The sequence below is a fragment of the Hyperoodon ampullatus genome (genome assembly GCF_949752795.1).
Source record: "Hyperoodon ampullatus genome assembly, chromosome: 18".
Taxonomy (NCBI): domain Eukaryota; kingdom Metazoa; phylum Chordata; class Mammalia; order Artiodactyla; family Ziphiidae; genus Hyperoodon; species Hyperoodon ampullatus.
The window spans coordinates 56871339-57149917 of NC_136931.1; the positions used below are offsets into that span (position 1 = coordinate 56871339).

The following is a 278579-nucleotide window of genomic DNA, read 5'->3' on the forward strand; positions in this document are numbered from 1 at the left end:
CCATTACAGATGGAATGTGACAGACATAAACAGCCTCCAAGCAGAGATATCAGTAAAAATAATTAGGAATTGATGAGTTTTGAGTATTGGCTTTTAAAAAGTATAAATTACTTAATTGTAAGTTTATGTAATTTAATTTTTAATAATGGCTGTGTTTAGCAGCCGGCTCTCAAAATTCCTGAAAATTTGCCAAGAGGCTCTTATGGGCTGGTATGAACTGGCTGTGGCACACGCAAAAGAGCTGCCACCCAGCCCAAGTTTAATGATTTTTTTTATTCATAGGGACTCTCTACTTTGCTTTTAAATTATGTTTACTGTTTCTTGTCTGTGACCTCCTGCTAGAATGCAAGCTCTGCGATGAGAAGCATTTAGATTTGTCTGACTCGTTCGCAGCCCTACCTCCAGTACCTAGAACCATGCCTGGCGCATAGTAGGTGTGCAATAAGTAGACCAATGCCTTGCACACAGTAGGTGCCTGATAAATAATCATTCTTGAATGAAAGTAAGAATGAGATTCATAACACAATGATTTTGTGTAAATTAGAAGCAACACAATGTGACAATGCATGTGTTCCAAGGATACAGGGTATTCAAGGCCATCTGTGTTGATGCCTTTGAGGAGGGAGGGCAACCAGAGCCAGGGATGACAAATGGAAATAAATAAAACAAGAGCAGAGCTCTGTCAGGACCTGAGTGTGATTAACTCAACTCTCCTCACCTGAGATCTGATCAGGCAAAAGAGCATCTCTTCACTTCCATAGTGTCTTCCAGGAAACAAGGTAGGCCTTTGCCCTCCCTGTCCGGGACCTCAGCAGTCCCTGCTCAGGGTCGCAGCGCAAGGCTGGGGCGCTTCCTTCTACCACACCAAGTACAGTGGATGGTGAGGGGGCAGACCCCCAGGGGACACCATGCACTTTGGAGCTTGGCTCATGGCTGGGCATGATTGGACCTCTGTGTGCATATCTGTTGGGTGAACTAAATGAATGGAGAATGGAATTTAGGATTGTTAAAGTTTTATTAGTCTGGTTTTTACAGACACTAAGAGTTTTGAAAATTGTCTTCTTCGGAATATGGTGCCAGTGCAGCGCCTTTGCCTTCACCCTCCTGCTCTGTGTGTCTCAGGGGCACCTTGAATAATGACGGGGATGTTGTGGGGTGCAGAGAGAACCCCTGAAGGAACTGCTCTGGGAAAGAAGAGCAGGGTCTTGGGGAGCATGTGGGCAGGTGATATTCTGTAACACCGGCTATGGTCTGCTCTGTATGGTCTCCTGGATCCAGGTTTGGTACTTGCACAGGTTGGTATAGACGCCGGGGTAACCAGGCTGGGCACAGTTCTCCATCCCCCAGGACACGAGGCCCTGGAGCTCTCCTCTGCACACCAGGGGTCCCCCGGAGTCACCCTGAGGGGGAGAGACAGAGATGGAGACATCCACAGACAGATGACCAGAGCTGTGGGCATGGAGAACCCGAGAGGCAAAGATGGGATGGGGGTGGGCTGAGACCCCTGGGCAGGGGCTCTGGAGATCTCAGCCCCTGGGCGTTGGGGTCACTGGTTCCCACTCTGTCTCTGTCCCTTGGGCCCCTCTTCATCTTAGCTCTGTCTCTAGAAAACTATGTGTGTGTTTCCACATCCCCTGTCTCTGGAGCCATTGCTCAGGGATGGATTAAGATCTCTAGAGGACCTGAGCCCGGCTTTCCAGGTACCCGTATGTGATGATGGCAATAACAGTGGCGATCAGAGCTCTGTGCTTTTTCCATGGACTATCTCATCTCATTCCACCGACTAAGACCTGCTACCCCCATGGGACAGATGAGAAAACTGAGGTCCAATACCCAAGGGCGAACAGCGTGGAGGCAGCCTGGCTATTACAACCTCTCTCGTTCTCTGTGTGTGTGGAGGGGTGGGGCTCCCCTGATCGTCATGTTCCTGTGGTCCTTTTGTACCTAAGTCCCTGCTCCAAACAATCCCCCTGCCCATGCTTTCCCTGGGCCTCACCTGACAAGAGTCCTTCCCACCTTGGGGGACCCCTGCACAGACCATGCCAGCAGTGACGGCTCCAGAATAGGCCGACTGACACTCCTGATCCGAGGAGATGCTGATGTTCACGCATTGCAGAAAGTTAGGGAACCTGGCTGCAGGGGCACTGAGGGGTTACAATGGAGTCTACCCTCCAACAAGACCCAGGAGTCAGGCCCCAGCCCCTCCTCCCTCAGACCCAGGGGTCCAGGCCCCCAGCCCCTCCCCCCTCAGACCCAGGATTCAGACCCCAGCCCCTCCCCCCTCAGACGCAGGGGTCCAGGCCCCAGCCCCTCCCCTCTCAGACCCCGGGGTCCAGGCCCCTAGCCCTTCCTCCCTCAGACACAGGACTCAGACTCTCTTTCCTGATGCAGGACTCTCACCTGTGGGACTGGATATTGTGCCCCAGCCCGACACAAGGCAGGGAGTCCCTGCGCTGGCACAGGAGCTGGCCATGGTGATGGGCTTCACTGCCCTCCACAGTCGAGCAGGCCGCTCCAGCTGCAGCAGCATCAGGTCGTTTTCGATGGTCCGGGAGTTGTACTGGGGGTGTGGCACCTGGCGGACCACACGCAGCACCTGCTGTGTGCCCTCCCAAATCCTCAGGTTGTGCTTGCCCAGGGCTACTCGAAGGATCCTGGCCCACGACCCCCGAGAGTAGCGCTGCTCAGGATCTGACCTGGAGACCTCTCCCCACCCTCCAGCGATGCTCCCTTCCCTGGTGATGAGTTTTCCTCAAGTCTAACCCTCCCTCTAACTGCAGGCTGAGTGTTTCCTGGCATCCTGTACACTTTCCCCCAGCCTGGGCTTTCTCTCTGGACCCAATCTGACCATTCTCCCCTTCCCCTTGTGGGCTGCACTTTGCCTTCTGACTTGGGTATAAGGTGATGGTTGGTTGAGAACGGTCCTGGCTCTGTCCTAGGGTCTGCACCTGGATCAATACTCTGAGTTCTAAGTGAGACTCTGGGCTGTGGCTCTAGGCTCTAGATCAGAATTGATATTCTGGAGTATCCATTCCAGTTACTCCATTGCTTCAGGGAGGCTCCATTCCAGTTCTAGCCTGGCCTTTGGACTCTAAACATCCTGAACTTTTGACTCTAAGCTAGGAGCTGTGTTCTAGATTGAATCTGGATGATTGGATACTTCTAGATGCCGGTGTGAGCTCCAGTTTCTAGGTTGAGTTCTGGGTTCTTGATTAAGCTCTGGTTTATGACCTGGGTTGTAGACAACGGTTTGAGCTCTGTGCTCCAGCTGGGCTCAGGGCTCTAAACACTGGTCTGCATTCTTGATTCTAGGTTGGGTTCTGTCTTAGATCAAATTACAGGTGATAGTCTGGGTTCTTGGTTCTAGACTCTGGTCTGAGTCCTTGACCTCAGGCCAGGCCCTGAGTTCTAGATGGAGCTCCAGGTTATGGTCAGGATCCCAGGTTCTAGATGTTGGTTTCCATTCTAGACTCTGGGGCCTAGGTTCTACACTGAACTTTAGTTTTTGGCATTAGATCTGGTTTATGGGCACTGGGTGAGCTTTTATCTGGACTTTGACTTCTAGTCTGGGGTCTGAGGTCCAGGTTTCAGTCTAGAATCTGAGAAGGGCTCTGGGTTCGATATGAAGCTTTAGATTATGGTCTTCATCCTCGGATGTAGATGGCGGGTTGAGGTCTGGGTTCTAGGCTGCTCAGAGAGGAGCTGTAGACTAGACTCTGGATTAAATGCTGGATCTAGAACAAGCTTCAGCTTCTGTCTTTATCTTATGCTCTGAGCTGTAAGCAGGTTTCTGGATTTATGGCTGGACTGTGGGTTCTGAACCTGACTCTGGATTCCAGGCAGTGTTCTGAGGGGGGTCCTGAATTTCTGAAGGTAGACTGTGTGCAGAATTCAACCACTACTCTGGAACAGACTCCTAATCTTAGTCTCTATGTAGAGCTTGGCCTCTGGATGGATCTCAGGTTATGTGTTAGATTCTAGATTCTGTGTGGGACTCTAAGCTTGTGTATGGGTTCTAAATGGTTGATCTGCTTTTAGAATCTAAACTGAGTTCAAGATTTATGGCTGGGTTCCATGTTCTGAGCCAGGTCTGTTGTTCTAAGCTCTTATCTAGACCCCAAACCAGGGTCCAGCTACTACACTGGGTTCTACACAGGGCTAGACTCTGGAATTCACTTGGCAGAAGAATAAAGAGGGGGTCACTCACGGACGGGCACAGTGAGCAGCAGTGATGACCCATTGGTCGGACAGCAGGGACCCTCCACAGAGAAAACTACGGCAGGGACCTGCCAGTAGGGCTGCCTGCCATGGTTGGGAGTTCCGGATGCATCTGTAGCCACCAATTATCTTGTTCCCTTGGTTCTGTGCCATGGCTAGGAGAAGGCAAGGGTGAGGTGGAGTGGGGAAAGTAGATGAACAAATGCTCACCATCTACCCCCAACTCTCTAGGACATCTGGAATCCACAAATCCCCCCTTTTTTGCCTAATCCTTAAACCACCCACCTTTATCTACCCCACTCTGTATGAGATATGCCCAACACTGCCCCCATTATTGTCCCAACATAACTAGGGAGTTTTCTGACACCGCCTCATGCCCAGGCACCTCCATAGTATCTATTATTGGATCCCAGGGCCACCTCATCCAGGGTCCTGATACAGCTACTATGCTTGACTCTGCTTTTCCATGAATACTTTCTGTCATCATTTTTCACAATACAGCACAATTCCAGCCAGTAATCCTCCAACACCTTCAGGGAGCTCCCTGTCCCTTCCGCAAACTTCTCCCTCAATGTGACCCCCCAGGATCCACGATCTCTCCCCACACCCACTCTGCGTGCCACACCACCCTCCCTGCCGGGAGCTCACCACCCCACCATCATTCCCACCATCATTTCTGGCAACACGTTGTCTTTCCCGTATTAGTTCTTCCCTAACACAATCAAGAAGTGTCCTGCTGTCCTTTCTAATAAGACCCAGTCAAGACCTGATAGTTCTGCTCAATTCCTCTTTTATTTCTCCCCACCTCCTACCACCCCCTGGACCCTGCAATCTCCTAATATCTCCACAACTTAGAACTTAGGCGCCCCCTCCAGCACACTCCTCAGCCATGGTCCCCAAACAACTCCCTGCCCCTTCTTACCAGGTCATCTGTGAGCACATCGGGTCCCCAGGACCCTTCCCCATCTCTTCTCAGAGTCCAGGCCCCACTGCTGTCTTACCTACAGCCAAGATCTGAAGTGCTGTCAGCAGGAGGAACATTCTGAGGGTCGGGGGCTGGATTCTGGCCGATGCAGAGAGAAAGTGAGGGTTAAGGAGGCTGCGAGAGACCCAGAAGTTATAGGTCAGAGGCAGAGAGAGCGTCTTAGACGGAGACTAAGACCCTTAGGGACATGGATGAGGGACAGAATAGAGGCCAGAGACCAGGAGGGCAGGGTCCGGGGGCTCCTTGGTGGCTGGAGAGAGGATGCTGAGAAGGGTTCAGGTCCTGCCTTGATGTCTCCTGTCTGGAGGAGTGGGGAAGATGTCTTGCTTCCTTGTCACTCATGGAGGCCTTTTATCTCTGGTCTGAGTAGATGGCGCTTCTCCTCCACCCTTCTGACTTTTTTTTTTTTTTTTTAATTGCCTACGACCCATTCCAGGATCCATGTCCCATCTCTTCCCTCTCTCTTCTCACCAGAGAAGTAGTCACAATTGTTAATGAGAACCTGCCTGCCTGGTAGGTGAAGGTGTTGTAATCTGGAAGGAATCCAGGGAGGGGGACCCCAGGGCTGGGTGGACGGGGTGGGGGTGGGAGAGGGTCTGAGAGAGGGAGGGACAGAGGCGGAGAGAGGGGCTGCCATGGGAAGAGAGAGAGTCTAGGAAATGTGAGAGAAGTAGCATAGGAAGGTAGAGAGGGAGAGAAAGAGTAAGAGAAATACAGGCCAGAGAGAGAAGAGTCAGAGGTCGAGAGAATTGAGGGAGGTGGAGAAAGAGCAGGAGATGAATATAGGTGGAGAAGGGAGGCAGATAGAAAAAGACAAAACAGATGGGGGCAGGGCACAGGGACAGACACTCATGGAGAGGTGAGTGTGGAAAAGTGAGAGACAGAAACAGAAAAACAGAGGGAAGAAGGGAAGGCAGAATAGAAACACAGAGAAAGAGAAAAAAGGGGAGAGAGAGAAAAGAGGCAGAGGCACCCCAACTCCAAACGCACCCGTACAGAGTAAGAGCGGTGATGAGGAGAGGAGGCCAAGAGATGACAAGCAAGGAAGTGGTGATACGGGGAACAGTGCGGCGGAGATGCAGGCCCAGGCAGAGGACAATGGGGAGATGGACGGAGAGGGGACACAGAGGACACAGAGCCGCAAAGGAAGAGAGAAGGGGGTGGGGGCGGGAGCCGGCAGGAGACTGGAGATGCTGGAGGCAACTGGTGCCAGGTGGTCCTGTCTCCTAGGCTTTCTCTCTTTGTGGTCCTCACAGTCCTGAAAGGTGGGGGAGCAAGGGCGCCGGCAGGGAGTGAGGGCGGGGGCTCAGGGCAGAACTTGTGCCCCCCAACTCAGGCTCTGCAGAGAGGTCAGGGGAGAGTGGGATACAGGGACCCAGAGAGAGGGGGACAGAGACCCGGAGAGAGGGGGACAGGGACCCAGAGAAGGGGACAGGGATCCAGAGAGAGGAGGGCAGGGACCCAGAGAGAGGGGGACAGGGACCCAGAGAGAGGGGGACAGGGACCCAGAGAGAGGGGGACAGAGACCCAGAGAGAGGGGGACAGGGACCTGGAGAACGGGGACAGAGACCCAGAGAAGGGGGACAGGGACCCAGAGAGAGGAGGGCAGGGACCCAGAGAGAGGGGGACAGGGACCCAGAGAGAGGGGGACAGGGACCCAGAGAGAGGGGGACAGGGACCCAGAGAGAGAGGGACAGAGACCCAGAGAAGGGGGACAGGGACCCAGAGAGAGGAGGGCAGGGACCCAGAGAGAGGGGGACAGGGACCCAGAGAGAGGGGGACAGGGACCCAGAGAGAGGAGGGCAGGGACCCAGAGAGAGGGGGACAGGGACCCAGAGAGAGGGGGACAGGGACCCAGAGAGAGGAGGGCAGGGACCCAGAGAGAGGGGGACAGGGACCCAGAGAGAGGGGGACAGGGACCCAGAGAGAGGGGGACAGAGACCCAGAGAAGGGGGACAGGGACCCAGAGAGAGGAGGGCAGGGACCCAGAGAGAGGGGGACAGAGACCCAGAGAAGGGGGACAGGGACCCAGAGAGAGCAGGAGAGACAGAGTGATGAGGTGGGGAGTGGTTCCAGGCAGACAGAGGAGGGCCTGGGTTTGGGGGACTCATCCTAACTTCGGGCAGGGCTCGCTGGCCTCAGCCCCTCCCCCAGCCTCTTAAATTCCCTAATGACTGCATCTGTCTCTGGGCTTGGGCAGCCCATCCGGACCACCACGCAGCGACTCCGGAGGCCACGTCTCTGCGCTCTCCCTCCCTCACCAACCCCGGCGCTTGCTGCCAAACCACTTTCCTCCGCTTTCCCCCTGGGCTGGCCTCTACCCCTAGGGAGTCCCTCTGTGCCTCTGAATCCACATGCCCACCTAGCCCCCTGTGCGTGTCTGTTTCCCGTGAACTGGCTCTGCTGAGGGGCGTCGCTGCTTTGAACTGAAGGTCTTGGCTCAGGCCCTGGTAAACCAGAAAGGCGAGATGCACAAACAGAAACCCCTCTGAAGGCATGGGGTGGCACAGGCAGCCGCTCTGTGAGCGTTCAGTTCTGCATCTTGATGCCATTGTGGTAACGCGGATCTACACTTGGGATAAAATTACACAGAAACACACATGCACATACGTGCACAGGCAAATATATGCACGTAAACAATGAACACCGCATGAGACCTGTAGTCTGGTCAGTAGAATGGTACCCTCGTCAATTTCCCGACTCTGATTTTGGACTGCAGTTATCTGAGCTGTCAGGACTGGGGGAAGCTGGGGGAAGGGTATTGGGACTCTGTACTCTCTGTGCAACTTCCTGTGAGTCTATCATTTCAAAATAAAGAATTAACAACAAAGCAAATTCCTGGTAAGCGCAAGCCCTGCCCCCCTCCATTTGAGCAGAAGGCTGTGATTTGGGGGACTCATGGGGACCCTCTGCTGAGCTAGAAGGCCTAGGTAACCCTGAGATCTCCCTCTTCCTAGAAAGAGCACTTGGCTTAAGCAGAAGGCCCCGGCAAACCCCAGGGAGTGCAAGAAAAAAGTGCTGGGGATGCAACCACAAATAGGGCTCAGTTAACTGCCTTATCCTCCCCGTCCCAGCCCCCAGTTCCCTCAGGGTCACTGCCAGGCTATTCATTCCCCTCCCGCCAGACTCCACTCTGGGCTGCCTTGCTCCCTACTCCACCCGCCACAGTACTGTTTGCCATGACAGGGGTCCTCAAAAAATATTTGATGATGAATGAATGAAGGAACATATGGCCACAGTCCTTGCCTTCAAGAAACTCACGTCTGGCAGGAAAGGCCTAAGAGGCAACAGGAAACTCAGGCTGGTGTGATGTGTGCTCTAATGGGGGTGTGGTGTGGGGTGGGGTGGCAGTGTTGAAGGGCCTGATGAAGCCCCAGGGGCGGGGACAGTGTTTCCAGAGGGCGGTCTGTCTAAGCTGGGTACCGCGGCTCAATATTATAAAACAACCTAAATGGGAAAAGAATTTGAAAATACGTGTATATGTATAACTGGGTCACTTTGTTGTACACCTTAAACTAACACAACATTTTTTTGTTGTTGTTTGTTTGTTTGTTTTAAACATCTTTATTGGAGTATAATTGCTTTACAATGGTGTGTTAGCTTCTGCTTTATAACAAAGTAAATCAGTTATACATATACGTATATCCCCATATCTCTTCCCTCTTGCATCTCCCTCCCTCCCACCCTCCCTATCCCACCCCTCTAGGTGGTCACAAAGCACCGAGCTGACCTCGCTGTGCTATGCAGCTGCTTCCCACTAGCTATCTGTTTTACATTTGGTCCATGCCACTCTCTCACTTTGTCCCAGCTTACCCTTCCCCCTCCCCGTGTCCTCAAGTCCCTCCTCTAGTAGGTCTGCATCTTTATTCCCATCCTGCCCCTAGGTTCTTCATGACCTCTTTTTTTTTTTTTTTTTTAGATTCCATATATATGTGTTAGCATACGGTATTTGTTTTTCTCTTTCTGACTTACTTCACTCTGTATGACAGACTCTAGGTCCATCCACCTCACTACAAATAACTCGATTTCGCTTCTTTTTATGGCTGAGTAATATTCCATTGTATATATGTGCCACATCTTCTTTATCCATTCTTCTGTCGATGGACACTTAGGTTGCTTCCATATCCTGGCTACTGTAAATAGAGCTGCAATGAACATTGTAATACAACACTTTTAATCAACTATACTCCAATACAAAATTAAAAGTTAAAAAAAATGAATTTCCAGCTTTACATTGTCAAAAAACAAAAACAAAAACAAAACCCACACGTCTACTGAGGTCTTGGTTCAGCCAGATGCTGTGTTATGTTCTTCTTTCTGCTTTTTTTTAAATGTTCAAAACTTTTTAAAAAATAAAATTTTTTATCGTGGTGAAGTATAATACATACATAACATAATAAATACATAAATATAATAAATACATAACATAAAACTTACCATTTAAAACATTTTTTAAAACAAATTTTTATTTATTTATTTTTGGCTGCGTTGGGTCTTCGTTGATGTGCTCGGGCTTTTCTCTAGTTGCTGTGAGCAGGGGCTACTCTTTGTTGCGGTGCGCGGGCTTCTCATTGCAGTGGCTTCTCTTGTTGCAGAGCATGGGCTCTAGGCACGTGGGCTTCAGTAGTTGTGGCCCACGGGCTCTAGAGCGCAGGCTCAGTAGTTGTGGCGCACGGGCTTAGTTGCTCCACGGCATGTGGGATATTCCGGGATCAGGGATCATACCCATGTCCCCTGCATTGGCAGGTGGATTCTTAATCACTGCGCCACCAGGGAAGCCCCTTAAAACATTTTTAAATGGCATGAAGCACATTCACTTGGTTGTGCCACCATCACCATCCGACTCCAAATCCTTTTCATCTTCCCCAACTGCAACTCTGTCCCCGTGAAACACGGGCTTCCCATCCTCCCTCCCCCAGGCCCTGGTAACCTTCATCCTACTTTCTGTCTCTATGAATTTGACTACTCTAGGTATTTCATATAAGTGCCATCATGTAGTAATTGTGTGATTATGTTTTGTGTGTCTGGCTTATTTCCCTGAGCATAATATTCTCAAGGTTCATGTCAGAATTTCCTTCCTTTTTTTAATACTTTGTTTTACTGCGTCATGCGGTATGCAGAACCTTATTTTCCGGACCAGGGATCGAACCTGCACCCTCTACAGTGGAAGCGCAGATTCTTAACCACTGGACCACCAGGGAAGTCCCAAGAATTTCCTTCCTTTTTAAGGCTGGATCATACAACACCGTATGGATACGCCACAATTTGTGTATCCAGGTAACTTCTTTATGTGGGTTAGCTTCTTTCATCCCTCCTTCCCTCCCTCCCTTCCTCTCTCCCTTTCTCCCTATCCTTCCTTCCATTCAACAAATATTTCTTGAGCACCTACTAGGTATCAGGCATGGTTGTAAGTGCTGAGGATATAGCAGTAAACAAAATAGACGGAGATCCCTACCCTCTTGATGCTTCCATTGTGGAAGGAAAGGCAACCAAGCAAAAGAAAGTTAAATAAATACAATGTACATGATTACAAATTATGAGTGCTAAGAAGAATAAGAAAGCAGGGAGGAGGTCAGTGTCCGGGGAAGGCCTGACTGAGGGGATCTTTGAGCAAAGACCTGCAGATTGTCAGGGATACTGGGGGAAGACTGTTCCAGACAGAGAGAGCAGCACGTGCAAAGGCCCTGAGGTGGAAGGAGGTCTGATGTGTCTGGGGACCAGTGAGGAGGCCAGTGTGGCTGGTGCAGCATGAGCCAGGGAAGAAAATAGAAGGAAATGAAGGCGGTGAGGTCATGGAAAGTCCAGGCTTCATGGGCTAGGGACTATCTTGGGCCCATTTTACAGTCTGAGAAACGGAGGCTGGGGGAAGGGGGAAGTGGCTTGTCCAAGGTCATCCAGCTGGTAAGCACAGGAGGAAGCGTACAAACTCCTGGACTCTCTGAATCCTCTCTATGCTCTTCCAAGGTGATCTGAGCCTCAGTTCCATCTGAGCACTAATTTGTGTGTCCAACACTGTTTTAACACATTTTTCGTAAGTTAACTCATCCAACCCTTCCCAGGGTCTGGTGAGAAAGGTACACTTATTATTCTCCACGTGCAGAAGGAGAAGTGGAGACGCCCATCCAAGGTTACACAAAGCTGAGTGGTGGCACCATGATACAGACCCAGGCAGAGAGCTCTTAACAGCCTCAGGGATGCCCGAAAACAAAGGTGTGCATGGTGCAACTGCCCAGCCGAGTGGTGGGTTTAGCCCCAGACCAAAGGAAAGACACCTCTTCCCCTGCTCAGGAAGGAAGAAGGAAAGGGTGGGGGAGTTTGCACGTGGGGTGTGGGTCGTGTGGCCAGAAGTGGAGGGAGGGCTGGGCCAGGGAGACTGGGAGGCCCAGGCCAACTCATCTCAACGGGCACCTGGTTGGGGAGGTGAGGATGGCAAGCAGGTTCCCAGGTGAGGTTGGTGATCAGGAATTTAAAGAGGCGTCCTCTGAGCAGCTGGATGATTTTGTTTTGTTTTCCTCCAGCAAAGGACAGTGGGAGGGGGTGTGGTAAAGGGGCGGAAGGTAGGGGTAAAGGAAGTGCAGAAGGAAGGGCCTTGGTGGAGGGAGGGCTGCACAAAGAGGGTCAGGGTGTCTTTGAGGTGGAAGAACAGGTATGGCAAAGCTCTGGAAGCATGGGAGGCTGTGGTCAGGGAGTGGGATGTGGGATTTTGTGATTTTAGAGGTGGAGCTCTTCTGATGGATATAGGGGCCAGGGTGTACCTGTGGGAATGGGTGATGGGGTAGGTGGTCTCCAGCCACCTGGAGGCTGAGGGACTGTGAAGCCAGGGGGTCCTCTCTCCTGGGGGTTCCTGGGGGCTCCTGACTCCCTGTCAGCAAATGCCTGTCTCTATCTCCATTTATAATACAAATCTGGCAGGTTGTCAAGGACTTTCCATACATTATCACATTTAATCCTCACAAGAGCTTTATGAGGTTAGGGTTAGGGTTAGGGTTAGTACCCCATTAGAGATGAGGAAACCAGGTCTCAGGCAGAAGTCACTTGTGCAAATGGCATTTGCCGGGATTGGAACCTGGGTCCTCTGGCTGTTAAATGCCATGCCATTCTGCCTCCAAATCTGTCTCCATGCCATCGAGGGCGGGGAGTTCTCTGCTGGATCCTGGTCTTCTGGAACAGCCCCGGTGTCTGAGAGTTTGTGCAAAGAATGTTTCTGGTGTGTGCAAATGGACCCTCACCTTGGGAATTTCCTGGCGGTCCAGTGGTTAGGACTCCACCCTTCCACTGCAGGGGGCATGGGTTCGATCCCTGGTCAGGGAACTAAGATCCCGCAGGCTGCGAAAACAAAAAAAAACAAAAAAAAAAAACCCCAAAACAAAACAAACGAAAAACCAACGGACCCTCACCTGTGTCTTCTGTCCCCCAGCAGCTCTTGGTTGGCAATTTCTCTAGTACCTCCTAAGTGTCACATCTTGCTTAATTCCCCCATTGGCCCTGTGAGGTGCACACAATCACACCCATTCTACAGATGCGGAAACGGAGAGAAATGAGGCCAACTGCCCAACAAGCAAGTGGTGGAGCTTGGACTGGAACCCCAGTGCATCTGACTCCATGCTCCTCTGCTGCTGATTTCATGTGTCTCTTTGATTACCCAGACTCTCTCTGGGTAATCTCTTAGATGGCTCTGAGTCAGCACCTGAATCTGCTACATGCCAGGCAGCTCCTGCATACACACCTGGGTGTCCCTGATGCCCCGTCAACAGCCAGCGAACATCTCTGCCCCACCTCCCTCCCTCTCCATCATCAATCTCTTATTTCCCTTTGCTGGTGGTGCCACCATCCTCTCCCCAGTTGCTTCTGTCAAAAGCTGGGAGTGGTCCTTCATCCCTCCCTCACTCCCACTTCCTACTTGGGCAATTCATGTCACCTTAGTGCCAAAATAGACACTGAATCCACCCATTTACTTCCTCTCACTCACCCTTGTCCAAGCTACCCTTATGTCTCACCTGGACAGGTGCAAGAGCATCCAAGCTAGTCTCCCTGCTTCCACATTCAACCCTGTTCCCACCTCCCCCCACTCCTACCCCACACTAAGTTCATTCTCCACTTGGCAGCCAATGTGTTCTTAAAATATAAAAGAGTATCATATTAAACGCTGCTTAAAGCCCATCTATGATTTCCCACTGCAATTGTAATAAAGCCTAAACACCTCCAAGGCACTCTGTGTCTGCCTTTATGTCCGCCTCTCCAGCCTCACCATTCTGTCCTGCACTGTGCCTCAAACACCCAGGACTTCCTTGACTTTCTTGACATGGTAGGTGCCTTCCCACCTCAGGGCCTGTCTTTTTGCTGTTCCCTCTGCCTGGGACACGCGTCCCATCACTCTCCCCTTGATCACCTTCTCTAGAGTAGACGTTCCCTTCTAGTTTCTATCTCAGCCCCTTGTTGGTTTCCTTTCTATGCCTCCTTTCAATCTATAACTGCTTTATGTGTTTGCTTCCTTTTTTATTGTTGTTGTTTTTTCTCTATGGCATTTATCACCATTGGATGTCCCTCGTGTTTTATTTATCTCCTTTTCTGTGTAGTCTGTCTCCCACAACTTGAGTGCCATCTCTGACAGGGCAGGGGGTTTTGCCTGCTTTCTTGGCTTCTGTTCCCTGGCACATAGTAGGTGCTCAGTAAACATGTATGGAATGAAGAAACATTTCTCTCACTCAGACTGAGGCTTCATGAGGGCAGGGACCTTGTCTAAGGTGTTCACTGCTGAATCCCTGGAGCCCACTCTGGTACCTGGCATGTGCAGGGGCTCTATGAAAACAGGCTGAATGAGAGTGAGATTATTGAGAGCCTTCCTCTCCCCAGAATCTCTGCACCCAACACCTCTACATCTTCAGACCTGACAGGAATCTCTAATTACCCAGGCCTGGGAGAGCACACACAGGGGGAAGATGGAGAAGCCCATCTTTCTGAGATTAGGTTCCAAATCCTTGCATGGAAGAAGGCTTCTGACTCCAGGGGATGGTACCTTAAGGCGTGGGGATTCCTGCCTCATCAGTCCTGGTCCTTTCACAGACATTCGGTAAGTATAAAGGACCCCTTGTGTTTAGGTAAGGGCTGCCTTCACCAAGGCCCATGGGCTCCCAGACAGAGAGCCCACTGAGGGCAGGGGCTGGGGCTGACCCAGCTCTGTTTCCCCAGTGCCCCGTGCAGGGCCTGGCTCCTGGGAGGTGCCAGCAAATGTTGGCTTCGTGAATAAAGGGATGTTCCTTATCACTCCTTTGCTCAAAAATCTCGTGACCTCCGCCTCAGCCAAAGCCCTGCTGCATGATGACTAGGCTTGCTTCTTGCCTGGGCAACACCCGTGCCCCACCCTCCTTGTTTACCATGACTTTCTCCCTCAGAAAGACTCTCCCGTGTTCACCACGGCCGTCTGCCTAAGTGGCAAACATCTTTATTTTTGTTCAGCCTGTCTAGGAGAGGTTTCTCTTGTATTTACAGTTTTGGGGGTTTAGGCAGGAGCTCTTAACACTTACAAAGCACACCCTAGAGTTTAGTAGGATTTCCAGACTTCTTAAATAGCCCTCATCTCTGTTCCCACCGTTCCCACCCCCTTATGGTTTTGGCTTCTCCCTGGCCTCCTGGCCTTTAAGTCCCCCTCCTCCATCCCCACCCCACAGTCCTCCTAGACACAGACCCAGAAGGCTCTTTCTGACACCCGGGGCGAGGCCTGTCTGCCCTAAACCCTTCCTGGTGCCCCATCACCCCAGCGGGAAATCTGTCTTGTGCAATGGCATTCTGACCCTCTTGGGGGTGGGGTGGGGGGACGCTGGCCACCCTCACCAGCTCCTACCCAGGCGTCCTGCACCAGAAGCAACCATTCCGCCCGGTTCACAGTGTGTCCTTCCCTGCAGGCCTTTCCACCTGCTGTTCTCTGGGCCGCAGGTGCACTTGTCCTTCTCCACCCTTTTCCCCGTGCTCATTCTTACTCATCTTCTGGGGCCTTGTTTAAACACTACCTCCTTCAGAAAGCGTTCTATGACGCCCCACGCTAAGTTGGTCGCCCCACCTCTGGGCTCCCCTGTGCCCTTACTAACCCCCGCCGTGACACGTATCCCTTTGGGTCTTGATTTGCCAGTGTCGGTCCGTGCCGCCTCCCCCATCAGACAGAGAGCCCACTGAAGGCAGGGACTGGGGCTGACCCAGCTCTGTTTCCCCAGTGCCCCGTGCAGGGCCTGGCTCCTGAGAGGTGCCAGCAAATGTTGGCTTTGTGAATAAAGGGATGATCCCTATCTCTCCTCTGCTACAAAATCTCCGTGGCTTCCGCCTCAAAATCACAGCTGCGTCCGTGCAGTCTGGCCCCTCTTACCTCTCTCCTCCACTTACCCGCTGCACCACTCGCCTGCCTCCCTTGGCGTGTGCACACGCTGTTCCCTGGCCAGCATCGCCCTTCCCACAAATCTGCAGAGCCCATGCCTCACCTTGTGTGGGTCTCTGCTCAAATGTCAACTTCTCCTCGAGGGCTGCCCTATCCACCCTACTTAAATGTGTGGCATGCTTCCCATCCTCCGATTAATCAATGTATCACCATCTGACACACTACCTATTCTACTTATTTTCCTCCTTTTTGGGCCTCTCCCATGAGGGCAGGTTTTTGTTTTGCTCATTGCTGTCACAAATTGAGTGCTCAATAAATATTTGCAGAATGAATGAATGAATGAATGTACACATGGATCTTGAGGTCATGGAAGGTTTCCAGTGTTCACAGGGGACCTTCAGGTTTCTGCCAGACTGTGTCTCTCGCCCTTGGAGGCTGGCTCAGGCCAGGGGGACCGGTGGGGAGGTGGGAGGAGAGTGCAAAGCTCCCCAGCCAGGCAGCAGAAAGAAAGACTTTGCTCTTCAGGCAATGGCCACCCGATGCAAGGTGTGGTCACAGTGATCCCCCTGTGGTTGGAGCTGAGAACAGCATTTTCCTCAGCTCCCACTTGAGGCCCTCTTGTCACGTTTGCCACAGAACTGTGGTTGAATCTGAATAGAGACGGGCTGTAAGTGTAACATACACACCGGATTTTGAAAACTTAGTACCAAAAAAAGGTAAAATATCCTCAAGGTTTTAATTAATTTATTTATTTTTGGCTGTGTTGGGTCTTCGTTGCTGGGCGCGGGCTTTCTCTGGTCTACTCTTCCTTGTGGTGCGCAGGCTTCTCATTTCTGTGGCTTCTCTTGTTGCGGAGCACCGGTTCTAGGCGCGTGGGCTTCAGCAGTTGTAGTTCGGAGGCTCTAGAGCGCAGGCTCAGTAGCTGTGGCACACAGACTTACTTGCTCCGCGGCATGTGGGATCTTTCCAGACCAGGGATAAAACCGTGTCCCCTGCATTGGCAGGCGGATTCTTAACCACTGAGCCACCAGGAAGTCCCATCCTCAAGGTTTTAAAATATTGATTACATGTTAAAATAGTAATATTTTGGATGTAGTGGGTCAAATAAAATACATCAAATTTTCCCCTCCCCCCCTTAAAAATTATGGCTACTCGTAATTTTGAAATTACACATATGGCTCACATTATATTCCTATTGGATAGTGCTACTCTAAACCACAAGAGAAATCTAACCAACCACCCACCTCCTGGTGTGAAGGTGTGAAGGTGTGACGGGAGAAACTCGGTTACAGAAAAGTCCCTTGCCCCAAACCACAGGGTGAATCAGTGGCTGACCTGCAACAAGGGCCCAGGTCCTCTTGCTTCCAGCAGGCGGCATAGCAAAAAGGTTCAAGAGCCCTAGCTGCATCACTGATTTGCTGCTGTGTGACCTTGGGAAAGTCACTTCACCCCTCTGAGTCAAAAATTTACCCTTTGTAAAATTGGGGATCAAAACGCAAGGAAGGAGCGTTCCGCAGTGCCTGGTGCGCTAGAATCATTCCAATTGACCGTGATCATCTTGCGCCCCCTAGAGCCCGTTCTCTCCACCGCAGCTGCAGGGATTTTTAGAAAACGGAGATGGGCTCCTGCCTCTGCGAGATGTTGCAGGACCAGCCCCGGCTACCACCTGATCTCAACTCTTGCTCTTCTCCCTGCCCACTCTGCCCTGACCACACTTCCTTGCTGTTCCCTGGACTTACCAACTTTATTCCCACCTCTGGGCTTTTGCATCGGCAGTTCCCTCTGCCTGGAAAGCTCTCCCCCAAGATGGCTTTATAATTCACTCCTTTGCGTTATTCAGGTCTCGGCTCAAATGCCACCTCCTCAAAGAGGCCCTGCCCTGACGCCTATGGACACTGGCTCTTGCTATCTCCCTCTCTCTTTATCCTGCTTTATTTTTACTTGTTGCATTAATCACTATCTGACATTTTATTTTTATTGACTTATTGTCTTTCCCCCAGATTGTGAACTTCATGGGGGCAGGGGCTTTTGTCTTTTGCTCACTGCAGTATTCTAGCACTTAGCACATGGGCCACAGATGAGGTGCTCAATAAACGTTTGTCAAATGAATAATTATCCTGATGCTCAATTAACTCACAGAGGAGGCGGGGCCTCTGGTCCCTGCCCTCCAGCCCAATCTAATTAGGAAAAGCGAGCCCCAAAGAGTGTGGATGGCTGGAGGACAGGACCCAGGGGCTGGGGTTTGGGAGAGTCCTAATGTCCCGGGCTGGGCAGGGTGGGAGGAGAGAATCAGGGATGCTTCCAGGAGGCCCCTGGAGGTTGTGAGCTGGAAGATGGGAAAGGAAGGCACTCCTGACAGGGAACCAGCCCAGCACAGCTTGGAGGTGGGACTGAGGACACCAAGTCTCCCCAGGGGTCAGGCAGGAAGTTTCCGAGCCTCACACCTGTCTGGACCGGCAGGGAGGCAACCCTGCAACCCAGAGCCCCCCGGGGGGCCAAACTTTAATACGAACAACCAAGTCGGACACCATTTATTGAGTACTTTATCAAATATTCACAACAGTGCTTCAGTGGGAGGCTTTGATTCCATTCTCAGAGGAGGAAATGGAAGACCAGAGAGGTTAAGTCACTGACCCAGGTTCACCCAGCTCTGCCTCCAGAAATCTGAGGGCTGGGGAGCTCACCCAGCGGCTCCCCACCCATCACACAGAGATTCAGGTGGTGGTGGGCGGGGAGGGGGGGGTACGGGCTAAATCCACTGTCTCGAGGAGCCCCAGGCAGACCCGGGTGTGAGCCCCCAGGTGGGGCTCCAGCGAGGTGACGTCAGGCCAGTTATGAGGCTCAGGCTACAGCCAATGAGATCGTGGTGCAGATGAAATGAGATGATCCAGCGCCTGCCCTGTACACAGCGCTCACACAGAAGCATCACGATTGCTGTACCTGACGTGCCCATCAAGTTACATGGTTTTGCTTATCCCACTACACGCAAACATGAAACATCAGGCACACAGGAGGCGCTCAAGAAGGGTTAGGACTATCTGAGCACGCCCAGAGCCCCACAGAGGTACAGGCAAGCAGCCCCCTAATTCCCACTCGCTCAGGAATGGAAAGTTGTTTAGTTCTCTCCTCTCTGAGGCCCAGGGGTCCTCCGCAGCCCCAGGAGCCCAGAGCCCCAGCTTCTGCAGGACCACAGGTAAGGGGTTCCGACCCCTTCCCAACCTCACGCCGAAGCCCGGGCTAAGGTAACTCGGGTTCCTTCACAGGGTCATTTACAGGCGGCCCCGCACTCCCACGATGTCGGATCCCAGGGGAGAACTGGAGTCTCTAGAAGCCGGAGATGGGCTCCGAAGTCGGGGGTCCGGACGGCTGTGGCTCCCGCGGAGACCCGGCGGCCCCTCCTCGTCCAGCCCCCGGCGGCCCTTGCCGATGGCCAGGCGGGGCCGGCCGCGGTTCAGGCCGTCCAGGAGGGCGCAGGCCTGGCACAGCGCGCGGCTGGCCAGCGCCCCGCAGCGGGAGCAGGCGCCGGGGGGCGGGGGCCGCGCGGCCGGGGCCAGCGCCAGGCGCTCGGCCGAGTGCACGAGGTCCAGCACCGCCGACGGCCGCGCCGCCTCCAGCAGCTTGAGCAGGTCGCGCGCGTGGCCGCGGAAGGCCTCGGGCGCGTACACGCACTCCTCGGAGAAGTAGTCCAGGCGGCGGAAGTGCGCGTACAGCACCACCTCCTTCTGCGAGGCCAGCTGCAGCGGGCGGCAGCGCGGCAGGGAGCCCCCCTCCCCCGGAGAGCCCAGGCCCCCGCCCCGCGCCAGCCGGCCCGCGTCGCCCCGCAGGAAGTTCATGAGCACCGTCTCCGCCATGTCGTCGGCGTTGTGTCCTGGGGGAGAGACGCGAGCCGGTGAGGAGGGGGCGCGGGGGCCGGCGGGTCCGCGGGAGGAGACCCCGCGGTACCGTGGGGCGGCCAGGGGGAGGCTGCGGGTGGACCCCGCGAGAAAGGAGAGGGGAACGCTCCAGGCTCCCGTGGAGCAACTTGGGGTGCCCTCATTTGCCCCCCTCTTATTGCAAACCAGGCTCTGTGCTCGGTGCCCTTTCAGGTAGTGAGTAAAACTGCTTTACGCTACACATGTAATTTCAGTCTTAGTGAAAAGTGTACTTCAGACTGCACAGACATCAAAATGGCATTTGATGGAGATGCTCAAGTGGGCTGTTGACACAAGTGCCTCTGGGAATGCAGATTATGGTATTTAGAAGGACCAGGGAGAAAGTATGTGCATATTTACACAACAGTCACCATAAATCTGAAGCTAAATCTCTACTTATTCTGCAACTTGTCATATACTTGAGTCTATAGTAAAACACCGGTCTTACAAGTCGGCCATACTTCTCCTCCTCAGGGCCTTTGCATAAGCTGTTTCCTCTGCTCAGAACCTCTTCCACCCCCTTTTTGTCCTTCACCTAGTTACCCACCCGGCTTCAGGTCTCTGCTCACTCAGGAAACGCTTCCTTAGTCCCCACGGTTCTCCCTTCACTAGGTCCTCCTGTGTCATTTTCCTTACTGGCACAGGAAATAATTATAATCGGGTTATAATTACGTATGTGAGAAACGGACAGGAGCAGAGACTGTCTTGTGCATCATCATAACGGCAAACATTTATATGTTGACTGTTTCTCAGTGTCTTGTCTAAGTGCTTCATACGTAATTCCCATAATTCATCTAATTCCCAGTAACTCTAGGACCTAGATAGTATTAATATCCCCATTATATAAAAGAGGAAACCAAGGTTAGGTAGTTTGTTCTAGGCCATATAGCTTGCATCTGGCACACAATAAATGGTCAACAATTATTTGTTTGGTACAAATAATTGGTATTTGGTAATTACCAATTTGGTACAAATTATTTGTTTGGTACAGAGAAAGTGTTATCAGAGAGGAGAAGCGAATAGGGAAAAGGACACAGTTGCGTTCAGACTACAGATGCTTCTGATGGGAGATGCCCCTTCATACCCCTCCTTTTGTGACAAGGGACACAGTGTCATAAAAAAAAAAGTGCAGAGAACCACAGCCCTAGCCCCTAGAGTGTACCCTGTCGCCCCTCTATTTGCCAGCGTGTGTGTACAAAGCTGATGGCAGTGACTCAAAAGCTTACCATGCCCATCCTAAGGACACGCACATACTATGAACCTTCAGTGCGCATGCACATCCCCTCCTCCCTGTTTAAAGTTCCCAATTAGGATACACGCAGTCTCCTTTACGACCTCTGCGCCATGCGCCTCAGTGGCCTTACAGTGTCCGCCCCTCGCCCGCGCATGCACCCGTTCATCCCACCGCGCCCCTCTGTGCCGCGCCTGCGCTCACCCGTCACGACGTGTGTGGCTCCCACGCGGCGCGCCCCTTCCTCTAGCGCCCGGCGTCGCAGCACCCCACAGAAGGTGCAACAGGAGCGGCTGCGGCCGGAGCCGGCCGTGCTGCGGGCCACGGCGTCCATCGTCCAGCCCCCGAAGAGCTCTGCGTAGGCCACGACGGTGAGCGGGAGCTCCCAGCGTGCTGCTTGCCGCCGCACGGCCGCCAGCGCCGCGTCCCGGTAGCCGCCGATGCCCTCGTCCACGGCCACGAGGTGCAGCGAGATGCCCAGGCGCGGGGCCAGCTCGCGCAGCACGTGCGCCAGCACAGTGGAGTCCTTGCCGCCCGAGGCGCCCACGGCCACCACGGCGCCGGGCGGCAGCAGGCGGCCCGCGACCACCGTGTGCAGCACCTCGGCCTCGAAGGTGGCGCAGAAGCAGGTGGCGCACAGCGCCTGGCCCGAGCGCGGACGGCGGAGGGCGGCTCGCGCCTTGTGGCAGGAGGCGCACTGCGGGGCGGGCATCGCGGGGTCCTGGCGAGGCGGGAGGGTCGGCTTCTCCTGGATGGGTGGAGAGGGGAGGCGGGTTACACGTGGATTCCGGATTGCAGGAGTCCTTGCCTGCAGAGAGGCTGCTTGCGTAGTGTCTCTGCCAGGATTAGTGAAGGCCGAGCAGGCCTTTTCCAGAGTAAGGGAGGGTTATACGTAGACAGTTGACCCTTGAACAACACGGGGGCCAGGGACGCGGCCAAAATCCGCATAACTTTACAGTCGGCCTTCCTGGTTCCGCATCCGCGGATTCAACCAAACTGCGGATGGTGTAGTACTGTATGTATTTATTGAAAAAAAAAAATCACAGTATTAGGGGACCAGCGCAGTTCAAACTCATCTTGTTCAAGGGTCAACTGTATTCTAGTTTAAGGAAGCTAGTGCCTCCAGGAAGCCTTCTTGGATTACACACCAAGAAGAGAAGGAGCTGGTTGGGAGAGGTGGAGGGGAGAGGGAGAGACAGGCAAGTTACACCCAGAATTAGGTCGGGTTCTGTTTGGAGGGACGGAGGTGCCTATTAAGGACCAGTTGCGGGCTTCCCTGGTGGCGCAGTGGTTGAGAGTCCGCCTGCCGATGCAGGGGACACGGGTTCGTGCCCCGGTCCGGGAAGATCCCACATGCCGCGGAGCGGCTGGGCCCGTGAGCCATGGCCGCTGAGCCTGCGCGTCCGGAGCCTGTGCTCCGCAACGGGAGAGGCCACAACAGTGAGAGGCCCGCGTACTGCAAAAAAAAAAAAAAAGGACCAGTTGCACAGTCTCCAGGGAGGCCAGTCCTTTTACAACCCTGATCAGAGGACAGGGTGGTTATCACTGACCTGGGCTTCCAGGGCTGTTCAGAGAGCTTGGGAGGGGTCAGTGATCTAAGAACAGAGGGAGTCAAGGGAACTGCAGCCCTGTTAGGGGAAGGGGGATGAACAGAAAAGACCAACTGGATTTCACTTTGGTGGGGGTGGGATACTGTCTCCAGGCATTGGTCCCGATTGTACCCTCTGAAGGGCAGGGCAGTCATCTCCTCCAGGGAGACACAGAGGCAGCATGGGTCGTACCTCCAAGGAGATCAACTGTGGCTTCTGTTTTTGGGGGGGGCGGGGTGTGGGCCTCCAGGATTGCTGTGGTCTCAGAATCTCCCGAAAGCTGCTGTGGCCTTACCAAGACCTGGATCAGCCCAGTTTTGACTCATTTCTGTTCCCCCCACCTCATCCCTTCCCACCCAGCCAAAAATTCCAACCCTCTCTCCTTGGACCCACCTGCTTGGGGAACCCATAAAAACCCACCAGACTGAGCCCCTCCTCCCCAAGCCACCATCATCTCCAGGCTGAACTAGTGCAGTAGCCCCTGAGCAGGTCACCCTGTTTCCAGGATTTACCACAATGTGTGGAATCATTTTATGTGACTTGTATGCTTACTGCCTGTAACACCAGTTAAGGACCAGTGCAAGCCAGACGTCTGACAGGCATCTCAAAACCTAGACTCCTGATTCCCCTTCCCAAACCTGCTTCTCTCACGGTAAAGGGCAGCTCCATCCCTCCAGCTACTCAGGGCAGGAGCCTTGTGGTCCAGGACCCAGCCTGCTCTTTCTTCTCACTCTCCCTGTGGGTGACTCCCAACTGCAGTGTCGAGTCCCAGCCTTTCCTCCAAGTGCGCCACTGAAGATGCACCTGGGGCATCCTCCTCAGACCTCAAACCCCATATGTCCAACCAGAATGGAGCAAATCCTGTTTGTAGCTTCAAAACAGATCCAGAAGCCCAACACTCGGTAGCATCTCCACAGCTGCGACCCCAGTCTGAGCTGAGCCATGTCTCTGACTGCAGGAGGCTCCTCCTTGGTCTCCCTGCCCCACCCTCCCCCCCTCTACACACACAATTCTCCACAAAACAGCCAGTGGGATCCTGCCCAGTGTCTCCTCTGCATTCTCCCATGTATCTCATCTCACTTCCATAAAAGCTTATGGCTGATGAGGCTCCCTTTGTCTCTGACCTCACATTCCACTCTCCTTCAGCCACTCTGGCCTCTCCTCTCCAACACCCCAGGAAACACCTACCCAGGAAAGTGTTAGCACTGCTCTTCCCTCTGCCCAAGTACTCTTCCTTGCCACTGGGCCCAGTAAGCAGCCCTCAGGACCCATTGGCCATGACCATTCGGCACATCCGTCACAGCTGAGCAACGCCCCCTTGAAATCTTTCCACCCCCCCATCCCACCCCCGGCTTTGACTTGATTCTCCCTCACTCTCCTGGTCTGCTTCCTGCTCAGCCTCCAGTCTCTTTTTTTTTTTTTTTTTTGTGGTATGCGGGCCTCTCACTGCTGTGGCCTCTCCCATTGCGGAGCACAGGCTCCGGACGCGCAGGCTCAGCAACCATGGCTCACGGGCCCAGCCGCTCCACGGCATGTGGGATCTTCCCAGACCGGGGCATGAACCTGTGTCCCCTGCATCGGCAGGCAGACTCTCAACCACTGCGCCACCAGGGAAGCCCTCCTCCAGTCTCTTTTGGAGAGCCCTCTTTATGGTTCTTAGGTCCTGCCCAGCTCATTTTCCTTGTGGGTGACTCTGAATAATGACGTCCATCGGGCTGGTCCTCCAAATGCCCCACTGAGGATCCCCGTTGGTCCTCTGGGATCCTAGGCGCCCAAACTGACCAGTCACCCTGCTCCCCACAGGGAGAAACCTGTTCTTGCCCAGCTGTTCCCTGTCTCCTGAGAGGACTGCCGCTTCCTCCCAGCTCCTCCCCAGGACAAGACATAAAGTCACCCTGGACTCATCTCTCTTCTCCCCCTAAATCTATGGTCACTCGGTCCTAGGGGTCTACCTCCTGAGTGAGGAAGACCTTGGCAGGCGATGAGTCTGTGCAGATTGTCAGAGGCTCATAAGTCATGATAGAGTTGTTTTGTTTTGTTTTGTTTTTTGCCGTACGCGGGCCTCTCACTGTTGTGGCCTCTCCCATTGCGGAGCACAGGCTCCGGATGCACAGGCTCAGTGGCCATGGCTCACGGGCCTAGCTGCTCCGCGGCATGTGGGATGTTCCCGGACCGGGGCACGAACCCGTATCCCCTTCATCGGCAGGCGGATTCTCAACCACTGCGCCACCAGGGAAGCCCCATGATAGAGTTTTAATTTTATTCAGAGAGAGATGGGAGCCATGGGAGGGTTTTGCGCGAAGAAGGGATACGATCTGACTTAGGTTTTAAAAGTTTCCCTTTGGCTGCCGTGTGGGGAACAGGCCGTGGCAGGCAGAATCAGAGGCAGCGAGGCCAGGGAAGAGGCTATGGCAATAGTCAGTGAGATGATGGTGGCCTGGACTGGGGTGCTGGCAGTGGAAATGACAAGAAAAGGTGGGATTTTGTATCTATTTTGAAGGTAGGGTCCACGGGACTTTGCACAGGACTTGGATTGGGGTGGAGGGTGCGGTCATGAGGAAAGAGGAAAGAAGTATGACTTGGAGGTTTGGGCCTGAGCACCTGGGAGGATGATGGGACCACTTAGAGGGGACGCTGACCAGAATTCCATTTGGACATGTCAGATTTGAAGTGTCTGTTAAGCATCTTCCCCTCGAAGACTTTATAGACCCCAGGCTGGGTCAGGCGCCTCCTCTGGGCTCGCAGAGCCCCATGTATGCCCCCATCCCAACCGGATCATGACGGTATCCTTCATGGTGGTAGGCCTGTCTCCCCCGTTGTACTGTGAGCTCACTAAAGGCAGGGACAAGGTCTGCTTCGGCCACCACTGACTTCCCCTGCCTCGCACGGGATTTGGCACAGGGTCGGTGCTCAGGAAAGATCTGTAGGCTGAGGGAATAATAAATGCGCCCGGAAGACGAGACCCAGACCCCCAGGGATGCCTCCGAATCGCAGCCTTGTCGGAAGGATGGCAGAGTAGGGACCTCCCGGACGTACCCAGTTGGAGGCGGGGGCAGGGAAATGGTCGAATTGCAACCTGGGGGAGGGGATGGGCGAGCAAGAGGCCGGACCGCAGTGCCCAAAGTGGGGATCCCGGTCAGAAGGCCTCTGGGATACAAGCGTTGGGAAATCAAAGGCGAGTGTCATCACCCCCAGAGAGACCCTCAACCCTCACACAGCACCGCAACAAAGAGCGCGCGCTCACGAGCCGACCAGCTGGTGAGGAAATACCTGAGTAGAACGCGGTGCTGGACGGTCCAAACTGCCGAACACGCGAAACTCCGGCGCGGAAGTGGCTCCAGAGACTACGACTACCACAAGGCCTTGGGGGCTGTCTTGCCTACGACTCCCAGAACCCCATGCAACAGCTCCACCCGAAGCACCTGTGGTTACTGGGCCCTCGGCCTTCACCTCCCAGCAGTCCCTGCGGCCCGTTGTTTCGCTCTGCCTACCACTCCCAAAATGCACTGCCTTGTTTCCTTCTGCGCCTGCGCACGGGCCAGGGAGGTGGGGCGTGTACTGTTCGCTGTGGTAGTAATCTGTTACCATGCAGGAGGCTTAAAAGGCGAAATGGCTGTATTCGGATTATCTGGTTTTGTGGGATTATTATAGGCTTTTAGAAGGATTATAGAGCATATTATTTTCACCCTTTGAGGTGGGGCTGCGGGTGGGAATTGAAGGTGGGAGTGCGGGGTTTGGTCGTGGGTGTAAAAGGAGACAGCGCATGCGCAGCGCAGAGAGCCTGAGGGTGGGGGTTCGGAATGGATCTAGGCATGGCCTGCAGGGGTGGTAATGGTGCGTGTGGACGTGTAGGGTGGTGAGAGGGAGCAGTGTGTGTGTAAGCTGAGGTCTCTGTGCGTGCGTCAGCCCTAGAGCCTCTGACTTCTGAGACTGAGGATTCCAAAGACTCAGATCCCTGAAACTCACTAGTCCCTAGGCTAAGTGTCATAGAGAGTCGGAGTTCCTGTGACCCAGAGACCCAGACCCCTGAGACTTCAAGCAGCCGAGAGAACCAGGACTCCAGAGACAACTCTCCCCAACCAAAGCCCAGAGACCTGGAGACTTCACCCCCCAGGCCCTCGAAACTGAAATCTGGGGGCCAAAGAAGACCAAAGATTCAGATCTCTTAGACGCAGAAGACCAGAGATCCTGGGCCTCAGAAACTGAGACCCAGGGTCCCCAAACCAGATCCCCCCAAAACTAGTGCTCAAAGGTCCTCACGATGAAGGGACCAGAGCCTCAGGGATCCCAAGACAGAGGTGCACAGCCCCAGGGTGTGCGGGTCTGTGGTGAGTGATGTCACGAGTGACTTGACAGGCACTGTGGAGGCCATGTTTTCCTCACGACAGGGGAGCCATGATGCCTTAGTTTAAGATGAGATGGCCTCCATGAAGTCACCATCAAGGGCCAGTTCTTGTCATCACTAGCTCGTTGGTTCATTTGTTGAATGGACATTTCCTGAGGTCTCCTTGTGCCAGGCTGGCCCTGTGCTAGGTTCTGGTGACACAAGCGAAGTCACAGTCCTCTGAGCCCTCTGCCTGGTGGGGGTGAGAGAGACATAGTTAATACAGGTGACAAAGCTTGACGTGGGTGTTAGGAACTCTGGAAGCTGAGCCTCAATCACTGCTAGCCAGGGCATCAGGGGAAAATTCAAGCAGAAGTTATTAGACAGTGTGCTTAGCACTTTCCATGCACTGTCTGTTTGCTCATCTGTAGAACGGGGATGATAATAGCAATACCTGCCTTAAAGGGCTTATGTGAAGTCAAATTGAATTAACAACACCTACAAAGAGTGGTTTGTGCTCTAGAAAGTTTATTCCAGTTGCCAAATTAGAAAGAACTGGTAAAATGAATCTCCAGAGGTGGTGAATTTAAAGCATTTTGGGGCACTTCCCTTGGAGGTCCAGAGGCTAAGACTCTGCGCTTCCACTGCAGGAGGCACAGGTTCGATCCCTAGTCGGGGAACTGAGATCCCACATGCTGCACGGCACAGCCAAAAAAAGAAAAGAAAAAAGAAAAGCACTTTCACTCAAGATAAAGTGGAAGCAAAATAAATGCCCAACCTCATTTGAAAGTTTTATTAAATATAGCACATTTCCTCTTTTTTAAAAAAACAGTGAGGGGACTTCCCTGATGGTGCAGTGGTTAAGACTTTGCGCTCCCAATGCAGGGGGCCGGGGTTCGATCCCTGGTCAGAGAACTAGATCCCACATGCGTACCTCAAATAAGAGTTCGCATGCCACAACTAAGGAGCCTGCCTGCCACATCTAAGACCTGGTGCAACTAAATAAATAAATATTTTTTTAAAGTGAGAATTGAATTTAGAAGACTAGGTAATTGCCCAGAAAAATAAAATAGAACAACATAAAATCATACTTCCAATAGGACATATAATAGAGAAAACGAATGCCCAGAAAAAAGAGAAGGAAGTCTACCAAGGTGGTAATCAAATGTCGTTGGCTCTGGGAAGCTGGACCTGGTGTTGATGATGTTATAGACCATACCGTGACTCCATTTAACCTCATGTGTGGGATGGTGCTTTGCATAGAGTAGGTGTTCAATCAACATTCAAGAATGAGGGAAAGTCAGCTGGCCCCTCCAAAACCTAGATCTAAACATTCTATTTAATAAGTACAAATCATACCTAGTAAGGTCTTATGAGAAAACGTATTTTAACATTTTTCCTGAAATATAATAGTCAGTTAATGAGGATTATGAATACTTCTCACTGTTATTATAATTACTTGCTGAAACTGACGGTCTCTCCCCAATGAGTTCCTATCATTTCATTTCTCAATCTCTCTACATAAGGCCCAATACTCTCCTGTAATCCTTCTCTCTCTGGTCCCCATTAGTGTCCTCAACCTTAGGCCCCATGGTCTTTCCTGTAGACTCACTGTCCTCTATTCCCTTAAGCAATTAGGACAGGCAGACATGCAGAAGCATCCCTGAGGATGAACTAGGAAGCAGATAGAAAAATACGAGAACCCCAGCCCACTGATAAGAGGGTCTTCTTGTTCCCCAATCCTTTTCTGTTAAGAAGACCTTATCTTTTCACCACTCCAGGTTATATGGCTGCCTTCCTGGCCTGAGTCTTGGATCCCATACTTGAGGGATCAGACCCCTCCTGGAGCTGGGTGATTTTTGAGCTCGGGACCTGGCTCTATTTCAGCACCACGGGCAGCGCCATCCTGTTGCTTGGAGCTCACCAGCCTGACAAAGATTCCACAGGTTATCTTCACTTAAGGCTTCAAGTTACCATTTAAAAGTCATCCTTTAAATACAGTATGTGGGGGAATTCCCTGGCTGTCCAGTAGTTAGGACTCAGCGCTTTCACTGCCATGGCCCATGTTCCATCCCTGGTCAGGGAACTAAGATCCCGCAGGCCGTGCATTGCAGCAAATAAATAAATACATACGTACATACATACATACATACAGTACGTGAGAAAATTGGTGGTGAGTAAGCCTCCAATTTCACTTTTCCCCTATTCGCTATAATTCGTGTGGGCTACTATCTTGGTTATGTATTTCTGCACAGCAAACCACCCCAAAACTCAATGGCCCAAACAATCATTTAATTCCATCTCATGGTGCTATGAATTGGCCAGAGACCAGGTGGGCAGTTTCACTTCTAGTTTTTCCTTGGGCTCTTTCAGGCAGTCATGTTGAAATGATTGCTGGGGCTGGGGATGAAGGTCTAACCCCTCAGGGTTTCTCTGTGTAGCATCTCTTTCCATCAGAGTCCCCTGGATTGCTTACACAGATACCCAGGGATCCATGAGGCAGGAACAGAAGCTGCCAGGCCTTCTTAATATCTGAGTCATACAAATCTCAGGACGTCTTGTCCTCCACATTTTATTGGGAAAAGCAGTCATGGGCCTAATCCAGATTCGAGAGGAAGACATAATAAATTCCATTATGTAATAAAAGGATAGCCATGTTTACATAAGGCAGGGGTAGGATCGTTTGGAGTGGTCTTTGGAGACTAGTACCTACAGCTACTCATCCGTCTGTCACCTGCACCCTCTATCTGTTGGGGGAATTACCCCTTTCTGTCAGGAGTGTTCAGAAAATGAAATGGGACCATATCTGTAAAAGGGTAGCACAAAGCTTTCACCTTCCCTGAGCTTGGGCCGGTGTCAACAGCCTGTGCTGTTGAATGTCCATAGGACATTCCTGAGGGTTGCCAGAAGGTCAAGGAGGAGAAACAGAGGTCTTCCTTTCCCTGGAGCGCTTCCTCCCAGGTAGACCTGGACCCTTTCCAGCACATCTGACATATTGACCCTCCTGAATACAGACCTAGGGTCCCTGTTCTTTGTGATCAGCTCCCCCTCCTCTGCCCCAGAGCTGCAGACATCTTGAGTCAGCACTCGACTCTGAATCAGCACCACGGACAGCGACATCGCCCTTTCCCAGGGGTCCCCAGGATCCCTAGGAGCAAGTCTTGGGCAGAGGCCCGACCCCTGCTGGGACAGAGATGGGGGTGGTCACAAACAGAGCACAGAACTTGGCAGCTGGTGAAGGATCCCCAGCACAGTGGGAGAGTAAGTGGGATTGAGAACATAGTACCTGAGAGTGCAGGACCATCTGCAGAATTCACACTCACCCTGTGAGTGCCTGAAAGTCCCTACTATGTCTACCTGGCCTATTCCTCTCTGGGAACTCACCTTCTAGTCCAGAAGAACAAGAGCCCCACCCATCACCTGCCTTTGTTTCCCCCATCACAGGCGTTTACCCTATGGCACTGAAATTGTCAGGTAACCTGTCCCCCAATCAGATGCTGCTTTCCTCAAGAGCAAGAGCTGAACCTTTACTAGAAACCTAAAGGCACAGTGTGGATGGTTGATGAATGACTGAAATTTCTTCCCTCGCCTCGTTGTAAGAGTTGACAATTCTTCCTTCTCATATTAACATACACTTCTTATCACCCAGCCAATGAACCCTGGGCAAAGATTGATGAAGTGTCTCCCTGTGCAGTCAATGGTGCATGAGACAGGGCTCCTGTGTGATTTGGACAATTCACTTGCCCACTCTGGACCTTAGTGTATTCTTCTGAGAATTGAATAAGTGGGGCTAAAAGTCCTCCTAGCTCTGATGTCCTGTGGTCATAAGTTCCTCTTTCGCACACTGTTAGATTCTCTGTGGCTTCCCTGTGTCTCTCCTCCAATTATTGTGCTTTTCTTTGCAAATTGAGGACCATGGGAAATAGTTTGGGCGTAGCCCAGCCCCTCTGAGCACAGAGATGCTGTACCTGCCCCTGCTAGGAGACAGTGAGTTGGCCAGGATGTGGGGGGGGCACAGGAGGGGAATAGGGCTGCAGGATGAGATACCAGCTGAAAATGCAGGAGTTGGTGATGGCGTGTGTGTGCCATGCATGCTTAGACCCCGCACCTTCCCTTCTCAATTATCCCAGCACCGACGCTACCCCGTGTTATGGGTAATGGTTCCAGGAAGGGGATGATATAGGACGGGCAGATTCATGAAGCTGAATGGAAGAAAACAGATGGCAGTTTTCTCTCTTTATACCAAGTCTTAAGAAAAACAAGTGTAAAGCCATAGTACTAAAGGCAGCATGCTCAGATGTTAAAACTACAGAGAAAAGCAAGGAACCAAATAGCACTAAAGTGAGGCTAGAGGCTTACTGAAGGAGTGGGGTGTGGGAATGGGGAGGAGAAACAAGAGGGAGATCCTGGGGGACTGGCAGCGTTCTATTTCTTGGAGGGTGTTCGTTTTGTGATGAATCACTAAGTTGTCTTAAATCTCTCCCCAATAATATTTCAAAAAAACCCAGCGTGGCTCTGAGGAGTCACCACTTGCCATGCCTTCCCACCACTTCCTCCCAGCCACACAGTTAAAAATAATCTTCTGTCAGTTCAGTGCATGTCTCTCCTCTCATGAAATCCTCACCATCCCCAAGGGTGGGCACCTGCCAGGCTGGTGTTCCTCGCTCCAGGTCTCCTGCACACCTGTACTTCTGGGGGCAGAACCTGCGTGGGCAAAGCCCCAGAGGCTGACAGACCCCACCACACTCCAGAGTAATAAAGAGAAGTGTGGTCATGAGACAGACCAGAAGTGAAGAAATAATCCTGGCGCCTGGACAGCCACAACACATGGGCTAGTTTCCATCCCTTTCGAAATCCGTACAGAGAACCGTGCTCTGTTTCTCAGGCATCCTGAAAGCCCACCTCCCCTCCAAGTCTTCCATGTGTGTTAATACCCAGAATCCTCAACTCCACTGCCCGAGATTCCCTTCTACCCAGTCCTCCTGACACTCAACTTCCAGCCCTGTGGGGACAGCGACACCCTACCCCGCTGTGCATCCCCCATCACAGCTCCAGGTGCTAGGACATCTATTGTCTCCCCACTGGACAGTGACTCAAGGGACAGCGTCTAGGTCTGGTGTGTGACCTCATGAGCAGAGAGGGGACGCCCATCACCTGGACACTGAGGGAGGTCACCCTCCACCTCCCATGTCCCTACGTCCCACCCTGGCTGGACCGACCTCCACAAACTACACCCTGCGACTCGAGGGGTCTGGCCAGAAGGGACCAACTTTCACTTTGCAGAAAATGACCCCTGAGGGGAAGGGCATTGACAGGGAGGCAGGAAATGGAGCTCAGGCCCAGCGTGGGGTGTGAATTTGGGCAAGTCCCTCACCTTCCCTGGTCCAGTGTCCTCAGGAGTGGACGTGGGGTGGTGCGTGGTTGATCTCTAAGGGCTCTCTTGCTGCCAGCAGTCTTTGGTTGTGAAGTTCCTCCTCTGAGGAGGCTCACTGTTCTGACTTCACCCACATCTTCCTGCTGGGGCCTCCTCTAAATCTTGCAATGTTTAGTTTCTGAAAGACGAACCCTGAGAAACAAACTTTCCCTGGGGGACCCTGGCACGGTCAACCCCAGACATGCTTCTGCTGCTGCTGGTGGCCCTGCTCTGGTAGAGGGAGGGGGCGAGTGACAGGGGGAGTCTGGGAAGGGTTACATGCTGCAGGTGCAGGGGCTGCTGACGGTGCAGGAGGCCCTGTGTGTCCATGTGCCCTCTCCTTCTACTGTCCCAGGAGATGCTAGACTGACTCTGCCCCAGTTCATGGCTACTGGTTCCAAGATACAGACTGGGAGGCTTCAGTGGCCACAGACAATCCAGATCATAAAGTACAGGAGGAAACTCAGGGCTGAATCCTCCTCCTTGGGGACCCCCAGACCAACTGCTCCCTGGACATCAGAGATGACAGGAGAGGGACAATGGAAAATACTTTTTTTAGGATAGAGAGAGGAAGAATGAAATGGAATTACACGTCTAACCTGGTCTCCTTGTATGTGATGGATAACGGGTAGGATCCAGGAGAGGTCACGGGAAGGCCTTAGAGGTCCCTGGGTAGGGCTGGGATGAGACACTCCTCCTGAGATGGGGGTTGGGGTAAAGCAGATGGGGGCTCAGAGGGAGTAGCTGGACCCAAGCCTGAGGCTTCTCTCAGGGCTGCACCTCTAACTTTCTTCTTTTTTTTTTTTTTTTTTTTTTTTGCGGTACGCGGGCCTCTCACTGTCGTGGCCTCTCCCGTTGCGGAGCACAGGCTCCGGACGCGCAGGCTCAGCGGCCATGGCTCACGGGCCCAGCCGCTCCGCGGCATGTGGGATCTTCCCGGACCAGGGCACGAACCTGTGTCCCCTGCATCGGCAGGCGGACTCTCAACCACCGTGCCACCAGGGAAGCCCTCTAACCTTCTTCTTAATCCCCCTGTCTCTCCCTCTCCTCATCAGCCCTGACCCCCATGACCGACATCCTCATTGCTGGGACCCTGGAGTCTGGCCACCCCCGGAACCTGACCTGCTCTGGGCCCTGGGTTTATGAGTGGGACATGTCCCCAATCTTCTCTTGGACACCAGCTGCTCTCACCTCCCTGGGCCCGAGGACGCATCTCTCCTCAATGCTCACCCTCACCCTACAGCCCCAGGACCACGGCACCAACCTCACCTGTCAGGTGACCTTGCCTGGAGCTGAAGTGACCACAGTGAGGACTGTCCGCCTCAACTGTGAGAGCTGGGCCAGGATGCCTGAGTCCCTGACGGGGTCCTGAGGGCAGCGGGGAAGGGGCTGTCAGGGCCTTGGGCAACAGGTCCCAGAATCCAGTCTGGGAAGGGGTGAGGAGGATGCCCACCCCCGGCCCTTTCCCCATGTATGCAGCTTCTGGGGACACAGGACCCATATCCACCGAGGCCTCACCATTGACATGGATCCACTATGTCTTTCCGTCCCAGACTGTCCACTGAACTTGACCGTGACTGTCTTCTGAGGAAACAGCACAGGTAGGAAGGAGCCCCCTGCCTGTCTGTAGTGAGCAGAGCTGCTTCTTGCTCAGGGCGGGGCTGGACCCACCCTGGTGACCAGAGACCCCCTTGTGGGTGAACCCAGTGGTCCCCCCCTCCTCAGCCCCCATGGCCACTGTGCCCAGCTGTCCCCACTGGCCCCTCACTCCCCTCAGACTTGTCCACTCTCTCCTCATCTCCCCAAGAGCAGGGCAACATCCACACGGCAGAGTCCACCTCTCAAAGCCCCTCATCATCCTTGTCCTGATGACTTCTCCTGCCTCCTCTTTTTGTTTTCCCTAACAATTGTTTATTTAAATTTTTTTTTTTTTTTTTTGCGGTATGCGGGCCTCTCACTGTTGTGGCCTCTCCCGTTGTGGAGCACAGGCTCCGGACGCTCAGGCTCAGTGGCCATGGCTCACGGGCCCAGCCGCTCCGCGGCATGTGGGATCCTCCCGGACCGGGGCACGAACCCATGTCCCCTGCATCGGCAGGCAGACTCTCAACCACTGCGCCACCAGGGAAGCCCACAATTGTTTATTTAAGTACCTTTGAGCACGCAAAATTCAAAATGCTCAGCAGAGTCTGTCCTCAGAAGCACAGTCCCCTCGCGGGAACTAACCAGGGTCCATATGCTGCTCTGAGCCTTGGTTTTTTCACCTAAAAGCTAATAGGTCATGGATACCAGTAGTAAGACTGGCCTCCTTCTTCTCCATGGCTGTGGAGTATTCCATCATGTGGATGGATTCTGATTTTGTATGTATTGTCTGTTAGCGGAAAATCATGGGATTCATTTAATCTACTAACAGAAACACTGCAAGGAATAATCCTGTGTCTACTTTCACGTGTGTGTGTATGTCTGTGGGATAAGTTCCTAAAAGCAAAATGGTTGCTGCTTCATATGATCCAATTTAGAGAGATCTGGTCAAGTTGATCTGTACTGAGGGTGGACAAGTTAATGGGAGTAAGAGGTGGGTTTCTGGGTTGAGATGGGGGTCAAGCAGCAGCTCATGATCTCCCCCCTTATAGAGACAAACCAGATGACTGAGGAAGGTTCCCAAGTGATCACACGTCCATCTGATGAATGAAACAACATGATCCCAAAATTCACCTATAGCACCAAAGCGAAGAAAGGAATATATCACAGCAATCACTTCATAAAGTAGCCTTGGTGGAAAGAAATCAAAGAACTGGATGAGGCACTAAAGCCACCTCTTGAGTTCGGCTTTCAAAGACAGAGGCAAGTGAAGGCCAGGTGGGTGGGCATTTCCAGGAGGGACCCAACATGCAAGGACTGAGGTCTGATCCTGGTTTTCTCCAGAGTCAGGAGAGATTCCCAGTAGGACCTTTCTGTTCAAAGCTCAGGGATCCAGCCTGTGTTTAGCAAACACTTGGTGCCAGGTGCTCTGATAGGATTTTACTCCTGTAAAGTTTTCCACCCTCAGTGCAGATCAACTTGGTCCTAAAAGTGGACCCCAGCCCATTTATAATAGCACCAAAAAACATAAAGGAACGGCTTTAAAATATATATATATATGCAATACTTCCACACTGAAAAATACAGAACATTGCTGAGAGAAATTAAAGACGATTCAAATGAATGAAAAAATATATCATGTTTATGGATTGGAAAGATGTCAGTTTTCTCCATATTGATTTAAAGTAATCCCAGTCAACAGACATGTATATGGGTGGAAGTCCAGCTATATAATTTGTGGGGCCCAGTGCAAGATCAAAATACAGGCTCCTTGTTCAAAAATCAGGGGAAAGGTGTCATTAAGCGTACTAAAATATTAATCTTTTCCTTTTCTTTCGGCTGTGCTTCTCTTGACTCGTCGTGGTGATTTATATTTCCTATTTAATGTCACTCTAAGAAAAACTTAAATTTAAACTATTAGCATTAGTTTACCATTCGTCTTTGTACTGTGCAATGCCAGTTTTGAATACAAGAACATTTAACTCATCTATGAAATCCTGGAGTTTGCACGATTCCTAATTTGTCAGTGGTACAGGTGTATGTATTTTGTTTTTAACAGAATAGTGGAAACACTGCACTGCACTAATTCAAATTTGTGTGTGTGTGGCAAAGTACACATAGCATAAAATTGACTCTTTTAACCATTTTTAAGTGGTATACAGTGCCGTGGCCTTGAGTACATTCACATTGTCGTGCAACCATCACCACCATCACTCTCCAAACCTTTTTCAACTTCTGAAACTGGAAATCTGTGCTCTTTATACAATAATGTTTTGTGTTAGTCTTCTCAGCCTGCCATAACATAGTACCACAGACTGGGTGGTTTAAACAACAGACATTTATTTCCTCACGGTTCTGGAGGCTAGAAGTCCAAGATCAAGGTGTCTGCAGGGTTGGTGCCTTCTGAGGCATCATCTCTCCTTGACTTGTGCCTGGCGGTCTTCTTGCTGTCTTCATGGGGTCTTGCCTCTTGGTGTGACCGTGCCCTAATCTCTTCTTCTTATATGGGCACCAGGCACATTGGACTAGGACCCACCCTAATGACCTCATTTTGATTTAATGATGTCTCTAAAGGTCCTGACTGGGACTTCAACATATGAATTTAGTTGGGGGGAAACAGTAGGTTCATAACATTCCCTGTTACCTCAGCTGTTTTTTGTTTGTTTGTTTGTTTGTTTGTTTTGCGGTACGCGGGCCTCTCACTGTTGTGGCCCCTCCCGTTGCGGAGCACAGGCTCCGGACGCGCAGGCTCAGCGGCCATGGCTCACGGACCCAGCCGCTCCGCGGCATGTGGGATCTTCACGGACCGGGGCACGAACCCGCGTCTCCTGCATTGGCAGGCGGACTCTCAACCACTGTGCCACCAGGGAAGCCCTCCGCTGTTTTTATGTCACTTCCGGATACAGGAACGTTCTGCCCACGCGCTCTGCCTTCCGCTTCCTGATGAGTAAAGGAAGGATGAGAAGGGGAAGAACTCCGGGGCCCTGTCTTTCCGTTTCCTCCGAGGGCATCATTTTCAGTGTAAGCTGTTGGCTAAGGCAGGGAACTAATGTGATAAGAAAGGATGTCATAGAATTCTTCAGTCTTTTGTGTTTCTTAGAATGTCATTGCCTTCTTCCTGCGTTCAAAGCAAGTTCTGATTTGGATGAAAAGCATAGCCTTTCTGGGGGGCATTATCACTCCCCCCACTTTTTCAGTCTTAGAACACACTTACCTTTTTTTTTTCTTCTACATGAGTTATTTATTTATTTATTTTTATTTTTTTAACATCTTTATTGGAGTATAATTGCTTTACAATGGTGTATTATTTTCTGCTTTATAACAAAGTGAATCAGTTACACATATACATATATCCCCATATCTCTTCCCTCTTGCGTCTCCCTCCCACCCTCCCTATCCCACCCCTCTAGGTGGTCACAAAGCACCGAGCTGATCTCCCTGTGCTAGCGGCTGCTTCCCACTAGCTATCTATTTTATGTTTCGTAGTGTATATATGTCCATGCCACCAGATGGCTTCACAGGCGAATTCTATCAAACATTTAGAGAAGAGCTAACACCTATCCTGCTGGAACACACTTACCTTGATTCACGTTGAGTTTCACCAAACTCCCACACGTTGTGATGCTATCAGAATTCTGCCCCTGGGTCATCTTGAATGTTACATACAAAAGGGGTGGGAAGGAACAGGTGTCCATGGTGGAGGGTGGGGTGGGGAGGGGGTCTTTATTACTAAAGGGAACTGGGGGATAATAGGAGGAGACCAGCAACCTCTCTCAGAGAGAGCTTCTGACCGGACCTCTTTGGCGACATCCGACATGGAGCAGCCCCATTAGATAGAGTTTTGTGCCAAATTATTGCAGGGAAATGTCCCTCCCTTTTATTCAGACTGTACATGATCAGCGATGACTGGTCCGATGAGTCGGAACCAAGATAGATAGAACCGGTTTCATTCAGAGCCCAGTTCCGGTTCATCGCACGAACCTGAGAGTTTAATGCAATGAGACCCTCGGGAGGTGACTGCAGGCTTGGAACACCTCCCGGCCTCCAGAGACTCACTCCCCTGCCTTCAAGCAGACGCCGGAGCTGGCCCTGGCCCATTCCATCCTGGATTCCCTATCACTTGGAGCATCTTGTCTGAACCCTAGTCAAGAGCATGAGATTTCCTACATCATCAGCCCCTGAACATCCGGAATCAGAGAAGTCTGACCGATGTTGGGGAATTGATTCCCTCCGGAAAGACACGCTAATACCAGGTATAGCTCCCCTTAGCCAGCCCCAGGGCTCACCTGGGAGCAGGTGGCAGCCAGGGGAGCAGTCTCGAAGAGACCTTAATCGCTTTCTGGAGCCCAGCTTTGTTCTTTCTTATCAGAAGAGCAAAACGTCACAGCCCCGCCCAGGGCAAAGTCCTGCTTGGTGTAGCCAGCATGGACATTAATAAATTTCCACTCCCACCTATGTATCAGGCCTGGAGAGCACAAGGAATATTAACCCGGAATCTTTGTGGAACTGTAAACAAGGTGGAGTCCTAATACCCCCAGCCCCCATCCTTGTGGACCAGCCTGGGCAAACCCCATCACCCCAAGTGCATCCGACCGCCAGGGGGAGCCATGGAGCTGTGAAACGCGGCAATGCCGTTCTTGGTCTACATCCTCATGGGGGTACAGTAAGAACTGGATAGAGAGGGTAAGTGTCAGGGTCCCCTATCAGCTTCCAGAGAAGAAGGGAGTGGAATGGGAAAATAGTAATAAGATTAAGATTAACAATAGCGGGGCTTCCCTGGTGGTGCAGTGGTTAAGAATCCGCCTGCCAATGCAGGGGACATGGGTTTGAGCCCTGGTCCCAGAAGGTACCCACATGCCGCAGAGCAACTAAGCCCATGCGCCACAATACTGAGCCTGCGCTCTAGAGCCCGCGAGCTACCACTACTGAGCCCGCGTGCCTAGAGCAACAAGAGAAGCCACTGCAATGAGAAGCCCACGCACTGCAACGAAGATTAGCCCCCGCTCGCCACAGCTAGAGAAAGCCCATGCACAGCAACAAAGACACAACGCAGCCAAAAATAAATAAAAAATTTAAAAAACAATAGCACTGTTAATAATAACAGTAATAATAATGTTATTATTTCCTATTTATCATACCTATGTAGTGAGACTATAAATCTTGAGATAGATTAGCCCCTGAGTGATAGGGTGGGAACTAGGCATCAGGAAGCAGTTGATAGTGAAAAAATATGAATTGAAAAAGTTGGGATATTCCCTGGCGGTCCAGTGGTTAGGACTCAGTGCTTTTACTGCCGTGGTGGGTTCAATCCCCAGCGGGGGAAATAAGCACAGCGCTGCCAAAAAAAAAAAGATGATCAGGGCAGTGGAAACCTGTGCAGTGATCCCGGTAATTCCCTGGATGAGCAGCAAAGGGCGCCCTACCAACGTTCCCCAGGGGACGTTGAGCTAGATGCACAGCTGCAAGGGTCCGGACCTCATGGGGCAGTGAGATGTGCCCAGACTCCAGTTTCTAAAGGAAAATTACCTAACCTCTGCAGGCCTCAGTGTCTTCATTTGCAAAGTGGACATCACAGCTCCTACCTGTATGAATCTGAGAACAAAAACCAGGCTGAATCAAATCATCAACAGCACCACCAAAAAAGCAAGGAGAGAGAGAGGCCCTTCCATCATATGCACCCTGAAATCCAGCCACATCTTAAGCCAGGTCAAACTATGTCCTGAATAAAAAAAATAAAGGGGACTCAGGAGGCAGGGGCACATAAGACAGGAGCCCCAGACCTTGTGGACGAGTCAATACTTAACTCCAATCCACATTTTATCCCTCACTGTATATATTTTTGTGGGGTGGGAGGCAGGTTGGGGATTTGGAGTGTACCGTTAAAAACAGAAACAGAGCCACAGACACAGAAAACAAACTTATGGTTACCAAAGGGAAAAGGGTGTGGGTGGAGGAGAGAGGGATTAATTGGGAGTCTGAGATTAACATATACACACTACTCTCTATATAAAATAGATAACCAACAAGGACCTACGGTATAGCACTGGGAACTCTACTCAGTATTTTGTAATAACCTATAAAGGGAAAGAATCTGAAAAAGAATATATAAATCTGAATCTCTTTGTTGTACACCTGAAACTAACACAACATGGTAAGTCACCTATACTTCAATTTAAAAAACAAAAAAAACCCCAGATGCTCTAGAGCAGCGGTTCCCAACCTTTTTGGCACCAGGGACCGGTTTCGTGGAAGATAATTTTTCCATGGACAGGCGCAGGGAAGGGGGATGGTTCAGGCGGTAATGAGAGAAACGGGGAGCAGTGGGGAGCAGCAGATGAAGCTTGGTTCACTCACCCGCCCTCCACCCACCTCCTGCTGTGCGACCTGGTTCCTAACAGGCCGAGGATGGGTACCGTCCACAGCCCGGGGGGTGGGGACCCCCGCTCTACAGACAGGAAGATGAGATTCAAATCTCGTCTCCAAGCAAGAGCTGGATCTGCTCTCTAGAAAGCGGGGTCATGAAATATCACCATGTGGTAATAGTCTATTATAAGTTGACAACAGTTTAACCTTAATCACATAAACAAATGCTACAATTTCACCCCCAACACTTTATGTTCTTCGTGTGGCAATTTATATCTTTGTATCTTATGTATCCATTAACAAATAGTGGATAGTTACAGTTATCCTTGATAACTTTGTCTTTTACTTTCAGACTAAAATTAAAAGTGATTTACACACCACCATTGCCCTGTTACAGTATTCTGCATTTCTCTCTTTATCTGCCTTTACCAGTGAGTTTTATGCTCCCATATGCTTTCATGTTGCTCTTTACCATCCTTTCGTTTCAACTTGAAGACGTCTCTCAAGCATTTCTTGTAAGGCATTATGCTAAGTGGAATAAGCCAGTCACAGAAAGACAAATGCTTCATGGTTCCACTTATATGAAGTATCTAAAATAGTCAAATTCAGAGAAGCAGAGAATGGAGTGGTGGTTGTCAGGCGCTTGAGGGAGAGGAAATGGGGATATAAAGCTTCAGTTACGCAAGATGAATGAGTTCTAGAGATCTGCTGTACAACATAAAGCCTGTAGTTACCAGTACTGTGCACAGGTAAACTCTGGGGGGTGATGGATATTTTTCTTATTTTGACTGCAGTCCTTGTTTCGCAGGTAAATGCATATGTCCAAACTCATCAAATTGTGTACATTAAATATGTCCCATGTTTATAAATTATATCATATATAACTATATGATATATAAATTCATATATAAATTATATCTCAATAAGCAGCTTAAAAAAAAAGAAAGAAAATGAGTTGACGTCTCTGAACCTGGTAAATGGAAAGGGCTCATTACTACTGACCTCGGCAGGCGGTCGTAAGGCTCAGAGGATCTGTTGTAGGTAAATAATTTAGAACAGTAATTAATTGACACTAAATGCTTACACTAACATGCTTCAACCATAACTGGACTACATCTGGCTAATCATACAAGTCTCAGATAACCTGTCACCTGATTCCAAAAGCTGTTGGGTTTAAGACTAGAAGTTGAGGAATCGTTACTGCCATCTGATGGCCACAACCTGAATTTCTGCCTCTGAAAATTCCCAAAGGAGGGTGGTCTCAAACAGGCAAGAATGCCCTCCCTCATCCTCTTTTGGTGAACTGCGGTTTTACAGTAGATTCTGTTTTGGCTTGCTCTGCACTAGATGGGAGGTTGGTAAAAAGTAGCATTCCAGGAACCTCTGCAGAGAGAGGAGGGCGTTTCATGGCTGCTACACAGGAAATTTTGTAACAGAACCTTACTGCACACCGATACAAACCTATGTCCTGCCTTCATACCAAACACAATTTGCTCTTCCCACCACAGTATAAACAGTAGTCTGTGTGAATCAGTCATCTCCGGGCACACGCGTACAAGGTGCTCAGAGCATGTGAAAAGCAAGAGAAACAGTTGCACGTGTTAACCTTGAGTAAAGGAGGTGCTGCCCAAAGCAAAAGCCTCCATTAAAGAAAAGATTGATGTGGGATGCAAGATCCAGAGCAGTTTTTCACTTTGAATTAGGTGGAGAGGAACAGCCTTCATCCATTTATTCAAGCGTTCTTTCATAGAAACCTGTATTGAGCTGCTGTTTGGACCACCTCTTCACGTGGGAAATCTGCAGAAGCAGAAGTTCAGGTTGTGGCCACCAGATGGTAGTAATGACAGGGGGCGTGTCAGATGCAAACGCCAGGCCGGCAGTGGGCGCGTCTATTGCAAACGCCATTCCAGGTGACCCCTCAGGTGAGTGATGTCGGCATCCTACCACCCAACATCCCACTGCACACCTGCCCCAGAGTGGCGCCCAGGATTGCTCCGCTCAGCGTACCCAAAGTGGAGCTGCCATCTTCCTCCCCAAACTCACTTCTCTGCTGGGTTCCCTGTCACGCTGATGACAAGGTGGCGGCCCCCGTCTCTAAGGCCAGAAGGAAGGACGGGGTTTGCCCCCTTTCATCCTCGCTTCTCTTCTCCAGGATCCAATAATCACTAAGTGCTGTCCGTCCTTCCTCCTAAGCACAGCTCGTCCTGATGCCCGTCTCCTTCCCAACCTGACGCCAGTCGTTCCAGCAGCCTCAGCTCTTCCCTGGGTCTCTGAACCCACCCACCTCCTGCCTCCATCTCCCTGGGAAACACAGGCCTCTGGACTGTTCGCAGAGGCCATGACCATCCACTTGCTGCCCAGCAGGAACAGCTGTGTTTCCTCTCCACGGCCAGAGACCAAGGTGCACACACCACCGGCTGGATTTGAAGCCCTGGCGGGCTCTGCCCTGCTGGACTCTCCACCCAGATCCCTCCTCTCCCTGCATCTCCGCACATCTCCACACCCAGCCTGGCCAGACCTCTGTGACTCTGAGACTTTGCATGTGCAGTCCCTTCCCCTGAAACATCCTTCCCTCCCCATTCCTGCCTCTCCAAGTCCTGAGCATCCTCAGGCTCAGTCTTAAATGTCACCGTGTGTGTGTGTGTGTGTGTGTGTGTGTGTGTGTGTGTGTGTGTGTGTTTCATTGTCTGGTTTTGGGTGGAAGAGTGGCATACACTTAATTATAGACTATTCAGCAAGTACTATTGGACATCTACTCTGTGCCCCCTTGTTGGAGGTTCCCAGGGGGCATCACTGACACAGCATCAAAAATCTCTGTCATCAAACATAGAGAATAAGCTTGTGGTTACTGGGGGGCGGGGGGAGGGATGGATTGGGAGTTTGGGGTCAGCAGATGTGAACTATTATACATAGAATGGATGAACAAGGTCCTACTATACAGCACAGGGAACTATAGTCAATATACTGTGATAAACCATAATGGAAAAGAATATGAAAAAGAATATGTATTATATGTATATGAATAACTAAGCCACTTTGCTGGACAGCAGACATTAAACACAACATTGTAAATAACTATGTTTCAATAAAAATTTTTTTTTAAATCTCTGTCATCAAGAAGCTGTTCTTCTGGATACAAGAAGGATAGAAACATTAAAAAAAATAAGAAAAAATATTGAGTCTGTTTGATGGTAATATGTGTTTGGAGAAGCATCAGGCAGGGAAAGAACAGGTGACATTTGGGGAGGCAATTTTCTATTTCTGAGAGTGTGCCCGAGGTGATGTTTGAGCCAAGACTTGAAAGTGGAAGAAAGTGGGTTCTGTGTTCACCTAAGAGACAATTATCTGAAGGGCTTCCAGGCCAGTGCAAGTATCCGGAAGCCTATGAGGAGAGCAGAGATAGGATTGAACTTTCATTTGAAAAGGATCCTCATGGAAATGCAAATCAAAACTACAATGAGGTATCGCCTTACACCAGTCAGAACGGCAATCATCAAAAAGTCTACAAATAAATGCTGGAGAGGGTGTGAAGAAAAGGGAACCCCTCTGCACTGTGGATGGAAATGTAAACTGGTGCAGCCACTATGGAGAACAGTATGGAGGTTCCTTAAAAAACTAAAAATAGGGGCTTCCCTGGTGGCGCAGTGGTTGAGAGTCTGTACAAATTCATTTGTATTATTTTTTAGATTCCACATGTAAGTGGTATTATATAATGTTTGTCTCTGTCTGACTTACTTCACTTAGTATGATAATCTCTAGGTCCATCCATGTTGCTGCAAATGGCATTATTTCATTCTTTTTATGGCTAGGTAATATTCCATTATATATATTCATATATATATATATCACATCTTTATCCATTTATCTGTGGATGAACACTGAGGTTGCTTCCATGTCTTGGCTATTGTGAATAGTGCTGCTATGAACAGCACTATTGAATAACTATATGAATAACTAAGCTATAATAACTATATGAATAACAGAAACAGACTCACAGATATAGAAAACAAACTTATGGTTACCAAAGGGGAAAGAGGATGGGGGAGGGATAAACTAGGAGTTTGGGACTAACACATACACACTACTGTATATAAAATCGATAATCAACAAGGACAATGCATAGCACAGGGAACGCTACTCAATATTCTGCAATAACCTATATTGGAAAAAAATCTGAAAAAGAATAGATATATGTATATGTATAACTGAATCACCTTGCTGTACAGCTGAAACTAACACAACATTGTAAATCAACTATACTCCAATACAAAATAAAAATTAAATTAAATTGAAAAATATAATAATTTGGAGGTTCGGTAAAAAAAAAGAAATTTCCGGGCTTCTCTGGTGGCGCAGTGGTTGAGAGTCCGCCTGCCGATGCAGGGGACACGGGTTCGTGCCCCGGTCCAGGAAGATCCCACATGCCGCGGAGCGGCTGGGCCCGTGAGCCATGGCCGCTGAGCCTGCGCGTCCGGAGCCTGTGCTCCTCAACGGGAGAGGCCACAGCAGTGAGAGGCCCGCGTGCCGAAAAAAAAAAAAAAAGAAAGAAATTTCCTTTGCACTAACATAGAACATGTGCTTGCCCGTTTGTTTTACATGAAGATGCTACATGATTTTTATTCTGAAGATGTCACTGAAAGTTTGTGAATGAGCATAGTAGAAGTTAAAAAAAATCCCATATCATATTTTTAGAAAATACCTAATATGCTACCAGGACACATGGCGATCTCACCAGTGATGCAGCTCTAAAGCCCGACAGTGCTGCCTGTTTGGGGAGGAAGTGATGGGACTGGGTGGGAGCATCTCCTGGGCAGGAACCAGGCCAGCCGTATCCCTTCTGGTCTCCAGGTCACCAGCCCAAGATGCTCAGTGTTGGGTGAAGGAGTGAATGGATGATTGGCTGCTGCCTTCACGTCTCCCAGGAGCCCCTTCTTGTCTTCTGCCCCAGACGCTCACACAGACCCTAAAGAGCCCTACATCTTGCAGCACCGACCACCCGAGAGTCTAGGTGAGGCTGTGACCCTCCAGGACAAGACAGGAGCTGAGCGGCTCCCTGGTGTAGACAGCGGTGCTCAGACGGGAGGACCTTAGGATGCTCACCGTGTCCTCCGCCTCCGTGTCCTCAGAGGCTCTGGTGCTGGAAGGACCCACCCGAGATGGGGGGCAGGACAGGGGTCTCCTCCTTGCCTGCTCCTCTCCGGGCAGGTCTCCGGGGTCTCTGGACCGAGGGCTGTCCGTCCGCTCTGTGCAGTGAGGGTGGGGCGGGGCGGGGCGGGGACGAGCTCCGGCTCTGCAGTTCCTCTTCTGTGAACAGCTGGGTCTCGAGTTCCTCCCCGCTTCCCGTGGGTCTCCCCGCAGCCTTCCCTCCCTCTCTCCTCCCCCTTCTCTTTTCACACACAGGACGCCCCAAAGCCCTCCGTCTCAGAGATGCTGCCGCTGCTGCTGTCCCTGCTGTGGGCAGGTGGGTGGGCTGCAGGGAGAGGGGTGGGCGGGGCAGGGGCTGCGGCTGATCCTCGTTCCCCCGCAGGGTCCCTGGCTCAGGACGGGAGTTACCGGCTGGAGGTGCAGGAGTCCGTGACGGTGCAGGAGGGCCTGTGTGTCCACGTGCCTTGCTCCTTCTACTATCCCTGGAGATACCGGGGGAAGTCTGTCCCAGCTCACCTCTACTGGTTCCAGGAAGGGGCCGATGAGAAGCTGGATGCCCCTGTGGCCACAAACAATCCAGATCGTAAAGTTCAGGAAGAGACCCAAGGCCGATTCCACCTCCTAGGGGACCATGGAGACAACAATTGCTCCCTGGACATCAGAGACGCCAGGAGGAGGGATGAAGGTTCATATTTTTTTCGTGTGGAAAGAGGAAGTACGTTATGGAGTTATAAGTTTAACCAGCTCTCCTTGCATGTGACGGGTAAGGAGTGGGGTCCGGGAGAGGCCTCAGGGGAAGGACATGGAGCCCCAAGGCAGGACTCGGATAGGACCCCCTCCTGGGAGGGGTCGGGGGTAAAGCAAGTGGGGGCTCAGAAAGAGGGGCTGGACCAAAGCCTGAAGCTTATCTCAGGGCTGCACCTCTAATCCTCCTCCTGACCCCGTCTCCCCCTCCCCTCAACAGCCCTGATGCACACACCCCACATCCTCATTTCTGGGACGCTGGAGTCTGGCCGCCCCAGGAACCTGACCTGCTCTGTGCCCTGGGCCTGTGAGCGGGGCACGCCCCCCATCTTCTCCTGGACGTCAGCTGCCCTCACCTCCCTGGGCCCCAGGACCCACCTCTCCTCAGTGCTCACCATCACCCCACAGCCCCAGGACAATGGCACCAACCTCACCTGTCAGGTGAAGTTCCCCACAAGTGGTGTGATCGTGGAGAGGATCATCCAGCTCAATGTCACCTGTGAGTGCTGCACCATGATGCCCGGGGCGTGAGGGTATGGGGGCAGGTGGGCCAGGCTGGGGATGCTTGGTGTTCTTGCCCTGGAGACCCGGCTGAGGAGGAGGCCTAGAAGGACAGAAGCCCTGTCCCTCCTGCATTTCTGTGGCTTCTGGGTGTGTGTGTGCGGGATGCCTACCCTTATCTCACCCCAGTCCTCTCACTGAAGGACATTCTGTCTTCCATTCCTAGGTGCTCCACAGAGCCCAGCAAGAGATGTGTGCTTAGGGGATGGCACAGGTAAGAAGGAGCCCTCCCCCATCCACGGGGCATTGGCTGGAGTGGGGTCTCTTCCAGGTTGGGTCAGAGCTGCACTTTCAGAGCTCAAATGGTGCAGGTCGGGTGTGGACACAAGAAGCCCCCATTAGGTCTCTTCCTGCAGTATCCTCCGACTCTGGTCTTGCCAATGTGACCCACACCTTCCTCCCTGCCCGTTCTAGATATGGTCTTTATCTTTCTCCAGTCACCGAAGGCCTTGGGGGGGCATTTTTTAAGTAGACTTTATTTTCAGGAACAGATTTAGGTTCGTAGCAGAATTCATCAGCAGGTAAAGAGACTTCCCTTGTCCCCGCTGCACTTTCCCACACACACACGGCCTCCCCCCACCAGGGGGTACCTGTTACAACTGATGAATCTCCATTGACACATCATTTTCAACCAAAGTCCATAATTGACATTAGGGTTCACTCTTGGTGTTGTACATTTCATGGGTTTGGACAAATGTATAATGACATGTATCTGCCATTATAGTATCATACAGAATAGTTTCATTGTCCCAACATCTCTTTGGGCCATTTTCTTGACTGTCAGCCGCTCAGCCCTCACCCTGACCCCTCTCTGGAGCCCAGCGCTCCCCTCACTGCTGTATTCCCACTCGTCATAACATCTGGCCCCCCAACTGGACAGTGAGCCCCATTAGGGCTCTCTCAGCAGTGCCCACCAAACTGTTGACAGGTGATGCCCAGACGCACATCCCTTGCCCTGGGTGTTGGGGAGCCACCAGGCAGGGCCAGGAGAGCTGTCTGGGTCTGACCTGGAGGTCTGAGAAGCTTCCTGCTTCCACCTCCTTCTGAAGGCACAGTAGATCACCGTGGACCCTGAGTGACAGGGTCAATAGAGGCCAGGAGAGCAGATTTAGACATCCTCCCAGGAAGGAAGGAGAGACAAGGCCTTTCAGCATCCCACAGTGCTCTCTGTCTGTCTGTCTCTCTGGAATGTCCACGGGGCACAGAGCCTCATGGCTCTGCTGTGGCCAGGTCTGGAGTCTTTTGCAGAGAGACCCTGGATGGAGAAATAGCTGACTCCACGAAGAGCTGAAGTTTGTTGGGAGTACGTGGGCTGGAGAGGAAGTGTGGCATAGACTGTGTCCTTCTGGAAAAGGCTGAGGTCCTACAAATGGTGGGGGAACCTAGGGGCTGAACCCTCGGTGGGAAGGGAGGGGCACCCCTCTCTACCTGCTGAGGAGAGGAGGAGACTTATGCCTGCTCATCAACATTGGAATTCTCCCCAAGTCTCTCTTGTCTGCAGGAAAATCGGGGACCAGGGCAGGAGTGATTGAGGGGGCCATTGGGGGAGCTGGTGTCACCATGCTGCTTGTTCTCTGCCTCTGCCTCATCTTCTTCACGTGAGCTGGGTTGGGTGTGGGCCAGTGGAGGAGAAGAAGGGCCTGGAGGGCTTGTGAGGACCCAGAGCAAGGGTGGGGTGGTGCAGGGGTAGTGAGGATCCAGCTAGTAGACACCTAGCCAGGCATGAGTGTGTTCCCAGCCCTGGTCCCAGATCCAGAAGCCGGGAGGGAGGAGGGACCTTGTTACAGTCTTGTTATAAAGACTCCTGGGCTCCCTCTACACTTCTAATTTTTATTTTTTTAATTTTTATTGGAGTATAGTTGATTTACCGTGTTGTGTTAGTTTCTGGTGTACAGCAAAGTGAATCAGTTATGCATACACATATATCCACTCTTTTTTAGATTCTATTCCCATATGGGTCATTACAAAGTACTGAGTAGAGTTCCCTGTGCTATATAGTAGGTCCTTATTAGTTATCTGCTTTATATATAGCAGTGTGTATATGTCAATCCCAATCTCCCAATTTATCCCACCCCTTTTCCCCCTTGGTAACCATAAGTTTGTTTTCTACGTCTGTGACTCTATTTCTGTTTTGTAAATAAGTCCATTTGTACCATTTTTTTAGATTCCACATATAAGCCATATCATATGACATTTGCCTTTCTCTGTCTGACTTACTTCACTCAGTACGACAATCTCTAGGTCCATCCATGTCACAGAAAATGGCATTATTTTGTTCTTTTTCATGGCTGAGTAATATTCTATTGTATATACATACCACATCTTCTTTATCCATTCCTCTGTCGATGGACATTTAGGTTTCTTCCACGTCCAGGCTATTGTAAATGTGCTGCTATGAACGTTGGGGTGCATGTATCTTTTCGAATTATGGTTTTCTCTGGATATATTGGGCTCACCCTACTCTTGACCTGCGTTAGTCATTCACTCCAGCCTCAAAAGAGATAACCTGTGTCACAGACCCTAGTGTCTCCCATCAGAGTGAAGACCTACAGGAAGAAGGCAGCCAGGACTGCAGTGGGTATGGAGGACATCCACCCTGCCACAGGGCCACCTTCCCTGGTGAGTGACATGGGCATCCTGGCAATGCGGCCTGCCCTGCATGTCTCCCGGGGTGGCCCACAGCCATGCTCCATTCAGCATGTCCAGAAATGAGCTCTTTCCCTTCCTGCTTCTTTGAAAGTGTAGGATTTATTATTATTCCTGTATGTGAGGTCAACAGATCAGGAGATGATTGCCACAAAAAAGACAGGTATTACAGTTCCCAAGAGGAGGGGGCATGCCACACCATGCAGGGCCATGAGAAGCAGCACCAGGGTCTGTCAAGAGGCAGAGGGAGTGAGGAGGAAACCTGGGCAAGAGACTTTGTGGTTTATGTGGGAAGGAACAGGCAGGGTAAGCAGACTGAGGACTGTCTTGTTTGAATGATTTCAGAATGCTCTGGGGTGTAGGGGTTGTCTCTAGTTGTCTGGTACCTGGCCCCAGGGTGATGAGAGCAGGAGGATAATGGTCCAGAGAGTAAGAGTTTGATAAAGGAAGTGGTTTGGGCTGATCGATTTGCAATATGAAGGGCAAGCTTGCAGGCAGATCCCTTAGAAGCTCTAGAAATTGACTAGCACTGGCAGGGGCAATCCCTAGAGGGTTAACAAAGCCCCAGTTGTCAAAACATCAGAAACACATGGTTAATACATCCCTAAACATACTTCTGCTGGGTTCTCCAATTCATCAATGGTACTCTTGTTCCTGATTCCCAGCCAGAGATCTAGCCCTTTCCCCCATCACCTCTTCCTGCACTGATACACTGCAAAGCATGTCTGCGTTTCTTCTAAATACAGCTTGATACAAACACTCCCTTTGAGCTGAGCTCCCCACTTAGTTCTTATCCTGCTGAAGCCTCCCCACCTTCCCCCAAACATCTGCATTACCTGCATCTGCATTACCTGCATCTGTATTACCTGCATCTGTATTACCTGCATCAAAGACAGTCGTCCCATCCTGCCCAAGTCTGAAATGCACTGTTTCTCCACACTGCCAAACAACTTGATTGACATTTAGGGCAGGAAAACCAGAGTCAGCTTTAATGATGCACTTCATCCAAACAGGCTTGCTCAAGCAAAGTAAGCTTTTTGCATCTCAGAATCATTGCCCATCTGTCCCCTTCTCCTCACATGTCCGTATCAACCAGCCCTACTCATGCTCATCCTCTGAACCCTGACTTTCATTTATTTCTTGGGCTATGACTAATGTGGCCATCACTGAGGTTTTTGAGCAAATCCATCACCCATGCATTCACTTATTCCTTCAGCAACTATCTCCCACTTGTTGATTGTTCTGAGCATTGGGTAATACCTGCATTTTTACGGAGACATATGTTACAAGTGGAAAATGTCCCTTGCTGTCAAGGACTTACATTTATTGAGAGGGGAGTGGGGCGGTTGTGGTGAAAGCAATGAACAGGTAAGTAGTGAAAATACACAGGAAATAAGAGCTATGGAGGGAAATGCAATGGAAGAATGGGAGGGAGAGTCCTGGGGGTGGGAGTCTTTGAGAAAACACCTGCAGGAAATGAAGGAACACAGTGTGAGCCCCTGAAAGAGAGTCGTTGAAGGGCTCTAAACAGAGGGAGCCACAAGTGCTGGGCTCAGAGGTTGGGACAAGCCTGATGCATTGGAGAGATGCATCACTTAATCATGATGAAGCCTCCATAAAAATCCCAATAGTATGGGGTACAGGGAGCTTCTGGCTGGTGAACAAGTGGAGGTGCTGGGAGAGTGATGTGTCTGGAGAGGGGATGGAAAGCCTGTACCCCTTCCCACATACCTTGCCCTGTGTATTTCTTCATTGGACTTTTCATGCCTTCCTAAGCTCTATCCTTTTATAATAAACTAGTAATCTAGTAAGTAAACGGTTTTCCTGAGTTTTGTGAGCCACTCTAGCAAATTAATCAAACCTGAGGAGGAGGTCATAGGAACCTCTGATTTATAGCCAGTTGGTCAGAAGCACAGGTGACAACCTGGACTTGTGATTGACATCTGAAGTGGGGGGGGGAGGCAGTCTCATGGGCCTGAGCCCTTAACCTGTGGGATCTGACACTATCTCCAGGCAGATAGTATCAGAATTGAGTTACATTGTAGGACACCCAGCTGGTGTGGGAGAATTCCTTGGTGTGGGGGTACAAAGAACCCACACATCTGGTGCCAGAAGTGTTGTGAGTGTGATAATAGTGTGAGAGTAAAGGAGAGACACACAGGAGAAGTGAGTTTTTCCATAAACACCCTCCTGTGTATCCAACGTTGGGTACACAGGAAACCTCAGAGGGCCAGGAGTTGAGTTTGTGATCAATAGATGTGTGACCTTGGGAAGAACCTACCCTCTCTGAGACTTAGTTTCTCTCCCTGTAACATAGTAATATTTTCTACATAGGTCTGTGTGAGTGCTCAGTAGACCTGGAAAACAATCCATAGCATTATATTTGTTGGATGACTGAATAAACGGAACCTTCAGAAACGTTTGGTGACAGAATGGAAGAATGAATAAATGATCTGTCCCAGAGTCAAATTCACTTCCTGGACCCTTCTCCCCCCGAAACTACCTTGATCTGACCCCTTCCTTTGCCCTCCATACAGGATCACCAGCAAGAGTCCGAGTTAGAGGATCCTCCTGACCCCACAAGCTCGGCAGGGGCCACCCCCACCTTGGAGATGGAGCAGGAACTGCATTACGCCTCCCTCACCTTTCATAGGATGCATCCTCAGGAGAGCACCCACTCAGAATACACGGAGATCAGGACCAAGTGAGGAACCGAATGCAGCATCAGCCTCAGCCAGAGCGTCCATATCCTCTACAGGAAGGGGGGACCCATAGGCTAATCCTTAGAGACTTGACATCCCCATAGGTGATGGGTTTATGAACTACTGTTAGTGAGTTTCCTACTATATTGGAAACTATCTTAGGCTTTGCATTCAGAGAGACCTGGCATCAACTCCATGCTTTTTCACTCATTAAGAGTATGATATCATGCGAGACACCTTACCCCTCTACATCTTGGTTTTCTGCTTTGGTGAAATGGATGTGAGAAGTCCAGCATCACAAGGTGGTTGTGAGGATAAAACGAAAGTGCAAACTATGCAACAGAAGTCTTAATACATTGTGACCTAAGCACACACCCTAAAAGTTGCAAGTTATGTTATATTTGGGGATCTTACTGAGGACTATAGCCTGGGAGACAGCCTCTCCCATAGCTCTGAGGAGCTGCTACAAAGAGGTCAGGGAGGAGCCAGGATATAAAGGTGTTTTTGCTGAAAACAAACAAAAGTAGTCGAACATCAGAAGATGTCTAACCACAAAAATCAGACATCTCAAAGTAATGACTTTAGAGCTTTTAGAGCTTTTCTATGTATGGGAAGATGCAAGAGTCTGAGCTTATTGGAAATTATTCCTTAGACATGCGCCTTAACCATCTAGGGCCAGTATCGTGTTGTTCTCCGTCCTGAATTCCCCTCAGGGCACACCTTTGGGGGAGACTGCAGTGGTTGATGGTTTAATGGCGGACAATGTCCTTTGTTTACTGAAATGGCAGGCAACATTTTGTTTGTTTGTTTGCACATTTCACCCAGAGGCTGGGTATGTCCTCTCCCAGGCACCACATCGGCTACATGTCAGTCTCACTCTCTGCTCAAAACCCTCCCATGGATCCCTTCCTTGACTTGACCTCCAGCACCATCTCTTTCCATTCCCACATCTTCCCTTTCCATCCTCCCTGTCTTCTACAATCCTGCTATAGCCAAAATCAAGTAATAACATTTAGAGAATTTCCTAAATCTTAGAGCTGACCATAGCCAAAATACTGCTCTCTCCTCAACCCAAAAGAATAATTTACAAGCTTCTCAACCTGACATTTTAGGTCAGGGGTCAGGAGACCTTTCTGGTAAAGGGCCAGATGGTAACTATTTAGGCTTTTCAAGCCATATGGTCTCCGTTGCAACTATTCAACTGTAGTGCAAAAGCAACCATAGACAATTTGCAAATGAATTAATGTGGCTGTGTGCCAACAAAATTTTATTCACAAAAACAGGCAGCCCCAGGGTTGTAGTTTTCTGACCTCTGTTCTAGGTTATTCTTAGTCTCACCCAATCTGCTTCTCCATCACCATATCCCAAACCACCTATCCGTCAAGCCATTCTCTAAGAATGCATTCTGATGCATCCCTCACTGTCTTTGCGCACCTGCATCTCTCCTTCCAGGAAGACCCAGCCCCATGAAGTCATCTGGCTAACACCTTCTTATCCTTCAAAGTGAGTTCAAAATTATAGTCTGGGTTGAGAAGGTAGAGGGAAGCAGGAGCTTGTAAACTTCCTCCTAAAAAGCCTAACATTCTAATTTTACTGAAAATCAGTTGAAGCAAAAACTGCACCAAATATACCAGCAGCACCAAAACCATGGCAGGGATAATGCATGATGCCCCAGTTTCTAAAATGACACTTGAACAGATGAAAGATTCTGGTGTAGTGTAAGAAAAGGCCTGGTGCCCAAACCCGGCGCCTACACCCAGAAAGAACAGTTAAGTCAGATTTTCGTTTATGATAATGTCAGCCTGCGTGACGTGACTCAACACATTAAAGGTCGTTGGTTAGCCTTCCAATCCAGACAAGATGACATTGGCCCATTGTTCCCTGCTTCTCCCTCTGTTCACAACTATAAACCCTGCGAATGATGCAAGAGACAACCAAAGGAGAATTCTGGAAAGTGGTAGGAAGAAGGCAGGTTGGTTTAGGACCCCAGGACTGGAAAAACAATGCAGAGTCAGGGCATCCCAGTCCCTACAGCCAAACGAGGAGGAACACTCAGACCCACCGTTTCCCAAACCCTGACTGAGGAACAGTCAAGGGTTATCATCCTATTGTCAGGAATGAGATCACCTGTCCCATCATCCAGGTTGTGTCCTCTCTCCCTCCTTGGGGCCCCCACAGCCCCGTCCTCCCCGCTGCATCAGCCCCGGCCACGCCCGACTGTGACTGTGTCTCGACCCCCCTTCCTGACCCTGGCTGGTTCTCCTCCAGTGTTGGCCTCACCTCAGCTCAACCCCACAGGACACTCTGCTCAACAGATGGGAGAAAGGCACCCAGGGTGCAGGAGCGGCGACCAGCTCAGCCAGTAGAGGGACCTGCCCGAACAGAGGCCTGTTCAGCACGTCCTGGCCTGAGGAGGGGAACAGAAGTGTGGCCAGAGTGACGTAAGGGCCAGCAGAGATCAGAGCCAGTGCACGGAGTGAGGCAGGAGATAGATGGGCTCCAGGCTAGACATTTACAACTGGCCTCTTGTTCACACTTCCTGGGGTGAGAAGAAGATGGGCTCCAGGCCGGACTTTCATTCCCAGCCTCCTGTTTACATTTCCTGAAGCAAGAGACCAACAGGCTCCAGGACTACATAGTGATGACTGGACTCCTGTCTATCTTTTGAGATCTGCATCTCAATATAAAAACCAGCAACAGAAATAGGGTAAATAACCAGACATTGGACAGAGTGCGACAAACCCTGTTAAAAGATCAAGAGGTCATACATCTCCCATCCTTGGGGCAAGGGAAACATTGAATATGCACAGAAAGGCTCCTTGGGGGTCAAAAAGGAGGGGGCACCGCCCCACAATATGTGATGCTAAGTCCGTCCCATAGACCTCTGGGCTGGAATCCATCTTGGAAAAAAGCTGCGCATGCGTGCTGTTGAGGGTCCTAGGGCAGGTCAGGTGTGGAAAAAGAAACCAGATAATTGGCCAAAGGTAAACAAAGACACGGAAGAACTGCTGAATATGAATGACTTAACTGCCTCTTTATGGGGCTCCTCCTCATTAGGGGGAGGCCCGCACCCTTTCCCTCCGGGTGTGCGTCTCCGCCTTGCTTCTGTCTTAACTAAGCAAACTGTTTCTCTGTGTGCTCTCCCACTTGTTGTCGTGCTGTGTCTCTAATAATAAACTTTGTACCTGTTTTTACAGTTTCACCTCCGTGAGAAATGCATTTTTCACTGGGGCAAGAGCCAGGGGGTGTGGTGGCTGGGATTCCTAGTTTTCATCCAGGCTCCCCAGGTTCAATTCCTGGGCAGGGAATTAAGATGTCGCTTCACGCCACCTCTCACTGCCGCCACTCTGAGACCAGGAGGAGAAGCCGAGGTGTCCTCGGGTTACCACCTCTTTCATTCCCTTTTCTCCTCCTGTCCTCGGAGTGGCCCCATCCTGCAGGCTGACCACTGGCCACTGTGTGGGCCGTGTCAATTTGGGCTGCTCTAGGCTGCTCTGAGCAGTCCACTTGTACGAGCACATCGAATCTTCGGGGTGACCCCGTGGGTTCACTTGCTAGGGCTGCCGTAAGGAAGTACCGCCGACTGGACGGCTTGAACAACAGAAATTCATTTTCTCACAGATCTGGAGGCTGGAAGTCTGAGATCAAAGTGTCAGCAGGGCTGGCTTCTTATTATTATTATTTAAAAATTTTTTAATTTTTAATTGAAGTATAGTTGATTTACAATGTTGTGTTAATTTCTGCTGTACAGCAAAGTGATTCAGTTATACATGTATATACATCCTTCTGAGGCCTCTCTCCTTGGCTTGTAGATGGCCGTCTTCTCCCTGTATCTTCATTTGGTCTTCCCTCAGTATGTGTCTGTGTCCTAATCTGTCTTTCTTACAAGGACACCCGTCCTATTAGATTAAGGCCACCCCAATGACCTGATTTTATATTAATTACCTCTTTAAAGGCCTTGTCTCCAAATGCAATCACATTTAGAGGTACTGGGGGTTAGGACATGCACATATGAATTTGGGGGGTGACACAATTCAGCTTCCAACACCATGTGAGCATAGGCACACCTCTGTACAGAGAGGTTAAGCCCCTTCCCAAGGTGGCACAGCAAGCATTAGGGAACCAAGCTCAAGCCTAGAGCCATCTGCAGCAGAGCCTGTGCCCCTGACCCCCTCATGAAAGGCCTCAGGTGAGGAAGCCCCAGGGAAGTGCTGACCACCACGAGCTTCTCGCTGAGGGTGGGGCTCAGAATGACCCCTGAGGAATGGGCAGGGCCAGACACCTGACCTGCATGACAGCCACAGAAGAGTGTAGAAAACGCCCACCTCTGTCCTTGTATCAGATTCTCCCACAGACGAGGCTGGGACATTGTGACCCTTCCATGTGACAGATGAGAAAACTGAGGCTTGGAAAGGAGAAGGGCAGGGCCCACCTACCTCTCCAAAACCTGGCATCCCCCAGTGTCACGCTGGGCTGTCATTTTGCTCCCAATGCCCAGCTCCCAAGCCTGGCGTGTGCAGTCAACACCAGGGAGGCCTGGGGCAGGGGGCTGTGAGCAGGTCAGGAAGCCTCAGGACCACCTGTAGGAGCATGTCCTTGTGACCACCCTCCTGGATCCTGGTCCCAACCTCTCTGTCCATTTATACCTGGGAACTCGCTTTCTAGCTGCATAGAGTGATGGGGTTTCCTCCAAGCCTCTCTCTGGACTGCCCCTATCTCACACTGTATCAGCAGGAGCCGGGGCGTTTGAGAAGTTCTCAAGGATGGAGACAAAGTCTGTCGCATTCTTGCCTTGTACTCCACTCCCCTGAAAGGAGAGGTGCTCCTGTGCCGGTGTCATGTTCGTTTTGTTACCAAGTCCAAGCTCACTCTGCTCACCTCACAACAGGCCCATGAATCGGAGACGAAGTGTCGAGGGAAGGAACTACAACTTTTTCGGAAAGCTGGGAGACCTAGAAGATGGCAGACTAGTGTCTCTGAAAAACCATTTTATTGGTGTTTGGATGCCAGTTACTTTTACAGCACAGAGAGGGAGAGGAGATGAGGAAGTAAAATGAAAAGGCCATAAATTTTTCAAATATCACCTGGAATGGCCAGCCTCCGGGAGGGGATGTGTTAATTTCTTCTTTCTTGCAGCCAGCCACAGGTGGAACAGGGTCCAGATGTTTCCCTGAACGAAGGCCCTTTGGTTTAACCTTCAGGCAGAGGGGCAGGGTTCCCCCGAGGCAGGCCATTATGTATAGACAGTATCCTTTCAGTGAACAAAAGCAACGGGAAGCAAAGGTTAAAGTGAAAGAAACAGATCCAACATGGAGTCAGATTTGGCTCTTCCCTGTTACAATGTCAGTAACTAATCACCACCTCTTTCACCCTGGCAGGACCCATCCCCGTCTTTCATGCATGGAGCTTCCCCGGCTGCACCTCCTGCATCTCACACCTGACGGGGACTGACCGGCCTCATTTCCTGCGGACAGAGGTGTGGGAGGCACAGGCTGTGGACAGGGATCCGGGAGACACCTTTGGGCTGTATTTGCTGCTTGTGACCCTCACCAGGGCCTCATATGGAAAGTAGAAGTGGTTACCCTCCAAGGTCCACACAGCTCTGGCAGCATGTGGGTGCTGAGTTCCTCTTTTGTGGTCGGTTACCTTCTGACCTCAGCTCTGGGCTTCCTGTGGGGGCTTCCTCTCAATCCTGTGACACAAAGGTCCCATCACTCTTACCCCAAAGATGCTGCTATTGCCACCACCGCTGCTGCTGCTGTCCCTGCTGTGGGCAGGTGAGTGGGCTTCAGGGAGAGGGGTGGGCAGGGCAGGGGCTGCGGCTGATCCTCGTTCCCCCGCAGGGTCCCTGGCTCAGGATGGCAGATTCTGGCTGGATGTGCAGGAGTCCGTGACGGTGCGGGAGGGCCTGTGTGTCCACGTGCCTTGCTCCTTCTACTATCCCCGGGAAAAATGGAACAACTCTGTCCCAGCTCACGGCTACTGGTTCCAGGAAGGGGCCAATGTGAATCTGGATGCCCCAGTGGCCACAAACAACCCAGGTCGTGAGGTGCTGACGGACACCCAGGGCCGATTCTACCTCCTTGGAGACCCCCGGAACTACAGATGCTCCCTGGACATCAGAGATGCCCAGTGGAGAGACATGGGGATATACTTCTTTAGGGTGGAGAGAGGGTCTTATGTGAAATATAGTTATACACAGAACGTGCTCTTCCTGCATGTAACAGGTAAGGATGGTGTCAAGGAGAGGACACACAGACACAGGGGCCCTGAGGGCCCCCAGGGCAGGGCTGGGAGGGGACCCCCCGTCTTCTCACCCTGGGAGGGGCCCAAGGGGACCTAGGAGGACAGGACGCTGCGGCTGGCCTGGGGCAGAGACAGCTCTGAGGGGCACGCTCGGGGTCCCCCCTCCAGGGCCTGGGTCTGCTTCTCTCTCCTCTTCAGCTCTGACACAGACACCCGACATCCACGTCCAGGGGCCCCTAGAATCTGGCCGCCCCGGGAATATCACCTGTGCAGTGCCATGGGCCTGTGAGAGGGGGACACCCCACACCTTCTCCTGGATCGGGGTTGCCCTCACTTCCCTGCACCCCAAGAGCCCCCATTCCTCAGTGCTCACCCTCACCCTGGGGCCCCAGGACCATGGCACCAACCTCACCTGTCGAGTGACCTTCCCCGGAGCTGGCGTGAGCACCGAGAGCACCATCAGGCTCAACGTGTCCTGTGAGCGCGGGGCCAGGACGCGGGGTCCCTGAGGGCGGAGGGCGTTGGGGAGGGGAGGGAGGGCCTGGGCTACTGCGTGCTGAGCCCTGCGAGCTGGAACTGGGGAGGAGGGAAAGAGGACACTGCTCCACCCTTTTCCTGTTTCTAATGTTTCTGGGGGAAAAGGGCCAAGGCCTACCTTCCTGCCACCGAAAAGGGGACAGTTATGTCTGTCTGTCCAGATGCACCCCAGAAGCCGACCATCAGAGTGTTCCGGAAAGAAGGCACAGGTAGGTGTAAACCTCTCTTCTCCAGGGGTGTGGTGGGAGTGGAAGTGTCTCTGCTCTTCAGAGCAGAGCTGGGGGTCAGAACTCAGGCGGCAGAGAGGCTCAGGCCTGGGGTGGGGACAGCAGAGGGGGGAAAGCCACCACTGGCTCATCAGCTTACAAACTGGCCTCCCCCTTTCGCTGACCCTGCTCTCATGGGGTATCACGTGGCCTCTTCCTTGTCTGTTGGACGTGGCTGTCCCCACTGCCAGGGCTGCATCCTTGTCCCATGTCCTGCCCTCATTCTCCTTAGGATCTAGACCCCACCTACTCCTTCAGTTTCCTTCCCTCATTTTAATGTTATTGTTTAAGCATACGGGACTTCCCGGGTGGTCCAGTGGTTAAGACTCCACGCTCCCAATGCAGGGGGCTCAGGTTCGATCCCTGTTCAGGGAACTAAGATCCTGCATGCCGCATGGCACAGCCAAAGAAAATAAATAAATAAAACAAAAAATAAAACGTAGTTTAAAAAATAAATAAAATAAAATAATAAGCATACAATGTGTGTTAGCTCAGGCTGCCATAATAAAATACCAGAGACTAGGTGGCTTAAAAAATAGGAATTTATTTCTCCCAGTTCTGGAGGCTGGGAAGTCTAAGATCAAAGTGCTGGCTGATTGGGTTCCTGGTGAAGGCTCACTTCCTGGCTTGTACATGGCTGCTTTTTGTCTACGTTCTCTGGTATCTCTTATAAGAACACTGATGTCATCGTGAGAATCTCAATCTCATGACCACATCTATCCCTAATAACTTCTCAGAGACCCATCCAAGTACCTCCAAGTACCATCATACTGGAGGTTAGGGCTTTGACCTATGAATTTGAGGGGAACATAGTTCAGTCCCTAGCAAAATTTAATAAGAATAAAATAGTTTCAGCACTTGTGTATCTCCCCTCTTGGTTATCTTTTCGAATATAACCTACACATATACATTTTAAAACACACACACATATGCAGACCATACTACCCACATGCTTTGCATCTCTATTATTATTTTTTAATAAACTTTCCATGTGGAGTAATTTTAGACTCACATGGTACAGAGACTTCCCACAAATCTCTCACCTCATCATTAAAATCCTCCATCCACATGGCATATTTGTCACAACGAAGGAAGTGACGTTGGTACCTTTCTACAAACTGAACTCGCCTTCTTCTCAACCTTGGCATATCTCGGAGATTTTCCTGTATCTGTGCATAGGAAACCTTCTTCGTTCTTAGTGGTGACCCCATGGCTTTCCAACTAGAAGCATATTATAAGATAAAGTACTTAACAGGTCTCCTGTTAGTAGAAAACTATGGTGTTTCCAATCCTTTGCAAAGACAAGACAAATGTGTGGGTCTGGAAGATAACTTTTGAGAGAGAAGAAAGTCCTAGATCAAAGGGTATGTTTGTAATTTCTACAGATATTGCCAAACGGAGCTACATGGAAGTTGTTCTGTTTACACTACCCCCTGCTATGTGTCTATTTACCTGCTAAACATTTGAATCCTTGCTGATTCCATAAGTGAATACACTATCATGTTAACTTGCATTATCATTTTGTGAATAGGTTGAGTATCTTTCATTGTGTTTAAAAACCATGTGTATTTCTTTTCTTTCTTTTTTTTTTTTTTTTTTTGCGGTTCGCGCGTCTCTCACTGTTGTGGCCTCTCCCGTTGCGGAGCACAGGCTCCGGACACGCAGGCTCAGTGGCCATGGCTCACGGGCCCAGCTGCTCCGCGGCATGTGGGATCTTCCCGGACCGGGGCACAAACCCACGTCCCCTGCATCGGCAGGCGGACTCTGAACCACTGCGCCACCAGGCAAGCCCCATGCGTACTTCTTTGTGGTCTTTTTCTTGATGATTTGAAGAAACTCTTTTCATATTAATGCAATCATCTGTGTATTAGTTGAAAGGATTTATTTCCAGCCTAATCATGGGCTTTTGACTTAGTGTATGGTGATTTTGCTAGGCAAAAACATGCCCTTTTTCTTGGCCGCACCGTGTGGCTTGTGAGATCTTAGTTCCCCAACCAGGGATCTAGCCCATGCCCCCTGCAGTGGAAGCACAGAATCCTAACCACTGGACCGCCAGGGAACTCTCGCCATTTTTTTTTTTAAGTTGCATCCAGTGATGTACTGGGATTAGCTCTTACTGGTTGGTGAGAGCCAGTTGTGCAATCGTGTCCATCTTTTCCCACTTCTGGGTTCAGTGGCTTCAAATTAGGTGCTTGAAATTGGCCAAGATGGGAGTTTTTACACAGAGGAAATTGACAAATGCTACAAAAAAGGAAGATATGAGCCATTAGGCAATGGAAGAAACAGAGACAGACAGGCAGACTGAAGCTACCTTTCTCTCTGTCTTGCCAGGACCTGAAACTCTGGGCAAAAGCCTATCTCTCTCAGTCCAGGAGGGCCAGTTCCTACGCCTGGACTGTGTTGCCGACAGCAACCCTCCTGCCATGATGAGCTGGACCCGGGGGAGCCTGACCCTGAGCCCCTCAAATTCCTCGAACCCTGGGGTCCTGGAGCTGCCCCGGGTGGAACTGGGGGACCATGGGAAATATGTCTGCCGAGCTCAGCATCCGTTGGGCTCCAAAGAAGCATCTCTGAGCCTCATTGTGAAAAGTGAGTTGGAACACACCTGAGGGAAGGACGCCTGGTTCTAGGAGGGGAGAGTCTCCTCTGATCTCTCCCATCTCTCCCCACAGACGCCCCGCAGCTGCTGGGCCCCTCCTGCGCCCAGGAGGATGAGGGTCTGCACTGCGACTGTTCCTCCCGAGCTCAGCCGGCGCCCTCCCTGCGCTGGCGGCTGGGGGAGGGGCTGCTGGAGGGGAATTTCAGCAACGCCTCCTTCAAGGTCACCTCCAGCTCGGCTGGGCCCTGGGCCAACAGCTCCCTGAGCCTCCGCGAGGGGCTCAGCTCTGGCCTCAGACTCAGCTGCGAGGCCCTGAACGGCCACGGGGCCCAGAGCGCCACTGTCCTGCTGCTGCCAGGTCTGGGAGCTATGAAGGGCCGTGTCCGGGGAAAGGGGACACACGAGTCTGCATCCTAGAAGATACTGAGAGGGAGAGAAATGGGCCTGATTCAGGGCAAAAGGGAAACTGGAGTTCAGGGTCCTCTGTCGGTTGGCTGGGGTGGGGGCTGGGGACACAGGAGGCTACAATCATATAGAAGGATGGAGGACAAAGGACAGAGTCCTGGATAGAAGTGGGCACACTCGTGGGTCATGGATTTGAGAAGGCTGGTCACTTAGGTGCCTGCTTAGGGAGACTGGAGGTCACCTCACGTCTCTTATCTGCAGGGAGGCCAGCACCCAGGACCGGTGTGGTTTGGGGGGCCATCGGGGGATCTGGCGTCACAGCCCTGCTAGCTCTCTGCCTCTGCCTCATCTTCTTTGTGTGAGTGGTGGCCCCAGTTTGGGACAAGACTTCCCGAGGTGGTGGTATGGGGGGCAAGGGGCGAAGGAGGGGGAGACTCAAAGAATTTTTCAAAACTCAAAGCTCCGAGCTGAGCGCCCTGGTAGAGTGATGAAGCCAGGAAGGAGGGCAGTTAGTTGAAGCGGCATCAGGAATGTAGCCTCCTGACATCCTGGCCAAGTGTGGACTCTGGTGCCAGCCGTCCTGGAGGAGGGAACGGGTGTTCTGGTCATGGTCTCTGCAGCTGGACGCCAGCCTGCATTCAGCCAGTCCTTCTCGGCTCCGTGCAGTGAGTCCACCAAGCTGAAAGGCCCTGGTCTCCCTTTTCAGAGTGAAGATCTACAGGAAGAAGTCAGCGGAGAAGGCATCAAGCAGAGATGGCGTCCGTCCAGCGTTGAGTTCCATCTCTCTGGTGTGTGATGTGGGCAACTTTCCATCCAGTGTCTCCACTGGACACCTCTCCCCCAACAGGGGCCATAGCAGCTTACTCAGCACCTCAGAAAATGAGTTCCTCCTCCCCACCTCCAAATTTGTTCTTCCTCCTGAATTTCCTGTTGCACCCTCTCCTCGTCCCCCTCCATCACTTCCCAGAGCCAAGAATTGCCCAAGTCCTGTCCATCTTCCTTTTAGCAAAGCTCATCTCCCTTTGGCCCCTTCCCTGCTGAGCCCTCACATTCTGTCTGTTGGGTTGCTGGCTTCATCTCTCCTCCCCGAACAAGCTCTCGGCAAGAAATTCCCCTAACAGCTGTCCTTCGGTCACCCTGTGCTTGCTCCCCACCGTCTAGATCCAACAGAAATATGATGCGAGCCATGTATATAACTTAACACTTAGCCACACTAAAAAAGTAGAAAGGAACATGAGATCAATTTTAATATAATATTTTATTTAACCCAACGTAGCCAAAGTGTTATTTCAAACATCATGTCATCAACAGTCAACATAAACATACAAATTATTGAGATTTCTCTTTTTCTTTCTTTCTTTCTTTCTTTCTTCCTCTCTTTCTCCCTTCTTTCCTTCCTCTGTTTTCTTTCTTTCTTCCTTCCTTCCTCCCACCCTCCCCCTGCCCCTTTCTTTCTTTCTTTTTTTAAAAAATTTATTTATTTTTGGCTGCATGGGTCTTTGTTGCTGCACACGGGCTTTCTCTAGTTGCAGTGCGTGGGGGCTACTCTTCATTGTGGTGCGTGGGCTTCTCATTGTGGTGACTTCTCTTGTTGCGGAGCACAGGCTCTAGGTGCAAGAGCTTCAGTAGTTGTGGCTCACAGGCTCAGTAGTTGTGGCTCTTGGGCTCTAGAGTGCAGGCTCAGTAGTTGTGGCTCATGGGCATAGTTGCTCCATTACATGTGGGATCCTCCAGGGACCAGAACTCAAACCCATGTCCCCTGCCTTGGCAGGCAGATTCTTAACCACTGTGCCACCAGGGAAGCCCTATCACTGGATACTGAGTATAGTTCCCTGTGCTATACAGTAGGACCTTGTTGTTTATCCATTCTATATATAATAGTTTGCATCTGCTAATGCCAGACTCCCAATCCATCCCTCCCCCACCCCACCCTCCTTGGCAACCACAAGTCTGTTCTCTATGTCTGTGAGTCTGTTTCTGTTTTATTTCATTCTTTTTTTATGTCATGCCAATTTATGTCATTTAAATATTCCCCTGCCCTATACCAGACCGACTGTCATCACGCATCCCTGTAATAACCACAGGCTTGTCCCCACCACACTGTGAGCCCTTGGAGGGTAGTGCGGGTCTCCTGCAGACCTCTGTGACTCTCACCCACAGCACCCTGCTTCGGTCCATCAAGTCACAATTTGCAATTCGATAAGTTTTGAGTGTGCAACAATTTCATACAGTCTCCTTGTCCTCATAGACTGTCCAAGGTCAGGGATCTTGTCTGTGGAAGAATCACTTCACCTTGCTCACTCAGTCTGTTTTCCTAACTGTAAAATGAAGATAACACTTATATCATCCATGGAGGGAAGTTGTAAGCATTCAGTGGGGTGAGTAATAAGAAGAACAGACCACTATGATTAAAGGAATGAATGAATGAGTGAGTGAATGAATGAGTGAATCCTCAGGAAATGGGTGTGAAATGGATAAGGGAATAATTGCCCCCCTCAAGCCCCAGGTTCCCTTCTCCAGACCTCACCAGCCAGCTCTGAAGCTCTTCTCTCGTCCCACTCAGGGTCACCCCAATGAATCCTGTTCAGACAGCCCCTCAGACTACCAGACTCCAGCTCCGGCCACCTCCACCTCAGGGAAGGAGCAGGAGCTCCATTATGCCACCCTCAATTTCCAAAGGCTGAGGACCCACAACTTTCAAGACCAGGACACCACCGAGTACTCAGAGATCAAGATCTGGAAATGACGCCCTTGCCCCCAACCCCAGAACCAGGCTGGAGCCCAGAAAATGCACCTCTGAAGAAAATGTGTACCAGGCACCGATTCTTGAAGACTTGACTGCCCTCTGAGCCAGAGCTTATAAATGAGAAGGTGAAGCTCCTTGGAGTGGCTAAAGGTCACAGAGAGTCCTAGGTTCAAATCCAGGCCCTGGTAACCCTAAGGGTGTTATATCAGGCAAGTCACTTTAGCTCTCTGTGCTTCAGTTTCCTTCTCTGTAAAATGGGGATAATATCCATTAGGGACATTGTTTAGTGGGAAAAATGCACTTTGGGAGTTGTTAACTACCTTGTTATGTGTTAAGTTTACCTCAGGATGGAGGGAGATGTCAGCTTTTGGCTCTACCACGTATTTCTATTTTGCCTGACTGTTTTTAAGAACATGAATTATTTTCTGTTTGTTTGTTTTTCTGGGAGGGAGGAGATAAAACATGTATTATTTTTTTTTAAGTAAATCTAAATTTACCTCTCTGGGTGGAGACCACATTTCCCAATACATGTATCTAACAAAGGACACCCAGAATATATAACGAATATATATTTTTAATAATAAATAATTTAAAAATAAATTTGAGGGCTTCCCTGGTGGCACAGTGGTTAAGAATTCACCTGCCAATGCAGGAGACACGGGTTCAAGCCCTGGTCCGGGAAGATCCCACATCCCACGGAGCAACTAAGCCCATGCGCCACAACTACTGAGCCTGTGCTCTAGAGCCCGCGAGCCACAACTACTGAACCCGCGTGCCACAACTACTGAAGCCAGCGTGCCTAGAGCCCGTGCTCCGCAACAAGAGAAGCCACCACAATGAGAAGCCCGCGCACCGCAATGAAGAGTAGTTCCCGCTCACCCTGACTAGAGAAAGCCCACATGCAGCAACAAAGACCCAACGCAGCCAAAAACAAATAAATTAAAATAATAATAATAATAATAAATAAATATATATTTTTTTAAATAAATAAATTTGAAAAAAAATTTAAAGGGCTATGTAAAGAGCTTCCACAAATCAATTAGAAAAAGGCAGACAACCGAAGAGAAAGACAAGATAGTCAAATGGCCAATAAGCATACAGAAAAGTATTCAACTTCTGTAGCTGTCAAGGAAATAAAAATTAAAACCACAATGGTGCCAACTGCATAGTTACACTGGCTAAGATAATAAAAATAATATCAAGGAAATCAAGTGTTGAGGATATTACGCTAAGTGAAATAAACAAGTTACAGAATGACAAATGCTGCATGATTCCAGCTATAGGAAGTACTTAAGGAAATCAAACTCTGAAACAGAAGGTAGAGGGGCCCTGGGGGAGACTCAGAGAAGGGGAGTTAGGAAGTTCCTCTTCAATAGGTGTAGAGTTTCATTTTTGCAAGATGAAAACATTCTAGAGATTTGATGGCCAACAATGTGCATATAATTAACACTACTGTACCGTGCACTTAAAAATGGTTAAGATGGTAATTTTTATGTTATTTTTTTTTACCACGATTTTTTAGAAAGTACTATATAGTGGTTACCAGGGGCTGGGGACTGGGGGTGTCGGTGGACAGTTAATGTTTGGTGGGTACAGAATTTCAGTTTCGGATGATGCAAAAGTTCTAGAGATGGATGGTGGTGATGGTTGCACAATGTGAATATGCTTAATGCCATTGAATCGTACACTTGAAACATGGTTAAACCAGTATGTCATGAATACTTCATCACAATAAAAAATGTTTCCTTAAAGAACATCAAGTGTTGGTGAAGATGTGGAGCAACTGGAACTCTCCTACACTGCTGGTAGGAGTGAGAATTGGTACAACCACTTGGCAAAGCATTAGTCACTCTCTACTAACACTGAGCACATGAGACAGCCATTCAACTCCCAGGTGTGCACCCAACAGAAGCACGTACACGTTCACCCGATGTATACAAGAGTGTTCATAGCAGTGCTTGTTGTAATGGCTGAAAACAGGATCCTGCCCAAATTCCCATCAACAGTAAGACAGGTGACAACAAGGTCCTACTGTATAGCACATGAAACTATATTCAGTATCTTGTAGTAAGCCATAGTGGAAAAGAATATGAAAAAGTACATATATATATACATATATATACATATGGCTGAATCACTGTGCTGTACACCAGAAACTAACACAACATTGTAAATCAACTATACTTCAGTCTAAAAAAAAAAACAAAAACAGTAAGACAGGTAAATAGATAGTAAATTATTCACGCAATGGAAAAAGTAACAACTGCACACAACATGTATGAATCTTCCAAACAATGTTCAGTGAAAGAACCCAGACACAAAGCATACATACTATGTGATATCCTTGATATGAGGTTCAGACAAAACTAATCTTAAAAAAAAGGAAAAAAAAGTTAAAAAGCAGCTTTCACTGCTGAGGGCCCAGATTCAGTCCCTGGTTGGGGGACTAAGATCCCACAAGCCATGTGGCACAGCTGAAAAAAAAAAAAAACAACCCTAATCTTAGGTATTAGAAGTCCACATACTGGTTACCCTGAGTGGGTAGTGGCTGTAGGAGGGCAGGCAGTAGGGGTATCCTGGGGCTTCCAGTAAGGATCTGTTTCTTGATCTGGGCATTCATTGCTCAGATATATTCACTCTATGAAAGGTTGTTTTTTTTTTTAATACTGGGTCCTACTTCTATCCTTTTTTTTTTTTTCAAATTTATTTTTGGCTGCATTGGGTCTTTGTTGCTGTGCACAGGCTTCTTCTAGTTGCGGCGAGCGGGGGCTACTCTTTGTTGCAGTGAGTGGGTTTCTCATTGCAGTGGCTTCTCTTGTTGCGGAGCATGGGCTCTAGGGCACCAAGGCTTCAGTAGTTGCAGCACACAGGCTCAGGAGTTGTGGCGCACGGGATTTGTTGCTCTGTGGCGTGCAGGATCTTCCCGGACCAGGGCTTGAACCCATGGTCCCTGCATTGGCAGGCAGATTCTTAACCACTGCACCACCAGGGAAGTCCCTATGAAACATTTTTGAGTCAAACAATTGTGATGTGTGCTCTTTTCTATATGAATATTACTCTTGAATAAAATTTACATTAAGCTTTAAAAAGATGATCCTTGTAAGTTTCTAACTCTGATTTCCATCAAACTACAAGCTTCCCCAGGGCAGGGACAGTACTATGTCCAGCCTTGTGTTTTCGGAGCCTAGCCTTGGACACAACACATAAACTGGACTCAGTAAACCTTTGAAATGATTTGCACTCAAGTGCAAGGGGAAGACACAGCCGGGCTCTGCTGAGGCTTCCCATGTTGTTTCCAGCCCAAGCTTCTCTCCTAGGTTCTGAATCCCAGTGTCCTCCTCCACATCTCTCCCTGATTGACTACAGGTGCTTTGCTTTCAGCGTATCCCAAGCCGGACTCTGCATCATCCCTCAAGCCTGGTTCTCCCCTGGGTCCTCCATCCAGGATTTGAGAATGTCCGTTGAGTAGCATGGTGCCTGACTCCCAATATCAGCCAAGGAGAGGATCTCACCCTTGTGCCTGGATTAGCTCCATCTCCCCACCAGGACACAATTTCTGGCCCAGCACTTCTTAGATCTTGTGAAATAGGCCTCCTCCCCTTCTCCAGTCTCTCTGGTTTCCATTTAGGTTCCTCTCTGTCTGTTCCTCCAAGAGGCCACTGTCTGAACCACTTCCTCAATCTGGTGAGTCTGCATCTTTTCCTCTCCCCGGGGGTTGTAAGCTTCCCCTGGCCACTGTATAAAGTGCCTCAAGACTCAGCTACCAGGTCCCGGAGTATTCAAGGCCCAGCTTTCAGCATGAAGCCTTCTTCAACCCTGTGCTATCATCTGGGGAATATTCTTTTGTTAATATTTATTTATTTATTTGCATTGGGTCTTAGTTGCAGCAGGCAGGCTCACCAGCTCCTTAGTTGCAGCTTTTCAGTTCCTTAGTTGTGGCATGAGAACTCTTACTTGCAGCATGCATGTGGGATTTAGTTCCTGGACCAGGGATCAAACCCGGGCCCTCTGCACTGGGACCACAGAGTCTTAACTACTGTGCCAACAGGGAAGTCCCCTGGGGAAGATTCTGGAACTCCCTCCTCTGGAACCCCACGGACCTCATTCATCTCTCCACTGTAGTTTTAATCACAGGGCCTAGAGGCTGTCTAACCTGTCTTAGTGAAGGCAGGGGAGGGCAGCTATTAAAACTGTAAGCCCCTAACCCTCCTACATTGTTGGTAGGGATGTAAATTGGTACAGCCATTATGGAGAGCAGTATGTAGGTTCCTTAAAAAACTAAAAATAGAGTTACCATATGATCCTGCAATCCCACTCCTGGGCATATATCCAAAGTAAACTCTAATTCAAAAAGATACATGCACCCCAATGTTCACAGCAGCACTATTTACAGTAGCTAAGACATGGAAACAACCTAAATGTCCATCAAGAGTTGAATGAATCAAGAAGATGTGGTATTCATATACAATGGAATATTACTCAGCCATCAAAAAGAATGAAATAATGCCATTTGTAACATCATGGATGGACTGAGAGATTATCATACTAAGTGAAGAAAGTCAGACAGAGAAAGACAAAAACCATATGATATCACTTACATGTGGGACCTAAAATGTGACACAAATGAACTTACCTATGAAACAGAAACAGACTCAGTGATAGAGAACCGACTTGTGGTTGCTGAGGAGGGGAGGGGTGGAAGAAGGGAGTGGATGGATTGGGAGTTTGGAATTAGCAGATGCAAACTATTATATATAGAATGGATAAACAAGGTCCTACTGTACAGCACAGGGAACTATATTAAATATCTTGTAATAAACCATAATAGAAAAGAAAAAAATTGTAAGCCCTTTCCTAATAACCACAAAATGGACAAAATCCAAATATCTATCAATGGATGAGTGGATAAACAAAATGTGCTCCATCCATACAATGGCATATCATTCAGCCATAAAAGCACAGATACACGCTACGACATGGATGAACTTCAAAAATGTGCTAAATGAAAGATGCAAGACACAAATGGTCACATATTGTAAAATTCCATTTATATGAAACATCCAAAATAGGTAAATCCATAGAGACTGAAAGCAGATTAGGGGCTGCCGGGGGCTTTGGGGAGGAGGAACTGGAGAGTAACTGTTTAATGGGTATGGAGTTTCTTTTTGGGGTGATGGAAAATGTTTTGGAACTAGATAGAGGTGTTGGTTACAAAACATTGTGCATATACTAAATGCCACTAAATTGTTCACTTTAAAATGGTTAATTTTTTTTTTTTTTTTTTTTTTTTTTTTTTTTTTTTTTGCGATACGCGGGCCTCTCACAGTTGTGGCCTCTCCCTTTGCGGAGCACAGGCTCCGGACGCGCAGGCTCAGCAGCATTGGCTCACGGGCCTAGCCACTCTGCGGCATGTGGGATCTTCCCGGACTGGGGCACGAACCCGTGTCCCCTGCATTGGCAGGCGGACTCTCAACCACTGCGCCACCAGGGAAGCCCTAAAATGGTTAATTTTATGTCATGAGAATTTCTCCTTGATTAAAATAATACTAATACTAATACTAATAATAGTAATTTAAAGTCCTTCCACCAGGATACGAGCACCTGCTTCACCACTTAACCTCTTGCTACTACCACTTGTTCATGTGTCAAATGGGGATGACAGCATTCCTTAGCTCATTTTGTTGTTTTGAGAATTCAGTGAATTCACGCCCACAGGCATGGTGCAGTGCCCTGTGCTTGGTGAGCCTGCAGTGACTGTCACCTGCAGGTGGCTGGTCAGAGTGCACCCAGACAAACACTGCCCAGGTAATCATTAAACTTACTAAATGTGTGGCACCCTGATCAAGTGGGTGTTTCTGTGGTCATGGGTAAAGGATGTTGACATGCAAGTTGGCAAAGGAGAAGTATGAGGCTTATTTCAAGTCTTCGTGGTCAGGGTCCTGTTTCAATTCCCTGCTCTTTCTTCACCTGTTCCCACTGAGTCAACAACTCCCTGATCTGTCCCCTTTTCTCTATCCCAGCCTGGCCTCTCTCCCCTGATCATTAAAACACCCTCTTCGTGGGCTTCCCTGGTGGCGCAGTGGTGAGAGTCCGCCTGCCGATGCAGGGGACACGGGTTCGTGCCCCGGTCCGGGAAGATCCCACATGCCGCGGAGCGGCTGGGCCTGTGAGCCATGGCCGCTGAGCCTGCGCGTCCGGAGCCTGTGCTCCGCAACGGGAGAGGCCACAGCAGTGAGAGGCCCGTGTATCACAAAAAACAAAAAACAAAAAAACCCACCCTCCTCCTCAAAAATCTGGGCTCCGGTGTCATCCCATCCAGCCCATCACCACCACCAGCAGCAGAGGGAGCGAATACGCCGCTCCAACTCCGTCCCTCCCCTCCTAAATGTCCTTCCATGCCTGACCCTTTCCCTCAAGATGAAGCATCAACTTCAGTGAGAGTTATTCAAGAATTTTCACACTCACACCTTCATCTACCCTTGGCACTCCCTGGTGGCCTAGTGGTTAGGATTTGGCGCTCTCATCTACCCTAAACACACCCCATTTTAGCCACCACTTCACACATCCTAGTCACATCCCTGTCACTTCTTGAAGATCTCATACCCCTTCCTGTCTCTCCAACCTTCATTCATATGGTCCCATCCCACTATAATATTGTCCCCTTTCTCCATCTTTGCGATACATGCTTATCCTTTGAGATCTGGCTCAAATATCACTTCCTCAAACAAGCTATCAATACATTCCCTGCTTTACCCTGCCCCACCCCTGCACTTTCCCGTGGGTGGATTACAGTACGGTTTATCCACCTCAGCACTATTGATATCTGGGCATTTGGGGGCCGAATGATTCTCTGTTGTGCGGGTGCATCTTGTGCATTGTAGGATGCCAAGGAGCACCTCTGATCTCTATCCATGAGATGTCAGTAGCTTCCCCTGACCAGTTTTGACAACCAACAATGTCTCCAAACATTACCAAATGCCCGTAGGACAGCAAAAAGTCCCCCACCCCCAGCAGAACCACTGGGTTAGAGCCCCCTCCTCTGCACTCACACAGATACTTCAGTGGAACGAAAAACTTTCCCCAGTTCTTCTTTTCAAAGTCACCACAAACACCACTTCTTCACTCCTGGAAAAGTTTCGAAACAATTAAGCGCATTTCAGTTCCTTTGCATCGAATTCATGAGGGGAGCCTTGGGAAATTCCTACATTTGCCCCTCATTTCTTTGTTCCCCAAACTTATTTTTGTTGTTGTTTCCAATCTGCATTCTACCACACACCGAGAACCACAAGAGGAGGAAGATACAGTTTCTGCCTCAGAGGAGTTCAAGTTCATGGGGTAAGGTTTGGGGAAGGAACAGAAATACGTAACCTATTAAAACACAGTGTGATGAGGTTCCTATCATGATGGACATAGGGTATTAAGAGAAAAGCAGGAGTTGGCCAAGCAGAGAAAATGAAAAGCAACCCAGGTAGTAATAACATCAGGTGTAAAACAAGGAGGTGGGAGAGGATCTGGCAGCTGTTTGGGCAAGAGGGATCAGTGTGCAGTAGTGAGACCTGGGCTAAAGGAGACAAGGTGAGGTCACATCCCTAGAAACCTTGACTGGTCTCTGCTCTCCAAAGACTTTGTAGCCATGTTGAGGAGGCTGGACTTCATCCTTCAGTCTGTCACACAGAAAACAAATCTGGATTAAGATAAAAAGAGAGTTTATTCAAAGGGATTATTGCAATAAGGGGAATGGGATTATTGCAACAGGGAAAAGGAAACTTCTCTTTGTTAAAAAACAAGTCTTAATAAAGTTTAAAATATGGAAGTCATACAAAGCATCTCTTCCGATCACAGTGGAATAAAACTAGAAATCGATAACAGAAAGGAAACTGGAAAATTCACAAATATGTGGAAATTAAACCGCACGCTCTTCAACAATCAAGAGTCTAAGAAGAAATCACCAGGGAAATTAGAAAATACCTTGGGACAAATGAAAACCAAAACACATACCAAAATTTATGGGATTCTGTCAAAGCAGGGCTAAAAGAAAAATTTATAGCTGTAGACACTTACATTAAAAAAGAAGAAAGATCTTAAGCCACATAATTTTACAGACTAAGAAGCTAGAAAAACAAAACAAAACTAAACCTAAAGCTGGCAGAAGGAAATAAATAATAAAGATGAGAATGGAGATAAATGAAAGAGAATAGAAAACCAATAGAAAAAATCAACAAAACTAAAAGTTGATTCTTTGAAAAGATCAACAAGACTGACCAACTTTTTTAAAATATAAATTTATTTATTTAATTTTTGGCTGTGTTGGGTCTTCGTTGCTGCATGTGGGCTTTCTCTAGTCGCAGTGAGTGGGGGCTACTCTTCGTTGCACTGTTTGGGCTTCTCATTGTGGTGGCTTCTCTAGCTTCAGAGCACGGGCTCTAGGCGTGAGGGCTTCAGTAGTTGTGGCACGTGGGCTCAGTAGTTATGGCTCGCAGGCTCTAGAGCGCAGGTTACATGGTTGTGGCGCACAGGCTTAGTTGCTCTGCGGCATGTGGAATCTTCCCCGACCAAGGCTCAAACCCATGTCCCCTGCATTGGCAGCCAGATTCTTAACCACTGTACCACCAGGGAAGTGCAATACTGACCAACTTTTAACTAGATCAACTAAGAATGAAAGAGAAAAGACTCAAATTACAAAAATCAGAAATGAAAGTGAGAATATTACTACTAATTTTACAAAAATAAAAAAAAAGATTGTGAGAGTACTATTAACAGTTGTATAGCAACAAATTGGGTAACCCAGATGAATGGATAAATTCCTAGAAACACACAATCTACTAAGACTAAATCATGAAGAAATAGAAAATCTGAATGGACCTGTAACTAGTAATAAGATTGAATCAGTAATATAAAACCTCACAACAAAGAAAAGCTCAGGACCAGATGGCTTCATGAATGAATTCTACCAAACATTTAAAGAAGAATTAATATCAATCTTTATTAAACTCTTCCAAAAAATCAAAGAGTAGGGAACACTTCCTAACTCATTCTTTGAGGCCAATGTTACCCTGATACAAAAGCCAGACAAAGAGACTACAAGAAAATAAAACTACAGACCAATATTCCTTAGATATGACAGCAAAACAGAGACAACAAAAGAGAAGTGAAAAAATTGGACTTCACCAAAATTAAAAACATTTGTGTATCTAGTAACATTATCAACATAGTGAAAAGGCAACACACAGAATGGGAGAAAATATTTGCAAATCATATCTCTGAAAAAGGATTAACATCTACAAGATATAAAGAGCTCCTAAAACTCAACAAATACAAATGATCCAATTTTTAAAATGTCAAAGACTTGAATAGACGTTTCTCCAAAGAAGATATAAAAGTAATAATGAAATATTACTTCATACCTATTAGGATGGCTATTATCAAAGAAAGAAAAAATAGGGAGGTTGATGAAGTTTCAGAGAAATTGGAACCCTTGTGCATTGCTGGTGAGAATGTAAAATGTTGAAGCCACTGTGGAAAACAGTCTGAAGGATCCTCAAAAAATTACAGATAGAATGACCATATGATCCAGTAATTCCACTTCTGGGTATATACCCCAAAGAAATGAAAGCAAGGACTCAAACAGGTATTTGTAAACCAATGTTCATAGTAGCAGCATCACAATAACCAAAAGGTGTAACAACCAAAGTGTCTATCGGCAGATGAATGGATAAACAAAATGTGTCAAATATATATATATATATATATATATATATATATATATATATATATATATATATACACATACATACCACACACACACACACACACACCAGAATATTATTCAGCCTTAAAAAGGAAAGAAATCCTGTTACATGCTACAACGTGGATGAACCTTGAAAACATTATGCTAAGTGAAATAAGCCAAACACAAAAGGATAAATATTATGTGGTCCCACTTATATGAGGTACTTAGACTAGTCAGATTCCTAGAGAAAGGAAGTAGAATGGTGATTACAAGGGGTTGAGGGGAGAGAGGAGTGGGAGGTATTGTTTAATGGTTACAGAGTTTAAATTTGGGATGATGGGAAGTTTTCTGGAGATGGATAGAGGTGATGGTTGCACAGCAATGTGAATGTACTTAGTGACACTCAATTATACACTTGGAAATGATTAAAATGATAAATTTTATGTAATGTATATTTTATCACAATTTTTTAAGGTAAGAAATGGATTTATTTAGAGAGAAACACACTCCACAGACATAGTGTGGGCCATCTCAGAAGGTGAGAAAAGGCCTATCACAGTTTTTAAAAAGAATATTGTGCCGTATTCCTGGTCAAATTGTCCCCAGATTCATCTGTTAATTCAATGAAATCCCAATCAGAATTCTGGAAGGTGTGTGTGTGTGTGTGTGTGTGTGTGTGTGTGTGTGTGTGTGTGAATGAGAGCCATCAGGGTGAGCGTAGAGTTTTTTGTTTTTGAAATTTTTTAATTGAAGTATAGTTGATTTACAATGGTGTGTTAGTTTCAGGTGTACAGCAAAGTGACTATTTTTTTTCAGATTTTTTTCCATTATACGTTATTACAAGATATTCAATATAGTTCCCTGTGCTATACAGTAGGTCCTTGTTGTTTATCTATTTTATATATAGTAGTGTGTATACGTTCATACCAAACTCCTAACTTACCACCCCCCACCCATGGTTTTCATTAACATGGTCAAAAAAGGCTTCTCTGAGAAGAAAATTGACTCCTAAATTTCCATAGCACCACCCACACTACTGATTGGCTCAAGCCCTGAAGATTGATTCCCCTTCCCCCCACCACGCCCCCCACACACAAAGAGGTGAGGGGGGCATGTGCTTTCAGCTCCTGATTGGCTCTTGCAGCTGTGCATCAACTCCCAAAGCTTCGTCTGCCTCATTGATTGGCCGTGGCCTACTAATCCATGCAGTCGCTGATTGGCTATGAAACAGGCCCATGCAGTAGCTGATTGGCTGCCGGGTAGACGCGTACAGCGCATGCGCAGGAGGCACACAGCCTGGATCCAGAGCAGTTTCCACGTGCCCCTGAGCTGCAGCCTTCGACTTACAGACAGGCCCCGGCATTGGGCCTCGCGGGGCCTCGCCGGGCCTCAGGGGGCCGCGCTGGGCCTGTTGGCTTTCCCGTCAGTTATTGAGTGTAGAACCTGCGTTGGGACTGTCCAAACTGGGCTTCCATGAAAGTAGGGCATCTCTGTCAGTCAGCGTGACCTTGGGCAGCTAAGCATCTACGACATCAGTGAGGCCTCCCAAGGTGGCTGTCCGGCCTGAGAGGCCCCCGAGAGCCCCTTAGTCGGAAAGGCCAATTCTGGATCAGATTGGGAGGCTCCCTGAGAGCTAGCTCACCAACTAGCCAGTCAGTTCACCAGGAGCCTGTCTCTGTATTTGTCAGCCTGCCACCAAGTGGGTCACCCAGTCAGCCTGAAGGGGAACTAGGGGGTCACCAATATCAGTAAGACCACCAATCGGTGTGTCGATGGAGGATCAGGCTAGTGCCCTGATGAGTCAACAGTTAGTCCCCTCGTTAATCAGTTAATCAGATCATCCACCCCCTTCACAGCCTGCCCTGTTAATCAGTCACATTAGGCCCCCTGTAAATCAGCCTCTTAATAAGCTAATCCCCCTACAAGGCACTCAGTCATTAGTCACACAGTTATCCCGCGTATAAACCAGCTGATCAGTTTCACTGTTAGTCCTTGGTTTCTCTAGAAAATTCGTTTTCCAGGCAACCTAAGTAGGTCAGTCGTCCAAAATTCAGTCCCGCCCTTAGGAAGTCTGGAAAGCCCTTTGCATTACTTACGTTCTGCTGAGGGGTTGTGCTGAGGATAAAGAATCTCCTGGAACCCTTGGAATGAGAGACAAAGGTCAAATTGAGAGGAGAAGTGATGGATGAAGGGCAATAGAAGGGCAGGAAAAAAAAGAGGGTAGGATTCATCCCATGTATCTCTAAAGGCTGGCAGAGAGGAGCAAGAAGAAATCCGAAGTTTAGAGCTAGGCTGATCATCACATCTCAAACAATCAAGCCCACTCATGTTACAGATGAAGAAAGAAAAGGAAAACCAGAGAGAGGAAAATGGTTGACCAAGGTTATTCCATGATTTACTGGCTAAGCCTGGGCCAGGACCCAGACAGGTCTCGTTTCAACACCCAAATGCAGTTTTAAATCAGAGAACGGAAAAGGAAAAAAAAAATTTGGCAGTGCAAAAAGGGAATGGTTGCGGGGTGTGAAGAAGAGAAAATACTTCATTACCTGGAAGCCTGGACAGCATCTTATTTATGTAAGTAGGAGAAAGGAAATCTGTTTTGACATGTGGGGATTAAGGGTTGGTACAGAATCCACTCAAAGGGGTCCTGTAAAGCACGTAGAAATACGGAACAGGAAAGTGGGTGGGGGTGGGGGAGAGGAAATAAAATATTAGAAAAAAAAAAGAAAGCAGCTCCATGACCCTGGCCTCCTGGCTCAGTAAAGGTATCAGCTCCCCTGTAGCTACGAATCAACCCATTGCTGCCCTAGATGATAACACCAAGGACAGATCCCACACTATTTGGAGTCTTGAAGAGCAAGAATGGACCCAGCCGATCCACAACATACTCAAAAGGGACAACACGACATACTTACTCTATGCAGATCTAGGAGCACACACGAGTGCTTTGCTGAGGGAGAATATCGATCTCTCCGTGTCAGTGACATTCAATCTCATGCAATGGATGGTTTGGAAAGGACTCCAGAAGGCGTTCTGGTAATTGTGTGGCTTTTGCCTCACCTGGTTCTGGGCTTTACAAAATCTTAGGCATTTCATTTTTACAACCATAATACAACTCAACTGGCACAGCTGATAACATTTTTCCCCCCCCGAATAGGAATGGTGAAGGGGTGGGGGAGTGAGTTGCCCAGCAGCATCCAGCCAGTAAGAGTTGGAGGTGTAAATGATCATAGATCAGCTGGGGGGCGGGGCAGAGCCTAAGGGAAGAGATGGATTGGGAGGGAGAAGGCAGGGTAGCGGGGAGCAGGCGAAGAGACGGGTAAAGAATCGAAGGCAATGTAGATCCTCAGAAAATCCACTCATCCTGGCTTGAAAGTCAAGGTTCGGGTTCAAGCTCTGCCACCTTAAGCAGCTCTCTTCAGTTTGCTCACCTAGACACTGAGGTGTGCCGCTTCCATACAGAGAAGGGAAACATACTTGTGAAAACCCACCCAATAATAACAATCCCAGCTTCTATGAGGTTGTTGGATTAAGGCAGGGGTACCAAATGAGCTAATGGGCGGGAAAGCACTTTGCAACCTGGACCACTGGGCATCACTGAAGTGTCCATGAGGGTCCCTTGTCTCCAAGTTTTGGGGTCCAATCTGTCTCTCTCCTCCAGACCTGACCCAGAAACCAGAGCGCCACATCCCAGAGATTCTTGCAGCTGGGGGACATAGGTCCTTGGCCTGTGCCTTCAGAGGCACTTGCAGAGAAACCAAAGCCCTCTTCCTGTCCTGGAAAAGGCCCAATGTGGCCTCTAACACAGGCGGCTCCAGCAACTCCTCGTGCTTGGTGCTGCATTTCACCCTGGAGCCTAAGGACCACGGCACCACCCTCTGATGTCATCTGAACTTCTCCCCAGCTAACTTGACCGGGAGTAGCATGGTCAGGCTCCAGGAGGCCTGTGAGTGCTGGTGGGCAAGGGAAAATCCAGAGTCTGTGAGGAATGGTGAGCTCCAGAGAAAGACCTAAGTCCTGGGTTGGGAGACAAAAGCAGTCTGGGGAGCAGTCTCATCTTCCCCTAAGTTCTGGGCTGAAAGGCCAGAGGTAAGAGCCAGACTCAGACTCTGCTGAGTCTCAGGCAGATGAGGAGAGAAGATGAAGGGGAACTAGTCTGAGTCCCAGCCCCTCTGGGCTTCCAGAAAGTCTTTCTGAAGCCCCGTGTGAATCACAAATGAGGAGAAGGCAGGGTCCTGGAGGAAGCAGAGAAGGGAAGTCAGGGTGCTTGCTGACTCTTGACCCTGCTTCCCTACAGCCCCCGCCAGGCTGCTTTATTCTTCTTGTTCCTTGGAGAAGACTCTGCAGTACAGCTGTTCCTTCCGTGGGATCCCCAGGCCCTCCGTGCAGTAGTTGATGGGAGGTGTTCCCATGGGTCTGAACAACATGATATATATCCTCCAGGTGACTTTTAGCATAGTTGCGCCTTGGGCCAACAGCACCATCAGCCTCCTCGGGGAGCCTGACATAATCATGGGCCTCCACTGTGAGGGGAAGAACCAATATGGAATCCATACTTCAAGCATCTTCCTCATACCAGGTAAGTACACAGGGGTCTAGTTGCTGGGCTAGAACGACAACACCTAGGGACGAGGATGAGGCTGGGTACAGAGCCAGAGGAAAGAGTAGTGGCTCCGAATTTACAGCCTCAGGAGAAAAGCTACTCTCACTTCCCTCTGATTCCAGATAAGAATTCAGTTTCCAACGCGTTCGTGAAAGGGCTGATCCAGGGCATTGTGTATGGATCCGTTGCATCAGCACTATTCTTCTTCCTTGTCCTCCTTGCATGAGTATCAAGTTAAAATTCAACAGCAAGCCTTCCCCAAAGCCTGCCACATTTATTTACATTCTTTATTTCCTTCCTTATGATTCTTCCAGTTAGTTCAGCTCTGTCAGTTTTCTTGATACAGACGCTTACATCATTAAATTTCAGCCATTCTTCTTTTCCAGTTTTCCATTTAAGGCCATAAATTTCCCTGTAAAGCATGACTGTAGCTGAATCTCACAAGTTTTAGTATAAAGTCTTTTAATATCTTTTGGCTAAAATATCTCTAATTTCCATTATTCGTTTTTGACCCATAGAGGTTTTTTTAGAGGCATCAATATTTTCTAATAATCCTCTTTTCTTTATTTCTATTTAAATCCAATAAGGTCAAAGAATATGCTATGCATGATTTCGGTTCTTTATTTCTTTGTGACAAAATTTTTGTTTAGTTTATATAAATAAATATTCCAATGTGGGCTTGAAAAGAATATGCATTCTACACTTGTTGAATGCAGTGTTTTATATAAATATTATATATATGTACATGTATATATGTGTATATATATATATCCTTTAAACCAACTTTATTAATCATGTGGTTTAAATCTTCTCGAGCTGTACTGTGACTTCTGCCTGGTGCCCCTCCCTACACTTCATCTCCCATCCCTGAACCCCTCTCTTACCTGGCTGACGCTTACTCATTGTTTAGGACTCAGCTCACAGCTCTTCCATCACGTGCTCCAGGAAACCTTCCCTGGTACCTGGGCTGGGTGCCTTTTCAGGGCCCCCATAGCCATCTGGACTTTGGGGTATTAGCACTACAGGTTTCACTCTGATGTGACTAAGTGTGGATATCTTTTTTCGTTTGTTGTTATATTTGTTTGGCCTCTTTAATCTCTTCTTTGGAGTCTTTTATCAGTCCTGGAAAAGTCTCAGACATTCTTTCATATATGCCTCTGCCCTTTCCTTTCACTATGGGATTCTCATTTAATATTTTTCAAACCTCCTTTCTCTTTTTTTTTTCCTCTAACCTTGTCTCCTGTATTTTCCAAGGATATAGACAAGTAAACAAGTGCTGTGTTAGAGGCCTGCACAAGGAAGAGACTAAGGGAAACTTACCCCTTCAATATCTCCTTATCCCTTGGGAGCGAGCATCAATACTGCCCAGAAATCCCTCAGCCCGCCTCTAGTCAGCCCTTTCCAACATAGCACTCTGTCAGTACTACAAATGTTTTCCTTTTTCCCCCAACTCTCTTATCTCCTCCCCTCTCACTCTTAGCCATAAGGTTTCCCTACTTCGCAGGAAAAAAGCAGCTCCCCAAACCTACAGAGTTATTTACCACTGGCACTGATGATTTACTCCTTGCCTTTTTCAGAGAAAGAGGCATCCCTCTTCCCGTCCAAGGTTAGCCCTACCTCCTTTGCTTGGGCATCCATGTCCTCCACGCTTCATTCATCATTCCTCCTGTCTCTTAAATTATCAATCACTCTTTCTTCACTGGCTCTTTCTCTGAATTATATAAGCATGTCCAAATCTCTCCCACCTCAGCCCCACAAACTCCTTCTTTGTACCATCCAGTGTTTTGTTTTGTTTTGTTTTGTTTTTGAGAGAGAGAGAGAGAAGAGCTTACATCCACTTTCTGATTCTCATCACCCTTACATTCTTCAGTCCACTTCAATACGCTCTCCAGCACCATGCCACTGAAATGACATTGTCTAAACCAACCAGTCATCCTTATTCTCAAAAATCCAATAGCAGATGTTCTTTTTCTGGTTCACCTTTAAGTGACATTTATCACTGGGTGGCCATCTGTGATTGGATCCTACCCAGTGGCTCCTTTCCGGAGAGAAGAAATATGGCAAAGCCATCTGCTGAAAGTGATGTGGGTGGGAGCAGGGGTGAGGGGTAGAGAATGAAGAAGGAGGACAGTGTTAGGTGTGGTTAGAATAGCCACTGAGGAGAAAAATTGGGATCTGTACAAGGACAAGGAAAACACTTGGTAAGCAGCAGCAAAGGCCCAGCAGTGACTGGAGATTATTAAATTTTTTTGGAGATTATTCATTGTTAATGGCACCAAGCGTCATTGCCCTGGGATGTTTCCTCCCACCAGTGGTCATTGGAAAGATAGAGTAGATGATGGCATTGACCTAGGTTTGGGTCTTTGCAGGCAGGGTCCCATGGAAAGGTGATGGGGTGGGGGAAAGGGAGGCAGGGAGGCTGGAGGGAGAGAGCACTTCAAGTGGGCAACCTGTTGTACCCTGTGGGGTTGGGAAGGGAGGGAAACCAAGAGGGTCTTCACAGGTGCCGGAGAACATGGTGTCTTGGCCTTGAAGTTTCCACCTGTGGGATCAAAGAAGAGGAACACGAGATTGGAATGAGAGCACAGGAAAGCTGATAGAGTAGAACCAGGGAGAGCCTGGGGCATTGGGGTTCATATTTTCACAGTTGGAAAACTTTGGAGGATAATGGAACCTTGGTGGTTACTAAGGGAGATAAGTCGCATTCGTCAGAACTCTTCCAGTTGTGGGTGACAAGAGCTGAACTCAACAAGTTCAAGAGAACTTGACAGCAGTTCTGGTTGCTTGTTGTCATAATCCCCCGGCCCTATTACTTAAGCCATGATTTTAAGCCATGATCGTTTTAATGTATCTTACAATTTCATGGATCAGGAATGTGGTAGGACCCAACTGGATGATTCTTCCGCCCTCCTGTGGCATCTACTGAGGTCACGTGGTGGTAGTTAGCTAGCAGCTGGGCTGGGCTGTGGCATTTTGATGGGGACAGTCAGAAGATTGCTGGGCCCCTCCCCCTTTCCATGTCGTCTCAGGGCCTCTCATCGTGGTCTCTTCCAAGGCATAAGTTGCCAGTCCCCTTTAGGGCTAGACCTGGAATTGACACTGTCATTTCTGCCATATTCTTTTACAAAAAGTCGTAAGCTAGTCAAGATTCAAGGGGAGAGGAAATAAACCCCACCTCTCCATGGGAGGAGTGCCAAAAACTTACAACTGTGAAAAGACTAAGGGAACTCTCAGTACACTGATATGCACAAATATGCCAGAAATATTGAGAAAGAAAAGAGATGCAGAAGAGATTTCTCTAGGGAATGGCTTGGCTGGCCAGTGGTTAGGACCCCACGCTTTCACTGCCAAGGGTGTGGGTTCAATCCCTGGTCGGGGAACTAATATCCCACAAGCTGCGCAGCACAGCCAAAAAAATATTTTTTAATTAAAAAAAAGATTTGTCTATAAAAAAAATTGCATACATATCGAGACTTTAGGGGGCCAGGAGAGAAGCAGAGGAAAGACACAGTCATGAAGGGCCACCAGGCTGGAGGGCTGGGACTTTGTCCCGGGGGAAACGGGGGAGCCATGGGAGGGCTGTGAGCAGGAGGCTGGGAAGGGCGTCCAGGCCAAGAGAGTAGGAACTTGTATCCCCATTTGATGAGGGGAGTCGATGTTGGTCACAGAACCAGCAAATGGAGGGAAATTTGGTCTTCTGACCCCCCAGCCCAGGGCTCCTTCTGGGAACCAGGGGGTACAGAGCACAGCATTAACCACTGGGGCTCATTGCCTTAGAATGAAGATGAGTAAGTGGTGGGAGGAGAGTCATATTCCCATGGCCAATGAGGCCCTGATCCTCAAGAAACCAGAGCTGCTGGAGGAGCCAGAAACACCCAAGGAGTCTGAAGCTGAAACCTCACCTGCTTCTGTTACAGGTAAGTCCCTGGGCTGGGCTGCTGCACAGCTGAGGCCACCAGAGGGCATGCGTTAGACACAAAGATTCCCAGAGCCCCCGGATACCTGGCAACCGGCCGGGAGAGCCAGGGCTCAGCCTTAGCAGAGCATCTGTCTGCTTCTTCAAGCCGAGGCCCCATTCCAGCAGCCAAGCCCCCTGTGCCCCAGATGGTGACGACCCTGAGGGGTCCCAGCCCCACCTGCTGCCCCGCCCACAGGCAGCCCTTGCCCCACCAGGAAAGAAGAGCAAAGTCCAGAAGGGGGCTTATGAGTCCGCTTGTGCTGCCATAAGAAAGCACCACAGACTTGGGGGCTTAAACAACAGAAATTTATTTTTTCACTATTCTGGAAACTGCAAGTCCAAGATCAAGGTGTGGGCAGGATTAATTCCTTCTGAGGCCTCTCCCCTTGGCTTGTAGACAGTCATCTTCCTCTTGTGTCCTCACGTGGTCATCCATCTGTGTCCTAATCTCCTCCTTATGAGGGCACCAGTCCTATTGGATTAGGGCCCACCCATGTGACCTCATTTTACCTCATCTCTTTAAAGGCCCTGTCTCCAAACAAAGTCACATTCTGAGGTGCTGAGGACTAGGGCTTCGACGTATGGATGGGGTGAGGCGGGGAAGGGACACAATTCAGCCCATAACAGAGGCTTCAGGGAGCTAATTGGATCCCTCTGTTTGTGGGAGACCCTTAAAGGGGAAGGAGCTTGCCCACGGCAGAGAGACACCAGGATCTGTTTCTCCCATAGTCTAGGGCTCTTGAGAGCGAAAGAAGACCGCAGACACGTGGACTCCAGGACAGGTCAAGCCCAGCGCGTGGCTCACAGCCGCCTAGATCCAGCGGCCCGGGCAGACCTGCGCAGACCCGCAGGGCAGGAGCGGCGGCTACAATTCAGAAGCTAAGACCAGAGGCCCTGCTCAGCACTCACCCATTCACTGGGCAGACACCCGCTAGGCCACCTGTCAGCCCACACACCTGCCCCCTGCCCTGGAGGAGCGAGGTCTGGACCGGCCTCAGTCACCCAGGAGCACAGGTGAAATACAAGAACCCTGTAGGGGACAGTACTAGGGTATGGACTGTTACCATGGCAGAGGCCACATGGGGCCCTGTGAACCAGAGTCACAGTGACCACCAACCAAGTCCAGCCCCAGCATTCTACAGGGAGAGAAACTGAGACCTGTAGAAGGGAAATGAGACCCTATAGGTCCCTCTGCAGGGACTCTGGAGATAGTCCCCATCCCCACATGGCAATCAGGGAAACTGAGACTCACAGCGCCCCAGGCCACACAGCAAGACCTTGCCCTGCTCAGGACCCCTGGGTCCCTGGAGCAGCTGTCCGGGTCCCTGATCATTTTCTCCTGACCTTATAAGCCTCCAGTGCAGAGGCTGCAAACTCAAGCCCACAGGAGCCAGGCAGGTAGCAAAACAAGTGCCTGGCGGGACCGCATCCACCTTGAGAGCAGGTGCCCCACCTGAAGGGGCCGCCCCGCAGCCGCCATCTCCACTCCCACGCCTTCCACCACCCACCCGCCCCGAGCAGTAATAGGATCTCTATAGCCGGATCTGCGGGGGGTTTTTCCCCGGAGATCCAGATTTCCGTGGGAAATTTCTGGATTCAAACATGTTGGTAATCGAGACTATGTTTTTTAAAAAACAGCATGGGCCCAGGAAAAGCCATATGTGGGCCTCTCATTTGCAAATCTCGTCAGAAGCACAGACGTGGAGGGGCCTCCCTTTCTCTAAACCCAACGCCTGCCAACAGGAGGTTTCCTTCTTCAGAATTCAAACACCTCAGGCCAAGCGCAAACAGAGCCCCGGGCTCAGGGCTGCGAGGATGAGAACGAATCCCTGGTGGAGCCGGAAGATCCAGGAAGTCACTCACTCGTGCTGCCACAAACGTCCCCGGAGGCCTCCCGTGTGCCAGGCCCCGGAGTGAGGGCACGGAGCTGAGTCGGATCCAGGTCCTGCCCGCAAGGAATCTAGGTTGTCACAGCCTGCGTGGCCAGGGGCTGTGTACAGGGAGCCTCTGGGAGGGTGGGGGGCCGGCACTGGGGAAGGGGAGCTTGACCTCACCTGGGGAGCTGGAGCGTTGCCACCTGAGCTGGGAGGGGTGACGGCAGTCCAGGCACAGTAAGCCACAGGATCAAAACCAGGGGGCACCCAGGGGGCTTGGAGCGCTCCAGCCAGGGCAGGGCAAGCAGAGTGTCTTGGCAGGGGGCAGACGACAGGGAGAAACAAGCCAGGCAAGGTGCCACTGGCTGGGCCTGGATGAGGCTCCCTGCAAACAGGCCTCAGTCTTCACCCAATCCACTCTCAGGCGAATCAAGAGGGGTTGTGCCTGGCCGGCTCCCCCCACCCTCCAGAACGAACTGGGTGGAGAAGCCAGAGCTGGGGTATTGCATTAAAAAAAAATATATATATATATATATATATATATATATATGCAGCTTATGAGCTTATGACCTGCTAACTGGGGAGGCAGAAGCCACCTGTACGGGACTGGCATATGGCTCCCTCAGCGACCAACTCCCACTTTGGGGAAGGTGCGGTTTCAACAGCACCCGCACAATGCTGAGCAGCGTCACAGGATTTTGGTGACTTACAGATGCTGGACGCAAGGGGGCGCGGTTGAGCCGGGGAAGGGCAGTCCTCCGTCCCCGGGCACTGGCAGGCCCGAGATCGCAGGGTAGCGGCCCTATTACTTGTAAGGTGGTTGGGGCCACGTCACTAACTGTTCTCGGGCTTAACTCTAAGTGGTTATTTATTTTTTTAATAAATTTATTTATTTATTATATTTGGCTGCGTTGGGTCTTCGTTGCTGCGCGTGGGCTTTTCTCTAGTTGCGGTGAGCGGGGGCTACTCTTTGTTGAGGTGCGCGGGCTTCTCGTTGCGGTGGCTTCTCTTGTTGTGGAGCATGGACTCTAGGCATGCGGGCTTCAGGAGTTGCAGCACGCGGGCTCAGTAGTTGTGGCTCGAGGGCTCTAGAGCGCCGGCTCAATAGTTATGGTGCATGGGCTTAGTTGCTCCGCGGCATGTAGGATCTTTCCAGACCAGGGCTCGAACCCGTGTCCCCTGCATTGGCAGGCGGATTCTTAACCACTGTGCCACCAGGGAAGCCCCCAAGTGGTTATTTTAAAAGGTGTCTTGGGAAAAACAAAGCGTGAACTTATGGTGAGCATCCTACACTCAAGTCCTTATCTATGTTCAGACTCCGGGTGTGAGCAGAATTATCACACTACAAAACACCTGGACACAAGTGGGAAAAACAAAGGCATTTTCCTCAAAAGTTGTTTTTCTCATTGTAAGAACACACGTGGCAACATCCTTGAGTTCGACTTCAAAGACCCCACACTCCATCAGTTAGGGGCTCGTGGAGGCACGGAGACGGAATTCAGGAAAAATGAATTTTTCATTTTCCTCCTGGGTGGGCGGCAGGGTGGGGACGGCAGGGAGCCAGCAGCAGCTCCATGAATAAAGATGAGGTTGGAAAGTGGATCATCTTCCTAGAAGCGGTTACAGGGCTGACTTTTCCTCCAGAGTCAAGAGAGAGACACTAGAGGGCGCTAAGGGGTCAGGCACGGCTCCAACCCCAGGCTGTGTGACATCGGGCCCGGCACAGACTCGCTGCACCAGGATAAGAATCAAATGCTTGAAATGTAGTCGTGCACGGGGGGCCTCCACGCAGAGAGACCCCAGGAACCTACAGCTCACCCCCTTCTGAGCAGACGTTTGCTGATGTCCACTGTGTTTCAGCGATTCACGGGAAGGACCCGCAGAACTCTGCAAAGCTCTCATACTCACGGTTTATTGCAGCAAAAGGATAGAGATTAAAACTAGCCATGGGGGCTTCCCTGGTGGTGCAGTGGTTATAAGAATCCGCCTGCCAATGCAGGGGACACGGGTTCAAGCCCTGGTCCAGGAAGATCCCACATGCCACAGAGCAACGAAGCCTGCCTGCTGCACAACTACTGAAGCCCACACGCCTAGAGCCCGTGCTCCGCAACAAGAGAAGCCACCGCAATGAGAAGCCCGCACACCGCAGCTAAGAGTAGCCCCCGCTCACCACAGCTAGAGACAGCCCGCGCGCAGCAATGAAGACCCAAGGCAGCCATAAATAAATAAATAAATAAATAAATAAATAAAATGTATTTTGAAAAAAAAAACTAACCATGGGAAGAGCACACAGGGCAGAGTCCCAGAGAGGCCAGGAGCCTCCAGTGGTCCTGTCCCAGTGGAGTGGGGAGTCTGCGTGATCTCCCAGCAACAACGTGTGACAAGGCGCACAGAGTGTTGTCGACAAGGGATGCTCACCTGAGCCTCGGTGTCCAGGGTTTTACTGGAGGCTGGTTATGTAGCTCTTAGTTTCCAGGGCCACCACCCACCAGGAGGTCAAGCTGATACCACATGACCCAAGGCATCCCCCGTAAATCACACTGTTAGCATAGACTGTCTGGTGTGGCCCAAGGTCCCCAGATAAACAAAGACACTCTTATCAGGACGTTCCAAGGGCTTAGAGGTTCCCTCCCAGGAGCCAGTCCTCTGTTTAAAATGGGCAGGGTTTGGACAACCCAGGCCTGCTGAGTTAACCCTTCACTGCACACCTGTCTGAGGCCAGCTGGAAGTGCAGGAACTGAAGGTGAGTCAGCCTAGATGAGGACAAGAGCGTCCTCCCCTGAGAGGTAATGGGACTCGGTGGTTTAGGCTGTTTCGTGCCCACCTCTGAGCCTTGGCATTTCCCACTCACAGAGCCCTTCCCTGCCCCTCCCACCCCCCTGGGTTGACCTGTGTCCCAGTCTGGACAGGGGGAGGCCTGTCTCATCTCTGCATCCATGCAGTGCTCAGCACGGAGTGTGGCACCCGGGGGGCTCGGGGAAACATTTGCTAGATGAGCAACAGAAGGAAGGAATGAGAAACAGTGAGGGAGAGACAGAAAGGTGGGGACAGAGACGGAAAGAGACAGATGGCAACCGAGGTGGAGAATGACAAGGAGGCGGAGACAGGGACATAAACCAGAGAGAAAGGAGGATGAAGGGGAGATGCGCAGAGGGAGGGAAAGAGGAGATCACGGGACGACAGCCTTGTATAAACCTCCTCCATCCCTTCAGGAGGTGATGGCAACAACCGTGATAATGGCACTGGCCAGGACTGAGTGACCCAAGCCCTCAGCCCTTATTGACTTAACCCAGCAGCCCTGTGGTCTGGTCATTGTGACCCTTTCACAGAGGAGGAAACTGAGGCCCAGAGAGGCTCAGAAGCCTCCCTATGGTCACACTGCAACCTTGTGAGATGGGAGCTAGGCCCCCACCCCTACCCTTGAGGATGGGGACACTGAGATTCAGAAAGGGGAGGGTCCTTCCCAGGGACTCACAGCCTGAGAGGCAAAGCCAAATCCATCCGGGTGCACCTGCTCTCTCCTGGTTGCTCCTAGGAACTGGGCCCATTAGGATCACTTCTCCGCATCTCCGAGACAGGCTGGGGCATGGTCCTCCTGCCCAGAGACAAACACTGCTCTGGTGCCTGGTGTTTCCTCCCAGAGAGGTGGGTCTCAACCAGGATCCATGTTGCCCCTCCCAGGGGACAGTCTGGGTTGTCATGACATCTAGTGGGTGGAGTCCTGGGATGCTGCTTAACACCCTTCAACACATAGGGCAGCCCCCACCATAAGAATCACCCAGCCCCAAATGTCAGCGATGCCAAGACTGAGAAAGCCTATTCTAGAGGAATAAGATGGACATACAAGCATATGTGCGTATTACACATTTGCATTATGTACTTTGCTTCCTTTCACTTACAGAACACCACACAGTCTGTATCATTAACCTCACTCTTTTTTTTTTTTTTTTTTTGTGATATGCGGGTCTCTCACTGATGTGGCCTCTCTCATTGCGGAGCACAGGCTCCAGATGTGCAGGCTCAGCGGCCATGGCTCACGGGCCCAGCCGCTCCGCGGCATGTGGGATCGTCCCGGACCGGGGCACGAACCCGTGTTCCCTGCATCGGCAGGCAGACTCTCAACCACTGCGCCACCAGGGAAGCCCTAACCTCACTCTTTAACAGCTGCCTATCAATGCATATAATGTATCAAACCAGTCCCTTATTGAGTATTTAGGTAGTTTGTCCTCTGAGCACTGCAGACAATGCTACATTAATGATCTGGTGGTCCCTCAGCCATTGGGCATGAACAAGATACACCTGCAGGAGAAAATTCTGGATATGGACTTTCAAGGTTAAGGGTGAGGTACATAGTTTCCGGGGATGATGCCAACTTGCCCTTCATAGAAAGGGAACCAATTTCACTCTTGTCAACACCTGCCATCGTCAACCTGGTATGTTTCTGGGTCCTTTGAACTTTGCCTATCCTGTGTATGAAAAAATAGTATCTGTGGCCATCAGAATCTTTATTTCACTTGTTAGGTGAAATGGAGCATCTTCCACACTCCTGAGCCTTCTAAGCATCATCTTCAGGGGGCTTTGGGCCTCGACTGTGAAACCCTAATAGTGTTAGGACAGCAGGGGTCCTGGCGGGAAAGAGACAGCCACCTCCAGTGGGATTCCTAAACAGACTTTGTGATAAAGGTGCCTTTCACAGAGGTGTGAGCAGGGTTAGGGATACAGGGATGGTAAGACTCCCAGGAACCAGCAACAGAAGGAAAAGATTCCTTCCAAATTCTGCTGTGTCCTTGAGGAACTAGGGAGAGGAATGGTGTCTCTGAGGCCTTATTGAGAACCGGAGCCATGGCCAAGGGGCCACCTGACAGGCCCCAATGTAGGGCAGCGGGCAAGGACCAGAGCATTCTCCAGCCACCCTTCAGTGTTCTGCCTGTGCCTCCCTTTGGCCAGACCCCCCTTGAGGTCAAAGGGCAAGTAAGCTTGCAGGGTTTGAGAGTTCCAGGTGCTCCACATCCTTGCCAACACTTGCTACTATCAATCCTTTTAGCCATTCTAGTGGGCGAATAGGAGTATCTCACTGTGGTCTTGATTTTATTTCCCTGATGACTAATGGTGTTGGGTATTTTTTTCAGGTGCTTATTAGAAATCCTCTTTCTGTGAAGTATTTGTCCAAGTCTTTTGCCCATTTAAAAATTGAGTCATCTCTTTTTTTGTTGATTTGTGGGAGCTCTTTATATTGATATAGTCTGGCTATAAGTTCGTTATCAGATACACATATGGCAAATGTCTTCAGCTGTGTCTACAGCTTTGGGGAATTCCTTTACTTTTTTACTTCTCTGCTTTTACTTCTCTATGTCTGTTTCCTCATCTGTGAAACAGAGGTAAAGATAAGACACACCCACAGGGACATCATAAGGCTTCAAGGAGAATGTAAAATGTGCTCAGAAAGATGCCTGCATGTAGGAAGTGCTCATATTGTCATCAGGCCTGGGATGGGTCATTCCAGGAAGAGAGAACCCTGTCCTCATCCTAAGCCTCATCATAGGGAAGCAATAAATGACCTTTTGCCAGGATCCCAATGGATTTTGTACAAGGGTGTGTTGGTACAATGGCTCTCAAACAAGAAGTCCTGATTTGTAGTGTTTGCCAGTTGCCACAGTGTAGATACTTCCATCATGTCCAATTTCAGGCTAACACTGGTTTAACATCCATTTTGAAAATTCCTGAAAATTTAACCATCAGTTCTCCCAAATCAGTGTGAACAAGCAGCGGCACACCACCAGCTCTTATGCCACCTGGCTGTGTTAACGTAGGTGGGTCCCTTTCCCTCTCTGGATCTTCGTTCTCTCCATCTATCCAAATAGGGCTAGTAACTCATCCAACCCATGCATAGAGTACATATTTGTTGAGTACCTACTAGGTGTCAGTCACTGGGCTAAGCTCTGGAGATAAGCCTTGAGCAAAAGCAGACAAAAACAAACAAACAAAAGACCTGTCCTAGATGCTCAACATTGCTAATCACCAGAGAAATGAAAATCGAAACCACAATGAACTATCACCTCACGCCTGTCAGAATGGCTATCAGCAAAAAGAGCACAAATAACAAATGCTGGTGAGGATGTGGAGAAAAGAGAACTCTTCTACACTGTTGGGGGGAATGTAAATTGGTGCAGCCACTGTGGAAAACAGTATGGAGGTTCCTCAAAAAAATAAAATAGAACAACCATATGATCCAGCAATTCTACTCCTGGGCATATATCCAAAGAAAATGAAAAACACTAATTTGAAAAGACACATGCACCCCAGTGTTCATAGCAGCATTATTTGCAATAGCCAAGACATGGTAGCAGCCTAAGTGTCCATCAACAGATAAATGGAAAAATATTCATATATGTATATATATGAATACTACTCAGTCAAAAGAAAAAAGAATGAAATTTTGCCTTTTGCAACAACATGTATGAACCCGGAGGGTACTATGCTTAGTAAAATAAGTCAGACAGACAAATACTGTATGTTATCACTTATATGTGGAATCTAAAAAATAAAACAAACGGATGAATATAACAAAACAGAAACAGACTCACAGATGTAGAGAACAAACTAGTGGTTACCAGTGGGGAGAGGGAAGCGGGGAGGGGCAAGATGGGGTGGAGGATTAAGAGGTACAAACTACTATGTATAAAAGAAATAAACTGGGGCTTCCCTGGTGACGCGGAGCGGCTGGGCCCGTGAGCCATGGCCGCTGAGCCTGTGCGTCCGGAGCCTGTGCTTCGCAACGGGAGAGGCCACAACAGTGAGAGGCCCACGTACCGCAAAAAAAAAAAAAAAAGAAAGAAATAAACTATAAGATTATATTGTATAGCACAGGGAATATAACCAATATTTTATAACTTTAAATGGAGTATAATCTATAAAAATTTTGAATCACTATATTGTACACCTGAAACTAATACAATATTGCAAATCAACTATACCTCAATTAAACAAACAAACAAAAACACAAAACCCTGCCTTAGCAAAGCTTACGTTCTGGAAGTGGGAGATGGAGGGGAAGGGAAGTGACTGGAAACAAACAAGTGAACACATGAAATAAGGGAATGGTAACGGCTATGGAGAAAACAAAACCGATGTCAGAGAGCTGTTGCATTGGGAGTGGGGGTTACTTTGGATATCATGATCAACAAAGGCTTATTTTCTTAAGATTTATTATTTATTTATTCTATTTCTTTCTTTATTTTTGGCTGTGTCAGGTCTTAGTTGCGGCACGCTGTCTCTTCACTGTGGCACGTGGGCTTCTCTCTGGTTGTGGTGGTGGATTTTCTCTTCTCTAGTTGTGGCGCGTGGGCTCCAGGGCATGTGGGCTCTGCAGTTGTGGCTCAAAGGCTCTCTAGTTGAGGTATGCGAGCTCGGAAGCTGTGGCATGTGGGCTTGCCCCGCGGCACGTGGGATCTTAGTTCCCTGACCAGGGATCGAACCCACATCCCCTGCATTGTAAGGCAGATTCTTTACCACTGGACCACCAGGGAAGTCCCAACAAAGGCTTTTGAAAGGTGAGACCTGAATGATAAGAAAGAGTCTTGTGCCAATCTGGCGAGAAGAGCATTCCGGCAGAGGGAACAGCAAGTGCAAAGGCCCTGAGGTTGGAACAAGTTGGGCTTGTTGAAGGAGCCCAAGGAAGGCCACAGCAGCTGGAGTTGAGTGAGTGAGGCAGTGCAGTAGCATCAGCTGGTTTATGAGTTCAGTGCTTGTTGATCTGAAGGTGGAGGCCTAAAGACCAGGGCACTGGCTGCTGCCTTCAGAGCAGTCATCCAGGGGAGACGTGACAGCTCAGAGGAGGGTGGAGTGGGAAGAAGAGGACAGAGGAGAGATCTGTTTTGAAGGTGGAGGCCGAGCTAGCCTCTCTTTCAGACAGATTGGATTTGGGGGTGGGGGGCAGGAATAGAGGATGGATGTGCTTTTGCAGTTAAACAGCCCCTAGGGGGTGACTTCAAAGACTTCTGCCTCCAAATGCCCCAGACATGGAGTAGGCTCAGGGATTGTTCTCTTGCCTCAGAGGCTAGATGGGGGCACAGGGGACAGGGACGCCTCACCTGGTGGGCCAGGAGGGAGGACTATACCCGGTAAATGGATGCATAGTGGGACCAGGAGGAAGAACTAACTTCAGGTTGTTAGGGCACTGGGCTGAGCTAGCACCCTCCCCAGGATCTCCGTTATTCTTCTCAATAACCTTGAGAAATAGAGATGATTCCATCTTGCAGGGAAGACACTGAGATTCTGGGGAAAGAAGTGACTTGTCCAAGGTGCCGCTGCAGCCAAGTGACTGAAAGAATGAGCAGTGGGGATTCTTCGTACCTGAACCCTGGATTACCATCTCCCAAGGTCAGGTCCCCCAGTCTCTCCCCATTCCCCTATTATCCTGGGGATGAGGGTTGGGATGGACGGAAGAAGGAAATTTCACCCCAAAGTCAGTGTTATTCATGAAAGTAGGTGGAGAAGCGGAACTATGTCCCACAGGAAGAGGGGGCTGGGAGTTCTGATTCCTGGGTCAGGGGGAGGTGGGGACTTGGGGAGCAGACTCCTGGGCCTGAGGAGGCTGGGGGCCCGGACTCCTGGGGTTGGGGGGCCGGAATTTCTGGGTCTGAGGGAGGATGAGATTGGGACCTGAAGCAGGAGGGAGGTGCGCTCCAGGAAAAGTGTCCCAGACCCGGGGCTCTAGGGATCCGAGGTGGGAAGCCGTGTGGATCGAGGGGGCGGGAGGGGGTAGGGGCCGGGCCGCAGTAACAAAGGCCTCTCCCTCCAAAGAGCAACCCTCCTAGGCCCCGCCTCCATGGCCCCCCGCCTCCCCTGATTGGTCGGCCTTCCTGCCCGTCAGCACCGCCCCCTCCCCGGGTCTGCAGCAGCTCCGGCCGCCTCGTCGCGCCCCCCCAGCCCCCTCCCCCCGCCCCCGCCGCCCCCCGGGCCGGTGCAGCCGCAGGCGGGGTCCCCCTCCCCCTCCCCCTCTCCCCCCAGGTCTCGCGCGCCCCGGACCGGCCCCCCCTTTCCCCTCCCCCTTCGCGCCGCCGCTGCCGCGATGCCCCCCCCTGCGCCCGGGGCCCGGCTCCGGCTTCTCGCCGCCGCCGCCCTGGCCGGCCTGGCCGTCATCAGTCGAGGTACCGCAGCGCCGGGGGCGGGGGGCTCGGCCGGGACTCCAGGGTCCCGGGCGGGGATTGGGGGCGGAGGAGGGTGCAACCCTGAGCAGGGAAGAGGAGGCCCCCGGACGCAGAGGTCTGGGCCCGGGGGCGGGGGCTGCATCCTCTGGCTGGGAAAGGGGTCCTCGGATGTCTGGATCCATGCCCGGGGGCGGGGGTCCGCGTCCTGGGGCCCGAGTCTGGGCCTAGGGGCGGAGGTCTCCTTCTCCGGGCCGGCGAGAGGGTCTCGGACACCTGGTCCCGGCCTGGGGGCGGGAGTCTGCGGCTCCGGATCGGGGAGGGAGATCAGAAGCTAAGTAAGGGTCCCCGGGCAGGATCTCTGAACTGAGTTGGTGGGGGGTGGGAGGAGGGTAGGAAGGGAGATGCCCCGTCGGGGGTCTTCATCTCTGCGTGGAGAGGGTCCCGCAAGGGGTCCCTGCCTGAGGGCTGGGGTAGGCGTTTCTGGGGAAAGGTTGGGGGGATGGTGTCTTCCCAGGGTCAGTAAGAGGAGGGGGCAGGGGTGTCCATAGACCTCCGTCCCAGGGCCAGGAAAAGAAGGGGGTGGGGTCTGGTCTCCCAGCTGGGAAGGGGCTGAAATGCCCCAGCTGGGTGGTCTAGGTTGGGAGAAAGTATTAGTACTTGGAGGGTTGCAGTTATGTGGGGGGCAATGGAGCTGGAGATCCAAGAAGTTGAGGTGCTGGGCTGGGGACTCAGATATGGAAAGCTCTGGCTGAATATTTGGGTTCGGGGCAGGACGGAGCCTAAGAGACGGGCAGATTGAGGAGGGAGGGAAGGGAAGGGTTAACACGGGGTCAAAGGGTTAAACTCGCCCTCCCAGTGTGGGAGGGGGACTGGGGCTGGTCTTTTGTGGAGCAGGAAGGGGAGAATGGAAAGTGGGGGTGGGGTGGGCTGGGGAGTGAACTTGGCAGTCTCTCTTTAGAGGACGTGTAGCTGGATCTTGTGTCTCCCCAGGGGGCTAGCAACCTGGGGAAGGTCCAGGAGATGCCCCCTAAGGAGAGGAGAGCAAGAAGGCAGGGGGCAGGGGACAGGGTTAATTCTGTGCTTCCAGAGGATTCCCCCAGGCCCTGCCCCAAGCCAGGATCACAGAGTCAGGGACACACAATCGGGAACACCCTAGAACCCCCAACAGTCTCAGCGAGACAGCGACAGCGGCTCTCAGCCACCCGCCCACACACACCGATCTCGCACAGCCACATAAACACCCATCCCCCTGGTCTGACCCGGAGCCGCACCTGCAGACACCCACGGTCACACAAACCCGGCCCTGCACACACAGGACACAGGATGCTGAGCTGGAGGGTCACTCCCTCCCTGGTGCAGACCGTCTGAGTGCCCCTCCCACTTGACCCGTCTGAATCCCTGCCTGTCTGTGTCTCTGTCACTTGTCTCCTTAGGTCTCTCTGACGTCTCAGCCATTTCCGGAGGCTCCCTGGCTCTGGGTGACATTCCGTTTGTCTCTGTCTCGGGGTCCCCTCCTCTCCATCCCTGCCGGGCTCGGCACAGTTTCACATCTGTCCCTCCCTGCCTCTGGATCTGCTTCTCCCGGTCACAGTGTGTGTGTCTGCCTCTCTCTGGCCCCTGAGCTGTGCCTTGGTCCTCATTCACTTCTGGGAGCTCACGTCTCATCTCGCCCGCGCCTGTCCTTGTCCGCTCACTGTCTCTGGCTGTCTCCCGTTAGCTCTGTCTGTCTCCCTCTCCCTTCACTCTCAAGTAACTTCCCATGTCCTTCTACTTTTACTCTTCAGAACCCTAGAAATCACTGCTGTTCACAGGTGCTGGGCTGGGATCTTAGTGGAGCCAGGAGGTGGTCTGTGACCTAGGTCAAGTCCAGTCCCATCTCTGAGCCTTTTGTCCCCCGTCAGAGAACTACGAGCAAAAGCGGGGGACAGGGCGGGGTGGGGGATGAGCTGAGACGGGATTCGGGAGGCAGAAAGAGAGACCCCTCACCCACCACCCTCTGACCGTTGGGGCTGAGCAAACGCCGGTGGAAGTTACACCAAATTGCATCTCCTCCTCTCTTTCATTCATTGGATGGTTTCCAGATTACGGGAGGAAAGCATACAAGTGAACCATCCACTACAAATATGCATAAGAGCAAACCCCACTGTGTCCCGCTCCGCTACCCTCCCCAAACCCACTCTCGAGGGGGAGGCGGGGTCCACAGCCCTGGCACAGCGTCCCCAGCCTTCTCCCACCTACACAGTCAGACACGCAGTTCAGCATCTGTAAGGGACTGGTTAGTTCGTTGATGTTTTTCCCCAGACAGAAACAAAATAAAGCCATTTCTCTACAAAACTGGCTTTTTTTCCCCACTTAACTCTACCTCCCCAGCATCTGTAGATATTATTCTATCGTTCCTTTTTTTTTTCCCCCTAAATTCTTTATGCCAACACACACACATACATCCACTCACAAAAGTAGATGCTGCAGGAGACTTGGGGGCAATTCCTTTGCCATATTACCTGGAGTGGGGACAGGGTGAACCTGGGCGTGGGTGACCCCCCAGGCCCCCCGGTTTGTCTGGACTGTGGGCACCGCCTCATCAGCTCATCTAACAGGTATTTACTGAGCACATAGTCACTGTTCTAAGCACTGGGAATCTATAAACACAGCAGTGAAGTCCCTGCCCTCGCAGAGCTTACATCCTAGTGGGATGGAGAGAGATCCACAAACTAAAAACAACCCTCAGAAGTAAACAGATAATTTCAGAATGTGATGAGTCACGTAGAGAAAATAAGAATGACTCGGCAGACAAGTTGGCCTTGTGACCTCAGGTGGTGTCTGAGCAGCTGAGGGGAGTTCAGACTGAAAGGAGGGGAGAAACCAGCCTTGGAAAGATCCCGAGGGAACGGCAGAGGCAAAGGCCCCTACGGTGAGAACCAGCAGAAAGGAACAGCCAGCACGTGGAAGGTTCCCGGGCTCTTGGCTCTGGAACCAGACTCCGGGCATCAGTGATAAGGAGGACTTGGGAGATGAGCAAAGAGGAAGAGGGCTCTGGGGGCTCCTCAGTGGCCGTCAGACCAGGCCCAGCCCCTTCTCACGGCTCTTCCCTGCCAAAGCCACACGGACCCCCACTCACGTGGCCCCCACCCCTCCCTCCAGCCGGGCTTCTGCCACCAGCTCCCCAGACGCCCGCCACAAGTTCACACACACTCCTGGGCCTCAGGTTCCCCATCTGTGAGTTCTGGGATGGTGGAATCTAAGCATCCCCCGCATTGGAGGGTCCCATTTCCACCTAAGTTCCTTTGAGGGGCGGCAGGCTGTTCTTATCTCCAACTCAAGGTCACTCAGCTTGTTAGAAATCCCCTTCTCTCTCTTTTTTTGTTTTTTTGTTTTTTTTGTTTGGCTGCGTTGGGTCTTCGTTGCTGCACGCAGGCTTTCTCTAGTTGCGGCGAGCAGGGGCTCATCTTCATTGTGGTGCGCAGGCTTCTCACTGCGGTGGCTTCTCTTGTTGCGGAGCACAGGCTCTAGGCATACGGGCTTCAGCAGTTGTGGCCCGCGGGCTCAGTATTGGTGGCTCGAGGGCTCTAGAGCGCAGGCTCAGTAGTTGTGGCACATGGGCTTAGTTGCTCCGCAGCATGTGGGATCTTCCCGGACCAGGGCTCAAAGCCGTATCCCCTGCATTGTCAGGCGGATTCTTAACCACTGCGCCACCAGGGAAGTCCCAGAAATCCCCTTCTCTCAAGAGAAGGGAATTCACCCACTGCAACCTTCATCCCTTGGTTTATCAAACGGGTATGAGAGCCACTGGTCTGGACTGGCAGAGACCTGTGTGGTCCGTCCCATCACCTCTGGATCTCCCGCCAGGCTGGCACCTGCCCCGTAAGCATTCCATCAGCCAACACACATAGAGCAGTTTGCAAGCACTTAACTAGCAGGCACTGTATTGAGCCCGTTGCTTGGGTGACCTCCTTTCATCCTCTCCCCCACAACCCAATGAGGGAGGCACGATGATCGTCCCCACTTACAGGTGGGGAAACTGAGTCTCAGGGAGGGGAAGTAACTTGTGCAACCCAGTGGCACAGCTGGAATTTCAACCCTGGCAGCCTGGCTCCCCGGTCCGTTCTTTTCGCAGCCTGGTCATGCTGGCATGGTCGTAGCAGAGCAGATGCTGACGGCGCATCTGTACATGCGTCACCGACTCGGGTGGGTGCTGGGCACGGAGCAACCTACAGGCCGGACCTGCTCTGCCCCCCTCCTTCCACCCCCAGGGGACCGACACCGAACGGGGGATAACAATAGATGGTTCTTTAAAAAGAAGGTGCTGTTAGGAATAGCTAGCATTTCTTGGGCCCTTTTTGCCTGCTAAGTGCTGAGCTAAACATTTTGCTTGCACGTTCTCATGGAATCCCTGACAAAAATCCCTCCGAGGGAAGAACTACTGTTTTTCTCCTTTCTACAGTTGGGGAAACTGAGGCTCAGACTGGCCGGGGGTCACCCAGCCAGGAAACGGGGGGGCAGACATTTGATCTATCAGCCCAGACTCCTTAGGGCTTTCTTAGTGAGTCTCTAGAGACCATCCATCCCCTCTACAAACAGTTCCCTGCTCAGAGCTAACCTCAGGGAACTCCTGGCCAGGTAGGGAAGGCACCCCTGGACACTGTCCCAGCTGAGTCAGAGGGTACGCAGTAGAGAGAGTGGAGACTCTCTGCCTTGAACAGTCAGGGAGGTCCTTCTGGAGGAGGGGGCGTTTGAGTTGGGGTTTTGAAGAATGTGTAAGAGTCCAAGAGGTGGCAAAGCATGTTGTAGGAATCCATTTACATTCACTCATTCAACAAATATTTCCCAAGGCTTTCCAGGCCAGGCCCTGTGCTGGAAGATGTTGGGGATACAGACCTGAGTCAGACCCAGGCTCTGCCCTCAAGAAACTTATAGCTGGGACTTCCCTGGCGGTCCAGGGGTTAGGACTCCGCACTTCCACTGCAGGGGGCACTGGTTCAATCCCTGGTCAGGGAACAAAGATCCCACATGCCGTGTGGTATGGTCAAAAAAAAAAAAAGAAAGAAAGAAACTTATAGTCTGCTGGGGGAGACAGATACCACAGCTGTAAGGGAGGTAGTCCAGGCATTGTGGGAACACAGACTAGGGCTGGAGGGAGTAGGGAGTCGGAGTTTCCCAAGCAGAATTCCTGCAGAGGGGACCGCATGTGCACTAGCTTGTTTGTTTTTATATTAAACATCTCTTGAGGCCTCCTGTGGACCAGGCCTTGAGCTGGGTGATGCTGGAGGTGGGGAGACCCAGGCCCTGCCCTAAGAGGCTCCCGTCTGGTGAGGAGAGCAGACCTGAAAACAGTGCAGGGTGACTGGGACTGAGACAGAGGGAGGGGCCGGGCCCGGTGACAGACAGGGTGGTGGAATGGCTAACCCCCATTTACCAAAGCCCAGAGAGGGGAAGGGACTTACCCAAGGTCACACAGCATGGAGGGTCCTCCTGAGCCTGGAGTCTGGGAACTGCATGAGACAGACATGCAGACCCACAACATCCAAATTTATAGACACACAGACCAGGAATCGAAGACCCACTTGAGATGACTTCATCACTCATCTCCCAAGACTGCCCACAGCCAGGGCCCAGCTGGGCATGCTGGGGAAACAGATGGTCTGAGCCAGGCCCTGCCCTGGAGGAGCAGCTGCGGGAGGCAGAGAACTCTGATCCACGGAGCCCTGGGAGCGGAGTGGGAGCTCACATGGGCTCGGATGGGCCATGTCTCCTAGGAGAGGCCCCCATATACTAGGTCCCTGGAGAAGGAGAAGCGTTTGATGGGAAACAGTGGGAAGGAGGGAGAGGGGAGAAGAGTGGGAACCACAGAGCTGGGCTACACTGGGGGGAGGAAGCAGGAGAGTGACGCCGGGGCCCCGGACTGCAGGCTGAGGCGCTGGGACTTCGTCCTGGGGGCCACTCCGAGTGTTGGAAAGATCCCTCTGGCTAGGAGTGTGTGTCTGTCTGTCTTTCTGTCTGCTGGACGTATGATTAAGATCCTGCCCACCTCTGTGAGGTCCACACCCCACCCCAGGGCCCTAGCCTGAGCTCAGGAGCCCTCGGTTCTTCCCTGAAGTGGGGCACCTTGGACAGCTTCCTCTTCAGCCCCCAGACTGGGGTTGTTCTCCTTGAATCCTGGACAGTGGCTGTCACAGGGCTGGGGGGAAGGGGGCAGGTGGGGTGATTTTGCCCCCTGGGAGGTATCTGGCAATGTAATTTTGGTTGGGGTAGGGGACCTACTGGCATCTAGGGGGTCGAGGCCAGGGGAGCTGCGGACCATCCTACACTGCACAGGACGGCCCCACAATGAAGAATCATCCAGGCCCCAATGTCAATGGTGCCGTGATGGAGAAACCTTGGTCTAGGATGTGTGTGCCCAGGGGTATGACAAATCCTGTGGGGGGTGTGTGTGCGGATAGGGCTGTGTGTGATCTGATCAGAGGTGACAGCATGACTGCATGCGCCCGATTCTTGGCCCAGGGCAGCCCCTTTGTATTTGAGAGGCTACAACTGTGTCGCTGTTTCACTGCACAGGCCGTATCTTCATGCACGACTTTCCAGGGTAGGGCGTGGGGATGAGCACAGCCCTCCGGCTGGTAGTGTCACTGTGACCGATTCAGCCAGTGTGTGTGTGTGTGAGAGAGAGAGAGAGAGAGAGAGAGACAGCCCTCCAGGTAGGGCTGTAACCATGTGTAGACTTTGCACCTGCGTGTGAGGGCCCGCTGGTGTCAGTGTAACTGTGTGGGTCCGGTTGTATATGGCGGGCGGATCAGGGTGCCATGGCTGCTTGGCCTGGAGCTGTCCCTCCGGTGGCTGAGAGGCATGCTTCTGGGAGAGAGCTGTCTTTTCTAACTGACCTTCTGCTGGGTGTGTGTCCTGGGCTGTGTGCGTCAGCATGAGTATGTAGGTCTCTGTCCCTCTGAGCGGGACCCATTGCCATGCGTGGGACTATCTCCTGGCCCCGGGGCTGGCTCTGCGCATCTTTCCTGGACCCTGGTGACTGTGTGTGTGTCTGTCTGTCCCCTGGCCGCCCCCTCCTGTTACTAGGGTTCTGCGTGGCAGCATCCTCTCTGCACAGCTCAGGACGGGCAAGTCCCTTCCCTCCCTCCAGGGCCCTTCAGATTACAGGAGCGACTCTGGCCCCAGTGAGCCCAGGGTGAGGGGCTGCAAACCCCCAGGGCCTGGCGAGCCCGCTGCGCTGGCTCTGGCCCAGCCCCGTCCAGAGGGGCTGCTGATGGAGAGGGCCTCCCCGGGGAGTCGTTGGCGGGGCACGGGCAATTAACTCATTAGATTAATTAGCTCCTCATCCTGGGGCGGGGGCCAGGGCAGCCCTGTGTAGGCCTGTGCCGCCCAGGCGTCCAAGGTCATCCGGCCGCCTCCTTTCCCCTCCTGGTGCTGTCTCCATCCGCCGCCTCCGCGTGCCCAGCTCCCACTCCCTGGCCCCGGTCCAGCCGCTGGCCACGGTCCACAGAGAGATGAATGGCGGGGGTGGGGGGGCGCTGCAGTGCGCAGGCGGGCGTGGGCATGCACCCTCAAGAGCGTGCCCCACCGGGCACGGGCACACGGGGGAGTCTGTGTAGACGCAAGGCTCTCTGTAGCACGCCTCAGTGCATCCTGGGCGTCTGTGATAGACGTGTGTCCGCGTGGATATTCGTGTCCATCCGCGTTTGTGTGCATGTGTGCATTTGCATGTCTGGATATCTGTGTGCACTTATGTGGGTATTGAGGATCTCCCTGAAGCATGTCTTTCCATGTGTTTCTGAATTAATGTGTGTAACTGTGTGTATCTGTGTGCATGTGTCTGTTACATCTGTATATGTATCTGTGTATATGTATCTATGTACTCGTGAGTCTGTGAATATGTGTATGTGTGCCTCTGTACGCGGATATCTGTGTATGGATGTGTGTATTCTTGAATCTGTGTGTATGTGTGTCTGTACACTGTGAACATGTATGTGTGTGCCTTGTGCCATGTCTGCGTGTGTCTGTGTACATGTGTATCTGTGCTTGTATACGTACCTGTGTGCACATCTGTGCATATCTCTATCTGCACATATGCAGTTCTGTAATTGTGAATCTGTGCATATGTCTGTGTGTGTGCACATCTGTACACAGCATCTCTGAGTGTGTATATGTATTGGTGTATGTGTGTCTGTGTGCACATACATGTGTGTTTGTGTGCTGTGATTGTGTGCTGTCTCAGTGTCTCTGGAGGTGCATAGGTTTGTGTGTCCCAGTCTGTCTGGGTCATTGTGGGCTTGTGGGAAGGTGTTACGTGTGTCTGCTCCGAGTGTGTCTGCCATGTGTGCCGGTGGGTGTGGGAAGTGTCTGTATCTGCAGGGGTGTGTGTGTGTGTGTGTGTGTGTGTACAGATGTGTGCAGCCCCGCCGAGCTGAGCTGCCCTCCCTTCCACAGGGCTGCTGTCCCAGAGCCTGGAGTTCAGCTCCCTTGCGGACAACTACACAGTGTGCGAAGGTGACAACGCCACGCTAAGGTAGGGAGACCCGGAGGGTGCCGCCCCTTCACCTTCCTTGGGGGGAAATGGTCCTGATCCCCAGGCACAGCCCACACCTCCCCTGTCAAGAGAGAGGTCACTGGGGCCCAGACTCTGGGCCCAGGTCCACCCCTGGGCCTCAGTGTCCCCATCTGTCAAATGGGCGGAGGAATGGTGACCACCACCTGGGTTGTCGTGAGGATTTGAGAGTCTGTACACACGCCCTGAGTTAGAGAGCCTGGCACCCCGTGCTTGCTCAGTGAGAGCCAGGGTTACGCTCCCCCAGCTCTCTGCCTCCCCAGTCTGGGTCTGTGGATCCCTGTCCCCCTCTCTCTGGGTCTCTGTCCTTCTATCTCTGGGCCCCTCATCATTCTGCACCTTTGTCCCTCTCCCCCAGTGTGTCTTTCCCCCCTCTTTTTCGGTCTCTGACACACAACAATCACTCAATAACCATCAGCTGTCATTCTGTTCTGCACTTGGGCTCACAGCTCTCGCTGAGGCTCAGTTTGCCCACCTGTAAAGTGGGTGCAGTCACACCTGCCTCCAAGGACTGCAGTGGGAACTGGAGATGCGGTGGGCCTTCCTCCCCCCCCACCAAGCCCCCGCGACGGGGGACCCTGGAGGGCCAGGCGGGGGTGTGGGAGAGAAGAAAACCACCCTGCCCTCGTCCTCCCCGCCAGCTGCTTCATCGACGAGCATGTGACCCGAGTGGCCTGGCTGAACCGCTCCAACATCCTGTACGCGGGCAACGACCGCTGGACCAGTGACCCGAGAGTGCGGCTGCTCACCAACACGCCCGAGGAGTTCTCCATCCTCATCAGCCAGGTGGGGCTGGGCGACGAGGGCCTTTACACCTGCTCCTTCCAGACCCGCCACCAGCCGTACACCACTCAGGTCTACCTCATCGTCCACGGTGAGCCCTCAGCCGAGGCCCTGGCTGGGGGTGGGCGGGATGGGCCCGGGTGGCGGGCGCAGGGGACAGGGGACCCTCATGTCCTCGCCGATCCCTGGGACACAGCCATGGAAAGGCAGACACACACCCTGCCCTCACGGGTTCCAGCCAAGCAGAGAGAGGGAAAGTCACAGGCAACTCTAGGGCAGGAGAGCTACAGGGCCGAGGGTGGACTCGGAGGAAGACCGCATTCATTCACTCAGCCCTGTTTATGGAGCACCTACTACCTGCAAGCATTGCTCCATGGGCTGGGGACAGAGAAGGAGCCAGGCAGGCTGTCCCTGCCCCTTTGGAGGTGACTTTCCAAGGAGAGGCAGCTTCCCAGACATAACGTCTGAGCTGAGACTTTCAGGTGGATGCAGGGCTGGTCCCGGAAAAAGAACAGCACATGCAGGGGCTGGATGCGAAGAGTGGGAGAGGTGGGGCTGGAGAGATCCACGGAGAGGGCAGGAGGCTGCCTCACATGGCATCAGAGGTGGCCTGGAGGGCAGGGAGCACTTGGAGAGACAGGACCACAGGGACAGCCCAGCGGGGCCGTTGCCAAGCCCCAACTTGAAGCCAGATTCCCCCAGGTTCCAACCTCACCGCCACCACCCAGTGGCTGAGGGACCCAGAGCGAGCCGGGCGGTCTCAGACTCCTCATCTGCAAAACAGGGATGACGCTGTCATGTGTCAAGTCCAAAACGTCGTCAGTTGGAAGGGACACCTTTATTTTATGCCTTGCTAGAAACGGAAAAATAAACAGAACAAAAAAACCCTCCCAGTGAAACACTGGCATCCTACATCATAAAGCCATCCTGATAGGAGAAATGTGCAAACTGGTGGGGACGAGGTGGGAAACACCCCTGTGTGTTAGAATTGATGAATATAGCAACATCTACCCCAGAAGGGAGTCGTGAGGGTTTAAAGGGTTAATTTTTGTCAAACATTTAGAACACTGTAAGCTTACACACAGTAAGCACCATACGAGCATTCGTTAAATAATTTTTTTAAATAATAATACTAATCAATAAAAATAGAGATGGGGAAGGAGGAATTCAGACCAGAAGATAGAAAATAGAAACCAAGTTAGGAGGAAGGTGGAGAGAGACTGAGAAAGAGTGAGGAAGACAAGACCAACAGCTGGAGAAGAAGCCAGACCTAGAGGGAATGGAAAACACAGAGGATTTCTTACAGACACAGGAATGTCAGCTGGACCCCTGCGTCTGAGGGGGGAGGGGGCTGGGGGCCTGGATCCTGGGTCTGAGGGGGGAGGGGCCGGGGGCCTGGATCCTGGATCTTGGGAGCCCACATCTGGCCTCTCACTGAGCTTCCCTCTGGCCTGCAGTCCCCGCCCGCATCGTGAATATCTCTTCGCCCGTGACCGTGAACGAGGGGAGCAACGTGAACCTGCTCTGCCTGGCCGTGGGGCGGCCGGAGCCCACGGTCACCTGGAGGCAGCTCCGAGGTGAGGACCCCACCCCTGGCCGAAAGCCCCTTCCCCCACTCCGCAGTCTGGGCCCCTCAATTCCCCATATCCCTAGTTAGATACCCAGAATCTCCCATACCCCCCTCCTTTGATCCCCCCGGAACCCTTGTGATGACTGGATTTCCCCCTCCTACCCTGGTCCTATTATTTCACTGGAAGACCCCAGAGCCTTAGAGCCTTCCCCACTTGCCATCCCAGGCCTGGGCTGTTTCCTCCAGATCACCTCCTAGATCCCAACTTGCCCCACATGCCCGACCCCAGTAGCCTCAGTCTCTTTCCCCACGCAGCTCACAGGATTCTCCTGGACTCAGACCCCTACCACTAGATGGCCAGAGCCAGGTTACAGCCACGGCCCTGGCCCACGTTCCCGTCTCCTGCTCACATCACTACATCTCTGCCAGATGCCTTAGGCCAGTGGTTCTCGGGAGTGTGGTCCTCAGACTGGCAGCATTGGCATCACCTGGAAACTTGTCAGAAATGCACATTCTTGGGCCCACCTCAGAGTTAATGAGTCAGAACCACCCCTCCCCACATCACCACCACAATCTGTCTGAACAAGTCCTTCAAGTGATTCCAGTGGTAGGGCTAAGAACCACGGCTGCCCCCAGACAGAGTGCCAAGGGCCCTGAAAGGGACAGTCCAGATCCCAGACGTCACCCACTCCCCTTTTACCTAGATCTCTACTACCATTTCCCAGATCCCTAGATCCTCACTCACTGGGTCTTTGGAGACCAATTGTGCCAATCAGTAGATCCCTCGGGACCCCAGAACCCAATAACTAGGTCTCAGATCCTTGGATCCTCCCCTACCGGTTCATCTGAGCCCCACAGTCTTGGTCTCGAGTTTCTGGATCCCTGGATGCTCTGAGTCCCAAAGGCTCTTCTGAGCCAGCGCGCTGTTGTAAGACCCCAGGTATCTGGATTGCTGATCCCAGTCACCAGATCCTGATTCCTTGGGCCCCAAGGGCTAGATCCCAGAACTCTGGATCCTCCCCCACTGGGCCTGTATTTTCTGGATCTTTCTGAGCCCCAAGATTCTAGGATCCTCCCCACTGGGTCCTGTGAGCCACATGATCTGAGTTATGGACTCCCAGATCACTGTATCCCCTGAACGCCCCCAATCCTAGGACCCTCCCCACTGGGTTCTAGTTTCTAAGCCCCAGATTCTCATTCTCTGCCACACCCCTAGCAGGAGATCCCAGGCCCGGCAAACCCCTCCCCATTCCCACTGACCCGGGCACTCCAGGCCCTGCGCTGTCCGCCCCGCTGATGTGTGTCCGTGTTGTGCCCGTGTTGTCCCGTGTTAAGTGTTTGTGTCTGGCCCCGCCCCCTCCCCTCCCCTCCCCCCACAGATGGCTTCACCTCGGAAGGCGAGATCCTTGAGATTTACGACATCCAGCGGGGCCAGGCCGGGGAATACGAGTGCGTGACTCACAACGGGGTTAACTCTGCACCCGACAGCCGCCGTGTGCTGGTCACAGTCAACTGTGAGCCCCCCTGGCACTGGGCACGAAAGCGGGGCGGGACCTGGGTCCCTGGGGATGAAGGGTGTGAGGGAGGAGGAAGGGGGTGAGTCTGCGCGAGGAAGGAGTCTTGGGTGGGGGGGATGCTGGAGACCTGGACTCCTGGTAAGGAGAGAGGAGCGGGCTGGGGGTCGGACCCCTTCGTCCCCACCCGGCTAGGAGAATGCGCTGACCCTGGTCCCTTACCAGATCCTCCGACCATCACGGACGTGACCAGCGCCCGCACAGCCGTGGGCCGGGCCGCCCTCCTGCGCTGCGAAGCTATGGCGGTGCCCCCCGCGGATTTCCAGTGGTACAAGGATGACAGACTGTGAGGACGGCACCGGGGCCGGCCGTGGTGGTGATGGTGGTGGTGGTGGGGTCCTTGGTCCTTTGGACCGCGGGGAGGGGGGCAGAGGGAGCACAGGACTGGCTCCTGAGAACTTGAGGGTCCGGCTTCTAGGTGTTGGGGTCCTCGGAGCCCCAGGGAAACTGTGGTGGCTTACTGGAAATTTGGGTCCCAGGATGATGAATGCTGGAGCCTGGTCTCCTCCGGCTCTTCAGGAAGAAGGTCTGGGGTGGGGGTCGACACTGAGGATCTGGCAGAGAAGTTTTAGGGTTAGGGGACCATTGGATCTGGGGTCCAGCGGGGCCTGGGTGCCCCTAGTGGTCAGAGGTACACACTGAGAGAGTCCAGTGTCCCTGAGGGGCTAGGCTGCCTGGAGAGGGGCGTCGGTGGGAGTGGCCCGAGATCCATGGGGCGCTAGAACCCGAGGCTAGGGGTCGCTGGGGTAGGGGACAGAATGTAGGGTCTCCAGGGAATCGGGGAGCCTGACAGGGGGCTGGGCTTTCCGCCTGGAGAGGACCCCGGGCCGGGGTCCTGCGGCCTGGTCCCTGACCCGGATCCCCGGCAGGCTGAGCAGTGGCACGGCCGAGGGCCTGAAGGTGCAGACGGAGCGCACCCGCTCGATGCTTCTCTTCGCCAACGTGAGCGCCCGGCATTACGGCAACTACACGTGTCGCGCAGCCAACCGGCTGGGAATGTCCAGCGCCTCCATGCGGCTCCTGCGTGCGTCCCTGAGCGGCAGGAGGGGCGGGGCCGGAGCGGCGTGGGTGGGGCCGGGGCTGAGTGGGCGGGGCCAGAGAGGTGGAGATGCCGGGCCGCCCCCAGACTGTCCCCTAACTTAGGAAAGAGACGCACCCTCGACTGAGCAAGAAACCGATCCCTTCTACAGACATATTCATTGGGAGCCCACTAAGGGCCAGGCATTGGGTGCTCGGGACACAGCAATGCACAAAAGAGCCAAGGTCTAGGGATTTGCACAGCTTCCGGTCTAGCAGTAGTAGAAAAGCAATAAACAAGTAGACACATAAGTAAAATGAAAAGCCAACAAATACATACATAAATAAGCAAAAAAATAATTTTGCATATCAATAAGGGCTATGAAGAAAACAAATAATAGAATTGGGGATGGTAGCATTGGATAAGCTCATCAGAGAAAGCTTCCTGGAGGGGGTAACATTTGAACTGAGACCTGAATGGTCGAGAGAAGCCAGCCCTGCCAAGATCTGTGGGAAGAGCTTTGTAGGTGGAGAGGACAGTGATCAGCCAGATGCTTAGACTAAACCAGAGTCAGAGAACAGGCGCACTGAGTGAAAGCCCAGAAAGGTCCCCAGGAGGTATCCTCAGACAACACCCTCAGAGCAGAGACAAGACGCCCGGGAGAGACACACATGGGGTCTCCCCACTCTGGGCCTCCTCCCCTGACCCTCTCTCTTTCCCCAGGCCCGGGATCCCTGGAGAACTCGGCCCCGAGGCCCCCAGGGCCTCTGGCCCTCCTCTCCGCCCTGGGCTGGCTGTGGTGGAGGATGTAGGAAGAACCCAGTGCCCTGGAGTCCCCGCGCGGGGGGTCTGAGGCCGAGAGCAAGAGGAGAAGGGGGAACAAGCGCCGCGGGTCTCGAGGGGCAGAGTTCTCGGCCGCCGAGGAAGAAGAAAAGGAAGAGAAGGAGGAAAGATCTTTACAGAACCCATCACTGTGAGGGATAACGCAAAGTTATGCATCTTTCTACAGCCATTCTCGCCACCGTTCACCTTTCCGATTGTGACCCATCCCCGGCCACCCCACACCCCTCTCTTAGCTCAGGCTGTCAACTGGATCGCGTGTGTGTAGTGGGTGTGTGAGCCTGCACGCGCGCGCGCGTGTGTGTGTGTGTGTGTGAATGGGTGGGGAAGGGAGTTCAGCACTCTTCCCTCCTCGACACCCCGCACATCCACTGCCCCCAACCTTGCTGTCTCTCATCTCTGGCTAGAGGTAGGTATGGGGGCTTCGTGCCGGTAGCTGTGAGGAGAGGTTTTCCAGGCTCCCTGCTTTCCCAATATATGCATTCACACCACCTGCTCCCCACCCTGTTGAAAGGCTGTCTCCTGGGCAGGTTGGGAGTGGGCAGGGGCATCACGCTTGTCTGTCAAGCTGTCACTCAGCCTCTGTGAGCAGGTGCAGGATCTCCATCTTGGCTCTGGGCCTCCCTGCTGTCGGCCGGCCAGCTGCCTGGAGCCAGAGGCCCCATCGCTGGCTCAGCGGCCTGAGACCTTCCCACTCTTCCTGTCCCTCCCCACCCTGGACTTTCTGGCCCCCTCCCGGGCCAATCGGTGCTTCCATCCAAACGTCAGGCCGGTGCCCGTCGTCACCTGTCTGTCTCAGCGCTTTGCCCCACCCTGCCCCCACTCCCCTCGGCCACCTGCAGCGCCAACCAGCTGCCGCCGGCCCACGGGTGTGGGCTTGCTGGGCTACCACCCCCTGGCCTCTCCAGCAGCTGAACCTCCTAAAGGCTGACCTGGCCACCCTCACACACGCTCAGACACACACACACACACACACACACCAGCGGCTGTGACCAGCAAGAGCCCCCCGGCTCCAGCTGTCCTGTAGCTGGTGACCAGCTGTAGTTCCCCCCAGGATGGGCAACTGTTATCAGGAAGGGGCTCTGAGGCTGTAACTTCAGCTCTGATTGTAGGAACACCCCGCCCTGGCACACCACATCACACAAAGTGGGGGAGAGAGGCATCACACAGACATCCTGAGCCCAGACCAAGACGCCAAGTCACCAGCTCCAACTCCCGGGAGACCCTCTATAAACACCCACCCTGAACTACACCACCCAGAGCTTGGGAGGGGGAGAGAGGGCAGAGCAGGGGCAGTGACTGTACCTCAGACGGGGGCGTGGGCCCCATCCCACATTGTCTTCCATTCCCAGGGTCCGGGGGACAGGGAGGGCAGGGGGAGGGACGCAAGGGGGGGGGGGGCGGGGGGCCCTGGGGGCCGTGTGTTCCAAGTCATGGGGAGTGTTGAGACCACCACACCAATAAACGCCTTTTTCCAAAGTCTCCGCCTGCAGGTGTCACTGTCATTCAGGATACGGGTGAGTGGAGGGCAGAGAGTTGTGGTCATGGGTGGTGCCTCCCCAGCATCATTTCTGCCCTCCCTTTTCTCTCTGGTAGATTTGGAATTGACCCATTTGCAGAAGTGGCACGATTGGCTTAAGCCACTCAGCATAGCCCGTTTCCCACTGTGACTGGTTCAGAGGTGGGCACGTGACCCAGCCAGACTAATGGGAGAGTGGACACCAGAGCTGTGTGCATCTCCTAAGAAGAGAGGCTCTTCTGCTGGATCATGTGGCTCAATGGCGTGAAGTCTAGATCTGCAGGGTTCCTTTTCTCCATCGCATGGAGAGATCGTGGGTCTATGGGGATAGCCATGGTGGGGAAGACAACACGTGGAGCCTGAGAATGATAGAAACACTATGGAATGCAGAGTGGAAGGTCTACAGAAACTGAGTCCATATGATGACATCACTTGAGCAAGTGGATCAAAACTTACCTGATGCCCACATTCACTTACATAAGCAATAAAGTCCCATGTATGTTTAAGCCAACTCATGTTAGGCTTTCTGTTTCTAGTGATTAAAAAGGAAATGAAAATTCTAGCTGATATAGATGTAGAGAGTCCCGGTATCCAGTACCCCAGCCACCACCTTTTAAAAAAGATCCAAGGACTGTATTTCCTAAAGACCTCTTTCACCCCAATCTTTAACCAGACTCCTTTCCTTCCTTGAGACGGATGCTGGTTGCCTATACTTTAGTTGTTTCCACTTTCCTCTTTGCCCACCTCCCACGATACAGCCTGAGATATTTGGTTTCCCAGCCTCCCTTGCAGTGATGTGGCCAGTTTTTGTTCAATGAGACAACAGAAGTTTATTGTTAGGCTTCCAGGAAATTTTTCCCCCACTCATGAGAGGAACGCTGCTCCCTTCCTTTTGTCGTCAGATACAGTTGTGTGAAGATGTGAGCTGCAGCAGCCATCTTGCTATGTGAGACAATATGCTGACCCACTGAAGGTGGCAGAGCAGGACACACAGAGCCCAGGTACTTGATGGGGTCACTAAGTTGCTGAGTCAGCCTGAAACCACCTACCTCCATCTCTTGCCATCATTTATTTTGTTACTTACAGCCAAAAGAATCTTCACTGATGCACTCCTTAAATTTCCAATGAGAAACCCAGGTGGAAAAGGCACCCATCCTGCTGGGGATGGTAGCAGCAAGCCCAGTCCTTCACTGGCCCCAAATATTTGGTCAGTCAACAAATATGGATGGCCTGCTGTGTACCAAACTCTGTGTTAAGTGCTGAGGATAATGACACGGTCTCCACCTTCGTGGAGCTCCCAGTTAAGAGGGGGTCGGAGGCTAAACAAATAGTTATGTATTTAAGTACCAGGAGCACTACGAGGTGGTTCAGGGCCTCTGGGACCTAAACCCATGACTGAGGCACGTTAGGGTCATGGGTTAGGGAAGGGTCCTCTAAGATGGTAACGGTTACTTTTACACTTGAAAAATGAATGACATAGGGCTTCCCTGGTGGCTCAGTGGTTGAGAGTCTGTCTGCCGATGCAGGGGACACGGGTTCGTGCCCCAGTCCGGGAAGATCCCCCATGCCGCGGAGCGGCTGGGCCCGTGAGCCATGGCCGCTGAGCCTGCGCGTCCAGAGCCTGTGCTCCGCAACGGGAGAGGCCACAACAGTGAGAGGCCCGTGTACCACAAAAGAAATGAATGACATAGAGCAAAGAATGCCACTCCAGGCACAGTACACTCGGGGAGCAAAGGCCTGGAGGCAAACTTAAGTATGGTGGAGAGAAGCAGGGGTGAAACTTCTGGAAGGGAAGGTCAGAGAGGCTGACAGAGGCCAAACCACAAGACTTTGAAGGTCATGATAAGGAGTTTGGACAATATCTGAAGGGCAACGGGCAGCCATAGAAGGGCTTAAAGAGAAGAGGAATGCGATCTGATCTAAGATGAAGACCCTGGGAGCTGGATGGAGCGTGGCCTGAAGCAGGCAAACGTTGATACAGGAAGATCTTTCTAGAGAATGGAGGCAGGGCGCCCTCTCCAGCTCAGGGCAGCACAGCAAGCCCTGCCAGTCGGCCACAGATCCTGGACTGCTTGAAGGTTGTGCAAGCCACACTGTTAGGTCAGCAGGAGTCTCTCCTAGCCCAGGAGTCCCATCTCCTTAGTTGCACGAATACAAGGCGAGTCTTCTGCGCTGAGAGAGGGAGACAGGAAGTCCCACTTTATGGGTCCAACCTTCAATCACAGCAGGACAGGAGGTCCCCTACTGCTGCTGGGGTGAAACAGGAAGTCCCCCCAAAAAAGTCCTGCGCAGAGCAGGCCACTAGCCCTGGTCACAACTGCGTGGCTACCCGAGCAATCTTGGGGTCTCCACGTGGAAAGCTGACTGTCCTGGGACCAGAGGCCTGGAAGAGAAGGGAGGGATGGGAGACACATTCAGGGGTTATGTGACATAACTCACCCTTTTCTAGAGCTAGCTTGCACCATTCCAAAATTAGCTGAGTTCCCTCCGTTTGCAAGGAGGAAAAAATGTCTAGCCACCCTGGGGAGAGATAAGACATGCAACAACCCAAATTTTATGGGGAAGAAGACGTTCTATCCCACTTCGGAGAGAAAATGGAAGTTTTGCCAATTTTTATGTAAAAGAATGAAGGTGTTTTCCTGCATTTGGGGGGGGGGATTGGAATTTCGCACTTCTTTTAATATATATAAAAATTGGATGGGAAGTCCTGTCCAGCTTTTATATATTTGGAAAAAAAAAAAAAAGACAGGGAAAATCTACCAACTTTGTAAACCAGTAAGAAAATCTGGAGGAAGAGAATTCAAACCATCTCCTCTGCCTGACTAAAACACAAAAAGTACCACCCACACTCACTCGGTGGGCCCTGGTTGGGCTAGGGTCCTCCAGAGGAACTTCGAGGGGCAGAGGCTGTGGGGTCTGCTCTGGGGTCACGCTGTGCATCTTCTTTTCCGCTACGGTGAATACAGGGGTCAACCTGGGAGTATGCTCCTTTCTCTTACAAGTCTCTCCTGGGAAAGGGAGGAGGAAGAGAAATAGAAACAGTTGATTGGCTGCTCTGACATGCCCACCCAGTCAATGGCAAGGGAAACTGGGCTGAGAGGTGGAGCCTCACTCTGATTGGCTGATATGGAGGTAGGAAGGCAGGTTGGATGAGGTAACTGCTGCTGACTGGTTCAGATGCTGAACCAATGGGACTCTTTGTAGGGAACCTACCACTTGGTCACTCACTCACCTTTAAAGTGGCACAGATAGTAGATGCACAGGGTGAGAAGTGCCGCCAGGAGCGCCATGCCCAGTAGGGAGCCCAGGACGATGCCAGCGATGGCCCCGGGGCTCAGGGTGTGGCCTGGAAGAGACCAAGAGAAGGAGGATAAGGAGAGCAGGAGACAAATCTGCACCTGTTTCCTGAGCAGCGCCCCGCCCCTCAGAATCCAGGAATCTGGGACCCCAGCACTCTCAATTCATTTAACATTTCCTTAGTGAATGTGGCGTGCCTGGCATTCTGCCAGGTGGTGAAGATCCTTTGGTGAATGAACCAAGATACCTGCTATCGTGAGGGTTAATTTTAGGAGGGAAATCAGAAACGAATGTGCAAATAAATCACATAATTTCCGACTGTGCTCAGAAGAAAAAAATAAATGGGCTATGATAGAAATAATGGAAGGGGAGGTGATATTTAGAAAAGTTGGTGAAGGAAGGTCCTTGAGGAACGTTTGAGCAGAGACCTGGGGAATGAGGAGCCGGGCATGCTAAACAGGGGGAAGGGTGTTCCAAGCAGAGGGAACAGAACATGCAAAGACTCAGAGGTAGGAAAGAGTTTTCTGCATTCAATGAAAACTGTGGGTGGAGGACATGGAATGAAGGTGGAAGAGGTAAAAGATGAAGTTACAGGGATTAACAGGGGCCAGAGCCTAGGCATGAAATGCTTTTAAGCAAGGCAGCAACAGTGTGGTGGGATTTGCATAACTTCGGCTTCTACCTGGAGAATGGATAGTAAGAGGGCGAGAAGGGGCATATAGAGACCAGGTAAATGGCTGCTGCAGTCCAGGCAAGAGAGGATGGTGGTGTCTGAGCAGAGTGTAATGGAAAGAAGTGCATGGATTGGGAAAGCGTTTCCGAAGGAAGTGATGGGACCCTGCTGGTCTTTGGGATGTTGGAGGTGATGTCAGCACTTGGGTGGTGCCGCGTCCCAGGATGGGAAGACTGGAGAGTTGGTGGGGGGTCGGGGGGAGGGTGTAGTTTGGGAGAAGAAACCTCAAGAGATCTATTTTGGACATGTAAAGTCTGAAATGCCAGCTGGACATCCAAAGTGAAGATGTCAAGTAGGGAGGTGGCTTTTCAAGTCTGGAGTTCAGAGGTCTGGGCTGGAGATCAGACAGTTGAGAGTCATCTGAGTCTTCATGATATTTAAGGTGATGAGAGTGGACAGGCCACGCTGGGGAGAAATATAGGTGGAGAAGAGGGCTGAGGACTGACACATCCAATACTTAGAAGGTGGGGAGTGTTGCTGGTTGAACTGTGTCTCCCCAAAAACGATACAGTGATATCTTAACCCTCAGTGCCCGTGAATGTGACCTTCTTTGGAAATAGAGCCTTTGCAGATGTGATCAAGTCAAGATAATGTGCAGAGACTTCTTTCCCGAAGGCCACATTCACGGGTACTGAGGGTCAGGCCGTCACTATACAGTAGTTCCCCCGCCCTTATCTTCAGGGGATACATTCCAAGACCCTCAGTAGATGCCTGAAAACACGGAAAGTACAAAACCCTATGTATTCTATGCTTTTTCCAGCATCACTACTCTTGCGCTTTGGGGCCATTACTAAAATAAGGGTTACCTGAACGAAAGCACTGACATAGCATGACAGTTGAGCTGATAACTGAGACAGTTTCAAACAGGCAGAATACTCCGGACAAAGGTGTGATTCACATCCCAGGTGGGATGGAGGGGGCCAGCGTGAGGTTTCATCACGCTACTCAGGCACGCAATTTAAAACTTATGAATCGCCTATTTCTGAAATTTTCCATTTAATATTTTCAGACCACGGTTGATCCCTGGTAACTGAAACCTCAGAAATCAAAACCGAGGATAAAAGGGAACTACAGTATCTTTGGGGGGAGACAATTTTCAACCAATCAAGTCGAGATGAGATCAGGAGGGTGGGCCCTAATCTGATATGACTTGTGTCCTTACAAGAAGACAGAGGCGGGGCTTCCTTAGTGGCACAGTGGTTAAGAATCCCCCTGCCAATGCAGGGGACACGGGTTCAAGCCCTGGGCCAGGAGGATGCCACATGCCGCGGAGCAACTAAGCCCGTGCGCCACAACTACTGAAGCCCTGGTGCCTAGAGCCCGTGCTCCACAACAAGAGAAGCCACTACAATGAGAAGCCCGTGCACCGCAATGAAGACCCAATACAGCCAAAAATAAAAACAAATAAATAAATAAATTTATTTAAAAAAAAAAAAAAAGACAGAGGCACACACGGAGGGGAGGAGGAGGCTGCGGGAAGCTGAAGGCAGAGATTGGAGAGGTGCCAAGGATTGACCGTCACCATCAGAAGCTAGAAGGAGGCAAGCAAGAAGTCTACGCAGAGTCTCGGAGAAAGCATGGCCCTGCAGACACCCTGATTTCAGACTCCTGGCCTCCAGAGTTAGGAGAGAATACACTTCTGTTGTTTCCAGCCACACAGTTCATGGTACCTTATTACAGCAACCCCAGGAAACTAACACAGAGAAAGAAGGAAGATCCAACAAAACAGACTGACAGGAGGAAGCCCAGGAGAAGGGCTTCTCAGCCCAGGAGGAAGCCCAGCAGCTCCAACTCACCGGCGTGGTAGACCTGGCTTTGGGATGGGGTCCCTGGGTGGAGCCCCAGAAAGGGCAGGATACGAAAGACCCAGACCTGGGGCTTCTGAGGAAGGAGGGGCACCACAGCTGAGCGATCCTGAGGTCCGAGGGTGAGCAGGGAGATCCAGTCCTTGGACGCGGTGGCTCTGCTCAGGTCAGGGCTCTCCTGTGCCTGGATCTGGAAACTGCTAATCAGGGCCCCTCGCTCCAAGTCCCAAGTCAGCACTGCTGCATCCGGGGTTCTCTGCAGCCTCCATGAGGAGATAGAAGGTCCTGGGGAGGCGGCGGGGGTGGAATCAAGGTGGGAGTTGGATTCATGGGTCCTAGCAGGGAGAGGAAAGGGGGCCACGGGCCTGGACTCCTAGGTCCCAGGGGCAGAGGGTCTGGAGACCCCAACTCCTGGGTCTAAGAAAGGAAGGAACTGGGGGCCCAAACTCTTGGGTCTGAGGGCTTCATGGAAAAAGTGACTGGGGTCCAGGATTCCCTGATGGGTCAGGGATCTGGGGGTGGGAGTTCTAGGGTCTGGGGTCGGCGGAGGCCGGGGATCAAGATTTCTGTGTCCGAGGGAGGAGGGAACTGAGGGCCTGGACTCCTTGGTCTGAGGGAGGAACAGGCTGGAATCCCAGTCTCCTGGGTTTGAGAGAAGAGAGGGCTGGAGGCCCTGGGTTCCAGGAAAGGATGGGGCTCACCCGTGAGGGTGATCTCGTCGCCCACAGCACCCAGCGCCCCACTGCACAGCACGGAGTAATTTCCCAGGTCCAAGTCCAGGCTGAAGTCGTGGATGAGGAGCCTCTGCCCATCCTGGCTGAGCCGCAGGCGCCCCTGGCCTCCAAAGGCCAGGGGCTGCCTTTCCCGGGCCCAAGATGTTCGAGAAGGGGGGGTACAGCCAGAGGCCTGCAGCGCCACCTCCACCTTCCCTGACCGTGTCTCCTCGACTATCGGATGCAACAGCACCTCTCGAGGGGCCTCTGTGGGTGGAAGAAACCCAATCAAGAAAGAGAACAAGAGAACAAGTCCCGTGCCCTTCGGTGAATCTAATAGGGCACCTTAGCCAAAAGAGGAAGATCTGCCCTTTCACTCACTCCCTCATTCATTCATCTGATTTCCTTAACAAGGACTTAGGAAGTACGTAAGACAGGCCAGGTCCTGGCCTGGGAAACTCATATTATTCTCAACCATGTGTTGTTCTGAACACGTGGGAAAGTGTCAGCCCGCTTCCTGGGTCCAGGAAAGAAATTTTGGCCCCGCCCCTGCTTGAGGTATAGGGAAAACCTCCGACCTTCTGTAGGGTTAAAGAGAGAGGAAATCTCTCTTCCTGTAGTTAGGAAGTCCCCTTAAGTTCTAAAGGAGCAAAGAAATAGCCCCTCCTCCTCGGGAAACAGGAAAGAAGCTCTCACCCGGGGTGATAGTGCAGGTGCGCGTGGTCATCAGGTGGCGAGCAAGGCAGGTGACGGGGACGCCGCTGAGCTGGGGGTGGGCGGGGACAGCCTCCAGGAGCACAGAGGACACCACTCGCGCCTGGAAGCCTTTGGGGAGACCCTGGAACTGCAGGGAGGCGGCAGGGACCCCGCCGGGCCACGAGCAGCGGAAGCGGAGGATGCGATCCCCAGGACCCCCTTCGACTGAGCACTGTGGGGACCCGGGGGGCAGTTCTGTGGAGGGGAGGGAGAGCTCAAGGGGTCAGTCAGCTCTCTCCCAGCTCCCCTCTAGCCCCGCCTCTTGCGCGTTCACTCCACCCCTTCTTCACCTGGTCCCGCCCTGTAGGCACTGACCCCGCCCCGTTCTCTTGCAGACCCCGCTCCCTTTCCCCGGCAACTCCTGGGCTAAGTGGGCAGTCGCAGCCCCACTGACTGCCCCCCTTTCCGAAGGAAACTTCATCCTCCCACACTGATCCCTGTCCTTCCAAACATAACCCCCACCCTTTTTTCTAGCTCCACCCCTTCTACCAGGTAACTTTGGCCTCCCTCTTGGTTTTTTTTTGTTTTTTTTTTTTTTTAGCGGTACGCGGGCCTCTCACTGTTGTGGCCTCTCCCGTGCGGAGCCCAGGCTCCGGACGCGCAGGCTCAGCGGCCATGGCTCACGGGCCCAGCCGCTCCGCGGTATGTGGGATCTTCCCGGACCGGGGCACGAACCCGTGTCCCGTGCATCGGCAAGCGGACTCTCAACCACTGCGCCACCAGGGAAGCCCTGCCCCCCCCCCCCCCCCCTCTTTGATTACTCCACGAGTCGCCTCTTCCTACTGAACCCTCCCCTTTTCTGGACATCCCTGCCCTTCCTAGTGGGCCCTGCCCCCTTTAAAAGACGACTCTGCCCCTTTCTAGAATGATTCCACCCCTTTCTATCGTGACTCTAACCCCTTTCCCAGGTAACTTATTTCTCTTGCTGATCCCACTTACTGGTCCAAGCAACTTAGTCCCTTTCCTTGACTGCTCCTTCATCCCCAGGAAGCTCCGCCCCCTCAGTGCTGGCCCTGCCCCCTCTCCTGGCCATCCTCGCTCCTCCCCTTCTCTTGTGCATCCCCCCTGTTCCTTCTACTGGGATCTCCGCCCCTCCCTGCCGGCCACGCCCCACCACGCTCTTTCCCCCCCCCCCCCACCCCGCCCATACCGGCCCCCGGGTATCCCAGCCCCTGGGATCTCCGCCCTTCCTTGCTGACCCCGCCCCTCCATCCCACCCCGCCGCTCTCACCCGCCACCAGGAGTTTGAGCAGCGAGCGGCGGCGGCGGCCGGTGCGCGGGTTCGCTGAGAGACAGGCGTAGGCGCCGCCGTGGCCGGGCCGGACCGCGGGCAGCAGGAGGCGCGGGCCGGCGGGCACCGCGGCCTCGGCCGGGTCGGCCAGGCTCCATGTGATGTCGGCCGGTGGCCGCGAGGCGGCGGTGCAGCGCAGGGTCACGTTGCTGCCCGCGCTGACAAAGTGGGTGGGGTCGGCGTCGCGGTCCGAGGAGACAGTGATGACCGGCAGATCCGGGCCGTCTAGGCGGAGGAAGGGGGTCGGAACCGCGAGAGTCGGGGTCAACTGGGACTCCTCCAGGATTTCCGGAGACTGGACCTCCAGCCCTCTCCTCCCCAGGGACTCCAGGAGCCTGAGCCCTCAGATCCTTGTCACCGATCGGAGGCACCCCTGCACTCACAGAAAACAGTGACGTTGGTCGCGGCCTCCGCGTGGCCGAAGGGGCTGTGGACGCTGCAGGTATACCGGGCGTGGTCGCTGCGCGTAGGGCGCTTGATGAGCAGCTGGTCGCCCTCTACGCGGATCCGGGTTGGCTCCACTCCCGCAGGGTCCGCTGCCTCCAGGACGCGTCCGTCCCGGGTCCAGTTCAGCTCCCCGCGACCCGGCCTCCACCCCACACAGCGCAGCCGGAGCTCCGCCGCCCCCTCCTCGATCTCCGGGGCCTCAGGCTTCACCGACAACTTGGACACGGGCTCTGGGAGAGGGGGAACGGACGCAGGACTCGGTTCTCAGCCCCCTCGTCCCTTAGGTCCAGGGAGCCCCAGCCCCCTCCACCTCTTACACCCAGGACTTCGCCCCAGCCGAGGCCCCCTCTTAGCCCCAAGAGTCCTCTTCTTCTCACAGCCCCAGGAGTCCGAGTCCCCAGCTCTCCCCTCTCTGGGACTCGGGAGTCCGGGCTCCCAGGAGTTTTGCTCCCCAGGTCCAATTTCCCTCAAGCACCTGTCTTGACCCCCAGCTCTTCTCCCTCCCTCCAGCCCAGAAGTCCTCTCTCCCCTGTCTAGGAACCCCTTCCTCTGGGGCAAGAAACACATCCTCAGAACAGCAGTAACCTGCCCACAGCAGCCCCTGCAGCCAGCACTCTGGACCTCAGGGCCCACTTACCATATACACGCACCATGAACTCCCAAATCGGCTGGGAGATCCCGGCCCGGATGACCTCAGCTGTGTAGACCCCAGCATCCTGTAGCTGGGCAGAGGAGAGTTCCAGACTCCCTCGGGTCTGGTCAAATCGTAGGCGGTCTCCGTACGTGGGGTCCAGGCTGGTCAGAGGGGCCCCTGGCCCCAGGCCCCCAGTTGCCAGCACCTTGGAACCTTGGCGCCAAACCACCAGAGGGGAAGGAGGACCAAGACCAGGAACTGGAAGCAGAGGGAGCTGGATTTTGGTCCCCACCAGCACCTCAAGAGGGCTCCCCACTTGCGGGGATAAGCTTGGCCGGGCCCCTGAGGGAACTTTGGAATCCAGGCTCTGGGCAGAGAATTTAAGATCCTGATCCTCAGGGGAGAATTTTGAAACTGGGGTCTTCACAGAGACGTTAGTACTGGGGACTTGCCTGTTGGAAGCTGGGGTCTTAACAGAGGAGGAAGGCTTCAGGTTTGGGGCAGGAACTTGAGGACCCGAGTTATGAGGAACTACTTTGGAACCAGGGATTCCAGAGAAGGGGTTCAGCTTTTTGCTTTCAGCAGAAACACTGGACCGGAAGGACCCGGGCACATCCTTCAAATTCAGCACCTCAGGAGACCATTCAGAATGAGGGATATCAGCTTTTGAACCTGAAGACTGATGTGGAAATTTCCAGCTGGGGGGTTTGATGGAGGGAACTTTCAAACCCGGGCTCTGGGAAGAGCTTTCTGAGTCGGAGGAGAGATTGGTTCTCTGAATTCCAGAAGAGGCTTTGAAGGCGAGGACCCGTACCCCCGAGGCTACAGAGGAAAAGGAAGGGAGGGAGTTGCTGGGCTGCAGAAAAGGGAAATGGTGGGCAAGGGGCTGGGTGGGGGGCTTACCCAGCAGCAGGAAGAGCAGCAGAGCCCGTGAGGTGCCCATGGTGCCAGCTGCACCCGCGAGGAAACCGGGGCAAGACCCAGGGCCTGCACCCGTTCCTCCCGGGCTAGACGAGTCCAACAGGACGGATAGCTTCCTGGGCGGGGAAGGGAGCCAGATCCAGTGGGAGGTGCCAGGATCCCCCACCCAGATAGTATGGCTGAGACGCCCACCCCACCCACCCCACTTGTCCTCATCAGCTAGTCCTGTCTGAGGGGAGGCCCAGCATTAACCCCTGCACTCCCCACCCCCTGGGGGCAGATGGTGAGACTGGAGTCCCAGCTGGAAACTTAGTAACAAACTTGTGGAGCGGGGTGGGGAGGTGAAGTCAGGAAGACTTCCTGGAGGAGGGTCAGGTGAGCGCGCGCGCGCGCGCGCACACACACACGCACACACACACACGCGCGCGCACACACACACACACACACACACACACACACACACACACACACACACACACACACACACACACACACACACACACACCCGCGCAGCCAGCCTCCCGGCATCTGGTCCACTCTGTCCTGCCTACAGCTTCAAATACCCATGTCTGACCCTGCTCCTCCTCTGCTCTCCATGGCCCCCTGTTGCCCTCAGGGCCAAGTCTCCAGTGGTTATCTTCCACCCAGTTCTCTCTCCTGAGAGCCAGAACTGTGTCTCCTCAACCCCCAGGTCTTCACATGCCCCATGTCCCACTAAACTTAGAGTCCTCCCTCTAACCACACCCTCCTGCATTCTCCATCTCCAGTGCGGCTCTGCCATCTAGAGGGATGCTGGGAGCCTTCCTCCCTCGTTCCTTCCCCTCACTGCTGTCAGTCTCTGGATCCCACCCCTCCTGCCCCCTGAATCTCTCTGCTCCATGCCTTTCTCTTTCTACCAGCCAGACCCCAGCACAGGCCTTGACTTCCTCTGTCCGCTTGCCTAGCCTCCTCCCTCCAGTCCGTGGCCCCCCAGATGGTCCTTGAGTCTTTCTGCCCCCCCTCATCCCTCACAGCCCTCCCGTGGCTCCCCAGCAACTGGCCTTGGAAGACAACCAAGTTCCTCATCAGAACTTCCAGGCCCTGCATGGCCTACACCCACCCACTCCTTTCCCCCTCCAGCACTTCCTCTTTGAACACCCTGCCATTCTTAGGCCATCTCTCCCCTCCCAGCCTTGGCCAGGACAGTCTCCTTTGCCTGAGAGCTCTGGCTCACTCCCCCACCACCTCCAACCTGGCTTAACCACAACTTGTCCTTCAAGTCTCACCTTATCAAGAACGAAAATAATAATTACCCATTTGCTGTGGTCCAGGAACTGTGCGAAATTCTTCCCGGGCATTAGGCTGAACACTTCCAAATGCTCTGAGCTGGGTGTTTACAAACAAGGATACTACGGTTCAGAGACATCAAGGGACCTGCTGGAGGTTGCATAGCCAGAGGGAAGAGCTTGGTCCACAATGGTCAGGCTGCTCACTCCTCCTGAAAGCTTTCCCTACCACCCTATGCTAATAATGGTTATAATACAGAGTAAGCATTTTCTGCATGTCAGATATGGTTCTGAAGATGCTACATTAATTACCCTTCAAAACCCCATGGGAGGGGCTTCCCTGGTGGCGCAGTGGTTGAGAGTCCGCCTGCCGATGCAGGGGACACGGGTTCGTGCCCCGGTCTGGGAAGATCCCAAATGCCGCGGAGCGGCTGGGCCCGTGAGCCATGGCTGCTGAGCCTGCGCATCCGGAGCCTGTACTCCGCAACGGGAGAGGCCACAACAGTGAGAGGCCCGCGTACCGAAAAAAAAAAAAACAAAAACAAAACAAAAAAAAACCCCCATGGGAGGACTTCCCTGGTGGTCCAGTGGTTGACTCCGTGCCCCCAGTGCAGGGGGCCCAGGTTCGATCCCTGGTCAGGGAACTAGATCCCGTGTGCCACAACTAAGACCTGGCGCAGCTAAATAAAGAAATAAATAGATATTAAAAAAAAAAAAAAAAAAAAAACCATGGGGTAGGCTTTGTAGCTTAAAAATGGTTACAGGGCTTCCCTGGTGGCGCAGTGGTTGAGAGTCCGCCTGCCGATGCAGGGGACATGGGTTCGTGCCCTGGTCCGGGAAGATCCCACATGCCGCGGAGCGGCTGGGCCCGTGAGCCATGGCTGCTGAGCCTGCGTGTCTGGAGCCTGTGCCCCGCAACGGGAGAGGCCACAGCAGTGAGAGGCCCGCGTACCGCAAAAAAAAAAAAAAAAAAAAAGAAGGTTACAAATTCAACCCTCCTCCTACTAAGAAATAGGGTCTATCTCCCCCTCCCTTGGATCTAGGTAGGCTCTGTGACTGTCAGACCAACAGAGTACAGCACAAGTGGCCCTGTGCTAGTTTCTGCATCTAGGCCTTGATAGACTGGCATACTCCACTTCCCGCATTATAGAATACCCCTGCTGGGACCCAGCTGCCATGATGTGAGGAAGCTCAGTCATCCCAGTGGAGAGGAATCATGGTCCCTGGCCAACAGCCAGCTCAAGTCAACATCCCCAGCCAGCTTGCCAGGCACATGACAGAGGCATCCTGGACATGTCATTTGAGCCACCCAGACTGATGCTACATGGAGGAGAGGCAAGCTGTCCTCGCCAAGCCCTGTCCAAATTTCAGATGTACAAGCAAAATAAATGATTTTTGGTTTAAGCCACCAAGTTGTGGAGAGGTCTGTCATGCCATGACAGACAACCAGAAAATGGGTATTATTACTAACTCCACCTGATGGAGGAAGAAACCCAGGCTCAGAGAATAGGAACCTGCCAAAGGTCCTCTCAGAGCCAGTGACTGGCCAGGCTGGGAGATGAACCCAGGGCCTTGGGCTCTAGACCCCAGGCCCCCAACCACTACACCAAGCTCTTACTATTTCGATCGTCCACATGAGGAAACTGAAGATCAGAGACGGGAAGTAACTCACTCAAGATCTCACAGCTGGTAAGTGTGAGAGTGAGGGTCTAAAATCACCATGTCTGACTCCAGGACCCCGCTCTTCATCCTCACACTAGGTTTTGATTGTCTGCTGCTTGTCTGTCTCCCCAACCAGGACCAGACCTTCCGGCCTCATTCCCTCTTGTGTCCCAAGTCTCAACAAGGGCCTGGCACCACTGTCTGTGCCCCCTTCACCATGGAAGCTCCTCACAGGCAGGGGCCGGATGTGACTCCCCTGGCTCCCCAGGCTCACCCAGCACAGGACCTGGCACACAGGAGACTTAAGTAAATGTTTGTTGAATGAATCAAAGAATGGGTTTCTGGGGAATGAGTTAACAAAGACAGACGCCGCAAGAGTCAAGGTTTTATTGCCGGGTTTCAGGGAAAGGGCTCAAATGCGCCCAATCTCCTTCAGCTTGGCCACCAGGTCCTCTGTGGTCTCCACCTTGACACCGGCCGTGCGCTGGGGTGGGTCTTCCACGCTAATCACGGAGAGCTTGGAGGTCAGGTCCACGCCCAGGTCCCCAGCCTTGATCACTTCGATCTTCTTCTTCTTGGCTTTCTGCACATGGGAGGCCCACGGTTCACAGGGCTGCCCAAGCCCCTGCCCACACTCCTGCAGCCCCCTTCCATGGGTGCCATGTCTGCAGAACCACTCCCATTTGGCTGAACCCTTCTGGACCTGCCTACCGGCCAGGGCACACGTGACCTCTTACAGGGCCACACCTGGTGTGGACAATTCCTGCTGGCTGGGATGCCCTGGGGAGCCCTCCTATCGCGGGAGCCCACCTTTAGTCAACCGCCGTGGGAAGTCCTTCACTGGCTGGAGCGGACTGGCAAAGTCATTCTTCTGGCAATAATAACTCAATAGACTTTTGGCCAAGATGACCAATTGTACTCTCCCTGTTGGCTGAGATGATGACTCACTGAACCCTCCCTACTGCCTAGGATGACACACTGAAACCTTGCTACTGGCTGAGATGACTCACTTGAACTCACCTATTGGCTGAGATGACTCAATGAACCCTCCTTGTTGGATGAAATGACATACTGAACGCCCCCTGTCAGTTGAGATGACACACCGAACTCTCCATTTTGGCTGAGATGACACACTGAACTCACCCTATTGGCTGAGATGACACATTAAACGCTATTGGCTGAGATGACACACTAAACCCTCCGTATTGCCTGAGATGATACATTGAATCCTTCCTATTGGCTGAGATGACCCAAAGAACCCATTCTAGAGCCACGATGAACAGTGAACTCTTTCTGTTAGCCATGATGGCCTCAATGATGCCCTCCTACCGGGGGGAACCTTCCCTGACAAACCAAGATGACTTAATGAATCCTCCTTATTTGGCTAAGAGCACACAGTGAACTTTTCCCATTGGTTGGAATGACAGGGGAACCCTTCCTAGAGTCCAGTGAAGCCTTTCTATTGGCTGAGGTAACCAGCAAACCCTCCCTGTTCGCCAAAACAGCCACCCGCACCCCCCAACCCCGAAGCCTCACTATTGGCAGAAATGATTCAGTGAACCCGCTCCGTTAGTCAAACTGACCGGGTGACCCCTTCCTTTGGAGGAGACGTCCCTTGGGTCCTCTCTCCTCCCACCTGACCACCAGGGAGGCACTGGGCCTGCAGCACTCACCCATCCCCATCCCCGGGCCCCCAGTGGCCCATCTGCCAAGCACTCACCATGATGTTGGGTAACGTGGCGTAGCGGGGTTCGTTGAGCCGCAGGTCAGCGGTCACCACGGCAGGCAGCTTCAGGCGCAGGGTCTCCAGGCCCCCATCGATCTCCCGCTCCACTTTCACCTTGTCTCCTTCCATCGTCACCTGGGAGGCAAATGTGCCCTGGGGAGGGACAGCGTTGGGGGAGCACAGGTGAGGTTAAACCCAGTGCAGGCACAGAGCAGGCCACTGCTGAGTGCACAGAACACGGATGAGCCAATGAAGGAGAACAGAAGTGGGAGAGTCCCGCAAGGTGACCTACAGACATCGAGCTCAAAAACAGGAGGAAGCCACAAGAAGGGAACTCAAATATCCAGGGGAGGATCTTTCCTGGGACCCAGGGTGTAGGTCCTAATGTCCTGAACCTGCCCGTTGGATCTCCCTTCCTTAATGATAATTAACATGTATGGAGTTTGGGGCACTGTTCTAAGTGACTGTTGTTGTTTGTTTGTTTTTTTTTTTCGCGGTACGCGGGCCTCTCACTGTTGTGGTCTCTCCCGTTGTGGAGCACAGGCTCAGCAGCCACGGTTCACGGGCCCAGCCGCTCCACGGCATGTGGGATCCTCCCGGACCGGGGCACGAACCCGCGTCCCCTGCACCGGCAGGCGGACTCTCAACCACTGCGCCACCAGGGAAGCCCTAAGCGACTGTTTTAAGTCATCAGATCCTCATGGGAACTCTATGAGGTAAGTGCTATTATCCCCATTTTACAGATGAGGAAAACTGAGGCAGAGAGAGGCTCAAAAATGTGTCCAGCCTGCTTCCAGGCTCCATGTCATGGTGGCACTTACCCACCTTTCTGTCCCTAAGAGCTCCCTTTGAGGTCCCTCTGTTGAGCCAACGACAGAGCCTCCTGTGTACCTTGATCCTCGAAACATCCTCTGGGGCCCCCTCAGCACCCACCCTCTGGCCCAAGGCTCCTCTGCCTTTCAGTCCTGAACCACCATTTCCTGAGGTGACCTACACCCTCTCTGTCTAACCAACCTGTTCTCTCCGTTCACTTATTCACTGGACAAATCTTTCAGGTCTTAGTTGGAATGTCCCATGAGCCCGGCTCTGGGGATGCACCATGAACACAAGCGACAAGGACCCAGCTTTTGGGGGCATTTATCCTGCAATGAAGACCACCGGTAACCAAGTAAATGCACAGTGGCCACCAGCCACATGTGGCTTCTGAGCATGTGAAATGTGGTTAGTTCCATCGAGGGAGGGACAGAATTTTTCATTTTATTTCATTAATTTACATTTTAAAACCAATAAGCAAGATCCATTATCATGATTGTGGTGATGGTTTCATAGGTGTGTAACACATGTCAAAGCTTACCTAACTGTACACTTTACACGTGTGCAGTTTATTGTACAGGTCAGTTTTATCCCAATAAAACTGTTAAAAAAACAAACAAAAAAGGATACTTGATGCAGTTACTGGAAAACGTTTTAAGTCTGTTTGGAACAAGTTGGATGCGTGAATCTACTTTTTCAACAATGAGTATTAGGAATCTAAGTATTTCTTATAGAAATTGAGCATGTGAATTGAGATGTGCTGTAAATATAAAATACACACTGGTTTTCGTGACCTACCAAAAGCCAAAAGAATGTAAAATAACTCAATTTTTTTTTTCGTTTTTTCTTTTTTGGCCACACCACGCGGCTTGTGGGATCTTATTTCCCCAACCAGGATTGAACCTGGGCCCTCGGTAGTGAAAGCACAGTCTTAACCACTGGACTGCCAGGGAATTCCCAGCTCAATATTTTTTCTATTGATGACATGTTGAAATAATATTATCGATATGTTATGTGAAATAATATAGGATTAAAATGAATTTGGCCTTTTTAACTTTTTTAATGTAGCTGTGAAAAGCTTTAAATGACCCATGTCACTTGCATTTCTACTGGACTGGAATGGGAACTGTGGGGTTGGGGAGGGGGCGTGAGTACTTTCATAGACAGTGGGCAAGGCAGGCCTCTCTGAAGAGGTGATATCTGAGGAGAGACCTGGTGGGGAGTGAAAAGCCCTGAGGAGATCTGAGAGAACCCTGTTCCAGGCTGAGGGAACAGTCAGTGCAAAGGCCCTGAGGCAGGGCTGAGTGGTGTGGTTGAGGAGCAGCAGCTGGGGAAGCGGCATGTGAAGGCCCAGATGTGGCCTGGTGTCCTGGCTGTGCGCCCCTCCTTCCTGCCCACTGGAGTAGCCATCCTGCTTTACACCGGCCTCCCTTCAGAAGGGCAAGGACAGGGTGGCTGTGTTCTGAGCCCCCAGGCCTGGCCTGCAGCAGATGCTCCCCACTCCGGCCTCACCTGTGGCCAGTCCAGAAATCCGGCTGTCATCTGCCCTGTCTGGTTACAATCATCATCGATGGCCTGAGTGGGGAAAGAGAGAAGACTGTACAATGATGGAGCTTCTCACGTACCATTTGGGCCTTTCTCTAGAATGCAGGGTGGCAAATGTTTTCTCTAATGGGCCAGGTAGTAAATATCATAAGGTCTCTGTCACAGTCACTCAGCTCTGCTGCTACAGTGCACGAGCAGCCATAGACAATAAGTGTCTATGTAAACAAACGCAGTAGCGTTTCAATAAAACTTTATTTATAAAATCAGTGGTGGCCATGGACCACAGTTTGCTGACTCCTGGTCTAGAATGATCCCATCCCCTCACTTGGGCCCCGGGATAGGCAGTCACTCGTCCAGGAGTACATGAGGGCACCTGGCATCCCAGATGCCAAATCTTTGCCCGCTGTCTAAATACTCCAGAGGCCTCCCTCTAGCCAAACCCTATGCCAGTCACACTAGGGAACTAGATGAATGGCATCTGGGCCAATGAGAACGTTTTATCCCTGACCCCAGTGATTGGTTCAGGGATGGGCACAGGACTCCAGCTGGACCAGTGAAGTGCCAGCTATAGAAGCTTTGCTGGAGCCCTTGGGAAAGAGATTCTTATTTTTCTCTTGGGTTTGTTAGGCTGGTGGGATGTGAGCCTGGAGATACACAGAGTGAAGCCAAGACAGAGGAGAGGAGTGTAGAGCACGTGGGACTGGATCAAGCTGTGCCTGAAGCTCATTACATAACCTGATGATTGCTTTTTGGCTTCAGCCAGTTTGAGTCACGATTCTGTCGCCTACCTGCTTCCCCAGCAGCACCAGGTCCACCTTCTCCTTCTCTGCCAGCTTGGCCAGGACCCGGGCCACCTGCAGGGGACCCAGGCGATCCACCTCTGCAGCCGGCACCTCCACGTGGATGCCTCGGTCTGCACCCATGGCCAGAGCGGTGCGGATGGTCTCCTGCGGAGCAGAGAAGGGGCTTGACTTGGCTTCTAGCCCTAGGGGGACCCAGGAGCCCAGTCTCCAGCCCTCCTCCCTCAGACCCAGGAGTCCAGGCCCCAGTCCCTCTTCCCTTAGACCCGGGACTTGGGGTCCCAGCCCCTCCCCAGTCCCCCGAGCACCTGGCACTGGGTAGGCCCGCAGCTGACAGCAATGACTTCCTTCACCAGCTTCTTCTCCTTGAGCCGTACTGCCTCCTCCACGGCGATCTCGCAGAAGGGGTTCATGGAGTGCTTCACGCCATCCGTGACCACAGCCGTCCCGTCGGACTTCACCCGGATCTGCTCAGCCAGGAGGGGAGGTGGCAGGGTCAGGGGGAAGCGGGCGAGAAGGTGGGGGTCGGGAGGGGGGCGGTGGCCGAGACACCAAGCCTCGCGCAGGCTGGACGGGGACCACAGGGATCTGGAAAGGGGCAGGGCCTTGTCCAGGGTCCCACAGCTCCAGGGACAGAGAGCGTTAGAATTCACAGACGGGTGGAGGTCACCTTCTCACTCAGACATTCGCTGAGCACCAGGGACGTCTGCCATGCTCGTCCTGCTCTGTGGCTGCTCCTTGGGCCCGAAAGAGTGTTTCTCAAATTTTTCTTTACCATAACCCACTGCGAGAGGAACATGTTACAATATCCCCAAGTGTATTAAGAATGCACAACACACGTTTATACATAAACGTAAATACCAAGGCAATGTAAGGTTCGCTGATCGATTCTAACCCTTCCATTATACACCATACCCTGACATTTTCTGTTCTTTTTTTTTAAATGCCAGCCTGCCACATGGTTTTCCTGACCGACGCATGGTTAAGATCTAGTCTGAAAAACACTAGCATTGAAAGCCTCTCTCTGCCAAACAGGCTAAGGTCAAGGGCAAGCAAACCTCGTCTATTCCCTTCCTCACATGGTGAGTCTTCACTGAACACTGGCCCTGCGCTGGATTCCTAGGCACCACCGTGTGCAAGGCAGACAGGTCTGCTGGCCCGGGAGCTCCTGGTCTGGCACAGGGGGGCATGGCAAGAACAACTAACTACTGCTTCTGTTAGTTTCCCGAGGCTGCTGTGACAAATGACCACAAGCTTGGTGGCTTACCGTTTCACACTTCTGGAGGCCAGAAGGCCAAAATAGGTTTCGCTGTGAAATCAAGGTGTCGGCAGGGCTGCGGTCCCTCGGGAGGCTCGAGGGGAGAATCTATTCCTTGGCTTCTTCAACTTGGAGGGGCTGCCAGCATTCCTTGGCTTGGGGTGGCATCCCTTCACCCTCAGCTCTGTGCTCCATCTTCGTGCAGCCTTCTGTGTGTGTGTGTGTGTGTGTGTGTGTGTGTGTGTGTGTGTGTGACGAAACTCGACTCCTCTCTTATAAGGACTCTTGAGATGGCATTTAGGGCCCACCTGGGGAATCCAGGAGAACCTCCCCATCTCAAGATCCTGAACTCAGTCGGGACTTCCCTGGCGGTCCAGTGGTTAGGACTCCGCGCTTCCACTGCCAGGGCCCTGGGTTTGGTCCCTGGTTGGGGAACTAAGATCCCACAACCCACAAGGTGCAGCCAAAAAAAAAAAATCCTCAACTCAATCGTATCTGCAAAGACCCTATCTCCAAAGAAGGTAAGAGTCACAGGTTCCATGGATGAGGAACTTCATAGCCCAGAGGGCCACTGTTCCCCCCACGATCCTCTTGGTAGCAAACAGGGATGATAGTATTGGCCACTGCAGAAGCATCTCGCAGGAGCCCTGTTCTAAGCAATCACACGCATCCTAACTCATCAATCCTGGCAACGGCCCCGTGAAAGAGGAGCTGTCGCTGTCCCTGTGGGCAGACGAGGAAACTGATGCTCCGAACGGAAGTACCTGTCCCAAAGTCACACGGCCAGTCAGCAGTGCTCTGTGCCCCAAGCACTCGAGTCCCCTGCTGTACCACCTGACAATTCCTGAAGGGGAGTCCAGGAGCTGTGAGACAGCACGATCGGGGCCCGACCCAGTCTAACGTTGGAGGCTATCAGGGAAGGCTTCCCTGAGGCAGTGGCACTTGAGCTGAACCTGAAAGAGGAACGGGCATCGAGTAGGTGAAGTGTGAGGGAAAGTGCTGGGGGTGGGGGGGGAGCATGTGCAAAAGCCCTGAGGTTTGAGGAGTCCCAGGAGGCTGGTGTGGCCAGGGGAACACAGTGTGCCGTCAGAGAAGCTGGCAGGGGCTGAACCGGGGTGACAGGCACAATAACAGATCCTCAGGGTGCCCACATCCTAATCCCTGGAACCTGTGACTGTCACCTACATGGCAAAAGGGACTTTGCAAAAATGATTAAGTTTAGGATTTTGAGAGAGGGAGATTATCCTGGATTATCCAAAGTAATCACAAGGGTCCTTACAAGTGAAAGAGGGAGGTGAGAGAGCGTCAGGGTCCAAGAGAGCAAACGCTAGACTGCTGATCGAAGACATAAGAAGGGGCCACAAGCCAAGGGACGCAGGTGGCCTCCAAAAGCTGGAAAAGGCCAGGAAACGGATTCTCTTCTTGAGCCTCCGGAAGCCGTGCAGCCCTGCTGACACCTTGATCTTAGCCCAGTGGACTCATTTCAGACTTCTGACCTCCAGAACTGTAAGAGAATAAATCTGTTGTTGTGAGCCACTAAGCTTATGGTAACTAGTTACAGCAGCAATAGGAAACAAATTCAACTGTGCAGGGCCCAGCAGGCCATGCCGGGTAGCTGGGTCTTGATCCAAAGAACAACAAGGAAAGGTAAAGAGGTGAGTGGATCCAACTGAAGTTGGTACAAGGTCGTTCTGTATCTTGGTGTAGAAAACTGGAAAAATGGCAAGAGTGGAAGTGGGGAGACAGCTGGGCAGCTGTTGGTCACCGAAGTAAGAGATGACAGTGGTTCGGACAATCCATCCACATGTGGAAGTGGGTGGATTGGAGAGGTCTGTGGAGGTGAAACTGACAGGGTGCTGGGGGAGGAGAGGGAAGAGTCTAGCAGGACTCTTGGGTTTCTGGTGGGTACATCAGTACAGTGGGGGAGGATGCTGAATTTGGTTCTACCCTGAGAGAGAGATTGTCAGAGAAGCCTGGCTTGGGAGCCTGCACAGTCTGGCTCAGGACCTGACCTCTTTCTTCTCCTTGGCCGGAGCAGACCTGGGCTGACAGCAGGGACTCTCTCTCTGGGACTATCTCCCTGCACCTGTTTCTCTGGGGCTGAAGGATGTGGCTGTTCCTCCCATCCACGGGACAGAACTGAGATGGGACTGTGGGGTTCAGGCAGGGGTCCCCCAGTCTGGCTGTACCTCAGGGACCGGTAACATTAAAAGGAGGAGAAGAAAAAGGAAAAGGACAACTGTCACTTTCTATCACTGTTACTTCATTTTGAAAAAGTCACCTTAGCACCAACAGTAAGACTCAAACCCCAGAACTTAATAAATGCACTTTACAGAAAAAGCCATGGAGCAAACACCATGCACTGAGTCCATTTTTTTTTTTTTTTTCACTAGAACCTGGGCTGGGCATGTCACCCAGGATTTCCCCAGAATTTCCCAGACACGCCCCTGGCTCCACCCCTCACCTCCTTCCCTGGTCATCTTCCTCAAACTGCATCCCTCCTAACTCTCCCCACCCCCTTCCTCTGTTTCTTTCTGGAGCACGCCTGCCATATGACGTATGCTGTACTGATTAGCTGTCTTCTCCCCAGCAGAACGTCAACTCCATGAGGACAGGGATTTATGGGCATTTTGGTCATGACCACCATATCCCCAAGGCCTAGAACGGTGCCTGGCATGTGGTGGATGCACTGGAAATATTTGTCGGATGAATGAATGAGAATTTGCTCACAAGAGTAATGCATTAAAACCTGCACCTGTCCGTTCATCGAACACTTACTAAACAGCATGGAAACTAACAGGCCAAAGTCCTGTCTTTCATGAAAAAAATAAAATCCAAGATAGGAGTTTCCCCTTTATAAATAGGAAAGCAGCCCATGAGTATAAGCCCTCACTGGGAAGCCAGGGGGCCCAAGAGAGGGCCTCAAGCCTGCTCCGGCCCTGGCAGGACTCTCAGCCCCAGAATCCTGACCCCCAAGGAGGAAGGGATGCGAGCTCTCCAGCACCAGGGACCCGTGCCAGCTCACCTTCTCTGTGGAAGACCTTTGAAGCCTGAGTTGATTTCAAGCTTCAGAAACACGGTTTAGTTAAATTACGTAAGTCAGGACACTATGGTTGGCCTGAAAAATCAGTGACGAACCTTTTTTTTTTTTTTTAAATAATGATGTTTTATAAATTGAGGGAGATGATTCAGTGAAGCTTCCAGGCTTTCTCTGTAAGGTGTAACAAATTAACTCTCAACAGAAACAGCCAGAGGGGACTTCCCTGGTGGTCTGGTGGTTAAGACCCCGTGCTTCTACTGCTGGGGGGTGGAGGAGCATGGGTTCAACCCCTGGTTGGCCACATGCCACACAGCACTGCCAAAAGAAAAAACGAAAGAAGAAAAGAAAGAAACAGGCAGGCAGGCAACCTCCAAGGGCTTTATAGGCGTTAACTCATTTAACCGTCCGGACAGCCCAGGACGTTGGTTACTGCCACCGCCATCCTCATTTGCTAGATGGGTCAACTCAGGCACAGAGAGACCAAGCAGGTGACCATGGAAGGCCTCATAGACAAGGTGACTTTTTTTTTTTTTTTTTTTTTTTGCGGTACGCGGGCCTCTCACTGTTGTGGCCTCTCCCGTTGCGGAGCACAGGCTCCGGACGCGCAGGCTCAGCGGCCATGGCTCACAGGCCCAGCCGCTCCGTGGCATGTGGGATCTTCCCGGACCGGGGCACGAACCCACGTCCCCTGCATCGGCAGGCGGACCCTCAACCACTGCACCACCAGGGAGGCCCGACAAGGTGACTTTTGAGGAAAGTCTGGAAGGGAGTGAGGAAGCAATGCTGGGAGCACAGAGTTGGGTCAGACCTTGCACACCAGCACCCCCACCCGAAAGGAGCTGCCAGTCTGGGGGCAGGAGGTGACAACTGGGCAAACAGAGGATCTCAATCCAGTGTGGGAAGGGCTGAGACGCAAGCCCAGGGGGCTGCAGGAGCGCCCAAGGACAACACATCAGGGTAACCTGAGGGGATGGGGCGGGGGGGGTGCTTCCTGGACGTGGTGATGCCAGAGAATCCCTGCACCCTATTACAATCAGTGGGATCAGAGTCAGGCAGGACAAAGGAGAGATGAGAAGCAGAGGGGGGAGGGGGAGCTGGAAGGGCACCCAGGCAGAGGGCACAGCAGGGGCAAAGGCCCAAGGCAAGCAGCAGCCGGGTCTGTCAGTCAAGTATGAGCCGCTGGGAGGCACAGAGGGGTGACGGAGGGCCAGGGGCCAGGGCTGGACCGCGAAGGGGTGACGGAGGGCCAGGGGGCCAGGGCTGGACCACGAAGGGGCTCGAGCACCTGGCGGAGGGGCTGGGACTTTGTCCTCAGGGTGCTGGGAGTGGCGGGATGAGGGGAGGGGCATGGTCAGCCCTGGGGGCAGGAAGCCCCCCACCCACGCAGGCTGGGAGGGGATGGACTGGAGGGGAGAGACTGGGGAAAGAGGAGGAGGCAGCGGTGAGGGTTCAGGTAGAAGAAGATGAAGGCTGAACTGCTGCCGAAGAGGGAGCAGGTCAGAGAGGTGGAGAGGGCTGGGGGGGGGGCGGGGCTGAGAAACCGCCGGCTGCGGGAGACGAGGGAAGGAGGGCTGGGGCGGCGCCCGGGGTGGTGATTAGGTAGTTAGCAGCGTTTGAGTCACTTGTTTCAGACACATCCAGGGAGATGCCCTGGGGCACTGTGGAAGGGGCAGGCCCTGCCAACACTGCAAAAAAGGACGAGTTCACACTTCCCCATCTGGTACAAACGCCAGAGGCACCCGTGGGCCACGTCCTGGGCTGGGCAATGCTGGGACCCAGAGCTGAGTCTAATGTGAGCCTGTCTGGCGGGGGAGACAGACATGACCCCAGACATCTCAGGCCAGGGCCCAGGGTTGGGGCAGAGGGAGGCTATGGGAGCCCAAAGGGACAGTCAGAGTGGGAAGGAAACCAGAAGAACCGGGTCCCAGGACCCCAAGACGAGCTTGTCCCCCAAACAAGCAACACCCCTGCCACACGCTGCCAGAGCTGTCATTAGGCCAAGTGGCTGTGGTTGCATTTTGACCTGACTGCGGCTGCCTAGCCGGGTGATCCGGCAGCTAACAGAACCTCCACAGGCCTGTGTCCTCACCTGTCCAATAGGATTAATCATATCTAAACAGGGGAATTCCCTGGCTGTTTTTTTCCCAGTGGTTAAGACTCTGCACTTTCACTGCCCTGGCCAGGATTCAATCTCTAGTTGGGGAACTAAGATCCCACAAGGCACGCAGCATGGCCAAAAAAAAAAAAAATCTAGACGGTACTGAAAGGACTGAATAGGTTCATCTCCATCAAGGACCCAGAACGCTGCCTAGTGCATAGTAAGGACCCACTAAATGTGAGTTGTTAATGACTGCTTAAGTTTTCATGCTAGGGTCAGGCCTCCAGGCCCTGTACTGGGCAATGCTGGGGACACAGAGGTGGACTCCTAGTCTGATGCGCATTGCGGGGTGGGGACATACATGGATGGACAGTCACTGCCTTCAGTCTGGTTTAGGCCAACTATTGAGACAAAGTGGCTTGAGGGACTGTGTCTGATTTACCTCTGTCTGGACCAGCTTCTGTCTGGGGACAAGTCAGGCCCTCAGAGACCTTGCCCTCCACCCCTCTCATGGAGGTTGTAAGCTATACCACCAACTTGTCAGACTGGTTTTCATCTCTAGCAAACACACTTCTCCCTTCCCAGCTAGAGTCTCCTCACTTGCCCTGGGGCTGTGATAGGACCTCCATGACAGCACTTTTTCTGTGCTGAACAGTCAATTGAGTGTGCAAAGCAGCCGAGTAGGTGAAAGCCTGGATTGTGTGCAAAGCACTAGTTGGGATGAGGAGTCAGAGGGACCTGGATAGGAATCCCGGCTGTGCCCCTTCCCAGCTGAGTGACCCCTCTGTGCCTCAGTTTCTGCGTGTGTTAAACAGGAAGCATGGCTCCTCCAGCAGGTAAGAAATAGAAGGTAACTCGCCCTGCACACAATTCTCAAGAGAGTGAGTACAGAACTGGCGGAAGGGGAACGGGGTCATGACCCAGAAGGGCTGGGTTTGAATGAAGAGGGATCGGGCGTCAGAACCTCTCAGTTCTTGATCTTTGCCCTCAGGTGTGACTTTGACGTTTGAGGGAAGAGCTGCAGCGATCAGAGGTACCAGAAGACCCTCATACAGTGTGCGCTCTTGACCCCAGAAGTATACGGCCGCGGGGCTCAGGGAGGAGGGAGAGGGGGGCCCGGTCACCTTCACGGCGAAGTCGATGACCCTCTTGACAGCCACAAGCGCGCGCAGCTCCGCCATCTTCCCTCCGCGGCGACCCGCCGGGTCAGTCCTCACCGTCGGCCTCACGGTCCGGACGCCCCGCCCCCTGTCCTTCTCTGCGCCGGCGCCCCGCGCTACCAGCCAGTCAACCGCTGCGGTGCCCGCCTCCCCGCCCCGACAGAGGACCAATCAGGAGACCAGAGGGGAGGGCGGTGCGGCAGGCGGATGCAGGCCAATGGGGAGAGGATCCTGGGGAGGGAGGCGGAACCCGGAGGGCAAGGGGAAAACTGCTCTGTGAAGGGGGCGTGGCCGAGAACTAGGGGAAAGGTCTTGCGGGGGAGGGAAGCGCTGCCAGGGGGGAGTTGCAACCAGTCGTCCTAAGCTTTTCCCAGTGCCATAGGGTTAGCCCGCTCCTCTAGTTCCCCACCTCTTACTCGCCTCTCCGAGTCGCGGTGCCTATGTGTCCGAGTCCCCCCATTCTCTCCATGCCCGTGTTCCTCATCCCTTCTATGATCGTGCCTCTACGTTCCCCCATATCCGTCCTCCTCCGTCCCTGTCTCCACTTTTCCTCCATGTCTGTGTCCCTACATCCTCTCCACGAGCAGGGACCCCACTACCCCCTGTCCCTGTTCCCATCAAAACCCTTGTCCTGTCCATGTCCGAATCTCCGTTCCCGTGTCCCCCCATGTCTCCACGTTCCCTATAGGTTCGTGTCCTTACTTCCTCCCTGAGCCTCCAGGTACCCCCGTGTCCGCGTCCTCAGGTCCCCCAGAAAGGCACGTGGAGCCGCGGCAATGGAAGCAGTTCCTTTATTCTGCCCCAGGCAGCTGCGGTCATAAGCACACGGGGAATCCACTGATGGCATCCGTGCTCTGCATGATCATGTCCGCCAGCAGAAAGCAGAAGCCTGGCGGGAAGGGAACGGAGGGCGGGTGGAGGCGGGTGAGTCCTAGGGCGGATGGCCGGGAGGGCCCCGGGGACTGGGGTTTGGGGCTCCAAGGGCGTTTCTGTTGGGTCCGCGGGAGCCCAGCGTGGAGTGTGTTCGGGAGTCCCTGGGAGGTCACTGGGGGGTTGCCTGGGAGGACAGCTGAGGAGTCTCTGCAGGGAGGGGGGGTCCTCGGGGCAGTCTCCTCTCCACCCTCTTCCGTTATCCAGGTTACCCGCGAGAACAGAGAAGGGTAAAGCCAGCCACCCCGAAAAATAGGACCAGGAGAAGAAGACGTCGTTTTTCCGTGCATTCTTCACTGTGTAGCCTGTCATGGCGATCAGCAGCAGCAGACCTGGACCCCACCCACCCGCCAGGTGAGGGTGGCCAGCGGGCTGCACCCAGGCCCCACCCTGACCGCGCCCACCGCACCAGACCACGCCCTTCTTGCCCGCACTCCCGTTCCTGCTCTACTCCATCTCCCGGGCCCCGCCCCTGACCCCTCTTCTTTAGCTCCTCCCCCTCGAGGCCTGGTCCCCCCCGAACCTCCCCCCACCCCGCCCCGGGTCTCTGGCTCTTTTCCTGGTGCCTCTAGTCGCGCGCGACCCCTTGGCCCCTACCTCCTCCAGCTACCAGGCCCACCCTATGCCATCTCACCGCAGAGGAAGAAGATGGCACTCGTGGTCCGGCCCCGCGAGCCGCCCTCCTGGCACCGAATCCGCAGCCCCATCACCAAGCCCACGATGCTGCAGCCCGCCGCCAGCACCATGCACGCCCCGGTCACCGCCGGCATGGCTGGGGAGAGAGGGCCGCATCAACCCCGCTGGCGCCGCTCCTGGCCACCACCCCTGTCCGCCGGCTCCGAGCTGGGAGCAGAGTCAGGGTTTTGCATGGGGACTTGGAAGTTACATCGTGAGCGGCGGTTAGGGTTGCAACAGGGAGGCAGGTTCCCGAGTTGGGGTTCCTGGTGGCCTGGTCACAGAGGGGCAGCCGGATCTCAGGCTGAAGTGGAAGGGCTGGGGGCGGGGGCACCGCAGGATGTGCCGGGCTGTGGTGTCAGGAGACGGGGCCAGCTGTGGTCAGGGCTGGGGGGCTGTCTGTCCAGTAGGGTGGGGGGAGGGTCTGACAGCTGGGCGGCCGGGCCTCACTCTGGCAGGGGATGTTGGAGCAGGCGCCCCTGCTACACTCCTGCCACAGGCCAGTGTGGCCCCCAGAGTAGCGGATCCAGTAGTTGGTGGCCATGGACAGAATGGTGAGGATGTTGGCAAAGGAGCCCAGCAAGGTGCCCCCGCTTTGAAGGCTCCGCTTCACCCCCATGCCAGGGAGGCTGCTGCCGAGGACCACAAATGCAGGACTGGCCAACCCTCCTCCCACCCCCACGTCCCTGAGACCCCCTCCTGCATGTCCCTCCACGTCCCAGATGGCTACCCCTGCACCCCTGCCTGGTGCCCCTACCTCTGGGATCACCCCCCTCAGGCCCCTCCCAGACCCAAGACCACCTGCCCCCTCAGGCATCACTGCTTAGGAACCTCTGCCTTACAGAGATGTCCATCCCCCAGTGGACATGGCTTTGGCCTGTCCCTTGCCTTCCCCACCACACACCCACCTAAATGACTCACCCACAGCTCCCAGGGCTTCTCAGACAGAGCCCAGAGGGTGGGGGAAGGGAGACTGGGTCTTTGTGAGGTAGCAGGAGTTCCAGAACCCCCTTTCTAGTGGCCATTTAAAGAGATAACCACCCACCCACCCATACACACACACACACACACACACACACACACACACACACAGAAGCAGCTCTTCTGGCAAACTGACAGCTCAGAGTCAGATGGCAAGTCTGGGGGACCCTGAGGGCCATGACATGGTAGCCCATATCCTTCTAGAAGCTGCTCTTCCCTTGACCCCACAAGCTGTCCTGGTCCCCAGCTCTCTGTGCCCTCCCGGGCCCCCATGCAGCCTCCGGCCCCTCCTCCCCCCTGCACTTCTCAAGGCCGGCTCTCCTGGAGAACTCCATTCTGCATCTTCTTACCAGGTGAGCTCCAGTGACCACTGATGCTCTGAGAGCATCCCAAACTGCATCTCCAGCCCAAGTCCTCACCTGCTTCTGACCATCTCCCAGACCCTGACACTCAACCACATCCCCACTGATCTCAGCATCTTCCACCAAACCAGGGAGGACACCGTCATCCCATCCGGTTAGTTGGACCACACCCCTGGGCACTATCCTTGCCCTCTTCTTGCCCCTCACCCTACAAAGCCCTTGGATCCCTGAGTCCAGTTCCTCCCACCCCCTGAAACTTTCTGGCTCCTTTCCTCCTTTCCCTCTCATGCCCTGGCCCCAGGGCACCCTTGTCCTATCTCATGTCCCACCTGTTGGATTGACAAGCTCTTCTCTCCCCTTCAAGCCTCCCCCATGGGCCCCAGAAGGAGCTTTCTGGCACCCAGACCAGACGCTGTCCCTCCCCTGCTCACACCCTTAGCTCCCCATCACCCTCAAGAGACGGTCAACTGCTGGGCTAGAGGCGCTGCCTCTTACCCGCCTCTCCATCCTGATTTCCCCTCACCCTCACACTCTACAGTGGACCACAAAGCACTATTCTCCACCCTCTGAGAGCCCCCAGCCTCTCCACGCCTTCACCTTAGGGTCCCTCTGCCTGCATTACCTTCCCTCGGCCCTGGAGAAGTTCCTAAACACCGTCTCCCCAGAAAGCTCACCTCCACACCGCACCCCTCCTCCAGACACAGCCAGTCTTCCTGCCATTACCCGCCCTGGGCTCTGCCTGCCCCCACCGGACTTGGAGCCCCTGGCAGGCAGGGCCTGATCTGACTCACCTCAGCATCCCCAGTGGGAGGCCCAGTAGAAAGGAAAGCCAGCTGAAAGAGTGAATTTGTTCTTTTTCTTTCTTTTTTTTTTTTTTTTTGGCTGCACCCCGCGGCTTGCGGGTTCTTAGTTCCCTGACCAGGGATTGAACCCGTGTCCCTGCAGTGGAAGCACGGATTCTTAACCTCTGGACCACCAGGGAAGTCCCAAGAGTGAATTTATTAATGAAATGAGCAAGGCACACTAAGGGTGAAGGGAAGGGTGACAAAATCAGAAGGAACAAAAGAAAAGAGCTAAAGGGAGAAAGACAAAGGGAAGAAAAGAGATAAAGGATGGAGAGACAAGGGCCCTGGGGCCATGCCCGAGCCCACACTGGTTCCCACTCTGGTGGGAGCATCTCTAGGGCAGGGAAGTAGCAGGATTGACTCCTCTCTGGGTGCCCAGGGTCATCCGCCGTGGAGCTGCAGTGTCGTCGGCTTCTGTTGTGGCAGCATTAACCTCGGAATAACCAGATCCCAGCAAATTTTTGTTGAATGAATGAAGACACAAAGGAAAGAGCTTGCAGACGCTGAGAGTCAGGGCAGGAAGGAGAGCCAGCCATTTTCATGGTTCCTGATGATGCCTTCAGAGAATGGAGTGCCAAAGCCATCCTGTGGTTTACATGGCCTCATAGCCAGGCCGGTGGGCCCTGTAGTGAGCTCCCAGACTCAGGCCACCTGGGTTGGCAGAGAGAAGTTAGACCCTTGCTCTTGCCCCGCTCCCTCAGAGCCCCCAGCTGGGCCCCTATCCACCCCTGGCACTCCCCAGGGCAGCGGTCACCTGCACAGAGAAAGAGGACAGTTGAAACCCAGCCCAGGTAGAAGGACCAGGAGAAGAAGGACTGGATCTGGGGGTGTCCAGGCTGCTTCCACCGCTCGATAGTGTAGACCACCATGGCCACTAGCAGGGAGAGGGCTGGGGAAGGAGACAAGAGGCATGGCTCAGGCCCTCCGCAAAAACTCACCAGGGCCCAGCGCCCCAAGCGCAGCCCGGAGTCCTTACCTGCGGCAAAGGCCATGAAGGTCGAGACAATGGGGCCGCGTCCAGGGTCAGACAGTGAAGGGATGCAGGACATGACCAGAAAGCTCACAGAGATCAGGCCCCAAAGGACAGCCAGAATGCAGAAACTCTGTGTCACGTGGATATAGCCTGCTCAGAGACGGGACCGCTGAGTGCCCGTCCCCTCAGGCCCTTCCCCACCCCAAGAGAGACTGCTCCCCCTTACCTTCTACTGAGCCCCAATCTCCCCTTGGCCAGAGGCCCGAGTGAGACAAGGAGCTGGGCCCCTCGGCCACAAACCAGAAATTCGTGCTCAGAGCCACCAAGAGAGACAACAGGCCCAGGGAGCTAGTGAGCAGGGCCAGGGACCGGCAGGGCTCCATGGGGGCGAAGGCCGCGTTTCTGGGTCCTGGGTGATGAAGAGCCTGGTGATCCAGATTCCTGGGTCTCTGAGAGAGGAGGAAGCTATGCCCCCCGGACTCCTGGGAGAGTCAAGCAGTTGGGGCAGCTGGGGGACCTGTGGTCCTTCAGATCAGACTAATTTGGTCTCACCCAGTTCCTGGCAGCTGACTCTCGTCACACATCCTCCCTTCCCAGCTTGCATCGGCACCCACCCGCCACCCCTTGAGGTTCTCCTCACAGTATATGGTGGGGGGGAGGGCCCTGGAGGTGTCACATTGTCAGTGGTTTGGGTGGGTGGAATGTGCCTCTCCAGAAGGTTCTACACCTCCTGCCCTTGGAGCCCTCCACACCAGAGGGGGCTTCCTGTAAGAGGTGAGAGAGAGGCTTGGGGGGCCCAGAGGTGGGGTGTGGTGAGTGAGGCCAGGGTGTCAGTTAAATGAGAGGGGGAGGTGTAGCCAGAGGGGACAGTTGGGGGATGCATCATTCTTTCCTGTGGGTTCTGCAACCTTCCGTTCTGGCAGACGGGGGCCCCAATTCTAGGGTCTCCATAAAAGGAGGGGGAAGGAGGCTAGAATGCTTGGGACTGAAGGAGGAAGCTGCTAGGAAGCCTAGACTCCAGGTCCTGAGCGTGGGGACACAGACTCCCAGCTCCTTACTTGGAGCTTATGCCCAGGGCAGGTAAACAGCGATCGCAATTTTGAAAGTTTGTGGAGGGAAGACGTGCCCACATCCTCATCTGTTACATGAGTTCACAGTTAGTGCTGTTTCGGGCAAGGCCTTCAGTCTGTGCTGAAGCCTTCAGCAACAGGCTCTGGGTTTCTGTGGTCGGGGAGCAGGAGTTGGGGGTCAAGGATGTCAGTGCAGGACTTTCTGGCCCTTCCCCCACAGCAGCATCAGGTCCTGGGCCCCACCTCAAATAGAAGGTGAAGGTGCCACAGCCCAGGTAGAAGGCCCAGACAAACTTGACCTCTGTGAAGCAGGAATGACCTGGAAGAGGACCTCTGTCCCACAGATGAACTGAGCTAACAGTCCCAGGACAGCTGGCGAAGGGGAGAACCAGAGGGACCCAGGAGGCTGGGTCCTCTTCCTTGGTTGGAGACTCCAGTTTGCAGGCCCCCGTCCCTCACCCAGATCCTCACCAGTGGGGTAACTGGCCACTCCTGAGAACATGCTCATGAGGACAGGCTCCCAGAAGGGGATCCAGGTCCTGAGCAGCTGGGGTGCCATCCCCAAAATGGTGCTGGACGTGGCTCCTGTGATTAGCACCGGGACAAGCTTCAGGAAGTCTCAGCCGAGGGCATGTGGTGATCACATGCACAGAACCCATCTGAGATCTTTTATTCTCTCTCTCTCTCTCTTTTCTTCTCTCTCTCTCTTTTTCTTTTTTGGCCTCACTGCATGGCTTGTGGGATCTTAGTTCCCCAACCAGGGATTGATCCTGGGCCCTCGGCAGTGAAAGCACGGAGTCCTAGCCACTGGGCTGCCAGGGAATTCTCCCCATCTGAGATCTTGACGCCATCCCAAACCCAACACCATCCTGACGCAGGCAGCTCCAATCCCATCCTTAGCCCCATCCCTACCCTCCAACCCAACCCCATTCTCATTCCCAACAACAAATTCAATCCCATCCTTTTATTTATTTATTTTATTTATGTGTGTGTGTGTGTGTGTGTGTGTGTGTGCGCGCGCGCCACACCGCATGGCTTGCGGGATCTTAGTTCCCTGACCAGGGATCGAACCCCAGCCCCAGCAGTGAAAGCACTGAGTCCTAACCACTGGGAAGCCAGGGAATTCCCTCAGTCCCATCTTTAACCCCAGTTCCAATTCCAAACTCCAGCTCCAACCCCAAATTCAACCCATCCCAATCCCCAAGCTCAATTCCATTGTTAACCCCAGTTCCAACCTATCCCAAACCCAAACCTAACCCCATTCTCATTCCCAAACCCAACTCTAATCTCAATCCCATCCCCAACCCCAAACACAACCCATTCCTTAACCCCAACTCCATCCCTGAATTTAACCCCATCCCTGTCCTCTCACCTAACCCCATTCTTATTCCCAAACTGAACTCCAAACTCAACCCCATCCCCAAACCCAAACCCATCCTCACCCAGACACTTAACCCTCTCCTCACATCCATCCCCACACCAGATGGCATTTCCAGTCTCAACTCCAGCCCCAGTCCCACCCCCACTTCCTTCTTCATACCTCTCCCCCACCCTGTAATTCTTACCTCAATCCCACCACACCCCCTCCATTTTTTATCTTCATCCGAACTCCAGGTCCAAGCCACTGGAGGACTGAGAGCAGAGGGGGGACATGATTTGAATCATGTTTTAATAAAAATTCCTTTAAAAGTCTAAAAACAATAAATGCCGGGGAGGGTGTGGAGAAAAGGGAACCCTCCTACACTGTTGGCGGGTATGTAAATTGGTACAACCACTATGGAGAGCAGTATGGAGGTTCCTTAAAAAACTAAAAGTATGGGGCTTCCCTGGTGGCGCAGTGGTTGACAGTCCGCCTGCCGATGCAGGGGACATGGGTACATGCCCCAGTCCGGGAAGATCCCACATGCCGCGGAGCGGCTGGGCCTGTGAGCCATGGCCGCTGAGCCTGCGTGTCTGGAGCCTGTGCTCCGCAACGGGAGAGGCCACAACAGTGAGAGGCCCGCGTACCGCAAAAAAAAAAAAAAAAAAAAAAAAGAACTAAAAGTATGGACTTCCCTGGTGGAGCAGTGGTTAAGAATCTGTCTGCCCATGCAGGGGACGCGGGTTCGAGCCCTGGTCTGGGAACATCCCACATGCCGCAGAGCAACAAAACACGTGCACCACAACTACCGAGCCTGCACTCTAGAGCCCGCAAGCCGCAACTACTGAGCCTGTGTGCCACAACTACTGAAGCCCACATGCCTGGAGCCTGTGATCCGCAACAAGAGAAGCCACGGCAATAAGAAGCCTGCGCACCGAACAAAGAGTAGCCCCACCCCCCGCTGCAACTAGAGAAAAGCCCACGCACAGCAAGGAAGACCCAATGCCAAAATAAATAAATTAATGTATTAATTAAAAATAAATAAATTAATTAATTTTTAAAAATTAAAAATAGAACTACCATATGATCTAGCAATCCCACTCCTGGGTATATATCTGGAGAAAACCATAATTTGAAAATATACATGCACCCCAATGTTCATTGCAGCACTATTTACAATAGCCAAGACATGGAAGCAACCTAAATGTCCATCAGCGGAGGAATGGACAAAGAAGATGTGGTACATATATACAATAGAATATTATTCAGCCATAAAAAAGAATGGAATAATGCCATTTGCAGCAACATGGATAAACCTAGCGATTATCACACTAAGTGAAGTAAGTCAGACAGAGAAAGACAAATATGATATCACGTATATGTGGAATCTAAAAAAGATACAAATGAACTTATTTAGAAAAGAGAAACAGACTCACAGACTTTGAAAACAAACTTATGGTTACCAAAGGGGAAATGTGGGGTGGAGGGATAAATTAGGAATTTGGAATTAATGTACACACACTACTATATATAAAATAGATCATCAAAAAGGACGTACTGTACAGCACAGGGAACTCAATATTCTGTAATAACCTATATGGGGAAAGAATCTGAAAAAGAATGAATATATGTATATGTATAACTGAATCACTTAGCTGTACACCTGAAACTAACAGAACATTGTAAATCAACTATACTCCAATATAAAATAAAAATTAAATTAAAAAAGAAAAAATGAAAAAAATATCCTTTAGATACTGTGTAGAGAATGGACTGCAGGGGCAGGGATTGGGTGGGGTGTGGGTAAGGGTTGAGGCTGAGCTGGTTAGAAGTCTGTGGCAATAAGCCAGGTGAGACATGATGGTGGCTTGGATCAGGGGGTAACCATGGTTGAGCAAGAAGGGGTCAAATTCCGAATACTTTTTTTTTTTTTTTTTTTTTGCGGTACGCGGGCCTCTCACTGTTGTGGCCTCTCCCGTTGCAGAGCACAGGCTCCGGACGTGCGGGCTCAGCGGCCATGGCTCACGGGTCTAGCCGCTCCGCGGCATGTGGGATCTTCCCGAACCGGGGCACGAACCCGTGTCCCCTGCATCAGCAGGCGGACTCTCAACCACTGTGCCACCAGGGAAGCCCCCGAATACATTTTTAAGGCAGAGCCAACACGATTTGCTGATGAATCAGATGTGAGATGTAACAGAAGGAAAGCTATGGAGGGTGAGCCCAATGTTTTTGGCTTGAGCAGCTAGATAAAAATGGACTTGTCATTTACTAAGTTGGGGGAGACCATGGGAGGAGCAGATGTGGGATGTGAGGGAGGTCAGGAGCTCAACTTCAGATATGTGAGAACTGAGATGCCTCTTCTTTTCAGGTGGAAATGTTGAGTAAGTAGTTGGAGGTATGAGTCTGAAGTTATAACATCATTATTATTGCTAGGGTCAGCCCCTATACATATGATTCCTGGAATAAGTCTCAGTAAATATTTCTACTTAAATAGGCCTCAATAAATTATAATTAGAGAAGAAGGCTTCAGTTGCTATTATTACTAGAGGAAGCCTCTATAAATATAATATTTTTATTATTTGAGGAGGTCCCAATAAATATTTCTAGGGACTAAGCTTCTATTAATATAACAGTTCCTAGCATAGACTGTAATAAATATTCTTATTATTGGAATCAGCCTCCCTAAATGGTCTTATTATTTCATGATAAGCTTTAGTAAATCTCACGGCAGTTGGCATGAGTTTGTTGAATGAACGAATGAATGAGTGAATGAAGAGAAGATCAAGGTCACAAATGACGGGTGAAGAGGCAGGTGCAGGACGAGGTGCAGGTCAGAGTTCTGGTGCTTCTCCTTGGACGGGTCCAGCCAGGGAGGGGCCGGGAGGTTGGGAGGGCCAACTGGAGATGGCGCGAGTGGGCAAGGAGGTTGTTTCTCCACAGTTGGTTTTTTTTTTTTTTTTTTTGGCTGCGCTGGGCAGCATGTGGGATCTGAGTTCCCAGGCTGAATTCGCTCAGTGGCGTTTTGGAGGGGCTCCGAGGAGCTCAGGTTGTCTCAGCACAGAAGGAATTCAGTGAGAGGCAAAGTGATGAGATAAGAAGCGATTTATTAGATTATTAGAATAGGATGCTTGTGAGGCTTACAAGTGGGTGGACGAGAGGGTAACTCCCCAAGAACTTAGCGGGCTACAGTTTTATAATCAAAGGAAAAGTGGGGAGGCGGAGAAGACCACCTTCTTTCTCATTCTTGAGTAGTCGTCATGCTTCCATCATCAGCTCCGCCTCCAGGTTGGGCAGGGGAGTTTTTTTGTCCCTACACGGTCAAGCCAGGACTGTCACAGCACTATGGAAAAACTATTTCAGGTTTCAGTACAATGAGGTTCTTTCACTTTGAAATGTCACCTTTCCATAAATTATTGTGTTTTATGTGTGCAGAGAGCATGTCATGGGGGTTATTAACTTACTGAGCTCACTGGACAGGATGTGGGTCTCATGCCACCACTGTTTCATTGTCTTGGGGCGTGTCTCAGGCTTCTGTTGCATGGTTTTGTTGCTAAGCGAACCTGCTTGGTTTTGTGGTTAAGCAAACCTGCTTTCTTAAGTGATCATTAACTTACAGGGGTCTCCCATACTTTTTCTTTACTTACAATCCCCTAGTGTAAGTAAATCCCCTATTTAACTAATCCCCTATTTAATTACCTACTTTGTCCCTTTATTCTGACCCTATCATGACCAGGGATAGAACCCACGCCCCTTGCATTGGGAGTGTGGAGTCTAACCACTGGACCACCGGGGAAGTTCCACAGATCTTTTCATTTATCGTACTAACCTACTGTGATATTATGTTTTATAATAAATATATATTGGGTCTTTGTCCCCACTTCTGGCATAGAGGTCCTAAAACTCTTGGAATTTCCTAAGTTGTGACAGCAAGGGGAACCAACCACATGATTAGAGGGTCAGAAATGGCAGTCCCACCCCTTGACCTCCTGGGAGGGGAGAGAAGTTGGAGATTGAGTTCAACCACCAATGGCCAATGATTTAATCCATCATAACTATGTAATGAAGTCTCCAGAAAAACCCAGAAGGAGAGGATTCAGAGAGCTTCCGGGCTGGTGAACACGTGCTTTCTGGGGGAGAGTGACCTACTTGGAGAGAGCATGGAAGCTCCACACCTCTTCTCACTTACCTTGACCAGTGCATCTCTTCCATCTGGCTGTTTTTTGTTTTTGTTTTGTTTTTGTTTTTGTTTTTGTTTTGCAATACACGGGCCTCTCACTGTTGTGGCCTCTCCCATTGCAGAGCACAGGCTCTGGACGCGCAGGCTCAGCGGCCATGGCTCATGGGCCCAGCCGCTCTGTGGCATGTGGGATCCTCCCGGCCCGGGGCACGAACCCGTGTCCCCTGCATCGGCAGGCGGACTCTCAACCACTGTGCCACCAGGGAAGCCCCATCTGGCTGTTTTGAGTTATATCCTTTTATAAAAAACTGGTGATCTAGTAAGTAAAATGTTTCCCTGAGTTCTGTGAGCTGCTCTAGCAAATTAATGGAACCCAAGGAGGGGGCTCTTGGGACCTCTAGTCTATTGCTGGTTGGCCAGAAGCACGTGACAACCTGGGCTTATGACTGGCATCTGGAGTGGGAGGCCGTCTTCTAGGGCTGTGTCGTTAACTTCTGTGATCTGACACTTTCTCTAGGTAGATCGCGTCAGAACTGAGTTACTCGCTTGGTGGTGTGGGGAAAAAACACACCCATCAGAATTGGACCCACACATTAGTTTCCTAGCAGTTGAACCCAGGGACTTCCCTGACGGTCCAGTGGTTAGGACTCCGCACTTCCACTGCAGGGGGCCCAGGTTCGATCCTTAGTGGGAGAACTAAGATCCCACACGTCGAGGGGTGCAGCCAAAAAAAAAAAAAAAAAAATGGTGAACCTAGTAGGGTGGGGACTGGGGACTGTGCACTTTATCTCTGTGCCCATCCCTCCTACAGGAACTGAGCAGGCGGGCCTACTATAATGCCACCACCCCTCCCCCATTCACCACACTTCACCCCTCTTTCTCTCCACCCGAGCCTCTCAGGGACCACACTTCAGTAGTTTCCGTCAGTTTTATTAGACTCCAAAAAGCCTCTCTAATGGATATTCCATTTCTCTAACAACCCCCCTGGTGGCTGCGGCCTTGGGTCTCCTCAGCTGCCTCCACCAGGCCCTAGGAACCAGGATTTCAGGCCTCTAGACCCTCCCCCTCCTCTTCAGTGACCTGACTTTGACGTCCAGATGAAGTCGGGGCACACATTTGGGTTCAGCGGGGAGTGGACAGGCGCCGACATTCGTTCATCCGGTAGGCACACATGTAGAAAATTCCTGCGAGAGAAGAGATCCCGGTTGACCCCGCCCAGCCCCCCATCAGCCCTCCCAGCCCCTGCTCCCAGCCCAAGACACCGACACAGCATTCCCTTTCTCCCTGGTGTCCGCAGGGCTTGGAGTCTGCCTTCTGGTTCAGTGCCGGGGGCGCCTGTGTGGGACACACCCCCCCATCATCTCACCCTCTTGAGTGTTGCCCACAGTGCCACAGACACTGGCCTTTCCACCCCCAAACCCAGTACCTGCAAAGAAGGTCATGAGCAGGGCTACCCAGCCCAGGATGTAGGACCAGGAAAAGCGCCAGTCCCCGAAGCGGCGACCGAGGAAGCTGACAGTGACTCCAGTGTAAATGGCCAAGGCCAGCAGGACGAAAAAGGCTGGAGAGAGAGGTCGGGGTGGGGGGTGGGGGGAATGGGGATGGGGGCGGGTTTGGGGATGGGGGTGGGAATGAATAAATTGAGAAGGGGGTATGGGTGCAGGTAGGGATAAGGGTGAGGATGGGGGTTGAGTTGAAAGTGGGAGTAAAAATTAATGAGGTGTAGGGTTCGGGTGGGAATGGTGTGGGGTTGTGTTGTGTCGTAAAGAATCTGACTGGTCTTTGTCTCTGGTTCCCGGGAGGGAAACTCTAAATCCTTGGAATTTTCTGAGTACTAGGAGTGTCTTTGTTGTTCTTGGATCACACCTGAGTTTATGTTGATGATCAGAGATGACTCAGGGATAGGAGCTGGTCAAGAGAAAGACCAGCCTTGGGAATAGAGGGTTGGGGCTTTGAGCCGCTTGGGATCAGTCTAACCTCTGGGGAGGAAAAGGGAGCTGGAGATTGAGTTCAATCACATGGCCAGTGATTCATGCCCTTGTAATGAAACTCCAGTAGAAATGCTGGATGCTGACGCTCACCGGAGCTCCCTGTTTGGTGAATGCATGGATGCGCTGGGGGGCGGGGGTGCTGACGAGCCCTAACTCTGCAGGGAGAGTGCATGGAAACTCCATGTTCAGGACCCCTCTCCGGCTTCACGCTATGCATCTCTTTAGTTGGCTGGTCTTGAGTTGTACTCTTTACGATAAAGCTGTAAGTATTATGCTTTCCTGAGTTCTGTGAGTTATTCTAGCACATTTCTGAACCTGAGCAGGTCCTGGGAACCCCTGAATCTGTAGCCGATTGGTCAAAAGTACAGGTGAGCTGGGGACCCCACTTGCAGCTGAAGTAGGGGCAGTCTGGTTGGGAACCGCGCCTTTAAACCTGTGGGGTTTGATGCCAACTCCGGGGGTCAGTGCCAGAATTGAATGGCCGTACACAGAGCTGGTGTCAGAACTGACTGGCATTAGAAAGAGTCCTGAAGTTGTCGCTGAAGGTGGAGGGGGGATTTGGGTGAGGGTGGAGCGGAGTGAGGAGCAGTGGGGAATGAAAGTGGTGTGGGGGGTGGAGCTGGAGAGGGAGCTGGGAGAGGGGCAGGTGTGGGGGGCGAGTCACTCACTGGAGGCGAAAAACACGATGCCCGCCGAGAAGGGCCGGGAGAAGCGGGTGAAGGCGGGCTGCTGAGCGAACGCCATGATGCCCATGATGATGCCGGAGGTGGCACACAGGGAGGACAGGATCATGAAGGCCCGGGTGGCATTCCAGTATGCTGTGGGAGCACCCCACGGTCACTCCTGTGCCTTCCTTGCCCTCAGTGGTGAAGGCTGCTACCTCTGAGGGCAGGAATGCCTCACCCCTCTCTGTATTCCTGACCTAGCTCCTCCTTCACCTCTCTGAAAAACCCCTCCTCTTCACCTGGCAGACTCCTATTCATCCTGCAAAGCCCGGCTCCCAAATCCCCTCCTCTGGGAAGCATCCCTTCACCCCTTAGGCACCATCCTCACTCCCTGCTCTGGGCTGAGACTCTCTTTGCCTGTTTCCCTCTCCAGCCTGATGGCTCCCTGAGGACAGGGACCTGGTTGATTCTACACCACAGACACCAGCAGAGGTTTGATGTGCACATGGGCCTGGAGAAATGTTTGTTCAATGAATGAATGAGTGAATGAATGCCCATTTCCCATATCCTCCTGCTACTCACTCTCTATCCTCTCTCCCATGCTCCCTTTCCCTTCCTTCATACCACTTACCCATATTTGGAAATGTCCCATTAATTTATTTCTAAGTTGTTTATGATGTCTATCTCTCTCCACTGAGTTCTCAGCTCTGTGAGGGCAAGGGCCTGGCTTTCTCAGTCACTGCTGTATCCCCAGCACCTAGTGCCTGGCACTAGGTGTTCAAGAAACATGTTGAATGAATGCAGATGCCCTGGGAACACGCATCATGATCTCATCTTCCATTTGGCAATGGTCAAGTATGTGCCAGGCTCTCTTCCCATGTATGATCCTGTTTATTCTTTCCAAGAGCCCTACGCTCTAAGTAATATTTTCATGCCCATTTTTCAAGCGAAGGAATGGAGGCTCAGAGAGGTGAAGTGATTTGCCCAAGGTCCCATAATTAGCAGAGGGACTGGAGTTGAAAGCCAACCTCCACGCCCTCAGTCTTAACTGCTTTGTTATTCTGTCTCTCGGAGTGCCCGTGACAATTATCACCCCGGGCAGAACTGGGATCCTGGCACTGAAAAAGCCTTAGATCTTTGCAAAATGCAGTCTTTTGTCTTGTGGAAGTCTAGGGGAGACCAATGCCTGGATACTTCTCCACGGATGTTGTTATGGGTTGCGGGGTTGCGTTGTGTCTCCCCTTTCAAGTTCATATGTTGAAGTTCTAACTGTTCCCCCCTCGTCCCACTGCCTCGGAATATGACCTTATTTGGAAATAGGGTCTTTGCAGATGTAAGTAGTTAAGATGAGGTCATACCAGAGTAGAGTGGATTTCTAATCCAATATGATTGGTGTCCTCATAAAATGGGGAAATTTGGAGACAGGCACACACCCAGGGGAACATCACGTAAAGATGAAGGCAGAGATGGGCTGGTGCATTTACAAGCCAAGGAATACCAAAGATTGCCAGGCAACCACCAGAAGCTAAGAGAGAGGCAGGGAACAGATTCTTCCTCACAGCCCTCAGAAGGAACCAACCTTGCAGAGACCTTGATTTTGGACTTCTGGCCTCCAGATCTGTGAGGCAATAGATTTCTGTTAAGCCACTCAGTTTGTGGTACTTTGTTATGGCAGCCTTAGAAAACGAATACACATGCCTCTGGGTATTTAAAAGTCTGGAGGACTTATGGGGGATGTTATAGCCTATTTCTTTCCCATGGTTGGGCTAATGCCGGAGTGGAAAACACAAATGCCTCTGAGGCTTGGCTGCAGCTGTGAATAAAGGCAGGAGACAGCAGGCTGCATGGGAAACATGTATGTCCCATGTACCAACTATCAATTATCAGCTTCATCTTTAGATAAAACCTTCCCTATTCAAATCACAATGTGGTTTCTGTCTCCTGAGGGGACCCTGACTGGTGTACCCCATTTGAAGGGGGCATTTGCTGCTCATACCCAGCTGACCGTGGGCCTGGAAAAGACAGGCAAACCTGGATTATTCAAAAAGAGCTGCAAGTCCAGATTTAATGTAAAATCTTCAGATTTTTTAAATACTGGTAATGACTTTGGAAACTTAAAAAATGCTATGCATACATGTCTTGGGTTGGGTTTGGCCTCTGGGAAGCAGGCTCAGGACTGCTGCTCTAATTTTGGTGATCGGATTACGTCAGCTATGCAGTGGATGAACAAATTAAACCTGCTGTTTGGACAAATACCCAAGAATCAATCGGGGTGAGGTATGTCCCTGAGGCTCTCAGTCTTGTGGTCATGAAGATACCAAATGAAGTTGAGGACCTCCATCCAGCCTCTCTCTCTCCCATCCCCGGCAGAGGGAACTCAGAGTGCCTGGTGGTGTTCCCAGTCTGAAGCAGGAGGAATGGTAGAAGTGTGACAAGGGAGACAGCCAGAAATGAAAAGGATGCACGAAGTAAGCCAGATGGGGCTCTGAGACTGGTAGCCCAGGGCAAACCTTTCCACTTCTCCCTGCCTCAATTTATCCCTCCAGCAAATGGGCAGGTTTGGTGAGATGGGGTGAAATCTGCCACAAGCCTGTCATATCACAGAGCTTAGTGAGGGTTGGCTCCTCCTCCCAACACCCCCCCCACAGAAGAACTGACTTTTTGAGGTCAAGTATCATGTCTTAATTCATAGACACAACGGAACAGCCCTCTTAGTGTTGTTGGGACACCGAAGGGAGTTAATCCAGGCAAAGCGCTTAGAATAGCACGTAGGACACAGTAACAATACCTGCCAGTTATTGTTATTATTATTATTACTACACTATTATTGGATACAGATAATATAGAACATGTGATATACTATATATTATTAATATATTATATAATGTATATTGTATAATATATATTATGTAATATACTATACATCTCTCTTTCCCTATATATGCATGTATATACATTTGACCCTTGAACAGCACAGGTTTGAACTGCGCAGGTCCACTTACATGAGAATTTTTTTCAATAAATACATACATTACTACACTATCCGCGGTTGGTTTAATCTGCAGATGCAGAACCGCGGATACGGAACCGCGGATACGGAGGGCCGACTACATGACTGGAGCATCCAGAGGCTTTGGTATCCACGGCGGGTCCTAGAACCAACTCTCTGTGGCTACTGAGGGACTGAGGGAAGACTGTACATATATACAAATATATATGTATGTGGAAAGAGACACATAGAGGTACAAAGTATATTATAATAATATGTATTATATAATATAGATTGCAGGAATCCTATACTGTAAGTACTATGTTTATCTCCATTTTTACAATATATAATGTAATATATACACGTATATATCTCTATACACATATACATACACACACAGATATACACATACACATATGTATTACATGGCTTTGCTCACAGCAAGAATTAAAAAGTACCTCATCCAGTATTAGCAAACTTAGGGTCTGTATTGCTTCTGTATCCTTCGGGTATCTAATATAGCTCTTGACACCTAGTAGCTATTTAGAAAATGCTCTTCTGATAGCCCCAGCCCCAACTGCTTTACCTGACCTCTATTTCATGCCAGGAATGTCACCGCTCTACTTAACCTCTAAACCGGTACATCCTGTAATTGTACTAGAAAAAACGACTGGAATCCCAGGTCTGCCCCTTCCACGCTCAATGACCTTGGGCTGGACGCTTTCCCTCTCTGAGCCACAAGGTTCTCCATCTGCAAAACAGGTGGCCTTTCCACTGTAAGGTTCTGCCCTGCGTGAGGCTCTGATCCCAGGCACAACCCAGACCCCGCCCCGGAGCCTCACCGATGCTCTCCGTCTGCAGGTAGCACTTGCTGCCCAGGCAATATCGCCACAGGCCCTGGTGGGCGAAGGCCCCCGACAGCCGGTACTGCATCCAGTGGTCTGTCGCCGTGGCCACCACCAGGAGGATGGTCCCCACCCAGGCGCAGAAGAGGCCACCACCCATGAAGCTGTACATGGTGGTCTGTGGGTAAGGGGAGAGACGGGGTCAGGAGCTGGATTCCCATGTCCTGGGGGAGGAGAAGCTGGGGCCCTAGACTTCCAGATCCTAGGTGAGGAGGGAGCTGGGGGGCTGGGACATTAGGTCCCAATGAGAGGAAGGAACTGGGCACCTGGATCCCTGGGTCTGGGGGGCAGAGGGAGCTCGGGATCTGGACGCCTGAGTCTGGGGGAGGAGAGGCTGAGAACCTAGACCCTTGGGTCCTGGTGGGGAGAAAGGGGCTGGGGGCCGAGACTTCCAGGTCCTAAGCCAGGAAGGGGCTGGCCACTGGGACACCAAGTCTTTGGGGGATGGAGGGGGCCGGGGTCCTGGACTCCCAGGTTCAAGGTGAGGAGGGGGCTAGGGCTAGGACCCCACCAAGTCCCTGCGAGAGAAAGGAGGCCTGGCCGCCTAGATTTAGGGGGAGGAGGGGCCCATGGCTCCCACGCCTGGTCCCTACCTGAGGGGCAGAGCCTGCCCTGAATCCTCCGTCGGCCTCGGCCCCTCTGTGCAGACTGAGCCCAGTCGGGTCACTGGCCTCTCTGCTCCCAGGGTCTCCCAAATCCCTTAAGCCTCCCCATACAATGGCCCCATGGCCCAGCAGCTTCCAGCAGGCAGAAGTGCAGTGGTGGCAGACGCCCTAGATGGAATTCGCTGAAGCAGGAATCCAGGCCCTCCCTCCCCGCAGCCCCTGGTCCCACCGGCCTCTCTCTGTGACCCTCCCAGCCACCCTAGCACCCTTTCACAGGCCTCGTTCCACGGCACCCTCGGGGTTAGCCCAAGCTGTGTAAGCACATACACAGACACAAGACATAGGGACACTCAGCCATTTATTGTTCAACCCGGCCCCGCTCCCCCAAAGGCAGGAAATGGGGTGGAGCTGCAGGTGTCTGGATATGTTGGGCCAATGGGGTTCTTTGCAGGTGGGGTCCCAGGGCATGTCACGTTTGGGGCTGGGACAGGAAGGAGGTTGAGGGCGAGGCGGGGCTGGCTGGGGTTGAAGACAGGGCTGGAGTGCAGGAGAAATCAAGGATGAGGATTGGTTGGCCTTTAGGTAGATGGGAATGAGGATGGGTCAGGGCAGAGATGGAGAGTGGAATGGGGGTGAATGGCTGGGGGATGTGGGATTCAGTGTGGCCGTGGGATGGGGCTGGCAGAGGCAGGTGGGAATGGCTTTGGGGTTAGGAATGGGCCTGGGCATGGCTGGAGGAGCCCTGGGCATTGAGTGTGAGGTAAGCGTTGTCGCTGTAGTTGGGAACAGTGTCAGAAATGGGAAGAGGCTTGGGTTTGGGCATGAGGTTCGGGGTTGTCTCCCTGGCTTGGGATCCTATGTCAGGTCTGGGTTTCACCAGGGGACTCGCAGGACCCCCTCCTGAGGCTGTGGTTTGGGAGGAAGAGGGATGGGAGCAGGATGTTTCTTGAGTATCTCTGGCAGGGCTGAGGTCACCCTGGGCCCCAGGAACACCCTCGTGGTGACCCTCAAGGGCCCCCTCCGGAGTCCAGCGTGCAGGGTCCTCAGGGTCCTAGTACTCGGCCTCCCAGTCCTCAGCAGGCGGCGTCTCCAAGGGCGGCTCCGGACCCTGCGCGTCCTTCTTCCCATCCTGGGCTGGTGGCGTTGGTGACGGCAGCGTCACCAGTGGGGTCTTGGGGCCAGCCCCAGGGCTCCCCACCCAGCCCCTCTCTGCCTGCTCAGCTCTCCCAAGTCCCCATTGCCGCTGGCCCTGACCCCGGCCTGGCCTGCGTCGGACATCCCAGCCCCCGCGTCCCCTGGGCGGCCTCTTGGCGGTGCCCGGCTGGGTGCAGCGCGCCTGGGGGGCACAGGGGCAGGAGGGCAAGGACTGCTGAAGCGTGTAGGCTCCCATCAGGGCGCTGTGCAGGAGGTAGGAGAGGGCATCCAGACGGATGGGGACAGTGACAGAGGCCAGGCTCTCGGGGAGCCCCAGGTGGGCTGGATCTGGGGTGCCCAGGAGAGAAGGGAACAGGGCTGGGAAAGGTGTAGGCGGCCACGACTCAGTCCCTGGGGACGGCAGGTTGTTCCTAGAATGACAAAAGGACGGGTCAGTGGGTCTCCCCATCTGCATATGCCTTCCCTACTGCAGCCTTTCTGCTTCCGGGCTTCTCCCAAGAGTCCATGTCTCCCCATCCTCAGGACTGAGCTTGCCTCTGACTTCCGGGCCCCTTTCTCTCTCTGTTTCTTCCCGTTTTCTTTACAGACAGACAGACAGCTCTGCCAGAGCTTCAGCATCCCACAGAACGCGGTTCCCATTCCAGGCTGCCTCCCTCGCGGTGTGTTTGGGCAAATCATTTTCCCATTCCGAACCTTACTTTTTCATACCAAGAGATAGCTTCTGGTGGTATCAAAGGTGCCTATTAAAGGGCTGGGTCTGGGAAGTGTTCAATAAATGTGGACAATTATTATTTCTCCAGCCCTACGGCTGTGTCTGGCATCTTCAATTCTCCTGGTTCCTTCTCGAAATTTCTCTGTTCCACAAATATATTTCTAGCTCTCTCCCTATTTCTAAGCATCTCGCTCAACTCTCTCTGTCACCGAGATCGTCGAAGATTCTGTTTCTGTGTGATGATACCCAAGACTTTTTTTTTTTTTTTTCCTGATACCCTCTGGGTCTGTTCAACTCTCTGATTTTCGCTATCCTCCCTCTTTCTGGGTCTTTGTGCTCCCCGCGGGAAGTCTTGCGTCTCTCACCCCTCTGGCCCAGTCCCTTCCTTTTGCTGTTCCATCTTCACCGGGGTCTTTCAAGTCTTTTCTAGCACCTTCGCCTCTATTTCTCCACGGCCCAGCGAGGGGAGAAGCGTCTGGAAGAAGATGGGTGGGACTTTGTCAGAAAGGGGGCGTGGTTTGCGGGGCGTGCGGAGCCGCAGGAGAGCGTGCAGGGCTGAGTTCGCGGGGTTCCGGTCCGTCAACCCCACGTATCTCAGGTCGCAGACCCCGCCTGCCGGAGACCCAGGAGCCGGGCGCCCGAGCCCGCTCCTCCCTCAGACCCAGGAGTCCAGGCCCCCAGCCCCTCCCCGCTTAGACGCAGGAGTCCAGGCCCCCAGCCCCTCACCCCTTAGACGCAGGAGTCCAGGCCCCCAGCCCCTCACCCCTCAGACGTAGGAGTCCCCGCCCCCAGCCCCTCACCCCTCAGACGCAGGAGTCCCCGCCCCCAGCCCCTCCTCCCTCAGACCCAGGAGTCCCCGCCCCCTCCTCTCTCTCCACCTGTATTCCTGGGCCGTGTCCTGGTGTTCTTTAGGACTAAAGGGCATTTAGGGAAATCTGGACATTGGGTACTCCCGGGGCAGAGGGGTTAGTAGATGGACTGGCAACCTTAGAGGCTGGATTTCACTCTAAGCTCTGTCTGCGACTTAACTTTGTGAGCTTAAGCCCTTCTAGTCTCTGTGCTTTTGAGAAACAGGGCTAATATTACCTTCTAGGATCTCGTGAGGTTTAAAGGATGTATTACGTGTGTAAAATAGTCAACACATGATCTGGACCACAATAAGTCTCAACCAATGAGAGTTTCTTATTGTTATTGCTGGTGGTCGTGGTAGTATTTTGTTGAGAAGCAATAGTCATTCTCATATCTATTTATTTAAGAAATATTATTCAGTGCCTGCTATATGCTACGCTCCAGGTTGGGGGCCGGGGATTTAGCCCGGGACAAAATACGTGCACGCTAATGAAACTTTACACGTTGGGAGAGAAACACACAAGACACAATACATTTCCTATAGGCAGGAGGGCTGTGAAGGTGTAAAGACAGGACAAGTGATATAGAGGCACAGGGCGCAGAGGGTTATTTTTTATTTTTTGGCCACGCCACCGGGCATGTGGGATCTTAGCTCCCCGACCAGGGATGGAACCTGCGTTCCCCTGCAGTGGAAGCTCAGAGTCTTAACCACTGGACTTCCAGGGAAGTCCCCCATGGGCTTATTTTAGATAAGATGGTTAGAGAAGGATACTGTGGGATGGAGCCAGCTGACCTGGGAGTTGATTATTCCCAGTGGAGGGAAAAGCAGGTGCAAAGGTCCCTCAGGGTGAAACAAACATAGTGTTTGAGGGACTGGGAAGCAATAAGCTAGGAGGAGAGGGACAGGTCTATTTTTAAAATATATGTATATTTAAAACTTTGGAATACCTTCATATTTACAGAAAAGTTACAAAGATAACTTTGTAACTCACCCCGATTCCCCTCTTGCTATCTTCTTACATTATCGTGGAACATTTGTCACAACTAAGAAACCAACATGACTCTTAAGACTCTTCACTAAACTCCAGACTTGATTTGGATTTTGCCAGTTTTTACCCGAATGTCCTCTTTTTTCTGTTCCAGAATCCAAGGCAGGATCCCACTGAGCCATCACATCCCCTCAGTCGCCTCTGTTCTGCAGCAGTCTCTCAGTCTTTCCTTGTTTTTCACAACTTTGACGGCTTTGAGGACTACTGGGCAGTTTCTTCTTTTTAACAAACTAGAGGTCTATTTTAATGAATAATTCCAATTTATTTAGTCTTCATTTCACAGAGGTTCAAACTGTGCCTCGGAGAGGCTAAGTAAGTTACTCAAGGTCACGGAGCTCGTCAGTAGCACAACTGGGATTTGAACCCTGGCTCCAGAGTCTGTGCTTAATGGAGACACAAGTCAGAGCCAGACTGTATAGTACCTTCTAGGCTGACTTTGGAATTTTTTTTTTTTTAATTCTGGAACACTGAGATGAATTTGAACATTTGTAAGCAGAAGTGTGACATAATTTATGTTTTAAGAAGAGCACTGTGCCTGCAGTTTGGAGAGTGGATTGTGGTGGAACGCAAGAGTGGAAGCAGGAAGCCTAGGGAGAATGCTGCCATCCTCCAGGCATGGGTGGTGACGGCTCCAAGGAGGGTGGGGGTAGTGGGGATGGGAAGATATGAATAGATTTAAGATGTGTTTTGGAGGGAGAACCATCAGGATTTGCTGCAGGGCTGCTGGACATGAGTAATGGGGAATCAAGGATGATGCAAAAAGTTCTCAACCTGAGCGGCGCCTTTGAATATGAATTTTCTTACAAGAAGTTCACAACATCCCACTTTAAGGATGAGAAATCCGAGACTAGCTTTCGAGTTCTGTGCTGGATGATGCTGGTGACGCCGAGATGACGCAGAACCGGTACCTGCTCTCGAAGGGCTCTCAGTCTTGAGAGGTGGGAGACAGACACACAGATGGACAATAACATTCTGGGGTGATGGGAGCCGGGACACAGGGAGGAACAGGACAGTGAGCGCCGGAAGCGGATTAAACGTTGCCTGGAGGCAAGGAGGGGGAGGGGGAGGTCGGGGGCCAGGAAAACATTGTTGCTCGCTTGCAAGGCGTGGGGGAGAAGGTCGGAGAGGTTTTTGGTTTTTCTGGTGTTTTGTTTTGTTTTAGAGGAGGTGGCCTTTGGGCTAGGTCTAGGGTGAATGGGTCATTTGATGTAGAAGAAACGGCGCGAGCAAAGGCTAGGTGGTTGGAATCTAAAGATTTTTACCAAGAAGGCTGGCTTTCCTTTCCTGGCGACTATGATTAGCATGCAGGTCTCATATATCGGGTTAGGAAGCTTACGTCGAACGGGGCTCCGAAATAAGGGTTCGAATCCTCGTTCCGCTTCTCACTAGCTCTTGACCTAAAGTAAGCTAAGTCTCTGGCTTTTTGCGACATAAAACTCAATTCCAGCGTAACGGCACTACTTCTGGTTTTGTTCTGTTACTGTTCCTCCGGTTTCTGCAGTCAGGGTCCGACCTCGCCCCTTACCATGTACCTAGCCCTTTAAGGCCCTCCTCCCCGAGCTGGGAGAGCGGAGGCGTGTTCTTGCGCCTCTAAGAAAATGTCCTTTACCCAGCTTTCAAGATTGACAGGCAAGTTCTGAAAAGTGACCAATCAATTCCTGCGTCGGGACGGAACGAAGGTTCCGATTTGTTGGGGAACGCCTGCAGCGATAGGCTTGAGCTCCTCCCACTCCTTGTTACGTAAAACAGCGCGAGACGTAACCCTCAGTTCTGATTGGCGGGTAAACTCACGTTGCTTCCGCGTCTCCTCCCTCTGTCCGTCAAATCCGGCGGGGGGGGGGGGGGGCTAGCATCTTCGCTTTTTGATTGGCTACGTTTCTGAGCGCGAGTCTCTCGCTCTCTCTCTCGCCCTCTGATTGGCTGTTCCTTTTCCGCGCCTTCTCTGGGCTGTAACTGACTATTTTGCCCCGGCCTTTAGCAGGGTCCCTTGTCCGCTCTGCGGCACGGTGGCAGCGTCCGCGTCCGGGGAGGCCCAGCCTAGGCCTAGCGATGCTGAGCGAAGCTTGGAGGGGAGAGGGGTCTCCAGGCTGAGGGGAGTCTCATACAGGGGTCTTCTTGGCCCACTAGGGAGCCTCATTGCCCCTTACCAGTCTTAGGACCAGTCTCTTCCTTTCACTGCCCCCTACAGGACTCGGACTGTCAAAGTCCCAAGATTCGATCTTCAGGGCCTTCCCAGCCCACAGGGCTCAAGGATTCCCTTAAGTCCCCACCCCACACCCACACCCACCCCCACCTTCCGTCCCCACTGCAGGAGATCCCTGGCGGCCCTGCTCTCTCCCTTGGGCCTTACCCACTCGTTCAACCCTTCCAACTTAGGGGCCCTTCCAGTCTTGGGGTTTTTCCACTACCCCCAGAAAATGTCCGGGATGCTTGGCAAGAAGTTACTGGCGTGAGAGATTCGTGGGCTGAGGTTTGTGCTGGAATGAGTGCCCCTAGGTTTATGTGGCTGTCACGAATGCTTTTTAGACCGCTTGGAAGCTGGGATTTGCTAGAAGTGTCTGCTCAAGTGGCAGTGGAAGTCTGGAGGTCGAAGGGCCCCAGAAAGGGAGATCACTTAGACACTTTCACTGGCATTAACTCATTTAAATTCTCATAATCTTTTAAAAAGTGCTCTGTTTTGCATCTGTATTATTTATCTTTTAATACAGTAAAATTCACTCTTTTTGGTGTGCAGTTCCGAGTTTTGATAAATGCATAGAGCCATGTAACCATCACCACAAACAAGATCCAGCGTTTTGTTTGTTTGTTTTTCTTTTTTGCGGTACGCGGGCCTCTCACTGTTGTGGCCTCTCCCGTTGCGGAGCACAGGCTCCGGACGCGCAGGCTCAGCGGCCATGGCGCACGGGCCTAGCCGCTCCGCGGCATGTGGGATCTTCCCGGACCGGGGCACGAACCCGTGTCCCCTGCATCGGCAGGCGGACTCTCAACCACTGCGCCACCAGGGAAGCCCCAGCATAGTTTTATCATCCCTCCAGATTCTCTTGTGCTGCCTGTTCGTCATAATAACCTTTTTTTTTTTTTAAGGTTTTCACCAGTTCTTTATTGAAAATGCACCGAAAATTTCACATCAGAATCATACTATACGTTGGAGGAGTTTGTTGTATATAATTTATAATCATGCTTACTTGAAGTACTAGGTGAACTTTACCTTATACATTCCACATAAAAGTTTAGTTACTCAAAGTTTTCTTATTGTCTTTAGAAAGCCTTTTTAAAAATTTTTTTTATTAAAGTATAGTTGACTTACTGTGTTTAATTTCTGCTGTACAGCAAGTGACTCAGTTATACATATATATATTCTTTTTCATATTCTTTTCCATATATGTATATAACTGAATCACTGTGCTGTACACCTGAAATATAACATTGTAAACCAACTATACTTCAATTAAAAAAATTTTTTTAAAGGTGACTACCATCCAAAAAAAAAAAAAAAAGCAGCAGCAGAAGAGTCCAGGAAACCTCATCAGACCCATCCACCCAAGTCCTCACATTTTTGCTCCACAACATAGCCAGTGTTTGGACACCTGCCACTCAGAGTGCCATCCAGGATTAGCCAGAGAAGCAGCTTCCACCAACAAGAGGCCACTGCTGTGGCCAGTTAGGTCAAGAGTCACTTGTCCCCATACATGGTGTCCCTCCTCTAGGCCCCAATACTTTGGGAAATGAGGGTGTGTATCAGGGACAACTGGTCTCCCTACCTTCTCCACGGAGTCCAGTCCCCGCTTAAAACCTCCACTGGATGGAGAGGGGAGGCGATGGGATTTAAACGGAGTTGGAGGTGAAGATTCAAGACCAGGCTGAGTTTTAATAATCAGAGCTGACTGGACAGTTACAGAAGGTCTGAGACACTGTTAGGAGATGAGAAAAAGAGTTTTAACAGAGCACGATCGAGTCAGAAATCAGAAACGTAGACCTATTTTTTAGTTATACCTCCTGGCATTCATAGCCTGCAATTAACTGGCTATAGAGAGCATCTGGCAATGCGGAATCGCCAAGCTGAGTCTACTGGCTCCAAGCCCGTTGTCATTGTCGCTGTGTCTATCCATCCACAGCTGCCTTTCCGCAAGAGGACTGGACAACAACACCCTCCTCCCCCACCCCCCCACTCCAAGTCCCAAGTCGGTATTGCAGAAGTCAGGACTTTAACACATGTATTTCAAAGTTACCGACCACCCCCGCCCCACGGGCTTCCCTGGTGGCGCAGTGGTTAAGAATCCGCCTGCCAATGCAGGGTTCGAGCTCTGGTCCGGGAAGATCCCACATGCCGCGGAGCAGCTAAGCCCATGCGCCACAACTACTAAAGCCCGTGCACCTAGAGCCCGTGCTCCACAACAAGCGAAGCCACCGCAATGAGAAGCCCGTGCACTGCAGAGAAGAGTAGCCCCCGCTCGCTGCAACTAGAGAAAGCCCACGCACAGCAACGAAGACCCAATGCAGCCAAAAATAAATAATTTTTTTTAAAAAAGTTACTGACCCCTGGTCAAACCTGTTGTCCTAGCAAAATAATCTTGCAATTTCCCAGGTCAAACAAATTTTGAAGGGTCGCTTGGCAGGATTTGGGGGCAGAGGGAAGAAAACAGAGGCCCCTCCAGCATTCTGCCTCTTCTAAGTTTATTAAAAGGAATTCAGGAACTGCAGTGGTCATCCCTTTTAGGACCTGAGTTTGAATATCACTTCTGCTATTTTGTTGTGTGAACCTGTCCCTCTCGAAGCCCCATCTATAAAATGAGGCAGTTGTACAAACTACCATGTATAAAATAAATAAACTATAAGAATATGTTTTACAACACAGGGAATAGAGCCAATATTTTATAATAACTATAAACGGAGTATAACCTTTAAAATCTGTGAATCACTATGTTTACACCTGAAACATATAATATTGTACATCAACTATACCTCAATTTTTTAAAAAAAGTTTTAAAAAATGAGGCAGTTGCATTGGTTGATCCTACTCCATGGGTCTGTAATTCAATTACTCTGGGTATACTGGCTTCTGGTGGCCAACTTCAGTGCTTGCATCTAGTTCAGTTTTTTATTGTATTCAGTACACAGAGGCACTGGCACATTTAGGAGGCAAAACATGTCAGCGTGGGCCTCCTTACAATATCATCATAAGCAGTAACTACCAAATCCGGGCTCCGGGGGTGACTATGGAGGAAAAACAGAGAGCGCTTAGGACACAGTGAGCACAGCGCTCTTTTTTGCTACCTTCTTCTCCAAAGCTATTTGCATCCCACCTGCAGACTGGAGCTCCATGGCTCAGCCAACTGGGCTAGTCAGTTAATACCTTCCACAAGCCGAGAAAATTTAAAACACTATAGTTGCCATTAAACAAATGTAAGATGATAACTTTCTCTATTCTTCCGAATCAAAGAAGGACACCCACCATACATAACTCATCGTACTTGATACTCAGATCATCGTACTTAAAGTCTGGGTAACAGTTTACAGTTTATCAAGTGCCTTCATCTGTGTTCTCTCTTTTTCTTAAAAAACATGTTTTTATTGAAGTATAGTTGATGTACATAAATTACAGGTGTACAATAGAGTGATTCACAATTAAAAAATTTTTAAGGTTATGTTCCATTTATAGTTACTGTAAAATGTTGGCTATATTCCCTGTGTTGTACAATACGTACTTGTAGCTTATTTTATACCTAAGAGTTTGTACCTCTTAATCTCCTACCCCTATACTGCCCCACCCCCCTCATCTGTACTCTCTTATTCAATCATTATAACCAGCCTTCCAAGTAAGGGTGTTACCTTCATTTTAATACATGGGGAAATCGAGGCTCAGAGAAAGAAAGTCACTTGCCTACACTTATTCTGATTAGTAAGTAGTAGAATCTGGACACAAGTGCAAGTCCTTTGTCCTTTCCATATACTGCACCTGCCACTCCTCCTTATCAGGTCCCCTCTGCTCAACAAGCCACGAAGAGGCCAATATAAGGTCCTGACCAAGAGCCTGGGCTCTGGAATCAAATCTTACGAATCCCGTGGCTTTGGATGTGTCTGTAACCTTTTCGTGACTCAGTTTGCCCAACTGTATAATAGAGATAGTATCTGTATAAAGGAACCCTTGGAAAATTCCAACTCAAAATCTTTTTCTTTCTTTTCTTTCCCTCTTTATCTAATTGCACTTATCCTTCTAAGAAGTAAAGACATCCCCTCCACCCCCACTCCCCCACCATGGTCTTAGAAAGGAAAAAAAAGATCAGCAGAGGCCAGCTTCATGGACACAGCCTGACCACAACTTCCTGCTGAGATGAGGTGACCAGCTAGCCTCTCTTTATATCTGAGATGATTGACCATCCTCACGTTCTGCCCTGAGTTTTGAGTCCTTTTCACTCAAGAGCGCCACTTCAGGAGGGATTATGAAAAAGCGGGGGGAGCAGTGGTTTTGGAGTCAGCCATGGGTGGGACCCCTGATATTGCCGATTTCTCCTGTGTGTCTTTAGATAAGTTAATTCACCTCTCTGAGTCTCAGATATCTTCCCAATGGAGATACTCTTAAATCTTACACCACAGTTGGCTCACAATGTGATACATAGCAGATATTCAAAAATATTAATTTCCTCCTTCTATTAAACTGCCTCTCAAGTCTCCTCGCCCTACAAGTCCTCACCCTAGAAACCTTCCATCTAGTCACAGAGCTAGTCAGTGTCACCTTGGCTACTCTTGAACTCTCTCTGGACCTCCGCTTCTGTTTGCTCTTCTGTACAAATAAGCGGGTGAGTTTACATTACATGAAAATTCCACAAACTTCTCCTAAACCGAAGGCTAGCTATCTTAGGCTTAGCAGGGCAACGACTCCACTCTGCCTGAAATCAGCCATAGGTGATACAGAAAAAAATGGGCATGGCTGCACTCCAATAAAGTTTTATTTTTATGGACACTGAAATTTGAATCTCAAGTCATTTCCATGCATCATAAAGCATCCTTCTTTTGATTTTCCCCTTAACCATTTAAAATGTAAAACACACTCTTGTCTCACAGGTGGCAGCAAAATAGGCAGCCACCCAGACTTGGCCTGTGAGGTTGGCAAAGATGAGCGCTTAATCATCTTTAAAGGCCCTCCCACCATTGAGAAACTGAGACTGTGAGTATTCAGCCAGGGTGGTGCCTAGGTTTGTCAGAGGAAAAGTTTTATCTTGCTTAGAATGGTGTATTTGGAGAAGGCCGCTCTGGAGACATTCATCAAGCTGTTCCAAAATGCTAGGATCTGGGATGGGATCATCCCATCCTTGGACGATGAAATGAGAGAGAGAGGGAGACAGAAAGACAGACAGACCACACTCTGTTCTCCTCTTCCCAATTGCTCTGCCTTTCTCCCTGGCGTGGATCCCAGTCCTCCAGCCCAGTAGACGCTCAGTGGAACTGGATTTCAGCATACTCTGGGTGAGTATCCTTGGGCCTCTGGGTGTCCCATGGTCTGAGGCCTGGGAAGTTGAGGGCAGCATAATGGATCTCCTCCTGGTTGTTCCCCGATTCTGGGACTTGAGTGGATGATTTGGGTCCTGGACAATTGTGGGAAACAAGATGGAGCTCCTTCTGGTTCTTTCTGGGTTCCGGGGGGGCCCAGGAAGGACTGCTTGGTTTGGCTTTCTGTTTCTGAGCCTAAGGGAAAAATGACCATCCTTCATTCATTCATTCATTCATTCATTTAACAAATACTTGAGCTCCTACCATGTGCTAGGCACCGATTGAGGAACTGGGGTTACATCAGGCAGTAAAACAAAGACCCTGCCTTTGCTGAGCTCGCCTTCCATCTCGGGACAGGAACAAACAATAAAGACAAGTCTGTGGTTAAGCCTCCCAGCTTGTGGTTCTCTGCTATGGCCGCCCTAGCAAACTAATGCAGATAGATTGGTGTAACCATCACCACAAGACACAGAACTGCTCCATCACCACAAACATCTCCCTCCTGCTGTCCTTCTCATCATCCTCCCATCCCGAACCCCTCGCAACTACTAACCTGTCCTCTATCTCTACAATCTCATCATTTGAGAGTGTTATATACACAGAATCCTGTGTATGTGACCATCTGAAATTGGCATTTTTCACTTTTTTGTTTCTTGGTCCCTAAGCTCTATCCAACCGAGGGGGGAGAAGTGGTTTGGATGGATTTGGGAGGAGATTTGCAGATGGATTGATTGTGGGGGGGATAAAAAAGAGAGGAGTAAGAAATGACTTAAAGTCTTTAGGCTTGAGCAGCTGGGCAAATGTGGTGCTATTTGCTGAGATGCAGAGGATGGAGGAGAAGGGTTTTAAGTGGTGCTTAGTCATGAGTTTGGTTTTGGACAGGCTAAGTTTGAGACGCCTATTAGACATCCACATGGAGATGCTGCCTAGACAGCTGGCTATGAGTCTAGAGTTCAGGGATGAGTCTGGGAGATGTAAATTTTGGAATCATCCGCATATAGATGTTCTCTCCTGAAAATATCCAGCACTTACCCAGCACTTACTAGGTGCCTGGTACTGTTCTAAATGCTTTACAAGTAGAAAATGAGCATATTGAATACCCAGAATGAGCCTACGTGGTCGGCACTACTATTATCCCCATTTTACAGTTAAAGAAATCGAGGCACAGAAAAGTTAAGTGACTCATCCCAGAACACACAGTGAAGAAAGCGGACAGGAACCTAAGCAGGCTGACTTCAGAGCCCTACCCTTAATCATCACTAGGACATACCGTCTCTCAGTGATATTAATCATTGGTGACATCATTAATTTTACTTAGTAATGTCGTTGGTGGTAGTAATAATGGAATAGCTGCTACCTATTAGGCAATAACATGTGTTGTAATCCTCAAACCAACTCTCAAGGAGGAAGCAATAGGGGCTCAGTGGAGGGAGGGATTTGGTCAAGGTCTCATAGAGGTTAAGTGCCAGAATCGGGACTTGAATCCAGCACCCGGGGCTTTTCCACTGCGATGTCTCTCGGGCAAAGGGTGAGGGCGGGGCTGGGGAGGAGGGTATACAGGAGTCAGAGAAGGGCAAGAAGAGACAGCTGGTTGGGACCACTCACCAGGGGGCCAGTTTTAGGGACCACGTTGATGTAATCCAGGAGCGTGCTCCTCCGAGAGACCCTGGACCTCGGAGTCTCTCCCGGGGCCGGGGCCGGAACCTCTGCTTGGGTCCACTTCTTCCTCAGAGCCCTCACGCTGAGGGAACACCCCGCCTTGGTGTGCGCTCTGGCCCTGCCTCCCTTTCCACGGGTCCCAGATCCCACTCTCCCTCCATCGCTGGTCCTGCTAACTCACATGATCAGGATGAGGCAGAGGAAAAGGAGGGTCATGAGGCCAATTCCTAGAAATATTCCGCTGGAGAACGCTTTGGAGGCGAATCCCTTCTCATCTGCACGAGGAAACGGCCAGCCATCTCTGAGCCCTTCCCATCCCCGTGGGTCCTCACGTCCACGCGCCACTAGGCGCTCAGGCTTCCGGCTCCCATTCCAGAGGTTTTTACCTAGAGCCCCTTCCCATCGACTTCTTGGAAACTGCTACACCCCAGGCCCAAGTGTCAGGCTTTCCGATTTAATTTCCCCCTCCGCATCCCCAGCCACAGGCGCCCCCGTGTCCCCGCTCCCCAGCTCCTGACCCAACCACAAGACCCTGTCGCTGTCGCTCTCAGCCCCCGCCTCCAGGGGGCGTCCAGTTGGCCCCTGACCTGGCAGCAGCAGGACAGTGGCGCTCTGGGCCCCGTGGCCGTTCAGGGCCTCGCAGCTGAGTCTGAGGCCAGAGCTGAGCCCCTCGCGGAGGCTCAGGGAGCTGTTGGCCCAGGGCCCAGCCGAGTTGGAGGTGACCTTGAAGGAGGCGTTGCTGAAATTCCCCTCCAGCAGCCCCTCCCCCAGCCGCCAGCGCAGGGAGGGGGCCGGCTGAGCTCGGGAGGAACAGTCGCAGTGCAGACCCTCATCCTCCTGGGCGCAGGAGGGGCCCAGCAGCTGCGGGGCGTCTGTACAGAGGGAGGAGAGTCAGCGGTGCCTCTCCCCTCCCCTGGGCCCAGGTGTCCTGCCCCCAGGGGTCCCCGCACTCACAGACCACGGAGAGGCTCAGAGAGGTATTTTGGGAGCCCAGAGGGTTCTGAGCTCGGCAGGTGAATTCTCCTTCGTGCTCTGTTTGTATCTGAGGCAGCTCCAGGACCCCAGGATCTGAGGGCTGGGAGGGGCTCAGAGTCTGTCCCCCTCGGGCCCAGCTCAGCCGGGCTGGGGGGTTGCTGTGAGCGACACAGAGCAGACGCAGGCTTTGGCCTTCCAGGACCGGAAGAGATGTGCCATTTCTGAAGTTTTCCAGGACTAGGGAGGGAAGAGGCAGGATGGATGAACAGCTGAGGGCACAGGGACCCTCTTCCTGCTGACATTCCAGACGTCTGGGCCCCCGGTTTGGTTCCTCTGATCCCCTTCCTACCTGTCCTATTTCCTTGGGAGACCATCACTTTCAGGTTCTCTGGGGCATCTGCAAGAGAGACAGGGTACTTGACTCTCAACAAGCCAGGGCTTTCCTTCTGGGCAAAGTGAACGCCCCTGGGGGTGAAGGGCTGGGACGGGGAGGGGGGCTGCATCACCCACTGAGCGATTCTCAGATGAATGACCCAAGGGAATAGACCAGTAAGAAGGGTAGGTCCCTAAGATATTGTGATTTATAACCGAAACAGGTATTTGATCTTTGTCCCTATTCCTGGCACAGAGCTTCTAACACCCTTGGATCTCCTGAATGGTAGGTAAGCGTGATAAATGTGCCTTGTTATTTATAACAAACCCCTTTCCACCACTCCTGAGTTTATGTTAATGAAGTCACTTTTAGAAGGGCCCAAGGGTGAGGGCTTGTTGCCAGGGCAACCAACCACAGCTTAGAGGGTTAGAACTTTCAGTCCCACCCCCCTGACCTCTGCGGAAGGGAACGGGGGCTGGAGGGTGAGTTCAGTCACCAATGGCCAATGATTTAAGCAATCGTGCCTATGTAATGAGGACTCCATACCGCCCCCCACAAAATGGGGTTTGGAGAGCTTCCAGGTTGGTGAACGCTTGGAGATTTGGGGAGAGCTGTGCCCAGGAAGAGGGCATGGCAGTTAGATGCCCCTTCCCCATACCTTGTCCTATGCATCGCTTCCCTCTGGCTGTTCCTGAGTTATATTCTTTTATAATAAACCGGTAATCAGGTGAGTAAAATATTTCTCTGAGCAGCTCTAGCAAATTAACTGAACCCAAGGAGGAGGTCACGGGAACCTCCAATCTATCGTTGGCCGTTCAGAAGCACAGGTGACAACCTGGACTTGTGACTGGTGGCTGAAGCGGGGGCGGGGCCAGTTTCCAGAAACTGATCCCTTCACCTGTGGGATCTGACGCTATCTCCGGGTAGATAGCGTCAGAATTGAGTTGAATTGTAGCACATGCCACTGATGTTGGAGAATTGCTTGGTGGTGTGGGGAAATCCCCCGCCCCCGCGCCCACCACAGTCGGAGCTGGAAGCAGAATCCCTAGCCCCATAGGCCTGGGGTTCCGGGTCCCCTTAGAGCTCTGGGGCCCTGCCCTCAGCCCCCTCCCTCCCTCCTCCCCGCACCCCCCCCCAAACCAGGCCCCTGCTGGTCACGCTCACACAGCACAGAGAGTTCCAGGCTGCGGCTCTGAGAGCCAAGCCTGTTTTCAGCTTGGCAGGTGTAGCGACCCGCATCCTCAGCCTTCACCCGGGGCAGCACCAGCTCCAGGGTTCTGGAGCCCGAGGGATGGGACCAAGAGAGGACTCTGTCCTGCAGGGCCCAGCTCAGTGTGGCAAGCGGCATGCTGTCAGCTGTACAGAGCAGCCGCAGGAACTGGCCTTTCTGGACTTGCAGATGGGGGCTGTTTCCCTGCGGCTCCAGGTCTGCAGAGAGAGAGAGCGTGCAAGAGAAGGACTGCAAGGGGGAACACCACTCCCCCGCCCTCCTGACACCCCCAAGTGGCCCTCAGTACCTGATACATTGGTCTGGGAAGTGCTGATAACCAGGTCTTTGGGGGCATCTGTAACAGGATTGGGAGCTGGCTTTGGGGAGGAATGAGAGATTCCCCACCGCCAGAGAGAACCCCCTTGCGAAGAAGGAAGTGTGACTATCCTCCGGGAAGACAAGTGACAAATGAGTGCCCAAGATGCGCTTATGGACACAGGTCCAGACGGCATCCCCATTCCCCCTCCCTGGGTCGAGGCAAGCGTCGCTAGACTCCACCACGCCTTCCTCCCCACGAATCCACAGAGAGCTGACCGTCATTGCCCGGCTGCCTCTCGCCACCTCCGCGTCCCCCGTGCCCTGATGTCCTTCCCGCCACCAAACTCACAGGCCACGCTCAGTAGGACGGTGTTCTCTGTGCTCAGTCCCTTTCTGGAGACGTCCACTCGACAGGTGAGCTTAGTGCCGTGGTCCTGGGGTCTGGGTGTGAAGGTGAGGGCTGAGAGGTAGGAAGTTCTTGGTCTGGCCTCGTGGGAGGAGACGGTGGCCCCCCTCCAGGAGAGAGTAGGGGCTGGACATTCCTCAAAGGTCCAGTCAAACATACAGATGAGCGTCACCTGGTGCCCAGGCTTCAGAGTCTCTGGGATGTAGATCTCTGGCTTCTGAGTCAGGGCTGGGATGCAGGGAGAGAGGGTGGGATGCTAGACCCCGATGGGGGTACTCCCGGGGGTCCCCCATGGTCCGTTCCCCATAGCCCCTCCCCAGTAGGAGAAGTGGGGAGGGGGGTCCCACCCCATTCCAGCTCGAGCCAGTTCCATACCTGTCACCTCCAGACGGAACTTGTATTCCATGAAATTGTATCGGACGTAATGGCCTCTCTCCAACCGAAAGAAGTACGATGCACTGTCCTCCATGTGTACATCTCTGATGAGCAAAGAGCAATTCTGTGTGGCGTTGCCAAGGAGCTGGAATCGGCCTCGGGTGTGTGTTTGCACGCCTTGACCCGGCTTGTTTGTGGCCACTGGCCGACCACTGTCTGTGTCGGTCGGGTCTTTGAACCAGAAGCCGTAAGCTGGGGTGGAGGGAATCCAACCGATCACGGGATAGGAGACGGAGCAAGGCACGACCACGCACAGGCCTTCCTGCACCCTCACCAACTCCTGCACCTGCAGCTGGAAAGCTGGATGCTGAGCCCACGACCCTATGGGGAGACAGAGAGAGGCTCAAGCTGCAACCCCAGTCCCGGGCCCCTCCTGGCCCCCCACCTCGTTCACTCACCGGCCCCCAGCACGGCTAAGAGCAGTGGCAGGAGCATCTCAGGCACTTGGACCTGCCCTGGGACGCGCTCATTCCCCAGACGCTGTGACTGGCCCCAGGCAAGGGCAGAGGCGGAAGCTGAGCCCTGGTGGACTGATGCATGAAATGAGCGTCTGATGCTGAGACCCACACGACTCACTTTCCTTTTCTGGACTCTCCCCACCCCACCCTTGCCCACTTGAACTCACTCTTTCCTGGGGGGCTCGCCTGGCGTTTGGGGTCCCTGAGCTGGTCAACTTCCCGAGTCATCTCTGGGGGGAGGGAGCGGAGGACATGTGTCTAGACTTGGGGCCTGGCTTTGGGTGGGTGGAAGCTGGGGACTCTCCCGCTCGACCCTGAGCCGTTAGGGAAGCAGAAGTGAAAGTCCCCAGTGAGTCCTTCTTACAGGGGCCTCTGGTGACGGTGAGGGGTGCTGGGCAGGGTGGATTTCTGGGGCAGAGGGTGGGAGTGGGAGTGCAGGGCTAGTCTTGCCAGATAAAAGGCAGGATGCCCGGTTAAAACTGGCTTTCAGATAAATAATGAATTTTTTTAGTATAAGTATGTCCCAGAGATTGCATGCGATATACTTCTACTCAAATCATTCGTTGTTGAGATCTGAAATTCAACTTTAACTGGGCCCTTTGCATTTTTATTGGCTAAATCTGGCAACCCTAGGCTGGTATCAGTCCCTCCCCCTTCACCCTCCCTGATGGGCTCACTGACTCCTGGTCCCCCAGGAGCACCCACCCCAAGGTCTTTGTCTGCTTCCCTGTCACACAGTTGGATGACACACATTTGTAACACCTGATGTGATAAGAACACAGACACCCAGGGGTGATGCTGATGGTGGGAGGGAGACTTAGGCAATGTCAGGGGCATGGGATTTGTGGAGTGAGTCAGTTAAACTCCCCCAGATGTGGACCGTTGTTCCCCTCATCTTGAAATGACTCTGTGTTTTGGTCACGTGGAGACACTGTGTTTGCCTATATGACCTCCATGCTCTGGAAGCTTGTGTGTGGCAGGTGTCGTGCTGTATATGGCGGAGGGGGACACACATAAGTAAATTAGACAGTGTCTGACCTCAAGGGAAGCCAGCTTGGTAAACGAAGATCCTTAGAAACAGAAAAGCACTGAAGTGTTCATAAATGCCCTGCCCACCCCCCACATGCTGGGATACATATTCATGCTGGGCCCTGGGGAAAGGGTGGTCACTACTTCCTGGCAAAGTCAAGAGGGGCTTCCCAGAGGAAGTGACATGTAACTATCCCTGTCCTCGAATCCACTGTATTAGTCTGCTCAGGCTGCCATAATAAAAGAGCACAGAATGAGTGGCTTAAACAACAGAAATGTATTTCCTCACAGTTCTGGAGGCTACAAGTTCAAGATCAACGTGTCAGCAGGGTTTGTTTCTTCCGAGGTCTCTTTCCTTGACTTGGAGATGGCCGTCTTCTCCTCCAGTCTTCAGCTGGTCTTCCCTGTGTGTGTATGTGTACTTCCTAAGGACACCAGTCATACTGGACTGGGACTCTGCCCTATGACCTCATTTCAACTGAATTACCTCTTTAAAGACTCTGTCTACAAACATACATTCTGAGATACTGGGGGTTAAGACTTCAACATATGAACTTGGGGGCAGAGGGAGTGCAATTCAACCCGTGACACCCACCCTCCTCTTCACTCTTCTCCCGGGTCCCCACTGCCCAACCTGGGCTTTCTCTGGGGGAAGCAGTTTCCCTTCTCCCAGGGGAGCCCTTGCATCCAGGGACACCACACCCTTCCTTCCGTCAAGTTCACAGAGGAAGGGCCTCTCAGAGGGAGGAGTGAGAGGGAGGGAAGGGTGCCTGGGCCCTGCTGAGGGCTTGCCCTGAAGGAGCTGAGAACTGAGGCTCCCCACTCCCAAAGCTCAGATCCAGCCTCACCTCTGCCTTGGAGCATCTCCATGCCTCTAGGGGGCTAATGGGAGTAGGAACTAGGAGAGTGGCAACATCTCAGGCCTTCCGTGGGTTTCTCCACACTATTCCATGCTACCCCATCAGACAGAAAAGGGAGAGAGGACCGTCTGCTACCCTGGGGCTGAAGGAGACCAATCCGTGACTCTCCAGCTCCTCCAGGCCAACCCAGAGGTCTCACACGCCCCACGGACGAATGTGGGCCACCCTCAGGGTTAGATATGCCTTCAAAGCTCAGAGCTGATCCCTGAGATATGGAGGTGAGGAGGTCTCCCGTACCAGGTGAGGTCAGTTGGGCAGCTTTCTATCTACAGCCAAGCGGCCAGGGAGAGGTGGAAACAGAGTGGAGCCAGGGGACCCTTCAGTAACCCCACTTGTGGACCAACCCACCCCCTTCTGGAGGCAGATGCCAGAAGGCTCCTGGAGGTGGTCCTGAGGCCATCAGTCCCCTCCTCCGCTGTCCCGGAATCCCTGAGGGCTCGCTCTTCTCTTCACAGGAGAAGTTCTTCAGGTCACAGGAACTGCCCTTTGTTTACTGTCCATCCTGCTCACCCTGGTCCAATCTTGCCTCCATCCCTACATCCCTCAAACTCTTCTTGTCAGGATCACCAAAGATCTCAAATGGCTAAAACCCAGAGGTAATTTCTATTCTCATCTCATTTGGATGCCGCCTGCTCAGCAGCATTTGGTGTGCTCAGTCACCCCTTCCTTCTTTTTTCTTTTTATAAATTTATTTATTTATTCATTTATTTAATTTCTGGCTGCATTGGGTCTTCGTTTGCACATGGGCTTTCTCTAGTTGCGGTGAGCGGGGGCTACTCTTTGTTGCAATGCACGGGCTTCTCTTGTTGCAGAGCACAGGTGCTTAGGCACGCGGGCTTCAGTAGTTGTGGCTCGCGGGCTCTAGAGCGCGGGCTCAGTAGTTGTGGCGCACGGCACAGGCAATCCCTGACCTCCCAGAAGGGGTGAGGGGCTAGAGATTGAGTCAGTCGCCCATGGCCAATGATTTAATCAGACATGCCTATGGAATGAAGCCTCCATAAAAACCAAAAGTATGGGGTTCAGAGTCTTTCCAGGTTGGAGAACATGTGAAGATTTGGGGAGAGTGGTGCACCTCCCCAAAGAGAGGGCATGGAAGCCCCAAGCCCTTTCCCCATACTTTGTCCTATGCATCATTTCCATCTGGCTGTTCCTGAGTTATATCCTTTTATGATAAGCCAGTAATCTCAGCAGTAGACTGTTTCTCTGAGTTCCGTGTGCCACTCTAGAAAATGAATTGAACCCAAGGAATGGGTCATGAGGACCTCCGATCTATACTCCACCAGTCAGAAGCACAAGTGCCAACATGGACTTGTGACTGGCACCTGAAACGGCGGGGGGCGGGGGGCAGTCTTATGGGACTGAGCCCTTAACCTGTGGGATCGGACACTATCTCCAGGTAGGTGGCGTCAGAGTTGCGTTGAGTTGTAGGATGCCCAGCTAGTGTGCAGAATTGCCTGGTGGTGTGGGGAGCTTCCCCCCCGGGCCCACACTTTGAAACTGGTAATCAGAATTGTACTACCAATATCAATTTTTTGATTTTCATATTGTCCTACAGTTGTGTAAGATTTTAACACTGGGGGTAACTGGAATGCATGAGACATCGCTGTACATTTCTCTGCAACCTCCTGTGAGTCTCTATAGTTGCTTCAAAATGGAGTTAAACTACAAACTAAAATAAATGATCACAAGACACACAACAACAATAAAGAAACATGCTGATGACTCATAAATTACATCTTTCAATCCTTCCCTGTCTACCTAACATGTACTCAGGAATACATAACGGGCATCGCAAACTTAGTGTCTAAATTTTCATGCAGCGCTCTTATTTCTCATCTCAAACCCTCTCCTTTTCAGTTGTCTAAATGTTATTGTTTTGTGGCACCAACATCTGCCCACATCCTAGCACCATTCTGATGTCTTCCTTTGCCTCAGTCCCTGCAAGACCTGTCAGTTCAACTTTTTAAATATTAAAAAAAAAATCTATCCACTGATTCCCACCCCCACTACCATTCATTACCTTAGTCCAAGATTTTGCAATCTCAGCACTAGTGACATTTTGAGTCAGATAATTCTTGGGGAGTAGAAGCCGCCCTGAGCTTTGTAGGACGTTGAGCAGCATCCCTGGCCTCCACCCACTAGATGCCAGTTGCCTCCCTCCCCTCATCACAGTTGTGACAATTAAAAATGTCTCCAGGCATTGTCACCTGTTGATAAAATCACCCTGGATTGAGAATGACTGTCCAGGTCCTAGTCACCATCACCACTCATCTGTTTGACAAAAATCTATTGATGATTCTTCCTGCCTCTTTTTTAAAAAAATTATTTTAGTGAAGTATAGTGGACTTACATTGTTATGGTAATTTCTGCTGTACAGCAAAGTGAGTCAGTGATACATATATAGATATTCTTTTTCAGACTCTTTTCCATGATGGTTTATCCCAGGCTATTGAATACAGTTCCCTGCTTCTATTTTTGCTCCCTCCGTAATGCAGTTTCAACACAACAACCGGAGTTATTTTTAAAATATAGATCAGATCAAGTCACCCTCTTGCCCAAACATTTCAATGGCATCTTATTATATTTAGGAGAAAATCCAAACTAATCACCATAACCTATAGAACTCGACCTGAGGTAACCCCCAATGACCCCTAAAAACTCACTTTGAACCCACTTCACTTTACTTCTGCATTCCCGCCGGCGCTCCCCACTCTGTTTCTCACATTTACCAAATTCATTTCCGCCTCAAGAACATGACACTAGCTGTTCTCTCTTTCAGCAGTGCTCCCCCCGTGGCTGCCCCCCTTTTCACTGTTCTCACCTAAAAGGCCATCTCTTCTGAAATGCTTTTCCTGACCTTACAACCAACTTGCCCCAACATTTCCCCACCCGTACACTTTTCCAGATTTTTGGTGATTTCTTTGACCTCCTCTGAACTTTCCACCTTTTCTCAGTGTGACCAGAGCACGTCCCCACTTTGCAATTGCCTTCTCATCCAAGCCACCCTTCCCCCCCACCCCAACCCTTGGCCAGACCACAGACTAGGGGCTCCCTGAGTCCACGAGAATCTTTATCGGTCATCCTCCTATCTGTCTTCTCTGCCTAAGAATGTTCAGATTTTACTCTGAGCCTATTCCTTAAGAAAAAAACTCTACAAGCCTCTGGTTTCCTTCTCTAATTCAACAGATGTTGGACACCTGCTTTGTCTGTCCCTGAGGTCACAACGGGGGCAAAGATAGATATTGAGAGGAAGTGAGATTGAGCGGGGGGGTAGGTATGGGCTGGGAGCAGCTGAGGAGGGGGAAGAGAGGTAGGTAGGTAGGTAGGTCAGGATTCTGCCCTAGAAGGGGGCTGGGTGTGGGCCTGGGGACTGGACTCATTAGGAGGGATGAATGAAGGAGATGTACGGAAGCATTCCAGTGGTGAACGAAGAGTCTGGGTCTGGCTGTAGTTGAGGCCCTGAGGGTGCTGAGGAGCCTTTGTTGGGGGGAAGGGAGTATCTTAAACACCCCCTGGCTAGCATCTTGGTGTCATTCAGATACACCTGTCCCAGTTCCCGCCCATACCGCTTGTGCTGCAGTTCAGGATGCTGCCCCCAGAGGGCGCTCCATTTCCCCGGCACACACTGACCCTTGAGCCCCAGTCACCAGGATCTCTGCTGTCCAGAGTCCTGAAGAACTGCAGCTCTTTAGGGAATATTTCTCAGGCTCTGGACACATTTGCAAATGTTGCTCATCCAAAAAGGCTGCGTTCATTCTCACTCAACCTACAAATAATGATTCTGCTCTTTTCACTGCACCTCAGTACAACTGAGTCTCTGCCGGGGGAGAGCATATCAAAGCAAACACTAAGTCACCACAACCATCCGCTTCCCTCACGGCAAACCCACCCTTCCTGAAAATTAAAACACCTCAATATCTCTCACAGTGTCATTCTCAAATGACTTCTACCCAGGCACACCAAACATGTGATTTTCATAAGAAACATTTTCATAAGAAAATGTTCCTGTGGTGTCTCAGTCTGTTCCGGCTGCTATACTAGACATACCAAATGTAAGACCTGAAACCATAAAACTCTTAGAAGAAAACATAGGCAGCGTGCTCTTTGACATTGGTCTTAACATCTTTTTGTCTCCTCAGGCAAGGGAGACAAAAGCAAAAATAAATAAATGGAACTACAAAAAATTAAAAAGCTTTTGCACAGTGAAGGAAACCATCAACAAAACAAAAACACAGCCTACTAAATGGGAGAAAATATTTGCAAACAGTATATCCGATAAGGGGTTAATATTCAAAATATACAAAACACTCATGCAACCCAACATCAAAAAACCAGGGTTTCCCTGGTGGCACAGTGGTTGAGAGTCCGCCTGCCGATGCAGGGGACACGGGTTCGTGCCCCGGTCCGGGAAGATCCCACATGCTGTGGAGCGGCTGGGCCCGTGAGCCATGGCCGCTGGGCCTGAGCGTCTGGAGCCTGTGCTCCGCAACGGGAGAGGCCACAACAGTGAGAGGCCCGCGTACCGAAAAAAAAAAAAAAACCCAAACAACCTGACTAAAAATGGGCAGGGGGCCTGAATAGACATTTTTCCAAAGAAGACAAACAGATGGCCAACAGACACAAGACAAGATGCTCAATATCGCTAATCTTCAGAGAAATGCACATCAAAACCACAATGAGATACCACCTCACACCTGTCAGAATGGCTATAATAAAAAAGACAACAAATAACAAGTGTCAGCGAGGATGTGGATAAAAGGGAACCCTCATGCACCGTTGGTGGGACTGTAAATTGGTGCAGCCACTATGGAAAACGGTACAGAGGTTCCTCAAAAAATTAAAAATAGAATTGCCGTATGATCCAGCAATTTCACTTTTGGGTATTTACTCAAAGAAAACAAAAACACTAATTTGAAAAGATATATGGGGGCTTCCCTGGTGGCGCAGTGGTTGAGAAGCCGCCTGCCAACACAGGGGACACAGGTTCGAGCCCTGGTCTGGGAAGATCCCACATGCCACAGAGCAACTAAGTCTATGCACCACAACTACTGAGCCTGCGCTCTAGAGCCCGCGAGCCACAGCTACTGAGCCCACGTGCCACAACTACTGTAGCCTGTGCACCTAGAGCCCGTGCTCCACAACAAGAGAAGCCACCACAATGAGAAGCCCGTGCACCGCAACGAAGAGTAGCCCCCGCTCGCCGCAACCAGAGAAAGCCCGCGCACAGCAACAAAGACCCAATGCAGCCAAAAATAAATAGAAATAAATGAATAAATTTATATATATATAATAGGTATATGCACACCAATGTTCACTGCAGCATTATTTACAATACTCAAGATATGAAAGCAACCTAATTGTCCATGACAGATGAATGAATATATAATATATATGATATTACTCAGACATAATAAAAAATGAAATCTTGCCATTTTTGACAACATGGATGAATTTAGAGAGTATTATGCTAAGTGAAATAAGTCAGACAGAGAGACAAATACCATATGATCTCATACGTGGAATCTAAAAAAAAGAACGCACACAAACAAACAAAACAAAATGAAAACAGACTCACAGATATAGAGAACAAATGGGTGGTTGCCAGTCGGGAGGGGGTGGTGGGCAAAATAGGTGAAGGGGATTAAGGAGTGCAAATCACCAGTTATAAAATAAATAAGCCATAGGGATGTAATATACACCAGGAGGAATAATGGTCAATGATATTTTAATAGCTTTGTGTTGGGACAAATGGTTACTAGACTTATCATGGTGATCAGTTCATAATGTATGCAAATGTCAGATCACTATGTAGTACACCTGAAACTAACACAGTATTGTACGTCAACACTACTTCAATAAAAATTAAAGAACCTTTAAAATATTTACCCAACATACAAATAACTGCCATCAAGAAAAAGACCAGTATTATTTAAAGAAAGACAAGACCAAGTCATCAGCCACATAAAATTGACAACGTTCAGCATCAGTGAAAAATTACTAGACACATAAAGAAGTAGGAACATGTGACACTTAATAAGAGAAAAATCATTCAATGGAATCAGGCTTAGACATGACGGAGGAGACAGACCTAGCAGACAAAAACATTGAAACATTGACTACAAATATTATCCATATACTCAAGGATGTAAAGGAAAACATTAACATAATAAAAGAAGAAACATAAGATTAAAAACCAAGGAAATTAACTTCTAGAGAAGAAAATAAATTATCTGAAGTGAGAATTTCACCGAATGAGACTAACATCAGATTCAATATTGTGGAAGAATAATCAGTAAACTTGAAGATGTAGCATCAGATCCTATTCAAACTGAAGAATATAGAGAAAAAAGGTTGGAAATGGTGAACAGATGCTCAGAGCTGATAATGAGATGATATTGGGCGATATCACATATGTAAAATTGGAGACCCAGAGGGGAATAGAAAAAAATATATATATATATAAACATTGGCTTCAATTTTTAGAAATTTGATCACTATATAAAATTTCAGATTCAAGATACTCAACTCACTCCAAGTAGGATAATCTCTGTCTCTCTCTGTCACACACACACATTTACACGCTAAGGCACATATTATTCAATTATTAGAACCCAGTGAAAAAGAGAAAATATTAAAACCAGCTAGAGAAAAATATAAACTACAAAGAAAGAAAGATGAAAATAAGGCAGAATTCTCATAAGAAACTAGGCAAGCCAAAAGAATTTAAACAACAGAACGGGGAAAAACTTAACCTAGAATTCCTAATCCAACAAAAAATATCCTTCCAAAGCTAATGTACATGAAAACCTTTCCTGACAAACAATGGCTGAGAGAATTCATCACCAGCATACCTACACTACAAAAATATATGAAAAGATCTTCAGGTAAAAGGAAAATGATACTATAGAGAAACTATACTATCATCTTAAATTGGAAATAAATCTGAGAAAAGAGGCAGCGTTATCTTAATGCAAAAGGACAGCTTTATTGTTCGCAAGGTTTGCAAACCAGGGATAAGAAGCCTTTGGCTGTAACCAAAAGTACGTTCCTTGGAGGTGAAGGGGTGAGGGGTTTTTAAAAGCACAAGCCACAGAAGCCACAGCTGGGAGACTCGTAAAAGGGGACTGGATGGCCCTTGCAGCCTGACCACAAGTCATTGCAGCCTGACCAGAAGTTTCCAAGGATGGCTGTCATTGGAGCGTCTCCTTAGGGGTTTTTCAGGTAGGAGGACCCTTAGCACAATCAGAAGTCCTTATAGGTCCTTATAGTTTTTGTTCGTGGTTTTCCTAAGAACTCAGAGTATGTGACTGAACCCTAGGTCCGTCATGATTGCCTGGCTCCATTTTATTTGGGGTACCTGTTAGCCACACCAGGTCCATTTTCTAAATATGTTCTTTCCACAGGGAATTCCTCTTATTTTTACTTTTCCTTAGGGGATTTCATTTTTACAACAGAGGGATGAAGAGCAACTGAAATGGTTCATATGTGGATAAATATAAAAGAGTTAATTTTTCTAATTAAAAAATCTCTTTAAAATTAACTTTAAAAAACACTGTATTATGGGATTTATAACAATATATTATGGGTCGCGCTATGGGCATATCAAAACCATGCTCAGGTAAGCACATAGAAGAAAAAATATTACATGGAGCACAGTTCAATTTAATCATAAAAATATCTATTTCCTCCTTGCCCTCACAACAACTCATGTAGAACTATCAGGAAGAAACCTGGAGACCAGATGTGAAGAGATGTTATTTCTGGACAGGAAGCAGGGCCAAGTCATCCAGGACCTCCTTGTTCATAGACCTCTGCAGCACCACCGTGAGGAAGGGGACTCAGTCACCTCTCAACCCCATTCCCTGGGGAGTTTCTGCACCTGTAAGGGAAACACAGTTCTGAAACAAGGGACCAGTTTCGTGGAAGGTTTACTCTGGAAAGGACAAGATGGAGGTGTCCCCAAATCAGGGACACCTTAAGAAGGGCTTCTCACCTGGTATAGTAGATCCAGGTGAGGCCATAGGTGAGAAGGAAACCAGCCCCCATCAGGGCCCCCCTGAGCAAGGTGAGGACTAGGGGCCAGGAGCCCTCTCTCTGCTCCCCAGAGTCTTGGGGGAAGGAAGAGGAGGCACCTGGAGGGCGAAAAGAGAGAGGAAGGTGGATGTTACGTGTGAGTTTCTGTAAGTCCACACCATGTTTTTATTTTGGCCGCGCTGCTTGCCATATGGGATTTTAGTTCTGCGATCAGGGATCAAACCCACGTCCTCTGCATTGGAAGCATGGAGTCTTAACCACTGGACCACCAGGGAAGCCCCTGTCAGTGCACACCTTAACCCTGCTTCCCGCCCTAGCTCAGAACTCAGGCATCCTTACTTATACTCACCCTGTACAACTAGGCTCAGGGAGACATGGAGGGAGCCCCTCAGGTGCTGAGCTTGGCAGGTTAATTCTCCTCCATCCCCTAAGACCACCTGGGGCAGCTCCAGGACCCCGGGATCCAAAGGCTGTGAGGGGCTCAGTGTCAGAGACCCACGGGCCCAGCTTATCCTGGTGGGTGGGTTGCTGTCGACAGCACAGACCAGGCGCAGGGACTGGCCCTCCACGACTCGAAGGGTGGTGGCATTGCCCAGGATCTCTGGGACTAGGGAGACAGAGAGAGCTAGAAAGGCAAGGCTGAGAGGCCCTTCTCTCCCTCTGTCCTCCCAGACACAGGAACAGCGGCTCTGAGACAAGCACTGCAGGCAAGGCCAAGGAAGGGGGGCAGTCGATGAGGTGAGGTGGGGGAAGGAGAGGCAACTTGATGATCCCAGGACAGGGGGATGTGGACGCTTGAGGAAGAGTCGGCCATATCTAGGCCTGGGAGAAAACATCCCAGGAGGTGGCCCTTGATGTGTGAAACTGTGCAGGGCACTGACACACGTGGGTCTGGACGCTTGGAGGCCTGCACACAGGTGATGAGGGCCCCAGGGAGCCACGGGAGGGTTCTGAGCAAGGAAGTCATAGGGTCAGATCTAGGGCATGCAGAGATCCCTTTGGGGTCCCAATTCTTGCAGGCTGGACAGGGCCAAGACTAGAGGCTGATAGGCCAGAGGGGAGGCTGCTCCGGGTCCAGGCCAGAGAGAGGATGGAGGCCTGAGTGGGAGCTGCGGTCATGGGGATGGATGAGGGGGATGACGTGAGTCATTTTCAGGAAGTCAACTTTGCAAAACTCACTGGGGCCTGGGGACGATTGGGTGAGACCCAGAGTCTAAAGGAATTTCCGAGATTTAGGCTCGGATTACTCATATCGGAGGGTCCCTTGCAGGGGCAGTGGAGGGCACTCAGGACAGAGGTTTGTGAGAGTCTTCAGGGCAGAGGTAGGGTTGGAAACCCTGGGGTAGATGAACTTCCCCTTGGAATCCTGCAGAAATCAGCCAGAAGCCTGGTACCCAGCTTGGGAACTCAGTCTCCTTGTGGGAGAGACGGAGACAGGGAGGTGGCAGGGAATCGGGGAAAGGATGTCATGGGAAAGTGAGGAGGGAGAAGAGGTGGGAAGGGAGGGAGCAAGCGGAGGTGACAGTGAGTTGTCACTAGGAATCCACAGTGGTCCTAGAGTGCGTCCTGCCAGGGGACAGGGTTGGGGGCGGAGGGCAGATGTAGGAGCAGAGAGGGGATGAGGAGTGATGGGCTTGATTCCTTCCATCTTCACAACATCCCTGCACCTGACCTCCATTCCACCCAGGTACTCTCGCACCTGTGCTATTTCCCCGGAAGACACGAATGTCCAGGTTCTGTGGAGCATCTGGAACAGAAAGAAATAAATGTCTTCCTGAAGTATGATGACGTGTCATGAGTAACATGACACCATGGGGGGGAGTCTCAGCATTCTCCTCATCTTGACCTCAGCTTGCCTCCAAGAAGAGTCCCCAAGTATCCCGCCCAGGCCTCCCCTCCCCAACGCCCTCCGCCCTCAGGGACCCCGCGTCCTGGCCCCACGCTCACAGGACACGTTGAGCCTGATGGTGCTCTCTGTGCTCACGCCAGCTCCGGGGAAGGTCACTCGACAGGTGAGGTTGGTGCCATGGTCCTGGGGCCCCAGGGTGAGGGTGAGCACTGAGGAATGGGGGCTCTTGGGGTGCAGGGAAGTGAGGGCAACCCCGATCCAGGAGAAGGTGTGGGGTGTCCCCCTCTCACAGGCCCATGGCACTGCACAGGTGATATTCCCGGGGCGGCCAGATTCTAGGGGCCCCTGGACGTGGATGTCGGGTGTCTGTGTCAGAGCTGAAGAGGAGAGAGAAGCAGACCCAGGCCCTGGAGGGGGGACCCCGAGCGTGCCCCTCAGAGCTGTCTCTGCCCCAGGCCAGCCACAGCGTCCTGTCCTCCTAGGTCCCCTTGGGCCCCTCCCAGCCCTGCTCTGGGGGCCCTCAGGGCCCCTGTGTCTGTGTGTCCTCTCCTTGACACCATCCTTACCCGTCACATGCAAGGAGAGCTGGTTAAACTTATAACTCCATAACATACTTCCTCTTTCCACACGAAAAAAATATGAACCTTCATCCCTCCTCCTGGCGTCTCTGATGTCCAGGGAGCAATTGTTGTCTCCATGGTCCCCTAGGAGGTGGAATCGGCCTTGGGTCTCTTCCTGAACTTTACGATCTGGGTTGTTTGTGGCCACAGGGGCATCCAGCTTCTCATCGGCCCCTTCCTGGAACCAGTAGCCGTGAGCTGGAACAGACTTCCCCCAGTATCTCCGGGGATAGTAGAAGGAGCAAGGCACGTGGACACACAGGCCCTCCTGCACCGTCACGGACTCCTGCACCTCCAGCCGGTATCTCCCGTCCTGAGCCAGGGACCCTGCGGGGGAACGAGGATCAGCCGCAGCCCCTGCCCCGCCCACCCCTCTCCCTGCAGCCCACCCACCTGCCCACAGCAGGGACAGCAGCAGCGGCAGCATCTCTGAGAAGGAGGGCTTCGGGGCGTCCTGTGTGTGAAAAGAGAAGGGGGAGGAGAGAGGGAGGGAAGGCTGCGGGGAGACCCACGGGAAGCGGGGAGGAACTCGAGACCCAGCTGTTCACAGAAGAGGAACTGCAGAGCCGGAGCTCATCCCCGCCAGCGGAGCTCATCCCCGCCCTGCCCCGCCCCACCCCCACTGCACAGAGCGGACGGACAGCCCTCGGTCCAAAGACCCTGGAGAGCTGCCCGGAGAGGAGCAGGCAAGGAGGAGACCCCTGTCCTGCCCCCCATCTCGGGTGGGTCCTTCCAGCACCAGAGCCTCTGAGGACACGGAGGCGGAGGACACGGTGAGCATCCTAAGGTCCTCCCGTCTGAGCACCGCTGTCTACACCAGGGAGCCGCTCAGCTCCTGTCTTGACCTGGAGGGTCACAGCCTCACCTAGACACTCAGGTGGTCGGTCCTGCAAGATGTAGGGCTCTTTAGGGTCTGTGTGAGCGTCTGGGGCAGAAGACAAGAAGGGGCTCCTGGGTGACGTGAAGGCAGCAGCCAATCATCCATTCACTCCTTCACCCAACACTGAGCATCTTGGGCTGGTGACCTGGAGACCAGAAGGGATACGGCTGGCCTGGTCCCTGCCCAGGTGCTGCTCCCACCCAGTCCCATCACTTCCTCCCCAAACAGGCAGCACTGTCGGGCTTTAGAGCTGCATCACTGGTGAGATCGCCATGTGTCCTGGTAGCATACTGGGTATTTTCTTTTAATGAGTATGATTTTTTTTAATCTAGTAAAAAAAATAACTCTTTTCAAGTTGAAAACCTTGAAATTCTGTACCTATAAAACAACCAATCCTTATTCCTTCTTCGCTCCTGGCAACCACAGTTCTATTTTCCATCTCGAGGAATTTGACTACTTTGTCTACCCCATATAAGTGGAAACATGGAGTGTTTGTCTTTTTTTCACTAGGTTGTTGAACTTACCATAATGTCCTCAAAGTTCATCCATGTGGTAGCAAGTGTCAGAAATTCCCTCCTTTTTCAGGCTGAATAATATTCCATGGTTTTGCTTATCCCTTCATCTGTTGAGGGGCAGTTGGGTTGCTTCCATCATTTGGCTATAGTGAATAATGCTACTAGGAACACGAGTGTGCAAATATCTCCTAGAGTCCCTGCTCTCAGTTCTCTTTGAGCGATATCCAGAAGTGAAAGTCAGGATCATATGTTAATTCTAGATTTAAGTTTTTGAGGAAGTATCATACTCTTTTTTTTTTCTTTTTTTTTTTTGCGGTACGCGGGCCTCTCACTGTTGTGGCCTCTCCCGTTGCGGAGTACAGGCTCCGGGCGTGCAGGCTCAGCGGCCATGGCTCACGGGCCCAGCCGCTCTGCGGCATGTGGGATCTTCCCGGACCGGGGCACTAAAATCGGTTTCTCAGAGCTATCTGAAATGCGGTCTCCTGGGCTTTTGCAGAAACAAAACTTAACTCACAACTCTCACGTTGTGCATTTTTCTTCAGTCGACAATCTCTAAGTATTACCGCCCCTTATTTCCCAACACCTCTGCTTCCTCTCTGCCCTCCAGTTACACCCCTTCTGTCCCTGTTACACTCCCTTCCTTCCCACTCTCCGGCGCCCCAGGACGCTGTGCTTCCTTCCTGCTCTCTCTGTTCCCCTGCTCTTCTGATCACTAGTTGTACTTTGTCTCCCAGCACCAAGTTGCTTTGAAGGACATGATTCATACTCTTTTTTTTTTTTGCAGTACGCGGGCCTCTCACTGTTGTGGCCTCTCCCGCTGCGGAGCACAGGCTCCGGACGCGCAGGCTCAGCGGCCATGCCTCATGGGCCCAGCCGCTCCGCGGCATGTGGGATCTTCCCGGACCGGGGCACGAACCCGTGTCCCCTGCATCGGCAGGCGGACTCTCAACCAATGCGCCACCAGGGAAGCCAAGTATCATCCTCTTATCATCCCACCCCACCCACTTTTTTTAACCTCATCGATTGTCATCTTACAGTAACTATACAATTTAAGGTCTCCACCCTGGACCCCTCCTCTGATCCCCAGACTTTCATATCCAGCTCTCTGCATACATTTCTGCATCATATTTGATCCTCATGTCCCCTCATCTACCACATCCATTAGAAAATTCTGTTAGCTTGACCTTCACAATATATTCAAAATATGTCCTCTCTATCTACACGACCTCCTTGGGCCATTGCACCATCACCTCCTGCCTGGAGTACCCAGCAGTGTCCTACCACATCTCTTTCTTGCTGCCCTGGACCCACTCTGGCTGATTCGGAACACCACAGTCTTAGGATCCTACCTAAAGGAGGGTCTAATCATAGGTCCTCTCTCCTCAAAGGCTTCCAGAATCCTGCATTGGCCTGCAGTCGCCTTGCACGGGGTCTGCAGCATCCCATCTTCTCCCCAATCCCTTTGCCTCCCCACGCCAGTATGTCACGTGCTCCTGTCCTTGTGTGATTTTCCTCCAAACCTGTCAATAGCTGACATGCTCTAATTTTACTTATTTATTTGAAAAATTCTTGTCTGCATAACGACATCCCCAGAGAAGCAGAAGTACTTCTCGTTTCTAAAATCGCCATAAAACAAAACGCCATTTTAAACATTGTATACAGTACAATTTAATGGCACTAAGTACATTCACAGCGTTAGTGCAACCATCCTCACTCTATTTCCAGCATGTTCTCATCATCCCAAACAGAAACTCTGCTGCAGTTACACAATAAGTTCTCACCACCCCCATCCCCTAGCTGCAAGCAACACCATTCTACTTTCTGTTTCGATGAACTGGCCTTGTAGGAAGCTCATATAAGCAGAAATCAAACGATATTTCTCCTTTTGTGTCTGGCTTCTTTCAGATAGCATACTGTTTTCAAGAGTCACCGGTGCTGTAGCGTGTGTCAGAATTGCATGTGTTTCTTTGAAAGGCTGAATGATATCCGATTGTATGTGTTACCACATTTGGTTCATCCATTCAGTTGCTGGACTCTGGGGTTGGTTCCACCACTGCTGTGAATCTTGCTGCTGTGAATGGCGGCATGCAAGTATCTGTTTGAGTCCCTGCTCGTCTCAGCAACGAAGATCCATCGCCCCCAAAATCAATAAATAAAATATATAAGTAATTACATACGGTACATAAGGAATATTTTAGTTAACAACTAGCCATCGCCAAGAGCAGTATACACGGGCAGGTCTGGGCTGGGAAGACAGGGGTTGAGAAGATCGCAGAGTTGTCCCCGGAGGTGGACACATGGACACATTCACCGAGGGGGAGAAGAGAGCCCTGGGCGGAGTAGTGAGAACATGCACGCTCTCAGGTGCAGTGCGCACGGGCTTAAGCATAATTGTGGGTTGTAAGGGGAGGCGGTAGTTGTGACTGAGATGCCCGGCCAGGGAGACAGGAAGAGAACAAGGTGGTTATCGGTGACCCAGGTGAGAGTTCTGCCAGGCAGGGGTGGGAGAGGGCGGCAGCCAGATGGCCGGGAGCAGAGGGCTGATGCGAATGGGAGGCATCGCACTGACCGCCTTTAGCCCTCTCCTATTGGCCACCTCCGTCGGTGCCGCAGAGGACAGCTTCCTTCCTACCTGTGCCATTTCCTTGGACGGGGCCAAGAGCCAGGTTCCGGGAGCATTTGGGATAGAGAAAGAAGAGATTTTCTACCTCCATTATGGGAAGATATGGTGGCTTTAACTCTTTGGCTGGATCCACAGAAGGGTGGCGAGGTGGGGACGGTTGTGCTTTCTTCTCCGTTCTCAGGCCAGGCTTCTGGCCACACATCAGGTTCCACAGGCTCTGCAGCTGGGTCCCTCTTCAGGGACCCAGGTGTCCTGACCACCCCCCACAGAGGATGCCGAGCCTGTTGGGACCAGGAGCTCAGCCAAGCGGGGAGAGAGAGCCTGAGCTGCCAGTGTCAAGTAGTTGATTAAAGCAATGAGTCAAAATGAAAATAACAATTAAGCCTTTAATCACTTACTTGTTAAAGAACAGTGAAGCAGCAGCCAATCATCCATTCACTCCTTCACCCAACACTGAGCATCTTGGGACCACTGTCATAGGTGCAGGGCCCCCTGCAATGAGGTTTTGCAGCAGGGGAAAGAGATCAGGCTCAATTCTGAATACAATGAGGAAAAGTGGGATTTTTTTTTTTTTTTTTGGCTGTGTTGGGTCTTCGTTGCTGCGCGTGGGCTTTCTCTAGTTGCGGTGAGCAGGGGCTACTCTTCGTTGCGGTGTGCAGGCTGCTTCTCATTGCAGTGGCTTCCCTCATTGTGGAGCATGGGCTCTAGGTGCACGGGCTTCAGTAGTTGCAGCACGCGGGCTCAGTAGTTGTGGCTCACGGGCTCTAGAGCACAGACTCAGTAGTTGTGGCGCACGAGCTTAGTTGCTCCACGGCATGTGGGATCTTCCCGGGCCAGGGATCGAACCCGTGTCCCCTGCATTGGCAGGCGGATTCTCAACCACTGCACCACCGGGAAGCCCCGAAAAGTGGGAATTTATTGCCAAGGAGCGGGGTGAGGGGTCAGCGGATGGAAAATTACTAACAGGAAGCATAGGGGCAAAGGGGGATTCTGGCTAAACCGACCTACCAGGCTTCTTGCTGAAGGCAGGCCAGGGTGATCATATATCAGTTGGGGGCTAGTGGAGGATGAGGAACCCCATCAGACATTGAGGATAAGGGATTTTGGTTAAACTGTCTTACCAGGATTCTTGAAAAAAAATGGATGATGCAAAGATAGATGCAGAAGTCAAGAACTTGTTGAAAAAGAGCTTGAAGAGCCTGGCTAGAGGTTAGCCAAGGAGAGAAACTTTGCCGATGGTCAGGGTGACCAGCACAGACATGGGGGTCGTCTCACGGATGAGGGACCCAGAACAAAAAGCTCTAGTGGGTCTAAGGACCCTGGGTTGGGGGTGGCGTTGGGAATGGAAAGGTACTGAGTCCTGAACCAGAGTGGGGAAAAGTGTCTCCAAGTTTTCCTGCTCCTCCTCTATAAGGAGACTTCGGCAGAGATGCCTGAAGACCTCTGCCCAAGGCTTCAGATAAACAGACCAAAGAATAAAGTCATCTGAGCTAGGGATGCAAAAATGTGAACAGCATGATGGCCCAGAGCAGTCTGAGGCCTTCACTGCAGCTCCTTTCAGAGACTACAGTGTAGCATGCCCGTGAGGCCAGCCAAGGAGAGCTTTCGCATTTGCCTAAGATCAGGCCTGAAAAATCACGTATAAGTTTGTAGCCATGAGCTGAACTCCTCAGATGGCTCTACATATAGACCTATCACCTCCTAGGAAGGTCTCCTGACAACGTAGGGCTGGTGTCATGATCCTTTTTAAAATTTTTATTTATTTAAAAAATATTTTTATTGGAGTATAGTTGATTTACAATGTTGTATTAGTTTCAGGCGTACAGCAAAGTGAATCAGTTATACATATACATATATCCTGGTGTCATGATCTTGGGACCCGAACATATGGGTGAATAATAAGGAATGGGGGACCTTGGGCCCCATGGAGGAGAGAAGCATCCTCCTACTGGACTTTGGGCTGTTCAGACTCCAAAATGGTTGTACTTCAGGTTAAAGGGATGTAGATTTGGGGTATCTGGTACAAGCTGAAGAGGAGAAAATGATTCAGACCCCAGAGAGGAGACCCTGAGACTCCACCTTGGCTTCCCCTGGGGTCCTCAACAAGTCCTCCACCCTCCAGATAAGGAGTACATGTGTTCCTGTCTCTGGGGTTCTCTCCTGGGGATCCCTGGCTACTTGTCACATTCAGATATATTGGGAGTCATTTTTCACATCATATTTCTCTACCTTAAAGTATTCCCACTTTCCCACAACTTGGAGAATCTGATGCCTAGAGAGCAACTGTGGGCCCCTGGATCCCACAGAGGGTTGGATTGGCCCCAGATTGTTTCCTCCAGGTTTTGATGGGGTCTGTGGCCAGAAGGGGATTACAATGTCTGCTGCCCACCTCCAGGATCTGAAGGTGGACGTCGAGTGGGCTAAAGTCAGTCCAGAAAGTCCATGGGTTGAAATGGAGAAGGGGATGCACAGGTCCTCCTTCACCATCACTGAGTGAAGGTTACAGATCGCACCTGCACCAACCTCCAGGGACCACTGCAGGAAACAGAGTCTCTGTCTGCAGCCGCGTCTGGAAACCTCTTCCTCACATCTGTTGCCCTCACGGCTGTGGCCACAGTGGCAGCAGCATTTCTGGGCTGCAGCAGATAATCTAGATTCGCCGGACACCATCTGATTAGCCTTTCCTAGCTTGGAGATGGGGGCGGCCATGGGGTGGTAAGAGAGCTGGGGATGCTTCCTGGGTTGAAGTGTATGGCTTCTATGTCAAACCTCTCCCTTCAACAGAAATACCCATCTCTCCCTCGGGCCACTGCCGGGGGGAAGTGAAAGCTGAGCTCTTCTCTCCTGGGACCACAGCTGGGTGGACGCTTCCTGAACCCTGAAACGCTGACTCTCACCTCCTGAAGAACAACCCCCACTCCCCTTAAGAGACATGGGGGGTTTGGGGGTCTATTTTCCCCAGATAGGTTTCTTGGAGTCTAGACGGACGTAGATAGGGAGGCCTTTATCCTGTTCATATCAAGTCCCCCAGCCTCTCCCAATTCGCCTTCCCATCAGAACCTACCCACAGCAGGATGGCTCTTCCCAGCCAAGACACCATCTCGACCCCAGGAAGCAGGGGGGTGTCGCTGTCCGTGGTGCTGAAGCAGTATTGGGTCTTGAGTTTAGGAATAACTGGATTGTACAGAAGGGTCTGACTAGACACGAACCAGATCTGGACCTCAGGCCAGAAAACCATCTGAGGCAGAAGGACTGAGCCTGCCTAGGAAGGAGAAGATCAGGGAGGGGCCGACCCTTTGGTCTGGGGCCGATCCTGAGCCTCTCCTTCTTCCTTCTTTACTCTCTGGAAAGTCTTGTAGATTCTGCCAAGCCACTGAATCAAAACCAGCAGCAGCTCTCCCCCACCCCTTCTTGTTTCATGAGAAAAATAAAACTCTATATGGTTTTGGGTTATTTGTTTTATTTATTTTTGGCTGTGCTGGGTCTTCGTTGCTGCGCACGGGCTTTCTCTAGCTGCGGTGAGCAGGGGCTACTCTTCGTTGCGGTGCGCGGGCTTCTCATTGCATGGCTTCTCTTGTTGCCGAGCATACGCTCTAGGCATGCGGGCTTCAGTAGTTGCAGCACGTGGGCTCAGTAGTTGTAGCTCACGGGCTCTAGAGTGCAGGCTCAGTAGTTGTGATGCACGGGCTTTGTTGTTCCGCGGCATGTGGGATCTTCCCAGACCAGGGATCGAACCCGGGTCGCCACCAGGGAAGTCCCGCCCTATTTGTTAAGGCTCCTGAAAGTCAGCTTTTTTTGTAACTTAGAATGAAATGCATTTCTAGTTGATACAGTATGTGGAGATGACTCCTCCAATTCCATTTGAAGCCATCACGACATTTTCCAAAAGTGCCCTACTCATATGAGAGTGCCTGGTATGCTTGACTTCTTTCACTTTTGCTAATTCAAGAGTAAAAAACAGTATTATATCTTTTCTTTACTTTGCATTGATGTGATTATAAACAACCTTTCCTATCTTTTTAAATTAACTGTAATCCTTCTTTGTGATTTATCTATTCAAAGGGTTTACACAGAAGGACCGTGGAGTTTTCCTTATCAACTTCTCTAAAGAGTCTGATCTCATCCCTATTAATAACCTTAGAGGATAATATATTTTTACTAACAAAATATGCATCGCTAGATTTCAAAGTTACGGTTTTACTATTTTTGACCTTTATGTGAATGGCATCATACAGTACACATTTTTTCCCTGGCTACTTCCACTTGGTATCAGCTAAAAAAAATTTTTTATGGTAAAGTGTATAATGTTCAGAAGATACAAATGGGTAAGTGTGCAGCACAGTGACTTATCACAAAGCAAATGTACTCAGTTCACGAAATATCGCCAGTTTGAGATATCGAGTATCGCCAGCTCCCAAAATAGCTCAAGAGTCTACACACCCACCATCAGAGCATGAGGTTCCTACTTCCTCACATCTTTGCTACCCTTGCTGTTATCTGCCTTCTTGGTTTTCCAATCTGATGTGTGTAGAGCAGTATCTTGTTTCGGTTTGATTTTTCTTCAACTACCAGTGTGTTTCAGCGTCTCAATATGGACTTGTTTTCCATTCATATTTCCACATTTCTGAAATAAATATTCATGTCATTTGTTATTTTTATGATGGCTTGTTTTTCTTCTTGTTGATTTGTGAAAGTTTTAGTACATTCTAGTTAAAAAACTCTTTGAGCTTAAATGAAGGAAATAATTCCTCCCATTCTGTCATTTCTCAATTAAATGGATCTCAGTTGTCCTCTATTTGATGTGAACCTTCATTTTGATGCAATCAAATCTGTGTGTCTCTGGTCACAACACTGTGTATCCCTCCTAAAAGTAGCCACGATCCTGGCTTTTACATTAACCATTTCCATGCTTTCTTTAAAGTTTTAGCACCAATGTATCCCTAAAAATTATAGTTCAGGGGCTTCCCTGGTGGCGCAGTGGTTAAGAATCCGCCTGCCAATGCAGGGGACCCGGATTCGAGCCCTGGTCTGGGAAGATCCCACATGCCGCGGAACAACTAAGCCCGTGCGCCACAACTACTGAGCCTGCGCTCTAGAGCTCGCGAGCCACAACTACTGAGCCCACATACCACAACTACTGAAGCCTGCGCACCTAGAGCCCATGCTCTGCAACAAGAGAAGCCACCGCGATGGGAAGCCTGCACACCACAACGAAGAGTAGCCCCCGCTTGCCGCAGCTAGAGAAAGCCCGCCCGCAGCAACAAAGACCCAACGCAGCCAAAAATAAATTTAAAAAATAAATTTATTTTTAAAAAGTATAGTTCAGATAAACCTATTTTTGAACTTTTTATAAGTGCAATCATATTATATGTCATTGCCTGTGTCTTGCTTCATTGTTTCATTGTGATATAATTTACATATAATGAATATATATTTAGGTACATTTATAAATAATAGATTTATACACAAGTAAATTTTTAAAATAATCAACAGACTTTATTTTTTTAGAACAGTTTTAAGTTTACAGAAAAATTGAGCAGACAGTACAGAGAGTTCCCATATGCACCCCAACCCCCTCATATTCTTCCCTATTATTAACATCTTGCATTAGTGTAGTATATTTGTTACAAATAATGAACCAATACTGACACATCATCATCAACCAAAGTCCATAGTTCACACTGAAATTCTCTCTTTGTGTTACACAATGCTATGGGTTTTGAGAAAAGCATAATGTCGTGTATCCACCATTATAGTATCTTACATACATATTTTATCATATATGCATGATATACACTTATGTATGACATATAGATATATATAAATAATTTTTATTTAATGTATTTATGTCTAGTCCACAGGTTTTTTGTTTAATTTTTTTTTAATTAATTTTTATTGGAGTATAGTTGCTTTACAATGTTGTGTTAGTTTCTGCTGTACAGCAAAGTGAATCAGTTGTATGTATACATACATTCAGTCATTTTTAGATTTCCTTCCCAGTTATTAGGTCACCACAGAGCATTGAGTAGAGTTCCCTGTGTGATACAGTAGGTTCTCATTAGTTATCTATTTTACACATAGTAGTGTATGTATGTCAATTACAATCTTGCAATTCATCCCACACCCCCTTGGTAACCATAAGTTTGTTCTCTACATCTGTGACTCTATTTCTGCTTTGCACAAAAGTTCATCTGTATCATTTTTCTAGATTCCACATATAAGCAATATTATATTTATTTTTCTCTTTCTGACATTTCACTGTGTATGACACTCTCTAGGTCGATCCACGTCTGTGCAAATGGCACTATTTCATTCCTTTTTATGGCTGAGTAATATTCCATTGTATATATGTACCACATCTTCTTTATCCTTTCCTCTGTCGATGGACATTTAGGTTGCTTCCATGTCCTGGCTATTGTAAATGGTGCTGCAATGAACATTGGAGTCCATGCATCCTTTTGAATTATGGTTTTCTCTGGGTATATGCCCAGGAGTGGGATTGCTGGGTCATATGGTAGCTCTATTTTTAGTTTTTTAAGGAACATCCATACTGTTCTCCATAGTGACTGCACCAATTTACATTCCCACCAACAGTGTAGGAGGGTTCCCTTTTCTTCACACCCTCTCCAGCATTTATTGTTTGTAGATTTTTTTGATGATGGCCATTCTGAGGTGGTACCTCATTGTAGTTTTGATTTTCATTTCTCTAATAATTAGTGATGTTGAGCATCCTTTCATGTGTCTGTTGGCCATCTGTATGTCTTCTTTGGAGAAATGTCCATTTAGGTCTTCTGCCCATTTTTTGATTGTGTTTTGTTTTTTTGATATTGAGCTGCACAAGCTCTTTGTATATTTTGGAGATTAATCCCTTGTCAGTCATTTGCAAATATTTTCTCCCATCCTGAGGGTTGTCTTTTCGTTTTGTTTATGGTTTCCTTTGCTTAGCACACAGGTTTTAATGAGTTTTGATAAATGCATACATCCACCCCAATCAAGATGTAGAATATTTCCATCACTACTCAAATTTTCCTTATACTATGCCTCCCTGAGGCAGCCTTTACTGATTTCTATCGCCATAGCTTAATTTTGGCCATATTAGAACTTCATGAATCATAACTGTGTACTCTTTTATGTCTGGCTTCTTCGGATTCCTGCATGCTGTTGGTTCCTGCCTCAGTGGTTCATTCCATTTTATTGCTGAGTAGTATCTCTGGGACAGGGAGTCCAGAATCTGCTGCTTCTTGTGTCTGCCCTCAAGTGCTGGAGAACTGACTCTGGAGCTCCTGCTTACCTCACATGATCCATCCTGCTCCCCTGGACCCAAGACCTGGGGCCTCTGGGGCAAATTCACATCAGCAGGCATGTCCCCTCTGGGCTTCTACTCTTGGTCTTTCTTGCTAACAGCTCCACTTTTCCCAGGAGCCCAAAGATAGGTGGGCATCTGAAGGCTCCAACCAGAGCCACAGGAGAGAGTGGGACTGGGAAGTGAAGGAGGATTCTGTAGCCGCGATGATATGGCCTGACCCAGGGGCTCTGCAGAGACACCAAGAAGCCCTCAAAAGGCAGTGACCACATGGTCACTCATCCACCATTCACTCTACATCAATTTCTGGGGGCCCTTTGGGAAGGTCACTGTGCTAGACACTGACAGTAGATAAAGCTCAGAAAAATCAAACAGCATTAAAACAAACAAAAAAAGAGATCTGGACTACACTTAACGAAACTTAATCACAGCTCTGCCACCTTTTAACTGTGAGAATACGAAGCTATGACTTTAGTTGTAGTTTCCAAAATGTGTTGGAAGGTATTAATCACAGGTTTGAAAGTGACATTCGATGAGGCTTGTGAAGCCCTGAGCACCTGCCTGGCACTTGGTAAACACTGTACCCTAAATAATCCCCAATTTGGGGTTTCAAATAACCCGTTCCAATAGGAAACCATCAGCAATCTGCCCAAAAGCCAATCAGTGACCCTTACCATGTTCACAGGGACCCAAGGAGAGGCCAACGTTGACCCACTCATTCATTCCCAAAGGACCCCAACACTCACTGCCCAGGAAGCAATGCAGTCATCCTCGCAAACCTCCATTGCTGACCCCCTAGGTCTCCCATCCACTGGTTCCCATATGCTACCCTTAGCACCCCCACTTTACTGATTTCATAGATCCTCCCTCAATCACTGTCCCCCTTGTGTGTGTTACAGTGTGAGCCTCAAAGCCCTCCAATCCTTGAAGCCCCTGCTCCCAATCAACCACTGCCTCCTACAGCCCCCCAAGCTGTGGATCACTTCCCCTAATGTCCCCCCAGCCCCAGGAATAGTTCTCAGGAACCTGGGGGCAGACACAGGGAGCAGCATGTTCTGGACTGCCTGTTCCTGGGACAACCTGGACCCTCCTGCTGACAGCAGACCACAGGGGGCGGATGCTTCCTTGTCCACAGGCCTTCTGTGTTATGGAGGAAACCATGGTCTGGCTGATGAAGAAGTATGTGTTTGTTTTTGTTTTGTTTTGAATTAATTAATTTGGCTGCATCAGGTCTCAAGTTGCGGTACGCAGGCTTCTCTCTAGTTGCGTCTCGTGGGCTTAGCTGCCCCGCAGCATATGGGATCTTAACCTCCCTGACTAGGGATCGAACCCGCATCCCCTGCATTGGAAGGCGGATTCTTAACCACTGGACCACCAGGGAAGGCCCCAGAATGTGTTTGTTGGAATAGATTTGCTGGGGAGAGTGATGGGGAATCCGTGGGGTGAGTAACAGGGGTGTTTTCAGGATGAGTGATTGGGGAGATTTACAGTGGGGGGGGTCTCTGAGGAGAGTGATCTCTTCCAGGGCATTGGTGGGGAGAATGACTGGTGGGGACTGCGTAAGGTGAGTGATGGGAGGATCTTTTGACTGCGTGACAGGGAGTCTGTGGGGTGAGTGATGAAGTTCTGAGTGCTGGGGGCAAGTTTCTCTAATTTAAGTTGGATGTACGGTTCATGAAGTTTAACCCTCTCCTTTTGTTTTTCTGTATGTATGTATATAAGTACTTTTGTAACCATTAAACTCCAAGTATAATTTTACTGTTGGGTTTTATATCAAATGAGACTTGCTCATTTGAGGACAGTGAAACATGCATATGAGAAGGGACCTAATTGGAGCCTTATAGGAGATGAAGCTTGTCGAGCCCTTAGCACCTTCCTGGCACATGGTAAACAGTGAATAAAATAAAAATCAGCAAGTTGCAGAGTCAGGTATCAGGCACCGTGTTTAATTTTCACACATCCTATCAGCTAAATATTATGTTCATTATTACACCCATTCTGTGGATGAGAAAAGTGAGGCTGAGTGCTGTTACATAATTTGCCTTAAGGTCCAAAGGGAAGTATAGGGAATCAGTCCAACGTCCGCCTCATTCTAAATTGCACACAATTGCCACTATCCCATCTGGTTCCCTACATGATCCAATTCCAGAAACACCATTTCCGTTTCCTGTTGCCTTCAGAGAGCTTATGTTTTGGAGTGCCCATGTCTGGTGTGCTTACTCTGAGTTCAGGACATTTCACTGCCTATCCAGATTATTAGAATAGGATGCTTTTCCAGTCTTTGCCCTGAGGCATGTGATGATACACATCTGTCAACTGCCAGCAAAGAAAGAACTATAATCCCATTTCAGGGATTGAAGCTTGCCATCTGCTAAGGGCTCAACTGTGCCTTTTGAGATGTTTCAGCAAACTAATAAGGAATGTGAAGACATTATCTCAAATTTTGGCAAGCTGCTGTGAAGTCATAAATTAAATTAAGCACAAGACTGATGTTCTCACTATGAGATAGCAAGTTTCCTGTCTGGGTATTTGTTGGCTGAGCAATTCCTCTGGGAAGAGAATGAAAATTATTTTACTGATGGGGCTCTCTGTTCATCCCCTGTTGTATAAGACTAAGAACTTGGCATGTGTTTACATGTATAATTTGGTATTTAATATCAAGTATGTGGCTTTATTCTCCACATTTTGTAATTGTACATTTCTTCCGGGTGCTCAATTCATCCTCGTCCAGAGAGTTTTAAAAATCCAAATTCTAGTGTGAAAGCAAGCTATGGTTGTTACAGAAAAATTTAAATGACAAAAAGTGAAAGAAAAATAAAAAGAATAGGATGTTTGTGAGGCTTACAAGTGGGTGGCGAGAGGGTAACTCCCCAAGAACTTAGCGGGCTACGGTTTTATAATCAAAGGAAAAGTGGGGAGGGGGAGAAGACCACCTACTTCCTCATTCTTGAGTAGTCGTCATGCTTCCATCATCAGCTCCGCCTCCAGGTTGGGCAGGGGAGTTTTTTTGTCCCTACATGGTCAAGCCAGGACTGTAAAAATTATTTTAGGTCTTTGTACAATGAGTACCTTTCCATAAATTATTGTTTTTTATGTGTGCAGAGAGCATGCCCTAGGGGTCATTAACCTACTGAGCTCACTGGGCAGGATGTGGGTCTCATGCCACCATTGTTTTATTGTTTTGGGACATGTCTCATGCTTCGGTCGCACGGTTTTGTTGCTAGGCAAACCTGCTTGGTTTTGTGGTTAAGTAAACCTGCTTTCTTGAGTGATCATTAACTACAGGGGTCTCCCATGCTTTTTTCTTCACTTACAATCCCCTAGTGAGATTAACTATTAATTACCTAATTTGTCCTCTACTCTGTCCCTATCATTGGGACACTTCATTTAAAGGGAGGAGAAAGAAGAAAAGTCAAGTTAAGAGGAAAATACAGGGCTTCCCTGGTGGCGCAGTGGTTGAGAGTCTGCCTGCCGATGTGGGGGACGCGGGTTCATGCCCCGGTCCGGGAAGATCCCACATGCCGCAGAGCGGCTGGGCCCGGGAGCCATGGCCGCTGAGCCTGTGCGTCTGGAGGCTGTGCTTCGCAAGGCAGAGGCCACAACAGTGAGAGGCCCGCGTACCGCAAAAAAAAAAAAAAAAAAAAAGAGGAAAATACAATTAGTCGGGACAATGCCAGCAAGCCCAGTTGGGCAGAATTTTCAGGAGGCTTTTCCATCATCAGAAGCATACCCTAGAAAAGTGGGCAGTAGTGGCTATAAGGTAAACAATGGGGCAGATTTCAGGAAATGGAGTGAGGATCTGAAGGAAAGGATCTGAAATGAACCTCCTCATTTATGGTAACACGGAAGCATTTCATGGTCATGGGAAGGATAGCCATTAGAAGGGAATATCACACAAAATAACATTGAAATAACTCAGGTCTACAAATTCATGATTGCACAAGAAAACACATTTCAGACTCAGGGAGAATGGTGATGCTTGGGAAATGAAACAAGAACGAAAAGTCTGGGACGAACCCTAAGACTGGTAAGAGGGTGACATTCCTTGAATAACATATTCTCACCCAGCTATCCTTCCATTCTTTCAACTCATCCGCCCATCTATACATCCATCCACTCATCCATATTTCCATCCATCCCATCACATCTGTATTTCCATATATCCATCCATTCTTCTGTTCATCTCTACCAGGTAAGGTTCAATTATGAAAATGGAAATCACTCTAAGTATTTAAGACAAAGGAAATTTAATCAATAAAATTGGTTACACAGGTGATAGAAGAGATGAAAAATGCAACAGAGGACAATAAAGCAACCTAGAAATGAACAACAGCAGGAGAACACCACCAGGACAAAGGGAAGGGGCAGTGTGACAGAGCCCAGGGATCTGGACACCCAGAAGAAGCTGGACCATGGCAGGTCTTCCCCTTTGGGAGCTGGAGGCTCAGAGGGGATGCAGCCACTGCCAGAGAGGTTGCACAATGCAAAGAGAGGGGAAGAAATAAATACCTTGGATTTTACATTTTCCTCCTTGATTTTAATCTCCAGCATTTGACTCAGTAACTGAACCTAGTTGGAAGCCAGCTAATAAAGGTACTTGGAAAGTGTAGCCTGCAGGGGTAAATCCCATGAGTACAGAGCAGTGTAGGTGAGGGACCAGGAAATGGTCTGAGAGCACACTAGCCAAGGACTGATCTGTACATCCTCCCATCCTCTCCCACAGGTCCAGTTCAGAAGACCAGACATGAAACTGGACAGAGGTTATTTCTGGCTGAGAAAAGTCAGCAAGTATGACCTGATACACAGAGGTAAGCTGTGGTGAGAGAGATGCCTGGGAGACAGAGACTCTGTCCTTCTGAGCTTCTGTGCCCTGCCTTTCACCATGTCCGGAGGAGAGAGAGTGGTTCAACCCGCAATCCCAGCCATGCTCCTCTAGGATCCTCCAATTCTGTGGGAAATCGTAAGAGGAGGTTCTGGGCTAGGGCTGCAGACAGACAAGGCCACTCTCCCTTGGGATTTGGGGGCTCACGTGTTAGATCATCTGAGGAAGGGACTGCTCACCTAGAGCCAGGTGAATCCACAGGTGAGTACGAAGCTGGTCCCCATGAGGGTCCCCTTAAGCAGGGTCAAACCCAGGGGCTATAAAACACCTTTCTTCACAGACATAATAGTCATCTGAGTGAGAAGAGAGAATGAAGTTGAAGAAAGAGAACTGTGGAGATAAAGGGCCTTGGATTTTCAAGGTATGGAAAATAACCGTAAAAGGCAAGAGGAAAGGAGTGTGTATGGAAGTGTGGACGGCAGAGGCAAAGAGAGGAAACCTCGGCAAGACTATAGGTAAATATAAATCCAAATTAAATATAAACATAAATATAATTGTGTTTGTGTGCATACGCGTATACATGATGATACATACATTGTCAACCTAAATAAATGTAGGAAACAATAATCAAGCAGAAAGCATTTATTTGGGATCAAAGAATTGCAATTCAGGGCACACAGATTCAGGTAGCAACCCAAACGGCGTCCCACACAGGAGTAAAAGTCAGGGGTTTTTAAAGGCAAAAAAGGGAGATTTGCACTACAAAGAATTTTTATTGGAGGGACTTCCCTGGTGGTGCAGTGGTTAAGAATCCGCCTGCCAATGCAGGGGACATGGGTTCCAGCCCTGGTCTGGGAGGATCCCACAAGCCGCGGGGCTGCTGAGCTCATGCGCCACAACTACTGAAGCCCACGTGCCTGGAGCCCATGCTCCGCAACAAAGAGGGGCCACCGCAATGAGGCCCGCGCACTGCAATGAAGAGTGGCCCCCACTCGCCGCAACTGGAGAAAGCCCATGCACAGCAATGACGACCCAACGCAGCTAAAAATAAATAAATTAATTAATTAATTAATTATTTTTTAAAAAAGAATTTTCATTGGAGTTGGAGGCAGAATCTAGTCTTAGATGAACATGGTTGAGTGCTAAGGCTATAACTAGAGGGTGGAAAAAGTTCGTTGCAGTGACAAGTCGCAGGTGTTCTTGCAGTGTTCTTGAAATATCTGTGGTTTGATCCAGTTCAAAAGTTCATGGTTCCACCTGGTGGGGACGTGCGTAAGGCCCACCCCCTTAATGGCCTCCTGGATCCATTTTAAAAACCCTTGACATAAATGACTCCATTTAATTTCACATTTCACAACATCATATATAATCTCAGAGTTGGGAATGCCAGAGTGATAAGCAAAGAGTTATAAGTTCATAAGCTTTAAAGCTTAAAGACGTAAATTCAACTATATAAAATGAAATTTGGATAGCAAATCCAAGCTAAATGAAATCAAAAGACAATGACAAACCAGGAGAATATATTCATGGTCATGTTATAGACTAATGATTGTATTTCCTAATATAAAAAGAACTTGTCCAGGGGCTTCCCTGGTGGCGCAGTGGTTGAGAATCTGCCTGCCAACGCAGGGGACACGGGTTCGAGCCCTGGTCTGGGAAGATCCCACATGCCGCGGAGCAACTAGGCCCGTGAGCCACAACTACTGAGCCTGCGCGTTTGGAGCCTGTGCTCCACAAGAAGAGAGGCCGCGATAGTGAGAGGCTTGTGCATCGTGATGAAGAGTGGCCCCCGCTCACCGCAACTAGAGAAAGCCCTGGCACAGAAACGAAGACCCAACACAGCCATAAATAAATAAATAAATTAATTAATTTTTTAAAAAAAGAACTTGTCCAAACCCTTAAGAAAAGAAATATAGGCTAATAATGATGGAAACAGATATGAATAGTCAGTTCATTGAATGGCAGAACAGATTAGAATAGAAAACATTAATCATCATGAAACCTATTTAAAAATGCTCATCTTCATGCCTAAGAAGAGAAATTCTAGTTAAAACTATGATGGGGTACATTTTTCATTGTTAAGAATGGAAAGAACAAAATCAGTGCTAATGCAACCTGCTGTTGAGGTTGGAGTGAAGCAGGGACTCTCATCACATTGCAGGAGACGGTGATGCAAATTGGCACAATTTCCTGGAGAGCCATTTGGCCATATCTATCAACACTAGTAATGCATGTGCCCTCTGAGGAATTCAAATTCATACAGACATTTTAGCAGACAGGCATACCTTGGAGATAGCTCAGGTTCAGTTCCAGACCACCACAATAAAGCAAAATAAAGTGAGTCACACAAATTTTTTGGGGGGTTTCCCAGTGCATATATAAAAGTTATGTTTACACTATATAATCTGGTAAGTGTGCAACAGCATTATGTCTAAAATAAAGAGAAAAAGAAAAACAACCCAATATACATACCTTAATTCAAAAATACTTTACTGCTAAAACATGCTAACAACCATCACTTGAGCCTTCAGAGAGTTGTAATCTTTTTGCAATAGTAACATCAAAGGTCACTATCACAGATCACCGTAAAAAAATAAAATGAAAAAGTTTGAAATACTGCGAGAAATACCAAAATGTGACACAGAGACATGAAGTGAGCAAATGTTGTTGGAAAAATGGTGCTGATAAACTTGCTCAACACAGGGCTGCCACAAACCTTAAATGCGTTTAAAAAAAAAAAAAGGTGCAGTATCAGTGAAGCACAATAAAGCGAAGCACAATAAAACGAGGTATGCCTGTGTATAAAGAGAGAATACATCCTTAAGTGCTTTCCAAAAACCACATTACCATACAAAGGACACTTTTATGGCTCTCATCACTAAGGAAATTTCGAAGTTTTTAGGAGTTCTCTGTCAAGCTCAACACCTCTGGGCTCCCAACATGTGTCTCCTCTCTGGGCAGAGTTGTGCGAGGGACGAAGGGGCAGGATACCTGGATTCTGAGAGTGGGGCTTTAAATCAGTGTAAAAAGTACAGAGAAAGGGTATTTTTCAGAATATGCAATGCTGTTTTGTCCTAGAACTATATATACACAAGTATTTAATTGGTCCCTTTCTAACGCGGGACAACTCCAAGACTTTTTAGGAAGGTTGCCTAATGTTCAACGCGGGACAACTCCAAGACTTTTTAGGAAAGTTGCCTAATGTTTTCCCCGCCTGTACGGAATGGAAGTTCTTTGAAAATGGCGGCCTCCTTATCATAATCCCTATGGGCGCGGCCATGTCGTCCTCCTGACACAGTCCCTGAAAGAAAATGAACCGCGGAGTAGAGAGACGACGTGATACGCCATGATAACTATTGGCAGGCAGTGGCTTCGAAGGTTCTAGTGAGCATGAGCACAGTTCAAACCCGGCCTTCCGAGTCCTGACCGTTATTCCAAATCGCAAAAGGCCCAGAACGGCCATTTCGCTTATGTTGTCAACTGTTCTAAGCCGTGAACTGCCTGCGGGATGCTGAAGTGACGTGGAGTATTAGCGATGCGGAATCTGTGGGGTCAATGAGGGGAGATCGGCTTGGCGTGAGTGATGTGGGCGTTCGGGGGCCGAGTGATGGGGGCCCGTGGAATAAGTGATGCCGGGTGTGAGGAATGGTGGGGATCCATGGGGTGAGTGATGGGGTTCTTAGTGGTGGAGGCTATGGGGTAAGTGGGGTTTTCTAATTTAAGTTGAATGCTTGGCTCGCTGATTTTCACTCTTTCTTTGCCTAATTTCTGTATGTATGTATTTTTGTTAACTTGAATTCCAAGTGTACTTTAATGCAGATTTTATATTGTTGGCCTGGGAATCTTGCTCATATGAGGACAGTGAACGTGCGTCTCAAGAGGGCCTTGGTATGGTACCGGGAGCCATTTGGGGAAGTGATCCACAGCTTGGGGGGGCTGTAGGAGGCAGTGGTTGATTGGGAGCAGGGGCTTCAGGGATTGGAGGGCTTTGAGGCTCACACTGTAACACACGCAAGGGGGACAGTGATTGAGGGAGGATCTATGAAATCAGTAAAGTGGGGGTGCTAAGGGTAGCATATGGGAACCAGTGGATGGGAGACCTAGGGGGCCAGGGATGGAGGTTTGCGAGGGTGACTGCATTGCTTTTTGGGCAGTGGGTGTTGGGGTCCTTTGTGAATGGTTGAGTAGGTCCGTGTTGGTCTCCTCTGGTCCCTGTGGACATGGTAAGGGTCAGTGATTGGCTGTTGAGCAGATCAATGATAGTTTCCTACTGGGGTGCATTATTTGGAACCCTATGTTGGCGGTTATTTGGGGGGTCCTGTGGAAATCACACTCCCTTTGGAAACATTTATTGGCAGTCAGGGCAGTAATGATTTCAGAAGCCTGGCCGTGGATGACTGGGAGGCATTTCATGACCTTTTTTGGTCTACTCATTGGGGATTTCTAGAGGTCAGTGTGGTCAACGAGTATGTATATTTTGGTTGGGGCAGGGAGGGAGAAATGGAGAGGCAAGAAATGGTAAGTGATTGGGAGTCCTGGTGCATGTCTGCAGGTTTTCCAGGTGAAGGTGGAGTTCCATATATTGAATTTGAGTTTTGTTTACGTCAGAAAATGCGGAGCTGTCTATATTATGGATGGGCACTGAAAAGGCCAGAATGTTGGATTAGGCACTCCAGACATGGACAGCTTGAAGCCTCAGCTCTCTGAAGGCAACAGGAAATGTAAATGGAATTTCTGGAAATTGACCACGTAGAGGACCACATGGGATAGTGGCAATTGTGTGCAGTTTAAAGTGAGGCGGACCTGGGACTCATTCCGTTCTTCCCTTTGCAGACTGAGTGACCTTAAGGCAAATTATGTAACAGCACTGTTTCCTCATCCACAAAATGGGTATAATAATGATCATAATATTTAGCTGACAGGGTTGCATGAAAATTAAACAAGGTACCTGATACCTGACTCTGCAACTTGCTGATTTTTTTTCAGTGTTTCCCATATGCCAGGCAGGTGTTGAGGGCTTGACAAGCTTCATCTCGTGTAAGCTCCCCGATGCCTATGATAAATACCTTCCTTCTCATTTTGGAAACTGCAACTAAAGTACTACCTTCGTCTTCTCACGGTTAAAAGGTGTCAGAGCTGCAATGAAAGCTTCATTAAGTTTAGCCCAAACCTCTTCATCTTTGCTCATTTTTTTACCCCAATAGCTAGACTTTTCTGAGTTTTGTCTACCCGCATCTCGAACACAGTGACTTTCACCTAATGGCCTTCAGAAATTCATGTGGAGTGAATATTGGATGAGAACTATGTGGTCGTTGCCTTTCCAGGATTTCTGGTGTCCCTGCAGAGCCCCTGGGTCAGGCCACATCACTGAGGCTGCAGGATCTCCCTTCACAGCCCCAGCCTGACTCTTCCCAGCAGCTTTGATTGGAGCCTTCTGATGCCCACCCAGCTCCAGGCTCCTGGAAAGAGTGGAGCTGTCAGCAAGAGAGACCAAGAATTGAAGCCCAGAAAAGACATGCTTGCTGATGTGAATTTACCGCAGAGGCCCCAGGTCCTGGGTCCAGAAGAGCGGGTTGGATCACGTGAGGTAAGCAGGAGCCCCACGGGGACAGTTCTCCAGAACTTGAGGGCAGACACAGGAAGCAGCATACTGGACGCCCTGTGTCTGAGACTACCTGGATTCTCCTGTGTACAGCAGAGCACAGGTGGCCGATGTTTCCTCATCCGTGGGCATTGTGTGTTATAGAGGAAACTGAACTGGCTGATGAAGGAGGATGTGTAGTAGAAGAGGGCTAGCCCTGGGGCAAAGGAAGAAGAAACAGTACATCCAGCCACAGGCGGGGAAATGCTGATTCCTTCCTTCTCAGCACAGGTGAAGATCCTGCATCTTCCATCCACCGCTGGGTCTTTGCATAGTCTCAGCTGGTCCCCACCTGACTCCTCACCCGAGACTGGCTGGTTTCCCCTTTGTCCTCCTAGTTTATAGTCACTGGATACTAGAGCAAGAACTGGCTTTTAAGGACCATGTTGTTTTTCCTACTTTATTAGATGAATAAAAGTGCCAGAGAATAATGTTTCCAAATTGCCCACAGATATTAATATTTGATATTTTGGAATGAGAAAGCAGGGTTCTTCGGTATACTCAAGATTTCCTGAAATTCCAAGTTATTCTGTGTATTTCATGACACTTTATTTGCATGTTTTTAAAATAGTAATGACCCACTCCGAAGACCTCATTTTAACTTTGTTACCTCTTTAAATACCTTGTTTCTCCAAATACAGGCACATTCTGAGGTCCTGGGGGTTAGGACTTAAGCATATGAATTTCGGGTGGGGACACACAATTCAGCCCATAGCGGTGACACTGTTGTAGAAAAATGTCTTTCATTTCGTACTAAAGTTGGCTGAATTGTTAAGAGCATTTTCAAAAGCACGTTCAGTTATGTGTTAAGATACATGATACTTATTAGCCTTGTTCCTTTTTTAACATTGAAAATATTTTGTTTGCTTGCCTTGATTCTGCTTTTGCTCACTGAGATTTTCGAGCAGTTTCTCCGTTCACGTTAGAATGTTCTCCAACAACATTCACATCATCTTGGCTTTGCAGCCTTCCCTCTACTCTGGCCAATACTGTGTTGCTAGTTTTTTTTTTTTTTTTTTTGGTTCTTTTTTTGTTTCTGTTTTTTTTTTTAAATAACTCTGCTAATTTAATCAAAAGAGATATGTCATTGTTGCTTTAATTTCTATTTTTTTTACAAGCAGGATAATTTTTTTCCCTGAAGTTTTATTGGTCAATGATTTTTCTTCTGTGATTTACTTTTCTTGTCCTTTGACAATTTATATTTTAGTTTGTCTTAGCCTCTGGACTTTCAAAGATGTATTATATATTAATAACCCATTTTTCTTTGCATATCTGTGTAAATTTCTTTTGCCACTGTTTCCCTTGGAAGTAGTTTTTGGTTTTATTTGCACATGGTTTGTTTTGCTGGGCTTGTAAATAAAACATCTGTCACCATTGTCTCTTCTTCTGAAATCCACCTCCTTAGAGGCAGTCAATTTTTACCTTTTTAGCTAAATGTTTTGGTACTTACTTCCTAATCCTTTAATGACACCCTAATATAGTTCTGTCTCAGATTCCCAGGTTTATGTTCGGCCCTCTGTCATATACTCGCACCTGCAGCATTCACATGCATGCTTTTCACGCTTACCTTTCCAAGAGGTGGGTTAAACTGTGATTAGCTCAGTATTCCCTGAAATCAATTTACATCTCCTGTGTGTCTCTCTCTACATAGAACACCACTTCTGACACTTACGGTCACCAAATGTGCAGGGATTTTTCCCACCCCAAGCAATCCTCTGTGACACCAGCTGGGTGTCCTACAATTCAGTTCAATTCTGACACTGTCTACCTGGAGACAGTGTCAGATCCCATATGTTAAGGGCTCAGTTCTTCAAGACTCCCCCCACACCCTTTCAAATGCCAATGGCACATCCACCTGTGCTTCTGACCTATCGGCTATAAGTCAGAGGTTCTCACAACTCCCTCCTTGGGTTCAATTAATTTACTAGGGCGGCTCACACAACTCAGGAAACCAGTTTACTCGCTAGATTACCAGTTTATTACAAAGGATAATTAAAGGACACAAATCAACAGCCAGATAAAGAGATATATAGGACGAGGTCCGGAACAAAGGAGCCAGTTTGTCACGCGGCCCAGCAGTGAGGCCACGTAAGAATCATGGGATTAGAGATGTGTGCAGTGCAGCCAATATTCAATTAATAAGTCACTCAGTTTATTGCACACAATTAGCACACAACACAGGTTAGTCAAAATAGGGAGAAAAGGGGTGGGGAGTAAGGAGTCAACTGGCCCAGTACTCTCATTATAAGGAGTCTGTCAGTAGGATGTAATGGTTACACCCCAGGGGATCTTGTGTCGCTCAGTTGCTCCTTCTGTTCCAGCAAAGTCGTTCCTTATCTACCCTTTTTTTTATCACTCTGAGATGCTCCCAGCCCTATACCAGACATTTCACAACAACTAATGGGGAAGTTCACACTGGCCACTGTGACTCCATTTTGCACTACTTAACATAGCTTAAATCCTATGAATTTCACACAGAGGAGTAGGAATCATAACATAAAAGAAGTCACATCACTGGAAAGCCATATGTATCGTGGCGAAAAAAATCATTAAAAACACACCCTTGGGGCTTCCCTGGTGGCGCAGTGGTTGAGGGTCCGCCTGCCGATGCAGGGGACACGGGTTCGTGCCCTGGTCCGGGAAGATCCCACATGCCGCGGAGTGGCTGGGCCTGTGAGCCATGGCCACTGAGCCTGCGCGTCTGGAGCCTGTGCTCCTCAACGGGAGAGGCCACAACAGTGAGAGGCCCACGTACGGCAAAAAAAAAAAAAAAAAAAAACACCCTTGAGGCTTCCCTGGTGGCACAGTGGTTGAGAGTCTGCCTGCCGATGCAGGGGACACGGGTTCGTGCCCCGGTCTGGGAGGATCCCACATGCCGCGGAGCGGCTGGGCCCGTGAGCCATGGCCACTGGGCCTGCACGTCCAGAGCCTGTGCTCCACAATGGGAGAGGCCACAACGGTGAGAAGCCCACGTACCGCCAAAAAACCCAGAAAAAACCCACACCCTTATACGTAAGTGCCTGTTCACCAATGATGATTAATTCTCATTGAGCTGGGGTATGTTGTTACAGGGGTCCGTGTCATTTGAGGACGTGACCATAGACTTCAGCAGGGATGAGTGGCAGCAACTGGACCCTGCCCAGAGACGACTGTACCAGGATGTGATGGTGGAGATCTACAGCCACCTCTTCTCCGTGGGTGAGCACATCTGACCTGGGACTCTTGGACGGGCCTCCTTGAGGAGATGTCCTTCCTTCTTGTGGCATGCAATGGGACATCTGAAGAATGTAATCAGTTTGCCCTTGGCTTGTCCCAAACTGTTCTTTCCTTTTGGGCATCTTTGAGGGTTACTTTGTTCCTAGTGAAAGGTGTTGACTTTTCTGATGTGCCAATAAAGCTTCATTGAATGGCCTCTGAAGCCCAAGACCACATCCGAATGCAATATCCTTGGTATCACATTCCCAACCCAGAGATCATTTTCAGGATGGAAAAAGGAAAGGAACAATGGATGGGGGAGGCTGAACTCCCACGTCAGAGGTCTCATGGTGAGTGACTGTCAAGTCGTGAAGATGTGAGGGGCCGTTATTCAACCTACCACACTTATCCATTCCCCCAGTGGTGGACACAGGTTACCTCCTACTCCCAGTTTCTAAGGCTAATGCCGCCAAACATTATTTTGTAAATGTCCCGTAGGGGCCAACATAAGAATTTCTGAGGTGAATAGTCAGGAGTGGGATTGCCTGATCACTGGATATGCCTACACTGAATTTAGCTAAGTAAACCATGTGGCTCTTCAGGTGGGCTTCACCATCCACACTGTCATGTGGGAATGCACAAGGATTTGCATTTGTACATCTTGCTTGCCAGCATTTAATATTTACCAAATTTCTCATTTATGGCCTATGTTATGATAGAGCTGTTTCATGTTTTAATTTCATTTTTCTAATAACAGAGCATCTCATCATTATGTTACCTGACTGGATATTCCATCTGTATGTTGCTTTTGTCATCTTGTTTTATCCCTTTGTGGAGTTTCCTGAAAGCCTTTTTTTTTCCTTTTTATTTGCCCCCTGAATTCATCAATTTTTTTCCTGTGCTGCATCTTTCTTCTTTACCCCTAATTGCGATGCCTGCAGCTTGGGCCTCTGTACTTCCCTCTGGTCATCCCTTCACAGAGGAATTACTTTAAATTCCTTAAATTTAAAGGAATTACTTTAAATTCCTTAAATCCCTTTAAAGTGCCCTTCTATTCTCAACACTTAGGCCTAAAAATTTTTTTCTGATGATCCCTTTATCAACCCCTCCAGGCCCCATGCCTAAATTGTGTTCTCTTATTTAGCTACATGGTGGACAGTTCCCATGGGATGACTCACTTCCTTATTTTGGGGAGCTCAGAAATTGGAATCATTACACAAATCAGAAATTCTTCTCACCTTATACATTTTGTCAGATTCTTCTGTTTCTTGGCTCTTCCATCTCAGTCTTCTAACTCATTTTCTTATTTTAGAAATTCTACCACTTTTTTTTTTTTTGGCCACGCCACTCGGCTTGCAGGATCTTAGTTGCCTGACCAGGGATTGAACCCACGCTCTCGGCAGTGAAAGTGCAGAGTCCTAACCACTGGACCGCCAGGGAATTTCCCCCATTTTTTCTTTTTTTTTTTTAAGGTATTTAAAATTTTTTATTTATTTTATTTATTTATTTTTGGCTGCGGTGGGTCTTTGTTGCTGTGTGCAGGCTTTCTCTAGTTGCGGTGAGCAGGGGCTACTCTTCGTTGTGGTGTGCGGGCTTCTTATTGCAGTGGCTTCTCCTGTTGCAGAGCATGGGCTCTAGGCGCCCGAGCTTCAGGAGTTGTGGCTTGTGGGCTCTGGAGTGCAGGCTCAGTAGTTGTGGTGCACAGGCTTAGTTGTTCCGCGGCATGTGGGATCTTCCTGAACCAGGGCTCGAACCCATGTCCCCTGCATTGGCAGGCGGATTCTTAACCACTGTGCCACCAGGGAAGCCCCATTTTTTCTTTCTGAAAGTACAGTTTAATTGACCCTTTTCGTTAATTCCACGGGTATCACCATAAACCAGCTCCCTATTTTCTCATGCTTGGGTTATTTTGTTCCTAATGGGATTTGTGGATTCCCGGTCATCATGAGTTCAGTCAAGATGCCATTGACAGATTTTATCACCCCAAAGATTGGTATTTTGTTTCTTTTTTCTCAGATTTTAATAAAAAGAAATATATATACATACACACACACATACACACTAAAAGTGATTATAAAGAGCATTCTCATTTTTTAAAAATAGTGATAGATGACTGAGGTTTGGGGACAGGACAAGGGTCTGGGATACAGTTAATCCAAGTGATGGAAGGAGAAAAGAAACAAGATGTGATGGTCTTATCATACTCAGTATTTATATCTCTGGTAGGATAAAGTAATAGTAAAATTTAGCCACTTTTTTTTTTTTTTTAAAGAATCTGTTGTTATGTTCTTACTAGCGAATAGGATGATCAGTGACTCCCATTCTTAGGAAAAGATGACATATTAAGTAGCATAAAGCTGAAAGTTATAACAAAGAGACCAAGGACCAGTATAATAATTTCCAGAATAACTTCCCTCCTATAAAACACTTCTAAAAGGCAGGTCAGCAGGAAGCCTTACGTTCTGTATTCAGTCGGGTGTTGAAGTTTCTCTCTTGTCATTGCAGTACCATTTTTTATGATGTTGCTCTGTGGGACTGAATGCACTGCACCCAAAGCCAGGTTCTACTAGGCAGAAAAGGGGTGGAGGGTATTGAGAAGCTGTGATTTATTACCCTGGCCAGAAGTGGTGCATAATGTTGTATGCACATTCCATCAGCAAAAACAGTGTCCCTCACATCTCACTGCAAAGGAAACTGTAAGCTGTTACGTGGCTTGGCTGCCCTGTACCTGGCCACAGTTAACCTCTGTGGAAGAAGGGTGAAACAGATTCTAGGGGACAGCTTGCTTGTCCAGTCTTCCACTGTACCCTTCTTAGGATATGCATATTCCTAAGTTCAAGAAAACAAACTTCAGTTTCATGGAGAGTTGCAAGTTTGGGTATAGGTATTCTTTCAGTGCTTGGCTATGTCAGGATTGATGCTTTAATAGTATTTCAGAGGAATATCTAGGGCTGATGGATTTTGTATTGTTTCTCACGAGTGGGAGGAAGCTGGGAGATGAGTTACAATTTAGATCTGAAAGCTAATGAAGACCTATACAGATGGTCCCTGACTTATGATGGTTTGACTTATGAATTTCTCAACAATGTTACAAAAGCCATAAACGTTCAGTAGAAACCATACTTTGAATTGTGAATTTTCATCTTTTCCCAGGATAGTGATATGCAGTACCTTACTCTTGTGATGCTGGGCAGCAGCTCCCAGTCAGCCATGTGATCACGAGGGGAAACAACCAGTATACTTACAACCTTTGTGTACCCAGATAACCACTGTTTTTCACTTTCAGTATAGTATTCAAGAAATTGCATGAGATATTCAATGCTTTATTATAAAACAGGCCTTGTGTTAGATGGTTTTGCCCAACTGTAGGCTAACGTTAAGGGTTCTGACCACATTTAAAGTAGGCTGGGCTAAGCTACGACGTTCAGTAGGTTAGGTGTATTCAATGCATTTTCAACTTATGATATTTTCAACTTCTGATGGGTTTATCAGGACACAACCCCACTGTAAGTCGAAGAGGCTCTGTACTCTGAGCCCCTTCCTTCAACCTTTGGCTATCCACAGATGCTGCCCTATGGCACACTTGCCTCTTTTATCCTGTAGTCATCCCACTAGGTCTGGGTATCAAGACCGCCTACATGAGTGGAGCCAGTTTGCCCTGGTTCAAATCTCACTTTCCCCAAGGCTGAGCAAAGTGATTTGGGCTAATTATTTAACCATTGTGTGTTTCCTTTTCTTCATGTGGAAAACCGGGATAATAAGTAGTTAGCTCCTGGGGTTGTTGTGAGGATTGAATGAGCTTATGTGTACATCACGTAGAACACTGCCTGGTGAATGCTAAGTGCTATACAGGTAAGTGCCTGACATATAATAAGGGCTGTGCAACTGTTTTCTCTCATGATCACCATCAGCACCACCACTGGTATATGACTCAGCAATTTCCCTGTGCGCAATCTCAATCAGCTCCATGTGACTTTTCATCTATCCTTTGCTAACTGTTCACTGTATCTATTTCATCTTTTTCTCCTTCTAGAAGGGGAGTTTGGGCTTGAAACCCCACAATGGGAAATTTCTGAAACAGCTTCATTTCACAATGAGATGTTGGATGAAGTCACAAGAGATGGCTCATGGTGTTCCATTTTAGAAAAGCTGTGGGAAGAAGCTGACCAAACAAAGAGAGATCAGAAAAATCAAAGTAAATCTTCACATCAGGGGGCTTTCCTCAACAAGAAAAAATTGAACACAGAGAGGGACTGTGACTATAAGGACCCTGGAAAAATCATCCATGCGAGGCCCCACCTTGTTTCTTCACAAAAGAGACCTCATAAACACTGCTCTTTTGCAAAAAGGTTGAAACCTAATCTAGAAGTAAATCATCAAAATCAAAGCAACACCACAGAACACCTTGATGAGATGGTTGAATCTGGTCAGCTATTCACCCACAGCTCTTCCAGTGCCAGCTGCAAAAATACTCATACAGGAGAGAACTTCTGTGAAGATAATTCATGCACAAAAGTCTTCGGCCATAAACAGTCATTCACACAACATCAAGTTCACACTCAGGAAAAACCAGATAAGTGCACTGAATGTGGGAGGGACTTTACCCAGAAGTCACACCTCCTTGAGCCACAGAGATTCCACAGTGTAGAAAACCTCCAGGAATGTGGTAAATGCGGGAGAGCCTTCACCCCACAACCAAAACTTGGTGTATATGTGACAGATCATACAGGTAACATACCGTATATATGTGAGGAATGTGGAAAAGTCTTTGTTCAGAGGCCAGAACTGGTTACACACCAGAAAGCTCACACTAGAAAGAAGCCCCATAAATGCCATGAATGTGGAAAAGCCTTTTTCCAGATGTTATCTCTCTTCAGACATCAGAGAACTCATACTAGAGAAAAACTCTACGAATGCAGTGAATGTGGGAAGGGCTTCTCCCAGAATTCAACCCTCAGTATACATCAGAAAATTCATACTGGCGAGCGACAGTACGTATGCAGCGAATGTGGGAAGGCCTTCACCCAGAAGTCAACACTCAGCTTGCACCAGAGGATCCATTCAGGGGAGAAGTCTTATGTGTGTATTGAATGTGGCCAGGCCTTTATCCAGAAGGCACACCTGACTGTACATCAGAGAAGTCACACGGGAGAGAAACCTTATCAGTGCCACAACTGTGGGAAATCCTTCATTTCCAAGTCACAACTTGATATACATCATCGAATCCATACTGGGGAGAAACCTTATGAATGTAGTGACTGTGGGAAAACCTTCACCCAAAAGTCGCACCTCAACATACACCAGAAAATTCACACTGGAGAAAGACACCACGTGTGCAGTGAATGTGGGAAGGCCTTCAACCAGAAGTCAATACTCAGCATGCATCAGCGAATTCACACCGGAGAGAAGCCTTACAAATGCAGTGACTGTGGGAAAGCCTTTACTTCCAAGTCACAATTCAGAGAGCATCAGCGTATCCACACTGGAGAGAAACCCTACGTATGCACTGCATGTGGGAAGGCTTTCAATGGTAGGTCAAATTTCCATAAACATCAGATGACTCACAGTAGAGAGAGAACTTTTGCCTGTTACAAGTGTGGACACACCTTCACTCAGAAATCAGAGCTGATTACACATCAGAGAACTCATATCGGAGAGAAACCTTACGAATGCTGTGACTGTGGGAAATCCTTCAGTAGGAAACCACAACTCAAAGTGCACCAACGAATCCACACTGGAGAGAGACCTTACGTGTGTTCCAAGTGTGGGAAGAGCTTCAACAACAGATCAAATTTTAATAAACACCGAACAACTCATACCAGAGACAAATCTTACAAAAGCAGTTATTCTGTGCAAGGCTTTACTCAGAAGTCAGTTCCTAATATGCATATACGTAAATGACATAAACTCTGAATTTCTTGAAGAAAAAAATCTTATGAGTCAGATTTAATCATATATTATAGAATTCATGCTTCAGAAAAACTCTAGGGATGCACTGCATGTCACCAAGTTACACATTTTATGTGAAGGAAATTACTCAGGAAAGAATTTTAAGAATGAGTGGAAATGTCCATATTTGTACTAGCCTCATAAAAAGTTATAAAATTCACTTGGGGAAGAAACCCTGACTAATGCTTTGAGAAGTTTCTGTAGAATACGGTGTAAGACAGAATCTTTAGGTCAGCATATTTATTTATATACACACATACACATACCCTCAATTCTGTAGTGTTTGCTATAGAATTCACTGCAGAACAGGAGGTGTCAATAGATTATATATTTTTTAAAAGAACCTAATATATACAAAGATGAATGTACATTTTTTGGTAAATGCATAAATGTGATTCTAGTCTTCACAGTGTCATTTTTCTCTTCTTTCATAATTAGTTCAGCTCTACCCTCCTCTTTCCACCTCCACCATCTATGGTGAGGCTCTTTCGTATTTTTATACACGCTCCTAATCATTTACGCCAAGAGTCAGCAAACTGGCCATCAGCCAAATCTGGTTGGCCACCTGTGTTTTTTAAATAAAGTTTTATTGGAACACAGCCATGTTCATCTGTTTATGTATTGTCTGTGGCTGCTTTTGTGCTCCAGTGGCACAGCTGAGTAGTCATGGTAAAGGCCGTATGGCCTGCAAGCTGAAAGTATTTACTCTCCGGCCCTTACAGAAGAAGTCTGCCAACACTTGTTATCCACACACACTCATTACTATGCTCATAAGCATACACCTATATAGGTACTCTTTGTTTTATAAATATAAGACCATATCATATACACAGGTGCACTTGTTTTCATGCTACAATACAGCTGTTCAGTGACTACATTAGTATTCTATCAGTATGTGGACATGGTGTAATTTATTCAACCATCCTCACATTTTTTATTATTCATTCTTTCCCCCACCTTTTTTGCTACAAGAAAGCAGCAGAATAGCATAATCTGTAAATGGACAGGCCCAGGAGTCAGGTTTCTGTACTTGCTTCTACATCAATCAGGCAAGATATTTAACTCATCTGTCCTGGTTTTCAAAAGCAAGATGACAACAGTGCTACCCCATGAGTCCTCATGAGAAATAAATGGGTGAATAAGCCTTAACTTTAACTGTGGGGAGAGAACCAGACCTTGGTGAATTTGATTAGGGCCCTGTGTGACCAAATGAATGGAAATGAAAGCATGGGGGCGAGGGATGGCAGAGAGGAGAAGCAAGTAAAATAAAGCCTCCTTTAATATGAAACCAGGTGCGATGGGCGGGAAGGCTGCCCTGCAGCCCCGGCCTCAGGGATTCTGTTCCAGCCTCCAGATACCCCTCAGCCTGGCACTGCGGCTCCTGGGGCTGAGAGGCTGATGTCCACAGTGAGGGTGGTGTAGAGGCGCTGCAGCTCCTTGGAGAGCAGCCTGTATCCCAGCGAGTTCATGCCATCGTGCCGCCACCTGCGACGGATCTGGGCCAGAAGGCCAGGACTAGGAGGAGGGCCAGGAGGGGCAGCCCTGTGAGCCGAGGGCTCGGGAACAGGCCCAGGACTGGCTACCCCCGCCCCCAACCCTGACTCACCTCTGGGGGCTCTGCTTTGGGCTGCAGTCCTGCCCCTCCAGCATATGGTAGCAGCCAAAGAGCAGATGGGGCCGTGAGAGGAGCATCCCACTGAGTTTCAGCCTTACAGGGGAGAGGGCAGGGAGGCCAGATGCCTGTCTCCTCTGATGGAGTCCCCATGCCACACCCAGCCCCTCAGGCCAGAGTGGCTTGCGTCTCCCGCAATCCGACATAGCTCGTGTCCCCTCTCAGTCTAGGGCAGCCTGTGTCCGCCACACCATGGAGGGACCTGCTGCCCCCTGTGCTAGGCTCCCCAGAGCACGGCCCCCTACCTGGAAGTGATGTCATCATCCTCCTGATTCCTGCCCCAGTATGTGTTGGGGAAGCCATTCATCCTGACTTAGTGAATGGGGCGCAGGGCAAACACCCCTCCAAGGTAGCCCCGGTGGGGCAGACTGCAGAGGCAGGGAGAGTTGGAAGCACAGGGGATTTCAGGGAATGGTCCCTGGCCCTTTCCTGGCCAGGATCACAAGGTTGACTTCTGGGTTAGCCCTTCTCCACTCACCCCCATGGGAACCTCTCCCCTGACCCCTAGGATGTCTCCATGCCTGATTCTGGGGCAGTCCTTCCCCTGACCCTTGAGATGGCCCCTCATGTGACCCTGGGAGATCCCCTCCCTGAATCGTCTGACAGGCCATTCTTGTGACCCCATTAAGGGCCCCTCCTTTTATAAGTTCTCCTTCTCTGACCTCTGGTACAACCCCTCTGCCTACTGCTTTATTAAGTGCATCCTGATTCCCCCACTGATAGCCAATCCCACTCCCATTTGACACCCACACCCAGGAGGAAGGTTCTTCACCGGCTACAAGGCCTCTCCCCAGGCCGCATCATCCTCTGCACCATCAGCACCAGGGATCAGGGCCTGGACTACACAGATAGGCGGGGCAAGGCCCAAGGCATCGGGGGCCTGGCCCAGAGTCTCCCACGGGAGGTGCCCTCCCTCCACCTACTTGTACTTGAACCTGTCAATGGCCACAGACACGTGGGCAGGGAAGATGTCACAGATGTAGAGGTTGCGGTCGTCCTTGGGGAGCAGGTTCACATCGTGGAAGAAGACACAGTCCCAGTCCCCCTTCTGCATGGCCTCTCAGAACCCCATGTTGTGAAGCTTGCCCCGGTTGAAGGCGGTGTTGTTCACCTGGGGTGGACGGAGATGCTCGGCACTGCCCTCACCGCAGGCAGCGGTGTCCCCACCACCTGCCAGGCCTGTCCTCTCTCACCTTGTCGAGTGCCATTCTCCTGCCTGGAACCCCTTCTTATTCCCACTGTGGAGGTGGAAAACCCAGACTTGTCCAGGAAGGTGCAATTCAAAGGTGACCTCCCCTGAGAAACTTTTCTTGGATCCCCACCCCCATCCTGGTCAGAGTCAGTATCTTTAGCCTCTCAGCTCTCCCTCCTCGGCCATCTTCAAGGTTCTCAAGGATCATCACCTTCCAGAGGCCATCGGAGGGAGGCAGAGGTCAGGAGTGATTGGGGACCACCTGTGTCTCTGTTTCTACTCCTACTAGATAAAGACTAGGTCTGATGCCCAGGATAGGGTTTGCCTCTCCTCCTCCTCTTCTTTCTTCATCATCATCATCTTGTTCATCACCATCCTAACCGTCACTATCATCACTTATGACTACCATGATGTTCATCATCAGCATCAGCACCATCATCACTATCACTATCTTCATCATCTTCAATATCACCAACATAGTCACCTAACCTCCATCATCACTATTACCAACATCATCATGACCATCACCACTTTGACCATCACCACCATCATCACTATCATCGCCACCATCATCACTGTCATCAGCAGCAGCAGCATCTTAACGATCACCATCATTACCACAATCACCACCATCAACACCACCACCACCATCATAATCACCACCATTATTATCGCTATCACTTATTGAGCACCTACTATGTGCCAGGCATTGGCTTCACTGCTTCATTCTCATTAACTCAATGAATCTTTGTCTCATGAATAAGAAGACAGTGGCACAGAGCCTAAGTGCCCCAAGTTTATACATAGTTATACTAAGTAACAGTGTGCTGAATGAATGGATGGATAAATGCATCGATGGACGGATAGATGGATGATCGGTCCCAACCTCAGATCGCACAGGTAAAAATGGACAAGGCCAAGATTCAAACAGGCACCTAACAGACCCCAAACCCAGTGCTTTAAGTTACCCCTTAGGTTAACTGCCCAATCTGAACAGCCCTGGTCTCAGAGAGACCCAGATTCACTGGGATTGAGCCCTTCCCTTAGACAGCTATTCAAGCTGATCCCAGACTCAGCCAGTCTAGACCAAACCTATAGCCTTTGGTTCTGGTTTCCCCCAGTGCAAGTTCTTCTTGACTCATCAATCCTGCCCCCTGGATACTCTCTGGCCCAGACGCTCTCAGCTCAGAGACTGACAGCTCCAGCCCTGACTCTCCAAGACCAGGCTCAGACCCTTCTGCCCTCTTGCCCGGCCCCTCCCCATTCCTGCTGCACCTGGTTCACCACATAGATGGCATAGTGCAGTGGCTGGTGCTGCAGGGAGGGGTGCAGGTAGAGGAGCAGGTGTTGTGGGTGCTGGGCTTGCCCGCAGTAGGGCACCACTACCGCCATGTGGTGCTGTGTCCAGCAGTCAGGTGGCCAGTATTGGCCTCCCAGCTCCACCAGGGCGTTCTTTTCCACCACCGCTCCATGGTCAGGCTCTCTGGGATCATCACCTTCAAGGGCCCACCGGAGAGAAGCAGAGGCCAGGGATGGTCAGGGACCCACCCCAGAAACCCCACCACCCAGTTGTACTGGGTTAAATCACGCCCCCCACAAATTCACGTCCACCCAGAACTCCAGTATGTGACCTTATTTGGAAATAAGGGCTTTGCGGATATAATTGGTTAAAGTGCGGTCATACTGGTTGACGGTGGGCCCTAAATCCAATGACTGGGGTTCTTATAAGAAGGCCATGCAAAGAACCAGATGGAAAGTAAGTGGCCACAGAGGCAGAAATTAAAGTGATGCTCCTCCAAGCCCAGGACTGCCGGCAACCACCAGAAGCTAGGACAGAGGCACAGGATGGTGTTTCTCAGAGCTTCCAGAAGGAACCAACCCTTGACAACACCTTGATTTCAGACTTTTGGCCTCCAGAACTGTGAGGGAATAAATTTCTGCTGTTTTAAGCCACCCAGTTTGTGGTACTTTGTTATGCCAGCCCCAGCAAACTAACATGCCAGTCCGAAGGGCTCTGAGCTGGGCCCAGTTGTCTCAAAAACGTCCTGCCCTCCGGGGTTTCCCTTCACCTCTCCGTACCTCCCTCTGTGTTCCTCCCCTCATCTCTCTCCTGGCTCCCATGCTTCTCTTGCTCCTCCCCCAGCAAGCTCATCACCTCCTGTTGCTTTTCTTCCTGTTGGCCCTGATGGTCCTCAATCTGTCTCCTGAGCTCCAACCCCAACCTGCCTCCCAAATGTCTCCTCCTGGGTGGTTCTCAGGCCACCCACTCTCCCTACATCTCAGACCAGCCTCCTTCTCAGTTCCCGCTCTCACTGAGGGCTCCACCGACCACTCACTCGCCCCCAGCTGTGCCTCTTCTTTCAGCAGCGGACCATATTTTTTTCCCCAAGATGGCCACAACAGTATCGCTTATCCAACAGGCCCTTCTTTTTATTTATGGCGGGGGCGGGGGCACCGCATGGCATGTGGGGTCTTAGTTCCCTGACCAGGGACCAAACCCGCACCCCCTGCAGTGGAAGCAAGGAGTCTCAGCCACTGGACCGCCAGGGAAGTCCCCAACATGCCCTTCTTACAATGTGGCTCTGACACTCTTCCTGCTTATTGAGAAGTGAGTCTCTGTCCCCACCCCTTAAAACCGGGTGGCCTTTTATGACTGTCCCAGTGAATGGAGGATGGCAGAAGTGACAGACATTATGTGGCTTTTGAGACTAGATCACATAAAAGTCCATTTGGCTTCTGCCTCGTTTCCATGAAGACTCACTCTTGAAGCCTTCAGCTGCCATAGAAGCTCTGAGGCCACCATGCTGTGAGGAAGCCCAACTAGACTGTGTGGAGAGACCCTAAGATCACATGAAGAGAGTGAGGTGCCCAGCCAGCTCCTGGTTGCTTCCACCTGCTGCTGTTCTAGCTCCAGCCTCATCTCACCACAACTGCATGAAAACGTGGACCACAGGTGCCCAGCTGAGCCCCTCCCCCAAATTCCTGACAGCCTCCCAACACACACACTCTGAGAGTTAATGATTGTTTAAAGACGCTAAGTTTTGGGGTGGTTCGGGTTTTTTTTTTGTTTTTTTTGTTTTTTTTTGCTGTACACGGGCCTCTCACTGTTGTGGCCTCTCCTGTTGCGGAGCACAGGCTCCAGACGCGCAGGCTCAGCGGCCATGGCTCACGGGCCCAGCCACTCCACGGCATGTGGGATATTCCCGGACCGGGGCACAAACCCGTGTCCCCTGCATCGGCAGGTGGACTCTCAACCACTGCGCCACCAGGGAAGCCCTGGGGTGGTTCGTTTTGATGCAGCCACAGATAATATATAATCCGTTGTCCCCAGCCACCAAGCCCACTGCCTTCTGCTTCCTGGTCCTGCCCTCTACTCCTCAGGGATTCCTGCCAGCTCCCCGAAGCACGAGGTGCGGCTGGGGGTGTAGGAGGCCCCTGCAAGCTTACTGACGTAGGCAGAGATGATGGGGCGGCTGGGCAGACCCTCCTCACCGAGGTCCACAGGGTGGATCTGGCTGAGGTTGGAGTACACGTCCTGGTGAGGGATTTCCGCAGAGACCTGGACCAGAAAAAGCAGCCCTTCCCCTTCCTCGGGCTTGTCTTGTATGAGGAAGCTCAGGAAGGAGGTGCAGCCGTGGTGGTGGGGGTTCCAGTAGAGGAATGCCCCCGCCAGCAGCAGCTGTACCCCCAGAAATAGCAACAGGAGCCCCCTCCGCTGTACCTTTCTGGGGAAGGAAACAGAAGGTTTCTGTTGGAACAGATGGTTCCTCCCATCTTGCAAACCCCTCACTTTGGCCCCAGGGGGCTCGGTCCCAATCTCCTGCGCCCATCCTTCCCTGACTGGCTCTGCACACGCCACAGAGGGGAGGCCAGAGGGAGAGACTTGCTGAAGCCACTCAGGGCCACCTGCCGTGCGCACATCTCCAGCCTCATCTCTCCCACCTCTGGTCACACTGCACACTGGCTGGGCTGCTCCCCTGGGTGAGTGACCCAATCTCTCTAAGACTCGATGTCCCTGTCTATGAAAAGGGGCTTACAGCTGGATCAGACTCGCTGGGCGAGGACCCGCAATGTGCAGGAGTCAGAGGGTGACACGGACTCAGCACTCTCCCCGGCGTGGGCCAGGTTCTCTCGCATCTCCAGCATCCTGAAATGGAAGGGAATGACCCCACTCCTGCTCTTTCTGGGCGCCCTCTCCCCTCTGCCACCACAAGCACCAAGTAGCCCCTCGCAGCTTCCACAGCCCCTGTATCTCCCTCTACCACCATCTAATCATCCTGGGTTGTGACTGTCTGAGGGTATCAGCCTCCCTCATCAGACGAGGGGCTTGCTGAGAGCAGGGTTCAGGACTGACTCAGTTCTAGGTGCCCAGCATTTCCCGGCACAGCAGGCCCCGGGAAATGGATGAATGCGTGAATGAATGAATGAATGGGTGGATGGATAAGACGCTATTCACCACCTGCTAAACTCCTGCTCCTCCTTTCAAAAGCTCCTTGTCTAGGGACTCTTCTCCCAGTCCTTCACTCTCGTCTACACTCTGTCTGACCTCTCCTGGTCCCTGGCATCTCTGCTGTCACAGCTCTGGTCAGCAGACCTGGACAGATCCGAGTCCAGTCTCTCTCCCTCACCAGCCCGGGAGCTCTGGGAGGGCAAACCTCGGCATGACTCACCTCTGGGTCCCAGCATCACCCAGCACATGAGCTGAGCGTTCACCTATTGATTCATCCGGGTTTACTAAGCACCCACTCTGTGCCAGGCGTTACAGCGGGAACCAATGAGGCAGCCAGAAAGAGAGTCAACAAAAATCTCCGCCCCTCCCCCGCCTCCGCCCCCATGAAACCTGCACTCTGGTAGAAGAGATAGGCAAGAAAATGGATAATTTCAGAGAGTGATAAAAGCCTATATATGAAACGGGTAGAGGAGGAAGGGGAGTAGAGAGTCAAGATTCAGAGAGGTGATGTCAGCCCTGGTGGCTGGCGAGGCGACATTTAACTGAGCCCTGGAAGACGGGGCGGAGGCGGCCACAGGGAGTGTCTCTGGCAGAGGGAACAGCAAGTGTAAAGGCCTTGAGGCAGGAAGGGAGAGAATACCGGAAAGAGTGGTAGATAAGAGATCAGAAAGTCTCTTCTGTGGGCGTCCCTGGTGGCGCAGTGCTTAAGAATCTGCCTGCCAATGCAGGGGACACGGGTTTGAGCCCTGGTCCGGGAAGATCCCACATGCTGTGGAGCAACTAAGCCCGTAGGCCACAACTACTGAGCCCACACGCCACAACTACTGAAGCCCACGTGCCTAGGGCCCATGCTCCGCAACGAGAGAAGCCACCGCAATGAGAAGCCTGTGCACCACAATGAAGAGTAGCCCCCGCCTGCCGCAACTAGAGAAAGCTCATGCACTGCAGTGAAGACCCAACGCAGCCCCAAAAATTAATTTATTAATTTAATAATTTTTAAAAAAAGAAAAAAGAAAGGCTCTTCCAGGTCACGGTGAGCGGGGAGTAGCAGAGTGGTGTGATCTGGGTCCCATAGATAAAAGACTGCTCTGGGGCTTCCCTGGTGGCGCAGTGGTTGAGAGTCCGCCTGCCGATGCAGGGGACGCGGGTTCGTGCCCCGGTCCGGGAAGATCCCACATGCCGCAGAGCGGCTGGGCCTGTGAGCCATGGCCGCTGAGCCTGTGCGTCCGGAGCCTGTGCTCCGCAACGGGAGAGGCCACAGGAGGGTTCACAACTGGGGAAGTTTCTGTCCCCACCCAGAGAACATCTGGCAATGTCTAGAGACATTTTTGATTGTCACACATGGGGGGGGGGTGCTGCTGGCATCTGGTGGGCTAGGAGAGGCCAGGGATGCCCCTGAATACCTTACGGTTTACAAGATGGCCACACCCACACCCCATAAAACCAAGGATGTCAAGTACTGAGGTTGCTAAACTGCTCTACAGGCAATGTGGTATGTTCTTCACCAATGGAGGGTGACCCATCGGGGAAGAATGCCTTGGTCTCTTTGTTTCTCCCTCCCTCCCCTCCCCTTCCTCCTCCCTCTCCCCCACCCCCCACCTCTCTCTTTCCCCAAGGAAACTTCTTGGCCTGAGACCTGGGTCGCTGTCAGCACTGGTCCCTAAGGAGGAGGGGGGAGTGTTCTCATTTCCTGCCCTTCCAAAGACTCACTGACGACAAGGCCTGATTCATGGACCCAAGGCTTCCCTCTGGCTGCAGCTCGAAGAACAAATCCTGGGTTTTTTTTCCCCTTTACTTTCTGTTTCAAGGGCTCCCAGCTGATGGATGACGAATCCTGTTTTGAATTTACACTTGGAGAGAAGTGGAAAGTGGGGATCTTGCGGAAAGATGGTAGAGAATGAAATGGGATCAGAGAAGTTCTGCTCCCCAGGTTCATCCCAGGGGACAGCTGGAAGCAAATGGGTCCCATGAACAGAAATGGGTAGGATTTGCATTGGTCCATGCTGGCCCCCGTGATCATTCTGAAGCCAAAGGTGAAGAATATGAATAGATGCATCAATGAGCTCATCGAAAGGCACTGAAAAGTTACATACAGGCTGATGTCCTTGTCACTAAACTGGCGAGTGTACTTTTAGATGAACTAGAAAACGATCTCGTTACAGAAGCAGGCTCAGGACCAAGTCTCAAATGTGGGGCAAGACAGAATGTGATCAGGGATAGACAATCCTCCAACTTAAGGAAACAAGAGCATTATGGAAATAAGAATCCAATCTCGGTAGCAGATTCTGTCGTGGGATAGGCATAAGGGAGAATTGCTCTCAGCCTTTCAGCTGGAAAGGCAGCTTTTAAAGGAGCGCTGTTTCAGAGAATACCATCCAGGATTTTGAGTGGCACATCTAGAATCAGACACCCGTCTTTTAGGCACAACGAGAAGAACTAGACCCCACATGTATGGTGGAAATGCACCCTGCTCACACACAGAAGGTAATCAATAGTCAAAAACATCTCAGGAACTTCAGCCGGGTTTGGTGCTGTCCTTCAGGGACCAAGACCAGTCTTTGAAATACCCTGGTAGAGTTGGCCCAGCCGCAATTTATGGACGTGTTTGCTGGGATGAAAAGAGCAGGGCTCATAACAATCCCTATGTCCCAGCTGGGAATGCTGCGGGTGTGGCCCACGCCTGAATCATGCCACACGGGCCAGTGTCCAGCTGCTCTGTGAACAGGAGGTGCCAACAAAGCCTCAATGGTGATATTTCCCGTTCCAAGGCAGGGGGTCAGTGAGCTTGGAGGAGTGAAGAGTCTCAGGTCGGGTATGTCCTCTCAGGAGCATGATTCTTCATGCAGGAGTTGGATGCATCAGTGGTTTCCAGGGAGCCACCAACAGAGCAAGTGTGTTAGTTAAACATCATGTTGGTTACAGAGTTCAGACACCCAGACTCACGTTCCCAGATGTCCTCCTCCTCATGCTGGGATGGGAAAGCCTGCTGCTATTGAAAGTGTGGTTTGTCTCTTGGAAAACCCAGTAAAAATGACCCCTCAGATTCCATAGGATACATGAGAGGCACTGTTAGAGCCTGAGAGTTATGTAGATTTCAAATGATTGTTTCCTTACTCCTGGTTTTATAATTAATCTTTATTGTATCCATAGGGATTATGATTTAGTGCTACACAGTGCTACTGTATTTGGGGCTCTTGATGATGAAAGTTTAATTATAAACAATCATTAAAAAAAAAAGAATTTGCTAATCCCAAACTCCTAGTCCTCAGTATGTCTGTGAATCTGTTTCTGTTTTGTAGATAGGTTTATTTGTGTCATATTTTAGATTCCACATATAAGTGATATCATATGGTATTAGCAGATATAAACTATCATATATAGGATGCATAAACAACAAGGTCCTACTGTATAGCACAGGGAACTATATTCAATATCCTGTGATAAACCATAATGGAAAAGAATATATAAAAATAGAATGTCTATACGTGTATAACTGAGTCACTTTGCTGTGCAGCAGAGATTGACACAACCCTGTAAATCAACTATACTTCAATTAAAAAAAATTTTTTTAAAGAATTTGGCAGTATAATCATGTGACTATAGTTGTGGAAGCACAAAGGTGTGTTCTTATTACTTCCTCAAGAAACAGAAAAGATTCCATCTCACTACCATTGAAAGGTAAACCGAGTATGATAAAATCAATTTTATGGGGCTTCCCTGGTGGCGCAGTGGTTGAGTCCGCCTGCCGATGCAGGAGACACGGGTTCGTGCCCCGGTCCGGGAGGATCCCACATGCCGCGGAGCAGCTGGGCCCGTGAGCCATGGCCGCTGAGCCTGCGCGTCCGGAGCCTGTGCTCCACAACGGGAGAGGCCACAACAGTGAGAGGCCCGCGTACCGAAGAAAAAAAACAAACAAACAAACAAAAAAATCAATTTTATGTTTTGTTTCTCAAAGTTATGTAAGATTTCAGGAAAAAATTCTGATGTCTTAAACCAGCAGCAATGTTCATGCATGGTACATGATTCAAATTAGTAGAGTGTACACCCACATTTTCGAGCTGACACGGTACTGTTTGGTCTAATAATAATCTTATACTTTCATTTGTAGGCAAGAGGGAAGGTGTGGAAAGCAAACCATCGAGAAGCCCCTCTTTCCAAAGAAAATCTCACATTAGAAACATGTCTTCTTTACGAATGAAAGCCATTTTTTCCAGTCAGGAAAATATCTTTCTGCCTGCATCTGTTAGGCTCAGATACACATGCCCCAGATCAGATTGTGCTTTTTGCCCTAAGGCAATCCCTAAACTTCCTGACCTCCAAGGAGGTAAGAATGTCTTTGGGGCAGGGCTTCCCTGGTGGCGCAGTGGTTGAGAGTCCGCCTGCCGATGCAAGGGACACGGGTTCGTGCCCCGGTCTGGGAAGATCCCACATGCTGCGGAGCGGCTAGGCCCGTGAGCCATGGCTGCTGGGCCTGCGCGTCCAGAGCCTGTGCTCCGCAACGGGAGAGGCCACAGCAGTGAGAAGCCCACGTAATGCAAAAAAAAAAAAAAAAAAGAATGTCTTTGGGGATATGGAAGCTGTTTCATCTAACAAAGTAGAGATCTTCCAAGTGGGGTATATACACAAAACTCCCTGGGCGGTGGCGTGTACTTCTAGTTTACCCATTTTGATGAAGGTGAAGCTTGGCTCATGTTGGGATGTTCTGTATTTAGAACAACCAAAAGCATTATAATTAGTGAAGCTAATTTTTTTTAAAATTTAACTGGAATGTTTTCAGGGACAAATTTTTCAAGTTACACTGAATACTATATCCAGGTAAACTGGTTAGAACTGGTGCGCATTATTCTCTAAGATAATTAAAACCTATCTGAGTCATGTCATGAAATATTTATTCCATCAACAGCCTACCCTCATCTCATGTCACCTTATAAAATGTGTGGTTTCTACCTGTAACAATAACAAAAACTTGTTAATGTTGAAAATTTTCAGGTATCAACTTAAAATGAGTTAGGTGGTGGTACAAAGCTTTTCAAAATGGTTTTGGGGTCTCCCAAGCAAAAGTGTTTTAAGATCACTATAATATATGCCCCCCCCCAAACACACACACTCACTCAGACTTCTTATGTCTTAGCTAGTTTCAAGACTTATGAAAAATTGTTTTAGCCATTTCCTAAATCGTAAAACAGAGGCTAACAGGAAAATTCTTTACTGCATCATAAGTACACATATTAAACTTCTTGGTTAAGGTCCCTTGTCTTGGGGAGTAAAGCAGAGTGACTTTGCTATTTGCTAAGACTTACTTGTAGTCCAGAACAGGGCTATCCAACATAATACAGGTCACAGATGTAATTTAAAATTTCCTACTAGCCACATTTATAGAGTAAAAATAAACAAGTACAATTAATTTTTAATATTACACTTAACCCAATGTATAAAAAATATTACCATTTCAACACGTAATCAAGATAAAATATTTTAGTGAGATATTCCACATTTTTTTTTCACATAAAGTCTTCTCATCTGGTATGTATTTACATTTTCAGCATAGCTCAATTCAGACTATCCACAGTTCAAATGCTCATTAGCCACATGTGGCCAATGGGTACCATTCTGAACAGCCACACCTCAGACGTCTGTACATAGTTCTTGTGTGCCTGGCAAAAACCTATATGCTCACATCATTCAGTTCCATTTCTGTCCATGAGTTCAAGCTGGTTAGTGGTCCTGTTCAAATTTTCCACAGCTTTATTGTTTGTCATCTACTTGATTAATTACTGAGAGAGACGTAATAAAATGTCACAGTGCTTCTGGAATGTGTCAATTTCTTCCTGTCGTCCTGTTAACTTTAGTTTTATTTCTTCTATGTTGTTATGTGCATCCCAGTTTAGAACTGTTTCATCATCCAGGTTGTTCCTTTTTCATCTGTGATGACATTTTATTACTGATAGTGCTTTCTCACTCAAAATCTGTTTTGGTTGGTGGTTAGTGTGGCTAAAAGATTTCTTTGAGTTCTTTGCCTGGTATATCTTTTCCCACCCTTTTACTTTCACTTTCTGAGCCTATTCCTTACATGCGGATCTCGTGTATATAGCATATAACATCTTTTTTTCTTCTTAACTCTCTTGGTGCTAGAGAAAATTCTGCTTGTTCCTATTTTTTCTACAGCAAAACATATTTAAAAACATATTTCTTAACGATTTCCCTCAACCTAAACCAACATAAGGTAAGCTTTTAGGTTTTATTGACTATACATTCCACAGTGGGAGTCCTGACATGAATCAAAGACTCCCCTGGTGCTGGTCCATTTCATCCTCAAAGCCACCCTTTGATTTCATAGAAAAGGATACTGAGGCTCAAAGTCACTCAGGTGTGAGAAAAGAGCATGAATCTGAGTCCAGGCTCATGTGTGTGACTCCCAGGAGTCCCTGCTTAACTGAGGATGTGTCTTAGGGAGACAAGTGTGGTACAGTTCATGGAAGGCTTTCCCAAAGAGGTAATATCTGGTTAGGTCCTGAAGGATGAGTAGGCATTCAAGCCCCATTCAAAGTGGGAGAAGGGGACTTCCCTGGTGGCGCAGTGGTTAAGAATCCACCTGACAACGCAAGGGACATGGGTTTGAGTCCTGGTCCGGGAAGATCTCACACACCGCGGAGCAACTAAGCCCGTGTGCCACAACTACTGAGCGTGCGCTCTAGAGCCCACGAGCCACAACTACTGAAGCCCACGCGCCTAGAGCCTGTGCTCCGCAGCAAGAGAAGCCACCGCAATGAGAAGCCCGCGCACCGCAACGAAGAGTAGCCCCTGCTCGCCGCAACTAGAGAAAGCCCGCACGCAGCAACGAAGACCCAACGCGGCCAAAAATAAATAAATTGATAAATTTAAAAAAGAAAGAAAAAGCACCCAACAAAAAGAGATGCTGAAACAGAGGCAGCCACAACCCAAGGTGACAGGGCCTCTGACAAAGCAAGGGACCAAGGGTGTGGGAGCCCAGAGGTGGCTTGTTAATCCAAGGCAGGGGAGAAGGGATTCTGTGGACTTCCTGGGGGAAGTACATCCAAGTGGCTACCTGGAGGAGAAACAGCAATCAGTGTGGCGGGGCAGGAGGAGTGAGGGACGGGAAGGTCTTCAGGAAGGGGAGGGAGCATGTGCAAACACCTGGCAGAAAAAGTTATTTCTCCAGCAAAGGTGGGGACCTGCCAGGGGTGCAGGGGTGAGGCTGGGAAGTCATCAGGGGCCAGGTCACAAACACCAGGCTGAGGGGTTCAATCTTTGCCCTATAATTGACAAGCAGCTGCAGACAGTCATCCGCCCTCTCCAGAAGCCCTCGACACCAACTCAGTCTCTCCCCTTAGAAACTAAGTTAGCGTGTTACAACTGCTGCCCCAGGGGAGTGACATAAGGAACCAGAACACTGCCCTCCACTCTTTTCACAGCTCTTCCTAAACACCAAGCCCTGTCTTGAATGCTTTACATGTATGAAATCATCTAGTTCCTCCAACAGCTGCTCTTATTATCCCCTGAACAGAGGAAGCCCAAAAAGGTTAAGACACCTATTCAAGGTCACACAACTAAGCAAGTGGCACACGGAGTCATGCGGGCAGGCTGGCTTTCACATCCTCTTTTTTTCACCGAAGCCCAGTTTAAGACGAACCTTTTTTTTTTTTTTTTTTTTTTAACTAACTTCTCACTCAATACGTGAGTGGTGCGGAGATCCGCTTAAATACTTAAATAAAGAAACTTTCATAGCGAGGGACTAATACCAACACAGCAACACCTGAATATATACTAATTTGGGGGTAGAAAACCAGGCACACCAGAAGGCCACTTAAGCCAGGGCCCCTCAGCCTCGGCACTACTGTTACTCGGGGCCCGGGTGATTCTTCGCTGTGGGAGGCCATCCTGTGCAGAGTATGTTTACCAGCATCCCCGGCCTCTGCCTGCCTGACACCAGTCACCCTTCCCCTTGCACCCCAGTCGTGACAATCAAAAATGTCTCCAGGGCTTCCCTGGTGGTGCAGTGGTTGAGAGTCCACCTGACGATGCAGGGGACGCGGGTTCGTGCCCCGGTCCGGGAAGATCCCACATGCCGCGGAGCGGCTGGGCCCGTGAGCCATGGCCGCTGGGCCTTTGCGTCCGGAGCCTGTGCTCCGCAACGGGAGAGGCCACAGCAGTGAGAGGCCCGCGTACCTCAAAAGAAAAAAAAAATGTCTCCAGACATTGCCAAATGTTCTCTTGGGGATAAAGTCACACCCAACTGAGAACTGCCTTAGATATCTGTAGGTTGACTGAGATTTTGAAATTCCCAACTCACGGCTTGCTTTAAAAGAAAACTTAGGCCTAGCCCCCCCAGAAAAGGCAGCCATGCCTGGTTATGAGACTTTAATGAGACGAAAATTATAAACGTTTATGGTTTGGTCAATAAACACTTTGCTGTTAACTCATTTATTTTCACACACCCTCTGTGAGGCAGGTACTATGATTATCACCCCCATTTTACAGACGAGGAACTTGAGATGGTGCAAGGGAAGTGCCGAGCACCGGTGTCTGGCACATGCTAACTCCTTATTAAGCGCCCCCCGCCCCCCATGCCCTGGTTAGCAGCACCTGTAATCTCTGGGCTCCTGCAGCCCCCGACATCTGGAACCTCCACATCAAGCTGTGCCATCCCTATCTCCCCAACCAGGCCTGGTACACCTGTGTCCCAGAGAACAGGACCTGGCACACAGAAAGCCTCAGGAAATGATTAACAGATGAATGAACCCGATGACCAGGCTTCAACAAATAGGTTCAGACACCCAAATGTCCCCCATCACTACCCTCTCAAGGGCTTCATAGGAGTAGAGACAAAAGGATCTCAATATAACATGCAGGAGAGGCGGCCATTAGGGGGCTGAGGGCTTGGACCTGGGGATCAGGGCTCTGGTAGACTCTTGGGAAGGTGCTCCGTTTTTTGGTTTGGGGCGACTTGTTCCCTGGGGAACTCTCCGTCTTACGGGTCTCACCTGCCCTCCATCCCGAGCTCTGCCTTCAACTCCACCAGGCAGGAGGCGTGAGCACTGGCCCCTGACCCAGGTGCGCGCATATCTGCTCACCGCGTTTATGCCCCGAACCCGTGTAGAGAACCGCAAACCACTACCTTTCGGCTCCGCGCAAGCATAACGCCCCCAGCCCGCTCGGGGGCGGTCCTCAGCCGGGGCGCACACCCGCTCTCACGTCAGTGGGGGCGCGCGCAAGAACCCAAACTGTATCCCCGATCCTTGGAACCGGTCCACCGCCCTCGCTACCTCTCCCTTTCCCACCCCTATCCCCTTCGTACCCCGCCCTGACGCCTCTCCACCCCCACCACAAACTCTACCATGCTCCCACAAGAGCAGAAAATCCGAAAAACATCCATCTTTGGAATAAACCACAGCGCGCACCGCATGTCTGCACCCAAATCACACACTGCACCAGCCCCTGCGCAGGCGCACTCGGAAATCGAACCGCACTGGCATGGAGCACTCTGGGAGCCGTAGGCGGGAGCGAAAGACACCACCGCGAGAATCGCCGGGAGTTGTAGGCCCAGCTTGTCCGAGAGCCGTAAGCGCTCCAGGCCGAACCACCGCACGGGCACCTGGGAGTCATTCGCGGGTTGACCCAAAGCTTTCTGGGAGTCGTAGTTATTTTACCTGCTTCCGCGTTTTCTCTGAGCCTGGACCGTCCGGCGCGGGTTCTACTCAGGTGAGTGCCTCCTCCCGCGGCGGGTCGATCTCGGCCCTTGGTCGCGCTGCCGTGGAGGAGTTGACGGTCTCCATATTTCTCTCCCACGCATTCGGTAGGCATCCCTCGGGAGATGGCACTCCCCTCCGTGATCCCCCCAAAGCCGGTCTCCCTCCGGCCCTCCACGCGGGAGTGCCCTAAGCCCCTGGTGTCCCTGCTGACCCGCTTTGGACTCCGCCGGCCGGGTCTGACTCCTTGTTCCCACCGCCCAAGCTGGGTGCGGTGCGAGCGCACCCTCTTCTGTCCTGATTACCAGCTTAGAGTGGTCAGGGCTGGCCTTCGGTGAGGGTCAGACGGCCGTGGAAGCCCAGAGGAGGCGCCAGACCCAGCCCAGAGTTCTGGAAAGACTTCCAGAGCAAAGGACCTCAAATCTTACCATGCCCCAAAGAAATTCCAGATTCTTTGCCCTAAACGTACTCCTCTTACAATATTTCCCCATTCTTCCCTAACCCCCACCACCTCTTTACTAAATGGTCCCACTACCCTCACAAGTGCTCCAGTCAAAACAACAGTTGGAGTGGTCAGGAGTCCTCTGTTTCATCCACTGCCGCCCCCCAAGACTTGGCAGAGTCCCAGCTACTCTGTCTCCGGAAGCGATGCAGAATCTGACCACTTCTCTCCAATTCCACCGTCTCCACTGTGCTCCGCGCTACCACTGTTGCTTACCTGGATCACTGCAGGCGCCTCCTCACTGGTCTGCCCACGTCTGTCCTTGCCACTCTCCACCCCTCTATTCACACGCAGCCCAGGGGATCCTGTTAAAATAGAAATTAGATCCTGTGACTATACAGCTTAAAACCATCCAACGGTTCCTATTTCACTCAGAATAAAGTCCAAGCTTCTCACCCTGCCAACCTCCAAGCCCCCGACCCTCTCCAGTCTTAAACCACCAACACACCTTCCACCCAAAAGAACACAGACAGGACCTGCCCTTTCAGGTCCTTTGCATTTGGTATTAACTCTATCGGGAAGATTCTTACCACCTTGATCTAATGCCTAACTCCTCTTCCTTCTGGCCTCAGCTCAGAGAGTAACCTATTTATATCTGAAAACTATTTTGGGTCGGCTCCTCCACTAGAACTTAGTGCCTGCAACCTTTCCTGTTTTGCTCCCTGCTGTGTCCCCAGTGCCTAACCAATGTTGGGCACTTTGGAGGCACTGAGTGGATATTTGTTGAACGAATGAATAAAAGCTTAAGCTGAGACTTGAAGGTGCCAGGCCTGCACAGTGCTGGGGGAAGAGTGTTCCACACAATGGGTTTACTCTGGGCACTATTTAGGCAGCCTGCCGGGAGGCAACGACCCCTTAATCCGGAATCCACGTGTAACCCGCCTCCCCTCTCCACCCATCCAGGAGAAGCCGACCCCTTGCCGCCTCGCCAGGACTCCGCGATGCCCGCCCCGCAGTGCGCCTCCTGCCACAAGGCGCGAGCCGCCCTCCGCCGTCCGCGCTCGGGCCAGGCGCTGTGCGCCACCTGCTTCTGCGCCACCTTCGAGGCCGAGGTGCTGCACACGGTGGTCGCGGGCCGCCTGCTGCCGCCCGGTGCCGTGGTGGCCGTGGGCGCCTCGGGCGGCAAGGACTCCACTGTGCTGGCGCACGTGCTGCGCGAGCTGGCCCCGCGCCTGGGCATCTCGCTGCACCTCGTGGCCGTGGACGAGGGCATCGGCGGCTACCGGGACGCGGCGCTGGCGGCCGTGCGGCGGCAAGCAGCACGCTGGGAGCTCCCGCTCACCGTCGTGGCCTACGCAGAGCTCTTCGGGGGCTGGACGATGGACGCCGTGGCCCGCAGCACGGCCGGCTCCGGCCGCAGCCGCTCCTGTTGCACCTTCTGTGGGGTGCTGCGACGCCGGGCGCTAGAGGAAGGGGCGCGCCGCGTGGGAGCCACGCACGTCGTGACGGGTGAGCGCAGGCGCGGCACAGAGGGGCGTGGTGGGAGGAGCGGGCGCATGCGCGGGCGAGGGGCGGACACTGTAAGGCCACTGAGGCGCATGGCGCAGAGGTCGAAAAGGAGACTGCGTGTATCCTAATTGGGAACTTTAAACAGGGAGGCGGGGATGTGCATGCACACTGAAGGTTCATAGTATGTGCGTGTCCTTAGGATGGGCATGGTAAGCTTTTGAGTCACTGCCATCAGCTTTGTACACACACGCTGGCAAATAGAGGGGTGCCAGGGTACTCTCTAGGGGCTAGGACTGTGGTTCTCTGCACTTTTTTTTTATGACACTGTGTCCCTTGTCACAAAAGGAGGGGTATGAAGGGGCATCTCCCATCAGAAGCATCTGTAGTCTGAACGCAACTGTGTCCTTTTCCCTATTCGCTTCTCCTCTCTGATAACACTTTCTGTGTACCAAACAAATAATTTGTACCAAATTGGTAATTACCAAATACCAATTATTTGTACCAAACAAATAATTGTTGACCATTTATTGTGTGCCAGATGCAAGCTATATGGCCTAGGACAAACTACCTAACCTTGGTTTCCTCTTTTATATAATGGGGATATTAATACTATCTAAGTCCTAGAGTTACTGGGAATTAGATGAATTATGGGAATTACGTATGAAGCACTTAGACAAGACACTGAGAAACAGTCAACATATAAATGTTTGCCGTTATGATGATGCACAAGACAGTCTCTGCTCCTGTCCGTTTCTCACATACGTAATTATAACCTGATTATAATTATTTCCTGTGCCAGTAAGGAAAGTGACACAGGAGGACCTAGTGAAGGGAGAACCGTGGGGACTAAGGAAGCGTTTCCTGAGTGAGCAGAGACCTGAAGCCGAGTGGGTAACTAGGTGAAGGACAAAAAGGGGGTGGGAGAGGTTCTGAGCAGAGGAAACAGCTTATGCAAAGGCCCTGAGGAGGGGAAGTATGGCCGACTTGTAAGACCGGTGTTTTACTATAGGCTCAAGTATAAGATGACAAGTTGCAGAATAAGTAGAGATTTAGCTTCAGATTTATGGTGACTGTTGTGTAAATATGCACATACTTTCTCCCTGGTCCTTCTAAATACCATAATCTGCATTCCCAGAGGCACTTGTGTCAACAGCCCACTTGAGCATCTCCATCAAATACCATTTTGATGTCTGTGCAGTCTGAAGTACACTTTTCACTAAGACTGAAATTACATGTGTAGCGTAAAGCAGTTTTACTCACTACCTGAAAGGGCACCGAGCACAGAGCCTGGTTTGCAATAAGAGGGGGGCAAATGAGGGCACCCCAAGTTCCTCCACGGGAGCCTGGAGCGTTCCCCTCTCCTTTCTCGCGGGGTCCACCCGCAGCCTCCCCCTGGCCGCCCCACGGTACCGCGGGGTCTCCTCCCGCGGACCCGCCGGCCCCCACGCCCCCTCCTCACCGGCTCGCGTCTCTCCCCCAGGACACAACGCCGACGACATGGCGGAGACGGTGCTCATGAACTTCCTGCGGGGCGACGCGGGCCGGCTGGCGCGGGGCGGGGGCCTGGGCTCTCCGGGCGAGGGGCGCTCCCTGCCGCGCTGCCGCCCGCTGCAGCTGGCCTCGCAGAAGGAGGTGGTGCTGTACGCGCACTTCCGCCGCCTGGACTACTTCTCCGAGGAGTGCGTGTACGCGCCCGAGGCCTTCCGCGGCCACGCGCGCGACCTGCTCAAGCTGCTGGAGGCGGCGCGGCCGTCGGCGGTGCTGGACCTCGTGCACTCGGCCGAGCGCCTGGCGCTGGCCCCGGCCGCGCGGCCCCCGCCCCCCGGCGCCTGCTCCCGCTGCGGGGCGCTGGCCAGCCGCGCGCTGTGCCAGGCCTGCGCCCTCCTGGACGGCCTGAACCGCGGCCGGCCCCGCCTGGCCATCGGCAAGGGCCGCCGGGGGCTGGACGAGGAGGGGCCGCCGGGTCTCCGCGGGAGCCACAGCCGTCCGGACCCCCGACTTCGGAGCCCATCTCCGGCTTCTAGAGACTCCAGTTCTCCCCTGGGATCCGACATCGTGGGAGTGCGGGGCCGCCTGTAAATGACCCTGTGAAGGAACCCGAGTTACCTTAGCCCGGGCTTCGGCGTGAGGTTGGGAAGGGGTCGGAACCCCTTACCTGTGGTCCTGCAGAAGCTGGGGCTCTGCGCTCCTGGGGCTGCGGAGGACTCCTGGGTGTCTGGGGGACCCCTGGGCCTCAGAGAGGAGAGAACTAAACAACTTTCTATTCCTGAGCGAGTGGGAATTAGGGAGCCTCTTGCCTGTACCTCTGTGGGGCTCTGGGCGTGCTCAGATAGTCCTAACCCTTCTTGAGCGCCTCCTGTGTGCCTGATGTTTCATGTTTGCCTGCAGTGGGATAAGCAAAACCATGTAACTTGATGGGCACGTCAGGTACAGCAATCGTGATGCTTCTGTGTGAGCGCTGTGTACAGGGCAGGCGCTGGATCATCTCATTTCATCCGCACCACGATCTCATGGGCTGTAGCCTTGTTACCGAGTCCAAGCTCTTTCTGCTCCCTGCACCACAGGCCAATAAATCGGAGAGGAAGTGTTGAGGCAAGGAAGACGACTTTATTCGGAGAAGATGGCAGACTAAAGTCTCAGAATAAGCATCTTATCGGGGTTTGGTTGCCAGTCTCTTTTACAGCACAGAGAGGGCGAGGAGATGAGGAAGTAAAGTGAAAAGGCCACAAGTTTTGCAGATATCACCTGGAATGGCCAGCCTCTGGGAGGGGATGTGTTAATTTCTTCTTTCTTGTAGCCATCCACAGGTGGATAGGGTCCGGATGTTTCCCTGAACAAAGGCTCTTTGGTTTAACCTTCAGGAAGAGGGGCAGGATTCTCCCGAGGCAGGCCATTATGTATAGACAGTATCCTTTCAGTGAACAAAAGCATCTGAAAGCAAAGGTTAAAGTAAAAGAAACAGATCCACCATGTAGTCAGACTTGGCTCTTCCCTGTTACAACCTGAGGCCAACTAGCCTGAGGTCACCTCGCTGGAGCCCTAATTAGGGGCTTACACCGAGGTCTGCCTGGGGCTCCTCGAGACAGTGGATTTAGTCCTTACCCCCAATCTCTGTGTGATGGGTGGGGAGCCGCTGGGTGAGTGCCCCAGACCTCAGATTCTAGAGGGAAAGCTGGGTGAGCCTGGGTCAGTGACTTAACCTCTCTGGTCTTCCATTTCCTCCACTGAAAATGGAATCAAAGCCTCCTAGCAAAGCACTGTTGTGAGTATTTGATAAAGCGCTCAACAAATGCTGTCCGACTTGTTCGTATTAAAGTTTGGCCACCAGGGGGTTCTGGGTTGCAGGGTTGCTTCCCTGCCAGTCCAGACAGGTGTGAGGCTCAGAAACTTCTTGCCTGACCCCTGGGGAGACTTGGTGTCCTCTGTCCCGCCTCCGAGCTGTGCTGGGCTGGTCCCTTGTCAGGAGTGCCTTCCTCTCCCATCTTCTGGCTCACATCCTCCAGGGGGCTCCCAGAAGCCTCCCCGATTCCTCCCATCTAGGTGAGGATGTCTCCTTCCCAGAACCAGCAGCCATGAAGTGGGTCTGAGTCCACCTGAGCATGTTGCGGTGGGGAAGATGCAAGGATGCAGAGCTTCTGCGTCTTCACGAGCATAAGATGTGTGTTGGGGGGAGGGTGACTCAGAGACACCCCTTGCCAGTTGTTGGGTGCCCTACCCCGTCAGGATTCCCTTGTGCCCAGATTCCAGGGTCCCCAGGATATAGATGTCAGGTGTCTGGGTCAACACTGGGGAGGGACAGAGAGAACCAGAGCTCAGAAAAGTATGACACTAGGATGATCCTCATGCCATCTCCCAGTGTCCTGCTTGCCCCCATCCGGGCATCTCTGTTGCTCACAGAGCAGTCATAGGAGGAGGTCCTCAAAGAGATGGAAAAGGCCCAAGGTCCTTGATCCTCCCTTGCAGCTTTTGACCTGGTCTGTTTGTGAGCACAGGAGGATCGTGGTCTATGTTGGCCCCTTCCATAAATCAGAAGATGCAGACTCTTTTAGAGGAAACCTAGAAATTTCAGGATGAGAGAAGGTCAGAGCATGAAGAAGCACTTTGTCCTACACAGTGTCCCCAAGCCTTATACCTGCAGCTCCTACCCTTTGTGCTTCTCCAAGTTGTACCCCAAAGTGGAGACCAAGGACCCTGCATAGAGTCACATGTTGCAGACCACTTACCCCTACACACTCACAGCCAGGGAAGTGGCAGCAGCTTGGGCTTGGATGGGGCAAGTCTGGGATGACCGACACCACCAGATCCGTTCCTTCTATCTGGACATCAAGGGCAGCTTCAGAAGCAGCAGTCATCCAGAGATCTTTCTGGATTGGGCTGCCCCCACTCCTCCCTCTTTCAGGGGCTCCCCTTCTCCCCAGTGATGACCAGGGAAGTGAAGGCTGAGCTCTTCTCATCCCAGGTCTGATGATAACCTGTCAAGGTGGTTCCTTCCATCCAACCCTCCACTCATGTTGCCTCCCCCAAGAGTCCATCTCCATCCCCTTCAGAAAATGGATGGACTGTGGCCTCTCGCTGCTCTCCTCAAATACTCTCAGAGCAGGGGAGTGGTGGGGAGGGCACAGGACCTCCCTGAAACAGAATCTTCTCAATCCTGGCTCTTAGCCCAGGCCTGATCACACAAGAAGCTTCAAGAAGGGATGGCTGACCTCAAACTCATCTGCAAGGGGCTCCTTCTGGTCAGAGGCTGAAACTGAGAGCTGGGGTGCTGGGTCCAGACCCAGGATTGGGTGTGATGAGTGCAGGTTTCTGGTGTCAACTTCAGTTCAGAAAGCCACTGGATTTGCATGTGGCTCTCAGTCCGTTCTCAGGTTTCCCAGGAGCCCTGCACTCACACCTGCAGAATGAGTTCTAACTTCTGTACAATCCCCCCAGCCTCAGAAAGTCTCCCCTCTTTATACTATCTATCGAAGCTTCCTCTCCTTACCCCACTACTACTTTTTCCTGACCTTGCCTGGCTTCCTCTGCGCTTCATGATAACTCTCTCCATGCTGTGTTCCACTGAGGCCACAGGATCCTTTCCCCAATCTGAATATTTACCGTTCATGGAGAAGAAGGAAAACTTAGAATTTATTTCTGTGACCCATCAGCTAAACCAGACTTCTGATACTTCCTTCCTTTATTTGAGCTGAATCAGGACGTGGCAGAGCGCCAGGCCTAGAAAATGATCATAAACCATGTTCTCTGTCATCCAGAGTTCCATGACAGTATGAGAAAGGGATTCAAAACAAGAGCAAACTATCAACCTACTGGAAAGTGAGGGGAGAAAGGGGAGGAATCTGACACAGGGAAGATTTTCTGCAGGGCGTGAGGGTAGAGTCAGCCCCGAGGGGCAAAGAACTGTGAGAAATGCATTGTGTCTCTGAAGCTAAGTCCCCTCTTCCCTAGGATGAGGAGGTTTTCAGGGGAGACTGAGGAGGAGTTGGCTGTCCCCTGATGAGCACCTCTGTCCTGAGAGACAGAATGTCACCACTCCCATTCCTCCAGCCCTCTTTCCTCTGCAATTGAGACACGTCAGGGATCTGCCCCCAGGGGGCACTCCAACCACCCTGCCAGACCCCGGGGAGGTCCTAGCTGAAGGGTTGACGCTGTCCATGGTTCTGGATCATAGCTGGGCACTGAGTTCAGGAAAACCGCAACTCTGTCAAGGACCCCAATCCACAGGCACAAGGTCCTGAGCCTTAGGCCAGCAGGGCACCTAAGTCGGAGGGGCTTCAGAAGGCTTTCTTTTTTAATTAATGTTGTCATAGTATCTAATTTTGTCTGCTTTTACATTTGACCTCTATCCTTATAATTTAGATGTATATATTGTAAAGAGCATATACTTGGAATAAGAATCCAAGCTGGGGCTTCCCTGGTGGCGCAGTGGTTGAGAGTCCGCCTGCTGATGCAGGGGACACGGGTTCGTGCCCTGGTTTGGGAGGATCCCACATGCCGCGGAGAGGCTGGGCCCGTGAGCCATGGCCGCTGGGCCTGCGTGTCTGGAGCCTGTGCTCCGCAATGGGAGAGGCCACGGCAGTGAGAGGCCCGCATACCGCCAAAAAAAGAAAAGAATCCAAGCTCTCTGTTTTTAACTGAAGCATTTATCCTTTATCTCTCCATTCTTGTCTTCTTTTGATTTACTAAGTTTTTATAGGACACTTTTAAAGACCTCTAGTTTGTAAGTCATACATTCTGATTCTATTCTTGTCGTCATTACCTTAAAATTCCTACATGCATAATTAACCTATTAAAGTAAATGAAAACCTCTATCTCCTCCTGGATAATCTGCAGATGTTAGGAAATGTAAAGTCCACTTACTCCCGCCCCCCAGCTATGGACTTAGCTGTTGTTATTGTCAGGAAATCTTTTTAAGTTTTTGGTCGCACCCCACAGCATGTGGGATCTTAGTTCCCTGACCAGGGATTGAACCCACGCCCCCTGCATTGGAAGGCAGAGTCTTAACCACTGGACCTCTGGGGAAATCCTTACTGTCAGGAATTTTTAAACTATCTTCAATTGTTATTCTACAGGTAGAGAACCTCTCATTTATTTGTTCTAAATTGTATTGCTTCCTCATTTTTGAATTATCTTTACAGAGTATAGGTTATAAAATTATATTTCAAGTTAGTATTTGCTTTCTTCTGCTCTCCACGGTGCTACTTGATAAGTCAGTCAAACTGCTCTTCTTTGGAAGGTAATTGGTCTTTTTTATATATAAATTTATTTATTTTATTTTATTTATATTTGGCTGCTTTGGGTCTTCGTTGCTGCACGCCGGCTTTCTCTAGTTGCGACGAGCAGGGGCTACTCTTTGTTGTGGTGAGCGGGCTTCTCATTGTGGTGGCTTCTCTTGTTGCAGAGCAGAGGCTCTAGGCGCATGGGCTTCAGTAGTTGTGGCACCCGGGCTCAGTAGTTGTGGCTCTCGGGCTCTAGAGCGCAGGCTAAGTAGTTGTGGTGCACGGGCTTAGTTGCTCCGCAGCATGTGGGATCTTCCAAGACCAGGGATCGAACCCGTGTCCCCTGCATTGGTGGGCGGATTCTTAACCACTGTGCTACCAGGCAAGTCCCCATGAAGGACTTTAAATGCTGGGACAGATGCTTGCAATGTACTAAGACCAGGAAGCCACAAACAGGTTTGTGCAGGAGAGTAAGGGTCGGCCCTCTGGCTGTTGGGAAGATCCCTTTAGGATCCATAAATGAGATAGGGAAGGGACTGGAGGTCAGGAAGTGATGGAAATGTGCTGCAAGAATTGACAGATAGGGCCTCCCTGGTGGCGCAGTGGTTGAGAGTCCGCCTGCCAATGCAGGGGACGTGGGCTCGTGCCCCGGTCTGGGAGGATCCCACATGCCGCGGAGCGGCTGGGCCCGTGAGCCATGGCCGCTGAGCCTGTGCGTCCGGAGCCTGTGCTCCGCAATGGGAGAGGCCACAATAGTGAGAGGCCCGTGTAACGCAAAAAAAAAAAAAAAAAAAAAAGAATTGACAGATAAAAGTGAGGCAAGGAGATAAAGATTGTGAACCGAATGTCAGGCTGAGGGGCTGATCTTTCCCTGGGGAGGCTTCGAAGAGTCCTGGGATGGAGAATGACATCAACAAGTTGCCACCCTGTCCTCTGTGCCTGGTGTAAAAAATGAATAAAGTGAAGCCTCAATTTAATAGAGTCAGGAGACCAGAGGGAGACCTCTCACTGCCTGTGTGAGTAGAGCCCAACAGGAAGAAGAAAGACAGCTCTTCTTTTCTGGCAAGGACTCTGCCAATGAAAAGCCAGCGACTCTTTGTTTACTCTAGCCCCCAACTTCCTTTGCCCCTCTATAAAAGCGGTCTCCTTCCCTTGCTGTGTCAGAACTTGCACATGGCTCACAATGGTTGCTGACCCCAAGTTGCCATGCTCAGCTAATGCGGAATAAACCCATGTTTGCTGGAGAAATGTCTGGCTGTCTATTTTTTTCAGGTCAACACTAGTCACCCCCAGCCTCAGGAGAACTTGCCAGGAGGACCTTTCTGTTCAAGGAAGAGAAACCAGCAGACACTAAGTGCACGCCACATGACGGGACCCCTGTTGGTTGATTTTTATGTTCTTTCTTTAATTCTCATACAGCTTTGAGGTAAGACACATGATCTCTGATTTACAGAATGGAAAACTGAGACACAGAGAGATGAAGTGAATTGCTTGCTAACGATGCCTTAGGAAGTGCTGGAACCTGCATTTGATGGAGCCCAAGTTTCTCTAATCCTATCACCTGTCTTCTTTCTGCTCTACCTGGGGACACTCATACAGTAGTTAATGCTAATACTGACAAAGGCTTCATCAACTAGTCCCTGACTTCTCCTTTTCCCCACAGAGGCTGTGATTCCTCCAGCCAGGACCAAGCTCTGGGCGAGTCCTCATTAGCTTGTTTTGATCTCTGAGTACTCGGTGATGCTGGTGGCCTCCTGGTCCAAAGGCTCCCGAGACTTCATCCCGTGAAAGCTGAGGGAGGCGTAATGGAGCTCCTGTTGCTCCCCTGAAGGCGGGGCATCCTCTGCAGGGGACGACGTCTGGTCTGGGGGGCCGTCTGGCCAGGGCTTTTGCCTGGAACCCTGAGTAAAGGGGGAGAAAAGGGAGTCAGAGAAGGAGTAAGGCAGGCACTTTCCCCTCCAAGGGAAAGTCGGCCTGATGGGACATTTATTCATTCATCTTCTTATTCCACACGTGTTTCCTATGAACTCAAATATTCACTCATTCATTTACAATTTTGTAATACTAAGACTGATTAGGCCATATCAAGGGCTTACGAATCGTATTTAACCCTCACAAAAAGTCCCAGTATGAATGATACTCTCATTATCCCCATTTTACAGGTAGGAAAACTGAGGTGGGGAGAGGTAAAGTAACTTGCCCAAGGTCACTCATATAGTAAATGGCAGAGCCAGGACTCAAACCCAGGTCTGCTGTGTTACTGACAGTGTCTCCCATGCCAAGTCCCGGGCGAGGGGCCAGGTGGACTGTGTGAGCAAACAGACATGGACCCTGACCTCAGGCAGCTTACAGTCTGCTAGGAGCACTGGATTAGAGACAAGTAAACAAAGCAAATTTCTAACTTCGCGGTGTATTGCGAGATAGCTTATGCCGAAACCAGAAAAGAGATGCCAATTCTGGTTTCCCTGGTGGTGCAGTGGTTAAGAATCCGCCTGCCAATGCAGGGGACATGGGTTCGAGCCCTGGTCCAGGAAGATCCCACATGCCACGGAGCAACTAAGCCCATGTGCCACAACTACTGAGTCTGCGCTCTAGAGCCTGTGAAACACAACTACTGAGCCCGCGTGCCGTAACTACTGAGCCCGCATGCCACAGCTACTGAAGCCTGCAAGCCTAGAGCCCTTGCTCCGCAACAAGAGAAGCCACTGCAATGAGAAGCCCACGCACCGCAACGAAGAGTAGCCCCCGCTCCCCACGACTAGAGAAAGCCTGCACGCAGCAACAAAGACCCAACACACCCATAAATAAATAAATAAATAAATAAATAAATAAATAAATAAATAAATAAATAAATAAATAAATTTTAAAAAGAGATGGCAATTCTGGATCCTGCGCCTGGGCTCCATCAAACAAAAATGAAAATAAAGCAGGACCCAAGTCTCCTGGCACAGATGGTACCCAGACACTGGTAAGCCATTCCCTTCTCTCTCTCAAGTCTGCCCACACGCCTACATCATCACGCTATAGAAGAGTATGTTGAAAGCAACATTAGCCTTCAAAAGTAGCTCAGAAAGAAAAATAAAATGTGTTCCAGGTTAGGTATAAATGGTTTTATGACCTCAGCAAAAAAATAGGATATCCAGACAGAGCTGCCCATATTAGACATGAGCAAGGTAAAATGAAATGACAAAGCAGCTAGGTGTATTGACGCAACCGCAGCCAAAAAGGGAGAAATAAGGATGTGCGTCCATTAATAATAGCCTTACCATATATTAAGAAGGGATTAAATTGATCATGATAAGGCAACATGCAACTCAGATGAATAAACAGGAGAAAGTGATATGTGCATTCTTTCATTCAATACCTCTTTGCCAAGTGCTGGCTATGAGTTAGGTGCCGTTCTTGCAAATGAGGACATAAGAGGAACTGAAACAGCCCAAAATACCTGCCTTCATGCAGTTCCTTATTAGAGGGGGGAATAGTAACATTAGGTAACAGTTGTAAGCAATTTCCCCATGACCTAGGCACATTTCTAAGCATTTCTTGTAACAACCCAAGGAAACAGGTACCACCATATCCACGGTCTCATTTCCAGAAGAGAAAATAAAGAAACAGAGAAGTTAACTAACTTGTCCAAGGTCACACAGCTTGGAAGTGGTTGGATCGAGGACTTGAACACAGGAAGTTGAACTCCAGGGACTATGAAGCTCATCGCTTTACTATTCTGCCTACAGTATGAAAGTTACAGAAAGGTTGAGAGTAAAATAATGGGGAAAACAAAGCTCTCTGTCACAGTTCCTGTCAAGATAGTGAATTCACACATGCCACTGGCTCTATTCACCAAGATCCAACAATAGAAGAACTACAGATGGAACTACAGGATGACAAAATTTTATAAATCAATGAGTCGATTGCTTGATTAATCAATTGATCACACCGAAGTCCCTAGGGGGAAGTAAAGGCTAATGTGAACAAATGGGGTCGGGGAGGTGATGTGCTGCAGCCCAGGGCTGGGGAATCTGCCTTGTTGATGAGAGGATGTTTCCCCTCAAATGTGCTTGAATTCTGCTCCTTTCTCTCTTCTACTCTTGCCTTGGGACAATCATTGCCTGCAGAATTCAGAGAGCGTGGACAGGACAGTGATATGCAGGTGGCCAGAGGTAAGTGCTGGATAAGCACCGTAGTTTCCCTGGAGTGAAGAGGATGAGAGCAGAGATGGAGCCTCACTGGCCTTTGGGATTCTTGTCATCATTTTCTCCTTTCCAAACTCCAGAGTCTAGTGGATCAAAATCCACGAAGAGTCCCTGCCCAAAGCTCCTTCTCTCTGAGGGTCAGAAGGCAAAGGGGTGACTTTAGCTGCTTTCTTGGGGGGACAGGAAGTGGAAATGATGGGCAGTGGTTTTGGTGCCTGGGGGAGCTCCACCCTGGGGCTGGTCCCCGTTGCTCCTTTGAGCTGATACAGACTATCATCTGCCTTTCACCTTCACCCAGTCAGTACTCCAGACAGAGTAACTAACATCCCCAGGGGAATATGCCCTCCCAGCTCACAGGACTGGACACCTGTGGAGTGTAAATGTACCAGAAGGAAAACAAGACAACGGAACCTGGGAACTTCCTGTACCTCTAAAGCACAAGTATTAGAACACTTTGATCAAGGGTTTAAACTAAGCACGCTAAATGCACTAAGAGAAGTGAGTGATGATATTACCATCATGAAAGTGAGAACAAGAAATTAGGTACATCAGTCAATAACTCTGCAATATCTTTGTATGGTGACGTAACTAGACATCATGGTGATCATTTTGAAACATACAGAAATATCAAATCGCTATGTTGTGTAACAGGAACTAACATAGTGTTGTAGGTCAATTATACTTCAATAATGAACAAACAAGTAAACTCATAGAAAAAGAGATCAGATTTGTGGTGATCAGAGGCAGGAGACTGGGGGAGGGGGAATTGGATGACGGTGGTAAAAGGTACAAACTTCCAGTTATAAGATAAATAAGTACTAGAAATGTAATGTACAACAGGATAATTATAATTGACCCTGCTCTATGTTATATAGGAAAGTTATTAAGTGAGTAAATCCTGAGTTCTCATCACAAGGAAAAATTTTTTTCTATTTCTTTAATTTTGTATCTATATGAGATGATGGATGTTTGCTAAACGTACTGTGCTAATCATTTCATGATGTATGTAAGTCAAATCATTATTCTGTACACCTTAAACTTATACAGTGCTGTATGTCAAATATATCTCAAAACTGCGAGGAACAAAAGGAAATTATATACATTAGAAATTATGTACATAAAATGTAAAACAAGAAGTCATGTAATCACATAAATTATGTGAAAAGGAAATGTGTATGCAGTTCTGTAAAAAGTGGAAATATTATGTCTGACAAATAGAATAGGAAGAACCCAATGGCTGAATGAAGAATAGAATGAATACAATTGAAGGCACGTTAGTGAGCTGGAAGGGCCTTTGACGTCTCCCCTAGAAGGAAGTAGGGAAGGATGAAGAACACAACATATGAAGAGAATAGCTGGGACTTCCCTGGTGGTCCAGTAGGTAAGACTCTGCGCTCCCAATTCAGGGGACCAGGGTTCAATCCCTCTTCAGGGAACTAGATCCCACATGCATACTGCAACTAGAACCTGGCACAGGCAAAATAAATGAATATTTTTTTAAAAAAAGAAAAGTTACAATCGATAGAGGACAGAAATAGAAAATCTCAGCTCAGATTATAATAGTCCCCAAATGATATGTTTTGGTTTTTTTTTTTGGCCATGCCACACGGCATGTGGGATCTTAGTTCCCCAACCAGGGATCCAACCCTCCACCCCTGCATTGGAAGCACGGAGTCTTAACCACTGGACCGCCAGGGAAATCCCAACAGTCCCTAAATGAGGTAAAAAGGAAATTAAAAGAAGAAGAAATATTTGGACAAAAATAGTGGAGATAAAATTGCCAGAATTAAAGAAAAAATGAACCAATTCAGCTCAAAGGACCCCACAAACACAAGAAAAAAGACAAGGAAAAGCCCACATCCAAATAGAGTATTCTTAAAAATATCAAAACCAAAGAGAAACATATAAACCTTTCCAGGGAGAATGAGTGGATTAACTACCAATGTGTGAGACCTAAGATTTCTAACAGCGATACTGGGTACAAGAAACAATGAGGGCTTCCCTGGTGGCGCAGTGGTTGCGAGTCCGCCTGCCGATGCAGGGGACACGGGTTCATGCCCCGGTCCGGGAAGATCCCACGTGCCACGGAGCGGCTGGGCCTGTGAGCCATGGCCGCTGAGCCTGCGCGTCCGGAGCCTGTGCTCCGCAAGGGGAGAGGCCACAACAGTAAGAGGCCTGCGTACCGCAAACAAACAAACAAAAAAAAGTAAAAGGAGCAGCTCTGTGTGGACAAATGGTGGGGAAATGAAAAGAAATTGACTACTGTTCAAACAACCTGCCCACAATCTGAAGTGTCACAGAACTTCCATTACCACATGAGGCAGTCTTGGTGTACTTACTTCCCCATTTATTCAGGGGAGTGAGTCATTTGTTGAAATCTGAAACCTCTCAGAAGAAAAATACATCTGCAGGGGTTGCAGGAGGCTAGCTGTTTCTTCTTCAGTAACTGAAGCCCAAAAGGACCAGCTGATTCTTGAAGGAAATGACATTACATGTGCATCAAATTCAGCTGCTTTGATTCAGCAAGCCATGACCGTTAAAAACAAGAATATTACAAATTTTTCAGATGGTATCTTTATCTCTGAAAAGGAATGGTTCAGCAGGCTTATGGATAAGATCTAAGAATTTTCCAGCTACCAATGCAACAAGATTCTAAATGGCACCCAAGACCAATTTGTGATTTTTTTAAATTAATTAATTAATTTCTTTATTTTTGGCTATGTTGGGTCTTCATTTCTGTGCGAGGGCTTTCTCTAGTTGTGGCGAGCAGGTGCCACTCTTCATCACAGTGTGCAGGCCTCTCACTGTCACGGCCTCTCTTATTGTGGAGCACAAGCTACAGACGCGCAGGCTCAATAGTTGTGGCTCACGGGCCTAGTTGCTCCGCGGCATGTGGGATCTTCCCAGACCAGGGCTCGAACCTGTGTCCCCTGCATTGGCAGGCAGATTCTCAACCACTGCGCCACCAGGGAAGCCCCTGTGATTTTTTTTAATTACAAAAACAACCTCATATGTTTTGAAAAAAATTTTTTTTCATTCTGCATACCAGCAATGAGCAATCAGAAAATGCACTTTAAAAAAGATAGCATTTACAATAGTAACAATAACTAGTATTTAGGAAGAAAAATAGCAAAAGATGACCAAGACCTGTGTGAAGGAATTGTCCTTCTTTCTTGAAAACATTTTTTAAAAGACTTAAACAAATAGAGATATCCTTTTTTCGTGGATTAGAAGACTTAAATTCACAAACAAGTACACTCTTCCTGAATTGATCTGTGGATTCAATGTAATTCCAATCAAAACTCCAACAGGAGTATTTTTTTTTTGGAACTTGACAAACTGACTCTAACATTTAAATGGAACAACAAAGGGCCAAGGATAGCCAAGACAACTTCTGAAAAAGATTCAGGAGAATGTTTTGCTCTGTTAGATACCAGGACTTATTTTTGAGTTTATAAATTCTGTTGACTGTAGACACAGTTCTGACTCGGGGACTATAAAATTGACCATTGAAATAGAAGAGGCCACAGAAAGAGGCCCTCCCATGTATGGAATTTTGATGTATAGCAAAAATGGCATGGCAGATCAGCGGGGGAGGGAGCAAAGGACTATTCTAGAAATGAAGGAAGAACATATATAGATCAACACTGCACACCACACACAAAACTCAACTCCCGGTAGATGAAGTCTTAAATGTCAACAGGAAAACAGAAAACTTTTAGTAGAAACTATACTTGAATATCCTTCTAATCTTAAGATGGGAAAGAGTTTCTTTTTTTTTTTTTTTTTTTTTGCAATACGCAGGCCTCTCACCGTTGTGGCCTCTCCCGTTGCGGAGCACAGGCTCCAGATGCGCAGGCTCAGCGACCATGGCTCACAGGCCCAGCCGCTCTGCGGCATGTGGGATCTTCCCGGACTGGGGCACGAACCCACGTCCCCCGCATCGGCAGGCGGACTCTCAACCACTGCACCACCAGGGAAGCCCGAAAGAGTTTCTTAAATGAGACCCAAAAGGCACTCAATAGAAAAGAGAAGACTGGTAAATATGGTTATATTACAATTAAGAACTTACCATAATCAGAGGTCACCTTTAAAAAAAGTGAAGATAAGCTACTCACTGGGAGAAGATATTTACCATGTATATAACCAGAAAGAAAAAAAAAACAGTATAAAAATGTATAAAGCACTCCAACAAATTTAATAAGAAAAAGTCAAACATCCAGTAGGGGAATGGGCCGTAGATGTGACCTGGAATTTTATAGAGAACATGTTCATATGCCACTGAAGACATAGAGAGATTTTTGTTTTCATTGGTAACCAAGGAAATGCAAACCAACACCACAGTGAGATGGTGAGATGACAAAAAAAAATTGAGAAAACCAAGTGTTGGAGAGATTATAGATCAACAGAATCTGATAAGCACCGATGGGAGTATAAGTGAATGCAGTTGCTTTGGAAAACCATTTGTCATGATCTTGTAAATATGAACTTTACATACCCTATGACCTAGTAATTAAATTCTTAAGTAATGCTAAAGAAAAATTCTCGCATGTGAATACAATGAAACACGAATAAGAATGTTCGTAAGAGCCACACCTGGAAACAACTCAAATGTCCATCAATACAAGCTTAGATAATAGACATAATAATAAAATGAATTATTATACAATGGAGAACTGCAACTTTATGTAAAATATGAATGACTCTTTGCGACCTAATGTTGCATCTACAAAACGAGTCCAAGAAGAGTATGCAGAACGTGAAGCCCTTTGTAGGTTCAGAAGCAATTAAACTAAACAGTGTACATTTTGGGTAAACATATATGTGATAACACCAGCAACAAAAGATTTAGAGCAGGGCTTCCCTGGTGGCGCAGTGGTTAAGAACCGCCTGCCAATGCAGGGGACGTGGGTTCGAGCTCTGGTCCGGGAAGATCCCACATGCCGCGGAGCAACTAAGCCCGTGTGCCACAACCACTGAAGCCCGTGCGCCTAGAGCCCGTGCTCCGCAACAAGAGAAGCCACTGCAATGAGAAGCCCACGCACCGCAACGAAGAGTAGCCCCTGCTCACCACAACTAGAGAAAGCCCGCGCGCATCAACGAAGACACAATGCAGCCAAAAATAATAAATTAATTAAATTAATTAATTTAAAAAAAGAGAGATTCAGAGCAGTGGTTACTGAGGACGGATCAGGGAACAACATGGGTAGATAAAAATTATCATCAATGTTTGAAGTCTTAGGTTGGACGGGAGGTTTACACTTGCTTATCATATTATGAAAAACAAAGCGAACACTGCTTGTTCCAGTGATAATAGCTTGGTCACAAACAAAGCATTTTGGATAACTCCATTTAGGGCAACGCGGGCCCAATTTTAAGAAAGAGAAGAGGGGTCGTGCTGGACAGGGATAGAGTGAGAGACAATTACAGCCCCTGCCCTCTCGAGGACTTTACAAATACGATGAGAGGGTGGAGGCAGGTAAATGTAGTGATGTGTGATGTGACCCTCAGGACAGGGGTGGACTCAGAGCTCTGGGGATATAGAGAAGGGAGGGATGGGCGTTGACAGAGAGGGAGAGGACAAAGGCTTCCCAGAGTAAGAGATGTTGATATTGGAGCCAGAAGGAGGAGGCGAGGTGGTCTGGTTGACATGAGGAAGGGAGGGCGTTTCAGGTAGAAGGAACTGTACATTCAAAGGCTCCGAGTCGTAAGGTAATAGATTGCTATGGAGACAGTGAGAAGGCCAGTGTAGCTGGACCCTAGGGCAGGACCAGTGGCTGGAGCGGCCATCAGGGGAGACCTCAGGAAGGACTTCATATATCAGACCAAGGATTAGGACTTGATTCTCTAAGCAATGGTAGCAAACAACAGCTTTGATACTCCAGAAGGGCTGGAAAGTACTGGTTTGGGGGAGATGGTTCTGGAAGCTTGTATCTGGCAAAGAGGTGAGGTTGGCTCCATGGTCAGCAGAGGACCATTGCGTCTGGGGGATGAAGGGGAAGGACAGAAGGGGAGTCAATGCCCAGGTGTCTGCCTGGGGGACCAGGGAGGAGCAGGAAATACTGAGGAACTCAGTCTGGACCCACCGAGTGGACACGCCCAGGACTCCCACTGCAGGAGAAGAAGCCCACATCACTCACCCAGGCAACGATACCCATGACGGGGTCTTCACCATCCGCACCCGCTGGTCTCCTGGCTGCCTGCTTTCTGCGGGCTTTCACTCTAAGAGAAGAAACCAGTGTAAGAGAAGAGAAGAAACTGCAGCCAGGATGGCTCGGGCAAAGGTGAGCAGGCTGCCCCCACTCCCTGGTAAGACAACTCAGGCATCTGGACCCTGGAACCGGACTCGGAAGCCTTCCTGACGTGCAAGTGAGTGCTTCATCCTCTTGGATGACCAGGACCTTGGCCAAGACTGAATTTCCATCACTAAAGGCCCCACTCACACAGGAAAACTTGTACATGAATGTTATTATTATTGGCAAATGATAGCCAAAAAGTGGAAACAACCCAAATGTGCATCAGGGGATGAGCGGATGAGTAGGAATGTGTTCCATTCATACAAGGGGACACTATTTGGAAATAAAAAGGAACGGAGTACTGACACGTGCCACAACGTGCGTGAACCTTGAAATCATCACGCTAAGCGAAAGAAGGCAGTCACAAGGGTCCACATATTTTATGAGTCCACTTATATGAAATGTCCAGAATAGACAACTCTAGAGGGACTGAAAACAGATGAGTGGTTGTCTAGGGCAGGGGATGGATCGGATGGGATGACAAGGGGTGTGGGTTTCCTTTTGGTTTCATTTCATGGGCTAATGAAAAAGTTCTATCAAAATCATTGTGATGAACACACAACTCTGAATAGACTAAAAGCCAATAAATTGTACACCTTAAATGTATGGGAATTCTATCTCACGAAGGCTGTTACCGATTCCCCGCCCCCCGCAAAAAAAAAGACCCCCTCTGGATCTAGTCTACTCAGCTCTGCCTTTTGGGATTAAGTGACCTTTCTGGGATGAAGTGACATTTCTCTGGACTGCCTACCACACACCTCCCTGTACACCTCCCAAGAACACAGGCTTACATGCAAAAGAAGATAAGGCACAAGCACAGTGACAGCAGGGCCATGGCACCGGCACCTGCAAGGGCCCCACAAACCACTCCGGTCAGGGATGCCGGTTTCCCTGCAGAGGAGAGGGCTGTGAGATGAGCTCACTCCCAAGACTCAGTCTCTTGCCTTCCCACCTCCTTGCAGAACTTACTGGAGAACCCCCTCAGGTCTGAGATGGAGCACCCTGTCCTAGCAGCCACCGTCTGTCCAGGCACCAGCCCCTCTTCCACTAAGCATCATCTTCTAGGACCTTAACACCTTTCCCCCTAAGCCTCTGCCCCCAAGAGGCCCCCTGACCTGGCAGCAGCAGGACAGTGGCGCTCTGGGCCCCGTGGCCGTTCAGGGCTTCGCAGCTGAGTCTGAGGCCAGAGCTGAGCCCCTCGCGGAGGCTCAGGGAGCTGTTGGCCCAGGGCCCAGCCGAGCTGGAGGTGACCTTGAAGGAGGCGTTGCTGAAATTCCCCTCCAGCAGCCCCTCCCCCAGCCGCCAGCGCAGGGAGGGCGCCGGCTGAGCTCGGGAGGAACAGGCGCAGTGCAGACCCTCATCCTCCTGGGCGCAGGAGGGGCCCAGCAGCTGCGGGGGGTCTGTACAGAGGGAGGAGAGTCAGCGGTGCCTCTCCCCTCCCCTGGGCCCAGGTGTCCTGCCCCCAGGGGTCCCCGCACTCACAGACCACGGAGAGGCTCAGAGAGGTATTTTGGGAGCCCAGAGGGTTCTGAGCTCGGCAGGTGAATTCTCTTTCTGCAGCGCCTAGGCCTGGCAGCTCCAGGATCTTGGTGCTGGAGATGCGGGTGGCGTTCAGGGCTGGGGAAGCCCCGAACCAGCTCAGCTGTGCAGGGGGGTTGCTGTCAGCAACACAGAGCAGCTGCAGAGCCTGGCTCTCCGAGATGAGAAGGGATGAGCTGTTTTGCAGAGTCTTGAGGGCTTTGGGGGAAAGTGCAGCGAGCACTGGGGGAGGCTGAGGTCTCATCCCTCCCACCTTCCCAGGACCTAGTCGGCCTCTCCCTCTCCTCCCCTGGCCCGCTAGCTTGCTTCGGTGTGGGTTCCAAGGCTGGACCCTCACACCCTAAGGAGGCTGACCCAACGTGTCTGGGCCTCGTATCTTCAGGGGAGGCTCAGTGTCTCAATGAGACAGGCCTGGGCTGTTTGGTGGAAAGTGCACAGAGAGCCTCAAGCCTTGGGAAATGGGTTCAGTGAAGGCACCAGGAAGTGGGACTCAGGAGGCTTCCGTGGAGCAAAACCACAGAGCAGAACCATGGTGAAGTGAAATGGGCTTTGAACAGAGTGTGTGAGTGCGTATAAGTGTGGTGTGTATGTGTGTGGGGCCTGTATGTGTATGTCCATGTGTGTGTAGGTGCATGTGTGTATGTGTGTGTATGGCATGTGCATGCGTGTCTGTGCATTTCTGTATGTGTCTGTGTGTATGTGTAGAGATGTAGATGCGGATATGTGTGTACGTGCATGTATATATGTATGTGTGTGTGTGTGTGTGTATGTGTATTGAATCTGTGTGTGGACTCGTGCCTGGGAGGTGGGGGAGGGAAGGTGGTGATTTTTATCGTTGCTCTTCCAGTACGTACGTGATGGCATTCAAGCCCTAATCCCACCCTCTCTGCTTGGAGGTGGTCCCAGGAGCTGGACCCAGCCCTGGAGAAGAGAGGTCCCTTCCTACCTGTGACATTTCTGAAGGAGAGGTTGATGCTGAGGTTCCACGGAGCATCTAGGATGGAAAGATATGGCCTTGCTTCAGAGGTGAGGAGTGGGATGGAATCTGACCCAGCACCCAAGGAAGGAAACCAGGAAGCGGGCATGGCTGTCCTTCATGGCCTCTCCCCACCTTGGCTCCCCAGGCTCAGATCCATAAAAGAGCGAGCTGGCCCTCGTTCTATCCCTGCCTTCTACACACACACACACACACACACACACACACACACAGCCGACTGCCCTCAGGGACCCAGCCCCCCTCCAAACTCACAGGAGACATTGAGCCGGATGGTTCTCTCCATGGTCACTTGATTTCCTGGGAGGTCCACACGACAGGTGAGGTTGGTGCCATGGTCCTGGGGCCTCGGGGTGAAGGTGAGCACCGAGGAGTGGAGGGTCTCTGGGTCCATGGCACCAAGGGCATCCCCCGCCCAGGAGAATGAGAAAACACTTCCCCCATCACAGACTAGTGACAGGCGGCAGATCAGCTTTGTGGGGCGGCCGGACTCCAAAGCCTCCAGAAAATGAATGTCAGGTTTCTCTGTTGGGGCTGAGGAGAAGAGAGGGAGATGCCTGGGCCCCAGGGGGATGGGGGCCCAGAGTGTGACCCTGAGAGGGACCAGTGCCTCCGAGCCACAGCTCACCCCAGGTCCTGTGTCTCTTCTGAACCCCTAAACCCCAAGACCTGGAGCAGGGAGTGGTCCTGTGTCCTGTTCCTGTTCTAATACGGGAGTCTCTATGTCCCAGGGTCCTCTCCTGGGCCCCTGACATACCTGTCACCTGCAAATTCAGCTTCTTATCTCTGTAACTGTATTTCACATCACCTTCCTCCACTCGGAAGAAATAGACTCCTGTGTCGCTCATCCTGGCATCTCTGATGTTCAGGGAGCAGCTCTTTTTCCTGGGTTCCCGGAGGAGGTAGAATCGGCCCTGGGTCTCTGGCTTCACTTGTCTCCCTGGGTTGTCTGTGGCCACAGGATCACTGCGGTGTATGTCGTCCCCTTCCCGGAACCAGTAGATGAAGGGTTCTCCATAGGAGTACCACGAACTCCAAGGGTAGGAGAAAGAGCAGGGCACGTGCACCCCCAGGCACGCCTGCACCGTCACTGATTCCTGCACTTGGAGCCGGTACCCTCGCTCCTCCTGCAGGGACCCTGGGGGACACAGAGGCTCCGCTGCAGCTCCAGCCCCTCCCCCACCCTTGCCGCACCTCCTCCCTCGGCCCACTCACCCCCCCGGAGCAGGGACAGCAGCAGCAGGGGCAGCATGTCCGCGTCCGCCAGCGCAGAGCCCGGGTACAAGTGCCTCCGTCAGGGAAGGAAGCGCCGCGAATGTGGAAGCCCCAACAGGAAGCCAGTGGGCGACAGAGACAGCCTTGGCCAAGCAGAAGGGGAACTTGGACGCCACAGGCCAGAGGAGGGGGAAGGTCAGGCTGGGAAATCATCGTGTTTCCCTCAAATCTCCCATTTGCAGCTGCAGACTGTGAGCTACTGAAATGTGAGGCTTGTCTAGGCTCCCAAGGCCCCATCGCTGCAGCTCTTCCCCGTGCACTGTTGTCTACACAGGGAAGAGAGCATCACCTGTCCAGCTCCCTGGGGATCAGAGCCTCTGGGAGGTCAAAGGGCAAATTCGTTATTACATGTTGAAGGGAGCCCAGCCTGAGGGTCCAGGTGATGGAGGCCTGACCACAAGTCAGGAGAGAAGGTAAGTTCTCAGCAACAAGTATGTCTGTTGGACATGACTTGGTCCACAGTGGTCACAGAGCTGTGGTCCCCACCAGTGACTCTGGAGCCTCCTGACCCCTTGGAGTTAGGTCCCCGTTCCCATCACTGTCCTCATCCCAGGCAGCCTCAGACTCTGGTCCTGGTGTTGATGCCCAAAGCAGACCGAGCGCAGGGCGTTTGGAATGTGGGAGTTGAAGGCAAGGAGTGCCTGGGTTGGAACCCAGACACCTGCCTACCTACCAACTCACCTGCCACCTGTTCAACTTTACCAAAGTTACTTAGCCTCTCTGTGCCTCCGTTTGCTCATCTGAGAAACAGAGACACTAGCAGAAATGCTGTGTGAGGATTAAATGAGTTCATATGTGTCAAGTGCTTAGGACACAGCCTGGCACTGATACTCAGTCATTCAACTAAGGCTTTGAGGACACCTGCTGTGTGCCATGCCCCCATGTAGGGGCTATGTAGGGGCTGGAGATACAACACAGGATAATCTCCTAGGATGGAAAAGATGGGTCAAAAATCTGAGTGGGGGGCTTCCCTGGTGGCGCAGTGGTTGAGAGTCCGCCTGCCGATGCAGGGGACACGGGTTCGTGCCCCGGTCCGGGAAGATCCCACGTGCCGCGGAGTGGCTGGGCCCGTGAGCCATGGCAGCTGGGCCTGCGCGTCTGGAGCCTGTGCTCCGCAACGGGAGAGGCCACAACAGTGAGAGGCCCGCGTACCGCCAAAAAAAAAAAAAAATCTGAGTGGGGAGACTAACATTTAATAAGAAAATTAAGATACACAGTCTCTTGGAGGATGATGTAGTCTAAGGAAACAATTAAAAAAAGGAAAGCAGGAACTCCCCTGGTGGTGCAGTGGATAGGACTCCGTGCTCCCAACGCAGGGGGCTCGGGTTCAGTTCCACAGCGACCTAGATCCCACATGCATGACACAACTAAGGAGCCCTGGAGCCTCATCTAAGGAGCCTCCCTGCCACAACTAAGACCCAGTGCAACCAAATAAATAAATAAATAAATATTGAGAAAAACAGGAAAGCAGAAGAGGAATTGTTGAGAACTGCTGAAAGTTTTAAAAACGTGGCTGGGGCAGTCCTCATGGAGAGGGTGACATCTGAGCAAACACATGAAGAGAGTAAGAGAATGACTCCTATGGGTATCCAGGCAAAAGTGATCCACCCCGAAGGAGGAGCACATTCAGAAGTCTCAAGGTGGGAGCATGTGTGGTGTGTTTAGCAGCAGCTGGATGACAGGGTAGCAGAGTGATTAACAGGGTAAATAAGGAGAGTCAGTCTGAGAGGTATCATAGGTCAGATTATGAAGAAATTTTGAGACTATTGTAAGAATTTGACTTTTACTCTGGGTGTATTAGGGTTCTCTAGCAACAGAACCAACAGGATGTGTATACATATATAAAGAGATTCATTATAAGGAACTGGCTAGTGTGATTACAGAGGTTGACAAGTCCCAAGATCTGTGGTCAGCAAACTGGAGACCCAGGAGTGCTGATGGTGTAGTTCTAGTTTGAAGGTATGCAGGCTTGAGACCTAGGAAGAGCTGTTGTTTCAAGTTCGAAGGGAGGAAAAAAACTGATATCCCAGCTGGAATGCATTCAGGCAGGAGGAGTTCCCTTACTCATGGGCGGGTCGGCCCTTTTCTTCTATTCGAGCCTTCAACTGATTGGATGAGGCCCACCCACATTCGGGAGAGCAATCTGCTTTACTCAGTCTACTGATTTAAATATCAATCTCATCCATGGGGTGTATATATATATATATATATATATATATATACACACACAATGGAATACTACTCATCCATAAAAAAGAACAAAATTTTGCCATTTGTAGCAACATGGATGGACTTGGAGGGCACTATTCTAAGTGAAATAAGTCAGACAAAGAAAGACAAATACTGTATATCACTTATATGTGAAATCTAAAAAAATAAAACAAACGTGAATATAACAAAAAAGAAGCAGACTCACAGATATAGAGAACAAGCTAAAGGTTACCATTGCGGGGGGATATAGAGGCGGGGGAGCGGGAGGCACAAACTATTGGGTATAAGATAGGCTCAAGGATGTATTGTGGGGCCTCCCTGGTGGCACGGTATCTGCCTGCCAATGCAGGTGACACAGGTTTGATCCCTGGTCTGGGAAGATCCCACATGCTGTGGAGCAACTAAGCCTGTGCACCACAACTACTGAGACCGTGAGCCACAACTACTGAGCCTGCGTGCCACAACTACTGAGGCCCGCACGCCTAGAGCCTGTGCTCCACAACAAGAGAAGCCACCTCAATGAGAAGGCCGTGCACCACAACAAAGAGTAGCCCCCACTCACCACAACTAGAGAAAGCCTGTGTGTGGCAACAAAGACTCAATGTGCCTGAAAAAAAAAAAAAAAAAGGATGTATTGCACAATATGGCAAATATAGCCAATATTTTGTAATAACTGTAAATGGAAAGTAACCTTTAAAATTTGTATTAAATTTTTTCAATAAATAAAGTTAAAATGTAAACCAAACAAACAAAACCAAACAAACAAATATCAGTCTCATCCAAAAACACCTTCACAGGAACACCCAGAATAATGTTTGACCAAATGTCTGGGCACCTCGTGGCCCAGCCAAGTTGACACATAAAATGAGTCCTCACAGTGAGTGAGTTGTTATGATTTCAACAGCAATACTGATGTGTGTGTGTGGTTTTCTTCCACATCACCAAGCAATTAACTCAATTCTGACGCCACTTCCCTAAAGATAGCATCAGATACCACAGGTTAAGGGCTCAGTCCCACAAAACTGCCTCAACTTCAGACACCAATTACAAGTCCAGGTTGTCACCTGTGCTTCTGATCCACTGGCTATAGATCAGAAGTTCCCATGATCTCCTCCTTGGGTTCCATTAATTTGCTAGAGCAACTCACAGAACCCAGAGAAACCAGCTTACTTACTATCTTATCAGTAATCTAGATTATTAGATTATTACAAAGGATATTAAAGGATACAATTCAACAGCCAGATGAAAAGATGCATAAGGCAAGTTATGCGCGAAGGGGCATGGAATTTCCATGCTCTCCTGGGTACACCATTCTCCCTGAATCTCCACCTGTTCACCAGCCTAGAATTTCTACAAACCCCATGCTTTTGGATTTTTTGGACACTTCACTACATAGTCATGATTGATTAAATCAGTGGCCATTGGTCATTGATTCAACTTCTGAGGTCCTCTCTCTTCCCTAGAGGTCAAGGGCATGGGACTGAAAGTTCCAACTCTCTAATCACCTCTAGGGCCTCCCTGGCAACCAAGCCCCACCTTAAGTGCTTCTCAAAAGCGGCCTCGTTAAAATAACACAAGACCCCTTTATCACTCTCATTACTTAGGAAATCCCCAGGTTTTTAGGAGCTCTGTGCCAGAAACAGGCATGAAGACCGAACATATATATTTCTTATGATAAATCACAATATCACAGGTGTGAAGGCAGTTCAGGGCTTGAGCAGAAAAGGGGCGGGCTCTGATTTGCTTTCACCTGATCCCTCTACTTGCTGTACTGAGCCTAGACTCCTCCTCCAGGACTATTGCAAATGCCTGGGATGTGAGATGGGGGTGGCCAGGTCAGACCAGGTGGAGTTGGTGAGAAGCAGACCGGAACCAGAACGCCAGAACCCTTTCAGAAGCAAAGGGTCTGTTGCCCAGGAAAATCTGGAGCTGAAGCACCTGTTATATACCTTACCACAAATGGCCTCCAATCCAGACCTCCCCTATCATTGGTTCTGCATACCAACCTCCTCCCCTAATTCATAAAACTTTGACCAAACCCAACTTGGGGAGACAGATTTGAACTTTGCCTCCTGTCTCCTTGCTGGTCGACCACTCAGTAAAGCTTTTTCTTTTCTCAAAAGCTGATGCCATCATATTGGCTTCTAGGTGCATCGAGCAGTGAGCACTTTGCTTGGTAACAGTTGCCGACGTGAAGCCACCATTGTCACAGAGGCAAAGACTTTAAGGGATTTTTTAAAAATATTTATTTATTTATTTTGGCTGCTCCGGGTCTCAGTTGTGGCATGCATGCAGGATGTAGTTCCCTGACCAGGGATAGAACCCGGGCCCCCTGCATTGGGAGCATGGAGTCTTAGCCACTGGACCCCCAGGGAAGTCCCTAAGGGATTTTTAAAGAAGAGGATTGGGTGCTCTACTGGGAATGTGTGGAGTGAGAAATGCATATTAGACACACAAATGGAGAATCAACACAAGGTGCTCCTTCTATGAGTCTGGAGTTTAAGGAAAAGTTCTAGCTGGACACACGAACTTGGCCTGTCACCATGCAGACAGCATTTCAAGTCATGAGCCTAAGAGAGATCACAGAGGGAGTGAGTTTAATTGGAAAAGATAAGGGAGTTCCCTGATGGCGTAGTGGTTAGGATTCCAGGCTTTCGCTGCTGTGGCCCAGGTTCGGGGAACTGAGATCCTGCAAGCTGCACTGCGTGACAAAAAAAAAAAGGAAAAGAGATGAGGACCATCTCCAGGGGCTCTATGAGCTGCATATCAGACCCCGCTTCCTGCTGAAAATAACTAAAAATACAATTTCATTTAAAAATACATAATTGTTGTAACTGTTCTGAAAATCCTCGAAGCGCTGGCAGGAGAGAAGAATTTTCAGTCCGAAATCTAGGAGAGGGTGGAAATCCAGAGAGGGAACCCAAGTCACACATGCCCTGGGGGAATTCTGAACATGAAAACCTTGAATTTGGGGCTTCATGCACCTGAGGATCAAAGTCGTCAGGGAAGGGAAAAACTTGGGGCTCGTGGTCACACATAGCTTCTGCACACTCTGAGGCTCTGTCTGGGGGACAGAAACTAGAGCAGGTCCAGCCCTGCAGGTGGGCCTGCACTCCCCACTCCCCCCACCCCCGGGGTCACCCAGTCATTAGTACGGAGGGCAGAAGCATCTCTAGGCTGGAAGGTCAAGACCCCGCCCTTGAGACACTTGGTGACCTGGCATCTGGAACCTGGGACCATTTACTGAAGTGCTTGCACCTGAAGAAATGTCTCACTGAGCAATAAAATACAAAGAAACTATAAGGGACTCAAAATAACTGCATGCATGGGGAAGTGGGGCAAATTATGAACAACAAGATACAAAAAGGCCAAAACCCAACTGCCACTTCTGAGGTGTGGGGAGCAAAAGCAGGGTCCTGTGCATGATCCCTGCGCGTCACCTCTGGCCCGACCCACCGAACTGCCTCTACCCTCACCCCCTTTAAGGGACCAGCTCACCCCCTTAGAGAGTGAGCAAGGGCACCTTTCTGCAGCACAATAAAGCCCAATAAAACCTTACCTGAATTTCTCATCTGGCCTCTCATCAATTTCTCTTTCTTCTTTTTAATGATATTTATTTATTTATTTATTTATTTATTTATTTATTTATTTTGGCTGCGTTGGGTCTTCGTTGCTGCACGTGGGCTTTCTCTAGTTGCGGCGAGCGGGGACTACTCTTTGTTGCTGTGCGCGGGCTTCTCATTGTGGTGGCTTCTCTTGTTGAGGAGCATGGGCTCTAGGCGCACGGGCTTTAGAAGTTGTGGCATGTGGGCTCAGTAGTTGTGGCCTGCAGGCCCTAGAGCGCAGGCTCAGTAGTTGTGGCGCACGGGTTTAGTTGCTCTGCGGCATGTGGGATCTTCCTGGACTAGGGATCAAATCCATGTCCCCTGCTTGGCAGGCAGATTCTTAACCACTGGGCCACCAGGGAAGTCCCTCATCAATTTCTATTGATTAAAGGGTCTAAGGACCTGGGTCTACAACACCCTGGTTATTACTTCATTCTCTTACCCCATGTTCTGATTCATCTGTCAGGAATGGGAGCACAGACAAGACCAGTGAGCGGGAAGGAAGTTGCCTCTAGAAGCTGCAGCGCATAGACGGAAGGACTAGACAGAAGGATGCTGATTGAACAGAAAAGGAAATTTCCCCATAACATTGTTACCAAACGCAAGTTCATGTGCCCGATGCACAGTGAAGCCAAACAAACCCAGAAGTCAGAGTTTGGAGAAAGGTTTATTGCAGGGCCATGCCAGGAGACAGGTGACGCATGCTTAGAAAAACCTGAACTCCATGAAGGGTCTCAGCAAAGCCTTTTTAAAGGCCAGGTGAGTGAGGGGTGTCCCAGGGTGTGTGATCAGCTCATGCACAATTCTCTAATTGGTTGATGGTGATCAGTACTTAGGTGCCAGAAGTTCTGGGGGCTACATGCTCCTGATCATCAAGCAGTTAATTTCTCCCATTTGGTGGTGGTTTTTAGCATCCGAAAAACTCAGGAAATATACACGAGATACTATTGTCAGCATACTTCAGAGAAGAGCTACAGCAGAGGGTATGGGGGAGGGGTCTTTCCCAGGAAGGCCCCGTAGGGTCCTGCTTGGTTGCAACATCTCTGGGGAAGGAAGAGGCTGGACTGGACATCCTCAGAGCTCAATACTTGGTGAGAGCCTGCCTGAGAACAAGGCCAGCAAAGCTACAGGGTTAATGATTTTTTTTTCTTTTTTTGGCTGCGCTGCATGGCATGCGGGATCTTAGTTTCCCCTCTCCCCCCACCCCCTCCCCCCACCCCCTCCCCCCACCCCCTCCCACTCCCACCCTCGCATGGAACTTAGATCCCTAACCAGGAATCAAACCCATGCCCCCTTCAGTGGAAGCACGGAGTCTTAACCACTGGACTGCCAGGGAAGCCCCAATAATTTCTTTTTAAAAAAGGAGTTTGGGGCTTCTCTGGTGGTGCAGTGGTTGAGAGTCCGCCTGCCGATGCAGGGGACGCGGGCTCGTGCCCCGGTCCGGGACGATCCCACATGCCGTGGAGCGGCTGGGCCAGTGAGCCATGGCCGCTGAGTCTGCACACCCGGAGCCTGTGCTCCGCAACGGGAGAGGCCACAAGAGTGAGAGGCCCACGTACCGCAAAAAAACAAAACAAAACAAAAGAGTGGGGAGGAAATTATGCAGGGCTCCATTTAGCATGGATGTCAACCATGGGAAAGATGGCATCCACAGGCAAGCAGCAATGAGTCCAGGGCTGAGGAAAAAAATGAGGCACCTGTGAAGATCTGGCTCTGATTTGGCTTCTGGCGAACAGGCAAGGTCTAGCTCATACTTGTGTTTTATTTGGCTGAAACAGTTTGGAAATACTTTAACTAGAAAACTTAGAATATTTGAACATTGGGAAATATCTCACAGTAACATGAAAGCCTTCTTGAAAAAATCGGAAGGTCTGATACTCTCACAGAGTAGCCATCAGCCGAGGCTGAACAATAAGTGATCTCCTTTACTTTGCTATACTCCCCACCATGCACTATTGTATCCCTCCACTAAAGCCAAATCCAGGTACCATTTGTCAGAACACGTGCCCAGCTGTCTTCCTTACACTCGTCTACTTCACTCATTTACCATAGCTGCCTTGTCCACGTAGAGATTTGATCTGGGAGGCCCTGAACCTACCAAACAAAAATCCCACAAGCTGTAAGGTGTCTCTAACTGGATTTAGCCAAGGTCAAGCACTCCTTGAGAAAGGGGAAGAAACCAAAGTTCAAGGGCTCCCCCTGCTGGACTTGAGGAACTTAGCATTTTTAACATATTTCAGAGGTTAAGTTTAGGGAAACCATGTTCCCAACGTGCAGATGTGATAGGCCCAGCCTCCAACAAAAATAGGACACACACGCAGAAAGAGAACAAAAATGACATAGCAAGAGGACTTCTGGTTTCAGTCCTAACATTAAAATTGCTTGGAAGTTGTCAATCTCATTTTTACAATGAGAAAAATGTGAACAAACTGGGAATCAATGATTTTTCTCAGACCCATCAGAGAACTGAGATCACAGAGCAAGCCACCACCCTAAAATCTAGAGAGACTGGAAAATCCAGAAAGTTACATCTGAGATCTTTCTCTTCACTTTCTGCTCAGCTTTGCTGTGAACCTAAAACTGCTCTAAAATCTGTCTATTATAACAACACCACTACTACAGTCTAAAGAGACCAACCAAGCATCAGAACAAGACTCTGAAATGACCCAGATGTTGAAATTATCACACAGGGAATTTAAAAGAGCCATGATTACTATGTTAAAAGTTATAAAAGAAAAAAAATAGACAACATGCAAAAACAGATGGTAATTCAGCAGAGAGACGGAAGCTCTAAGATAGAATCAAAATGAAATGCTAGGAATCAAAAACACCATTAACAGAAATGAAGAATTCCTGGTCTGTCTGACTGACAGCAAACTAATGCCTCCCCTGCAAGACTGAGATGTGGGTTCAGGAGAGAAAATCCCTCAGCTCCTCGGGTCCTGGCTTGGGGAAGTATTGACTTTTTTAAAATATTGAGTATTCTAATTCATGAACATGATATATCTCTTATTTAGGGCTTCTTTAATTTCTCTCAGCAACATTTTCCAGTCTTCAGAGTAGCAGTCTTGAAACTTTGTTAGTTTTACTTTTAGATATATTGTGGATTTTCATTCTTTTTAAAAAGATATTGTATTTTTAATTTAATTTTCTGCTGTTGCTAATATGGATATAGAAGTTATTTCTGTGTATTGATTTTGTTTACAGCTACTCTGCTAAATTACCTACTAATTCCAATAGTTCGCTCATATATTCTGTTTGTTTGTTTTTCTTTTTGGTTTTTGGCCACGCCACGCAGCTTGAGGGATCTTAGTTCCCCGACCAGGGACTGAACCCAGGCCCATGGCAGTGAAAGCGCAGAGTGCTAACCACTGGACAGCCAGAGAGTTCCCTCACTTGCATATTTTGTGTTTTCTCTGTACACTGTCTTGCCATTGGAAACAATGATGTTTTGCTTCTCTCTTTCCAATCACTATGCCTTTTATTCCTTTTCCTGCTTCATTGCACCCTCTAGTAATTTCATTACAATGTTGAATAGAAGTGGTTGGAATAGACATCCTTGTCTTTTTCTTGACCTTAGAGTAAAAGTGTTCAGTATTTCACTATTTAGTATAACTGAAAGCCCATGTTACATAACTACAGTGAATCCAGGGCTATTCACCAAAAAAAAAAAAAAAAAAAAAAAATTCTAGATCATAGTTTGTATTTAGTTTACATACAGGTTTAAAAAATTTTTTTAATTCATCAGTCACAGTTTAACACTTGGAGATATCTCGCAACAGTCTGAATGGCTAACTTCTCTTGAAAAATTTAAATATCTGGCATTTCCATGCGACAGAAATCAGCTGGGGCTGAGCGGGAGCTGCCCAGCTTTATTTTGCTGCATTCTCCCCTGCTGTGGTCTCCCCTGCACGGAGGCCAAAGTTCAGGTACCATTTGTCAGTATACTTGTCCTGTTGTTTTTCTAACCCCAGGCCTCCTGCACTCACTTTTTTAATATATATTTTTAAATTTATTTATTTTCTTTGTTTTTTTCCCGCTGCGTCTGGTCTTCATTGCGGCCCGTGGGCTTCTCTCTAGTTGTGGTTTTTGGGTTTTCTCTCTCTAGTTGTGGTGTCCGGGCTCCAGAGCTCATGGGCTATGCAGTTTTTGCGGCACGCAGGCACGCGGACTTGCGGACTCTCTCGTTGAAGGCGTGTGAGCTCAGTAGATGTGGTGCGTGGGCTTAGTTGCCCCGTGGCATGTGGGATCTTAGTTCCCTGACCAGGGATCGAACCAGCATCCCCAGCACTGGAAAGCGGATTCTTTACCACTGGACCACCAAGGAAGTCCCTGCACTCACTTTTATACCTGCTTTTCTACGGTGGGGGCTTAATTTTGTATCTCCTGGGAAAATAGATGCACTGACCCATCAAACAAAAGTTCCTCCAGCCAGAGGCTTACTCTCTAACTTCATTCCTCAAGAGTGGATTTGCTCAAGCTGAGGTAGGAAAACAATCAAAGTCTAAGACCGCCCCCTGCTGGACAAGGCGCACTCAGCAAGCTGGACTGGTAAATTCAAGGAGAGACCAAGATCTCCAATTTCTTCCAAAACACTTTTGACAAAATTCTTTAGAAATTTATTTTATTGAGGTATAGGTGATTTACAATGTTGTGTTAATTTCTACTGTACAGCAAAGTGATTCAGTTATACATATATATACACATTCTGTTTCCTATTCTTTTCCATTATGGTTTATCACAGGATACTGAATATAGTTCCCTGTGCTATACAGTAGGACCTTGTTGGTTATCCATTCTGTACATAATAATTTGCATCTGCTAATCCCAAACTCCCGATTCATCTTTCCCCCACCCTCTCTCCACTTTTTACAAATAATAAAATATAAAAGGAATATAGAATGAAAAATTAGAGTATTTTAATTGATTAACAAACAAAAAATGGTAGGCTGTAGCAGCTTCCCACTTATTGGAAGTTAAACAAAATTTTCTTTTTAGATATAAGCAATGATAAGACACCAAAATCAAAACAGAACTAGAAAACCTAGGGGAAATAATTAAGGAAAAACAATGACAATTAAAAATAAAATAGACTTAGGAGAATAAAATACAATATTTGGCACACAGAAAATAAAAACCAGTGGCGCAGACTCCAGGGTTGGGACAATCACACAGGATGCGGGGGAAAGAGCCAACCGTGAAAATGATAAGAAGAAAGGGGATAGCTCTGGAGGAACCTAACTGCTCGGAGAATTCTTTGTTCAGTTCATTGTTAATAACTAGAAAATTGGGGATAAATGGATGATTTTTCAGGAACATGTAAATTTCAAAAAATTCTCAAGAAGAGATGAACATGTTAAATAAATTAGTACCTATAAAATAAACTGACAGAATCATATTAAATTATTTCAAACTATCTACAAACAGACAATGCTGATTCAATGTAAACTAAAGATAAAAATGAAAAGTTGGGGACTTCCCTGGCAGTCCAGTGCTTAAGAGCCTGTGCTTCCACTGCAGAGGGCACCAATTCCATCCCTGGTCGGGGAACTAAGCTCCCACATGCCGCAAGGCACAGCCAAGAAAAGAAAGGAAGAAAGAAAGAAACAAAGAAAGAAACAAAGAAAAGAAAGAAAGGTTTCCCAATGATCTGTATAGAGCCAGCATCATGAAATATAAAAACCTAATATGGTAACATGAAAAGCATTAACTACAGATGAATCTCCCTTTTGAAGATTGATGGGGAAATTCCAAAATAGATAACTAGCAATAGAAAACTCCAGTAAATTAAAAATATATACCATGGGGAGTTCCCTGGTGGCCTAGTGGTTAGAATTCCGGGCTTTCACTGCAGAGGCCCAGGTTCAGTGCCTGGTTAGGGAACTGAAATCCCGCAAGCCGCGGGATCACATATATATATATATATATATCATGGCCAAATGGATATTACCTAGGAATACAGACATGATTGAATATTCGAATATCTATTAAAATAAATCTTCATTTAAATAGATCAAAGGAGGCTATGCGTATCACTGTGTTACATGCTGAAAGGGAGCTATTAAAATTCAGGTATCATTTGCATCAAAAATCCCCTTATATAGAATTATTTTCTTAATCTAGAATTCTATTTACCTACCTACCTATCAAGTCACATAAAACCAAAAACAAGCTAAATGCTTCCACGTAAAGCACCGTATTGGCCTAACCCTGGGATTTTTCTTTTCAGTCTTTACTCATTTCCAGAGCAAACTCATCGAGTCCGAAGGCCTTAAATACTATCAAATATTGACAACTCCCAAATGTATATCTATGTATATCTTCATCCTAGTCCTCTTCACAGAACTCCAGACTCATAATTTTTTTTTTTTTTTGGCTGCGTTGGGTCTTCATTGCTACATGCAGGTTTTCTCTAGCTGCAGCGAGTGGGGGCTATGTGGTGCACGGACCTCTCATTGCGGTGGCTTCTCTTCGTTGCAGAGCACAGGCTCTAGGCACATGGCTTCAGCAGTTGTGGTTCGCAGGCTCTAGAGCGCAAGCTCAGTAGTTGCGGCTCACAGGTTTAGTTGCTCCACGGCATGTGGGATCTTCCCAGACCAGGGCTCGAACCCGTGTCCCCTGCATTGGCAGGCGGATTCTTAACCACTGGGCTTCCAGGAAAGTCCTTGTAGATGTATTTCTGATGTATTTGTGGGGGGAGGTGAGCTCCACATCCTACTACTCTGCCATCTTGATTCCCCCCCACTTCTCTTCCTCTTCTCAACAGTAGAGCTCAGGTGTGGCAGAGCAAGATAGATATCTGTGCAGAGAGGTGACCTGAAATGCAGTGTCTCAAACAGAGTGAGGAGAGTGTCTACCCAAGAATGTCAGAGAGAAATGTCAGAACCTCACCTAGGCGAGGAGGGCATTTGCGTGTTGAGAGCGCCAGGGTTGGGTGGGGACATCCCAGTAGGGGAAGGGGAGGCAAGCAGGATAAGGACCACCGCACTGGGAAGGAATAGTGGCTGAGATGGGGAACCAGTTACACTCAGAGGAACTAATCAAGGGAATTCCCTGGTGGTCCAGTGGTTAGGACTCCAAGCTTCCACTGCAGGGAGCACAGATTCAATCCCTGGTCGGGGAACTAAGATCCCACATGCCATGTGGCAGCCAAAAAAAAGAAGAAAAAAAAAAAACAGAGGAGGGGCTTCCTTGGTGGTGCAGTGGTTGAGAATCCGCTTGCCGATGCAGGGGACACGGGTTCGTTCCCCGGTCCGGGAAGATCCCACATGCCGTGGAGCGGCTGGGCCCGTGAGCCATGGCCGCTGAGCCTGCGCGTCCGGAGACTGTGCTCCGCAATGGGAGAGGCCACAACAATGAGAGGCCCGTGTGCCGCAAAAAAAAAAAAAAAAAAAGAGGAACTAATCAAATAAGTAAACACATTATGGCTAAGGGGAACAGATTTCCCTTTCTCAGAGAAGGGATTTACACATATGGGAAGGCAGAAAACCAGAATGACCCAAGTGGTATTGGGTTGGACCTAGAGGTAAAGGAGTGAACTCATGAATTTCAATACGTGTTTTATGAATAGATTAATGAATGTGTGCAGACGAGAGACTATTTCCAACTAAGTCAGGAACGAGACAATAAGCTCCCACTGACCGTCACAATTATTATTTAACATTCTAACCGTGGGGTTCTTGGTTGTGAAGGAAACCAATTTGGGTTAACTTAAGCAAAAAGGGAATTCATTCATAGGACATTGGGCAGCTGACAGATAGGATGAGAAAGCTTTAGTTCCAAGTTTAGAAAATGGGTCAAAACCCAAGGAAACAATGGAAGGAGAGTCATGGCCAAGTTTGCCGAGGGACAGCCTCATTCAGTGCCAAGGCCATCAGAGGGAGCACAGGACCCTTCATGATGTCTTTATAAAGTCTCAGTTCATTCAGACACGTGCACACTAGCCACTAGGTTTCAGGGAAAGCAAGTATCTAGCCGTTAAGCCCTTGGTGGTAGGAAGTAGAACCTCACCCAATGATGGAATTCCCAAACAGAGAAATATAGTTCAGCTCCTCAGTGCAAACTATATTTGCACACCCTCGTTGTTCTGAGAGTGCTAGCTAAATGCAATTATAAAACAGAAGCAAATAAGAGGTTTAAATACTGGGAAGGATGTATCCATATTATTTGCAATTAGTGTGATTATATACCTAGAACATACAAAAAGTAACTGGAAATCTATTAGAAGCATATGATGATGCATTAAGGTGTCAAGTTATACCACCGTTTTTCAACTTTAACACTATTGATATGTGGAACTGGACAATCCCTTGTTCTGGGGGGCGGGGAGAGGGAAAATGTCCTGTAGGATATTTTGCAGCATCTCTGTCTTCCACTCACTAGATGCCAGTAGCATCCCTCTCTCCCACTCAGTAAGGACAAGCAAAAATGTCTCCAGACTTTGACAAACGTCCCCTGGAGGGAGAACAAAATCACTCCCATTTGCACCAGATTAATTAATTTATAAAAGTCAATAACTTTCATCCATTAAAAAATGACCAATGGAAAATTATTTTTGTTCCATCTGGAGTGACATTGTGTATGGTGTGAGATAGGGATCTAATTTTACTTGTTACTTCATCAGATCTTGATTAGTGTATATAGCTTATATCTTGCCAAGTCAAGGAACTTGATAATGAGTTCTGTTTTTCTGTAAATTCTCTTGGGTTTTCTAGGTAGGGGGTCCTATCATCTGTAAAAGAAGACAATCTTGTATTTTCATTTCTCACTTTTACACTGCTTGTTTCAATTTCCTGTCTAGCTGCCTTCTCTGGTGCTTCAGGAGCAATTACAATTGTGTTAATAGTGAGATTCTGCCCCAGTGTTCATAGTAGCACTATTTACAATAGCCAACACATGGAAACAATCTAAGTGTCCATCGACAGATAAATGGATAAAGAAGATGTGGTATACACACACACACACACACACACACACACACACACACACACAATGGAATACTATTCAACCATAAAAAAGAATGAAATAATGCCATTTGCAGCAACACGGATGGACCTAGAGATTATGATACTAAGTGAAGTAAGTCAGAGAAAGACAAATATCATGTGATATCGCTTACATGTGGAATCTAAAAAAATGATACAAATGAATTTATTTACAAAACAGAAATAGACCCACAGACATAGAAAACAAACTCATAGTTACCAAAGAGGAAAGGGGAAGGATAAATTAGGGGGTTGGGGTTAACACATACACACCCCTATATATAAACTTGATAAACAACAAGGACCTACTATATAGCACGGGGAACTGAATTCAATATTTCGTAATAACCTATGAGGGAAAAGATATAATTGAATCACTGTGCTGTACACCTGAAACTAACACGACATTGTAAATTGACTATACTTCAATAAAATTTAAAAAATAAAAATAGGGGCTTCCCTGGTGGCGCAGTTGTTGAGAGACTGCCTGCCGATGCAGGGGACACGGGTTCGTGCCCCGGTCCGGGAAGATCCCACATGCCGCGGAGCGGCTAGGCCCGCGAGCCATGGCCACTGAGCCTGTGCGTCCGGAGCCTGTGCTCCACAACGGGACAGGCCACAACAGTGAGAGGCCCGTGTACCACAAAAATATATATAATAATAAAAATAAAAATAGGGACTTCCCTGGCGGTCCAGTGCTTAAGACTCTGCATTCCCAGTGCAGGGGACACAGGTTCAAATCCCTGGTCAGGGAGCTAAGACCCCACATGCCGCAGCCAAAAAAATGAAATAAAATTAAGTAAATTAAAAAAATAAAATAAAATGAATATAAAACTTTTTCAAAAGATGAAAAATAAAATCTTAGATTCTAATCAGCTCTGTTGGGGGATCACAAATGAATGAATGTTCTGATCGGCCCGTATTGGGTCACATGCCCAAGCTATGTGTTTTGGGGGAGGGAGGAAGGACATTTTGCTAGAACATTCTTGTTAGAGTCACCTGGAGTGGGTGTCTTACAGGAAAGACAGGCTCTATTACCAGAGGAAGGGGAAGTGGATGGCTTGAAAAAACGGTACCCACTCCCACTCCAGTCTCCTTGAACCTCAGAACCACCTTCCCTCCCTTTTGCCGAGATGTGAAGAGTGGAGCAGCTGAAGGCTTTCACCAGATGACTAGAAGGCATGGCCCTAAGGGAAAAGAGATAGGCTGTGGAGAAACCCTCCCTCAAAACTCACACCAACCCCCCAATCCAGGAAAGGGTTAATAGTGGGAATAAGATTTGTCATCTTCGTTCCACCCACCGCCACCACACACACCAAGAAAAGGTGGCCCTGTCCCCAGTTCCTGCAAGTCCACCAGGGCAAATTGCCACTTGGGATTATTTAATGTCACGATGGGAGTATCTGTTGCATTTGGATCCTCTGGTATTTTTGTGCTCTGCCAGTCTGAGGATTATCGCACCTGTGGGGATTAAGTGGTGTTGCAGGGGATTGTCTTGAGTTTGGAGTTTAACCCTCATGTGGCCGCACTCTCTGATGGTGCTGTAGGATTATGTCCGGTTGGGGGTTGATTCCTCCCATGGAAGGATACTCTGCTACTTGGAAGTTCTTGATAACCTGGTGCTCCCTTTTCTACAGCATTAATAAATGAGTCCTTGATCCAGACCTACTTCAGGGCAGGTTGAAATGTCTTTCTGGCTAACAGTTCCTGTTCCAGGAAATTGGGGATGGCCTTATGAAGGGTGGGGTGTTTCTATTTTCCATTGGCTTGCTGTTCTGAAGGATAATAGGAAAGGTGGAACTTGTGTCTCAGGAGTTGATGGGAATGGTGGTCTACCTGTATCTTAAGGGGATGGGAATTATGGATGGTGGGTACCAAGGACTGACAAGAACTGTAGTACTTGTGTGCAAATGTCAGATGGGAGTGGTGGATCCCGAGGCTCAGGGGCTGGTGGGAATGAATGGTGAATCCCGAGTCCCAGGGATTTATGGGAATAGTGATCCTGAGTCTCAGGGGCTGATGGGAAAGATGGATCCTGAGTCTCAGGGGCTGATGGGAATAGTGGATCTTGAGTCTCAGGGGCTGATGGGAAAGATGGATCCTGAGTCTCAGGGGCTGATGGGAAAGATGGATCCTGAGTCCCAGGGATTTGTGGGAATTGCAGTAGCTAAGTCTCAGGTGCCAAGGGATTTGTGAACCCTGTATATCAAAGAATGATGGAGACAGTGGTTCCTGTGAGTCACTAACCAATGGTAACAGAGGCCTTACGTTTCAGGAACTAATGGGAATTACGTTCTTTCATCCCAGAGGCTTAAGCAAGTCCCAGCCTAACCCATAAACCATTTGCTTTTCATCCAACCCTCCATTCATTCATTTAGCAAACATTTTCCTGAGTCTCTGCTCTGAGCCACACCCTATGCTGAGTGATACTGAGGACAGAGATGACTCAGACCTCAATGGTGCCCTCACTGAATTCTCAGAGACAGACCCAGACATCGAGAATTACAGCACAATGGCGGGGGACGGGGGTGGGGGACCACTTCCCTGGCAGTCCAGTGGTGAAGACACTGCACTTCCATTGCAGGGGGCAGGGGTTCGATCCCTGGCGGGGGAACTAAGATCCCACATGTCACGTGGCACAGCCAAAAAAAAAAAAAAAAGAGAGAGAGAGAGAGAGAAAAAGAAAAACAATGGGATCAGGGCCAGTACCAGGAGACAGCAGGGTGGTATGGTTACTATCCTGACCTGACTGCAGGGTATCTGGGGTGAGTGTAGACTAACAGTAATTCTGGATACCAAGTCAAGGTACAGGGTCTGACGAAAGGTCCTTTTATCAAATGTGAATTTGTGTGCATGACAAGTCTCACCTCTGCTGGAGAGCAATCCCAGGTGAGCTGGACATTTTCCCAGAGGCAGCCCATCTCCAAACAAAGGGCATAGAACTTGGAGCCAGAGAGGCGTGGGTTCAAATCCTAGCTCTGCCATTCACTTTGTGAGCTTGGGTAACTCACTATTCAGAACCCAGTTCCCTCATCCCTACATGAAGATAAAACAGTTCCTAAAAATAAGACTGCTGTGTTAACTGAACGACATAATGTATAACAAATACCCAGCCCAGGGCCTGTCCCTAAGTAGACATTCAATAAAAGGTATGGTTGTCATCATTATTATTCCTATCATTAGTAATTAATGACAAAATTGAAAGGTCCTAGAAGTATTTATCAAATATCTGGGTTCAGCAGCTTAAGAGCATTGTAAGAAATCAGTTCTTTAAAAAGCCCAGTAATTTGCGTATTCATAAGCATTAGTTTCTTTATGTTAAAAAAAAACCCTCCTAATTGATTGAATAAGTAGGGATGAATAAATTTATACAATGGAATATTATATAGCCACTAAAATGAATGAGGTACCTCTATAAGCTGTATAGATATAGGAGGATCTTCAGGATATAGTGTTTTAAAAAAAGCAAAGTATAGAATAATATGATCCCACCTGGGGACAAAAAAGGCAGGGTGGTATAATATATGTGTATAAATGTATAGAATTTCTCTGGAAAGATACACAAGAAACTGGTAAGCATAAGCTGTCCCCAGAGAGAAGTGGGTGGCCAGGGACAGGACGGGAGGAAACTGCATTTTTCACTGTTTGAGCTCCAGAACCCTATACCCACCACATGTCTTCCCTAAATGTCCTCTGGGCTTTCATGTCCACAAGGTTCCAAGCTGCACACAGCATCTTCCCTCTCCTGTCCTCCCCTCTTCCTCCTGGTTCCCCATCTGGAACAACTCCTGTCCCCTCAGTTTCAGGGCCAGACTTCTGGCTGTTGTATCTTCTCCACCTCTTCCATCACCCCCCTCACATTCTCTGCCCCACCACCTCCTCTGGGTCCCCAGGGTCCCAGCCCCTGATCAAGCATCCTCCTCCCCAGCTTCCCGGCCTCCAGTAGTCTCTCCCCCTCAGCTCATCCCCCACGGCCCTCAGAGGGGTCTTTCTGACACCCAGCTCTGACCCTGCCCTCCCCTTGCTCACAGCCCTCCAAGGATCCGGGTCACCCTCACGGGAAAGTTCCCAGCCCGGCCTTCCGAGCGAGGAGGAACCTGGCCCCGCCCACCACCTCAGCCTCCCCTTCCAGGCTCCTGGGCTCCCGTCAGACCTGACTGCCTGCCCTTCCCCCAGAATGGCCCCTGGTTTCCTGCCTTTGGGTCTCTGCTTGAGCTGTGCCCTCTGCCTGGAACGCCCTTACTGCTGTCTCTCTCTCCCTCTCTCTCTCAACAATTCAGATCTAACTTCTCCCAGGTCTTGGAGGTCACAACCACGGCCTTCTCTGGAGGTCCTTTCAGCTGTGCTGAAAGGATTCCTCCCACAGACGCTGGGTCCCTCCCTCTGTCAAAGCCCGACCGCCCTGAATTGGAACTGTCTGCGTCTGGGTCTGTCTCCTCCATAGGACTGTGAGCTCCGTCTGCAAGGGCAGATCTGGGTCTGATTCACCCTTCTCTCCCCAGTGGGTGGGTGGGTGGAGAGCCCGAAGCCGAGGGAGGGGAAGGAGGCCGGGAGAGCAGGAAGGGGGAGAGAGAAGAGGGGGGAGAGGAGCAGACCCTGATTGGGGGGGGGGGTGATGTAAGGAGAAAGAGAGAGACGCGGAGACAAGAGGCAGAGGGGAACGCACAGGGCCAGGAGGAGGCAGGCGGGCGCAGAGAAGGAAAGGGAGGAGAGGTGGAGGGGACGAGAGAAAGCGGAGAGAGAGGAGAGAACCGGGCCCGGCCGAGGGAGGAGGGAGGGAGGGAGGAGTGCGAGCGCTGCCGACTCTGCAGCCTCCCGGCCCCTTTTGTCCCTTCCCTCCTCCCTGCGTCACGCTCCCCGGCCCGGCCTCTCCTCCCTGCTCCCTCCCCCGCCCCGCTCCTCCTCCCCGGGGCTGGATGGAATTTTTTCCCCTGGACCGGGGCCAGCTCCGGGGCGGGGGGGTGGCGGGGGGGGGAAGCCAAGCCGGACTGGGCCTGGCGATGGGGAGGGGCCGGGGCGGGGGCCCCCTGGGGAGGGGGCTGGTCCGGCGGGGTCCCGGGCGGGGGAGCCGGGCCCGCAGAGCCGGGAGGAGGCGCAGGCCGGAGGGAATTGGGGAGGAGGGAAGGAGGATGGCGGGGACGCCGGGAGGAAGGGGAGAGGCCGTCGGGCGGCGGAGGCGGGGAGAGGATGGAGAGCTGTCGGCGGCGGCGGGGCCCGGCTCAGCCCGGCCCGGGCGCTGCCCACCGAGACCCCTTCCCCCCGACGCTGGAGCTGCGGAGCCGTGAGTCTGCGGAGAGGGAGGGGGATGGGGCCCGGGACCCGAACTCCAGGGTCCCTAGGGGAAGGAGGCAGCCGGGGGCCTGGATTTCTGGGTTCTTGGAGGAGGAGGGGGCTGGGAACCCAGACTCCTGAATCCTTGGAGGAGGGGACTGGGGGCCTGGATTCCGGGATCCAGGAGGAGGAGCGGGCGGGGAACACCTCCTGGTTTCCATTGGGAGGAGAGCGATGGGGCTGGGGTAGCTAGGTTCGGAGCTGGAGCCCACTAGGGCGAGATGCCCTCCCACGCCCTCAGGGGAGGTGGAGGGAGAGAGTCTGGCTTTGGAGGTGCCTGTGGCAACGGAAGGGTTAACGTCTGGCTGGAGGGGAGGGGGAGGGGCAGGGAAGGGGCTGCGGGGCTTTGAGGGGTCAAGGGTGAGCCGTGCAAGTGGGAGGGGGCTGCAGAGGAGTGGGGGAGGCTGTCTGGGCTGCCAGACAGGCCAGGGTCAGGGGCGGGGGCAGGGGATGTCTGGCGGAGGAGAGGCCCAGCATCCAGGCTCCCCTGGGGACCCGGGATTCCAGGCCCCAGCCCCCTCCTCCCTTAGACCTGGGAGTCCGCGACCCAGCCCCCTCCCTCAGAATTCCAGAATGCGAACCCCTAGCCCCCTTTATCCCAAGATCCAGGAGTCTGGGCCTCCAGCCTCTCCTCCTCTCAGACCTGGGGCTCCACGTTCCATCCCCCGCTCTCCACGAAAGCCCAGTGTTCGGGCCCCCAGGCCCTTCCTGCCCAGAACCCAGGAGTCCCCACCTCCTCTTTAGCCCCAGCTGGAGTCCAGCCCTCTGGGGGTTAAGGGGGCGGGGCCAACTGGTTGCCATGGTGCCAGACTGTTTGGGTCTGCTCTCTGACCCTTGGGGGCTCCCCAGGGTCTGCAGAGAGGGGGAGGGGGACCCAGACGTGGGGGAAGTCCAGCGCCAACCTTTTCCCCAAATCCGGCCTATGGGCCCAGGGAGTTTGGGCCTCCACCAAAGCCTTGTCCAGTGACCTTGAACAAGTCCTGACCCTTCTCTCTGGGCCTCAGTGTTCCCGAGGAGAAATGTGTGGGAGGAGTGGGGAGATGCTCAGGTCCTGCAAATCTTTAAGATCCTCAGCTTCCCCTCTGCTCTCACCCCCCTCCTCAGGCCCCAGGCAGCCCCGGGGCATGCTGGGAACCCAGGCCTGGGCTCTGGGCCAGGTTGTTGGGTGGGGGGGGGGCGGCGGGGGCAGCCTCCTCCCTTCCCCTTCCTCCCCACCTTGGCCTGACTCTCGCCCCCGCCTGAGGGTCTGGGAGGTTGGGAAGGAGGGAAGGGGAATGAGAGCTGGGACCGTAGACCCGTCTCTGGCCCCTTCCTCCCCCCTTGCCGCCTCCGCCCCCTTCCCGCCTCTCCTCCCCCTCCTCAGTAGGTCGCTACCCCGGCCCTGGGCCCCTTCTCCAGCCACCCCAGCTCCAGACCTGGCTCCGAGCTGCTGCGAGGGGGAGGGAGAGAGGGAAGGAGAAAGGGAGAGAGAGAGAGAGAGAAGGGGAGGGAGGGAAGGAAGGAGAGAGACCTAGGAGGGAGGGAGGGAGAAAGGGAGAGAGAAGGGGAGGGAGGGAAGGAAAGAGAGAGACCTGGGAGGGAGGGAGGGAGAAAGGGAGAGAGAGAGAGAGAGAGAGAGAGAGAAGGGGAGGGAGGGAAGGAAGGAGAGAGACCTAGGAGGGAGGGAGGGAGAAAGGGAGAGAGAGAGAGAGAGAGAGAGAAGGGGAGGGAGGGAAGGAAAGAGAGAGACCTGGGAGGGAGGGAGGGAGAGAGAGAGAGAGAGAAGGGGAGGGAGGGAAGGAAGGAGAGAGACCTAGGAGGGAGGGAGGGAGAAAGGGAGAGAGAGAGAGAGAGAGAGAGAGAGAGAAGGGGAGGGAGGGAAGGAAGGAGAGAGACCTGGGAGGGAGGGAGGGAGAAAGGGAGAGAGAGAGAGAAGGGGAGGGAGGGAAGGAAGGAGAGAGACCTGGGAGGGAGGGAGGGAGAAAGGGAGAGAGAAAAGGAGAGAGACAGAGACAGAGGGGAGTGAAGAAGACAGGGATGGAGAGAAGGCGGGGAGCAAGCGGGAGGCAAACAGGAAAAAGGGGGAGAGGAGAGTGAGACAGGGAAATTGAGGGAGAGAGAGAAGGAGAGGGACAAAGACGGGGTGGGGGGGAGAGGCGGAGGGTGAAAGACAGAAGGGAAAGGAAAAGAAAGAAAAGAGAAAGGAGAGAGAACCAGGAGGCGGGGAGAGGAGAGAGAGACGGACTGAGAAAGGCACGGTGAGGAGAAGGCAGAGCTGAGGGGGAGGATGGGCAGCGCAGAGCGGGGGAGAAGCGTGCAGAGGCTGGAGGAAATGGAGGCCAGGTAAGACAGAGACTGAGCCAGCGGCAGCAGAAAGAGACACGGCAGGACCAGGACGGGGAGAGAGAACCAGAAAGATGGAGATGGAGCCGGAGACAGTGAGAGCAAGACAGACGGAGCGCTGGACAGAGGCGGAGGCTCTCAGGTGCACAGACTCAGCCTAGGGGTGGGAAGTGTGGGTGCTGGTCCCGCTGCCTTGCAGGCCTGGCCCCTCCCACTCACCAGCTGGCTGGGGCTCAGCCTTCCCACCTGCAAAATGGGGGTGCTGATGGCACCTTGAGCCCCTGCCTGCCACATGACAGGGGCCTGGGGCGGTATCAGCGTTCAGGGATCGTAGTTGTCAGTGCTGTGCATGATGAGAGGCCAAAAGAAGGGAAGAGAGAGGGGAGAAAATACCCAGAAAGGCTTTGACGGTTTTATATCCCGTGGGTGGTCTCCACACCGGTCCTGGATTTCTGAATCTGACAGGTAGGTAGGGAACCGTCTTGTCCAAGGGACCAAACTCCAAAACAGGTGAGGTTCCCTCTGACCCGGGATCCAGGAAGCCAGGCTGTGTCTTCTCCAAGGAGGCAGGCCTGGCCGGACTCCCAGGTCTGAGGGAGGGGGCTGGGGGGCCTGGCTTCCTGGGTCCCCAGGGGAGAAGGGGGCTGTGGACTTGGACTTCTGAATCTGGGGGAGGAGAGGAGGCTAGGGGGCCTGGATTGCGGGGACCTATGGGGAGGAAGGGGCCTGGGGCCTGAATTCTTGGGTCCCTGGTGAGGAAGGGTCCGAGGGGCTGACTCCTGGGTTCCTTGGGAAGGAGGGGGCCGGGGGCCCGGATTCCTGGGTCCTGGCACCCACCCGTAGAACCGACCTTGCGGGGCCTTCGCCGCACACAAGCTCGTGTCTGTGGGTCCGTGTCGGGGGCTCACCATCGCGGCTGGGGCCTCCCCGGCCCTCCCCGCCCTCCCTGGCCCCCGTCTGTCCGTCCAGTCCATCCGTCTGTCTGTCCACCTGCCGCGCCCCCCGGGCTGAGGTAGGAGGTTGTATAGTTGAGGAGGACACCCACGGAGATCACTATACGGCCTCCTAGCTTTCCCCAGGCTGCGCCCTGCACGGGACGGCCCGGCGGGGACCCCTGACCCCGGTCCCCTGCCCCACCCCGCCAGGCTGGGGAGAGGGGCTGCCGCAGGGATCCTGGGAGGAGAAGCTGGGCTGTTCCTCGTGTCCTCGTCCCTACATTCCTTCGTGCCCCTTCCCTCAAAGAGTTTCTCTCCCATCAAGATATCTCTGCTTTGCTTTCTCTCTGTCTCTCCATCCCCTCTGGGTCTCTGCACAGTGATCTCTGAGACCCTGTCTCCATCTGTCTCTTATGGTGCTTTCTGGGTCTCTGACGCTCCCGATGTCTCTCCATGGCTTGGTTTCTGTCTTTCGGGCCCTCACGGTGTCTCTGTGCCATGTC

The 278579-nt window shown here is 50.6% G+C and overlaps 16 protein-coding genes and 1 pseudogene across 18 annotated transcripts; 5 read left to right on the forward strand and 12 right to left on the reverse strand.

Annotated features, from left to right (window-relative positions):
* Positions 1–996: 996 nt before the first annotated feature.
* On the reverse strand, positions 997–5259 carry KLK14 (kallikrein related peptidase 14; the record flags this gene model as incomplete). Its single annotated transcript, XM_079723080.1, has 5 exons — positions 997–1400; positions 1997–2133; positions 2401–2654; positions 4208–4373; positions 5220–5259. 5 exons carry the CDS (start codon positions 5257–5259, stop codon positions 1245–1247), a joined length of 753 nt encoding a protein of 250 aa, XP_079579206.1. The 3' UTR covers positions 997–1244.
* Positions 5260–18893: 13634 nt separating this feature from the next.
* Positions 18894–21423, reverse strand: CTU1 (cytosolic thiouridylase subunit 1; the record flags this gene model as incomplete). Its single annotated transcript, XM_079723056.1, is given in 3 exon segments — positions 18894–18950; positions 18953–19437; positions 20916–21423. Coding segments are annotated over 3 exon segments (1050 nt in total).
* Positions 21424–25077: 3654 nt separating this feature from the next.
* Positions 25078–33409, forward strand: LOC307066913 (sialic acid-binding Ig-like lectin 6; the record flags this gene model as incomplete). The annotated part of the gene is made up of 3 exons (XM_079724133.1): positions 25078–25083; positions 32311–32431; positions 33093–33409. The coding sequence occupies 3 exons, from the start codon at positions 25078–25080 to the stop codon at positions 33407–33409; spliced, it is 444 nt and encodes a 147-aa protein (XP_079580259.1).
* An 8409-nt stretch (positions 33410–41818) lies between these two features.
* On the forward strand, positions 41819–64575 carry LOC307066914 (sialic acid-binding Ig-like lectin 5; the record flags this gene model as incomplete). Its single annotated transcript, XM_079724134.1, has 19 exons — positions 41819–41900; positions 44927–44986; positions 45184–45296; positions 45379–45439; positions 45506–45886; positions 46088–46366; positions 46595–46642; positions 47930–48026; positions 48966–49047; positions 51612–51778; positions 53955–54045; positions 57505–58003; positions 58221–58499; positions 58721–58768; positions 61157–61414; positions 61498–61782; positions 62091–62187; positions 62536–62617; positions 64393–64575. 19 exons carry the CDS (start codon positions 41819–41821, stop codon positions 64573–64575), a joined length of 3192 nt encoding a protein of 1063 aa, XP_079580260.1.
* Positions 64576–78229: 13654 nt separating this feature from the next.
* Positions 78230–83801, forward strand: SIGLECL1 (SIGLEC family like 1; the record flags this gene model as incomplete). The annotated part of the gene is given in 7 exon segments (XM_079724135.1): positions 78230–78251; positions 78603–78694; positions 78698–78884; positions 79031–79130; positions 82686–82825; positions 83013–83123; positions 83791–83801. Coding segments are annotated over 7 exon segments (663 nt in total).
* Positions 83802–93810: 10009 nt separating this feature from the next.
* IGLON5 (IgLON family member 5) lies at positions 93811–108197 on the forward strand (the record flags this gene model as incomplete). The annotated part of the gene is made up of 8 exons (XM_079723221.1): positions 93811–93889; positions 102323–102401; positions 103082–103314; positions 104681–104800; positions 106173–106307; positions 106533–106653; positions 107237–107391; positions 108109–108197. 8 exons carry the CDS (start codon positions 93811–93813, stop codon positions 108195–108197), a joined length of 1011 nt encoding a protein of 336 aa, XP_079579347.1.
* A 2351-nt stretch (positions 108198–110548) lies between these two features.
* VSIG10L (V-set and immunoglobulin domain containing 10 like) lies at positions 110549–121427 on the reverse strand (the record flags this gene model as incomplete). The annotated part of the gene is made up of 11 exons (XM_079724136.1): positions 110549–112127; positions 112598–112752; positions 112977–113090; positions 115571–115864; positions 116281–116559; positions 116989–117243; positions 118280–118564; positions 118723–119016; positions 119424–120242; positions 120324–120457; positions 121282–121427. 11 exons carry the CDS (start codon positions 121425–121427, stop codon positions 112056–112058), a joined length of 2847 nt encoding a protein of 948 aa, XP_079580262.1. The 3' UTR covers positions 110549–112055.
* A 2214-nt stretch (positions 121428–123641) lies between these two features.
* On the reverse strand, positions 123642–135790 carry ETFB (electron transfer flavoprotein subunit beta). Its single transcript, XM_079723857.1, has 6 exons — positions 135673–135790; positions 128461–128619; positions 128141–128299; positions 127320–127382; positions 124989–125147; positions 123642–123851 (listed from the first exon to the last, which is right to left on the reverse strand). The coding sequence occupies exons 1-6, from the start codon at positions 135727–135729 to the stop codon at positions 123681–123683; spliced, it is 768 nt and encodes a 255-aa protein (XP_079579983.1). The 5' UTR covers positions 135730–135790; the 3' UTR covers positions 123642–123680.
* A 697-nt stretch (positions 135791–136487) lies between these two features.
* Positions 136488–137932, reverse strand: CLDND2 (claudin domain containing 2; the record flags this gene model as incomplete). Its single annotated transcript, XM_079723858.1, has 4 exons — positions 136488–136597; positions 136851–136970; positions 137273–137410; positions 137764–137932. The coding sequence occupies 4 exons, from the start codon at positions 137930–137932 to the stop codon at positions 136524–136526; spliced, it is 501 nt and encodes a 166-aa protein (XP_079579984.1). The 3' UTR covers positions 136488–136523.
* Positions 137933–140093: 2161 nt separating this feature from the next.
* NKG7 (natural killer cell granule protein 7) lies at positions 140094–140857 on the reverse strand (the record flags this gene model as incomplete). The annotated part of the gene is made up of 4 exons (XM_079724008.1): positions 140094–140152; positions 140256–140390; positions 140478–140624; positions 140701–140857. 4 exons carry the CDS (start codon positions 140855–140857, stop codon positions 140094–140096), a joined length of 498 nt encoding a protein of 165 aa, XP_079580134.1.
* A 7346-nt stretch (positions 140858–148203) lies between these two features.
* On the reverse strand, positions 148204–153743 carry LIM2 (lens intrinsic membrane protein 2; the record flags this gene model as incomplete). 2 transcript variants are annotated; one of them, XM_079723938.1, is made up of 4 exons in its annotated part: positions 148204–148265; positions 148508–148642; positions 149741–149890; positions 153569–153743. In XM_079723938.1, 4 exons carry the CDS (start codon positions 153741–153743, stop codon positions 148204–148206), a joined length of 522 nt encoding a protein of 173 aa, XP_079580064.1. The 2 variants fall into 2 exon arrangements, with proteins under 2 accessions (XP_079580064.1, XP_079580063.1); XM_079723937.1 differs by having other exon boundaries at positions 153434–153743.
* Positions 153744–155287: 1544 nt separating this feature from the next.
* On the reverse strand, positions 155288–156503 carry LOC307067138 (piRNA-mediated silencing protein C19orf84; the record flags this gene model as incomplete). The annotated part of the gene is made up of 2 exons (XM_079724454.1): positions 155288–155801; positions 156469–156503. The coding sequence occupies 2 exons, from the start codon at positions 156501–156503 to the stop codon at positions 155288–155290; spliced, it is 549 nt and encodes a 182-aa protein (XP_079580580.1).
* Positions 156504–165435: 8932 nt separating this feature from the next.
* SIGLEC10 (sialic acid binding Ig like lectin 10) lies at positions 165436–171321 on the reverse strand (the record flags this gene model as incomplete). Its single annotated transcript, XM_079723026.1, has 11 exons — positions 171264–171321; positions 170806–171186; positions 170374–170658; positions 170014–170061; positions 169661–169924; positions 168473–168520; positions 168103–168360; positions 167736–168020; positions 167330–167423; positions 167095–167230; positions 165436–165684 (listed from the first exon to the last, which is right to left on the reverse strand). The coding sequence occupies exons 1-11, from the start codon at positions 171298–171300 to the stop codon at positions 165436–165438; spliced, it is 2085 nt and encodes a 694-aa protein (XP_079579152.1). The 5' UTR covers positions 171301–171321.
* Positions 171322–181114: 9793 nt separating this feature from the next.
* LOC307066917 (sialic acid-binding Ig-like lectin 14) lies at positions 181115–185200 on the reverse strand (the record flags this gene model as incomplete). Its single annotated transcript, XM_079724137.1, has 7 exons — positions 181115–181151; positions 181266–181404; positions 181656–181907; positions 183006–183053; positions 183254–183532; positions 183722–184229; positions 185180–185200. 7 exons carry the CDS (start codon positions 185198–185200, stop codon positions 181115–181117), a joined length of 1284 nt encoding a protein of 427 aa, XP_079580263.1.
* Positions 185201–216688: 31488 nt separating this feature from the next.
* Positions 216689–220370, reverse strand: LOC307066918 (beta-1,4-galactosyltransferase 1-like; annotated as a pseudogene). The gene is made up of 4 exons: positions 220329–220370; positions 218843–219141; positions 217299–217486; positions 216689–216743 (listed from the first exon to the last, which is right to left on the reverse strand). The product of its transcript is annotated as a beta-1,4-galactosyltransferase 1-like (transcript).
* Positions 220371–233167: 12797 nt separating this feature from the next.
* LOC307065989 (cytoplasmic tRNA 2-thiolation protein 1-like) lies at positions 233168–235699 on the forward strand (the record flags this gene model as incomplete). Its single annotated transcript, XM_079723028.1, is given in 3 exon segments — positions 233168–233675; positions 235156–235628; positions 235631–235699. Coding segments are annotated over 3 exon segments (1050 nt in total).
* A 6401-nt stretch (positions 235700–242100) lies between these two features.
* SIGLEC5 (sialic acid binding Ig like lectin 5) lies at positions 242101–254686 on the reverse strand (the record flags this gene model as incomplete). Its single annotated transcript, XM_079723029.1, has 9 exons — positions 254629–254686; positions 254171–254551; positions 253669–253947; positions 253366–253413; positions 252363–252617; positions 251996–252280; positions 251672–251771; positions 250725–250806; positions 242101–242292 (listed from the first exon to the last, which is right to left on the reverse strand). The coding sequence occupies exons 1-9, from the start codon at positions 254663–254665 to the stop codon at positions 242101–242103; spliced, it is 1659 nt and encodes a 552-aa protein (XP_079579155.1). The 5' UTR covers positions 254666–254686.
* Positions 254687–278579: the final 23893 nt, after the last annotated feature.

Excerpts from the sequence above, each read along its gene's own strand:
- ETFB (XM_079723857.1), bottom strand. The coding sequence starts at position 135,729 with ATGGCGGAGCTGCGCGCGCTTGTGGCTGTCAAGAGGGTCATCGACTTC. Across the intron at positions 125,148-127,319 it reads GATTTCTGGACTGGCCACAG|GGCACATTTGCCTCCCAGGT; the intron begins GTGAGGCCGGAG and ends GTCCCTCCCCAG. Across the intron at positions 123,852-124,988 it reads CCACGTTACCCAACATCATG|AAAGCCAAGAAGAAGAAGAT; the intron begins GTGAGTGCTTGG and ends TCCCATGTGCAG.